General features: G+C 40.6%; 9 protein-coding genes across 19 annotated transcripts; 2 read left to right on the plus strand and 7 right to left on the minus strand.

Moving 5' to 3' along the window:
• Window positions 1-2,073: 2,073 nt before the first annotated feature.
• Window positions 2,074-25,435, minus strand: RBM17 (RNA binding motif protein 17). Of its 2 annotated transcripts, none has more exons than XM_060776448.2 (12): window positions 25,271-25,435; window positions 24,817-24,957; window positions 21,803-21,919; window positions 19,959-20,125; window positions 18,518-18,615; window positions 17,659-17,715; window positions 15,886-16,045; window positions 13,284-13,435; window positions 8,650-8,723; window positions 7,143-7,241; window positions 2,645-2,717; window positions 2,074-2,385 (listed from the first exon to the last, which is right to left on the minus strand). In XM_060776448.2, the coding sequence occupies exons 2-12, from the start codon at window positions 24,937-24,939 to the stop codon at window positions 2,282-2,284; spliced, it is 1,224 nt and encodes a 407-aa protein (XP_060632431.2). In that variant the 5' UTR covers window positions 24,940-24,957; window positions 25,271-25,435; the 3' UTR covers window positions 2,074-2,281. The 2 variants fall into 2 exon arrangements, with proteins under 2 accessions (XP_060632431.2, XP_060632430.2); XM_060776447.2 differs by having other exon boundaries at window positions 8,650-8,726.
• A 4,233-nt stretch (window positions 25,436-29,668) lies between these two features.
• RAB18 (RAB18, member RAS oncogene family) lies at window positions 29,669-46,913 on the minus strand. The gene is made up of 7 exons (XM_060776446.2): window positions 46,743-46,913; window positions 39,153-39,208; window positions 36,579-36,640; window positions 35,311-35,383; window positions 33,420-33,538; window positions 33,264-33,330; window positions 29,669-31,653 (listed from the first exon to the last, which is right to left on the minus strand). Exons 1-7 carry the CDS (start codon window positions 46,808-46,810, stop codon window positions 31,481-31,483), a joined length of 618 nt encoding a protein of 205 aa, XP_060632429.1. The 5' UTR covers window positions 46,811-46,913; the 3' UTR covers window positions 29,669-31,480.
• A 2,656-nt stretch (window positions 46,914-49,569) lies between these two features.
• CEP78 (centrosomal protein 78) lies at window positions 49,570-72,735 on the minus strand. Of its 2 annotated transcripts, XM_060776443.2 has the most exons (17): window positions 72,612-72,735; window positions 71,287-71,555; window positions 69,222-69,397; window positions 69,059-69,131; window positions 68,833-68,936; window positions 67,046-67,220; window positions 64,271-64,384; window positions 63,983-64,047; window positions 63,763-63,868; window positions 60,546-60,563; window positions 59,564-59,699; window positions 58,402-58,447; window positions 57,955-58,098; window positions 57,143-57,220; window positions 54,962-55,128; window positions 53,336-53,489; window positions 49,570-50,394 (listed from the first exon to the last, which is right to left on the minus strand). In XM_060776443.2, exons 2-17 carry the CDS (start codon window positions 71,537-71,539, stop codon window positions 49,888-49,890), a joined length of 2,316 nt encoding a protein of 771 aa, XP_060632426.2. In that variant the 5' UTR covers window positions 71,540-71,555; window positions 72,612-72,735; the 3' UTR covers window positions 49,570-49,887. The 2 variants fall into 2 exon arrangements, with proteins under 2 accessions (XP_060632426.2, XP_060632427.2); XM_060776444.2 differs by lacking the exon at window positions 60,546-60,563.
• Window positions 72,736-79,479: 6,744 nt separating this feature from the next.
• Window positions 79,480-107,538, minus strand: MYSM1 (Myb like, SWIRM and MPN domains 1). 2 transcript variants are annotated; one of them, XM_067469338.1, is made up of 20 exons: window positions 107,447-107,538; window positions 105,624-105,699; window positions 105,426-105,496; window positions 101,406-101,483; window positions 101,270-101,296; window positions 100,564-100,642; window positions 100,308-100,406; window positions 98,607-99,340; window positions 96,661-96,791; window positions 94,022-94,125; window positions 91,644-91,721; window positions 89,553-89,641; window positions 89,000-89,054; window positions 88,865-88,915; window positions 86,456-86,530; window positions 84,823-85,011; window positions 84,457-84,589; window positions 82,254-82,359; window positions 82,087-82,144; window positions 79,480-80,331 (listed from the first exon to the last, which is right to left on the minus strand). In XM_067469338.1, the coding sequence occupies exons 1-20, from the start codon at window positions 107,509-107,511 to the stop codon at window positions 80,167-80,169; spliced, it is 2,463 nt and encodes an 820-aa protein (XP_067325439.1). In that variant the 5' UTR covers window positions 107,512-107,538; the 3' UTR covers window positions 79,480-80,166. The 2 variants fall into 2 exon arrangements, with proteins under 2 accessions (XP_067325439.1, XP_067325440.1); XM_067469339.1 differs by lacking the exons at window positions 101,270-101,296; window positions 101,406-101,483; window positions 105,426-105,496 and having other exon boundaries at window positions 107,447-107,460.
• An 8,625-nt stretch (window positions 107,539-116,163) lies between these two features.
• Window positions 116,164-138,375, minus strand: CLDND1 (claudin domain containing 1). Of its 2 annotated transcripts, none has more exons than XM_060776441.2 (5): window positions 138,268-138,375; window positions 128,689-128,987; window positions 122,189-122,293; window positions 121,493-121,630; window positions 116,164-117,158 (listed from the first exon to the last, which is right to left on the minus strand). In XM_060776441.2, exons 2-5 carry the CDS (start codon window positions 128,972-128,974, stop codon window positions 116,941-116,943), a joined length of 747 nt encoding a protein of 248 aa, XP_060632424.1. In that variant the 5' UTR covers window positions 128,975-128,987; window positions 138,268-138,375; the 3' UTR covers window positions 116,164-116,940. The 2 variants fall into 2 exon arrangements, with proteins under 2 accessions (XP_060632424.1, XP_060632425.1); XM_060776442.2 differs by having other exon boundaries at window positions 128,689-128,984; window positions 138,268-138,367.
• A 2,619-nt stretch (window positions 138,376-140,994) lies between these two features.
• On the plus strand, window positions 140,995-159,726 carry DCP1B (decapping mRNA 1B). Of its 2 annotated transcripts, none has more exons than XM_060776440.2 (9): window positions 140,995-141,226; window positions 146,503-146,543; window positions 146,721-146,843; window positions 147,710-147,776; window positions 149,417-149,552; window positions 151,413-151,541; window positions 153,176-154,000; window positions 156,837-157,085; window positions 158,486-159,726. In XM_060776440.2, the coding sequence occupies exons 1-9, from the start codon at window positions 141,009-141,011 to the stop codon at window positions 158,564-158,566; spliced, it is 1,869 nt and encodes a 622-aa protein (XP_060632423.2). In that variant the 5' UTR covers window positions 140,995-141,008; the 3' UTR covers window positions 158,567-159,726. The 2 variants fall into 2 exon arrangements, with proteins under 2 accessions (XP_060632423.2, XP_060632422.2); XM_060776439.2 differs by having other exon boundaries at window positions 141,018-141,226; window positions 146,716-146,843.
• Window positions 159,727-162,938: 3,212 nt separating this feature from the next.
• On the plus strand, window positions 162,939-185,944 carry PHF10 (PHD finger protein 10). Of its 3 annotated transcripts, none has more exons than XR_010910061.1 (12): window positions 162,939-163,091; window positions 167,139-167,245; window positions 167,838-167,968; window positions 169,424-169,507; window positions 170,190-170,323; window positions 170,583-170,732; window positions 172,397-172,506; window positions 173,148-173,295; window positions 174,552-174,704; window positions 181,564-181,672; window positions 184,106-184,317; window positions 185,712-185,944. XR_010910061.1 is itself a non-coding variant. In XM_060776437.2 (12 exons), the coding sequence occupies exons 1-12, from the start codon at window positions 163,023-163,025 to the stop codon at window positions 185,795-185,797; spliced, it is 1,470 nt and encodes a 489-aa protein (XP_060632420.2). In that variant the 5' UTR covers window positions 162,939-163,022; the 3' UTR covers window positions 185,798-185,944. The 3 variants fall into 3 exon arrangements, 2 of the variants coding, with proteins under 2 accessions (XP_060632420.2, XP_060632421.2); XM_060776437.2 differs by having other exon boundaries at window positions 184,129-184,317; XM_060776438.2 differs by having other exon boundaries at window positions 169,430-169,507; window positions 184,129-184,317.
• Window positions 185,945-187,978: 2,034 nt separating this feature from the next.
• C5H6orf120 (chromosome 5 C6orf120 homolog) lies at window positions 187,979-193,766 on the minus strand. 3 transcript variants are annotated; one of them, XM_060776436.2, is made up of 2 exons: window positions 193,711-193,766; window positions 187,979-188,815 (listed from the first exon to the last, which is right to left on the minus strand). In XM_060776436.2, the coding sequence occupies exon 2, from the start codon at window positions 188,808-188,810 to the stop codon at window positions 188,247-188,249; it is 564 nt and encodes a 187-aa protein (XP_060632419.2). In that variant the 5' UTR covers window positions 188,811-188,815; window positions 193,711-193,766; the 3' UTR covers window positions 187,979-188,246. The 3 variants fall into 3 exon arrangements, with proteins under 3 accessions (XP_060632419.2, XP_060632417.2, XP_067325442.1); XM_060776434.2 differs by having other exon boundaries at window positions 193,698-193,766; XM_067469341.1 differs by lacking the exon at window positions 193,711-193,766 and adding an exon at window positions 193,666-193,690.
• A 3,623-nt stretch (window positions 193,767-197,389) lies between these two features.
• Window positions 197,390-241,996, minus strand: TWSG1 (twisted gastrulation BMP signaling modulator 1). 2 transcript variants are annotated; one of them, XM_060776431.2, is made up of 5 exons: window positions 241,739-241,996; window positions 233,384-233,547; window positions 214,990-215,089; window positions 205,783-206,049; window positions 197,390-200,846 (listed from the first exon to the last, which is right to left on the minus strand). In XM_060776431.2, exons 2-5 carry the CDS (start codon window positions 233,504-233,506, stop codon window positions 200,665-200,667), a joined length of 672 nt encoding a protein of 223 aa, XP_060632414.1. In that variant the 5' UTR covers window positions 233,507-233,547; window positions 241,739-241,996; the 3' UTR covers window positions 197,390-200,664. The 2 variants fall into 2 exon arrangements, with proteins under 2 accessions (XP_060632414.1, XP_067325443.1); XM_067469342.1 differs by lacking the exon at window positions 241,739-241,996 and adding an exon at window positions 241,556-241,678.
• Between the last annotated feature and the right edge of the window lie 1,667 nt (window positions 241,997-243,663).

Here is a 243,663-nt window from a genome sequence, read left to right on the forward strand (position 1 = left end):
AGGAGGAAGGCGCGTCAAGCCCACCCCGACCGGGACCGCCTTCCGCCTGGAAACCAATGCCCTCACTGCGGAAGAAGATGCAGAGCAAGAATAGGGCTCCACAGCCACCTACGGACCCACAAGGAAACCCATGATGGAAGACCATCTTACTCGTCCAACGAGGGATCGCCTAAGTAAGATTATATTTTTCCTGCATGGCAAAATGGGGCTGGACTAGATGGCCTCTGAGATATCCTCCGATTCTATGACTCTCTAAGCACAGTTGACTTTCAAAAGTGGACCCATGACACTCAAGAGAAAATCACAGAATCATTGATACCTCGTGGGTCACCCAGTCCAAACCCCTTCTGCCAAAATTGCATTCAAAGCACTCCTGGCAGATGGCCATCCAGCCTCTGCTTAAAAGGCTCCAAAGGAGGAGCTTCCACCATACTCTGGGGCAGCGAGTTCCACTGCTGAACAGCTCTCACAGTCAGGAAGTTCTTCCTAATGTTCAGGTGGAATCTCCTTTCCTGTAGTTTGAAGCCACTGTTCTGCATCCCATTTATTTATTTATTTAAAACTTTTCTATCCCGATCTTCTCAATCTTCTCATAGGATTCAATGCTAATAGTACAATCTAAAAACATCATATAATAACGAGTTAAAATACATATCGATTAAAGTTACAAATAAGCCAAATCGCCAAGATAAAATCATGTCCAACTCAGTCCGTATGTGTGGTCGATAACTTTGTTCTGTAGCCGATTTCAGCCATTACTCTGGGAATGCTTCCTTCCATAGCCAGGAATACACCAGCCTCCTGAAGGACAGGAGGGAGGGAGCAGATCTGATCTCAATCGGGAGAGTTCCATAGCCGAGGGGCCACCACAGAAAAGGCCCTGTCTCTCATTCCCACCAGACGCGATTGTGAAAGTGGCGGGACCAAGAGTAGGGCCCCACCAGAAGATTTTAATTGTCTTGGTGGTTCATAGGGGAGAATACATTCGGACAGGTAAACTGGGCCGGAACCGTATAGCATTTTGTAGGTTAAAACCAGCACTTTAAATTGTGCTCGGAAGCTAATTGGCAGCCAGTGGAGCTGGCGCAACAAAGGAGTTGTGCGCTCCCTGTACCCCGCTCCCGTTAGTAATCTGGCTGCTGAATGTTGGACTAATTGCAGCTTCCGAGCAGTCTTCAGAGGCAACCTCATGTAGAGAGCGTTGCAGTAGTCAATACGGGATGTAACCAGAGCGTGGACCACCGTGACCAAATCAGACTTCCCAAGGAACGGGCGCAACTGGCGCACAAGCTTTAATTGTGCAAAAGCTCTCCTGGCCACCGCTGAGACCTGGGGTTCCAGGCTCAGCGATGAATCCAGGATCACTCCCAAGCTGCGAACCTGCGCCTTCAGGGGGAGTGTAACCCCGTCAAGCACAGGCTGTATCCTGCATCCTAGTCTCCAGAGCAGTGGAAAACAAGCCTGCTCGCTCCTCCCTATGACTTCCTCTCACATATTTATACCTGACCCTTATCATGTCTCCTCTCAGCCTTCTCTTCTTCAGGCTAAACATGCCCATCTCTTAAAGCCATTCCTCATAGGGCTTGTTCTCCAGACCCTTGATCATTTGAGTCGCCCTCCTCTGGACACATTCCATCTTGTCAACATCTCCCTTCAATTGTGGTGCCCAGAATTGGACAGTGTGATTCCAGGTGTGATCTCACCAAGGCAGAATAGAGCATGGGTAGCATGACTTCCCTGGATCTTGACACTATGATCCTATTGATTCAGGCCAAAATCCCATTGGCTTTTTTTGCCCCCACATCACATTGTTGGTTCATGTTTAACTTATTGTCCATGAGGACTCCCAAGATCTTTTTCACACGTATTGGCACTAGACTCCTATTAAAATGGGAGGTTGACACAAACCCTCCTTCATCAGAAAATTACAAAAGAATACTGGAAAAATGCAGTAATCCTACATTTTGTTCAAAGATCAATACTGATTGGTAGTGGAGAATCATGAAATCACTAACAATCACATCTCATGAAACTTCACCTGGATGAAAGGCAACAGCCGAAACCAGAAACAGGTTGTATCTTTAAAGGGATTTTATACGACAATAAAAATAAATTGTGTCCATCACAATGAATTGAGGGAGAGGGTGGGGCGCCACTTAGAGGCTGTTTTCCAGTTTGCTGGAAAGAATGCCACTGTTTGCGCCATCCCCAGATGCTGCTGAAAATAGTGAGATGCTAGATGTATTGAATCGGTTTTCAATCCATGGTGGAAAAATGGAAATCAGGCTAGCTCTGCAAGATCCAAGACTCTGAATTTGTCCAGGTTGTAGAAGCACGCCTTCACTACTCGTCCTCCAAAGTATCTTCCATTCAGGTCAACGACAGCTAGAAGCAAAGTGCAAAATGTATCCGTCAAACAGAGGTCAGTTCACCCAAATAAATATATTTTCTTAAGCTTAAGCGGCTGAGGGGGAAAAGGAAGGGGCCTGAGGCTGTTAGGAATGGTGGGAGTTGAAGTCCAAATTACCTGGAGGGCCAAACTTTGCCCATGCCTTATCTATCATCATAAATCTCATAAATCTCTACCATTATACCATTATGTTTAGGACGTACTTTTAGGTTAACCTTAGGCAAAGACTATTACCTTTAATTGCAGATTCAACTCTTTCAAACTCTAAAAATATTCTCACAGCTTCATCATCAGGAGCACCTGGAATCTGAATCAAACACATATAATTGCGTTAAGGAAAAAAAAATATCACGAATTGGAAGTCAATATAAACAAATACATTCAACTCAAGTCCTGTGCAGTTCTGTAAACAGCACATTTTGTTCCAGGTTCGATAATGATAATAATTACAACACTTCCTATTAATGTATTATTTGTGTGGAAATGAGGGTTTGATCATGCTTCTCTTACACAACACTGAAAGCAATTATTATATGTTTATAATTTTGAATACTGATATCATTATTATTATTAACAACTTCATTTATATCCCGTCTTTCTCTTCGTGTATGTTGGACCATTGGTAGAATGCATAGCATTTACTGACAATTTCCAAACTATTGGTAATTCGGAGTCACTGGGTTGCTGTGAGTTGCTATGACCGGGCTGTGGTGCAGCTAGTTAGTAGTCAGCTGTATTAAATCACTACTGACCAAGAGGTCATGAGTTCGAAGCCAGTCCTGGTCAGGGTGAGCTCACGACCATTAATAGTCTAGCTTGCTGTTGACCTATGCAGCCTGAAAGACAGTTGCATCTGTCAAGTAGGAAATTTAGGTACCGCTTCATGCGGGGAGGCTAGTTTAACTAATTTACGATACCATAAAAAATCTTATGCGTAAGAATGAGGAAGTACTCCATCAAGGACTCAGTGTCACAAGTGGATGGTGAAGCAACAGCTCCCTCTGTGGCCATAATCGAGTATACACTCATGAAAGAAAACTGGAATATTGAATTGCCTCTGTGTTTTTCTATATTTGTTGTATGTCTAATGGCATTGAATGTTTGCCATGTATATGTGCATTGTAATCTGCCCTGAGTCCCCTGTAGGGTGAGAAGGGCAGAATATAAATACTGCAAAATAAATAAATAAATAAATAAATTTTCCGGGCTGTTTGGCCATGTTCCAGAAGCATTATCTCCTAATGTTTCGCCCACATCTATGGCAGGCATCCTCAGAGGTCTGTTGAAACTAGGCAAGTGAAGTATATACTGTATATACTCGAGTATAAGCTGACTCGAATATAAGCCGAGGCACCTAATTTTACCACAAAAAAACTGGGAAAACGTATTGACTCAAGTATAAGCTGAGGGTGGGAAATACAGCAGCTGTGGGTAAATCTCAAAATAAAAATAGATACCAATAAAATTACATTAATTGAGGTTAAATGTTTTTGAATATTTATATAAAACTGTAATTTAAGATAAGGCTGCCCAACTCTGATTAAATCATTATTCTAACCTTCTTCAATTTAAAGGTACTTACGTATCTTTCTGATAAAAATAGAGTAAAATAATAAATTTATTAAAAATATTAGAGAAAAATAATAAATGTTAATAATAATAGAGTAAAATAATGTAGTAATAAAAATAAAAATAGAGTAAGACAATATAAATGTAATAATAACAATAACAATAGAGTAAATTAATAAATATAATAGGGTAAAATAATACATGTAATAATAATATAGAAAAATAATAGAGTAAAATAATGTAAATGTAATAATAATAATAACAGAGTAAAATAATAAATAACTTTGACATGAGTATAAGCAAAGGGGACCATTTTTAGCCTAAAAAAGGGCTGAAAAACTCGGCTTATACTTGAGTATATACAGTATATCAGTGGAATGTCCAGGGTGTGAGAAAGAATTCTCGTCTGCTTGAGGAAAGCGTGAATGTTGCAACTTACCACCTTGATTAGCATTTAATGGCCTTGTAACTGCAAAACTTGGCTGGTTGCTGCCTGGGGGAATCCTTTGTTGGGGGATGTTAGTTGGCCCTGACTGTTTCATGTCTGGAATTCTCCTGTTATTTTTTTGTTGTTGTTGTTGTTGTTTTTAGTATTGCTCTTTATTTACTGTCCTAATTTTAGGATTTTTGTAATTTTTAAAAATTGTTTCAAATGAAGCAATATTAAAAAAGTAGTGTATTAATAACACGTAACATTTCACTTGTTGGCCATTCAGACATGTAATCTATGCAAAGTGATCTTGGGCAGCTGTTCCCGCTTTTAAAAGGGAAGAGGGTGACACAAACTATCTTGAACACTTTAAAAATATAAAGATATTTCTCAGGAATTGAGTGACAGTGCCTGAATCATTCTTAGGGAGCACACTGTGTCCATATTTTGGGATGCAGACAGTGAACCTTCTCCAAGGATCCCTTTTCAGCACGAGATTTCAACCGACTCATTGCCTGCCCAATGACTTTTGACCCACTGGCATTATAGAAGTACAACCACAGTATCAAATTATTTAGTGGCTGCCAGGTTGATGTACGCCATAGACTGGATACACAGAGTGTGCAACATGTTGGAACACACAGTAAATATAATCCCAATCTTGAAAATCTCAGTGGATGATGACTATCAGCTTTATAAAGCTTATAGTACATTTAAAAAAAACACCCTAGAATAGCATTATGTCAGCAAAGATGGGGCAAATTGTTTTCTCTCTATCAAGAAGTAGATTCCACTTCAGGAACATAGGCTTGTCATAGAATTGGAGGAGACTCCAAGGGTTATCCAGTCCAACCCCATTCTGCTACACAGGAATCAAAGCACTCCTGACAGATGACCATCCAACCTCTGTTTAAAGATCTCCAGGGAAGCCTTGCACATATAAACCCATACTAATGTACACAAATGATGCTTCAGTGCAGAGCTCCACAGGAAGGGATATGATGCATATTTGAAGGCAAATCCAATTGTGTTTTAATGAGACCAGTGCTACAACCATTTGTGATAAAGGCATCTCTCCATGGAGGAACATAAGAGGCTCTCTCATCCTGAGGCCCAGAAGCAGTCAAAAGGTCCTGCTTCCATCTTCATGGCCATTGTTCTGGCTTCAGAGGCAGAGAAGAGGTAATATCTGCTGGAATTAATTCCGTCTTCACTTGCCATGGCCTTGTCCTGGTATGTCATGTCTTTAGATTGTAAACCTGAGGGCAAGGGAGTGTTTTTGCTTTTTCTATTTCTTGTAAATACGGGGATGGTATTACATGACGACAATGATTGCTGTAGTCCAACCTTTGATTGTGCCTGTACAGATCTGGGGATTCTGAGCCTGTTACTCAGACTGATGACACTAAAGATTCTGGGTCTGCAAGTCAGCAGGAGCAGCAGGAGAGCCAGCAAGAGATTTTAAGCCCTGAAAATGAGCGACCTGTGTCTGAAGGCCACATTCCAGGAAGGCAGTTTGCTAGGGAATCAAGGTCAGGAAGAGATCTAAGCTCAAGAGGATGAAAATGAAAGTCCAGGTGGAGAGACGAATGAGCAGTTAGATAGGAGATTTGTGTTCCGTCAACACAGAGCTTCTCAGGAGAGTGTACGAAGGTCAAGACACCTATTAGCCAAGAAGTCTTTATCAGTTTCCTAGGTGAGAAGGTATGATTTTCTCTGTTTTGCCAGTCAAGGCAACACTGGTGTTTGAGTATAGAACTTTGGTCAAGTCAAGGGATTTCTAGTTCCATGTTCCCTTTTTCATGTTTCCAAGTTTTTGAGGACTGTTCCTGAATCTCATGCTTTGGATTTATTCTGCATTTGTATTCCTGGGTTTTGATTTATTATTTATTTATTTTGAACTTTTACATCCCATTCTTCTCACCTCCGTGGAGGGACTCAGAACGGCTAACAGCAAGAATTAAATTTAACAATAAATAACATTTAAACAACATCCATAAAACAATAAGTTAAAATGCATATAAAATTAAAATACATATAAAAACCATTCACCAAGTTAAAAACATCGTCCAACTCAGTCCACACATTGTAGTCAATAACTTTAGTCTCTACTGGTCTCCATCGTCACTCTGCAAATGTCTGATTCCACAGCCAGGATTTCACTTGCTTTGTGTTTTGTTTGTTTGTTTGTTTTTAATGCAATACAACTGTTTGGATCGCTCCTTACACGATAAATAAATAACTTGCCTCCTGAAGGTCAGGAGAGAGGGAGCAGACCTGACTTCATTTAGGAGAGAGTTCCATAGCCACTTCAGTACTTTGATTTATCCTGATATTTGGACTTTATTTTTTATACTATTTTGCTGAATTGCTTTTCAAATATTCTTCAGTAAAGTGCTTTGCTATTTTACCTTGGACTGGAGCGTGTGTTAAGTACAGAAGTGATTCCAAGCCTTGGAGTTGTTGTTATTATTATGTTATTATGTTATTATTATGTTGTTAGGAATGGGGTGACAGTAATTTATGTCCTCTCCTAACAAAGGGATATACAGATGTGGTATCTTGGCCCACTGTAGGGATTTCTCCCTTCCATCACGTATTTCTAACATTGTGCATAATCTGCCTTCTTTCATTTTTGCATTTATTGTACCGTATTAGGTAAAATTTAGTATCTCTATATGTAAAAGAGCAAAGAATAATTGTTTCGTATTTGAAAGTGACACTTGTTTGTACCTCAAAAATGACACACTTCCCCACTTTGCCGTATTTTTCACACTCCTCCTTGGTCTCGCCCTCCAGGTCTTCATCCACCTCACCAGCTCCAACCATATTCTGAAAATAAAGAAAGTCAATGGTCAGCTTCTAGAAAATGCCACCATTTCTGGGAAAGTGCTTTGCTTCCTACACGGCAAGGGACAACAAAGAGGGGGTTCAAACACTGCATAGCCAAATGTGGAATTCCAAACTTCAGCCATCCTGCCAATGCTGCAATTCAAGTCCCAGCAAGAGTTATTTATTTATTTATTTATTTATTTATTTATTTATTTATTTATTTACAGTATCTATATTCCGCCCTTCTCACCCCACAGGGGACTCATGGCGGATTACAATGTACTTATACATGGCAAACATTCAATGCCATAGACACACAACATACATAGACAGACACTCAGAGGCTTTTTAGCATTCCAGCTTTTCTTGAGGGTATTCTGTCCCTTCACTGACCATTTGTGACACTGATGAAGTACTTCCTCATTCTTTGCATGCTTGCTGGAGATTTTTATGGCCTCGTAAATTAGTTAAATTAGCCTCCCCGCATAAGCGGTACCTAAATTTCCTACTTGACAGATGCAACTGTCTTTCGGTCTGCAAAGGTCGACAGTAAGCTACACAAATTGGTCGGAAGCCCACTCCGACCCGGACTGGTTTCGAACTCATGACTTTTTGGTTAGTACTGATTTTAATGCAGCTGACTCCCAGCCAGTTGCGCCACAGTCCCGGTGCAAACCACTGAGTTCGAACCACTCAGCCATGGAAACCCATTCTGTGGCCTTGGGCAAGCCACACACTTTCAGTCTCAAAGGAAAGTAGAGGGCAACCCCTTCTGAACAAATTTTGCCTGGAAAACACCATGATAGGTTGGCCATAGGGTCACTATACATAAGAAGTAACTTGCAGTCACAACAAAACAACACATCAGACTGCTTTGGAAGCACTGCTCTATATACTATGCAATGCCCATGGATTTTTGCTGTGCTAGCACATACACACAAACATGTACTCATAAATCAAAAAGGAGAGACTGAAGCATAAGCTACAACCTCAGGCTGAGCCAATTCCTGCAAAATGGGAAAATGACTCAGGCAAGATTGTGACCATTTACCTGGGGGCTGTTTTGTTTTGTTCTTCCTGGTAGTTTCCATCGTATTTTCACTTGTCAATCCTCCTTAGGAACTGTGAGAAGTCGAAACCAAACCAGTTGGAATCTCCTACATCAGTGGTTCTCAACCTTGGGTCCCCAGATGCTTTTGGCCTATAACTCCCAGAAATCCCAGCCAGTTTACCAGCGGTTAGGATTTCTGGGAGTTGAAGGCCAAAAACATCTGGAGACCCCAGGTTGAGAACCAATGTCCTACATCTTTTGAGCTATAGCTCTTTCTCTGGACCTCATTACACCAACCAGATATTCCAAACCAGAACTGCAGGAAAGAACGCATGAACAGAAATGTTGGGCACTTACCCGAAGCAGAACCACTTTGGTTGGGCACTTTAATATCTCCGTTAAAGGATTTGAATCGGATTTCTTGGATGAATCTGCTAGTCAAAAAATAAAAAGGACATTAAATATAATAATGTAATCTCAGGCTAGCCCAGGCATGAGCAAACTTCGGCCCTCCAGGTGTTTTGGACTTCAACACCCACAATTCCTAACAGCCTACCGGCTGTTAGGAATTGTGGGAGTTGAAGTCCAAAACACCTGGAGGGCCAAAGTCTGTCCATGCCTGGACTAGATTATCTATGCACACAGAGGGAAGGTTTTGAGTGTCCTACAATTCCAAACTAGCATAATTATGCTCTTATTAAAAGTAGGAGGAAAACAAGATAACTATCCACTATGTTGTGAAGTCTTGGCTCAGCCTTTTCCTCTCCTCTCCTCTCCTCTAGTTCTCCCTGTTCATGGATTTTCCCAATACTGTAGATACCTTCCTTTGTATTAGTTTTTGAGTGGAGGACAATATCCCCCGGAAGCCAGCCTTAGTTGGTCTATTCCATTTCCCTGTATAGAGCTCTTTGCTGGATTCCTCCCTCTTTTCTACAGCAGAGCTATTGTAACTCAGGATTGTCTGGTAATCCTTAGCACCTGCATTTAGCAATATTATTATAAACAATAAATATTATTATACCAGCAGTCCAAAGGACAACAGAAGCTTTTGGCCAGCCTAGGCTTCACAGGAAAGAAGATTAAGACAGTTTATAATCATTGCTTTGCACCAGAGGCAGGAGAGACTTTCAAAGACCCTAGAAAGATTACTGTTGTTGTTGTTCATTTGTTCAGTCGTTTCCAATTCTTCGTGACTTCATGGACCAGTCCACGCCAGAGCTCCCTGTCGGTCGTCACCACCCCCAAGTCCTTCAAGGTCAATCCAGTCACTTCAAGGATACCATCCATCCATCTTGCCCTTGGTCGGCCCCTCTTCCTTTTTCCTTCCATTTTCCCCAGCATCATTGTCTTCTCTAAGCTTTCCTTCCTGTGGCCTCTACTATTCTTCATCTTGGCCTCTACTATTCTTCCCTCCAATGAGAAGTCAGGCTTTATTTCCTGAAGCATGGACTGTTGGATCTTCTTGGGGTCCAAGGCACTCTCAGAACTTTCCTCCAACACCACAGTTCAAAAGCATCTATCTTCCTTCGCTCAGCCTTCCCTATGGTCCAGCTCTCAACCAGCTGTAACCAGCAAATTCTCATTTTGTAATGTATTGTTTTAAGTTACTTTATGATAGTCCCAGGTGGAGTTAACTCTTTATTAATCTTGCTTGCAGTAAACTCATTTGGTTATCTTTTCACCTTAAAGTGCCTCTGTGTTAAAGGGTCTTAATCTTAACAGAAGATATACAGATAGGCCCTGAGTAAAGCCAGACAATATCGTTTTCCCAAAGGCTCGGGTGTGCCATCACACTATGTACATAATCATACATGACAATACATCAGGATCTAAAAACCAATTTGGTACACTGCGAATGAGTGGCCACTACTATGTTCTGCTTTCACTTGAGCTCCTACCAGATGTAAATAAATATCAAATCGATGGGTTATTGTGGACACGTGAATCAAGAACTGTTGCTTATCACCTTCCTTAATGGCTCAGGATTCTGCTATCTCTGAAGATAGATAAACCAGTGTTCCTGCTTTGCTCAGATAAGTCATGGCATGCTGTGAGAGAATGTGGCTTTTTGTTTGCTTTGTCAGCAAATGAAAACATTCCTGTTCTGACTGATTTCAGGAAGTCACTGCAAGGGCATCTCATGGTGCACTTGTAAGCTTCTTTAGGTCTTTTAGTGTTCCAGTGTTGAGCATTGGACTATGACTATGGAGACCAGGCTTTGAACCCCTTTTCAGATATGAAATCTACCGCGTAACTCTGGGGAAGTCACACTCTCTCAACCCCAGAGGAAGATAATCTCAAACTACTTCTGAACAAATTTTCAGACACCAAAAAACTGGATTAGTTGCTAAAACAGTTACACAGCTCTTGTCCCTTCTCCCAACAAGAAGATAAGGAATTACAAATATTCCACCCATCAGATTGCTGTGAGTTTTCCGGGCGGTATGGCCATATTCCAGAAGCATTCTCTCCTGACGTTCTGCCCACATCTGTGGCAGGTATCCCCAGAGGCCAGTTTATTATTTATTTATTTCTTTACAGTGTTTATATTCCGCCCTTCTCACTCTGCAGGGGACTCAGGACGGATTACATGGCAAACATTCAATGCCATAGACACACAACATATATAGACAGACACACAGAGGCTATTTATTTATTTTATTTATTTAAAACTTTTATCTCCCAATCTTCTCAATCTCAGTAGAGGGACTCAGACCGGCTATTTAACATTCCAGCTTTTTTCATGAGGGTATTCTGGCCATCAGGGGAGCTGTCGCTTCACCGTCCATTTGTGACACTGATGAAGTACTTCCTCATTTTTTGCATGCTTGCTGGAGATTTTTATGGCATCATAAATTAGCCTCCCCACATAAGCAGTACCTTGATTTCCTACTTGACAGATGCAACTGTCTTTCAGGCTGCAAAGTCGACAGCAAGCTACACAAATTGGTTGGAAGCTCACTCCGACCCGGGCTGGCTTTGAACTCATGACCTTTTGGTCAGTAGTGATCTTAATGCAGCTGACCCAGCCAGCTGCGCCACAATCCCTAGTTGGAAACTAGGCAAGTGGGGTTTATATATACTTATCTGTGGAATAATATTCAGGGTGGAAGAAATAACTCTTGTCTGCTGGAGGCAGATGTGAATGTTGCAATTGGCCACCTTGATTAGCACTGAATGGCCTTGCAGCTGCCTGGGGAATCCTTTGCTTGGAAGTGTTAGCTGGCCCTGATTGATTCTTGTCTGGAATTCCCCTGCTTTTTTAGTGTTGCCAGTTGTAAAAAACTCTAAAATCTGGACAGTAAATAAAGAGCAACACTTAGAAAACAGGGGAATTCCAGACAGGGATCAATCAGGGCCAGCTCACACCTCTCAACAAAAAATCCCCCAGGCAGGAGGCAGCCAGGCTTTGAAGGTGCAAGGCCATTAAATGCTAATCAAGGTGGCCAATTGCAACATTCACACTTGCCTCAAACAGACAAGAGTTCTTTCTCCCACCCTGGATATATTCCATAAATACATAAAACTCAACATGCTTAGTTTCCAACAAACCTCACAACATCTGAGGTCACAGCAACCCTGTGACAACACATTCCACCCATCAGTTAAAAGGTATTTTTCTCTTGCAATAGTTTTGCTTATTTATTGTGGGTTTGCCTTGTTTCTTAAACAGTGCACATAAACCTAAGATGTGTGAACAATTGACCGCTGGCACTTTTGTATGGATAGCTATGTCTGCATGTTTATCTTAAGTGTTCTTCCTTGGCAAAATATTTAACATTAACACAAGAAAGCAGCCTGCCTAAAACTCCTTATTGACCTCTGGGTCTTTTAAAAAATGTAATAAAGCCACTCTCACTTGCTCACATGTGTCTTCAGCTTTGCCGGCACAAGGGCTTAACCCACCGCGCCACCGGATAAAACACCAAGCTTAAGAAATAGAAATGCTGCAATTTTTTTAAAGCATATTTCCATTTGTCAGGCCAAAGGTGCTGTGGGGAAGGTTGTTTCTAAAGTGACACATAGAAGGTGATACTAGTTGAAGGGCAATGAACCGAACTTCAAATTCTCATGATCTTTACAAGTTGGCCTTATCAGATATGCCAATATTTAAACCTGCTAGGGCATTTTGCAGAAGATTATGTTCACTGAGAACACCTGAGCCTGTTACAGGCGGAGGCAGAAGGCAACCAAAGGCAGATTAAAGTAGAGGAACCAGCGGGTCAGTTAATGGTTAGCTTACCACGGGCTGTTAGCAATCTGCAATGAGCCCACATGGCGAGAGATAAACAAACCCCTTTCTGTTTTGTGGTAGGCTTTCATGGCTGGAATCACTGGGTTATTGTGAGCTTTCTGGGATGTAAGGCCATGTTTCAGAAGCATTCTCTCCTGACATTTCGCCCACATCTACGGCAGGGATCCTCAGAGGTTGTGAGGCTTGTTGGACACTAGGCAATTAAGGTTTATATGTTTAAAAACTCTAAAATTCCAGACAAAAAACAATTGGGGCCAGCTAATCCCAACAAAGGATTCCCCCAGGCAGGAAGCAACCAAGCTTTGAAACTGCAAGGCTATTCAATGTTAATCATGGTGATCAATTGCAACATTCACACGTATCTCAAACAGACAAGAGATCTATTGTCGAAGGCTTTCATGGCCAGAATCACTGGGTTGTTGTAGATTTTTTCAGGCTATATGGCCATGTTCTAGAGGCATTCTCTCCTGGCGTTTCGCCTGCAGAAGAGATCTTTCACCCACCCAAGACATTCCACAGATATATAAACCTCACTTGCCTAGATTCCAGTAGATCTCACAATCTCTGAGGATACCTGCCATAGATGTGGGTAAAAAGTCAGGAGAGAATGCTTCTGGAACATGGCCAGACAGGTCGGAAAACTCATTGCAACCCAAACCCCTCTTTGCTAACTTTGTCATATCTTTTGGTCACTTCTGTCCACCTGCAAATGAGTGACCTCATTGTTACTTCTTACCTTTGTCAGCAGAGTCACCGACAATGATTTTGCCGCCCCTCTTGCTTGTTTTCTCCACCGACAAGGCAGTGCTCAAGCCCTGTTCGTGCTTCCCAAGACCCTGGCCCTCTCGGAAGCCATATTTCTGCATGATCTTGTGCGCCACGGTGCCCCTAAAGTCAAGAGAGAGAGGACATGGGAAATTGTATGGCAAGGCTTGGATGAGATCTCAGTTCTAAAGCATCCTTCCCCTGCTTCTTTTATTTAAAACAATGTAGGGAAATAATTCCAGGTGGAGTCGTCCTTAACCAAAATGTTTGGTACCAGAAGTGTTTAGGATTTTTGGTATACAGGTATCTGCATAAATGTACATAGTGAGATATCTTGAAGATATTTATTTATTACTAGCCGTCCCCTGCCGTGCGTTGCTGTGGCCCACATGGGGGTTCTGTCATTGGTGGGGTTCAGAATGCTCTGTGATTGTAGGTGAACTATAAATCCCAGCAACTACAACTCCCAAAGCTCAAGGTCTATTTTCACCAAACTCCACCAGTGTTCACATTTGGGCATAATGAGTATCCGTGCCAAGTTTGGTCCAGATCCATCATTGTTTGAGTCCACAGTGATCTCTGGATGTAGGTGAACTACAACTCCAAAACCAAAGGACAATGCCCACCAAACCCTTCCAGTATTTTGTTGCTCATAGAAGAACTGTGTGCCAAGTTTGGTTCAATCCCATTGTTGGTGGGGTTCAGAATGCTCTTTAATTGTAGGTGAACTACAAATCCCAGCAACTACAAATCCCAAATGACAAAATCCATTTTTTTAGTGAAGGACATACATTGGGTTGGTAGGTGTCTTGTGTCCAAATTTGTTGTCCATTCATCCAGTGGTTTTTGAGTTCTGTTAATCCCACAAACGAACATTACATTTTATTTATATAAGATTTTATTTATTTACTGTAGTTGTATACCGTATACAACATTTTGGAGCCCCCAGTGGCACAGCAGGTTAAACCACTGAGCTGCTGAACAAGCTGACCCAAAGGTCGGCAGTTCGAATCCAGGGAGTGGGGTGAGCTCCTGCTGTTAGCCCCAGCTTCTGCCAACCTAGCAGTTCGAAAACATGCAAATGTGAATAGATCAGTAGGTACTGTTCCAGTGGGAAGGTAGCAGTGCTCCATGCAGTCTTGCTGGCCGCTTGACCTTGGAGGTGTCTATGGACAACTCTTTGGCTTAGAAATGGAGATGAGCACCAGCAGGAGCTCTTGCCACACTGCTGAGCCACTGGGGGCTCCTTATGGAATGTGAAACAGATAATCCCTATCCAGTGGTGAGGAATGCTAGGTGCTGCAATACCAAATGACTTGGAAAGCTTCCATCTGCCCATACTACTAATAACACTCTCTTAATGATTCAAAGATCTCCAAGAGAGATGCACAAGTGGAGGAATGCTCCAGGATGTGATGCTGAAGCAGCCTAGGAGCAGCACTTATAATCTGAGTACTTTAAGGGGAAAGAATTCAAAAACATAGAAGTATTAATCTAGAATATAAGTATGCTACAAAACACTTCAAGCTGGTATTATTTATTTATTAAGCCAGTATTGCACCACCTGACATCCACCGGGAAGTAGCAGCCAATAGTGAAAGGACCAAGGCAGTGACATCTCCAGCTCATCCCCTGTTTGGGTATCAGCCAGCATGTCAACAACTTAAATCAAGAAATAGTTTTCTAAGATCTACAGAGACACTCGCTGGAACACCCCAGCAAGCGAGAGTCCAAAAGTGGCAGGCTCAAACCCAGAACCTCAATCAATGGCTGTTACCAAATGAAAGACTCCCCCCTGGGCACACAGAAAACTGGGTGACATGGAAGACATTGAACAGACTGCACTCTGGCACCACGAGATGCAGAGCCAATCTTAAGAAATGGGGCCAAAGTGGAGTCCACGACATGAGAGTGTGGAGAAGAGCAAACCACTGACCACCTGCTGCAATGCAACCTGAGCCCTGCCACATGCACAATGGAGGACCTTCTTGTGGCAACACCAGAGACACTCCAAGTGGCCAGATACTGGTCAAAGGACATTTAATCAACTATCAAGCTTGCAAACTTTGTGTTTTGTCTGTCTGCTTGTTTGTTTGTTTTGTTAAAAATGTAATACAAATGTCTGGTTGCTCCTGATACGATAAATAAATATATAACAGCTCAGAGTGTCACAGGAAGGTGCCTGCAAATGTATAAATCAAACCCACTTCTTTTAAAACCCTCTTGCAGAACCTTCTCCAAGGTCACATCTACACTGACCAAGGAAGTCAGTTTCAAACTAGTATTGAAGGAAGTGGTTTTGCTGTACAGATGGTTACACAGGAAATCCTGGAGACAGTTTGAGGCCCAGATGATGATTACACAAACCACAGAGTACTTTTGTGTACAAAGGGCTTTCTTTCCTAAGTTTCTGTAAGCCTTTGTTGTCTAGTCACTGCAGTTTGAAGACAGGTTCGAAGTGCATTACATGGTCAGTGTGAACATCCTGCATGAGCAAAAGTTGTGTGGTTGCTCTACCATGCTGCCCTCTACTGCCTTTTAAAAATAAACACCATGTAGTCGTACTCACTCACCCCATATTAGCTAAAAAGGAATTGCTGGGTCCGGTTGGAGAGCGGGGCCTCTCGGGCTCATCGTACATGGGGGGTGGAATGGCTGCTTTGGATGATGAAGATGAGGACGATGATGATCCACGAGACCTTGGCTCTTCTTCATAGGGGAATGATGGCGGGGCTGGAAGAGAGGCAAAAGGACAAACATGAATATAAGTGCATTGTCTCAGGACATTATCTAAATTACAGTTAAGTGTGTTTGATACTTTATATGCCTTTTTATGATAGTGAGATGATTACCTCTCCGAATGTATCTCCCATTACGAACCATCATGAAGTTTAACATCAGCTGGAGGGGCCCTGCCCTTATTATTATTATTATTATTATTATATTAACTTTATTTGTACCCCGCTAGCATCTCCCGAAGGACTCGATGCGGCTTACAAAGGCCAAGGCCTCAATAAAACAACAATACAACAATACACATAAACCATAAAGCAAATCAAAACATTAAGCAATAACAGTAACAGTAAAAACAATACACCGTAGCACAATAAAACTAAGGCCAGGCCAAATGTAGATGGGTACAGATTAAAAGTGCTGAGTATGACAGTTGAAGTATAAGGATTTTTGGGTAAGTGCAATGTGTCGACAATCTTAAGTCTCTAGTAAAGTGCTTTTGGGACATGTTGCTGGGGTTTCCTATTCTGGAAAGGCACACCGGAATAGCCAAATCTTCAAGGTCTTCCTAAAGACTGCCAATGTAGGGGCCTGTCTGATGTGCTTGGGGAGGGCGTTCCAGAGTCGGGGGGCTACCACAGAAAAGGCCCTGTCCCTCGTCCCCACCAACCGTGCTTGCGACGCAGGTGGAATCGTGAGCAGGGCCTCTCCAGATGAACGAAGGGAGCGTGCAGGTTCACAAACAGAGATGTGGTCACGCAGGTAGGCAGGTCCCAAACCGTTTAGGGCTTTGTAGGTAAACACCTGCACCTTGAATTGGGACCGGAAAATGAAGGACAGCCAATGGAGCTCCTTGAACAGGAGGGTTGACCTCTCTCTGTAAGGAGCACCGGTTAACTAACTGAAATTTCCGAGCCGTTTTGAAGGGCAGCCCTACGTAGAGCGCATTACAGTAGTCCAATCTAGAGGTGACCAAGGCATGGACCACCCTGGCCAGATCAGCCTTTGCGAGGTATGGTCGCAGTTGGCGCACGAGTCTCAATTGTGCGAAGGCCCTTCCGGACACCGCCGACGTCTGAACCTCAAGCCTAAGAGATGAATCCAAGAGGACTCCCAAACTGTGGACCCGAGACTTCAGGGGGACTGTAACCCCATCCAGCACAGGTTGCCACCCTATACCCCGATCCGGTTTACGATCATTCCCACCACCATCGCAAACGTGACTGGTGGGGACGAGACAGGGCCTTCTCAGTGGTGGCCCCAGCCTGTGGAACTCCCTTCCCAGTGACATCAGGCTGGCCCCCTCCCTCCTGTCTTTTAGAAAGAAAATTAAACCTGGTTAATTTTCACTTTGAGCTTGAGGAAACTGGTCGCAGAGAAGTCAGGATCTGAATAATCTACTCCTTCTTTTTAAGGATCCCAGCAAAATTTCCCATTTCTACAACCATCCTGACTATAGACTAATTCAGTGCAAAAGCCATTCTTACTATGGAACACACGGGCTTTGCCTGTCAATGGCCAAGAAAGTACTTAATAACAGACGTCCTCAGCAAATAAGCATCACTGAAAAGGGTTCCTGTAAGACAGATGCTGGAAAAATTAAATATACGTACGTTCTTTGTCCTTCTCAACCAACGACGTAGGCGGTGCGATGGCAGCTCTTCCCATGCCTGTGTAAGAAACCAATCACATGAGGAAAAGAATCCACAACAGCTTATATTGCACAAAAAGGTGTGTGCCTTTAACTTTTTCAATGATTCTATGTTGTTTTGGCTGGAACAGAAAAAAATACACTGGCAAATCTGTGAGTTCAATATGTTGATGAATGGGGAAGAGAATTTATCTGGCGTATTTTCAAATCAGTGTGAACAATTGACTGAAATAACTACACTGGGACTGTGGCGCAGCTGGCTGGGAGTCAGCTGCATTAAGATCACTACTGACCAAAAGGTTATGAGTTCGAAGCCAGCCCAGGTTGGAGTGAGTCTCTGACCAATTTGTGTAGCTTGCTGTTGACCTTTGCAGTCCGAAAGACAGTTGCATCTGTCAAGTAGGAAATTTAGGTATCGCTTATGCAGGGAAGCTAATTTACGATACCATAAAAATCTCCAGCAAGCATGCAAAGAATGAGGAAGTACTCCATCAGTGTCACAAATGGACGGTGAAGCGACAGCTCCTCCAGTGGCCAGAATACCCTCATGAAAAAATGTTTACCATGTATATGTACATTGTAATCTGCCCTGAGTCCACTGTGGGATGAGAAGGGCAGAATATAAATACTGTAAATAAATAAATAAACACATCTTTTAGATCAGCCAATCTCTCTCAGGCAGAATCTGGCCACTTTTGGGGATTATAAAATCAAATCTGCAGCCAGGGTTAAGTCTAATCAACTTCTTAGGGCAGAAATAAGCAAAATCCCATCCATGCCGAGTTAAGACTGCAGTATTTGTAATTAGGGTAGTTCCATACTTCTTTTCCGCCTCTCCCTTTCGTAATCTTCGTCTTCGTCAGAATCTGGATCGGGCCGTCTGGAAAATCCACTCGCCTCGTGCCTATCTTTGCGCCTCCTTGAAAAACGAACAGAAATTACAGGAGATATTAAGATGACAATCTTGTAGCAAGTGTGAAATAATACAGAATGGATAAAGAACTTGTTGTCTGGGTGTTATTGGAGCCCACTGGAAGGGAGCTAGCCCAATATCTGGCAGCTCACAACAGGCATTGTTGTCTGTAGGCAATTACAGTACACAAACACTTCTAAGGAGGCGCTGCAGTATATATTATTTTCTTCTTCCTTTTGAAGCAACCATTTACACAGTTTGTACATAACAAACAATTCTTTATAATTTATTTCTTTTCAATTTATGCAGGTAACCTCACCAGGTATCATTTTTCACATGCATCCAGACAACTATATTCAATCTGGAAGGGATGTGATATCAGTTCCAGTTTCCTTTTCAGTTCCCCCTGCCAGAATGATAGGAATGGAATTGGAATGCAGAGCTGGGGAAGAAAAGCTGTTCCATTTTGTAGTGGGTTTGATCTGCTTGGGGTGACTTAGGGCCCTTCCACACAGCCATATAATCCAGAATAGCAATGCAGATAATCCAACATATCTGCTTTGAAAATGTCATATAATCCAGTTCAATGTGGATTTTATACAGCTGTGTGGAAGGGGCCTTAGAGATCAAAGAATTAGAGATCCTGAGTCCCTTCGGGGAGAGGGGGTGGGGTACAAATAAAGATTATTATTGTTATTATTATTATTAAAGAATTACATCATTTTAAAAAAGGCACCTAGAGGACTGAAGGCCTATATAGGACCCATGTTTTTGCCAGATCTAATGCCTGTGTGAAGAAATGTTGTACCTAATTATAAAAAAATGTTCAGAAAAAATTAGTCATGGTATGGTATTGAATCGGCATATTAATGAGAAGGGCGGCATATAAATGTCGTAAATAAATAAATATATTGTCGAAGGCTTTCATGGCCAGAATCACTGGGTTGTTGTAGGTTTTTCCAGGCTATATGGCCACATTCTAGAGGCATTTTCTCCTCACATTTCGCCTGCATCTATGGCAAGCATCCTCAGAGGTAGTGAGGTCTGTTGGAAGTAGGAAAATGGGTTTATATATCTGTGGAATGACTAGGGTGGGACAAAGGACTCTTGTCTGCTGAAGCTAGGTGTGAATGTTTCAACTGACCACCTTGATTAGCATTTAATGGCTTGGAAGTGCCTGGGGGAATCTTTTGTTGAGAGGTGATCAGGCACATCAAATCACCAATACTACATCTCAAATGACTTACTTTCTTCAAGATACAAACTAACTTCAACTGATCTGCTTAATCAATTGAAAGACTTCAAAACACTGAAAAGAGCCTAGAAGGTAAGCTTGATAGACCACTCACTTCTCTCTTTCCTCAATCTCCTTCTGCCTCTCCAATTCTCGCTGTCGTTGTCGTTCTTCCCGCTGGCGCTTTACTACTTTTTCATAATCATTGGGGAACATTGGATCATACTCATCAGCTAAAGGGATTAATACATCTCCAGCTGAAAAGCCACTGGGAACAGGATCCTGAGAACAAAAAATAGAGACAAGCGACATGTCATATAAAGTCATCCAGCAGAATTGCATCCAGAAGAGGCCCTTTGAGAACATCTGGTTCCACTTTCAAGGTAATATCTAAAAATCTGCTTGGAAACACCTCTCTAAAAAGACTACCTATGTGCAACACCATTCCCAATGAAGGCTGCTGCTATACACAAAATGAGCTGCACACAATATATGTCAAAATATAATTTCCAACCTGCATCTAACTGAACTGCAAACAAAGTTAGACTATGCTCATGGCACATGGGTTTGTTAACGCTGCTTCAAAGAGGCAATATAGATTATTTTTAAATGTGGCGATACTTTCCAATTCCATTATTACTAATCTGTATCTCTTCTCCAAAGTGGGAGTTCTTTTCAGTTTGCTCCTGCATTCATTTCAAGCCACTGAATCTTACCTATACATTTGTTTAAAGTTTAGGAAAGCATATCACCAAGAACAAAGATGGGGAACCTCTGGATTGCTAATCGTTTTGGACTTACATTCCCAGAAGAGATAAAACAGAGACCATATTAATCAAACAAAAGTGAACCCGTCAAATTTGGACAGCAGTCTAGAGCTTCAATAATGAATAAAAGTAATATAAAAGGACTCCTTGATTGTCAAGCAAAACATGGGTACTAGAAATAATATCATATGAAACCTGAGTGGCACAACCTGGGGATCACAACCAGACATAGTGAAGACATCTTCTCTTGAGCTTTGCTATTCTGCTGTTGTGCCCAGTGTGCAACACATTTCACCACATTAAAACAGTGGATGTGGCTCTTAATGAGTCATGCTGTATTATCACAGGATGTCTATGCTCAACACCACTGGAGAAATTATATTGTTTAGCTGGTATTGCACAACCTGACATCCGTCGGGAAGTAAAAACCAATAATGAAAGGACCAAGGGAGTGATATCTCTGCTCTGTTCGGATATCAGCCAGCACACCAACATCTTAAATCAAGAAACAGCTTCCTAAGATCTACAGAGATACTCGCAGGAACACCTCAGCAAGCGAGAGTCCAAAAGTGGCAGGTTAAAACCCAGAACCTTAATCAATGACTGAGACTGGATAAGACAGTCTCTCCTGGCCACACAGAAGACTGGATAGCTTGAAAGTCACTGAACAGACTGCGCTCTGGCACCACGAGATGCAAAGCCAACCTTAAGAAATGGGGCTACAAGGTATGGAGTGTGGAGAAGAGCAAACCACAGACCATTTACTACAATGCAGCCTGGGCCCCGCCCCATGCACAATGGAGGACCTTCTCACAGCAACACCACAGGCACTCCATTGGCTTAAAGGACATTTAATCCAATGCCATGATTTTAACTTTGTTTGTGATTTTTAATACATTATAATTATATTCTCAATTTGCTTCTGGCATAAATAAAAATCTAAGAGGAGGGCAAATTGATCCATAGGAGTGATGCAGCTACTAGTGATGTAGCTACTATGAACGCCCTTTCTATCATCTCTCTCAATGGAGTCTCCTTGCCAAGTGGGAGGCAGAGAAGAGTGTTTCCTCCTGATGGGAGGAAAGTGAGAGGTGATTCTGCTACAAAGTGATCCATCAAAGAACCACCTGTAATCTTAAAAGCCCCCTTTTCCTTATAAAGCCTGGCTTACCTCTAAAAACTACATCCTTACCTTCAGGCCAGGTGCCACGTGTGGAGGGGTGTCTACGATCTGTCGCTCATCAGAAGTACTGCCTCGTTTCAGGTCAATGACAGGAGCAAGAACTGTGGTTTGCTTTGTCCTTTGGCTCTAAACACCCACAAAAACATTAAAGATATTATACACAGACAACTAATCGTATCTTTGAGATTTTATTTTATAGACTTTTCATTGATCTGTGGGGTTATTCCCCTCAGGCCACTAAGCTTGGCTTGAAAAAAAATGCTTATCATTCAAAAAATGGTTTTGCAATTATTCCCTTAATTACAAAGTTTGAGTGAATACAGTATGAACTCAACATCTATGCCAGTGGCAACATAATATTTATTTAAGAAAGAGTAGGCCAGGGGAAAAAAGAAAAAGAAAAATAAGTATGTTTAATAGAAATCTAAGGCTCAGAAGTTATAACACGGACATGTTGTTGTGTGTGTTCTCAAAAGCTTTCATGGCCAGAATCACTGAGTTGCTATGGGTTTTTCAGGATGTATGCTAATCAAGCTGGCTAATTGCAATAGTCACACTTGCTTCAAACAGACACGGATTCTTTCTCCCACTCTGAACATTATTTGACAAATATAAATACAATCCACTTGCCTCATTCCCACAGACCTCTGAACAAACCTCTGAGGATGCCTGCCATAGATGCAGGCAAAACGTCAGGAGAGAATGCTTCTGGAACACGACCATAGAGCCCAGAAAACACAAAACAAGCCAGTGATTCCAGCCATGAAAGCCTTCGACAAGACATTAAACATTCCATTTCACTGATGAAAACTGAATTTGAGCTAATAATTCTCCAAGCCTGGTCAGTTGTAAGGCAGATTGGGGTATGGGGTGGCAACCTGTGCTGGATGGGGTCACACTCCCCCTGAAAACACAGGTCTTAAGTCTGGGGGCTCTCCTGGACTCATTGCTAAGCCTGGAGGCCCAGGTATTGGCTGTGGCCAGGAGGGTCTTTGCACAATTAAAACTTGTGCGACAGCTGCAAATGTATCCTGAGAAACTGGACTTGGCTATGGTGGTCCGCATCTTAGTTACATCCCATTTAGACTATGTGGGGCTGCCCTTGAAAAGTTCCCAGAAACTCCAACTAGTTCAGAGACCTGCAGTCAGGTTGACAGGTGCTGGACCCAGGGAGCATACCACCACCATTACAGCACCTACACTGGCTGCCAATAAGTTTCCGAGCCCGATTCAAGGTGCTGGTTTTGACCTTTAAAGCCCTAAATGTTTGAGGCCCAACTTACCCCACCACCAGCTCAATAGACATCTTGAGCAATGATCAATCTATTTGCCCCCATGGAACTGGGAAATTGATGCTTCTGTTTGATGTTTTGTCTAATGTCCGATCTAATAGGTTGTGTTTTTATTTAATTTTAATTATTAAGGCATAATTTGTTTTTATATGTTGAGTTGCCAAATTTTGTTATCATGGGTGTGTTGTTGTTGTGTTCGGGCACTGAATGTTTACCTTTTATGTTTCGAATCTGCCCTGAGTCCATCTGGGAAGCATTATGTCCTCAAAATGCACTTTACTACTGCTTTAGGATTGATTGCGTTCCCGCATTCTCTCTGAAAATCCTATCCCAATTATATCCTACCTTGTTCACATCAGCATTATTTTTTAATTTTAATCTATCACATTTGGCCCGGCCTTTGGTTTTAAATGCTTATATGTTACTGTTGATTGCTTATTGTCTATTTTGTTTATGTGTATTGATTGTTTATTGATGTTTTATTTTTTGATGTATTGCGGGCTTGGTCTCATGTAAGCCGCACCGAGTCCCTTGGGGAGATGGGAGCGGGGTACAAATAAAGTGTTATTATTATTATTAAGACAGGGTGAAATATAAATAGTTTTTATATTTTATTATTATTACCTATCTGACCGCATCACCTCTTACCAACCTGCCTGACCATTAAGACAGTGGTTCTCAACCTGTGGGTACCCAGATGTTTTTGGCCCACAACTCCCAGAAATCCCAGCCAGTTTACCAGCTGTTAGGATTTCTGGGAGTTGAAGGTCAAAAACATCTGGGGACCCCAGGTTGAGAACCACAGCATTAAGATCTTCCAGAGAGATCCTTCTCTCATTACCGCCCTCACAAATATGGTTGGTGGCAACGAGAGAGAGCCTTCTTAGTAGCCGCCCTGGCTCTTTGGAACTCCCTCCCCCTTGAGATTAAAACTACCTCCTCCCTGTCATCTTTCAAGAACCATTTGAAGACCTACCTGTTCAAGCAGGTTTTTGATGAATGAATTCAATTGTTAATGATAGCAAGGTTAATTTGCACTGAGCTGAGCAAAATATACCTTTTAATTGATGAGTCTCCGCAATAATTGTAATCTGTAACCCGCCTTGAGTCGCCGTATGGTTGAGAAAGGCAGGCTACAAATGTCGTAAATAAATAAATAAATGGTATAAAATGTTTTTAATGCTTAGTATTTATTTCTGTCTTATTTCTGGACATTATTATGCTTTGTGTGGTTTTTGTCTTGTATTTTATGTTAAATGTGATTTGATTTGTATTATGTTGTGAGCTGCTTTGGGTCCCGTTAGAGATAAAAGTGGGATATAAATAAAGATTATTATTACTGCTTGGGAAGAAACCCCCACTGGAGCACTGCAGCACACCAAAATACCTGGGAGTTATCCTGGACTATGTTCTGACCTAGAAAGAGCACTGCTTGAATATCAACGTAGAAGGAGATACGTTCGGACATGTACGCTGGGCCGGAGCCGTAAAGCGTTTTGTAGGTCAAAACCAGTTTTAAATAAATAAATAGATGCAGGCGAAATGTCAGGAGAAAATGCTTCTAGAACATGGCCATATAGCCCGAGAAACCTACAACACCCCAATTTTGTTGATACTGACTGAACAAAATATTAATAATAATAACTGCTACATTAACATTGTGCTTAGTTAAAGGCAGCTACCTCAGCAATCAGTGACAGGTGTCGCTTCTACCAGACTTTTTATCCTTACCTTTGCTTGGGTGAGTGCCGCCTTCTTCACTTGCAGCTGAGACTGCAGGAGTTTGAAGTTTTTGGACCAGCCTTCTGTCTTGGAATCGCTGGTCTCCACTCCCAAGTCATCGTAGAGCGACATTTTGGTTCTGCTTCAGAGCTAGGAAGGGAAAAGGCAAGGGAGAATAATCACAGCATCACTTAAAATAGGCCTGGGCCAACTTGGGCCCTCCAGGTGTTTTGGACTTCAACTCCCACAATTCCTAACAGCCGGCAGGCTGTTAGGAATTGTGGGAGTTGAAGTCCAAAACACCTGGAGGGCCCAAGTTGGCCCAGGCCTTGAGGCTTTATGGCTGTAATAAGGCCCTAGCTTCCTCCCTGGCAAGTACCCCTTATCCAGAACTCCAAAATACTCCAAAATAATATTATCCCATGTATACAATGAAATCTAATGGCCTCCAGTTTTTTCTTACCCTTCCGCACACAAGGCCTCAAAGCCGGGGCCTCGAGTAAGGCCCGAAGCCGAAGGAAACGCCTCCTCTGTGGGGGTAGGAGAAGCTCCCGCGTCACGGAGGGAAAGAACCAATCAGCGTCCTTCCCCGAGAGCGCCTTGGCGTGCCTCTGAGCGTCTCAACGGCGGGACGCAGCGGCTGCGTAAACTTCGTAGCGCAGGAGGCGGAGCTGGGCTACAGGCTTCACACGCTGAAGGTAAGACCTACGCCAGTTCCGTAAACTGGCAAAAAGGCTAAGTTAGTGTTTACTCTAACTACGCAGCAAAGGGAATAGGGGAAGATTCTCCACTGACACCTAAAGGCGCATAGCTGCAACTGCAACTCAGGAAATACTTTGATATTGTACTCCATTTATATGTAGTCCTAATATAGTATTCTTTATTACTATGTATATTGTTTATATTAGATCTGATATAGTAGCTTCCATTACTATGTATATTTATATTAGATCTAATATAGTAGTTCCCATTACTATGTTTCTTGTTTATATTAGAATATAGTAGTTGCCATTACTATGTATATATTACATCTAATATAGTATTTCCTATTACTATGTAATTATTTATATTAGATCTAATGTAGTGATTCCCAATATTGTGCATATTATTTATTTTAGATCTAATATAGTAGTTCCCATTACTATGTATGTTTATATTACATCTAATATACTACTTCCTATTACTATATTATTTATATTAGATCTAATATAGTGATTCCTACTATTATGCATATTATTTATTTTAGATCTAATATAGTAGTTCCTATTACTAAGCATGTTGTTTATATTATGAGATCTAATATAGTGGTTCCAATTACTATGTATATTATTTCTATTAGATCTAATATAATAGTTCCCATTACTATGTATCTTGTTTATATTAGAACTAATATAATAGTTCCCATTACTATGTATGTTTATATTACATCTAATATAGTACTTCCTATTACTATGTATATTATTTATATTAGATCTACTGTAGTGATTCCCACTATTATGCATATTATTTACTATAGATCTAATATAGTAGTTCCCATTATTATGTATCTTGTTTATATTAGATTTAATATAGTAGTTCCTATTACTAAGCATGTTGTTTATAAGATCTAGTATAGTGGTTCCAATTACTATGTATATTTTTCTATTAGATCTAATGTAGTGATTTCCTCTATTATGTATATAATCAATTTATTTTAGATCTAGTGTAGTGGCTCCAACTATTATGCATATTATTTATATTAGGTGTAATATAGTGGTTCCAAATGGTACATATATTGGTTATATTAGCCCTAATACTGTATATATCTGGTTCACTGCCATGATTTGATGATGGATAACATCTTGAAAGTTATAAGTATCTGAGCTTCTTGCTGTTTCAAGCTTTCAATACTACAGTTAGCCATCTAGTTGCTAGGGTTAGGGGATCAAAACCCTAAAAGTGAAAAAAAGCTATAAATAAATAGAAAAGTGTTATTTTTTATTTGAGAGAACATCTAGGGATTTTGGAGCTCTGCAGTTAGCTTTCACTTGCACTGAAAGACAGAGATTTCTAGACCTTATTAACAAAATCTGCAAGTGTGAAGGACTACCTGTGTAGATATAGATCTATTTCTGAGCATGGCTCTTTAAAAGTCTCATAAGATTATCCTAAATTGAAGCTGGCTTGATGTCAAACTTGATACTATAGATATGTATAAAATCTAATTTAGATTGTTTCTGAATTGTGTGACAAACTGTTAATAATGGTTCAAATGGACTAAGTATTTTAAAAAATTAATCTATGCTGCTGACAAAAAAATAGATCTACACATTAATAAGTTAATATTAGAGCACTAGGTTCATCGTCCTCATTTAGGATTATTTTAAATATTATTCATAATTTTCATTTTAATATCCTTCGTTGTCATAATTTTCTGTGTGTACTACAAATGTTAATGTGGGTCATTTTAATACATGATTTTATAATTTCAAGGTTTCCTATTTGTCTTTCTGTACCATGTTGTAGATTGTAAGTGGAGTTACAAATATATAAAATAATGCAAATTTGTCACTACATTGTTCTCTTTGTTCATTTAAAGAAGGTAGATTTCCAATGGGGCACTATTTTTTTTCTGAAAAGGGAGTAACAAGCCAGATAAGTTTGAAAATCTCTGATTTAAGGTATTGTCAAAGGCTGATTTAAGCTCTGATATATTTAGTCGCATGGGCGGGGGGAGGTTGTTTAAGGGCAATTAATGCATCTGTAGAACCAATGCAGTGTGAGATAAAGACCAAGGGGAAAGGAACAGACCCAGACTTATTCATAGTTAGTCATATCTACTGAAAGCTTTGAGGAATGTTAGTTGCAACCAAACTAAATCCTACTGGTCCCAGTTGTTATATTTTAAGAAGGACTTTGTTGTTGTTTATTCATTCAGTCGCCTCCGACTCTTCGTGACCTCATGGACCAGCCCACACCAAAGCTCCCCCTTGGTCAGTTCCTTCAAGGTCAAGCCAGTCACTTCAAGGATATCATTACAGTTACAGGGAGTGGTCAACCCCCGTTTAAACAGCTCCATTTGCTGCCAATAAGTTTCCGGTCCCATTATAAAGTTCTAAATGGTTCAGGGCCTGCCTATCTTCATGATCGCATCTTCCCCTATGAACCAGCACATACCCCAAGATCATTTGGGGAGGCTCTTCTCTCGCTTCCACCTCTGTAGCAAACACGGTTGGTGGGGACGAGGGAAAGGGTCTTCTCTGTGGTGCCCCCTGGGCTCCTGAAGGAGATCAGATAGCGGCCAGTCCAGCGGAGTTGTTGGTGGAGGACCATCGCTTCCGTGCTGGTGGTCTTTGCTACTTTCAGCATGCTGACATTTGTCCTCCTGTCTTCCCAAGAGATTTGCTGGATTTTTTGGAGGCAGTACTGATGGAATTGTTCTAGTTGCATGTGACGTCTGTAGACAGTCCACGTCTCACAGGTGTATAGCAGGGTTGGGAGGACAATAGCTTTATAAACAAGCACCTTGGTATCCCTACAGATGTCCCAGTCCTCAAACATTCTCTGCTTGATTTGGAAAAATGCTGCACTCGCAGAGCTCAGGCGGTGTTGTATATCAGTGTCAATGTTGACTTTTGTGGAGAGGTGGCTGCCAAGGTAGCGGAAATTGTCAACATTTTCTAATAATAATAGCTTTTAGGAATCCTGAGCCTGAACTCACTATTGTTGTCAGCCACAATATTGGTTTATGATGTTTATCTGATTATATTATTTCATTGTTTTTAGACATTGACTGTATTTTTGTGTTCGTTTTTAATCTGTATTTGCTGGCCATGTCGCTTGTAAGCCACCCCGAGTCCCTTCGGGGAGATGGAGGCGGGGTATAAAAATAAAATTATTATCCATCCATCTTGCCTCTGGTCGGCCCCTCTTCATTTTTCCTTCCATTTTCCCCAGCATCATGATCTCTTCCAAAAATATTCCATCTACTCATGATGTCGCCAAAGTACTTCTAGGAGTTGCATGTGACGTCTGTAGATAGTCCACGTCTTGCAGGTGTATAGCAGGGTTGGGAGGACAATAGCTTTATAAACAAGCACCTATGGATGCCCCGGTCCTCAAACACTCTCTGCTTGATTTGGAAAAATGCTGCACTCGCAGAGCTCAAAGTACTTCATCTTTGCCTCTAATATCCTTCCCTCCAGTGAGCAGTCAGGCATTATTTCCTGGAGTATGGACTGGTTTGATCTTCTTGTGGTCCAAGGCACTGTCGGAATTTTCCTCCAACACCACAGTTCAAAAGTGTCTATCTTCCTTCGCTCAGCTTTCCTTATGGTCCAAGCTCTTACATCCATAGGTTGCTACGGGGAATACCATTGCTTTAAGAAGCAATAAAGAGGACTAAATAATTCAGAAGGACCAAATCTCCTCAAACCCACGAAGTCCTAGTTTGCTGAACAAGGATTTAACTGTGCTTTGAAAGTTATTCATTTGGAACAGACCTATCTAGAGGGAGATTTCAGTTCGTAAGGAATTTTCTTTCATCTTAATCAAGAAAAGCATGCTTCATCTCTTCAAAAGGGGGAACAATTCTTTGGAAAAGATTTTGGTCTCCTTGCTGATAAACTTCATTTGAAAAATTCTCCAGATCAAAGTTTTAATGTTGACACAAAGTAAGTGGGACTCAGCAATGTCTGAATCATAGAATCATAGAATCAAAGAGTTGGAAGAGACCTCATGGGCCATCCAGTCCAACCCCCTGCCAAGAAGCAGGAATATTGCATTCAAATCACCCCTGACAGATGGCCATCCAGCCTTTGTCTGAGAACAAAGACACAGCACACAAAAGATAACCAGTTGAGATAAGAAAAACTGGCAGATGTTCCTGCTTCACAATCTTTATTCCAATGTTAAAAACACATTTCTCTCCAATAAAATTTGATTCTGTTGTACCTCCATGGATGGCCCAGCTCTGGCACCCTTCAATAACCTGTTTTAGCAAATATGCTGTAAATGAAATTTAGAATTCATTCCTAAAATCTGTTGGATAGCATTGAGTGTGAACAGTTAGTTATTTTACTTAACAAGGTTTGGTTATTGAACAGTTCTCAACAGTTTAGTAAAGTTTTCTAACAAGTGTAAAAACTGAAAAAAGCAAGATTTTAAGTGAAGTGCATCCAAGTGGTAAATGTCAACGTATTTGCAGAAGACCAATGATAATATGAGGAGTACCGAGGTGTACAAAAAAGAAATATTATAAAGATATTTCAGGCTATATATTTACAGGAAATTGCACAGTAGCTCGTATTGTTAGACAAATCAGTACTCTGTAGTATTTGAAGTCGTTAGTGTTACAGGATCATCACTCCAAGAGTCCTTGAATTGTGATTTACAAAATTCACCTGTACACAAGGAAGGTGTTAGAAAATCGAATACTGTGGAGGGGAAAAAAAAATCCAGACTATGCAAGTTCCCTGAAAACAATCAAGGCTTCCATTGTTCGTTACAGCAAACCGAAACAAAATAAGCACATGCCTTAGAGACGCACCCGGAAGACAGTTTTAACACTTATGCTTCCAAAAAACTAATAAAAGAGCCACATAGCATTGTCACCCAATTCGGGGCCTTCGCCTACCAAGTAGCAACAGTCCTGGGCGACCGACACCAAATCAACAACATTTAGAAGCATTCATCAAAGCCAGGAGAAGTGATTCACAATGGGACCTCTGTTAAGCCCATACCCGACAAGATTTATCTTGAAGGTCCAAAAGGATGCTTTAAAAGCCATGGTGCAAGACTGCCATTCGAAATTCCAGGGTTAAAATGTTTGACGATCTATTCAATGAAGTGACTGTTTAAAAAAAGTATCTCACCTCCTCCAATTACTTTAGAACAGGTATGGACAAATTTTGGCTTGGCATGTGTTTTGGACTTCAACTCCCACAATTCATGGCCTCAGGCCCCTTCCTTTTCCCCCTCAGCCGCTTAAGCGGCTGAGGGGGAAAAGGAAGGGGCCTGAGGCCAGGAATTGTGGGAGTTGAAGTCCAAAACACATGCCAAGCCAAAGTTTTCCCATGCCAGCTTTAGAAGCACCTCTTCCAAAAAACATAGAGTTGTGCTGGGATGGGTCATAACCCAGAAATGGTGTAGTTCATTAACCTAAAAAAGGGTTTAACCTAGCCATGCTAGAATTTGTTAATCAAAGATGAATCCTCACACATTGAGCATCGTGTCTCTCAAATAGTGCAGCAGAATCTGAATTAAAGACTACAATCGGGCAGAGTGCAGCCAACGTGTTTGTGTAATAGGCTTCAGGAAAAAAAATCATGATAAGATTAGGATATCTGAACACATTTGCTCCTGCGACACATCACCTTATGCTACATACAAAAAGAACGAAGATGTTGCAAATTAGTCATGCTTACCATTAACACTTCTGAACTGGAAAAGCTGCAGAATGCCATTTCCTTAATAAAGAAAATGACGACTGCCTCGATACACAAGTCATGCTTACCATTAACACTTCTGAACTGGAAAAGCTGCAGAATGCCATTTCCTTAATAAAGAAAATGACGACTGCCTCGATACACAAGTTATGTGCAAACTGCAAGGTCCCTAGAATAGCAGGTATGAGTTTATGTACAGAGGACATCACTATCCATTTAAATACACAAAAGGACGAGTCTTCCAGAGTTTATAACACCGAACAATAGCCGCCACAAGCGCCTCTATGGCCCTCTTCGTCGTTTGATAACTTTACGCCTCTGTTTTGGCTCTCGCTTTCCCACAGTCCAGGCGTCTGGATGATTTTTTCAACCAGTTCTTCAAAGGCACACTGTACACCGTCACACGTTTTTGCACTTGCCTCTGGGTGGGTTTGGGGAAGGAGGGAGGGAAGGGGGGAGGAAGGGAGGGAGGAGAAAAGACAAAATGTCAAGGTATGTTGCATCACTTTTTCCCCTCCTTGAAAAATCTCTATTTCCCAAGACTATATCACCAAGCTCAGAGCACAAGAGTCGCTCCATCTATTGGCACAGAATGAACAGAAGCTGCCAAAAGACTTGTGTGGAATTCATATACTGTACACTCTAGGAAAAAAAAGTATTGTTGCAATGACAGATCTTCTCTTTTTGCATTACATAGATTCTGTTTGGTAAACATTTAATGAATCTCTCAATGCAGTTAACTACCAAAGGCTAACAAAGCAACCAACTTTAAAAGTTTTTAATGTCAACTCACTAATCAGTCTCCTAGCAATCCTCAAACTGTGGGTTGTGATATTTGTGCAAACTAGTTGTGGGGTTTATAAGTTAAGTCCAAAATAACATTGCTTTTATATTTATTTATTTATTTATTTATAGTATTTATATTTTATGTATGACTTGCCTCTTCAATTTTTGTTGGGGGGTTTTCTTTCGCATAAACTGATTCATAATTTTATTTGAGGGCCACAAACACGTCAGCAAATGCCACTTTAATTTTTTTTCTCATGTTAGGAGAACATGGTGTTAGAGAATTGGCCATCTGCACAGAAACATGTTAGGGGTGAGAAAAAAAATCAAAATTTGCTCTGCATCAAAACCTACTGATTAATGTTAATTTTGGATTATGCTTTTTACCTGTGTTTGGTTTCGATCAAACCATGTTTTACCATCCTGTGGGAGGCTTCACTCATGATGCCACATGGGAAGCTAGAGGTGACAGAAGGGAACTCACCCGGCTCCCCAGATACAAACTGATGACCTTGTGGTCACCAGTCCTGTTGGCACAAGGTTTTAACCCTGCCACTTTAATACAAAGATGGCCTAAGTAATTTTTTCATCCGTTCCTGTTCTGACAATGATAAAATGTACTAGCAAACACTGGTAAAAAGCATAATCCAAAATTAACATTAATCAGTGGGTTTTGATGCAGAGCAAATTCTGATCTTTTTTCTCACCCCTAAAATATTTCTGTGCTCTTTGGTTCAAGAAGATATGGCTCAACAAGTTCTGCAAGGATAGCACTGTTCCTATTATTTTAACATATAGATAAGATGTGCTAGTCATCAAGGTTTTCCATTAGGAAATGCAATATGCAACTACCAGTGGACTTTACTGCATTAGCACAAATGATTTTGCAACATGGTCCCAGCCACATTCTTGGGTCTGGCAGGGCATTAGCCCTTGGAATCTAGTTACCCAAGAAAAGCCGAACATCAAATTATCTGGTAGTTGCAACAGAACTACATTCAATTTAAAATAAAAAACAGAGTGACAAACATGTAATCATAATCTAAATAGCGCAAAAGAGGTTCTCAGAAACTATGAAACTTCCAGGATACTTTGACTGGGAATATATTTTAAAAGTTTAGTTTCTATAATTCTACAGAACAATTTTGATAATTACATCTAGTTCTTTAAAATAAATCAACCATAACATCTCATTATATAACAGATCACTCTGCCATATTTTTCCATGTCTTTTTAAGAACTTACCTATGAACAACATGGAATGTTTCCGAGCGAATTTGAGGCCCTCATTTCTGTCAACCTCCCTGTTTTCCTATAAAAAAAACCCAACCAGAAACATTAGTTACAATAAACAAAGTTTATAAGCCACAAGTAATGTAAAATTAGAGAAGAGTTACGCACCTTATCAATTTTGTTTCCAACCAACATTTTAACTATATCGTTTCTTGTGCAGTATGTTTCCAATTCAGTTAGCCAGTTGTCTAGTTTAGCAAAAGTGTCTCTTCTTGTAACATCATAAACTGAAATCAAGATAAAACAACAGTAATAAATACATTTCAAAGTTGCTGGCAAACACTTCGACCTTTCGACTGAAATACCTGTCCTGCCACTCTACAGAACAATTATGCTTATTTATAAAAGTACAATTTAGAAAGCAGAGAGTCGCCACCTAAAATGAATCTCCAAACCACACCATTTGTCTTCACCGTGATTCCAGCTCAACTGCCCTCCTATCTCTAAAAAGATTCAGGACATACGCTTGCTGTTCATGAACTAAAAGAAAATCAAGCAGGTAACAGGCAAGAGAAGGGTGGAGCAGAAGAACTACTAAAATTCTCTATCATCGGAGAAAATTGCAGGCAGATGAAGTCGAGGCTGAGGATGTTTTGTGCTCAGATGTTCGTTGCTTAGCAACAGGGGAAAGGGAAACTGCTGAAAGGTCCATTTCTCTTGGGAAATGGCCTTCAGCCGATGAGGAGTTTTTCCCGAAGTCAGATTAGGTCTCCAGATGGAGGGAGTGAAAGATTAATTAGGCATTCTGAGAGACTCCATGAAAAGTCCTTGAAGCCCAGGTGTATTCGTCATGATCTCATGCTATCTTGGTCGGGCTTAAATTAAGTGTTGTTTACTTGGTATCTCTCAGAGGAGACAACGTCATCATAAGTTTTGGGTTCCTGTCTCAGCTCTCAAGTTCATGATTCATGTTTTCTGTGTTTGCCTATGTTCCTGGAAGGGTTTGCCTTGGAGAAAGTTCCTGTTTTCATGCTCATGGATTTGTGCCTGTGATTTTGATCCTGTTTTCATGTTCATGGATTTATGCCTGTGGTTTTGACTCTCTTGACTTCATGTAGCATAACTTCCTTTTTAAAATGCGCACCATTCAGTTGGCTGAAGATTTAGCGAAGCACTAGTGGTCTCATTCGAGAGGTGGGAGTATATAGTTTTGTCCTGACACAGTTCAGTCGTCGTCATCCGTTGGAACAGTGAGGAGCAAGCTTTTGCCGCTGAGGCCTACTTTTCAAGTGGATTTGGAGTGGCCGGCCCACTCTCCAGATTTGGCCCCCTATGATTTTTTTCTATGAGGTTTTTTGAAATCCCATGTTTATGTGAACCGTCCAAGGACCCTAAAAGATTTGAAGACCAACACCCAGGAAGAAATTGCCAACATAACACCTGCTATGCTGGCAAGAGTCATGACAAACACCAGAAATCAGTTTACTCAGTGTATGGAGAATGGGGGACATCACCTACCTAATTTGGTCTTCAAACCTACGTAAAACAAAACTTTAGGTATGTGCCTACATTATAAAAAAATAAAAAAATCCGATTCATACAATGGGTTTTATTAAGTTTTGAAAAAAGGAAGTTATGCTGCCTCAACCTGTACTTTGCCATATTTTTATTTCTGTTCTTTTTTATATGGACTGCTACTATTTTGTATTTCCTATTCCGCTGCTCTTTTAGGAAATGCCCTTTCCCCCTTTGTACATGCTTTTCTTAATAAACTGTTGTAGTTAGTACTACTGGACTCTGGTGTGGTAATGGGTTTACGTAAAGGTGTCTCAAGGCTAAAGCACATAATACAGCTGGGTACAACTTCATATTAAGCCATACTGGGGATGGAGGCTGTTTCAACCTTTCCCCTCTTCGTATTTGACATGTACATCTAATAACCACAAATGCAGAGATAGACACCAGGATAAAAAATGTCATCATGAATCCAAGCAAGGAAGGCCAACATTTAGACTCTAAAAAAACCAGAACATTTCCAGATATCCAGAGACAGGCTTACCTAATATAACACCCTGTGCTCCTCTGTAATAGCTGGGAGTTAGCGTCCTGAACCGTTCTTGACCAGCAGTGTCCTAAAGGAGGCAGAAAGTTTAAAAACGCATGTGCTTGACACAGTTGAACATTTCTCCGCTTCTTCCCTTCCCTATGTTTAAAATAACATAGGGAGGGGGTTGGACTGGATGGCCCATGAGGTCTCTTCCAACTCTTTGATTCCATGATTCTATGATTTTATGAAAAACAGAAGCTATATGTCCTGATATTTAGTATTTTCTGCCTTACAAGAACTTCCTCCTCTGTACTTTTTGAACAAATCCCATCAGGAATAAATTGGATAAAGTTCCTATATCTTATTCTCTCTATATAGCAGGGCTAAGTTGCATACATTTTTCCAAAAGCTACTGTACTGTAATATTCAGCATTCCTCACGTTTTACCTACTGTGATAGACATGCTCCACAATTCTTTAGAAAGGAGAACATTAGTATGGTATGGCAAAAGAGACAGGAATCTGTCCATTCAAATCAAACGTTTAAGTGACTTTTCGTTCCTATATGTAGACTTATCTCTACATAAATTCTCTTTCAAAAACTACGGATTATTTAAATTCTAAATACAGAACTCTAAAGGAAGCATGACTATAAAAATAACAATATTGCTCTGGTTTGAAATATAAGCCCTCTCCCTTTATTAGTTTCTCACTTTTCCTTCTCTGTATCCATTAAACCAAGCTGAAGAAGCTGGCCCCTAACCAATCTAACAGCCTATTTTTTGACTGTATGTTTAAGTACTCAAAGTCTAATAAACAGATATTCATTTGATAAAAGAGTTCCGAGTAACCATGAAGGTTTTTTAGCTTACCACCCATCAACTGTAAATTATTTTGCCACATATTTCTAATATAGGCTTAGAATTCATTGCTACAGGGAATCTTTGATATTCTCTATATAAAATCATTTCTTTACTGTCTATCCCCAGGGTAGCACACTAAAAAATTGACTAATATTGCTTACAGTGGTCACATTTGAGTGTTTCGTTTACAAGTAAATCAATGAAAAATATTTAAATGCCTACATTTTCATGCCAAGGAGCACAAGCCATTCCACTTACTATTTATCTGTAACCTAATGCAATCACATTTGTCCAACAAAGAAAAAACTCCACAATTACTTGGTGGCACTGGGTACAAAAATCTTTACATACCAATACAATTCTTGGCAAGACTCAACAATTAAGGGAGACATTACAGGGTTTTCTTATTACAACTTACCCATATTGCTAGCTTGGCCTTATTTCCATCAACTGAGATGGTTTTCACTTTGAAGTCAACACCTAAAAGACAAGAATATTTAGCACTCCCTCAGATTCAGTACCGGTTTAGAGCAAAAGAACATCACATAGCTAGGCTAAGCACACTGCATACTAATTCTGAAATGAGTTTCCTTCAAAAGCACATTTGTGCTCTTTGCTTCCTTATTCTACTGCAGTGTTTTAATTTCACATAAAATTTGCCAGTACATAATGCATTCAGTGTTCAAGAAAGTTACCACCTACAGGCCCTGAACTGAGGAGCTAATTGCACAAATAATTTTTGAAGGGAGCACTTCTGTAAAAGGAAAGTGAAAGCTGTTTCATCACAGTAAATGGGGCAAAGAAGCAGATGTTCATTTGCTAAGTACACTAAACTGCAAGCTGAATCCATTCTATTTATAACTTATAATGGATCTCTGATTTAAAAATTAACATGACAAAAACTGTCTGAAGATTGACTGTGGTATTCTCTATAGCAGGGGTCCTCGAACTTTTTAAACAGAGGGCCAGGTCACAGTCCCTCAAACTGTTGGAGGGCCAGATTATAATTTGGGGGGGGGGGGGGGAGAGAGAGAATGAATTCGTACGCACACTGCACATATCTTATTTGTAGGGCAAAAACCACTTAAAAACAATACAAAAAATAAAATGAAGAACAATTTTAACAGTGTGAGCCTACTTTTGGCTGATTAGATAGGGTTGTTGTTGTGTGCTTTCAAGTCATTTCAAACTTAGGATGACCCTGAGTGAGGGCCGGGTAAATGACCTTGGAGGGCCATATCCAGCCCCCGGGCCTTAGTTTGAGGACTCCTGCTCTATAGAGTAGGCATGGGTAAATTTTGGCCCTCCAGCCGTTTTGGACTTCAAGTTGAAGTTCAAAACGCCTGGAGGGCCAAAGTTTTCCCATGCCTGATATAGAGCCTATACTAAAAATAGCAAGCTCTGTCTTGCCTGGTTTACAAAATGCAATCAGAAAACTCCATCTGACAAATGGTCACACTTGTTCATTATACTAGTTCTATATGAGCATACACATGAACAGGCCAAGATACAAATGCAATCCGAAAAAACAAAGGTGTGGTTTCCCTACAGGCACTGAACATCACTCAGTTAAAGGGCTCCGAATAGATCACAGCCAAATAAGGACAAGAATTCAAGGAAGAAATTGTAGTAACTGTTTATGGCGACTTACCTGGAGGCCTTCTTTAACCACACAAGTCTATAATATACTCAGAATACTATCATGATGTACATATATACAAGTCTAAACATTTTGGTCCAAAAATCCATCCCAAAAATATGTATTGACTAATCCAATGGGTCGATGTGAGTATTGGACCTGAACTCTTAAACACACACACACAAAACCTCACCTCATTCTCCGAGTAAAGCGGCAAAAGGCAAGAGCTCAGGAGAACCTAAACTAGAACGCTCTACTTTTTGAGCTGTTGCATCGTTTCTGATCTTTCTAAATGCCTGGATGGGGAAAATGGCCATTGTGGCAGCCAGGGATGGCTGCGTCCTCAGACCGCTTTGGAGGTTTCCCTCTCTGTGGAAGAACCATGGATTGATCTACAGGTGATATCAAAACCCATAATTTTGGCCTCAAAACCTACTCTTGACTTATATATGAAGTCAGTTTTAGTATTTATGGTAAGAAACTGTGACGCTATCTTGTTTAGAACATGGACCTGCAATTCCTTTCTTTCCAAAGCTGTTTTTGTTGAGTGACTGCAATGGATTTTCCCCAGCATCATCTTACTCCTTTAGCAGGCCTTTCTCCACTACTTGCAAACGAAACCCAAAAGTACTTAATACTAAAATAGTTTATGAAGCTTTGCACTATACAAAAGCTTTAGCTAACATTTTTGTGCCTTTTTAGTAAACCTATTTATAGTATTACCACAATACAGACTCTGAAATGTTACTACTATGAATCCATATGGCCTTGCTTTCACCTCTGATCTATTTGACTGCCACAGCTGAACGATGCAAGTCCTACAATCCAAAACTATGAAAATCTCCTAGACAAAGTGATGTGCTAAATATAGCAACCATCCTTTTACAGATTTATAGGTATAAAAATAAAATGCAAGCTAACCCAAAGGAACAGTTAAACTACAGAATTTTCAACTTTGAAACACATTATTGACTTTGGCAAAATTTTCAGCTCTTCCAAACAACTTTTAAAGGTCATCACATTCCAAGCACTGTGCTGAAAGACTCATTCTCTGTCTTATAGAGTAACTTGTATGTAGATTTAATATTTAATGTAACAGATCATGTTTAGATTAATCTGCAAAAGTTGAAGACACAACTGTACAATATTGAGAAACAGATGACTCTACTACACGATTAGCTTCTGTGTTATTTTACATCACTTTGTATGTTTTTCGTATCTTCACAGATCTGATATAATGCCCAGATTAGAACAAGTTTTCTTGCTGTTGTATTGAGCAGTCTGGTAAATGTCAACACTTACCACAGATACCTTATTTTTTTTATCCAAGTGCTGAAGGTAACAGAAACTTACCAATTGTTGCTGCAAGTTCTGGATCAAAGGTGTCATCTGTGAAGCGTAAGAGAAGGCTGTGTAAAAGGGGAATGAGATGGGAGGAGAGAAAGGAAAACATGTGAGCATTGCGTGTGAACAGACCTTCATTACTGGTTTCAAATTTGCCAAGTTAGATAATTAGAGCAACGAACAACCCTCCCCCCCCCCCCCCCCCCCAAAAGCTTTGTTTTAAGACAGAATTGAGGAAAGTGGGCTCCCATTACAAGTTCATCATAACGTTGACCAAGACACTACTTGGAGTGGCAGTTTCAATGTGAATACGGAATTCCAATCAGCAAAACAGGAAAAGCAGAAAAGGTACATTCTAATCACTGGTGGATTTTATGTAAATGCCATGAAACTGGCCTCTATCCCCATTGCAATTTCCCTGCCCTGGTTCAAGGATAATAAGATCTGTTTGGTATGGATTAAAACGTCAGAAGACCAGAATTTAGTATTCCACTGAAAATATTGATTATATTTGAGGAATCTTGAATTGAATCCGGTTCTTTTAAGGTTCCTGATCACAGCATTCAATTTATTGACAGCAATATTGGCCTATTTCAGTCTAAATTAGAAGTAAAAGGAGTCCTGTGATATCTTTAAGATTAGCCAGTTTATTTCAGAATAAACTTTTATAGGTTACAACCCACTTCTCTGGCTGTATCTGAAGAAGGCGGGCTACAGTCCACAAGGGTTTCTACCAGAATACACTTTTTTCCCATGTCAGGAGTTACTTGAGAAACTGCAAGTTGTTTCTGTTGTGAGAGAACTGCCCATCTGCAAGGACTCCTGGACTCTGTCCAGAAGACACCCGGATGTTTTACCATCCTGTGGGAGGCTTCTCTCATATTCTATTATGGGAAGCTGGAGCTGACAGATGAGAGCTCACCCTGCTCCCCGGATTTGAACCGCTGACCTTTTGGTCAGCAGTCCTGCTGGCACAAGGGTTTAACCCATTTCACCACCAGGGGCTCCTTACTGGAATACACTGACAATCTTTAAGACATAAAAAACCCATTTTCTTTTTCTGAAACCATTTATTTATTTACTGCATTTATATATCATCTTTCTCCCAAAGCAGTAAACAACTAAATTAAGTGGATCCTATTTATTTGGGACCAATAGCAGGATTGAGGTTTCATGCTCCTGTTTTAAAAGAGTGGCACAAGTAGCTCAATGAGAAAGAATTGAACTGAGGCTGGGAACTATAGAGGGGCATGGCCCAATTTTGACCCCAAGACAATAGCAAAAACAGCAGCAACAGCAAGCCTTGTGGCATCTTAAAGAGTAACAAGTTTTATTTCACATGCATCTCTGTGGACTGCAGCCCAGGCACAAGTGATAAAGTAGGTTGCAATCCATAAGTTTAAGGAAAATAAAAAGCCTTTAACCTCTGTTTAACTATTGGTGCAAAAAGCACATGTCAACACTGTTATAGTTTACCTTCCTTCTTCACAAAGATATTCCAGTATAACTTGGCTAGACTGCACTCTTGAATCTAATAAAAACCACTAAAAAATAAACAAATGTATACCACTAGATTCACAACAGATAGAAGTACAATTACATTTGTTAATTCAGCACCACGCCCAGGGGTGCTACTTTTGTGTACAACTCTATATCTGAAGCCAAGAGTTAATGAAGTTTTTTTCATGTAAATGAATGTTCTCAATAACAATATTTCGGCAACTTACATTTCATCTACCCTGTAATTTAGGAATCAAGCTGTTTGCTTTAGATCTGGCAGACTCAGAACTCTTATTTACCCTAGTGGCAACTATTCTAAAAATATAACAGAGCGGAAAGAAAGTTAACTTTCAAGTTTGTCATACCCCTGAGCACCAAGAATGTAATTTGCAATACAGTAGTCAGCACTGAACAGCTGGAGCTTCCTTTTGAAAACTGAGCTACAAACTCATTAGGTAGTCATGGGCAAATGAACACACCCTCAAATTCTTTGTATGGTAGATAAGCAGTTAATATTAGCCAGCCACCCAGAATTTCCAGAGATTTCTGTAAGAATGTACTAAATGGGTCTGTCTGGTTTCTTCATTAAATTGTTCAGCTTGTTCATCATATGACACTTTCACTTTTCCAAATTTAACACTTGATGCAACAGTCCACCTTTGGATTTGTGACTGCATAAGATAGTCAATTAACTTAAGCATAGCAGTTTGGATATTTAAAAAAAACAGTGCTATACTAGTCGTAATTTACATTTAGGGAGTCAAACTCATCTGTACAGTTGTACTTGACTGAAAATCTCATAATCCTTATGAAGAAGAAGCAGAATTTGCTGGACTTAACCTCCTCCCCTTTTCCTTTTGTGTCATGTCTTAGGAATTTGTATGCTGCCCTGAGAGTCTTTGCAGCTGAACAGCAGTGTATAAATACTCCAAATAAACTAAATTAAGAATAAATATTGGCCTTGTAGGAGCCACCATGGTGTAGTGGTTTGAGCATTGGACTATGAACCTGAATAATAAGGACTAAAATCCCCACTTGGACATGGAAACCCAGTGGGTGATCTTGGACAATCTCAAAGGACAGCAAAGAAAAACCTATCTGAGTAAATCTTAAGAAAACCCAAAAATAGGATCGCCTTAAAGCAGGGGTCCCCAACCTAAGGCACACTGTGTGGTGGCCTCCCACTCAGTGGCCAGTGGAATGGCAGCTGACAATCCAGGGAGGGGCGAATTACCCAATGCTATTCAATCATGCAAGCTGTAGTTTTGCAAGTTCTTTAGACTTCTCTGACAAGTAGTGCCGTTGTCTCATTAAACTACAAATCTTCTGATTCCATAGCACTGAGCCAGGGGAGCTAAAGTGGTGTCAAATTGCATTAATTCTAGAGGGTAGTGGCACCAACAGCCTTTTTAACTTAGCCATACATGTTCCAATGACTTAATTGTAGTTTTGGAGCCTAAAAATGCATAAGGCAGGCATCGTCAATGCCCTAGCCTGCATGTTCAATGGCCAGGAATTCTGGGAGTTGGAGGCCCGAATAACCAGAGAGCTGGGCACTGAAGGTACCGGCGTAAGCAGTTGTTCCCGGGAGCACTTGGAAAATTACAGTAAGCAATATATGTCATTTTCTGAAGATTACTTAATCCCTCAAAAATGCTCCAGTCATCTCTGCCAACACTAAGCCCAAGTGCTTGCAACATCTTGTAATAGTGGCAGAGAACCTTTGTCCTCCCCAGGTGTCTTAAATTTCAGCTCCCAGACGTTCCAGTCAGCATGACCAATGGCAGAAAAATATGGGAGCTGTAGACCAAAACATCTGGTGGGCTAAACATTCCTCATCATTCCTCATTTTATAGTTTTGTACATTAAGTGGGAAAACAATGGAGAATGAAAACATATGGATGGTTGTATTTTACACACTATGACAAGTAAGCCCTTTCTCTTGTCTAGTTTTGTAAACTAAGGAGAACAGATTTAGGTATCAAAATATGTTTTATCATATAAAAACAATGCTTTTTTTCTTGGTGTTCCTGGAGTTATTTGGGACACTGCTCCAGAAAAATTGCACTGGATAGACCACGCCAGTTCTGGTCTCTTAGATATCGTTAACATGATTATCTATGGGCGAGCACAAGACTTGTATATGGCAAATGCTCTCCATCTCAAAATCTGGAACTGATAGGAGAAAAGTGGTACCATTTTTGGAACCAGAAGGTGAAATATAACCCAAAAACAGGGCTAACACTTGAAGCCCCAAAATGTACGTTAGCAAGTATTATTTATGATATCATAAGAATGACTGATCTGAAGAAAAACTCATCAAGACATGGGTGAAATTTATAATGGAAAAAAATACATGTCCATGAAATAAATAAATCACAAAAGTATTCTGTAATTAATAACCATGAATAAGTTTTAAACATAGTTGCAATTGTCCACCCACTACACACAATTACTTTGCATTTTACTGTATGTCCTGAAAAAATAACACGAGCTCATGCCATAAAGCAATATGGCTCAATCCATCAACAAAAATAGAAACATTAGGGCACATTATGTTATTTCTCCAAGGAAACCATCTACCTCCTCATGTTAGTATGTAAGTGTTAAAACACACTCTGTGTGTAAAAAGCAAAGAATAGTAATGAGTATGATATAAGGATGAGCTAATGTGGTATAGTGCAAAAAAGCATACAAAAATAATCAAAAAATGTGTGCAAAACATCCAGATTCTAGTTTCTAATGACCCATAAATCAGTAAGATGATCTTAAGACAGTCTTATTATTTCAGCTGGACCCTCACAGGATTATGGTTCGGACAAGATGGAAAAAAGGATCCACACAAGTCTCAATAGAAGCAAAGGTAAGGTAATAAAAAACAGTAGCTTAGCAAAACAGAAGAGGCCTTCAAAACAGGCAACCTGTTTTTGACAGCAAACTCAAACAGGATAATTGCTTCAAAGGAAGCTAGGACATAAAAGGAGAAACAAGACCAGCTTTTTACTTGGACTAGGTCTGCAAATTCACCTTTACATACCAGTCTCACTTTGTTCCACAATTTACTACAACTCCCTACCACTGAAGAGAAGGATCCACACCACTGTAAATACTGGTGGCCTGTTTCAGGAATTGTAGGTCAAAGTGCTGAGAGCTGTAGCCCAAGAAGTGGCTTTCCCAAGCTCTGGTTACAAGGGAAAGAGCCAAAGGTTGAAACAGAAGAAGGGAGTTTTGCTTCTAAGGAAACTCAGCTCTGGAACTTGCTTTCAAAATCGAAAGGCAGAGTCCAAAACTGGAGGTCATGCTTGATAAAGGGCTGACACTTACGCAAACAAACCTCAAGGGAAACTATTCAGACACATATTTCAAGCAAGCTGGGCATGGCAGTGTCCTCATAAGCCGTAAATAAAAGCAGCTTGGCAAGGAAGTGGAGCCTCTGAGCATGTGCAAATGGTAGTGCCACACCCTCCCTAACAAACAATAGGAAAAACAAGGTCATAATTATAATCATATAGATAAAGCATCCCTTATCTGGAGTTCTATAATCCAAAACAATCCTGATGGATAGCTGATATAGAGGCACCTTTGATTTCTGATGGTTTCAAACTTAGTGTCATGCACAGAAATCATTAAAATATGGTGCAAAAATTACCTTGAGGATACGTGAATAAGGTTTGCATGGATGATAAATAGATGTCATGTTTAGACTTGGTCATAATCTCTAAAGTATTTCATTAGACTGTTCAGGTCGCCAACTGTATCCCCTTGTACGAACCTGCCCAGGCCCTGAGCTCTTCAGGAGAGGCCCTTCTCTTAGTCCCACCTCCATCTCAAGCATGGTTGGTAGGAATGAGAAAGTGGGCCTTCCTTCCTAGTGTCCCCTTGACTCTGGAACTTGCTGCCCAGGAAAGCCAGAATGGTTTCCTCCCTGCTGCCATTTCGGCAGCAGGATAAAACCTTTTTATTCAGGCAAGCTTTTAAATAAAGAGGTTTTAAAGACAAAGACAGAGGCTGCTGTGATTTTATATGCTTTTAATTATGTTTAATACTGTTTTAATACTTTAATATTTTAAGCTACATTGCAATGCTTTTAGTAGTGACCTGCTTTGAGAGAAAAAGTGGGATATAAATAAACATAATAATATTATGCCTTGAGCTTCCTCCAATGCAGTGATTCTTTTCCCCTCTCCCCAAATTATGAGTAGACGTTTTAGTCTGAAATTGATCTAAATAGCTAACCTTGGAGGGATCCCAATTAAGTTCCTTCTGTGATTCGTTGAGGGTTGGTATAAAGGTGGCCCACCCACATGGAGTAAGTCTCTGTGGTATTATCTCTTTGTGAGGGGATGTGTTATGCCTTCACAGAAACCTCCTCTGTTTTCCTCCTTAGTTAGGAGAGGTTAGCCTGCATATTGTAAACAGCCATTATGAGAGGGATCCAGAATTAGTCCCTTACCTTTAGGACAGTGGCTCTTAACTTGTGGGTCCCCATATGTTTTGGCCATGTTCTGGAGGCAATTTTTCTCCTGACGTTTCGCCTGCATCTATGGCAAGCATCCTCAGAGGTAGTGAGGTCTGTTGGAAATAGGAAAATGGGTTTATATATCTGTGGAATGACTGGGGTGGGGCAAAGAGCTCTCTGCTGAAGCTAGGTGTGAATGTTTTAGCTGACCACCTTCATTAGCAATTGAAGACCTGGCTGAGCCTGGGAAAATGTTCTGTTGAGAGGTGTTAAAATGTGCCTGATTGTTTCCTCTCTGCTGTTTTGCTGTTGTAATTTTTTTTCCTCTCTGCAAAACAGCAGAGAGGAAACAATCAGGCACATCTTAACACCTCTCAACAGAACATTTTCCCAGGCTCAGCCAGGCCTTCAAATGCTAATGAAGGTGGTCAGCTGAAACATTCACACCTAGCTTCAGCAGAGAAGAGTTCTTTGCCCCACCCCAGCCATTCCACAGATATATAAACCCACTGTCCTATTTCCAACAGACCTCACTACCTCTGAGGATGCTTGCCATAGATGCAGGCGAAACGTCAGGAGAAATGCCTTTATTATTATTATTATTATTATTATAAGTATTTGCAGTATTATAAGTATTATAAGTATCCTGCAAATCTCTTGGGAAGACAAGCGGACAAACGTCAGCGTGCTGGAAGAAGCAAAGACCACCAGCATTGAAGCGATGGTCCTCCGCCACCAACTCTGCTGGACCGGCCATGTTGTCCGGATGCCCGACCACCGTCTCCCAAAGCAGCTGCTCTACTCCGAACTCAAGAACAGAAAACGGAATGTTGGAGGACAGGAAAAGAGATTTAAAGATGGGCTCAAAGCCAACCTTAAAAACTCTGGCATAGACACTGAGAACTGGGAAGCCCTGGCCCTTGACCGCTCCAGCTGGAGGTCAGCTGTGACCAGCAGTGCTGCAGAATTTGAGGAGGCACGAGTGGAGGGTGAAAAAGAGAAATGTGCCAAGAGGAAGGCGCGTCAAGCCAACCCCGGCCGAGACCGCCTTCCACCTGGAAACCAATGCTCTCACTGTGGAAGAAGATGCAGAGCAAGAATAGGGCTCCACAGCCACATATGGACCCACAAGAATATTGGAAGACAATCATCCTCGGAAAGCGAAGGATCGCCTAAGTAAGTAAGTATTATAAGTAGAAAAGACAACAGACAAGTAGACAAATATCACTGTTAGAGCAAATCCCCAACCTTTTAAGAGACTTTTGCCAGTTGGCTCAGAAGGAGTTTGACTCTTGTTATTGTTTTATTACAGTCTTTATCAACTGAGCATATCAATTCTGTTCCCAGGCCTGGGCCAACTTGGGCCCTCCCTCCCTGCCTCCAGGTGTTTTGGACTACAACTCCCACAATTCCTAACAGCCTGGCTGTTAGGAATTGTGGGAGTTGTAGTCCAAAACACCTGGAGGCAGGGAGGGAGGGCCCAAGTTGGCCCTTTCCGGGTTCCCTATGAGGGGGCGTGGCTTCGGGAGGGATTGGGCCCCGCCCCTTTCCCCAGCCCGTCTCTACTCTGCCCGAGGGCTGCCTTGAGGGGAAAGGCCCGAGGCCTACTTTGAGGCCTACCCGTTCGCCCAGAGGCCTACCTCGACTTCCCCACGCCGCTCTCGCCGATGATGAGGATCTTCAGCGTGGTCAAAATGTCCTCGTCCATCCCAGCGGCGACGACAAGCCAAGCTCCTCCGAGCGACAACAACTCCGCCTCAGCCCGAAGCTGCCACGTCTTCTGCGCATGCGCCCCCTCTAGCTCTTATCCGGGAAGTGTCGCTAGTTTGCGCATGCGCCCGGAGGAAGTCTTCCGCGTCCGGGTCACGTGGCTCTGGGTGCCGCCCCCTTTTTCAGCTGTTGCGTTGGAAAGGGGCCAAGGCTGGGGCGACGCATGCGCAGATGGAGTTATTTGCCTCTTCTAAATCTCCAGGACTGTCTTTGTGTGCAAATATATAGATATCACACACACTTGGGAAAATAGCTTAGAAAGTATATATATATATATAGGAAAGAATCTATATAAATAAAAATGTAATGTTTAGTTCGTGCAACCATCAGAACTCAAAAACCACTGGAATTGACACCAAATTTGGACACAAGACACCTAACAGTCCAATTTATGTCCTCCACTCAAAAAAAATTGATTTTGTCATTTGGGAATTGTCGCTGCTGGGATTTATAGTTTACCTACAATCAAAGAGTATTCTGAACTCCACCAATGATGGAATTGGGCCAAACTTAGCACACAGGGCTCCCATGACCAACAGAAAAAACTGGAAAGGTTTGGTCGACATTGACCTTGAGTTTGGGAGTTGTAGTTCACCTACATCCAGAGAGCACTGTGGACTCAAACAATGATGGATCTGGGCCAAACTTGGCACGAATATTCCATATGCCCAAATATGAACACAGATGGAGTTTAAGGGAAATAGACATTGACATTTGGGAGTTGTAGTTGCTGGGATTTATAGTTCACCTACAATCAAAGAGCATTCTGAAGCCCACCAATGATGGAATTGAACCAACCTTGGCATACAGGACTTCCATGACCAACAGAACACACTGGAAGGGTTTGGTGAGCATGACCTTGAGTTTGGGAGTTGTAGTTCACCTACATCCAGAGAGCACTGTGGACTCAAACAATGATGGATCTGGGCCAAACTTGGCACGAATATTCCATATGCCCAAATATGAACACAGATGGAGTTTGGAGGAAATAGACCTTGACATTTGGGATTTGTAGTTCACTACAATTAAAGAGCATTCTGAAACCCACAAACAACAGAAATGGGGCAAACTTCCCACACAAAACCCCCATGACCAACAGAAAATACTTAAGGCTATCCAGTCCAACTCTCTTCACCAGGGCAAGAAAATGTAATCTGAGCCCTCCTGACGAAGAGCCATCCAGTCATATAGATAGATAGATAGATAAGATAAGATAAGATAAGATAAGATAAGATAAGATATGATCCTCACACACACACACACAGATATAGTATCATAGATTTGAAAGAGACCCTTAAAGGACAATTTCCATGTTGCATGTTCCAGAGTAGGCAAACCAGACACCCTCCACATCTACACTGACAAAGAAACATCAAGAAATACTGTTTACTCACAAGCATAAAGGAATTACATATATTAGAAACCAACACTTTCTCATTACTTTATTTTCCAGATCGCCAGACTGGGCCACAGCAACGTGTGGCAGGGGACGGCTAGTATACACACACACACACACACTGCATATTATATATATATATTATATGTAGAGGTCATATATATATATGTTGTAATGCTTTTAATTGTTAGCTGCTTTGAGTCTTCCTGTGAAGAGAAAAAGTGGGATATACATGTAATAATAATAAATGTATATTTATTATTAAATATACATATATATAAAACAAACATGGAACGGCTTAGATGATGCAAATGGATAAGGAGTCAAACTGGTAGACGTTAATGTTTATATGTATTGTCAAAGGCTTTCATGGCCGGAATCACTGAGTTGCTGTAGGTTTTTTCGGGCAATATGGCCATGGTCTAGAGGCATTTTCTCCTGATGTTTCGCCTGCATCTATTGCAAGCATCCTCAGAGGTAGTGAGGTCTGTTGGAACTAGGAAAATGTGTTTATATATCTGTGGAAAGACCAGGGTGGGACAAAGGACTCTTGTGTGCTGGAGCTAGGTGTGAATGTTTCAACTGACCACCTTGATTAGCATTTGATGGCAAAACGTCAGGAGAAAATGCCTCTAGAACATGGCCATATAGCCCGAAAAAACCTACAGCAACCCATTAATGTTTATAGTTTTAATTGGTTTTTATATGACTTTATTCTGCGATATTAAATGTTTTTAATTTATATGAATGTATGTATGCTTATGGCATCTAATTGTTGCCAATCTGTGCACTGCCCTGAGTCGACTTCAGACTGAAAAGAGCTGTATGTGTGTGTATGTATATAATCATAATATACCACCTAACCAGTTTTAAGTATGAATTTTGAACTCATTTCCTGCATTTAATCTCTGTTCTGAGTATTTTAATATGTATTTCATAGAAATACCTTTTAATATGTGTATTTTTGGAATTTTTACAATGTCTTGTGTTTGAATTGCTCTGTAACTCATACTGAACCACAAGATGTGGGTAAGAAATAAAATTAATATTATTATTGGCATACAGTAGTTCTTACAAGAGGTCCAAACATTAGTTCAGTGTGCCTCTAAGAGGGATGTGTCCTTCTACTCTCTGCATAAATGCTATGCAGTTGTCAGTAAACTACCAGAAGGCACTCTTGAGGGCAATCCCATTGTTAAAAATTTAATCACGGATGAAAATAGAGGGAATGGAAATTCAGTTTGAGAATGTCTGTAACACTGACCATGAAATGTGGGAGCAAAGTTATTTCAGCCATAGTAGATGATTTAAAAAAATACTTGTTTTATTCACTTGTCATAGTAGAATTTGGGCACGTTAGAACTGTGCATATGTCTTATCCGAAATACATGAGATCCTTCAATTATTTATTTTTAAAAAATCATATAAAAAGAAAAACACACAATCAATCCTCTTGGATGCTGCCAAGAAGTAATATTGCTAAAATTTACATACTGGGGGGCAGGGGGAGAAGAACCCCACTCAGCTGTCATGTAGATGCAATCCAGTGTAGGTGGCTTGTGGCACAAAACGTTTGGGTAATGCATTTGTCACAAAACGTATTGAATGGAATTAAAGTTTCAGAGGCTTCCCACAGAATGAATGCTTTCTTGTATATCCGAATCGGACCCAGCTGTGTCATTTCTAGAAGGCTCACTTTGACGCGTGCTTTGATCTCCTGCAGCTAAGCCTGATGTATAAGGAAGTCTTTTTGAAGAAGCTTTACTATTTTCACTTGTGAGGGTGCTGAATTTATCACTGTACCCACTATAGACATTTATACTGGGTTCAGAGACTGAGCGCTGACTAGAAACTGCTTGTCTCGCAGAGGAATCTCTTGCCTCTAACTCCACAGCTTGACTGCGTTTCTCCAAAGATGCTGCCAGGCTGGATTTTGATGCCTCCTCTTCCATTCTCCAGCTGTCAATCTTATCTTCAGCTTCTTGCCACAAACTCTGCTGGGACTGACTAATGACTGAAAGTTGTTGGGTGTTTGCTGAAGCAGGGAGGACATTATTTGCAACCTGGCATGGACTTAAATCTGCCTGGAAGCTGACAGGAACAGGATGAACAACTGAGCCAGCATTCTAGAAAGAAGACAAAAATTAAAATCAAACTATACGCTAAAGACATAAAAAACAGAAAGGAAAGAACTTTAAGACTCCTGCTTTCAGCTGCTGGTGCATGGGAATGCATCCCTGTGTCATAGATTGGTCCTTCACTCATCCAGATAAGGTTATGTTCCAATTCATTACAAAGTTCCAAACTATCACCAGTGTTCTAAATTGTGATAATGCACACATTTCTATCACACTCATTTTCCTTCCTCAATTTTCCTCAAGTCCTAAATGGTTCTGGCCCAGCTTATCTGTCCGAACGTATCTCCCTCTATGAACCATCTAGGAGGTTAAGATCTTCCAGGGAGGCCCTGTTCTCGGTCCCACCTCCTTCACAGGCGCAGTTGGTGGGAACAAGAGCCAGGGCCTTCTCAATGGCTTCCTGAATTACCCTTCAAAAACAGCCTTTAGACCAATGGTTCTCAACCTGGGGTCCCCAGATGTTTTTTGCTTTCAACTCCCAGAAGTCCTAATAGCTGGTTAACTGGCTGGGATTTCTGGGAGTTGTAGGCCAAAAACATCTGGGGACCCCAGGTTGAGAACCACTGCTTTAGACAATATTGAAAGTAAAAGAAAAATGCTTTACTTCAGCAAACACAAAAGATAAGCAGATGCAATTGAAAAGTGCAAAAGAAAGCAAGGAAGTCTTAATCCAGACACAAATTCAAGTCTCAAAAGAAACACCAGTCTTCCATCAGACAACAGACAATGAACTAAGCAGACACAAAGCAGATTCCATAGGAGTGAAAACAGCAGTATCAGGGTCGTTATTACCAGCGAAAGCTGACTGCTCCTGCCTCTGATTTATAGCCCTGAATTCCCCATGCAGGAGGAGGTAGGGCGTCTCCCAATTAGCTCAGTGTTTTTAGCAGTTATTCTGGCTGAATGGCATCTGTGCTCTGTCTCTCTCTAGAAATGTGGGCACTTTCAAACCCTCACTGTCCGATTCTTCTTCTCCTTCCAATTCCTGAGCACTTCCCTGCTCCCCTTCCTCTTCCAAAGATGAAGAATCCCCAACAGTGGTGGTCCCTTGGCTATGGAACTCCCCCCCCCACCCCAGTTAAATCAGATCAGCTTCCTCCCTCTTGGCCTTCATAAAGAAAATGAAGACATGGTTATGGGACCAACCCTTCGGTTAGTAAAGTAATGCAGTGCTAGAAATGGATATGGAATATGTGCAATTGACAACTGGGATGGCTTTGGACTACGATTTTGGATTGTGTGGCTTTTAAATATTATTGTTAAGAGGTTTAATTTTATGATTTTTATCGGCTATGGAACTCTCTTCCCAGTTAAATCAGATCAGATCCCTCCCTCCTGACCTTCAGGGAAAAAAAATTAAAACATGGATATTGGAGCAAGCCTTTGGGCAGTAATGCAGTGCAATAAATGAAGATGGTATATGTGCAGTTATGACTGGAACCGCATCTGGACTACGATTTTGGATTGTGTGGTTCTTAATAATTGATTTAATGTTTGTATGCTTTTTAGTTTTATATTTTGAATTTATATGTTTATTTTATTATATGTCTGTTTTATTTGGCATTGAATTGTTGCCTATTTTAAAGCCACTCCGAAACCCCTTTGGGGTGAGAAAGGTGGGATATAAATACAATAAATAAATAAAATCTTCTGTGCTACATAAATACACTGATATTTTGGCCAAGCACCTCATGAGATGGGTTCTTGCCCATCAAAGCGAAATCACTGTGTTTAACATGGAATGGAACGCAAGACTTTTGACTTGGCTAAAACAGCAATGCAACCATCCCTTTAGAACTGTCTACCTACATCCTGACAAGTTTTTTGAAGTGGAAACAGAGGTTTATACCAATCATGAATGATCATTTTGGAAGGCTGATACTGAGCCAATCAAATCATTCATACTGTTTACTTCTGACTCTCCCTTCAGTTTTATTGTATATTTATTTATTATTATTTATTTAAAACATTTATATTCCATCCAGCTCATCCCGCTGGGGACTCAGGGCAGAGCACAATATATATACAACAAACATTCAGTGCCAGGACATATAACCATAAATACGAACATTAAAATCACTTATTTTCACATTAAAAGTTGCTTAAAAACCATCTCAGGACACCATTTTGCCTCATTGCACTGCCCCAAAGGCTTGGTCCCACAGCCAGGTCTTCACCATCCTCCTGAAGATCAGGAGGGAGGGGCAATCACTGAGAAGGCCCTGTCATCCCCGCCAAACGCGCCTTTGATGGTGGCAGGACCGAGAGCAGGGCCTCCCCAGAAGATCTTACTTTCCACAGTGGTTCGTGGAGGGAGATGCTTCCTTGCTAACTGGATAATACAGTGATACATTGACTTAAGAGTTTAATTCATTCCGTGACTGAGCTCTTAGCTCAAAACACTAGCACTGAAAGGCTATTAATCCATTCTGTCCCCCGAACCTCCCCTCAATTAATTTTGTTACATGCTTTTTAAATAAGAAAATGTACTTTATAAATAACAAACAATGTATAAATGCACATTCACATTCCCTCTCTTGCTCTCTCTTTCTTCAGGAAGCCAAACATACCAGGAGAAAATGCCACACAAAGTCAACTAACCCAAAGTTCCTCAAAGTGTACAAGAGCAAAGCAGACAGCAATATCTCAAAGAGGACAAGAGCACGAGGCGCGGAGGCTGCTCCCTTAAAGCCCTATACTCTGGCACTAGCTTTTAATTCAAAATGCTCTTAAGCTGGGATGCTCTTAAGTCAAGCTTCCACTGTATAGACTAATACAGATAGAAAAAAAATATTTCCTCATTTCCTAGCACCAAATCCAAGATGCTGTTAGAGAAGCAAACAATCTGTCACCCCCTAGCATACTAATAAATTTTTAAACCAGTAACTTGTCAAGAAAAGGCAGTATTTTTCATGTGTCACAAACTTACTTTAAAATTCTGCATGTGTTCTTGTCTTTCTTCTTCAAATGACTTCTCCCTTGGCATTCCTGCAGGTTTGGTTAGAGTAGAAGTCATTTGGGGATGGTGTAATAAGCTGAAATCTGATTGATCTATCCCAGCTATTGCTGCAAGCTGTCCAAGTCTGTAAGATATAAGAAACCATAGCCATCTAAGTGAATGCAAGGCAAGAGTAATGGGACAAGAAGGTCAGGATGCCATAACTGAAATTCCGCAACATTTGTTTTGCATTCCAACAATCAGAATAGAATCATGAGTATATCAAGTCCATTCTCCTTTTTATGCCCAAAGAGAAGTGTAGGATCAAAAATAAGTGCCCAGGGTAGGGCATCATGTCTTCCTACTTCCTGAGACATACATAATCTATGATAAAATGATAAAAATCTTTTAGTAAAGGTAAAGGTTTCCCTTGACATAAAGTCTAGTCGAGTCCAATCCTGGGTGGGTGGTGTTAATCTTAATTTCTAAACCGAAGAGCCGACGTTGTCCAAAGACACCTCCAAGGTCATGTGGCCGGCATGACTGCAAGGTGCTCCGTTACCTTCCCACAGAAGCGGTACCTATTGATCTACTCACATTTGCATGTTTTCAAACTGCTAAGTTGGCAGAAGCTGGGGCTAACAGCAGGAGCTCATCCCACTTCCCGGATTCGAACTGCCAACTTTCGGTCAGCAAGCTGAGCAGCTGAGCGGTTTAACTCACTTAACTGGAGCCCAATATATCCCCAATATCTGAATATTTCACACTCAGTGGAATTTCATAAACTCTTGAATGAAAAATTATCTGGATTTACTTTGAATTTTAAACTATGCTTTACAAAAGTTGTTCCATATACAATAACAAGGAATTCAACCTTGTTACAAATACATAATTACACTTTATTTATATTCCGCTGTATCTTGTCAAGGGACTTAGAGTGGATTACAGTATATACATATATAGGCAAACATTCAATGCCTTTTATACAGTGAACAATGACATACAATACACAAACAAAGGCAAAGTTTTCCCTTTCCATCTCTGACGTCTGGAGATGATGGTCAACTCTGGCCACGGGGAGGTGCTCTTGTTCCATTTTCCATGCCAAGGAGCCTGTTGTCCATAGACCCTCCTGGTCGTGTCGCAGGCATTGTTGCTTGGGCATCTTTTACCTTTCAGCTGTGGCTGTACCTATTGATCTACTCACATTACATATTTTCGAACTGCTAGGTTGGCAGAAGCTAGGGCTAACAGCGGGAGCTCACCCCAACCCACGGCTTTGAACTGTGAACCTTCCGGTCACCAGTTTTTCTGTAGCTTCCAGTTTAAGAATTATTATATAACATTTTGTGGCAAGAGGCCTTTAGAAAAGGAAACATTAAGATTAGGGTGTTTTAAGTTTTTTGGGCTGTATGGCCATGTTCCAGAAGCATTCTCTCCTGACGTTTCACCTGCATCTATGGCAGGCATCCTCAGAGGTTGTGAGGTCTGTTGGAAACTAGGAAAATGGAGTTCATATATCTGAAATGTTCAGAGTGGGATTGTTTTTGAATTTATATTATGCTAACAAGCTACAACTAATGAAGAGGAACAAAAATGCAAACTGCTTTTTCTTACCCGGCATCTTTAAGAAGATCTAAAAATGCATGGAATTTCTGGAAAGAGCTCTCAATGCTACCCAAAACTCCTTCATCTTCCAAAATAGTGCTGGCTACAGACTGCGCATGGAGAACCTCTGACAGGGAGTAATTCAGATTTCTTAAACGGGTATTTTCAAGTTCCAGCTAAAAAGAAACCATAAAACAATTGTCTTTTAATTGAAACAGCTGGTGGCAGGAAGAAAGACCCAGCATTTCATGTATGTCACATTTTGGCTTTGCAATATTGTACACGCTGCAAATTCTAGGTGAAAAAAATATAATACCCACAATGTAGACAGCTGTAACTTAAACTGGAAGGAGCAAATGACAGGGGGAAATAGTATCTCTAGGAATTCTATAGTATTCTGGGACTGAAATGTAAATGCTTTTAATGGCATTGAGTTGTATCTGCCTGTGACCAAAAACCGGTGGGATCACAACACTGAAAAAGTTACGCAAAAATGAACACGTCTAAGTACTCTGGGACTTCCAAATTTAGACTGACAGTGTTTTTGAGCACAATGCTCCTGACCTCCTGATCGTGGAAAAAAACAAAGTGTGGATTGTTGATGTTGCAATCCCAGGTGACAGCACAATTGATAAGAAGCAACTGGAAAAGCTGCTTCTTCTTTTTTGTCGTGTCAGGAGCGACTTGAGAAACTGCAAGTCGCTTCTGGTGTGAGAGAATTGGCCATCTGCAAGGGCGTTGCCCAGGGGACGCCCAGATGTTTTGATGTTTTACCATCCTTGTGGGAGGCTTCTCTCATGTTCCTGCATGGGGAGCTGGAGCTGATAGAGGGAGCTCATTCGCGCTCTCCCCGGATTCAAACCTGCAACCTGTCGGTCTTCAGTCCTGCTGGCACAGGGGTTTAACCCACTGCACCACTGGGGGCTCCACTCTGGAAAAGCTGACATGATATGAGGATTTCAAGATCGAACTGCAAAGAGTCTGGCACAAGACAGTAAAGGTGGTCCCAGTGGTGATTAGCACACTGGATGCAGTACCTAAAGACCTTGGTCTGCACTTAAAAACAATCAGCGCAGACAAAATTACCATCTGTCAGCTGCAAAAAGCCACCCTACTGGGATCTGCACACATTATTCACCGATATATCACACAGTCCTGGACACCTGGGAAGGGTTTGACATGTGATCCAATACAACAGCCAGCATAGTGATCTTGTTTGCTGTGTACTAATCTTGTTGTGTATCCAATAATAATAATAATAATAATAATAATAATAATAATAACAACAACAACAACTGACACGATATGAGGATTTAAAGATTGAATTGCAAAGACTCTGGCACAAACCAGTCAAGGTGAACCCAGTGGTGATCGGCACACTGGGTGCAATGCCTAAAGACCTTGGCCTGCACTTAAACACAATCGGTGCCGACAAAATTACCATCTGCCAGCTGCAGAAGGCCACCTTACTGGGATCTGGCACACATTATTTGCCGATACATCACACAGTCCTGGATGGATGGCATCCTTGAAGTGACTGGACTGACCTTGAGGGAGCTGGGGATGGTAACGGCCGACAGGGAGCTCTGGCGTAGGCTGGTCCATGAGGTCACGAAGAGTCGGAGACGACTGAACGAATGAACAACAACAATCACACAGTCCTAGACACTTGGGAAGTGTCCTACGTGTGATCCAATACAACAGCCAGCAGAATGTCTGCTGTGGACTCATCTTGTTGTGTTTCAAATAATAATAATAATAATAATAATAATAATAATAATAATAATAATAATAACTATAATAATAGTTTTTAATAGGAGCAATAACTACTATATGGCCCTGAATACAGAAAAAAACTAATTTCTTGTTTCTACCCAAATATTCCATATACTTGCTCATTTAAATAAAGGGTTGCACTCTGAAGTAGACTGCAAAATAGGAAAAAAACTACTTCTCATACATTAGGATATTTTCTCATTGTCACTTTAAGCAGACAAACTGCTATCAAACATAGTCCCAAATGTTCTACTATACTCAATTTGGAAAACACTCAAAACCTAAAATGTGAGGACGTAAGTTTTGGTCGATATGAGAAAAAGGCTAAAGTGATATATACCTGGGATTTTGGTTAGATGGTTATAATAGAATTACAGAAAACAATGACATGCTAAGGGACAAAATGTGTATTACCTCCATTATCCGCTCCTCTGCAGTTACTCTTGCTTTTCGTTCCTCCTTTAATTTTATCTGGCACTCTTCATAATCCATCTACCAAAAATGAAAGGTAATCTGTTGATACTTCCACATATATTTAGAAGTTTCAAAATTTGCCTGACAGCGCACCATGCTCTCTAAGACAATAGGGAAAGCTTAGTGGCAGAGATCACATGCTGGAAGTTTTCCGGGGTGTATGGCCAGGTTCTGGAAGCATTCCGTCCTGACATTTCGCCCACATCTATGGCAGACATCCTCAGAGGTTGACAGGTCTGTTTGAAATTAAGCAAGGGATGTTTATATATCTATGGAATGTCCAGGGTGAGAGACAGAACTCTTATCTGCTTGAGGCAGCTGTGAATGTTGCAATTGGCTACCTTGATTAGCACTGAATGGCCTTGCAACTTCAAAGCCTGGCTGTTTCCTGCCTGGGGGAAATCCTTTGTTGGAAAGTGTTAGCTGACTCTGATTGATTCTTGTCTGGAATTCCCATGCTTTTTGAATTTAATAATAATAATAAACTTTATTTATACCCCGCCACCATCTCCCCCAACGGGGACTCGGGGCGGCTCACATGAGGCCAAGCACAAACAACAAATACAATAAAATAAAATACAACCTTGTATGAACACCTTATTTGTGCAAGGTGTTCATACCCTTTTTAAAGACATGTATTTTAGAGGCACTCTGAATACTTAACAGTTACGCAATGGTCATGTTACCTGGCCCAAAAGACCATTGCCTTGCATTACATTTGCATTTAATAAAACTTGAGGCAGTCTCCATACCTGTAACTGATGGCATTGTTTTAATTTCATGATTTCTGGAGATTCTTTGGCACCAGGTTCACCTATAACATCTTCTATAGGACCTTCTGTCTCAGTTTCAGATGCAGAAGCACTTTCCACAGTAACTTTCAGTGGGATGCCAGCCTGGGCACACAAAATATTCATTATTTAATTTATTCATTTGTATTCTGCCTTTCTCTCAATGATGCAACTCAAGGCAGCTAACACTATATTTGAAACAATACAAACGCATTCATACAATATATCCTTTGGGTACAAGTCAATAACTGTATTTGTGACTGAATGGGAAGCTTTATGCTAAATTCCCCTAGAATATTTAAGGAAGAATATTTCCAACACAATTATAAACAATTACATCCAAACAGCTCTTCTCAAACCCAATATAAAACTTGTTTGTTTTTTGCTTCATTGTAGAAGACATATTACCTGGATTTGCAAAGGAAATTCATGAGTCTTCTTCCCAGATGAAGCCCTAAAAATAAATTAAATGGTTGAGAAAAAGGGGGGGGGGGGAGAAGATGCCAAGAAGATTCCGCAATACTCCACCAATTTAATTATGAATATCACTAAGTCAATGGTTCTCAACCTTCCTAATGCCGTGACCCCTTAATACAGGTCCTCAAGTCATGGTGACCCCCAACCATAAAATGATTTTCCTTGCTACTTCATAACTATAATTTTGGTACAGTTATGAATTTAGTACAGGATGTATTTTCATTCACTGAACCAAATTTGGCACAAATACCCAATACGCCCAAATTTGAATACTGCTGGGGTTGATTTTGTGATTTGGGAGTTGTAATTGTTGGGATTATAGTTCACCTACAATCAAAGAGCATTCTGAATTCAACAAACAATGGAATTGAACCAAACTTAGCACACAGGACTCCACAGCCAACAAAAAATACTGGAAGGTTTCGGTGGGCATTTTGGAGTTGTAGTTCACCTACATCCAGAGAGCACTGTGGACTCAAATAATGATAGATCTGGACCCAACTTGACACAAATACTGAATATGCCCAAATGCGAACACTGGTGTAGTTTGGGGAAAATAGACCTTGACATTGGGGAGTTGTAGTTGCTGGGATTTATAGTTCACCGGCAATCAAAGAACATTCTGAACCTCACCAATGACAGAACTTCCCACACAGAATCCCATGACCAACAGAAAATACTGGAGGGGTTTTTGTGGGCATTGACCTTGAGGTTTGGAGTTGTAATTCACCTACATCCAGAAAGTACAGTGGACTCAAACAATGATGGATTTGGACCAAACCTGGCACAAATACTCAATACTCAAATGTGAACTCTGATGGGAGTTTGGGGCAAATAGACCTTGATATTTGGGTGTTGTAGCTGCTGTGATGTATAGTTCACCTACAATCAAAGTGTTTTCTGATGGTCTTTGGCAACCTCTCTGACACCTTCTCCCGAACCCCGGTTGGGAAACTCTGCTCTAAGTTATTTACCACTCAGAACTTGTGCACTTAACATTTCCCAGCCTAAAATCTCACATTCCCCATTCTTCTGCTTAAGATAGTATAACTATAGTGTGGTGCACTTTCTCACTGCTTCAAAGACACATTACCTGTAATGCTTTGCACGTTCAGCAGTACGCCAAGGCAGGAATCCATGTGCCCCTGGAGGCAATGGTTTTGGCGCATAGAGGTCTTGATCAGATAACATTGTCTTGCCAGTACTTGAGGATTTTTTGGTAGCAAATCCTGTATCCATCAAGAAAAGGAGGGAAAAGGTATTGCACAGGAGGGAAAAAAACAGAAGTTTCAAGATTGAGAAACATGCGAGATTGGGAGTGAAACCCAATTTAAAACCAACATGAACTATGAATCACCTAAAATGTATTTTTGAATACAACCAGAGACCATTTCTTTTCTGCAATTTGCATGTCACATTCCAAAGGTGATAGCTGTTTTGATAACTTGAAAAAAATATACTGCCAGAACCACTGATAATTTTCTTCTTGCTTATTTCCTACCACATACCGTCCTAAGTGCTAAAATGCTTTCTCAAGTAAGCAAATCACAAGGATTTCCTTTTCATATTCATAAGAACCATAGAATCATAGAATTGGAAGAGACGTTGTGGGCCATCCAATTCAACAGCCTGCCAAGAAGCAGGAAAAGCGCATTTAAAGCACCCCCAACAGATGGCCATCCAGTCTCTGTTTAAAAGCTTCCAAGGAAGGAGCCTCCACTGCACTCTGGGGCAGAGAGTTCCACTGCTGAACAGCTCTCATAGTTAGGAAGTTCTTCCTCATATTCAGGTGGAATCTCCTTTCCTGTCGTTTGAAGTCATTGCTCCATTGTGTCCTAGTGTCCAGGGCAGCAGAAAACAAGCCTGCTTCCTCCTCCCTATGACTTTCCCTCACATATTTATACATGGCAATCATGTATACTCCACTGGTATGCAGCTAGGCATTTTAATGAAATCAATTCTGCTTAATATTCATCTTTACATGGAAGAAAACCCCACTTAAATATAAAGGCTTATAGAGATCTACAGGCTTTCTTTCCTGAAATTTTTCAGGGTGTGCTATTTTGTATGCTTACCTTTGTGTCTCCAAATTACTGAAGCAGATATTGGAAAAACAGCCACATAAGATAAATTAAATGAGAGCACAGTGCAATTTCCTTTAGGTTTTTCCATGTCACCTAAAACCTCATATTTATTTAAAATGATATTTAATTTATAGCTCACCTGTCTCTTGAGGCAAGGCACATGTCGTGCATTACATACATAAAATAATGTAATCTATGAAATCTGCAAAACAGATAGCATAAGCAATCCCTAATCGAACAAATCCGATTACAATGAATGCTTGAGAATGAGCTTTGTTTTTTTTAGTCAAATGTAATATAACTCAAGATTCAATACACAGTAAAGGTAAAGGTTTCCCCTTGACATTAAGTCTAGTCATGTCAGACTCTGGGGGTTGGTGCTCATCTCCATTTCTAAGTCGAAGAGCTGGCGTTGTCCGTAGACACCTCCAAGGTCATGTGGCCAGCATGTCTGCATGGAGCACTGTTACCTTCCCACAGCATGTTTTTAAAATATTAATTTGACAGAAGCTGGGGCTAACAGCAAGAGCTCACCCCGCTCCCCAGATTCAAATAGCCACCCTTTTGGTCAGCAAGTTCAGCAGCTCAGCAGTTTACCCCACTGTGTCACTTAATATACAAATATACAAACATTAAAACAGGATTAAATATAGACAGTATTAAAAAAAATTAGAAACCATTAAAACAAATTCAAAATTAAAAACCACAGCGCTCCTGAATTGATCTGAAACACCTTCATCTTTAAAAGCCTGCCTGAATAGAAAGGTTTGAGCCTTTCTGTATTACATGTAAGACTGAGAGAGAGGTTGGTAGCATAAGCTTTCATAGATGTAAGTCTACAAAAGATATTAACATCTCTCTTTCAGTCTCAAAGGCCATAAAAGCTGTTTCACATTCTGTGTAGTACAGTGGTTCCTAAACTTTTTTGACTGGGGAACACTTGACCAGGGACCACTCTCCAACATTAGTACCAAGCAGGTTATGAACCAGTTTTTGGTCAACTTTAGATCTGGTTTGGTTATTTGGGATGCTGATTCAGAAAATTGCATTGGACAGACTTCATCAGCTCTGGTTTCTGATACAGAACATATGCCATCCATTAGTCGCCATCTGCTCACACACAGAAAACCATATTCAATAATCTAGAGCTGATTTGGTTGTAGTAATCCTTCATGGGTAGCCAGCCTCTCCCCTCCCGACATCCCCATTGATTCAGCACTATGAGAGGGTTTCATGATACCACTCACTCTCGTTGCTGCGTGGTTTTGAGACAACAGTGTAGTAATGGTGCAGACCGTATTTTTGTTCTTGCAGACCACTGGTGGTCCACAGACCACAGTTTGGGAACCACTGGGGTAGTAAACAGTATAACAACCCCATATTTTTCAGACTTCAATCTAGCACAGCAGACCATGTTTCCATTTGCTGCCACAACCTTGACTCATTGCCCTTTGCCAATTAAAATAAGGAGTCACCATCTTCCTCCCTTGTCATTGCAGTTACAATGTGGATAAGGCAGGGGTCCTCAAACTTTTTAAACAATACAATAATTAAAATGAAGAACAATTTTAACAAATATAAACTTATTAATATTTCAATGGGAAGTGTGGGCCTACTTTTGGCTGATGAGATGGGGTTGTTATTATTGTGTGCTTTCAAATCATTTCAGACTTAGGTTGACCCTGAGCGAGGGCCAGGTAAATGACCTTGGAGGGCCGCATCTGGGCCCCGGGCCTTAGTTTGAGGACCCCTGGGATAAGGGGTCCAAAATGTATCAGGAAAGCCTCATGTCTTCTTTTTTGATTCAAATAAATGGAGACGATCAGGCAATGGAGCAATGAATGATGGTCTTGAAGCACCGTAGCCACCCTCCTGTCAAAATGAGACCAAGCTTATCTACTACTCCACTGCCATCTTTGACATTGGCCATGGTTGGCAACAGACAATTAAAGCATATTTTCTGCTGTTTGTTGTTAAAATAAACCCCAGCTATTTTCTTTGACTTCAACGATAAAGATGGCTGCCTGCCAATACAGGGCAATGCTTCTCTGCACCAGCTTCAAATATCTGGAATTGGAGATGTCTCATCTATATGAACATTTACCCAGCGAAGTATTGCTGTGTGCTATGGGACTTATTTCCATGGAAATTTGTGCAGGATTTTGGGTTGTAGGTTTTTTCGGGCTTTATGGCCATGTTCTAGAGGAATTCTCTCCTGACATTTCGCCTGCATCTATAGCAAGCATCCTCAGAGGTAGTGAGGTCTGTTGGAACTAGGACAAAGGGTTTATATATCTGTGGAATGACCAGGGTGGGACAAAGAACTCTTGTCTGTTGGAGCTAGGTGTGAATGTTTCAACTGACCACCTTGATTAGCATTCGATGGCCTGGCAGTGCCTGGGGCAATCTTTTGTTGAGAGGTGATTAGATGTCCTTGATTGTTTCCTCTCTGTTATTTTGCTGTTGTAATTTTTGAGTTTTTTAAAACTGGTAACCAGATTTTGTTCATTATCATGGTTTCTTCCTTTTTGTTGAAATTGTCCACATGCTTGTGGATTTCAATAGCTTCTCTGTGTAGTCTGACATGGTGGTTATTAGAGTGGTCAAGCATTTCTGTGTTCTGAAATAATATGCTGTGTCCAGGTTGGTTAAATTAAATTTTTAGTTACGCAGGATCAAATTAACAGTAACATAATACTGTAAGGGGTAAAAATATTTCACAATGTGTTGTCAAAGGCTTTCATGGCCGAAATCACTGGGTTGCTGTGAGTTTTCTGGGCTGTATGGCCATGTTCAAGAGAGAATGCATCTGGAACATGGCCATACACCTCAGAAAACTCACAGCAACCCATATTTCAGAATGTTAAAAACCTGGTCCTCTCTTGTCTGTCAAACAGAGTCATTTTTAAGAGCTGCAGAATGAAAATTGAGAGCTGATCTTCTCAATTGTTTGGAATACGTTGTTAACTGCAATAACATTTGCATCACAAAGATAAATCATAACAGTAGCACTGTTTAATGTGTTATTTCAAAAGCAACACATTAAGGACAATCTTAATAAGCAACACATTAAGAATCTGTCACTGATTGTTTTACTATTTCACCATTTTAACCACCAACAGCCCTATACAAATTATAACCATAGTCAAGAAATTAACATTTATTAATGAACCTGTAACTTCCAAGTCAAGGAAATGAATATAATTACCAATACGAATGGTAGCCTTTCCTTTCCTGCCATTTCCCAAGACAACTGTTCTTTTTTTCGGTTTATTTTTAACATCTTTTGGAGATGGTGATGGAAGCCACTTGTACTGGAAAGGAGAAAAAACATAGCATAGAGGTATTTCAGTACAAGATACATATACTTCTAAAATTAATACGCATTTACCCATACATAAAAGTCCAAGTCTGCCTCTAGAATATACCTCCAAATTGTTTCCATCAGCATTCATAAGAACTCTTTCAATTATTTTCTTCATCAAAGCATTATCTACAAAGAAAGAATAATAAAAAGGTGATATTTACACAATGTGTAACTGAGTTATCTGAGTCTACACTGCCATATATTCCAATTCAAAGTAGAAAATGTGGGATTTTATTCAGCTGTGTGGAAGGGGCCTTTCTCAGTATTTCAGCTTGAAGGAACATTATTTAGGGAATTATTACACTTTGCCAATTCTCCCTTTAAGACAATGAAAGAGAAACATACAAACCTACTAACGGATTTTTTCTGATGTCCAGAACCACAAGGGTGGAATTGGTTTTAAGTGCCTCAAAGAGCGATTTTGCTCCCTCGTTGGTAAGGCCACACTGCTGCAGGTCAAGGGCTAGAACATTAAAGTGATTTAACATTACCATTCTGGAATGGCCTGCAAGTATTTAGAAACATTAACAGGATGTCAAATAGATTTCAAAGAATGCATTTGATGAAGTGGGCTGAAGTTAACAGAACCATAAGCCAAATAAAGTATGCTACCCTGGGACTGTATATAGCTCTCAATGATGTTTTTATGGCTGTAGACCAGGTCTGGGCAAACCCAGACCCAGGGGCCAGATGTGGCCTCTTGAGATCTTCTCCCAGGCCCTCTTCTCTCATACTATCCATCCTTCCTTCCCTCTTTCCTCCTTCCCTTCCATCCCTGCCTCTCTTTTTCTCCTTCCATCCATCCCTTCCATGCTTTTGTCCTTCCTTCCCTCTTTCCTCCCTCCTTCCCTTCTCTACCTTTCTCCTTCCTTCCTTTCTGACTTTCCTTCCTTCTCTCTTTCCTTCCTCCATCCCTTCCCTCCCTCTTTCTCCCACCTTCCTTTTCCTTTCACCCTTTCATCCTTTGTTCCTTCCCTCTTTCAAACTTTATTTATATACTACTCTACCTCCCCGAGGGGGACTCAGGGAGGTTTCCAAGCAACATCAACAAAACATACAGAGTAAACAGCATAACAAAATTAACAAAACAACATAAGCATACAATTATCACAATTACACATATATATTAAAAAGAATCCTGCCTGTTCAGAGCTATTAAAAGGCCAGGTCGAGGCTAGTGCAAACTCAATATATGAGGGGACCAGGAATTAAGTACAATCCTGTAACAGGCTAACAGTAACAGCAGGTACGGGTCTGTGGCTGCTCATTTCCAGGGCCCAATAGAAGGATGATTGGGGTAATAGGTAGGAAGTATAAGACCACATTCAACAATGTTTGGGGCTGGGCTAACACTGGTCACTCTCATTTGTTGAAACCACCAGGTCTTGAAGCTCTTACGAAAGGAGGGGAGGGATGGGACCTGTCCTATTTCCCTTGGAAAGGCGTTCCAGAGGCAGGGGGCCACCACCAAGAAGGCCCTCTCTCTCATCCCCACCAACCGTACTTGTGACGGTTGGTGGGGATCTTCCCTGGAAGATCTTAAGAGTTCGCACCAGTTCATAGCAGGAGATGCGATCGCGAAGTCAGGCAGGGCCCTCCCTCTCTCCATCCCTCTCTCCCTTTCTTCTTCCTTCCTTCCCTTCTGTCTTTCTTTCCTTCTCTCTTTCCTCCCTCCCTCTTTCTCCCACCCTCCATTCCCTTCCACTCTTTCATCCTTCCTCCTTCCCTTTTGTCTTTCTTCTCTTCTCTCTTTCCTCCCTCCCTCCCTCCATTCCCTTGCAGCCTTCCTTCTTTCTCCTTCTCCTTTCCTCCTGGGGGATGTTTAGCTAGGAGAATAGAAGGTAGAGAGGGAACATGAGAACAATGTTTTAAGATTTCAAAGGGTGGAGGTGGGGGAAAAGTGCCTTTCTGCTGCTCTAGAGACCAGGGCACGAGGAAACAATGGTTTCAAATGGTAGGGAAAGAGATTCCACTGAAAAGATTAGGAAGAACTTCCTTGAGGCATAGTGTGCCTGGGAGTGTGGTGGAGGTCTCCTTCTCTGGGGGCTTTTCCGCAGAGGCTGTCTATTAGGAGTGCTTTGATTGTGCCTCCCAGCATGGCAAGCGGTTGAAGTGGATGTCCCTTGGGGGTCTCTCCCAACTCTAAGATTCGAGCATTCTATATCAGGAGTAGGCAATATGGGGTCTAATGGATACACTTTTTTCTCTCCCATCCACCATCTCATCCTGACCAAGACAAACCCTTTTGGGATCCAAACATTTCCTGTCTTTCCTTCACTTTCTGCCTCTGAAAGAGAAGAGGAAGGGAAGGAAAAGACAGGGAGGAGACTGGGGGAGAACCCCACCCCCTCCCAGCCCACTCTCCCTGGTCTGGCCCGCCATGCGGCCCCCAAGTTAGAAAATTTACCCATGCCTGCTTTAGACCCTCTCTAGACCCTCTCAGGTTCCATAAACTGATCCTTTTTGGGCCCAAACAGGGTGGATTACCACTTCTTTCAGTCTGCAGGAATGCGAACTCATTCTTTAATTTGGAGTCAGGCCTTCAAAGTGACTTCTGAATTTTCACCTCTCCTTACTTTTTCCATTTATTTATTTATTTATTTAACTAGTTAGTTATTTGCATAATTCCTGCAGCCTAGGACAGTAAAACAGTGCCTTCACTTCCCACAATAGCATCTCTCACTAGATCCTTTTGTTTTGTTTTTGTCCCGGATGCTGCTCCTGGCGAAATGGTAGGAAAGGTAAAGAAAGTTGCCCCCAATTTGATTCAGAAGAGAAATCACAAAGTTCTGAAGGCCTATGATCCAATATTTCAAAAAAGATAAACATCAAGAAAATATTAATGCCAAATCGTATTCAACCTTCATCCAGGAAATTTGATATTACAGCCCTCCAGTCATGTTTTTCACAATATTTTTTATCTGAAAAGCTGTAAGTTACGGATGAAGATTGAATAAGATTAAGCAGTGAAGGGTTTTGTACCTGAATGAGGATTAAAGGTCATGTTGGAGTAAAAAGAGAGAGAGATATTGACATTTTCATGTTGTACTCAGGACTGAGTCTTGCAAAATAGGCAAATGTTTAAAGAGGTATTCTTACACCTAGCTCTAGATTTGGCACCCACCTTTCAGCCACAGGTCTTCTCCAAGGCATTCAGCTAAAATGGTAGCCCCTCGGTCACCAATAAGAGCATTGCAGTTAAGAGAGACGCGCCTCAAGCCGGCCATGCAGTCCAAATCAGGCCTTCTGTATCGTAGGCTCTCAGCCCAGACTTCCCCATGTCTCCTCATGGCTTGGTGCTTCCCAAAAACAAAGGAACAGTCTTAGATATAAACAAATGGGTACTGAAGAGGCAAGTCTGGAAAAATACAAATGACGATCCTTATGGTCGATGCTACAGTGTTTAGTTAAATGAAATAAACATGTATTTCAATTCCATTTCATTCTTTACTCTGACAACAAATTGTGTATGATAAATTGCTTTGATACTACCAGATGTCATAGCATGTCTTGCTTTAAACTTTAGGACATAATATTTTGCAATTCGCTGTCTAAACAAAAAATAGTGCTTCAGGACTTGTTTTCTGCTTCTCTGAATTTATGTGATAATATAACTGTAAGTCAAACCTGAATTGATGGCAAATAACAAAAAATCCTAAGGATAGTAGCTTACAATCTGATATAGAATATAATTTTTGAGCTCCTTCAACTATTACAAAATCTTTAGGCTATTCGGTTAGTCACTTCTCCTTAGGGCCTATAAATGCTGACTTTTTCCTAGTATCTGCTCATTATATATTATGTTAAATGTCAGCTTTTGTTCACATGTTTCCATTCTCCTGGTAAATAATTTTGGAGATCCTGGATCAGAAATGTCTGAAGTTTCTTTTCTAAGTGGGTACAAACAAAACAATGATTTCATGCCACATATTACTATTGGTCTTTTATGCAGCTTCCTTAGGAAGGGAACATCTATAACAGTGGGTCCTAAGCTGTGATCCATAGATGACCAATAGTTTGCAAGAACTAAAATATGGTCTGCGGCCTCACCATTACCACACTGTTGCAACGAGAGCAACTGGTCTCACAAAACCCTCTTATAGTGCCAAAGCATATTAAATATTGTTTTCTGTGGCCAAGCAGATGGTGACTACTGGATGTGGTCTATCCAATGCAATTTAATGAATCAGCACCCCAAATAACCAAACAGAATCTAAAGTTGACCAAAAACTGATTCGTAACTCTTTTGATACTAATTTTGGAGAGCGGTCCCTGGTCAAAGTGGTCCCTGGTCAAAAAAAGGTTGGAAACCACAGATCTATAGGCTGAAATGTATCAAGCTTTTCAACTATCAGACACAGCATTTTATGAGTCTTCAGATATGTGTTGTCAAAGGCTTTTATGGGTGGAATCACTGGGTTGTTGTAGATGCATACAACCTCACAACCTCTGAGGATGCTTGCCATAAATGCAAGCAAAACGTCAGGAAAGAATACTTTTAGAACATGGCCATATAGCCCAAAAAACTACAACAACCCAGTCTTGAGATATGTCTCTTATTCTTCCTGTTGCTATTATTGGTTTTTCCATAGTTTATGCTTATTATATCATCATCACTTAATATTGTTTGTTTATATAGCATCTATGTACATACAGCTGTATAAGTAAAACAACAAAAAATAGTGGGTCCTCCTGCCAAAGGCATGCAATCTAAAATACATATATACAAACACAAACAGAGAAGAAAGGAGTAATGAAAAATAAAACTATATCATACAATTGTAAAACAAATTATCAACATAAAAAATGTAACACAAAACAAGTTGACCAATACATTTAAATCAAAACATGCAAATGTCACTCTGAGTCAAAAACCAACTTCAAAACCCATTTCATGAAAACCAATTTTACCTTTAGGATGCTGGCAATGTGTTCTGTTCCTCGCCAAGTCAAACTACAACCTGTAAAATCTACAGATTTGATGCACGTTGAGTTCTTCACACTTTGGCAAATGACTGAAAACAAAGAAGACATTTAACTATTTATATAACTTCAAGTTGCCATCTCTAATAGGCTAAATATAGTCAATTTTTTAAAAACTGCTTTCACATCCCATTCTATTAAACTGGGAACTTACTTTCGGCCCCTCCATCACCAATTGGGGAATGGGCCAGAGACAGTTCTTCTAAAGAAGTGGTGTTATCCAACCCCTGCAAAGCAAAGCACACGCATCACTTTGAAGCAGGCACAGAGTGGCCCCCTTTTCCTCACACTCATTTGTTACAACCGAGCAGCCTTACTTTCGTCAATAATGCCAAGTCTTTTTCCCTCAGAAGCAACCCCTGCAATTCCAGATTTTTCAGTGAACTTGAGATCATCAGACAGCCTTTGATCGCTTTACACAGTTGGTTGGTCAAGTCTTTAGATCGAATAGCCGGAATTCTCCTTCTTATATGTGGCCCCTGTCTTTCACTACCTGCCAAAGAAGAACAGCAAATTAAATGACATTTAATGAAAGTACACAGATAACATTCAATTCATATCAGACCCCTCCCCGCAGCACCAACTGCCGCTCTGGGCCAGAGTGAAGAGAGAGGGGGGCAGAAGACAGTTCCACCTTGTCTCCTGTGCTATTCTAATAATATAATCTAATCTAATGTAATATAATATAATACATTGTATATACATATAATATTTATAATATTGTAATGTAATGCAATATAATAATATATTACAATTATATATTTATATTATATGCAATATTACTAATAATCTATATAAATAAAAATGTAATGTTTATTTGTGGGATTAACATAACTCAAAAACCACTGGATGAATTGCCGCCAAATTTGGACCCAATACACCTACTAACCCAAGGAGTGACCATCACTCAAAAAATGGTTTTGTCATTTGGGAGTTGTAGTTGCTGGGATTTATAATCAACCTACAATCAAAGAGCATTCTAAACTCTACCAATGATGAAACTGAACCCAACGTGGCACATAGGACTCCCATGACCAACATAAAACACTAGAAGGGTTTGGTGGGCATTGACCTTGAGTTTGGGAGTTGTAGTTCACCTACATCCAGAGAGCACTATGGACTCAAACAATGATGGATCTGGGCCAAACTTGGCATGAATACTCAATATGCACAAATATGAACACAGATGGGCTTTGGGGAAATAGACCTTGACATTTGGGAGTTGTAGTTACTGGGAGTTATAGTTCACCTACAATCAATGAGCATTCTGAACCCCACAAATGACAGAATTTGGGCAAACTTCCCACACAGAACCTCCATGATCAACAGAAAATACTTAAAGTCATCCAGTCCAACTCCCTTCACCTGGGCAAGAAAACATAATCAAAGCCCGTAAGAAGTCAATTTTTAAAAAAAAAACACATTACAACGCATGCACAAAAACACATATATACATATACACACACACATATATACACATGCACAATACATATACACAGACTGGGCCACAGCAATGCGTGGCAGGGGATGCCTAGTATTACAATATAATGGTATAGTACAATATAGTAATATTTAATACTGATATTGTACCATGCTAATAATATACTATATTGTATGTATATATATATATCTTGTAAGCTGCTCTAAGTCCCCTTCGGGGTGAGAAGGGTGGCATATAAATGTTGCAAATAAATAAAATAAAATAAAATTTTTACCGTGGCAACCCATCATGCCATTTCATCTTTGCAATCAGATTCATTTTCAGCTGGATCGATTGGCTGTTTGAAGCAAGTTTGGATGATGCAATTAACCAGCTTGATGAGCATTGAGTAGCCTTGCAGTTGCAAAGCCTGGTCGTTGTTGCTTCAAACAGACAAGGATTCTATCTCTCATCTAGGACATTCCACAGACATATACCCCACTTGCCTCATTTCCAACAGACCTCTGAAGATTTTTTTTCATGTCAGAAGTGACTTGAGAAACTGCAAGTCACTTCTGGTGTGAGAGAATTGGCTGTCTGCAAGGACGTTGTCCAGAGGATGCCTGGATGTTTTGATGTTTTACCATCTTTGAGGGACGCTTCTCTCATGTCCCCGCATGGGGAGCTGGAGCTGACAGAGGGAGTTCATTCCTACTCTTCCCTGATTTAAACCTCCAACCTGTCCGTCTTCCCTGCTGCCGGCACAAGGGTTTAACCCACTGCAACACCAGGGGTTCATACTTCTGAAGATGCCAACAACAAATGCAGGCCAAACATAAGGAGAGAATGCTACTGAAACGTGGCCCTACAGCCTGGAAAACTCACAGTAACCCAGTGATTTGGCCATGAAAGCCTTCGACAACAAAGATAGCATGATGCTTTGCCATTGAAAGAGTCCCTACCTGGGTCTGCATGTCCCTGATGGTGCAAGCTCTTGATGGCGATCGAAGTCAAGGTCTTGTTGTGCCTGAGCGCAGCCAGGAGAGGCAACCAGTCTGCACCTTTGATACGGTCTGCGTTTATATCAATCACGCCTTCAGGCTTTTTGGCCTGCACGGACACGAGGGGAGCGCAGCCTTGAACTGCACACAGGTGCTCATAATGGGAGTAAAAGTCCAGGCTGCACTGCCTCCTTATTTGGACTGATTCGATCATTTCTGGAGAGTCAACACTAAAAAGGAGGAAAACAAACACAAATATATCATTAATGTCATTTTAACTACTACTACTACACACATATAATAAGTTTGAATAGGTTGCTGTACGTTTTTCGGGATGTTATGACCATGTTCCAGAAGCATTCTCTCCTAACATTTTGCCTGAATCTATGTTTGAGGCAACATTCACACTTGCCTCAAACAGACAAAGGTTCTTTCTCCCACCCTGGACATTATTCCACAGATATATAAACCCAATTTTCCTAGTTTCCCAACAAACCTCACAACCTCTGAAGATGCCTGCGATGGATGTGGGCGAAATGTCAGGAGAGAATGCTGCTGGAACATGGCCAAACAGCCCAGAAAACTCACAGCAACCCAGTGATTCCAGGCATGACATCCTTAGACAATACAATAAGGTTGAATTCTTATCCTCTCTCCTCAAAGCTTTAAATTAAATTAAATTAATTAAAATGAATAGATAAAGCCTTTAAATGCATAGAGTAATAACATAAAACCATTGCAAACATATATATTAAAAGAATCATAGAATCAAAGAGTTGGAAGAGACCTCATGGGCCATCCAGTCCAACCCCCTGCCAAGAAGCAAGAACATTGCATTCAAATCACCCCTGACAGATGGCCATCCAGCCTCTGCTTAAAAGCTTCCAAAGAAGGAGCCTCCACCACACTCCGGGGCAGAGAGTTCCACTGCTGAACGGCTCTCACAGTCAGGAAGTTCTTCCTCATGTTCAGATGGAATCTCCTTTCTTGTAGTTTGAAGCCATTGTTCCTTGTCCTAGTCTCCAGGGAAGCAGTAAACAAGCTTGCTCCCTCCTCCCTGTGGCTTCCTCTCACATATTTATACATGGCTATCATATCCCCTCTCAGCCTTCTCTTCTTCAGGCTAAACATGCCCAGCTCCTTTAGCCGCTCCTCATAGGGCTTGTTCTCCAGACCTTTTATCATTTTAGTCACTCTCCTCTGGACACATTCCAAAGAGATAGGCATTTAAACCACGCTGAAGCCATTCAAAGCCAATACAATGCTACTCCTATTTGGTTACTTACAAGCAGGAGGCCAAAACATCCAAGGCTGGCTTAGGCTCCTCCCCCTCGCGCGTGTGGTAACCGTTGCCTTGGTTCCCCAACTGCCCTTTTCCTACTCCCACCCTCCCACGTGACGCGGAGAAGAGGCTCTGATTGGAAGAGAGGGAGAGGAAGGGGGCGGGACCACCAAAACACGCCCCTTTCCTCTCTACAGACACTTTCATTCTTGCTCTTTTCCTCACACATAACCCCGCCCCTTTTTGTAGTCCTCCCACGTGATTCATAAGCGAAGCTTCTGATTGGTCGGTCCGTACAAACGCGGCCCTTTTCTTCCCCCTCCCATTCCCTTGTTTCCTCAGACATAACTCCACCCCCTTGCCGCTACCGTCGTCACGTGATGCGTTGAAAGGTGCCACATGATTGGCCATCCCGTAAAACCACGCCCCCTTTGAATCTAACGCTCCTCCCCTTATTTTGCCATTCTTAGTTAATTTAAATAGATGGCGGGAAAGCTTGCATTTCACAAATTCCTTATTATAAAGGGATATATATTTGAATATATAATATATAAGAATATATAATATATAAGAAAGTAGGGAAGCCAAACATTCTATATTTGGGGCTGAGGACTTTTCACAGAGACAAGAACCATTCTTATTTATTTTATTTATAATATTCATAATATTTTGGCTTTCCTACTATATATATGCGTGTGTGTGTATATATTAAAGTAGGGATTCCAAATATGCTATGTTTTGGGCTGAGGACTTTTCATAGAAACAGGAAAAAATCTTATTTATTTTATCTATTATTATTATTATTATTATTATTATTAACTTTATTTGTACCCCGCTAGCATCTCCCGAGGGACTCGATGCGGCTTACACAGGCCGAAGCCTCAGAACACAATACAGTAAAAACATAACACAACAATAAACAAAGCAAATCAAAATAGTTAAGCAGAATAACAACAGTGACAATACATCAGGATACTTTAAAACTGGGCCGGCCAGAGCAATGGGGTACAGGGTTAAAAGTGCTGAAATGGCAGGAGGCACGTAGGGTTAAAATAGTCTGGTGTGCAGCAATATTAATTGTACTAAAGTGCTTCTAGGACTTGGGATGGGGAATTCCTAATCTGAGATTATAATATTTTTATAATATTATTTATAATATTGTGTGTGTGTATGTATGTATATGTATGTGTGTGTGTGTGTGTGTGTGTATATATATATATATATATATATATATATATATATGGGGACTTTTCACAGAGACAAGAACCATTCTTATTTATTTTATTTATAATATTATTTATAATATTTTGACTTTCCTACTATATATATTTGTGTGTGTGTATTAAAGTAGGGATGTCAAATATTCTATATTTTGGGCTGAGGACTTGTCACAGAGACAGGAAAAATTCTTATTTATTTTATTTATAGTTATAATTATAGAGAGAGAGAGAGAAAAAGTAGGAAAGCCAAAAATTCTATATTTTGGGCTGATGACTTTTCAGAAACAGGAATAATTCTTATTTATTTTATTTATAACATATTATTTAACACATCAAATCACCTCTCAAAGAAAGATTCCCCCAGGCACTTCCAAGACATTAAATGCTAATGAAGGTGGTCAATTGAAACATTCACACCTAGCTCCAGCAGACAAAAGTCCTTTGTCCCACCCTGGTCATTCCACAGATATATAATCCCATTTTCCTACTTCCAACAGACCTCACTACCTCTGAGGATGCTTGCCAGAGATGCAGGCGAAACGTCAGGAGAAAATGCCTCTAGAACATGGCCATATAGCCTGGAAAACCTACAACAACCCAAACATTCTATATTATGGGCTGAGGACTTTTCACAGAGACAGGAAAAATTCTTATTTATTTTATTTATAGCATATTATTTAATATTTACTATAATTAATAAGCTATATTTATTTGCGGCGCCGCAATAGGTTAACTCAGGCATGGGCGAACTTGAGCCCTCCAGGTGTTTTGGACTTCAACTCCCACAATTCCTGCTAGGTTGGTAGGGAAGCTAGTGCTGACAGAGGGGAGCTTCTCTCATGTCTCTGCATGAGGAGCTGGAACTGACAAAGTGAGCTCACTCAAGCTCTTCCTATATTCGACCTCTGATCTGTCAGTCTTCAGTCCTGCCAGCACAAGGGTTTAATCCATTGCGCCACCAAACGCATCATTGCCCAAACACGAATCAAGGAACATGAAAGACACTGCAGACTGATTCAAATAGAGGAGTCAACCACAGCAGAGCGCCTGATGAACCAACCTGGACACAGCATCTTATTTGAGAACTCAGAAATGCTGGACCACTCTCACACCACCATGTCACAGAGAAGCCATTGAAATCCACAAGCATGTGGACAATTTCAACAGAAAGGAGGAAACCATGAAAATGAAAAAAAATCTGGCTAGCACTATTTAAAAAATCCTCTAGAATTAGGACAGTAAATAAAGCACAACACTCAAAAAGCAGGGGAATTCTAGAAAAGAATCAATCAGGGCAAGTTTTTTTTCATGTCAGGAGCAACTTGAGAAACTGCAAGTCGCTTCTGGTGTAAGAAAATTGGCCATCTGCAAGGACTTTGCCTAGGGGGACACCCGGATTTTTACGATCCTTGTGAGAGGCTCCTCTCATGTCCCCACATAGAGAGCTGGAGCTGACAGAGGGAGCTCATCCATGCTCTCTCTGGATTCGAACCTGTAATCTGGCAGATGGTATTTGTGGCACAAGTTCCAATGAATCATCTGAGCAACCGTGTTATGCCTCTGCTTGTAGTCTGTCTGCGCAATCTTCTTGCAGCAGCTGAGAATGTGATCTATTGTTTCATCTGCTTCCTTGCAGAGTCTACATTTGGGATCTGTTGTCGACTTCAATTCTGGCTTTGATGGCATTGGTTCGAATGGCTTGTTCTTGGGCTTCCAGAATCAGGCCCTTCTTTGTCTCCTTTTTCAAAGTTCCATTTGTGAGCCACAGCCATGTTTTTTCTTTGTCAATTTGGCTCTCAATTTTTGCCAGAAACTGTCCATGGAGTTTTGTTTTCTTCCCTCCCTTCTCTTTTCCTTTCCTTTCATGGAGTTATTATTATTATTATTATTAGGAATATTTATATCCCACAAAGACCCACAGTATTTTTTTTAAAAAAATCAGTTATACAGATATTTAAATATACAGATATTTAAATAGAATTAAAACATACAATTAAAATGACTGGAAGCACTGAAAAACTTGTTCTTTGCAGATAAATCGAGACCCATTTGTGATTTTGCTGAAGTGGTGTCAAAACTGCATTAATTCTATAGCGTAGAAACACTCAATGTCTTCAAAAGCAGGCCACAAATTTCAAACATAAAAACAGAAGAAATCTATACTAATTTCATGTAAAATCTCTTTTTCTGATTATCCAAAAATACCCATTTGAAACAAAGGGAACATAACAGTTGAAACACTTCCACGGTTTATTGAAATATGGCTGCGAGAATAATTTTTTTCCATAGTTTTTTGGGTTTTACTCATGATTATTGGGATAAAATGTATTATTACGAGGCGGACATCTCTCCACTGTGCTTTTACATGAAAGGGGGGGGGGAGAATGTCAAGTAAACATATTGAGTCTTTTCTGTACAAATACACAATATTTACAACACACATTTACAACATGGATGTATACATTATTTTTTATATATATATAAAAAGAAGTATCTTTGAAATATCACTTGGCACCACACTATACAACAGGCATGGGCCAACTTGGGCCTTCCAGGTGTTTTGGACTACAACTCCCACAATTCCTAACAGCTGGTAGGCTGTTAGGAATTGTGGGAGTTGTAGTCCAAAACACCTGGAGGGCCCAAGTTGGCCCATGCCTGTTCTATAGTCTTTCACTATAACAAATGAGTGGTTATAGCATAAGCAACAGATATAACATTTAGGGACAAAACTAAATCATTTTCTTAGTCCGGACTAGTTTTCCTCAATGGGTCAACTTCAGGAGAAATTAACCCAAAGGATTCCAGCCACATTGAGACGACTTCACTTACTTTACTATGATTCTGGAGTCTTTATTATGCTGACCACTGGATGGAATATATTCTTAATCCATTTAGGGGAAAAAGGCATTATCATGCATACTTGAATGGATATGTTGTTAAATACCACGACGCACAACTAGCATGCCGGATTAATTACACCTGGCATAGCAAAGCCAAGGACTAAAGTAGGTAAGAGTGGATTTCAGTTGCTTCCACAGACTTGGCTTCACAAGGACGATAATATTATTGTTATTTTAATTCTTCTGGGGCTTTTTTGGCTCCACTGTGTCTTTTACATGTTTTGTATTTTACTATGTTATTTCTTGAATTTTCTGGGGACTATTCTTACTCTATAATAGTCAGCAAGCTACGCTCAGTAACCTTTCCTCATTTTCTGGCCACTGAGCAAGAACGTCTCATAGCAGTTTTGTAAATCTTTTTTTTAATCTATAATTTTTGTAAATCTACAATTTACATTTAGATTGCTTCACAAAACAAGGCCCATCTGATACTATGCTTCTTTTAATCCTTCTGAAGCTTTTTGGTTCTGTTGTGTCTTTTATATATTTATATATTGTTATTAGTGTATTTATTTTTATTTATATTCCATTTTTATATCTTGATTAAAGTGCAAAGCAGCTGAATCAAGACATAAAAGGGGATATAAATATATCTATCTCAAAGACAATGTATGTAGGCATGTAGGTATGTTTGTACCACAAAGGTTGTTGGTAGGTGAAGTGGCCCTCTGTGCTGTCAGTAAGAAGGAAAGGTGAAGGGAGGAACAAAGGAAAGAGAAAAAGAGAAAAGGAAGGAAGGAAGGAAGGAGTGGGGAGGGAGGGAAGAAAGAGAAGGGAAGGGAAAGGAAAGGAAAAGAAAAAAGAAGGGAGGGAGGGAAGAAAACAAAAAAGGGAAAGAAGAAAGGGGAGAAAAAGGAGGGAAGAAAGAAAGAGAAGGGAAAGGAAAGGAAAAGAGGAGGGAGGGAAGAAAACAAAGAAAAAAGGGAAAGAAGAAGAGGGGAGGAAAAAGGGAGGGAAGAAAGAAAGAAAGAAAGAAAGAAAGAAAGAAAGAAAGAGAAGGGAAAGGAAAGGAAAAGAGAAGAGAAGGGACGGAGGCAGGGAAGAAAACAAAAAAAAGGGGAAAGAAGGGGGGAGAAAAAGGAGGGAAGAAAGGAAGAAAGAGAAAAAAAGGGGAAAGGGTATTAGGAGAGGGAAGGAAAAGAAGAGAAAGACAGGCAGCAGTCCCAATGATACCCAGGCAACGCCGTGTATATACACTATTATTATTATTATTATTATTATTATTATTATTATTATTATTATTTTGGTATGTATTTCTGGGGAATAGTCTTACTACATTTTTTAGTTTTAATAATATATCCAGCAAGCTATGCTTGGCAGGTTTTTTCTCATTTTCTAACCGCTGAGAAGGAATCCCACAAGCACAGCCAAATTCTTCTGGGGTTACTTTGGCTTCATGGCGTCTTTTACATATTTTGTATTTTAATATGTATTTCTTGAATATTCTTACTCTAGAATACTTAGCAAGCTATGTTCGTCATTTTCTGACTACTGAGCAAGAACTTCTTATTATACACTGATAGCAAAGTTTGCAAATCTACAATTTGCACTTACATAGCAAGATCTGGCTTCACAAAATAAGGCCCACCAGAAACTATTGTTCTTTTAATCCTTCTGAGGGTTTTTGGCTCCTTTGTGTCCTTTATATACTATTATTGTTGTTGCTGCTGTTGTATTTATTCTTATTTATAGTCCACTTTTATCTCTTGATTAAAGTGCAAAGCAGTTGAATAAAAAGAGAATAGAAATCTATCTATCCATCCATTTATCTAAAAGTTAATGTAGGCATGTGTGTATGCCCTGTACCACAAAGGCTGTTGCTAGGTGAAGTGGCCCTCTGTGCTGTCACTAAGAAAGAAAGTTGTATGAGGGGAAAAGAAGAAAAAATGAAGGAAGGAAGGAAGGAAGGAAGGAAGGAAGGAAGGAAGGAAGGAAAGAGAAAAAGGAGAGAAAGGGAGAGGAGAAAGAAAAATGAGGGAGGGAAGGAAGGAAGAAAAAGAAGGGAAAAGTTATGAGAGGGAAGGAAAGGAAGACAGGCAGCAGTCCCAACGATACCCAAGCAACACCAGGTATGTCAATAATAATAATAATAATAATAATATCATAGAGTTGGAAGAGACCACATGGGCCATGTAGTCCAACCCCCTGTCATGCAGGAAAAGCACAGTCAAAGTATCCCTAACAGATTATTATTATTATTATTTGAAACACAACAAGATGAGTCCACAGCAGACACTCTGCTGGCTGTTGAATTGGATCACACGTCGGACACTTCCCAAGTATCTAGAACTGTGTGATGTATCGACGAATAATGCGTGCAGATCCCAGTAAGGTGGCCTTCTGCAGCTGGCAGATGGTAATTTTGTCAGCACCAATTGTGTTTAAGTGCAGGCCAAGGTCTTTAGGCACGGCACCCAGTGTGCCGATCACCACTGGGACCACCTTTACTGGTTTGTGCCAGAGTCTTTGCATTATTATTATTATTATTGTATTGTCGAAGGCTTTCATGGCTGGAATCACTAGGTTCTTGTGGGTTTTTTCGGGCTATAGAGCCATGTTCTAGAGGCATTTCTCCTGACGTTTCGCCTGCATCTATGGCAAGCATCCTCAGAGGTAGAGGACCTCTACCTCTGAGGATGCTTGCCATAGATGCAGGCGAAACGTCAGGAGAAATGCCTCTAGAACATGGCTCTATAGCCCGAAAAAACCCACAAGAACCTATTATTATTATTATTATTATTATTATTATTATTTTAGTACATAAATACTAAACTTCTGGGGAGTAGTCTTACAATTTTTTTATCCTCAATAATATTCAGCAAGCCATGCTCAACAGGTGTTTTCCCCCCTCATTTTCTGACCACTGAGCAGGAATGTCTTATCCTACAGGCACAGCCAATTTTGTAAATCTACAATCTGTATTTAGTTAACAAGATTTGTCATGATGGAGTATTTCTTCTGATCTTCATTTGCTGTTCATTTTAACAAGACTGGACTGAACATGCAACAAAAACCGACACTCAAGGCAGGAACTGACCATGTGGGATACTAACACTTGCATGCATGAAAGATATTGTTCTTTCCTTTCTTTCAGCTCTCGGCAATATACATACAACACAGCTGAATTTATTAATTGGACAAATATGTTTGCTAACACCTCAGAGAATTTCCATTGAAGAATGGAACAGACTACACAGCAGTGTTGCAAACACCAGATTGAACTGGTATATTATCACTAAGCTACCAACATGGGGCAATGGTTCTATTCATGTCAGAGTCCACATAGTTTGTAGGGAGTCCATGTCAGAGGTCACATAGTTTGCCATGATTGCTTCGTTTCATCTTTAAGTATCATTTTCTTCAGCCACAATAGATCCTGTCACTCTTGTGCATTGCAGCCTTATTTTAAAGTGAGTGATTATACTTTTCAGTACCATTATATGGGTAGGTCGTTTGGGCACGTGGTATTTTCTTCAGCAGCATCATTCCACTCCTCATTCTTGTAGGTTGAAAGGAATAAGTTCTCGAGTTGTGCCAGGAATTCTTCAGCAATGAAGCTATTTGCCACACTGTCCAGGGTCTTCCTCATGCACTCCAAAAGCTAGTTTAACAGCAATGGATGGAAACAAAACATACGGATATTTATAAAGAAAGCCTAACAGGCATCTATCCTGACTCCTGAAATGTGGTAAAGCATTGTGGCATTATTCAATGAAATAATGTCAACTGTTCCAACCCCACCCCCCCATCCCCCATCCTTTCTCTCTTAACCGTATTTGGCTTCCTAAATAAACATTCCATCCCTCCCTTTTGTTTTTATTATTGAAGTCTTTCAATACATTATTATTTAGAACAGGTAGCAGGCACGGGCACACCTCAGAGTAGATTCACCTTGCTGAAATCACCAAAACTGCACACAGACTGAAGTCTTTGTAGTTTATTGAAAAATGAAAAATAGAATTTCATAAAAGCAAGTAATGTTCCGAAAGATCAATAAGGCATAGCACTATAAAGCAGGATTCCAAGAGTCACCAACAAAACAATCTCTCATGAGGACATGACAAAGTCCCGAGACCATGGACACAACAACTACAAAATAATCCAGGCAAATGAGCCCAAGCTGCTTGGTTGAGCGCAAAGTTGCTCTGACCAAGGTTTGTTTTCAAACACACTGCTTAATACCCTTTGTAATACATTAATGCATTTCTTTGGCCTCTGACCTCCTTCTTGTTAGCTATTCTCACACTCCTTCGAACTCTAAATTCCAAACGGTCAGCCCGATCTAAGATTCCTGTTTCATCAAGGTCAGGCTGCTCGTTAGTGTCAGCCTGGTTGCCTTCCTGCTTACTATCAGGCTGAGAACTGTCCTCCTTTTCTGAGTCAATTTGCACCTGGATAGTTTCAGTATCAAACTGCTGTGGGAACCTGAACTTGCACACCCTGTTCCTCATTGTCTACAACAGGAACATTTTGAACCTGATTGTGAACCTGAATCCCATCATCCTTGTCAAAGTCACTCTGAGACCCCATCTGAGTCACAACACTATTAGTCTGTGGTTCTAACCGAGTCACAACACTCCAGGTGTTTTGGACTTCAACTCCAGGTGTCACAACACTCCAGGTGTTTTGGACTTCAACTCCCACCATTCCTAATAGCCTACCGGCTGTTAGGAATGGCTGGAGTTGAAGTCCAAAACACCTGGAGGGCCCAAGTTTGCCCGTGCCTGCTACAAAGCAGTAGTGGGTGGGCTTCTGGGGAGGGATTGTTTTAAATTTAAATTTAATTGTATATATTGGATTTTAACTAGAGTCTCGCTTATCCAACATAAACGGCCGGCAAAAATGTCGGATAAACAAAAATGTCGGATAATACGGAGTCTTCTACTGTTACCCGTCTGACGCGGCATTAGACACCTAGAATACTAACAGGGACTCAAAGGGTTAAGGTAAGGCAACACCCCGGGACTAGAGCAGCCCAGGAGGAAGTTCTCGGATGCAGAAGAGGAGCGTGGAAATCACCGAGGGAAAGAGGGAGGATGCTTCCACTTCCAGTCCTGCTTCTTTATCCCCTTTCTTCCCCTCCTCCTCATCTTTCCTTTTTCACTTATTGGGAATGGAGAGAGAGTTGGGAGCACTCCTTTAATTGAAGGAGAAATGCTGGAGCATCGGATAAGAGAGTTGGATAAGACGGCATGTCGGATAAGCGAGACTCTACTGTATTTTCATCTAAATCCACAGTACAATTTAATAGGGTTTTTTTAATTTTGTATTTCCAATTCTATACAACATTTCTATTGTTAACAAGAAAGGTTTGGGGGATTTTTCAGGTAAGAAACAAAGAATGTGTTATGATTACCTTCTGCAGGCATGTCAGGTCTGAATCCCTATGGAAGATTTTGTCCATGGGCACACAGCTATTGGAAGAATTATGTCAAAACCATATCAGATCATACATGTATAGGACTGATGTAATTATTTTAATTTAGTTTATTAACCAATTGTAGAAGCCAAGCAGTCACGCACCTATGAGACAGCCTGTATTTCTCAATTATCCATCGAGTTTTTTCCAATACCAATTCCCACCGAGGTTCCTCCAACATTTCTTGGACTTCAAACCTGTATGGCAGACCTGTAAGTCACACACACACACATGCACACACAAAAGAATCCGTTTTAATACAATATGCATGTTTTTTTCTTATGAAATGCATCACTTCCCTTTGTTTATCGGAACAAGCCCTATGAGGAGCGGCTTAAGGAGCTGGGCTGTTTAGCCAGCAAAAGAGAAGGCTGAGAGGAGACATGATGAGGGCCATGTAAGGGGAAGTTATAGGGAGGAGGGAGCAAGATTGTTTTCTGCTGCCCTGGAGGCTAGGACGTGGAACAATGGCTTTAAACTACAAGAAAGAAGATTCCATCTGAACATTAGGAAAAACTTCCTGACTGTGAGAGCTGTTCAGCAGTGGAACTCTCTGCCCCAGAGTGTGGTGGAGGCTCCTTCTTTGAAAGTTTTTAAACAGAGGCTGGATGGCCATCTGTTGGGAGTGCTTTGAATGCGATTTTCCTGCTTCTTGGCAGGGGGTTGGACTGGATGGCCCACAAGGACTCTTCCAACTCTACGATTCTATGGCTCTATGTGTGAAATATCTTTACCAAAAAGAAGATGAAACAAATACATACACATGGAAAGGAGTAAGGAAATGTACGCAAGCCCATGATCCAAGATAAGCAGCTTCAGAGTCAACGAAGATTCAATGAAGGATATGCCATTCCAAAATCAGAAATAATGAAATGAGAAAGTTCATTTCTGATGTCAACCAACCTCTGCCTTTATTTTTCACAAAAATAAGATGTTCAGAGGCTGTGTTACTTTACTTGAAGGTGTTTCATGGCTTTTGGAGAGCAATTCTCAACTTTTTAAACAAAATATTTGTTATTTGTAGTGGTTGCTTCCCCCAATATAACTCCTATTTCCATTCTTATAGTCAAATTACAACTTGAATGGGAGCATGCCCTTTTAAACATAATTTATTGATAAACTGGTTCCAGATTTCAAAAGCAGAGAAAAAAGGTAAACCTCGGATTATACCTTATGTTGCCATCGCCAACACCACACATCCAAATTACTAAAACATATATTTGCAGCTATCTGTACAGAGATTTATCTTGGTTTCTTCATAAAAATGTTAAACTTTAGGTCCGTAAAAAACTCCCCATATATTTCCATGTTGTTGCTATGACTTTTCAAGTTGCGCCCGATTTATGGCAATCCAAAGACAGGAATTTTCTTGGTAAAGTTTCTTAAGAAGAGATTTTCTACTACTTTCCTTTGAGGGTAAGTGTGAATGGGGTTATATATTTTTCAAAGCAGAAGAACCAAGCAAGAAGGACCAAGGCAGAGACATTTCAAAGCAGAAGGACCAAGGCAGAGACATCTCCAGCCCATCCCCTGTTTGGGTATCAGCCAACACGTCAACGATTTAAATCAAGACATAGTTTTCTTAGATCTACAGAGACACTCGCTGGAACACCCCAGCAAGCGAGAGTCCAAAAGTGGCAGGCCCAAACCCAGCACCTCAATCCATGGGTGATACCAGATGAGAGACTCCCCCCTGGGCACTCAGAAGACTGGGCGACTTGGAAGGCGCTGAACAGACTGCGCTCTGGCACCACGATATGCAGAGCCAATCTTAAAAAATGGGGCTACAGGGTGGAGTCCTCGGCATGCGAGTGCGGAGAAGAACAAACCACAGACCACCTGCTGCAATGCGGCCTGAGCCCTGCCACATGCACAATGGAGGACCTTCTTGCGGCAACACCAGAGGCACTCCAAGTGGCCAGATCCTGGTCAAAGGACATTTAATAGAATACCAAATTTGCAAAATCTCTGTGTTTTTTTTTCTTTTTCTTTTTAATCTGTGTGTTTGTTTTGTTCTGTTAGAATTGTAACACAATGGTATGGTTGCTGATGACATGATAAATAAATAAGCAGAAGAACATGTGAAAATAAATCAGTCTTAAAGATGCCAGAAAGACTTATCCCCTCCCCTTTTAAAATATAAACATTATCCAACATTTTCGCTTATACAACGTTCTGTCTGCCAGTATATCTTGGATAAGCGAGACTCTACTGTACTAACATTATCTCCTTTTTCTTTCTGTTTACAAATTGTAATTTCAATCAAAATGAGAAGACAAGGATGAAATAGATTCATAAATATCTTACGATATGATCCATCAGGACTTGTCTCATCACTGATTACCAGGCAAGTAATCTGGGAATATGGAAGAGGGTTGTTTCGATTGTAAGGGCTTATGATCACGCCAACAAATGTTGAGCCACCTCTTGAGAAATAGCTCTGCAGGAAAAAAATATAAGTGAGAATTAAACAAACCTTCTGATAAATCCCCCACTCTGCCACCTTTAATGTTAATACATTATATAACAGCAGCCCATTATTCTATTAAAGGTCAATATATGAACCAGACGGTGCTCTCACAGCCACAACTTAAAACCTCTATTACATTTTCGTCACAAAAAATCATGATGAAACCAGCTAGCAATAAAGCCAGCTGTGCTCCCAGACATTACCTGGTATTTTGCCTGCGTGTCAATATCTCGTATTGAGGGATTAGGGTCAAAGGCAGGATGAGAATGATACCAGCCAATGACGCTGAAGCCTCGAGCAGCGAGTGCCTCTGAGGCCTGCGTTTGTGACACCGGGTCCATTTCGCACTGCAACCCTGTGCTGAGGCTATTGCAGGGTTCTGCTGTACAGACCTGAAGTAAACCAATATGAAAGATTAAATATATCAAAAGTCAATGATTGTTTATTGTTAATAATTATATACATCTATATAAATAAAAATGTAATGTTTGTTTGTGGGATTAACATAACTCAAAAACCACTGGGCAAATTGCCGCCAAATTTGGCCACAAGACACCTACTAACCCAAGGAGTGACCATCACTAAAAAAAAATGATTTTAATTACTTGGGAGTTGTAGTTGCTGGGATTTATAGTTCACCTACAATCAAAGAGCATTCTGAACTCCACCAATGATAGAATCGAAGCAAACTTGGCACACAGGACACCCATGGTCAACAGAAAATACTGGAAGGGTTTGGTGGGCATTGATCTTGAGTTCTGGAGTTGTAGTTCACCTACATCCAGAGAGCACTACAGACTCAAACAATGATGGATCTGGACCAAACTTGGCGCAAATATTCCATATGCCCAAATATGCACACACGTGGACTTTGGGGGAAATAGACCTTGACATTTTGGAGTTGTAGTTGCTGGAATTTATAGTTCACCTACAATCAAAGAGCATTCTGAACCCCACCAACGACAGAATTGGGGCAAACTTCCCACACAGAACCCCCATGACCAACAGAAAATACTTAAGGCCATCCAGTACAGCTCCCTTCACCAGGGCAAGAAAACATAATCAAAGGCTGGGCCACAGCAACGCATGGCAGGGGATGGCTAGTCTTTAATAAAAAATAATGGTCTCTTCAATCCAAACGGTATTAGTTTCCCCCCAAAAAAACCTTACCCGGATGCTCACAAATGGATTTTAAGGTCTGTAGGATCCTACTATGAAAGATGAGGAGGAGTATCTTTGAAATCCGAGTCCAGTGTTAAATACAAGTCAATAATTATGTATATCTGATAGATTCCATGTAAATCACACATATTCTTTTCTTCAATGTAGGTCTTGGACTATTTGTAAAGGTATATATATCAAGTTGTTGGTCAACTTACGGTGACACCATGAATTTCATAAGTCAAGGAATACTTTGCCAGTTCCTGCTTCTGAAATATTGCTTACAGCTTCCAGTACTTGCTGTATATCCAAATACTAAGCCGACCTGATCCTGCTTAGCAGCCAAGCTCAGAAAGGATATCTCATACCTTTAAGCCAGTGGTTCTCAACCTGTAAGTCCCCAGGTGTTTTGGCCTACAACTCCTAGAAATCCCAGCCAGTTTACCAGCTGTTAGGATTTCTGAAAGTTGAAGGCCAAAACATCTGGGGATCCACAGGTTGAGAACTACTGCTTTAGGGAACTGGACTATCTTGGTTAGGGAATTGTGAGAGTTGTGGTCCTAAAATATATTATTTCTAAGCTGGATCGCCCTGCATTAGGTTATGTTCTCAAGCGACAACTCACACTGGTTTAGAATGAGAGATATTTAAAATATCACCAAAAATAATACTTACTTCAACTATTCCTTCCGTTTCAGAGTATCTTCCACCAAGCAAGCCTATTACCTCTGCCATGGACACATGAGCATGCTAGAAAATGGAAGAAAGGGGTTATTCAGTATTATTCCTGAGTTTCAGCAGGAAAACACTAGCTGACAAATCAGTACAGTTCCCCACACCAGGTAACCTGTACTAAAGTGTGCATATGAAGGTGGATAACTTGTGATAGTCCAAATGTTGTTTACACATCAACATCTATCATTTGAAATCAAATTCTCCCGTTTTGCGACCTGTACAAGTAGAGGGGTAATTTACATGATGAATTGTGAATGCAATCTGCCATTCTACGTGGGGTTACCTTTGAAGACAGCTCGGAAGCTCCAACTAGTCCAACGCTCAGCAGCCATGATTTTAACAGGAGCGGAGCGCAGGGAGCATACAACCCCCCTGTTGCGCCAACTCCACTGGCTACCGATCTGCTACCGGGCTGAATTCAAAGTGCTGGCGTTGGCCTTTAAAGCCCTAAACGGTTCCGGCCCAAGCTACCTATCTGACCGCATCTCTGCCTATGAACCCACCAGGAGTTTGAGATCTTCCGGGGAGACCCTGCTCTCGATCCCGCCTGCTTCTCAAGCTCGGCTGGCGGGGACGAGAGATAGGGCCTTCTCGGTGGTGGCTCCTCGGCTGTGGAACGCCCTTCCTACGGACATTAGACTAGCACCATCTCTAATGGTATTCCGCAAAAAGGTGAAGTCCTGGCTGTTTGAGCAGGCGTTCGAATAATTAGTGCAATGATTGATTAATGAACACTGGAATGGAACAATGGATGACGAATCTGGAACATGTTTTTGAGGACAAGACAACAATGAATGGGTATTGTAGTAACTGTTTATTAATTGTGTAATGTGTTAGGTTGTTAACTGTTTCTATATGTAGCACTGAATTTTTGCTGTTCGTATTTGTTGTGAACCGCTGTGAGTCGCCTTCGGGCTGAGAACAGCGGTATATAAGTAAGGTAAATAAATAAATAAATAAATAAATAAATAAATATCCATACTTGAGTACATGGAGGACACTCACTGCGCCATCTGGTGTTTACATTTTTTATCTTTTATTTTTCATCCCTATAGCTTTAAATGAGAGTCTCTGTTTCCTTAACATCTCACGTACATATTCCCCCTTTAAATTGAGAGAACTCCCATACGTCTTTCATACTCGCATTAGAATCAAACACACAGCATAGTATCTCGTGAGTACACATTTATTTAGTGAAATATGTCCATATTTTGATGAAACATTCATATTCTGTATATACAACTTGCAAATGCTTACAGCCACATTTTGTTCCTTTGTTCTAGATTCCCATGATATATAAAAATCTGTATCTCAAAGGAGAACTAGTGTCAAGTTTATAACTTTGTAAATACTTTTAAATGTGTTTTAGTATATTATGTTCAATGGATATATTTATAGCCAATGTTGATGTATATAACAATTTCAGACCACCAGATGAAGGCCTAGAGCAAGGCCAAAACCGGTCGTGGGCGGCTGACTTATGTTCAACTCGACATAAAAACCTGGCTCTTCCACTGCGCCTCACACTATACCACCTCACACTATTGCTTAGCCTCAACGTTTTGTCATTGGAGTCTACATCCCCCCTCCCCTTGTGGGAAAATTTAATTTTACAACCCCCGTTTTAATGAGCCCCCCTCCACAAATAATCTGTTTCTTCTTTATTTCACCCGAGTTTTTAATCAGTATTTAATCAGTTTTTCTTTTAATAATTACATGTAGCTTGCCCATTGTCACTGTGATTGTGTTTACTGTAATTTTTATCATTATGCATTCATATGTTTTATGTAATTATTATGTTGTTTATTGTTTTCGTTTTTATTTTGCTGTAATTTGTTATTTGGGCTTGGCCTCATGTAAGCCGCCCCGAGTCCCCATCGGGGAGATGGTGGTGGGGTATAAATAAATATTATTATGATGATGATTATTATTAGAACACACAGCGTCAATATCATTGGAGAGTGATTGTACAAATCCACACAATATTGTTTGCGAGTAGGCAGATGATTTATGTTCAACTCGACATAAATACACATGGCGTCGATACCATTTTAGAGTGACTGTACAAAATTCATACAATATTGTTTATTATTACTGTGAATTTGCACTGTATAATAAGTTTCAACCATCATATTATTTGCTGAACTTATTTATTGTTTATTATGTATAGAAGTGGGTTAATTTGTTGAACTAACTAACTCAGGAACCCATTCATAGTGTTGAACTACAACTCCCATCATCTAACTAAAATCCAGTTAATATCTGGAGGACCAAAGCACTGCCAGGTCTGTTTTAAGTGATGCAACAGAACAAAAAGGATTGTAATTTTATCTTGCACCCTGCTCTTACCAAATCCATAATCAGAAGTGCCTCTGCAGTGACTCTCACTTGGAACGGCTCCTAAAAAGATAAAAACGATAACGGAAAAGCTGGCTTAAGTAAAACAAAGGCGTGTTCTTGTTTTATCTTTGAAATCATACTTACTGGTTTCTCTTCTGTGAAGGAACAGCAAGGGATCAGCTGAAAGGGATCAAAGGAACTATAAAATGAAAGAAAATGTATCTGAAGATATAGAACTAATAGAAGGGAAACTCATTTACAAGCATGTAGTCACACAGGTTTTTTCACTACTCAAGTTATCAATTCCAATATTATTATAGTCCATTCCAATACATGCCATTTTAGTTCATTCAAGTTTATATATCAGTTATGGGCAAACTTTGGCCCTTCAGGTGTTTTGGACTTCAACTCCCACAACTCCTAACAGCCTCAGGCCCTTTCCTTTTCCCCCTCAGCCGCTTAAGCGGCTGAGGGGGAAAAGGAAGGGGCCTGAGGCTGTTAGGAGTTGTGGGAGTTGAAGTCCAAAACACTTGGAGGGAGGGCTGAAGTTGGCCCATGGCTATGGATGAGGAAAGTTTTAAAATATGTCACTTCTTCTTTGAACACTCAGTTTTAAACAAAGATTTATCACCCCCAGTGTTGATAATAAGCAAAAATAAATGCAAGCTGAGACACTATAGACATAAAAAAACTAAACCTTTTGGCATGTCTTTGTCCTTTACTGGCTTTTGGCACTTTAAACTTCTCATCTTCTCTTCTTTTCGCTAGTTCCTCAGCAGAAAGGTGCTGAAAATGAAGCATCTCGATTAGGCAAAGTAACTGAGCACGCTGAGAGAAAATTAAGTCTGCTTAAGCTCACTGAATGCAAGGAGCTTAAGGAAAAGGGCTCTGTTGTCATGAACACAATGTGGCTAGTTAGTTATAGTCTATACGGGATGTAACCAGAGCGTGGACTATTGACTTGGCCACGGTAGTCCACGCTCTGATTACAACTCGTATAGACTACTGCAATGCACAAGTGCTGGCTTTGGCCTTTAAAGCCCTAAACGGTTCTGGCCCAAATTACCTGCCCGAAGGCATCTCCCCTTATGAACCATCGAGGACACTGAGATCATCTGGGGAGGCCGTGCTCTCGGTCCCCCCTTCAACACAAGTACATCTGGCGGGAACACGAGACAGGGCCTTCTCAGGGGTGGCCCCTCAGCTGTGGAACGCCCTCCTTAAGGAGATCAGATTGGCTCCCTCCCTTTTAAAGATTCGGAGGCAAGTTAAAATATGGTTGTTTGAGCAAGTGTCCACAAATGCAGAGTAAACAACATAGGAAATTGAACGACTTCATGATGGAACTAGACAATGCTTGATAATAAGATTGTAATGATGTTGTTATTATTATTGTTGTTTTATACCGTTTTAATGTTTTAACTTGTTTTATGATATTATGTGTACTGTTTTGTTGGAAACCGCCTTGAGTCACCGATTGGCTGAGAAAGGCAGTATACAAATACAGTAAATAATAATAATAATAATAATAATAATAATAATAATAATAGTAGCCATTGCCACTGTGTCACTTTGGTTGGGACCCTGAACCCCAAACACCAGTGAATATAGAAGGCCTACTATAGCGTGAGAGCCCCCTGTGGTGCAGGGGATTAAACCGCTGAGCTGCTATTTATTTATCGTGTCAGGAGCAACCAGACAGTTGCATTACATTTTTAACAAAACAAACAAACAAACAGACAAAACTCAAAGTTTGCAAGCTTGGTAGTTGATTAAATGTCCTGAACTTGCTGACCAAAAGGTCAGCTATTTGAATCTGAGGAGCGGGGTTAGCTCCCACTGTTAGCCCCAGCTTCAGCCAACCTAGCAATTCCAAAACATGCAAATGTGAGATCAATAGGTACCGCTCTGGCAGGAAGGTAACAATGCTCCATGCAGTCATGCTGGCCACATGATCTTGGAGGTGCCTATGGACAACGCCAGCTCTTTGGCTTAGAAACATAGATGAGCACCAGCCCCCAGAGTCAGACACAACTAAACTTAATGTCAAGGGGAAATCTTTACCTTTACTACAGTTGCAACTTTTTAGAAGTGATTCTGGGAGCTTATTCAAGTGGCTCGGTTAGTATAAATGAAACCTTTTGTCAAGGTCCACTTATCTTTATCATATTCAGGGAGCACACAACTCCTCTGTTGTGTCAGCTCCACTGGCTGACAGTTTGCTACCGAGCACAATTCAAAGTGCTGGCTTTGGCCTATAAAACCCTAAATAGTTCTGGCCCACCTTACCTGTCCAAACAGATCTCCCCTTATGAACCATCTAGGATTTTAAGATTGTCTGAGCAGGCCCTGCTCTCGGTCCCGCCTCCGTCTCCGATGCGCTTTGCAGGACAAGAGACGGGGCCTTTTCAGTGGTGGCCCCTCGGCTGTGGAACACCCTTCCTAGGGACATTAGATCAACCCCCTCCCTCTTAATATTTCGCAAAAAGGTTAAAACCTGGCTTTTTAAGCAGGCATTTGCAAACTCAATGTAACAGGCAATGATAGACCACGGAACGACTGACGATGCGATTGAATAGTGATTTAAGTAAGGAGACATTAAGAATGTACGATTTTATTGACTTTTTATGAAACTATATTTTATATGCTGTTTTTAATTGTATTTTATATGTTGGGGGGCATCAAATTGTGTCGAGTGTAAACCGCCTTGAGTTGCCCTCGGGCTGAGAAAGGCGGCATATAAATACGGTAAATAACTAATAAATAAATAAATATTCAGTAATGTTACCTCAAATGTCTGTCCTTCCAAATCTTTGGCATCACACCAATTTCCCCAGGGGTCTCTGACTCGCCTCCTCCTTGTACGCTACACCAAAAAGAAAGACACCAACATGTGTATTAAATGGCGCTGAGGCTATTCAGATCAGGACAGTCACATTCATAATAACTAGTAGAATGAAGGCCATTAATGAACCAGGATTGATTAGACTCAAGTGTCAATATTCCTTAAGCAACCAATTGTGGTTTAAGTGAACTACATATATGGTATTTTTGCAGCATTATACAAAATTATATGCACTATTTCATTGGGTGTATAGATGACAGGGATGACAGCTCCCTTCTCCTTTCTCTTAGTACATTCTAAGCTTGTGAAATTCACTTTACGCATTTTCCTGGTCTCAACAAGAGTAATGGGGGGAAAAAACAGACAAAGCTTGCCAATGAACTTTAAAAACCCAACACTTGAATATGTAACCCTCTGCAAAGTCCTCAAAAAGTTGTGTTGTGAAAGGCTTTTGTAGGTGGAATCATTGGGTTGCTGTGGGGTTTTCAGGCTGTATGGCCATGTTCCAAAGGCGTTCTCTCCTGATGTTTCACCCACATTTATGGCAGGCATAAAATCATAGGATCATAGAGTTGGAAGAGACCTCATGGGCCATCCAGTCCAACCCCCTGCCAAGAAGCAGGAATATTGCATTCAAATCACCCCTGACAGATGGCCATCCAGCCTCTGTTTAAAAGCTTCCAAAGGAGGAGCCTCCACCACACTCTGGGGCAGAGAGTTCCACTGCTGAACAGCTCTCACAGTTAGGAAGTTCTTCCTCATGTTCAGGTGGAATCTCCTTTCTTGTAGTTTGAAGCCATTGTTCCGCGTCCTAGTCTCCAGGGAAGCGGAAAACAAGCTTGCTCCCTCCTCCCTGTGACTTCCTTTCACATATTTATACATGGCCCTCATCATGTCTCCTCTCAGCCTTCTCTTCTTCAGGCTAAACATGCCCAGCTCCTTAAGCCGCTCCTCATAGGGCTTGTTCTCCGGACCCTTGATCATTTTAGTCGCCCTCCTCTGGACACATTCCAGCTTGTCAATATCTCTCTTGAATTGTGGTGCCCAGAATTGGACACAATATTACAGATGTGGTCTAACCAAAGCGGAATAAATCCTCAGAGGTTGTGAGATTTGTTGGAAACTGGGCAAGAGGAGTTTATCTATCTGCGGAATAATGTCCAGGATGGGAGAAAAAACTCTTGTCTGCTTGAGGCCGGTGTAAATGTTGCAATTTGCCACCTTGATTAGCATTGAATGGCCTTGCAGCTTCAAAGTCAGGCAGCAACCAGCCCGGAAAACTCACAGCAACCTCAAAAAGTTCTTTGTTATTATTAACATATAACAGTGTCAGCTTGATTTTGATTCACAAATACCAAGTGATCTGAGAAGGGAAGAAAACTAGAAAAATGCCACAAATACCAAGTGATCTGAGAAGGGAAGAAAACTAGAAAAATACCACAAATACCAAGTGATCTGAGAAGGGAAGAAAACTAGAAAAATTCTGCTGAAAACACCTTCTTTAAAGTTTCTTTAAAAAACATTCCGATTTCTTATAATTATTTTGAAATATAACTTCATGACAATCTCAATATCAGCAACTCATTACAAGTGGCTATTACTATAGATGTAATTCATGACTTACAAGATAGGGATTCAACATAAAAATCTGCCAATCTGGAATAGTCTGCACAGTCAGATTTTCCATTTCAATACAATAGGTAGTATTAACTGATCTTGAAAGTCTATAGTAAATCATATTAGTAAGTTGACTAAAATTGGTAGGAATAGGGCAATTTGGCTTGTATATATATTTGTTTCAGTATTTAAAAAGATTATAAACAATCATTTGATTTTTCTTCATTCACTAATCAGAACACACAGATTTTTTTAGTGTAGAAGTGCTTTTTAAACATTTGGCAATATTTGACTTATGAAGCTACGAGTAAACACAGTAGTAATTGCGGAATTGCAATACAAAGGGTATTAAGGCCAGAATCATAGAATCAAAGAGTTGGATGAGACCTCCTGGGCCATCCAGTCCAACCCCATTCTGCCAAGTAGCAGGAAAATTGCATTCAAATCACCCCCGACAGATGGCTATCCAGCCTCTGTTTAAAAGCTTCAAAAGAAGGAGCCTCCACCACACTCCAGGGCAGAGAGTTCCACTGCTGAACAGCTCTCACAGTCAAGAAGTTCTTCCTAATGTTCAGATGAAAAGTTAAGTTATCTATCAGTAACAAAAAGATTGTGATGAAATTGATGATGTGCTGCAAGCAGCATCAAAACACAAAGAGCTGCAAAGAAAGGGAAAATGAGTCTTCTGTTCTGTTTCATCTCACCATAGACTGAAGCCGTTGCACAAGCTGATACGCGTCAATAGCATCCTTGCCTTCTCGGGGGCGCATTTTGTCCGTGGTCTGTGGCCTGTTATAGACAGCCTGCTCTGTAAAATTATAACAATGTGGATATTTAGTCTAAAACTCCTAGTGGCAGCAACCAAGTGGCAACTTTATTGTGGCATTATTTCTAATTCTAGCACAGTATCAAAGTTAACAGTGTCACTAATCAAAGCCTCTCCAATGCATTCTTATAAGCTGTGTGGTCTCCAAGATCAACACAGAAATGGAAGGAGCATTTACAGAGCTACATGAACAACACTATGAGTACCTTCTAACCAAGACCTACTTGCTTTTCAGAAAGCCTGTAAAACCTTTCTCTTCTGACAAGCTTTCGATGGGTGAATAACTCGGGACTATGTCTGTTCTTGTTTTTATTGTACAGGGTTAGTCAAAATGAATAGGCCAATAAGAAAATTAATTGTAGCCGAATGTATGTTTACTGTAACCAAACCACAGCTACGTAGCGACAGATAAACTATCAAAGTTTTTTTTGAGCAACACACATGTACGTTAATGCTGCTAGGCGTCGCTAGGAATCGCTGTTTTCAAAATGGCGGAATCAGGCAAAGAGAAGGCGTTTTGTGTGATGACATTTGCTAAAACAATGTCAGTAATTACGGTCCAGCGAGAATTTCGAGCCAAGTATGGCAAGGAACCACCTCATCGACATTCCATTGCGAGGTGGGTAAAGCAATTTGAGGAGACGGGCTGCTTATGCAAGGGTAAAACCACAGGACGACCGCGTGTCTCCGAAGACACAGTGGAATCCATTCGTGCATCCTTTCAACGAAGTCCCCAGAAGTCGACAAATCGTGTTGCCATGGAATTGAACGTTCCGCAAAAAACTGTGTGGCGCATGTTACGCAAACGTTTGCAGTTCAAGCCGTATAAATTACAAATGGTGCAGGCTTTGAAAAAAGGTGACTATTCGAAACGACACGATTTTTGCGAATCAATGCAGCGAAGACTAGAGGAGGAAGCCTTTGCCAACAGACTGGTCTTCAGTGACGAGGCAACGTTTCACCTGTGCGGGAAGGTCAATAGGCATAATCTCCGCTTTTGGGGATCTGAAAATCCTCATGCCGTATTGGAACATGTAAGGGATTCGCCGAAGGTAAACGTTTTCTGTGCAATAACCAACCGTCACGTGTTTGGCCCATTCTTTTTCGCGGAGAAAACCGTAACAGGCATAGTGTACGCTGACATGTTGTCTGAATGGTTGATGCCACAGTTAGAAGAGAAAGTGCCCGATTTCGTATTCCAACAGGATGGTACCCCTCCGCATTGGCACAACAGTGTACGCGAGTACCTCAACGAATACCTTCCCAGACGTTGGATTGGCCGTGCTGGAGTGACTGATCTTCCATTCCTCCTATGCCCCCCCCCAGGTCCCCCGACCTCACACCATGCGACTTTTCTCTCTGGGGGTATGTGAAAGACACTGTGTTCCGACCTCCATTACCGCTGACCTTGGACGACTTAAAACAGCGCATATGTGCTGCATTCGATGCCATTACGTCGGATGTGCTGCAACGGATGTGGAATGAACTGGACTATCGCTTGGACGTCTGCCGTGTCACACGGGGCGCCCATATCGAACATCTCTGAAGGTGAGACAAAACTTTGATAATTTATCTGTCGATACGTAGCTGTAGTTTGGTTACAATAAACATACATTCGTCTAAAATTAATTTTCTTATTGGCCTATTCATTTTGACTAACCCTGTATTTTAAAGTTGATTAAATTGTTTTAATCTACTGCTGTAAACTGCTCCGAGCGAAATTGGGAGTAGCGGTATACAAGTCAAATAAATAATAATAATAATAATAATAATAATAATAATAATAATAAAAAGAAGGATCTCAAACTGTTTTGAACTCTCTCCTACTCTCAACACACACAGGAAGAGTAACTGCAAAAGATTCAAAAGGGCAGGACATATATGGGGATAAATATCTATTTGTTGGAAGAGTAGGGACAAGGCCTTTTCGGTGGTGGCCCCCCGCTTTTGGAACTCGCTCCCCAGTGAAATCAGGTCAACAACATTCCTCCTCACCTTCAAGAGGAAATTGAAAACGTGGCCTTTGGGTAGCTGGCAGATAACTGACAATGGTAATAATGATAATGTTATGGAAAATGGACTAGGGACAGGCTTCCGATTGTATTGTGCTCGCTGAATTTGTTTCTACATAAGGCTAGACAGCCAGTATTATTGCACTTTTCATTCATGTATTTTTTATTTTAAAACTAATTTTAAATCAATTTAAATTTATGCCTATGTTTGAAATAAATAAATAAATAAAAGTCCCACATGAGGTAAAACAATCCCTGATCAGGAGGGAGGGAGAAGGAAGGCAGGGAGGGAAGAACAGAAAGAAAGAAAAAGAAGGAAAGGGAAGGAAAGGGAAGGTGAAGGAAGAGTGGAAGAAAAAAAGTAGGGAAGCAAAGAAGAGAAAGGGGGAAATGGATGAGGGGAGGGATGGAAAGAAAGGCAGGATGGTAGCAGAGGGGCAGAGGCTTGAATTCCTGTTAATCAGGATACATATTCAAAACAAAAAATTCAAAGTTTACGTCATACCACATCCGAAATTAATGGCTCCTATCAATTCCAGGTATGTGTGTATGCGTCCGATGCAGTTGACATCACCACAGTTCTTCAACCCCGGGCGAACCGAAGTTTTGTTCAAGTATTTTGGTTTGCTTTTTTCCCTATCGTAAAATAGAACCACAAGCAAAAGAGAAAAGTTAGGTGATAATTTGAGATCAGCCATTCAATGTGCTGTCTGAAAAGTTACATATAGTCCACAATTCAGGCAAATACAATTACAAGTTTGTTATATTTGATCTATCCTGTTCAGACACTCTATACTCTATATGATCTGTGAATATAGAGTAGGTCTGGGAAAGCCACCATTTTTGGAAGATAGGGTGAACATATTTTTTAAATTACTGTAAAATAACTTTCAATGAAACACCAAACCTGTTCCTGAAAAGCTCCTATTGGTAATAATTACAAGCCATACAGTGGGATTAATCAAATCATATATTTCAATATTTTGAAATTGGAACCCAAAGTATTTTTTTTGGAGTTTTAATTATAAATTTCAATAATTATTATTAAAAAAATACGTATTTATGTATCGATTTCTATATTCCTTTTTTATTTTTTCTTTCTCTTTTCTTCTTCTCCTTCTCCCTTTTCCTCCTTTATTCTTTTCCTTCTGTCTCTCTTTGTCTCCATTTCTATTTTTCTTTAGTTTTAATTATAAATTTCAATAATGATTATTTTTTTTAAAAGAAAGAAGTTAGGATGCACATCTCTTTTAATCGTTACTGAACAGGACAGCTATGAAACACAATTATAAAGAATAATAATAAATGCAATAACAATAGAATGAAATAATAAATGTAATAAAATAGTAATAATTTAAAATAATGTAAATGTAATAACAATAGAGTAAAATAATAAATGTAATACGAATAATAGAGCAAAATAACAATAGAGTAAAATAATGGGAATGTAATAATAATAGTAATAATAGAGTAAAATAATAAATATAATCTATATAAATAAAAATGTTCGTTTGTGGAATTAACATAAGTCAAAAAACACTGGACGAATTGACCCCAAATTTGGACACAAGACACCTCTCAGGCCAACGAGTGACCATCACTCATAAAAACACTGAAAAAGACAGTAAGAGAGACTTAAAAAGCCAATAAAAAAAACATTACAACGCATGTGCAAAACGACATATATACACATATATACACAGACTGGGCCACAGCAATGCATGGCAGGGGGTGGCTGGTAACAATAATAAATGGAGAATAATAATAATAAAAATAAAAATAATAATAATAATAGAGTAAAATTATAAATGTAATAATAGCACCGGGTTTGTGGCACAGCTGGCTGAGTGTCAGCTGCATTAAGATCACTCTGACCAAAAGGTCATGAGTTCGAAGCCAGCCCGGGTTGGAGTGGGTTTCCAACCAATTGTCTAGCCCATTGTCGACCTTTGCAACCCGAAAGACAGTTGCATCTGTCAAGTAGGAAAATAAGGTACTACCTTAAAGTGTGGAGAGGCTAAATTAACTAATTTATGAGGCCATAAAAAAAAGACTTCAGCAAAAGCATGCGGGGAATGCGGAAGTACTTCATCAGTGTCGCAGATGGACGATGAAAGCGACAGCTCTCCTGGCGGCCAGAAAAAAGTTAAATAGCCTCTGTGTATGTCTGTCTATGTTGTATGTCAAAATTGGCATTGAATGTTTGCCATATATGCGTACACTGTAATCCGCCCTGAGTCCCCTGCGGGGTGAGAAGGATGGAATATAAAAGCTGTAAAATAATAAAATAATAGTAATAATAAAATAAAAATAACCTTGACTCGAGTATAAACTGAGGGTTTTGTCAGCCTAAAAAAAGGTTGAAAAACTTATACTTGAGTATATATGGTAATGGCTTTCCACATATAACGCTACAGTATTTTTTTCTCACAACAGGGATTTGTTACGTACCATTGATCTAAAATATAGTTTCTAATTTTCAGGTAGCGTTCAGGTGTTTTAGCCTGGCGTCCCACAAAAAACTCTGGTATCGCTTGTTTTTCTTCTTCTGATATCACATTTCTGTCGATTTCCACTTCTTGATCGGGCGGCTTAAGCTCCTCGGCGTTTATGTGGCCATCCTCTTCTAGCTGCTCGGAAGGATGGACAAGAATACTGTTTTCACTGAAGTCTCTTTGTTCCCCACAAAGCTCTGGGCAGGAAAACCAATCAGGCGTCCTTACTTCGTCACCCCCCTCGTTCTCGGGCTTCAACGGATCATGACTATTGTTCTCAGAAGACGGCACCACAGTCTCTGGAGTCTCCACTGGAATTTCCTCTGGCTTGGGACTGCATTTCGCAGTTAAGAGAAGGGCAGTCGGTGTGTGTTCCTCAGAATCCAAAGCAGACACTGTCCAATTGCTTTGTGTGGATGGACTTTTTGGAGTATCAAACAACTCACACTTCCCGGATTCTTGCTGAGGAATGTGAGAAAGCAGCTCGTCCATCTCATCTGTGATATCAACTTCTTCATCATCTGATAATTTTTCAATTTTCACTGCATTCAAGTTAGGATCTGCCCGGCCTCTTAAGAGCGTAGTTGCCCACGCCACCGTCTTTCCTTCATCATCCTCGTTGCTGGTAGGTACAGGAATGCTGACATACGGTCCCCGTTGCTCTACTTTTTCTGGGCCATCAGTCTTGGCCTTAGAGATATTGAGAAGAGTTAAGCATTAAATAACATTCAAATGAACAGAGATTAGTCATAAGTGACAGTTGACTCCTTGAATATTATTCAAATAATTATTCAAATATTATTATTATTATTATTATTTTGTCATGTCAGGAGTGACTTGAGAAACTGCAAGTTGCTTCTGGTTGATATCAATACTACTAATTATTAGATGAAGTATGACATCCAAATAACTCCCTAAACTGGCAGAATATTCTCCTTAGGGAAACAAAGAGGAATTCCTCCTTCCTCGTGCATGAAATTTGCTCCGCAAGAGGAAAGAAGAAGCTTCTTTTGCTTGAAAGGAGGAAACCATGAAAATGAACACAATCTGGCGACCAGTATTAAAAAACTCTAAAATCATAACAGTAAATAAAGAACAACACTAAAAAAATAGGAATTCCAGACAAGAATTGGTTGATCTGAACCAAAATAGATCCATTCAGTCAGTTGTTGGATGGAGTCTCCACCCATAGTCAAATTCTGTTCTGTGGATTTAGGCACTCCTTCCAAAAGATTTTTTTTTGTTGTGTCAGGAGCAACTTGAGAAACTGCAAGTCGCTTCTGGTGTTAGAGAATTGGCTGTCTGCAAGGACATTTCCCAGGGGACGCCTGTATGATTTGATGTTTTTATCATCCTTGTGGGAGGCTTCTCTCATGTTCCTGCATAGGGAACTGGAGCTGATAGAGGGAGCTCATCTGCCTCCCCAGATTTGAACCTGTGACCTGTCGGTCTTCAGTCCTGCTGGCACAGAGGTTTAACCAAAAGATAGGATTTCTTTACTTTAAGACATCCAAAATAATCAGGAAACATCACTAAATCTTTTATTTCATGCTTATAGCCATTTAGATATTGGCCCAGCTCAAGCCCTAGTTAAACACAGATTTATTCCACATGACTAGTTCACTAGCCTGTCATTGGTCATCTTTATAAAGCTTACCTTGTTCTTAAAGTACTGCCTGGCATAACTCTTTACTTGAAGAACATTGCGACTTCCAATCATCATGGAAATTTTCGTCCATCTTCTGCCAAATTTAGTCTGATGGAAAACAAATGTTAATTCTCAAGGTCCACACTGGTTCATAGGAGGAGATCTAGTCTCAAAGATAGGTTCGACCCGAAACATACCATAGAAAGAGTTAGATATAATTCCACTTTTAAATCCAGTCAGTCAGTAACCCATAAATGGTACTTACCAGTCCTTGTTCAAAAAGCTCTTTCTCTTCTGTTGTCCACTTCAATGACCCAGTGGCTGATTTTGGTGGAGAGCGTAATCTAATAGAAATGTAAAGAAGAAACCCTTCTGGAAAAATATTGCAAAGAGAACTCTTTGAAAAGGTCATGTTAGGGTCGCCATAAATCAGAAATGATTTGAAGCCATACAATAATAAAGTTAAGCCAATTCTGTTGCAATTTTTTTAAAATAAAGGCAGATTTCAGGGGCCCTGGTGGCACAGTGGGTTAAACCACTGAACTGCTGAACTTGCTGATCAAAAGTTAGTGGTGCGAATCCAGAGAGTGGGGTGAGCTCCTGCTGTTAGCCCCAACTCCTGCCAAACTAGCAATTCGAAAACATGCAAACGTGAGTAGATCAATAGGTACCGCTTTAGCAGGAAGGTAACGGCTCTCCATGCAGTCATGCCTGCCACATGACCTTGGAGGTGTCTATGGACAACGCTGGCTCTTCAGTTTAGAAATGGAGATGAGCACCACCCGCCCAGACATAACTAGACTTAATGTCAAGGGGAAACCTTTACCTTTTTACAAGGTAGATTCAAAAGCAAGCATAGGAATTCTTAAAATTACTGCAGGGTGTTATTCCTTTTTAGAAGAATCAGCAATATTCAACTTTAAACTTAGCTTGGCCACTCTGCCCTTAGAAGTAATGTTAGAAGGACCTACGTGAGTTTTGCCTCTTTCTTGTGTGGACTGTAAAAAAAAAGCAGAAGAAAAACCAAAAATCAACATGTTAGCAGAATTCTTCGCATCTTAATATTAATATATAATGCCAATTTTCCTCCCTGCCATAAACCATTACCTTTTTGTGCACTTTTTGTCACTTTCCTTCAGTTCCTGCCAAAGCTTTTCTGGAAGCGATTTACTCGACAAATAGTATCTGAGGTGTATTAAGGATCTTCTAAGGCATCATAATTGCTGTTTCTGTTCAGAGAAGTTGTACCAGCAGTCACAGCACAATTTAAAATACATCTACATACAGCCCAATTCTTTGAAAGAGCATATTTGTGTGTACTTACAAAACATATTATACAGCGCAGCTGCTCTCCAAAGGGGAAAAAAGCCTTCCAGTCCTCAAACAGCACTAAGTTCTTGTATAATGTTCCATTTTTAAACATTAATTTTCTAAAAAATTCAAATACCTAATACAAGCAGTCTGTAAGTTACAAACATCTGACTTACAAACGACTCCTAGTTAAGAACGGGGCTGAGATAACGAACTAGGAGAAATCCACCCCTCGGAAGGGAAATGCATTCTTGGAAGAGTTATTATCATGGGGGAAAGGGGTCTCCACTGAAGCTTTCTCACCAATACTTGTTTCCACAACAAGCCAATTTTTCCAAAATCCAATGATTACAGGGACAGAAAATGAGCTGAAATCTCCCAAACATGGGCACAGACAGCAAACAAACACCTCAGGGGTGTTCACCCTGCCTTATTCTATCCAAAGTGATATGAGAGCTTTGGATAGAATAAAGTGCATATATATACTAGCTGTCCCCTGCTATGTGTTGCTGTGGCCCAGTCTGGTGAATTGGAAAATAAAGTAATGAGAAAGTGTTGGTTTCTAATATATGTAATTTCTTGATGCTTGTGGGTAAACAGTATTTCTTGTTGTCTCTTTGGCAGTGTTGATGTAGAGATTGCCTGGTTTGCCTACTCTAGAACATGCAACATATCATTGTCCTTCTTTAGGGGTCCCTTTCAAATCTAGGATACTATGTCTGTCAAATACGTATGTGTGTGTGTGAATCATATCTATCTATCTATATCTGTATCTAGATGGCTCTTTGTCAGGAGGGCTTTAAGTTTTCTTGCCCTGATGAAGAGTGGTGGACTGGATGACCTTTAGGCAGCATTTCTCAACCTGCCTGGGGAAACCTGGGGGGGAGGTCACGAGGGGGTGTCAGAAGGGTTGCCAAAGACCACGAGAAAATATAGTATTTTCCGTTGATTGTGGGGGTTCTGTGCAGGAAGTCTGGCCCAATTCCATCGTTGGTGGGGTTCAGAATGCTCTTTGATTGTTGGTGAACTATAAATCCCACCAACTACAACTCCCAAATGTCAAGGTCTTATGTAAGCCATCCCGAGTCCCCCTGGGGGAGATGGAGCGGGATATAAATAAAGTTTTTATTATTATTATTATTATTATTATTATTAAGGTCTATTTTCCCCAAACTCCACCAGCGTTCACATTTGGGCATATGGAGTAATCATGCCAAGTTTGGTCTAGATCCTTCATTGTTTGATTCCACAGTGCTCTCTGGATGCAGATGAACTACAACTCCCAAATTCAAGGTCTATGCCCACCAAACCTTTCCAGAATTTTTTGTTGGTTGTCGGAGTCCTATGTGCCAAGTTTGCTTCAATTCCATCGTTGGTGGGGTTCAGAATCCTCTGATTGCAGGTGAACTGTAAATCCCAGCAACTACAAATCCCAAATGACAAAATCAATTTTCTTTGAGTGATGGTCACTCCTTGGGTTAGTAGGTGTCTTGTGGCCAAATTTGGTGGCAATTTGTCCAGTGGTTTTTGAGTTATGTTAATCCCACAAACTAACATTACATTTTTATATAGATAGATAGAGATATAGATATATGAAGTTACACTTTAAAATGTTCCTGTTCCAACTAACAAACAAATTCAACTTAAGAACAAACCTACAGAACCTATCTTGTTCATAACTTGGCGACTACCTGTATTCTATTATTGAGTCTCAGGGGGGAAATAAAACTCTACATAGAGATACAAAAACTTCCTGGAATAGCAATCCTACAAATCTCTTCTATGTAGTAAGATCTATTTAGTTCTATGCCACCCTGCAATAGGTGTTTAAAGTGAAGAATGTGAATAATTATAAGGATTCACAATTAGGGGGGTGGTTGCGTCTGTATTCACAGTATTGTTTGTGCCTCTTGGTTTAGCATATTAGGCACATTGGCTATATTTTGGTATTATTTGTTCATTTCATGTGTCTAAGCTTTGTATTCACCTTGTAAGTATGGAAGGGGACATGACTGTATTTGAGACATTGGGAGTTATAATACTGGGAGGACAGTGCCCTTGAACCTGAGATAAGAGATACATAGCATTGTTCTAAAATAAGTAAGGGTGGGAGAGGGTAGAGAGGACACCAGCCCTGAACAATCTGTCTGGAAAATGGCAAGAAGTAACTCTTTCTTTGCCATTCCTCCTATGGGTAGCAGGGAGGAATCAAGATCCAGATAATAAATTTGAAACAAAATGGAATGAAACTGATAAAAGACCTCCTAAACCCAGATGGGACAACTGGGAGAAGATAAAGGACAAATGTGGTCAGTGGAATGGATTGAAACAAAGGATCATGAAGTGGAGGAAAAAGGAAGGCCCAGAAACAGATTTTGATCAAATTTTAAAGTGGAAATTAGAAAAGGAGAAAGGCCTGATGGGGTTCATATACAAGAAATTAGTTGGAATTCAATATAATTTGAAACAAGCACTGATAGAAATATGGAAAGAGGGTCTAAATAACAATTATTCAGATATTGAACACTGGATCAATACAATCAAAAATATCAAGTATATAAGGATTAGAGAAACACAAAGGGAAATACTGACTAAATGGTACAGAACCCCCATTAAACTAGCACATATAACTAAAGCAACCACAAAATTGTGTTGGCACAGATGTGGAAAAATTGGCTCCTAAATACATATGTGGTGGGAATGCGACAGAATAAAAGATTTTTATAACAAAGTAAAAAAGGAAATGAACGAATTAATAGGGTATAAATTGATTTAGAATTTAAAAAGAATTTTTCACCCAGAAATAGACAAGAACGAAAACATCAAAGCTTGGGAGAAAATGATAAAATACATGACAGTTGCCGCCCAAGCAACTGTGGCCTTGGGGTGGAAAGACCACAGAAAGTGGGAAGTTAAGAAATGGTACGGTTACCTAGCAGACTTTATGCTTCAGGACTACATCTCTGAAAGAAGAACCAAATATACATCATGCTGAATCAAGAAGACCTGGGTTCAGAAATGGGGAAGATTGATAGATAAAGTCGACGGATATAAAAAGCGGAACCATTCTCTTTCCACGATTGTTCAATTAAAATAATATTAGCATGAAGACAAGTAGTGTTCCCAGAGGGTGGCGGAGGGGGTGTAAAATCGATAGACACAAGTCGGAGATAAAGATGGAAGAGGTAAGGATAAGAACATTATGAAAACAATATTTGATATGGGTTGTTGTAGGTTTTTCCGGGCTATATGGCCATGTTCTGGAGGCAATTTTTCTCCTGACGTTTCGCCTGCATCTATGGCAAGCATCCTCAGAGGTAGTGAGGTCACCTCTGAGGATGCTTGCCATAGATGCAGGCGAAACGTCAGGAGAAAAATTGCCTCCAGAACATGGCCATATAGCCCGGAAAAACCTACAACAACCCAGTGATTCCAGCCATGAAAGCCTTTGACAATACAATATTTTATATGTATTTGGAAATGGTGATGGATTGTGATATTATCCTACCGGTGTCGGCAATAAAAACATAAATTAAAAAAAAGATCTGTTTAGTTCATACTCACATGGATATTTAGGTCTTGATTAATGTAAGTTATGTTTATTAATAGGGACTTGATTTAGGGACAGAAAAGGCACAACTATCTTTGTTAAACAAACATAAGGCCTTTGGCATTTGATGTACTGTCATGGTGGTGACAGTTCAAATTGCATTCTCAAGAAATTATTTTAAACAGTAATAATAGTAGCACATTAATTTGAAACCTGCATCAGAATACCATTTCTTTCTTTGGTCAAAATGAATGGCAAAAGGATACTCTTCTTCCAACAACATCTTCTCAATGGCGGCCTTGTTTTCTTCACTAATTGTGTTATCAAGACTCCATGGCTAAGACAAAAATATATAACCATTATTCAACCTTTCCCCTTCAATATGTTAATGTTCAAACCATCCCTGTGGGAATGGGTATGTTTGCCACAGAATGAGTAGCAGCTTATTTCCCATTCGTACTTACAAGTCCCATGTCTGTTCTCCATGTTGAATCCAGGTAATGATCTTGCAGCACGCTGGATGATGGATCGTCATAGTTTCTGGAAAAAAAGCAACATATTACCTATCTGGAGCTGCGTACAGGGAGCGTACCACTCCTCTGTTGCGCCAGCTCCACTGGCTGCCGATTAGCTTCCGGGCACAATTCAAAGTGCTGGTTTTAACCTTTAAAGTCCTGAACGGTTCTGGCCCAGATTACCTGTCCAAACGTATCTCCTGCTATGAACCATCATGAAGCTTAAGATCATCTTGCAAACACGGTTGGTGGGGGCAAGAGACAGGGTCTTCTCGGTAGTGGCCCCCCATCTGTGGAACTCTCTCTCTAAGGATATCAGGTTGGCCATCTCCCTCCTGTGCTTTAGAAGACAACTTAAGACCTGGCTCTGGGGCCAGGCATTGGAGGCCAGCAGCAATAGGAAAAGGAAATTTGTATTTTGCGATATGGATTCTCCCGGCTCGGCTTGGTTTTACTGGCACGTTAATCTATTAATTTATTGTTAAATTTCAGTGATGATGATGTACAATGTCTAAAATGATTTTATTGTGAATTGTAATTTTTATGGTATTTATGCTGTTGACATCCTCTGATGCTCATGTGAGGCCGCACTGAGTCCCCCTTGTGGAGAGAAGGGCGGGATATAAATATATTAAATAAATAAATAAATATCTGCATATTTCAAGAAACTATGCTCTCAGAAGCAAGAATTGTATTAATGCTTTTGAGACATAGTGAAAGTAATATAGTATTAATACTGGCAAAGAGGCAGCATTTACAAGTATAGGCAGTCCCCAAGTTATGAATAAGTTGAATTTATTAGAAGTCAGAACAGGTACATTTTTAAGTCTAACTCCAGCCACATAATACACACACACACACACACAAGTGCTTTTGATAGCATAGAGAAGGATTAATACCCCTGTGGTGCTTGTTTTCTGTCTTTGCCCCTGTTCAGAAAATTTCATCACACTTTCCGTGATAATTGGATTTTGAAAAATTTGCTTTGTTGTGGAAACAAGGATTGGGGATAAAGCTTCAGTGGAGACACCTTTTCCCCATTATTATTATTATGATTATTATTATTATTATAGGACAAGGAACAATGGCTTCAAACTACAAGAGAGGAGATTCCATCTGAACATGAGGAAGACCTTCCTGACTGTGAGAGCCGTTCAGCAGTGGAACTCTCTGCCCCGGAGTGTGGTGGAGGCTCCTTCTTTGGAAGCTTTGAAACAGAGGCTGGATGGCCATCTGTCAGGGGTGATTTGAATGTAATATTCCTGCTTCTTGGCAGAATGGGGTTGGACTGGATGGCCCATGAGGTCTCTTCCAACTCTTTGATTCTATGATTCTAGGTGAAATCTCCTTTCCTGTCATTTGAACCCATTGCTCCGAGTCCTGCTCTCTCTTCCTTATGACAGTCTTTCATATATGTATACATGAGTATAATGTCTCCTTTCAGCCTTCTCTTCTGCAGGCTAAACATGCCCAGCTCTTTAAGCCGCTCCTCATAGGGCTTGTTCTCCAGACCCTTGATCATTTTAGTTGCCCTCCTCTGCACGCCTTCAAAACAGACAATCTGGATTCAGAAACTGGATTGTTGCTATCATTATCATTAACTTTAGCAGAAAAATAAAGGAAATGCATGGATATAGATCAGGCAAGGGTCAATTTGGGCCCTCCAGGTGTTTCGGACTACAACTCCCACAATTCCTAACGCCCTCGGGCCCTTTCCTTTTCCCCCTCAGCCGATGAGGCCTAGCTGAAGGTCTGAAGCCTGCCCCGCTTACCCCATTTGCGCTGCGGCCGCCACATCCCCCTCCACATCGATATCCAACTCCTCCACAGCCTCCATCCTGGCCGCCCTGAGGAGAAACAGGAAGCAGAGCCCAGAGGCCGGAACTTCCGTCTCCAACACAAGGCGCTCTAGGAACTGGGCATGCGCAGTGAGAGAAGTGAAGCTTCCGGGGACATTACGAAGCCTGGTTTGCCAGGCTTTGCGATGCAAAGGCAAGGCAGGAAAGGAAAGGGAGAAGTACACAATCCTGCCAGGAGGTGGCGCATGTGTTTGACGTACGAACATCAATAGGCACATGTGTATAACACACACACACACACACAAACTTTCCAGCCCCATCTCTCAACAGATGGCCATCCAGTCCAACCACATTTAATTATGTATGGAGATACCATCAAAGCCCTCCCGACAGATGGCCATCCACTTCACCCATATTTAATTATGTATAGAGATACCATCAAAGCCCTCCCAACAGATGGCCATCCAGTCCAACCACATATAATTATGTATGGAGATACCATCAAAGCCCTCCCAACAGATGGCCATCCAGTCAAACCATATTTAATTATGTATGGAAACACCATCAAAGCCCTCTCGACAGATGGCCATCCTGTCCAACCGCATTTATTAGGTATGGAGATACCATCAAAGCCCTCCCAACAGATGGCCATCCAGTCCAACCACATTTAATTATGTATGGAGACACCATCAAAGCCCTCCCAACAGATGGCCATCCACTTTGGCCTGATTTAATTATGTATGGAGATACTATCAAAGCCCTCCCAACAGATGGCCATCCAGTCCAACCACATTTAATTATGTATGGAGACACCATCAAAGCCCTCCCAACAGATGGCCATCCACTTTGGCCTGATTTAATTATGTATGGAGATACTATCAAAGCCCTCCCAAAAGATGGTCATCCAGTCCAACCACATTTAATTATGTATGGAGATACCATCAAAGCCCTCCCAACAGATGGCCATCCAATCCAACCACATTTAATTAAGTATGGAGATACCATCAAAGCCCTCCCAACAGAAGGCCATCCACTTCAGCCACATTTAATTACGTATGGAGATACCATCAAAGCCCTCCCAACAGATGGCCATCCAGTCCAACCACATTTAATTATGTATGGAGATACCATCAAAGCCCTCCCGACAGATGGCCATCCAATCCAACCACATTTAATTATGTATGGAGATACCATCAAAGCCCTCCCAACAGATGGTCAGCCACATTTAATTATGTATGGAGATACCATCAAAGCCCTCCCGACAGATGGCCATCCAATCCAACCACATTTAATTATGTATGGAGATACCATCAAAGCCCTCCCAACAGATGGTCAGCCACATTTAATTATGTATGGAGATACCATCAAAGCCCTCCCAACAGATGGCCATCCAGTCCAACCACATTTAATTATGTATGGAGATACCATCAAAGCCCTCCCAACAGATGGCCATCCAGTCCAACCGCATTTAGTTGGGTATGAAGGCACCATCAAAGCCTTCCCAAGAAATGGCTATCCAATCCAAGCTTTGACAGTTCTCCATACACAACTAAATGCGACTGGATTGGATGGCCAGCTGTTGGGAGGGATTTGATGGTGTCTCCATTCACAGATATTTTTTTCATCATATTTATAGAGAAATCTCTGAATCCGAGGCTATCTAATAGAAAGAGAAGCTCTTAACATTGGCATCCTCCTTGTGTCTTCCTACATGGCAGAACGGGGTTGGTCTGAATGACCCTTGGGGTATATCTTCCAGCGCTATGATTTTATTCTGTTGTTCTAAAGCAGAGCTTTCCAAACTGTGCTTCACAGTTTGGACAGCAGTAGCTCCCAAAGGATTGTAAGTCCCATATGTCCTGATTTGCAAAAGCCCTTTGTTTGCAAAACTCTTGATGTTTGGAAAGAGAACTGCCACAGGGAGGTGGATTATTCTCAAGGATGAACTCACCGGAGCAGAACTGGCTTGCTAACATTCCCTAATTCCTCTCGGCCACCTGAAGTCCATGCTTGAAAGAGAAAAGCAGATAAGACCAGGGCATAAACACTTCCCAATTAAGTGCTCAGGGTCAGAGACCATAATCGTGCCATTGTTAGCGACTGCCGGCTTGTTGGAGTCATAGAGAGCCAATGAAAATCTGTATTAGTCATCTTAGACTAATGAAATAATTAATATTTGAACACCAAGGAAAATATGCTTTGTATGAAGAGCAATAGAAATGCAAAACCTATGTATAACGTGACACATTCTATGTTAACAAATGATGGCGTTTAGGGGATCTTTCCTCCTATGCGTTCAAAGCCATAAAGGTCCATCCCTAGGCACATTTGCAGAATGAATTCTGCAGTCCTATATCCACTTACCTGGGAATGCATCCACCTGAACACAGTAGACCTTAAGTTAGTTTTCTCTAACTGGTTTCATCAACTTCAGCAGGATTTAGGCAGAAATCCCAAAGCACTCTGATTAGAGAGCAAGCTCTGCTCTGGGTAAATAGGAATAATCCTGAGTAAACAAGAACCGAGGCTCTCCAAGTTTCCAGACCTGATTCAGCAACTACCATGTACACACACTTATAAGTATTTTCTTACTTACAAAACAGATGAAAGTATCGCAGTAATGGCTTGTTGTAGGTTTTTCCGGGCTATATGGCCATATTCTGGAGGCAATTTTTCTCCTGACGTTTCGCCTGCATCTATGGCAAGCATCCTCAGAGGAAGTGAGGTCTGTTGGAAGTAGGAAAAATGGGTTGATATATCTGTGGAATGACCAGGGTGAGACAAAGGGCTTTTGTCTGCTGGGGCTAGGTGTGAATGTTTCAGCTGATCACCTTGATTAGCATTCAATGGCCTGGAAGTGCCTGGGGGGAATCTTTTGTTGAGAGTGATTTTATGTGCCTGTTTGTTTCCCCTCTGTTGTTTTGCTGTTGTAATTTTTGAGCTTTTTAATACTGGTAGCCAGATTTTGTTCATTTTCATTGTTTCTTCCTTTCTGTTGAAATTGTCCACATGCGTGTGGATTTCAATGGCTTCTCTGTGTAGCCTGACATGGTGGTTGTGAGAGTGGTCCAGCACTTCTGTGTTCTCAAATAATATGCTGTGTCCAGGTTGGTTCCTCAGGTGCTCTGCTATGGCTGATTTCTCTGGTTGGAGTAGTCTGCAGTGCTTTTCATGTTCCTTGATGCGTGTCTGGGCAATGCTGCGTTTGGTGGTCCCTCTGTAGACTTGTCCACATCTGCCTGGTATACGATAGACTCCTGCAGAGGTGAGAGGATTCCTCTTGTCCTTTGCTGAACGTAGCATTTGTTGGATTTTCTTGGTGGGTCTGTAAGTGGTTTGTATGTTGTGTTTCCTCATCAGTTTCCTTATGCGGTCAGTGGTTCCCTTGATGTATGGCAAAAACACTCTATCTCAGTAATGACTGCATTCTACATCAAGCCACCTCCACCCATATCCTGGACTTCTAAAGACAAAGATGTTATCCGACTCTTTCCAGAAAGATACAAAGCTCTCCAACATCATTTTCATTATTTTTAATTAAAAGGAATCTTCTTTGGGAATCTGGCTGCTTCACATATGACAGAATGTCTATGAAATCAGCTTTAGGGATACGTTAACATGGACCATATCATAAGTCACTTGTACTTTTAATAATTCTTAATTTAAAAAAATTAGGAGCCGCAGTGGCGCAATGGGTTAAACGCTTGTGCTGGCTATTTATTTGTCGTGTCAGAACAACCAGTCAAATTATATTACATTTCTAACAGAGCAAAGCAAACAAGCAGATTACAAAATTTGTGAGTATGAGAGTTGATTAAATGTCCTTTGACCAGTATCTGGCCACTTGGAGTGCCTCTGGTGTTGCTGCAAGAAGGTCCTCCCTTGTGCATGTGACAGGGCTCAGGTTGCATTGCAGCAGGTGGTCAGTGGTTTGCTCCTCTCCACACTCGCATGTCGAGGATTCCACTTTGTAGCCCCATTTCTGAAGGTTGGCTCTGCATCTCGTGGTGCCAGAGCGCAGTCTGTTCAGTGCCTTCCAAGTTGCCCAGTCCTCTGTGTGCCCAGGGGGGAGTCTCTCATTGGGTATCAGCCATTGGTTGAGGTACTGGGTTTGGGCCTGCCACTTTTGGACTCTCGCTTGCTGAGGTGTTCCAGTGAGTGTCTCTGTAGATCTTAGAAAACTATTTCTAGATTTAAGTCGTTGACGTGCTGGCTGAAGGTCAGCAGTTAGAATCTGTGAGATGGGGTGAGCTCCCGTCTGTTAGCTCCAGCTTCCCATAAAGGGACAAGAGAGAAGTATTATTTATTATTTATTTACTTCATTTATATACCGCTTTTCTCAGCCCTTGGCCGACAGTCATGGCATGGGGATTATTGTTCATTCATCAAAAGTGAATGTCGGTTTCTAGAAGAAGATGTCTCTCATCCCTATTGTCTCAATCCTGTTCTTAACTATGAGTCATCTTTAAATCGGATGTTTGTAGAATCATAGAATAATAAGAGCTGGAAGAGACCACATGGGCCATCTAGTCCAATCCCCTTCTTCCAGGCAAAAAAAGCACAATCAAAGCAGCTCTGACAGATAGCCACCCAGCCTCTTTTTAAAAGTTTCCAAGGAAGGAGCTTCCATTACACTCCGAGACAGAGAGTTCCACTGTTGAACAGCTCGTACGGTAAGCAAGTTTATTTTTATACCCCGCCATCATCTCCCCAAGAGGACTCGGTGCAGCTTACAAAGGGAACGAGCCCGAAAATTAGATAAAACACATTAAAACCAATCAAATAAAATAATAAAGACATAACAAAATCATAAACATCATAGTTGAGTTCAGTGAGCGCAATAATTCCTTAAAGGAGCCCATGGAAAATGCAGAGATCAAATTTACAGGGACTAGGGCATAACCTAAGAAAAATTATGAGGAACCAGTAGGAGGGCCGGAATAAAGTGCAGGATTTAGAGTGGGTCAAGATAATGCTCTAGTGAAACTGCCTAATCAAAGGCACAGGGGAACATCCAGGTTTTTAATTCTCTCCAGAGGAGGACAAGAATGGAGCCTGTCTGATCTACCTATGGAGGGAGTTCCAAAGCCGGGGGTCCACCACCGAGAAGGCCCTCTCCCTCGTCCCCACCAACCGGACTTGAGATGGTGGAAGAAGTGAGAGAAGAGCTCCCCAGATTTTATTAATATTTATCGTGTCAGTGCAACCAGTTGATTATATTACATTTCTAACAGAAATGTAATATAATCGAAAGCAAAAAAAAAAAAAAAATCCAGACAAAATACGAAAATTGTGAGTTTGGTAGTTGATTAAATGTCCTTGAGACCATCAAGCAAAAAGTGGGTGCTAGAAACAATATCATAAGAAAGCTGACTGGCACAACCTGGGGATCACAACCAGATACAGTGAAGAGATCTGCCCTTGTGCTGTGCTACTCTGCTGCTGAGTATGCATGCCCAGTGTGGAACACATCTCACGACACTAAAACAGTGGATGTGGCTCTTAATGAGACATGCCGCATTATCACGGGGTGTCTGCGCCCTACACCACTGGAGAAATTACACTGCTTAGCTGGTATTGCACCACGTGACATCCGCTAGGAAGTAGCAGCCAATAGTGAAAGGACCAAGGCAGAGACATCTCCAGCTCAGCCTCTGTTTGGTTATCAGCCCGCATGTCAACGACTTAAATCTAGAAATAGTTTTCTAAGATCTACAGAGACACTCGCTGGAACACCTCAGCAAGCGAGAGTCCAAAAGTGGCAGGCTCAAACCCAGAACCTCAACCAATGGCTGATACCAAATGAGAGACTCCCCTCTGGGCACACAGAGGACTGGGTGACTTGGAAGGCGCTGAACAGACTGCGTTCTGGCACCACGAGATGCAGAGCCAACCTTCAGAAATGGGGCTACAAAGAGGAATCCTCAACATGTGAGTGTGGAGAGGAGCAAACCACTGACCACCTGCTGCAATGCAACCTGAGCCCTGCCACATGCACAATGGAGGACCTTCTTGCAGCAACACCAGAAGCACTCCAAGTGGCCAGATACTGGTCAAAGGACATTTAATCAGCTACCAAACTCACAATTTTTTTTGGTCTGTTTGTTTGCTTTGTTCTGTTAGAAATGTAATATAATTGACTGGTTGCCCTGACACGACAAACAAACATCAGTTTTTATACTTATTTATGTAATGCTTTTGACATGAAATAAATAAAAAATTTCTCAAAGTCTTTAGCCTTCTCTGACAGATAACACTGGCGCGTCACCAAACTACAACTCCCACAATTCCACAATTGAGCCATGGCAGTTGAAATGATGTCAAACTGCATGAATTCTACAACGTAGATGCAACCCACTGGATTTCCATAGCAAAGTGGGGATTTGAACCTTGGTCTCCGGAGACCTAATCCAGCACCCAAACAGCACTCTAATCCACCTGCTACATCCAATTTAAATAGACCCATTAAATCAATGAGATTTACAAATGCAAATTACAAAAGTAATTGATTCTGTTGGGGTTCAGCCTGTGTGTGAACCTGTACCTGACTCTCTTATTCTATTTCCTGATGTTAATGAAGGTGTCAATGATTCTGAGCGTGATGTTAATGGTGTCAATGATTCTGAGGTCAATGTAAAAGATGACGGTTTGTGTAGTGAAAATCCTGCTGCTTTGGAAAGCGAAAGTACAAATTCCCATGAGAATGATTCAGAGCCAAGCGTTGAACTTTCACTCCCTTTGAGCGCTCCAGATAATAGGACACCTGGTTCCTCTAACGAGAATAGACGGGGGCAGATTTGGCAAAACAGAGGCGAAGCGCAGAGTTTACGTAGGTCAGCTAGATTAAGAGAAATGCAAACACGGCCTTCAGGCACGTCACGAAATAGATTTCTATGCTTTAAAGATGCTTGGCCTGGATGCCCATTTAGTCCAGGCATCGTTTCAGATTCATGAACAGTCTCTTGCATTCTCCTGCTTCCAGTGGCTTTGTTCCAAGGACTTTTCCTAGTGCTTCAAGTACGGTTAGTGGTTTACTAACAGGTTCCAGGTTTCAGCAGTGGGGGGACTGCTTTGCAGTGGCTCCAGTCCTTTCTTGAGGGACGGTCCCAGAAGGTGTTACTGGGTGACACCTGTTCGGCCCCACAGCCATTGTAATGTGGAGTCCCACAGGGTTCGATCCTGTCCCCAATGTTGTTTAACATCTACATGAAGCCGCTGAGGGAGATCATTCGGACTTTAGAATTGAGGTTTTATCTCTACGTATATGATGTCCAGATCTGTCACTCCTTCTCACCTGTCACCAAGGAGGCTGTCCAGACCTTGGATCGATGTTTAGCTGCTGTGTCGGACTGGATGAGAGCTAACAAATTGAAACTGAATCCAGACAAGGCAGAGGTCCTACTGGTCAGTCGCAAGGCCGAACAGGGCATAGGGTTACAGCCTGTGCTGGACGGGGTTACACTCCCCCTGAAGACGCAGGTTCACAGCTTGGGAATGATCCTGGACTCATCGCTGAGCCTGGAGCCCCAGGTTTCAGCGGTGGCCGGGAATGCTTTTGCGCAATTAAAACTTGTGCACCAGTTGCGCCCGTACCTTGGGAAGTCTGATCTGGCCACAGTGGTCCACACTCTTGTTACATCCCGAATAGACTACTGCAACGCACTCAACATGGGGTTGCCCTTGAAGACGGTTCGGAAACTTCAACTGGTCCAGCGAGCGGCAGCCAGGCTGCTTACCGGAGCAACATAAAGGGAGCACACCACCCCTCTGTTGTGTCAGCTCCACTGGCTGCCGGTTCAGTTCTGAGCTCAATTCAAGGTGCTGGTTTTGACCTACAAAACCCTGTACGGTTCCGGTCCAGTGTATCTGTCCGAACGTATCTCTCTCTACGTCCCACCCCGGAATTTGAGATCATCTGGGGGGGGGGGGGCTGCTCTCGACCCCATCACTATCCCAAGTGAGGCTGGTGGGGACGAGGAGCAGGGCCTTCTCAGTGGTGGCCCCTCACCTGTGGAACTCACTCCCGGGGGAAATTAGGGCATCAACATCCCTCCTCTCCTTCAGGAGGAAGGTAAAGACGTGGTTGTGGGACCAGGCCTTTGGGCAATCTGCTAACTAGATAAGGACAACCAGACAAATAGGACTGACAGGACTGACAATTGTGGAATTGGAATTTGAACTATGGGATAGCGAACACTGACAGGCAATAAGGAGTAATTGGTTTGTATTGGTTTGTATGGATTTTTATTGGTTTTATTGCTTTTATCGGTTTATAGATGTAACGTAGAATTGTGGTTTGATTGCTAATTTATGCTATTTTGTTTTATTACTGTTGTGTGATACGGGCATCGAATTGTGCCTTGTTTTTGTAAGCCGCCCTGAGTCCCCTTCGGGGTGAGAAGGGTGGGGTAGAAGTAAACCAAATAAATAAATAAATAAATAAATTACTGTGGGTTTTTTATATTGTTCATGGACATTTCTGGTTGCTGAGTTTTACTGTGACTTTTTACCTTGCATTTTCCCTCTATTTTTGTACTCATCATTCATCAATAAAAAGGATTGTTTTTCCTGAAGTCAAGTGTGGTGGATTGTTGTCTTAGGGTCAGGATTGCAACAGATTCACTGTGTCTACTTTGGACTAGATTATTGCTTGCAACAGGGCTCTAATGTTCCGTCACATACGACATGAGTAGGATTCGTGAGCCTTTCGCTCAGGTTTATTTTTTATTTTTTTTCAACAAAAGTTTTCGTCTAGCTGACGTAAGTAATGCTTATACAAAAATGTAATGTCTTGCATAAATAAAGGGTTTTTAGACTCGGATTTATGTACAGATATACATTAGTCAAATCAGAAATCAGACCGTGTAAGGGGCATTCCTCTTGCAAGGAGGAGCGAGGGAGAAAGGAATACGTTTGCAAGATTTAGGAAGCCCAAAACCGCTAGCCGTTTTACAACAATCAGGCCGAAAAAGAATGGAGGGGACACAGTAGTCGATGTGAGGAACGAAACTTAAATCACAATCTAAGTTCCAAAGCTACATTTACGGAAAAGGTCGCACTGGTTCATCTCTTAATGGCTCATGATACATATACTGCCAAAGTGAGTTTTTATCTAAGCCTTTATGGCTTGAAAATCGTGTTAAATATTGTGGCAGATAATGTTTAAATATGAAAAGAAATGTAATAACAAAATATCAGTATATTTAAAAATAAACAACACAAGGAACTTATTAAAACCCTGCAGATTTCGGTCAAGAAAAAAAATGCTAGCACTGTGGCTTGTCAAGTCTGTTCAGCTTTTTAAAAAACCTGTTTCACTTCCAAGTGGCAAGGAGGCATGCTTTCTGAGGGTAAACAACTAACAATAAAGAGAAGAGGATGGAGGCTACCAAAAAAAATCCCCAAACAAACAAACAAACCAGTCTTAAGATGGAAAGGGAGGAAATTGGGATGGGATGGAAGCCTCCCTATGCCACCCGGTATGCTTTCAAAAGAGTGAACTCCCTCCTGTTCGTTCGAGCAGCCCAGATGAAGAGGGCCGCCGCCATGAACTGCAGCGGCGCAGAGACGCAAGCCAGGCAGAAGGACCAGCCGAAGTGGCCCTGGGCCCGCGGAGGAGGAAGCTTCTCGTGCAGCAGCTCAATCCCAGCCACGTAGCAGCCGACCGAGCCCAGCGTGCACAAACCTGGAGGGAAAGCAATGGGGAGACAACAGAACATCAGTCACACAATTAGGAAGTTCTTGTCAGAAATATTAACTAGATATTTTTAATTACAAAAATGTGAGACAAGCACTGAAAGGGTTAAATGGATGCAATGACTCAGCAAAAGCTGCAATTCTATGTAGGCAGGTGGGCCTATAACAGTGTTTCTCAACCTGGGGGTCGGGACACCTGAGGGGGTCGCGAGGGGGTGTCAGAGGGGTCGCCAAAGACCATAAGAAAACACAGTATTTTATGATCGTCATGGGGATTCCATGTGGAAAGTTTGAGCCAATTCTATGGTTGGTGGAGTTCAGAATGTTCTTTGATTGTAAAGGTAAAGGTAAAGGTAGTCCCCTGACATTAAGTCCAGTCATGTCTGACTCTGGGGTGTGGTGCTCATCTCCATTCCTAAGCCGAAGAGCCAGCGTTGTCCGTAGACACCTCCAAGGTCATGTGGCCGGCATGACTGCATGGAGCCCCGTTACCTTCCCGCCGGAGCGGTACCTATTGATCTACTCACATTTGCATGTTTTCAAACTGCTAGGTTGGCAGAAGCTAGGGCTGACAGCGGAAGCTCATGCCGCTCCCTGGAATCGAACCTGCGACCTTTCAATCAACAAGCTCAGCAGCTCAGTGCTTTAACCCACTGCGCCACCGGGGGCTCTTTGAATGTAATGAACTATAAATCCCAGCAACTACAACTCCCAAATGTTAAGATCTATTTCTCTGGATATAGGTGAACTACAACTCCCAAACTCAAGGTCAATGCCCATCAAACCCTTCCAGTGTTTTCCATTGGTCATGGGAGCCAAGTTTCATTCAAATCCATCGCTGGTGGAGTTCGGAATGTTCTTTGATTATAAGTGAACTATAAATCCTAGCAACTACAACTCCCAAATTACAAAATCAATCCTCGCCCAACCCCACTAGCATTCACATTTGGGTGTATTGGGTATTTGTGCCCAGTTTGGTCCAGTGAATGAAAATGCATCCTGCATATCAGATATTTACATTATGATTTATAACAGTAGTAAAATGACGGTTATGAAGTAGCAATGAAAACAATATTATAGTTGGGGGTCACCACAACATGGGGGACTGTATTAAGGGGTCACACCATTAGGAAGGTTGAGAACCACTAGCCTATAGCTTAGTAGGCTGAAACGAAAGAACGTAGACCAGCCACTTTGGCAGGGTGAATCTTTACTTTATTATCCCACCGCTGCCACCAATTGAAACTCACAAGATCCAAAGGCAAAAACATGAAGCATAATCCTCTAGCAATGGTCAAACAAGAGTCCATGGAAAACAGTTGAAAACAAGGCCCAAATCCCAGACTCAGGAAGCCAGAAGCGTGCTGCTAAAAGCCAAAGTTAATCCACAGAAGTTTGCACAGAAAGAGCTATGTTGGACTGACAGCCCCTGCTTGTCAGCTACAAGGCTAACTACCCTTTGCAGACATGAACGCATTACGTTGACCTTTGGCCCCCTTGGCTTCTCGCTTGCTAGCCAAGCGAGTGCTTCTCGGGAGCCTTAATTGCAGACGATCTTGCCTGCTCATTAATTCATAATCTTCAAGGCTATGTAACCCCTTATCTCGGTCAAGCTGGACCAGATCACTGTGGGAAGGCAAAGACGTCTCCACTTGGCCGAGTGGGATTTCACTCTCGTTATCAGTCTCACTAACATTCCTTTCCCCTGGGAACTGACCTGCTGTTTCTCCTTCAGCAGCCCCACCATCAGCCGTGTCTGAAGCATGTACAGAAATCTGTAACCCATCAGCCTCCTCATCATTCTGAAGGAATTCAGGCTCAGAAGGCCCACAGAACTCAGCTTCAGACTCAGAGTCAAGCTGAGTCACAACACCTAGTCTGTGGGAGGAGGCCTCACAGTGTAAGGCAGGCCTTAGTCTGTGGGAGAAGGCCTCATAGTGTGAGGTAGGCCTTAGTCTGTGGGAGAAGGCCTCACAGTGTGAGGTAGGCCTTAATCTGTGGGAGAAGGTCTCACAGCGTGAGGTAGGCCTTAGTATGAGAAGGCCTTACAGTGTGAGGTAGGCCTTAGTCAGTGAGAGAAGGCCTCACAGTGTGAGGTAGGCCTTAGTCTGTGGGAGAAGGCCTCACAGTGTGAGATAGGCCTTAGTCGGTGAGAAAAGGCCTCACAATGTGAGGTAGGCCTTAGTCTGTGAGAGAGGGCATCACAGTGTGAGGTAGGCCTTAGTCTGAGAAGGCCTTACAGTGTGAGGTAGGCCTTCATCTGCGAGAGAGGGCATCACAGTGTTAGGTAGGCCGTAGTCTGTGAGAGAAGGCCTCAGAGTGTGAGGTAGGACTTAATCTGAGAAGGCCTTACAGTATGAGGTAGGCCTTAGTCTGTGAGAAAAGGCCTCACAGTGTGATGTAGGCCTTAGTCTGTGAGAGAGGGCATCACAGTGTGAGGTAGGCCATAGTCTGTGAGAGAAGGCCTCACAGTGTGAGGTAGGCCTTAGTCTGAGAAGGCCTTACAGTGTGAGGTAGGCCTTAGTCAGTGAGAGAAAGCATCATATTGTGAGGTAGGCCTTAGTCTGTGAGAGAAGGCCTCACAGTATGAGATAGGCCTTAGTCTTTGAGAGAAGGCCTCACAGTGTGAGGTAGGCCTTAGTCTGTGAGAAAAGGCCTCACAGTGTGAGGTACGCCTTAAGTCTGTGAGAAAAGGCCTCACAGTATTAGGTAGGCCGTAGTCTGTGAGAGAAGGCCTCACAGTGTGAGGAAGGCCTTAGTCTGAGAAGGCCTTACAGTGTGAAGTAGGCCTTAGTCTGTGAGAGGCCTCACAGTGTGAGCTAGGCCTCAGCCTGTGGGAGAAAGCCTCACAGAGTGAGGTAGGCCTTAGTCAGAGTCCCACTCTGTTCTGATTTGGTCCTGGAATAATAACCCCATGTCCAGTTGTGGGTACCACAATTCAAAAAGGATATGGTCAAGCTGCTGTCCTGAGAATGGCAACCAAAATGATTGCTCATTTGCAATGTTTTGTCATTGGAGTATAAGTCCCCCCCCCCTTCGTGGGAAAGCTTAATTCCACAACTCCCACTATAATTAGCCCTCTTCCACAAATAATTTGTTTCTCTTTTATTTCACCTGAGTTTTAAACCAGTTTTAATTAGTTTTTCTTTTAACCATTACATGTAGCCTGCCCATTGTCACTGTGTTTGTTTTTACTGTAATTTTATATTGTTGCATATTCATGTTTTATGTAATTATGATGTTGTTCATTGTTTGCATTTTCGGTTTGCGTTAGGGTTGTTCTTTACTGTAATTGTTGTTTGGGCTTGGTGTCATGTAAGCCGCTCTGAGTCCCCTTTAGGGAGATGGTGGCGGGGTACAAATAAAGATGATGATGATGATGATTATTATTAAAGCTTTGGAAACCAAGCCCTGTGAGGAGTGGCTTAGGGGGCTGTATAAGTTTAGCTAAGTTTAGCTTGGACATAGACAGAGGCTATTTAACTTTTTCTGGCCGCCAGGGGAGCTGTTGCTTTCATTGTCCATCTGCAACACTGATGAAGTACTTCCGCATTTCCCGCATGCTTTTTCCTGGAGTGCTTGCTGGGAGTCTTTTTTTTTTTATGGCCTCATAAATTAGTTAATTTAGCCTCCCCACACTTTAAGGTGGTACCTAATTTTCCTACTTGACAGATGCAACTGTCTTTCGGGTAGCAAAGGTCGACAATAGGCTACACACAATTGGTTGGAAACCCACTCCAACCCGGGCTGGCTTCGAACTCATGATCTTAATGCAGCTGACACTCAGCCAGCAGCACCACAATCCCGGTGTCAGATTTCGTGTCAGGAATGACTTGAGAAACTGCAAGTTGCTTCTGGTATAAGGGAATTGGCCATCTGCAAGGACGTTGCTCAGGGGACACCTGAATGTTTGATGTTTTACCATCCTTGTGGGAGGCTTCTCTCATGTCCCGCATGGGAACTGGAGCTGATAGAGGGAGCTCAACCCACTCTTCCCAGATTCGAACCACTGACCTGTCGGTCTGCAGTCCTACAAGCACAAGGATGTCACATTGCGAAAGGGGCTGCTCTAGAGATGAGGACACAGAAGAATGGATTCAAATAGCAGGAAAAGAGATCCCACTTAAACACTAGTAAGAGCTCTTCGGCAGTGGATTATGCTGCTCTCTTACAGTCTGTTGAAATCTGGATGTTTTTAAGCAAAGGCTGAATGGCCATCTGTTGGGAGGGCTTGGATTAGGTATTTCTGTATGGCAGGGTGGGGTTGGCCTGGATGACTCTTGAGGTTTGTTCTCTTTCATGATATTCATCCAGAAGACTCACCTGCAAGGAAGTGAAGGACCCCTGTGGCAATGGTGGGGTACAGGCTGCGGCAGGCACAAGCGCACACCCCGATGAGAGCCCCAAAACACATGAGTCCGAGGCTGACAAAGGGCAGGAGGAACTGCAAACGCCAGAGATCTAAAGCAAACAAAGAGGCAATCATAGCTAGGAGGCCTGGTGCAGGGAAGATCTCCCCAACCTGGTTGCGCCAAAATGCAGTATCTATATGATAAAAAAATGGTTCAGTGCCATTTCTAGTTGCTTATGTGGCCACCAGGACTGTTCCAAGCATGGCAGAAAAACCCTATTAAATTGAAATACCATTTACTTTTGCAGAACCCATCCACTAAACACAAAACTATACTCAGAACTTGGGAGAAATTCCTTTCCTCCTAATACTGGAAGTTGCAGACTAAAACGTAAGTGTGCAAGTTCTCATTACATTGTATATGAACACAGGAATTGTATGTAGAATGTGAGAACATACTTGCTAACTTGGTAGCTTTCGGCCAGCTGGCATGCTTGCCACTTGCTGATCTTTGAAGAGGGATAACATAATAAATTTATTTTAATGTATGTAGAGTATTTGCACTCTTGCCTATCGAATTGCCTATGCAATCTCATTGAATTCAGCAAGGATTACTTGCAGAGTGAAGCGTTTTTTTTCTTCATCAACCAGAAAATAGTAATACTTACAGGTCCGGTTCAAGTCAGTGCCGCTGTTATGGTTCCCAGGATCTTTGTATTTCTCCATGAATTGATCCGAAAGGGAAAAGCTAACACATTTTGTAACCATCTCACCTGCAAGAACACAAAAAGGAAATAGTTTTTTATTAGAGTATGATTTACTTTGTTGGTATATATCTTTTATATATCTGTATATATATAAATGCCCTGTGCATAATGAGTGCCTTAAAAACAAAAGAACCAAAGAACGAATTCACACCAAATTTGGCAACAAAATGTCTCACTACACAAGGAGTGACCATCACTCAAAAATTATGATTTTGTCACTTGGGAATTGTAGTTGCTGGGATTTATAGTTCACCTACAATCAAAGAGCACTCAAAACTCCATCAATGATGGAATTGAACCAAACATGGCACACAGAACTCCCATGACCAACAGTGGTGGGGGTTGACCTTGAGTTTGGGAGTTGTAGTTTACCTGCATCCAGAGAGCACTGTGGACTCAAACAATGATGGATCTGGACCAAACTTGGCACAAGCACTCAATACGCCCAAATATGAACACAGATGTAGTTTGGGGAAAATAGACCTTGACATTTGGGAGTTGTAGTCACTGGGATTCACAGTTCACCTACAATCAAAGAGCATTCGGAACCCCACGAACGACAGAATTGGGGCAAACTTCCCACAAAGAACACCCATGACCAACAGAAAATACTTAAGGCCATCCAATCCAACTCCCTTCATCAGGGCAAGAAAACATAATCAAAGTCCTCCTGACAAAGAGCCCATCCAGCCATAGAAATAGATAGATAGAAAGATAGATATGATTCACACACAGAGAGATATAGTATCATAGATTTGAAAGGGACCCTTAAAGAAGGACAATGATATGTTGCATGTTCCAGGCTGGGCAAACCAGACACTCTCCACATCAACACTGACAAAGAAACAGCAAGAAATACTGTTTACCCACAAGCATAAAGACATCACATATATTAGAAACCAACACTTTCTCATCCCCCTTTATTTTCCAGATCAACAGACTGGGCCACAGCAACGCATGGCAGGGGACAGCTAGTATATATATATTGATCAGAGTTGGTGATAGGGAACACGTAAGCTTTTAAAACATGAGCCATGAGGAAAGGCAGTTCATAAATAAAATTATTATGTTACTAGCCATCCCCTGCCACGTGTTTCTGTGGCCCAGTCTATGTATATGTGTATATATGTGGTTTCCCCTTCCGTTGTGTTTTTTGGTGTTTTTATGAGTGATAGTCATTCATCACAAGGTATATTGTGTCCAAATTTGGTGTCAATTCACTCAGTAGTTTTTGAGTGATGTTAATCCCACAAACGAACATTACATTTTTATTTATATAGATTATTATTGCTCTTATTATTCTCCATGAGTTTGCTCAACTTATATGATCTTCAGGGGAAGGTTGTCTATTATATTACGTAACATTTTCTTTAAAAAATCTGTTTCTGATTTGAAAGTGTTATTTCCTGTTTAATTGTGCGATAGACACAGTACTTTGAAAATAGTTGTCATACTCCAGAAACTTCGTTTTTGTGGCTGCCACAAACTGTGTTGAATTGGTTGAGACTCGATGAGATAGTCATTGAAAATCTATAGCAAAATGTGTTGCAAGAAGTCCCGCAAAAATAAAGTTTTGAAGTTTACTAAACCTTTTCCAAGTTTTTATGATAGATCTAATTAGGAAAGGGCATTTATAACCCAGGAACAAAAATCGTGTTACATAATGTTATCTTTCCATTGTCTGTCAAATACCTTTTGACTTAGGCAAGCCTTTGGCTCTTAAGCTACTTTACTAAAAGGTTGTTTTAATAGGTTTGCTATGGTTTTATTGTTTCTATTAAGTTTTAATGTGTTTTTAAACTCTTGAAATAATATACCATATATACTCAAATATAAGCTGAGTTTTTCAGCCCTTTTTAGGGCTGAAAAAAATCCCTTTGGTTTATACTCGAGTCAAAGTTATTTATTATTTTAGTCTGTTATTGTTATTATTATTATTATTATTATTATTATTATTAAGAGATTTATTAATTTACCTAATTTATTATTACTAATATTACATCTACATTATTTTGAACCATCTAGAACAGAGGTCCTCAAACTTTTTAAACAGAGGGCCAGGTCACAGTCCCTCAAACTGTTGAAGGGCCGGATTATAATTTTTTAAAAAATGAATGAATTCCTATGCACACTGGACATATCTTATTTGTAGTGCAAAAAACACTTAAAAACAATACAATAATCAAAATGAAGAACAATTTTAACATATAGTATTTCAATGGGAAATGAGGGCCTATTTTTGGCTGATGAGATAGGACTGTGCTTTTGAGTTGTTTAGGACTTAGGTTGACCCTGAACGAGGGCCGGGTAAATAACCTTGGAGGGCCGTGTCCGGCCCCCGGGCCTTAGTTTGAGGACCCCTGATCTAGAACCTTGAGATCGTCCGTAGAGACTCTGCTCTCGGCCCTGCCCCAATCACAGGTACGCCTGGCGGGGACGAGAGACAGGGCCTTCTCTGCAGTGGCTCCCCGGCTATGGAACACCCTCCCTAGAGATATTAGATGTGTTCCCTCCCTCTTAACGTTTCGGAAGCAAGTCAAAACGTGGATGTTTGAGCAAGCGTTCACAAACACAGAGTAACGGATATGGATAAATGACATAGGAAATTGACGATGGACGATGGAATTGGACAATGCTTGACAATAAGGAGACGCCAATGATGTTGTTTTTATTGCTGTTGTGGTTTATGTAACTGTAATGTTTTAAATTGTTTTATGATACTATGTATACTGTTTTGTTGGAAACCGCCTTGAGTCGCCGAAAGGCTGAGAAAGGTAGTATACAAATACAGTAAGTAAATAAATAATTAATAAATTACTGTATTATCATTATATTACATTTATAATTTTACTCTATGTATTATTGTTAATGTTCAATCTATTATTTATAACATACATACTTTCTCTATTTATTATGGTTATTATTATTACATTTTTACTCTATTTATTATTGTTGTTATTACATTTATTATTTATTCTATTTATTCTATTATTTATTCTATTTATTCTTACAGGGAAAACCAACTGATCCCTAATCCATCTAAAACACAGACATGCGCCTTTCAACTTAAGAACAGACAAGCATCTCGAGCTCTGAGGATTACCTGGGAAGGAATCCCACTGGAGCATTGCAGCGCACCCAAATACCTGGGAGTCACTTTGGACCGTGCTCTGACCTACAAGAAGCACTGCCTGGGAAGCAAAAAGTGGGCGCGAGAAACAACATCATATGAAAGCTGACTGGCACAACCTGGGGATCACAACCAGACACAGTGAAGACATCTGCCCTTGCGCTGTGCTACTCTGCTGCTGAGTATGCATGCCCAGTGTGGAACACATCTCACTACGCTAAAACAGTGTATGTGGCTCTTAATGAGACATGCCACATTATCACAAGGTGTCTGCGCCCTACACCACTGGAGAAATTACACTGCTTAGCCGGTATTGCACCACCTGACATCCGCCGGGAAGTAGCAGCCAATAGAGAAAAGACCAAGGCAGAGACATCTCCAGCTCATCCCCTGTTTGGTTATCAGCCAGCATGTCAACGACTTAAATCAAGACATAGTTTTCTTAGATCTACAGAGACACTCGCTGGAACACCCCAGCAAGCGAGAGTCCAAAAGTGGCAGGCCCAAACCCAGCACCTCAATCCATGTGTGATACCAGATGAGAGACTCCCCCCGGGCACACAGAAGACTGGGCGACTTGGAAGGCGCTGAACAGACTGCGCTCCGGCACCACGAGATGCAGAGCCAACCTTCAGAAATGAGGCTACAAAGTGGAATCCTCGGCATGCGAGTGTGGAGAAGAACAAACCACTGACCACCTGCTGAAATGCAACCTGAGCCCTGCCACATGCACAATGGAGGACCTTCTTGCGGCAACACCAGAGGCACTCCAAGTGGCCAGATACTGGTCAAAGGACATTTAACCAACTACCAAATTTGCAAAATCTGTGTTTTGTTTTTTTCTTTCTTAACCTACTGATCCCTCAATTAATGTAATTTTATTGCTATCTATTATTATTTTGAAATCTACCAGTAGCTGCTGCATTTCCCACCCTGGACTTATACTTGAGTCAATATGTTTTCCCAGGTTTTTGTGGTAAATTAGGTGCCTCAGCTTATATTCGGGTCAGCTTATACTCGAGTATATATGGGTAATAGTTTCAAACTGTTGTTCCAAGAGGTTTCAGCTTTAGTTTGTTTGAATTTGTTGTTAAAACACTGTGTTGGGAGAAAAATGGGACATAAAGCAGACAAATTATACAGGCAATAATTTTGTGGATTGTTGAAAGTTCATTCAGGGTCACAAGATGCTGCACAAAAACAAGCCCTATTACGTTCATTGGGGCTTATTCCCGCAATCCTATATAACGAACTGCAGGTTTTAGTTGCCTAATACCACTTATACTATTCTGCCAAAGCGGCTGTGGCCTCAGGTTCTAATTTTCCACAATCATCCTTTTAAAAAAGAGAGAAAACCGCATGTCTGTTAAAGGCAAAATAGTTATTACAGGCTTAGGAAAAAGCACAGGCCTCAGCAAGGCAGGCGTCACTTAGAAGACATAATTGTAGACTTCTCTCGCGCTAATTTGTTCGTCTTACAACTAAGAATTAACAGAGCAATTGAGAAACATGCTCTGAAATAATACTGTGTGGGTGCAAAACTGCCGATGTAAAAACTTCCTTTTTTTGACCATTGAGGATGGCTGGTGGCCCAAAACTGTAGCATTTCCAAGCTCTGTAAATAATGGCGTGTCTGTGTTTTCAATCTGTGGTTTGCATTTATCCAGCAGCCTCTCCTTCTCAGAAGCAGAACAGCTATGATGCGGGACATTCGATGCAGATCCCCTGACTGTTCGGTTCTTTAAACGATTTCAGAACTTCCAAAGAGGAGAGGAAAAGAGGCACAAGTCAAGCTCCTCCCCAGCAACAACAACAACAACTGAGAGGAGTGTATTTTGAGAAAGTAAATTGCATTAAGATTAGAATGCTATTGATCCCATTTCCCCAGCTGCTCATGTTCTTTTACAAAGTGGAGATGGGAGCCATGAAAAACACAGTATCCCAAATCCCTTCAGTATTTTCTATTGGTCATGGGGGTCTCTGTGTGAGAAGTCTGGCCCAATTCTATCATTCATGGGGTTCAGAATGCTCTTTGATTGTAGGTGAACTATAAATCCCATCAACGACAACTCCCAAATGTCAAATCTATTTTCCCAAACTCCACCAGTGTTCACATTTGGGCATATTGAGTATCCATGCCAAGTTTGGTCCAGATCCATCATTGTCTGAGTCCACGAACTACAACTCCAAAAATGAAGGCCAATGCCCACCAATCCTTTCCAGTATTTTCTGTTGCTCATTTGCGTTCTGTGTGCCAAGACTGGTTCAATTCCATCATTGGTGGGGTTCAGAATGCTCTTTGATTGTAGGTGAACTATAAATCCCATCAACTACAACTCCCAAATTTCAAATCTATAACCACAACTCCAAAAATGAAGGCCAATGCCCACCAAACCTTTCCAGTATTTTCTGTTGCTCATTGGAGTTCTGTGTGCCAAGATTGGTTCAATTCCATCATTGGTGGCAGGCATGTAGCCGGGGGGGGGGGGGGGGGGGGGCTCGGGGGGCTTCAGCCCCCCCCCCCCCCCCCGAAATTTTCATGGTGGTTCGCGAAAAGGCCTTATTGGTGCATTATTTAAACTGTTATGTTTATTCATATCATGATCTGATCACCATACTCAATATATCCCATATGCATGGGGGTATTGGGGTAATGATACAAAAGGTTTGCTAGGCTAGACCCTCTTTCACTCAGACTCAGCCCCCCCCCCGAAACTCAGCCCCCCCCCCGAAACCCCCCCTGAAAAATTTTTTAGCCCCCCCCGAAACGAAATCCTGGCTACGGGCCTGATTGGTGGGGTTCAGAATGCTCTTTGATTGTAAGTGAACTATAAATCCCAGCAACTGCAACTCCCAAATGTCAAGGTCTGTTTCCCCCAAACTCCATCTGTGTTCATATTTGGGCGTAAAGAGGAAAGAAAAAAGGGAAGGAAGGAAGGAGAGAAAGAGAGAAAGGAAGGAAGGAAGGAAGGAAGGAAGGAAGGAAGGAAGGAGAGAAATTGGGAGGGAAGACTGGCCACAGCAACGTATGGTGGGTACAGCTAGTACAAATTAAAAACAAAATTATGCACAAGCCTACTGGTTACTTTTCTAGCAGTATCAAGAGCAGGCATGGTGGGTGAACATCGGCCCTCCAGGTGTTTTGGCTGTTAGGAATTGTGGGAGTTGAAGTCCAAAACACCCGGAGGGCCAAAGTTTGCTCATGCCTGGCTGTAATGGGATGGGAATGAAAGACAGACACCTTTTCCCCATGCGTTTTGAATGGCTTTACCTGGTGAGTTGTACCAATAAGAGTTCTCGGACATTGTGATGCACCTCCTCCACAGGCCGATGGTGCCGTTCCATCGGAAGAGGGCATCTGTATAGGAGTTCTCATCTGCGTTCTCCCCAAAGAGCTCGTCCCAAGTAGCCTTGCTTTCGCTGTTGTTTTCAGGAGGGAACGGGTTGCGGTACTCAAACCAGAAGTCTGTCCCGATGGAGGCAGCCAAGTAGATGGTGGACATCAGGCTGAGGACGCAGGCGATGACCAGGGCGGTGGCAAAGCGGTTATCCATCATGGTGTCTCAACTGCTATTAAGGGCAGAAGAAGCAGAGAAACCCAAGAGTCAGAATTGAAGGTGGGAACCGCTTATGTCTCAGTCTTCCACTAGTCAACAAAGACTTTTCTAGGGCTTTGGACATAGGAGAATCAAGTGCTCAGTTGCTTCCTAATTCTTCAGTTTGGATTGCTCGTTTGCATGCTGCAAAAGTGGGTGCTAGAAACAATATCATACGAAAGCTTACTGGCACAACCTGGGGATCACAACCAGACACAGTGAAGACATCTGCCCTTGCGCTATGCTACTCTGCTGCTGAGTATGCATGCCCAGTGTGGAACACATCTTACCACGCTAAAACAGTAGATGTGGCTCTTAATGAGACATGCCGCATTATCTTACTTTACTTACTTTACTTAGGCGATCCCTCGTTGGACGAGTAAGATGGTCTTCCATCATGGGTTTCCTTGTGGGTCCGCATGTGGCTGTGGAGCCCTATTCTTGCTCTGCATCTTCTTCCGCAGTGAGGGCATTGGTTTCCAGGTGGAAGGCGGTCCCGGTCGGGGTTGGCTTGACGCGCCTTCCTCCTGGCACGTTTCTCTCTTTCACCCTCCACTCGTGCCTCCTCGAATTCTGCAGCACTGCTGGTCACAGCTGACCTCCAGCTGGAGCGCTCAAGGGCGAGGGCCTCCCAGTTCTCAGTGTCTATGCCAGAGTTTTTAAGGTTGGCTTTGAGCCCATCTTTAAATCTCTTTTCCTGTCCACCAACATTCCGTTTTCCGTTCTTGAGTTCGGAGTAGAGCAACTGCTTTGGGAGACGGTGGTCAGGCATCCGGACAACGTGGCCTGTCCAGCGGAGTTGATGTTGGAGGACCATTGCTTCAATGCTGGTGGTCTTTGCTTCCTCCAGCACGCTGACGTTTGTCCGCTTGTCTTCCCAGGAGATTTGCAGGATTTTCCGGAGGCAGCGCTGATGGAATCGTTCCAGGAGCTGCATATGACGTCTGTAGACTGTCCACGTCTCACAGGCATATAGCAGGGTTGGGAGGACAATAGCTTTATAGACAAGCACCTTAGTATCCCTACGGATGTCCCGGTCCTCAAAAACTCTCTGCTTCATTCGGGAAAATGCTGCACTTGCAGAGCTCAGGCGGTGTTGTATTTCGGCGTCGATGTTGACTTTGGTGGAGAGGTGGCTGCCAAGGTAGCGGAAATGGTCGACATTTTCTAATGTTACACCATTAAGCTGTATCTCTGGCATTGGAGAGGGGGCGGCTGGTGACTGCTGGAACAGCACTTTGGTTTTCTCGATGTTCAGTGACAGGCCAAGCTTTGTGTATGCTTCTGCAAAGGTGTTGAGAGTGGCTTGTAGATCTTCTTCTGTATGCGCACAGACGACATTGTCATCAGCATACTGGAGTTCTATGACAGATGTTGTTGTGACCTTGGTTTTGGCTTTCAGTCTGCTGAGGTTAAATAGCTTGCCGTCTGTCCGATAGATGATTTCCACTCTGGTGGGAAGCTTCCCATCAACAAGGTGTAGTATCATGGCGATGAAGATGGAGAATAAAGTTGGGGCAATAACACATCCCTGTTTGACACCCGATTCCACCTTAAATGGGTCACTTTGGGAGCCATTGCTGTCCAAGACTGTTGCCATCATGTCATCGTGGAGGAGCCGCATTATCATAGGGTGTCTACGCCCTACACCACTGGAGAAATTACACTGCTTAGCTGGTATTGCACCACCTGACATCTGCCAGGAAGTAGCAGCCAATAGTGAAAGGACTAAGGCAGAGACATCTCCAGCTCATCCCTTGTTTGGGCATCAGCCAGCACGTCAGCGACTTAAATTAAGAAATAGTTTTCTAAGATCTACAGAGACACTTGCTGGAACACCTCAGCATGCGAGAGTCCAAAAGTGGCAGGCTCAAACCCAGAACCTCAATCAATGGCTGATATCACATGAGAGACTCCCCCCTGGGCATACAGAAAACTGGGCGACTTGGAGGGTGCTGAACAGACTGCGCTCTGGCACCACGAGATGCAGGGCCAACCTTCAGAAATGGGGCTACAAAGTGGAATCCGCAACATGTGAGTGTGGAGAGGAGCAAACCACTGACCACCTGCTGCAATGCAACCTGAGCCCAGCCACATGCACAATGGAGGACCTTCTTGCGGCAACATCAGAGGCACTCCAAGTGGCCAGATACTGGTCAAAGGACATTTAATCAACTACCAAGCTTGCAAACTCTGTGTCTTTTGTATGTTTGCTTGTTTGTTCTGTCAAAAATGTAATACAACTGTTCGGTTGCCTGACACGATAAATAAATAAATAGTTTGGATTGCTACACAAATAAAGCAAACTAATTGTGCACCAGGTGCTAAGCACTATTTCTGCTATTTTTTCATATTGCTTTGATTCATAAATGCAAATTAATACGTGGAAGATCTAGCAAGGGCTGTTGTACTTGAATGGGTGTTTCTGTGGTTTTAATTTATGTTTTTAATTTATCTGCCTTTTAAATATCTGTCCCTTTTAAGTGTGTGAGGCAGGGCATTGTGGGCAAGCATACAGGTGTAGAGTTGTTTGTTCTGCTCCAGAGACACACAAGGTGGGGGATTCTTCTTGGTAGTGCCATTTTGTCAGGTTGTCTTTTGATCTGCTCACTCAACTTCTGAGTCTGTTCAGGGACCTCCAAGTTGCCCATTCTTGGTTTGCCCCTGGAGGCAGACCCTCACGGTGATGGTGGTGGTGGTGGTGGTGGGGGGCATCCAACTGGGATTTCCTGGTCTAGCTAAAGTTAAAACTTGTGTGCCAGCTGCGCTTGTCCCTTGGGAAGTCTGACTTGGCCACGGTAGTCCATGCTCTGGTTACATCCCGTATAGACTACTGCAACACTCTCTACGTGGGGTTGCCTTAGAAGACTGTCCGGAAGCTTGAAGTGGTCCAACGCTCGGCAGCCAGGATGCTAACAGGAGCAGCACTCAGGGAGCATACAACTCCTCTGTTGCGCCAGCTCCACTGGCTGCCAGTTTGCTACCGGGCACAATTCAAAGTGCTGGCTTTAGCCTATAAAGCCCTAAACGGTTCTGGCCCGACTTACCTGTCCGAACACATCTCCTCCTATGAACCAGCTAGGACATTAAGTTCATCTGGGGAGGCCCTGCTCTCGGTCCCGCCAGCATCACAGGTACACCTGGCGAGGACGAGAGACAGTGCCTTCTCAGTGGTGGCCCCTCGGCTGTGGAACACCCTTCCTACAGATAGCAGATCGGCCCCCTCCTTATTGGCATTTTGGAGGAAAGTGAAGACCTGGTTGTTTGAACAGGCATTCGATTAGGCAGTGTAATTGATTATAGGACACGGAATAACAGATGATGAGACTGGATTCTGATTTTACTGATGAGACGCTAATGATTGTTATATTGATGTTTAATCGTTGATGATGCTACTGTTTTTAACTGTCTCATATTTGTTTTATGATGTTTTTGCATTGAATTTTGCTGTTGTTAACCGCTTTGAGTCGCCTGAGGGCTGAGAAAGGCGGTATATAAATGAAGTAAATAAATAAATAAATATTTAGGGTGGACTACAAAATAGTATATTTTGCAATAAATTCATAAAAAGTCATGGTTAAGGGGAATATGGATATATTAGGAAACATGATCTTTTTTTTTTAAAATTTTATTATTACTATTGTATAATACATAGAAACATTCCATCTTTGAAAATAACGTTCAAAATTACTATTGTATAATACATAGAAACATTCCATCTTTGAAAATAACATTCAAAATACCAGTTTTTTCCCCAATCCCGCCACCAGCACACCCCCCCCCCCCCCCCCGGGAACAAATAGATACTTTAGCTGTGTTTATTACAATTGTTCAATCATGAGAATAGTTTTGTTCAACACCGTATATTTATCTTTCCCCTTTATTCTATATATGAGACTCTTCCATTTTGCTTTCCATGTCTTTTTGCTTTGACCCGTCATATAGTAACTTTTCCTTTCGCTAATATAATCTTGAAGAAGGTAATCTGCTAAATATTTGTACCAGGTTTTTGTATCCCATTTCTTGTGGTCTTTCCAGCCCAGGGCCACTGAGGCTTTAATTCCCTCTATCATATGTTTTATTATTTCCTCACTTTCCTTATATTCCTCTTTATTTTCGAATTTCTGAGTGAAAAATTGGGCCTTATTCCATTCTATCTTGATCCCTAATAGCTCCTCCATTTCTTTCCTGATTATTTCTTGGAACTTTTGGATTTTTTCACATTCCCACCACATGTGGGCATATGTTCCTATTTTACCACAGTTGTGCCAACATAATTTTGGGCACGTTTTTGTGATATGCGCCAGTTGCACAGGAGTTCTGTACCATTTTGTCAATATTTTTCGTTGCATTTCTTTAATCTTTAGGTGTTTTATTTTATTGATTGAATTAATCCAATTGTCTATTTCTCTCTCACTGCAACTTAATTCCTCCTTCCAGACTTCTATTAGGGTAGATTTTGTGTTGTATTGTATTTCGGTGATTGTGTTATATATAAATCCCATGATTCCTTTCTCCCTCTCTACTTTCCATTTTATTATTTTGTCGAGATTTGTTTCTGAGGTTTCCTTATTCTTCAATTCTATTAGCTTTTTAGACAGCCCTCCCCATTGTAACCAATTTCCAAACATGATCTATAATTTCATGGGGTCCCTGTGCCCCTAGCCCCAGTGAATGTGGAGGGCTGACCCGATACCCGGACATCAAAGAGCATTTTATGGCTGATTTTAACTTGGAGGAGATTGTAAGAAGAAAGTAAGAGTGCAGAAGCGCCAAGGGAAAGTTGGAGCAGGGCCTGAGGCTTATGGAGGCAATTAAAAAGGAGTGTTTACCCCAGCAGCCTCTGCAAAGCAGCAGATGGTGACGCAGAGTTAAGCGCAGATAAAAGGTGCCAGGACTATGGGCTTACTGTATTAATACAGAACGAAGAGGAGCTGGTATACAAAATAAAGGAAGATAGAAAAAACAATTAGCGCATCCATAAAGGAAGCAGAGGCTTGGTTCCTTTACATTTGGAAGAGGAGGGAAACCCCATAGGAAAGAAACAAGTTAATATCAATGATGAATGAAATGATCTTCAGGGACAAGGCAAGCTCACAAACCTGAAAATTAAAGAATTGACTCAGGCAGAAAGTAAAAGCTTAAGCCAGTGTTTCTCAACCTTCCTAATGCAGTGACCCCTTAATATAGTTCCTCATGTTGTGGTGACCCCCCAACCATAACAATTGTCTTTGATTGTAGATGAACTATAAATCCCAGGAAGTACAACTCCCAAATGTCAAGGTGCATTTTCCTTAAGCTACATCAGTGTTCACATTTGGGCATATTGAGTATTCGTGCCAAGTTTGGTCCAGATCCATCATTGTTTGAGTCCACAGTGCTCTCTGGATGTAGGTGAACCACAACTCCAAAACTCAAGGTCAACACCCACCAAACCCATCTTGGTCATGGGAGTTCTGTGTGCCAAGATTGGTTCGGTTCCATCATTGGTGGAGTTCAGAATGCTCTTTGATTGTAGGTGAACTATAAATCCCAGCAACTATAACTCCCAAATGAGAAAAGCAACCCCCCCCCCCCACACACACACACACAACCCGACCAGTATTCAAATTTGGGCATATTGGCTATTTGTGCCAAACTTGGTCCAGTGAATGAAAATACATCCTGCACATCAGATATTTACATGACGATTCAGAACAGTAGGAAAATTACAGTTATGAAGTAGCAATGAAAATAACGTTATGGTTGGGGTTACCACAACATTAAGGGGTCACAGCAATAGGAAGATTGAGAAATACTGATCTGATAGATTGCATAAGACAGTATGGGTCTCCCTAACTTCAGTGAATGTGGAGGTCTGACCATAATTCTGAATCCCAAATTCTGACATTTTTTGTGAATTTATGCAACTATGACGGATGTGAGAACAGTAGGACTCATCGTGACCTCACGGACCAGCCCACGCCAGAGCTCCCTGTCGGCCGTCACCACCCCCAGCTCCCTCAAGGTCAGTCCAGTCACTTCAAGGATGCCATCCATCCATCTTGTCCTTGGTCGGCCCCTCTTCCTTTTGCCTTCCACTTTCCCCAGCATAATTGTCTTCTCTAGGCTTTGCTGTCTCCTCATGATGTGGCCAAAGTACTTCAACTTTGTCTCTAGTATCTTTCCCTCCAGTGAGCAGCCGGGCTTTATTTCCTGGAGGATGGACTGGTTGGATCTTCTTGCAGTCCAAGGCACTCTCAGCACTTTCCTCCAGCACCACAGTTCAAAAGCATCTATCTTCCTTCCCTACAATCCATCTTTGCAAAATAGCACTTTTCAGAGAGGGGAAAGTTGGGCATTTAGTTGTAATACAAGATATACATGATCCAAAACAACAGAAAAGCTAGGCAATATTAAAAGGACAGGGAAAATTTATCTCACTGGGTTGTTGTAAGTTTTTCGGGTTGTATGGCCATGTTCCAGAAGCATTCTCTCCTGACGTTTCGCCTGAATCTATGGCACTTCCTGTTGTCTCAGCCTCGTTCTTAACTATGATTTGTTTGTAAGTTGGATGTTTGTAACTTTGGGGCTGCCTGTATTACCTATGAGATCTACTTTTATTACGAATCTTAGCAGCGGAGAAAAGGAACTGGGTTGCTGTGAGTTTTCCGGGCTGCCTGGCCATGTTCCAGAAGCATTCTCTCCTGATGTTTCACCTGAATCTATGGCACTTCCTGTTTTCTCACCCTTGCTCTTAACTATGAGTTGTTTGTAAGTTGGATGTTTGTAACTTGGGGACTGTCTGCATTATGAGATCTAATTTTATTACGAATCCTGGCAGCAGAGAAAAGGAACTGGGTTGCTGTGACTTTTCCGGGCTGTCTGGCCATGTTCCAGAAACATTTTCTCCTGACGTTTCACCTGAATCTATGGCACTTCCTGTTGTCTCACCCTTGCTCTTAACTATGATTTGTTTGTAAGTTGGATGTTTGTAACTTGGGGTCTGTATTATCTATGAGATCTACTTTTATTACTAATCTTAGCAGAGAAAAGGAACTGGGTTGCTGTCAGTTTTCCGGGCTGCCTGGCCATGTTCCAGAATCATTCTCTCCTGACGTTTCACCCACATCTATGGCAGGCATCCTCAGAGGCTGTGAGGTCTGTTGGGAACTAGGCAAGGGAGGTTTATATATCTGTCAAGTGATATATAAACTCTTGTCTGCTTGAGGCAAGTGTGAATGTTGTCCACCTTGATTAGCACTGAATAGCCTTGCAGCTTCAAAGACTGGCTGATTCCTGCCTTCCCAACAAAAGATTCCTCCAGGAATGATAGTAAATAGATAATAATAAGAAACAGAACTATTTAATATCTCTCAGAATATAAGTTTTTAACTTCATTTGTGTTTTTAAATACCCTCAATTCACTTCTCACATGATAAATAAATAGAATATATGATATTAATGCTCTAAGGATCTACGACGTTAAATAGATATAGACCGATCTACTTCATATGTTGGGATATATCATATTAATGCTCTAGGGAAATATGATATCAAATATAAAGAGATCTAGTTACCCTAAGGATATAATACACTGAATAGAGATACAAATAAAACACTAAGCTCTAGGGATATATGAGATGAAGTAGAAAATAAATACATAAACATAGATAGATCTACTTAACATTTCTAGGAATATATGATATTAAATAGGTAATAAAGCGATAGAAAAATCAAGATATAGACCCATTTAATATGTTTTGGGAATATATTGATGCTCTAGGAATATATAATAGATATGCTCTCGGAATATACGATATATATGCTTTAGAAATATATATTTAATAGATAATATATAGAGAGAAATATAGATAATCTATTTAGTATCTTATATATATCAATGCTCCAGGGATATACGATATTAAATAGATCTATCTATAAAGATATATGATATTAATTAGAAAATAAATACATACACATAGATAGATCTATTTTATATCTCTAGGAATATATGATATTAGATCAATATGCTCTAGGAATATTTTATATTAAGTAGGTAATAAAGAGATAAATAGATAGATAGAAGGACAGATCTATTTAATAACTCTTGGGATACCTATTGATGCTCTAGGAATATATGATATATAATGTATATGATCTAGGAATATATGACATATATGCTATAGAAATATTTAAAATATACTATAGAAATAAATATTAAATAGACAATCTATAGAGAGATAAATGTAGATAGATCTGTTTGATATCTCTTGGGATATATATTAATGCTCTAGGAATATAAGATATATAATAGCTATTCTCTAGGTAAATATTATATATATATATATATGCAATATAGAAAGATATGATATCCCTTGGGATATATATTAATGCTCTATTTCTATCCTAAAGAAATATATTATATTTCTTGGGATATATATTAATGCTCTAAGAATATAAGATATATAATATATATGCTCTAGGGAAATATGATATATATGCTATAGAAATATATGATACTAAATAGATAATATATAGAGAGACAAATATAGATATCTCTATTTAATATATCTTGGGATATATATATATTGATGCTCTAGGAATATATAATAGATAATAGATCTAGGGAAATATGATATATATGCTATAGAAATATATATTAAATAGATAATATAGAGAAAGATAAGTATAGATATATCTATTTAATATATTTTGGGATATATATATTGATGCTCTAGGAATATATGATATGTAATAGATATGCTTTAGGGAAATATATATATATATATGTTATAGAAATGTATAATATTAAATAAATAATATATAGATAAATATAGATAGATCTACTTAATATATCTTGGGATATATATTAATGCTCTAGGAATATATATCATACGCTATATATATATATAGATAGATAGAAATATATGATATTAAATAGATAATATATAGAGAGAGATATATAGAGATATCTATTTAATATCTCTTGTGATATAAATCTCAATATTCCCCAGGGATATTATAGATATCTCTATTTAATATCTCTAGGGATATCGGATATTAAATAGATATTTAATAGATATATAGAGGGATGGATCTATTCAATACCCCTAGGGGTATATTTTAGATAGGCAGACAGGACACAAGGCTCTAGGGATCCCTCAGGCCACCCCTTTCCCCTGCAATGGGCTTTCCCTCCCCTCCACCCGTCTCTTCGGCCTTGGAAGAGACCATTCCATCAGGGCGGGGATCCCCACTGGGTCTTTCCTTACCTATTCACCTCCCATTGTCCTCTTCCCTCCTCTGGCTGCCGAGAGCGGCCAAGCTGCCTCCTGCCTCCTCCTCCACACGCCCCCTCCCACCGCCCTCTGCCGCGGAGCATCCTGGGAGGCGTAGTCCAGAGCTCTTATCACTCGCCACGCTTAGATAAGGCGAGATTCCCATTGCCTTCCTTCGCGCTGTATTGTGGGTAGTGTAGTCACAGCGCCTGCGTTCTGTGCCCACACTGGGGCCTCTCTGAACTACAACTCCCATAGCAGAGTTGTAGGATATTAAATAGATGTATTTATTTGTCGTGTCAGAGCAGCCAGTCCATTATATTACATTTCTAACACAACAAAGCAAACAAACAGACAAAATACAAAACTTGTGAGTTTGGTGGTTGGTTAAATGTCCTTTGACCAGTATCTGGCCACTTGGAGTGCCTCTGGTGTTGCCGCAAGAAGGTCCTCCATGATGCATGTGGCTGGGCTCAGGTTACATTGCAGCAGGTGGTCAGTGGTTTGCTCTTCTCCACACTCGCATGTCAAGGATTCTACTTTGTAGCCCCATTTCTGAAGGTTGGCTCTGCATCTCGTGGTGCCAGAGCGCAGTCTGTTCAATGCCTTCCAAGTCACCCAGTCCTCTGTGTGCCCAGGAGGGACTCTCTCATTTGGTATCAGCCATTGGTTGAGGTGTTGGGTTTGAGCCTGCCACTTTTGGACTCTTGCTTGCTGAGGTGTTCCAGCAAGTGTCTCTGTAGATCTTAGAAAACTATTTCTAGATTTGAGTCGTTGACGTGCTGGCTGATACCCAAACAGGGGATGAGCTGGAGATGTCTCTGCCTTGGTCCTTTCTCTATTGGCTGCTACTTCCCGGCAGATGTCAGGTGGTGCAATACCGGCTAAGCAGTGTAATTTCTCCAGTGGTGTAGGGCGCAGACATCCTGTGATAATGCGGCATGTCTCATTAAGAGCCACATCTACTGTTTTAGCGTGTTGAGATGTGTTCCACACTGGGCATGCATACTCAGCAGCAGAGTAGCACAGCGCAAGGGCAGATATCTTCACTGTATCTGGTTGTGATCCCCAGGTTGTGCCAATCAGCTTTCGTATGATATTTTTTCTAGCACCCACTTTTTGCTTGATGTTCAGGCAGTGCTTCTTGTAGGTCAGAGCACGGTCCAGAGTGACTCCCAGGTATTTGGGTGTGCTGCAATGCTCCAGTGGGATTCCTTCCCAGGTGATCTTCAGAGCTCGGGATGCTTCTCTGTTCTTGAGATGAAAGGCACATGTCTGTGTTTTAGATGGGTTGGGGATCAGCTGGTTTTCCCTGTAATAGGCAGTAAGAGTAAGAAGTAAGAGCAGTAAGCAGTAATTAAATAGATAACATATATAGAGAGATAAATATAGATAGATGTATTTAATATATCTTGGGATATATATATATATATATATATATATATATATTAATACCCAAGAATATATGATATATAATAGATCTAGTATGTTAAATAGACATTTAATAGATCTATAGAGGGATGTATATATCTATTAAATATCTATTAAATGTATATATATATTAAATATATTATTATATTTAATACATTATATTTATATCATATTTAATATATTATTATATTAAATTTATTTATTTATTTATTTGCTTTATTTCTATACCGCATTTTTCAGCCCAAACAGGCGACTCAATGCGGTTTACATGGTACAAATTATCACAACAATGTCAGTGCAATTAAAATGCAACAAATGTAACAACAGGATCAACAACATCAATCCACAACAATTAACAAATCAACAAACAAAACAAAACAAAACATAGCGCCTCAGTGAAATCAGATCCGTTCTCATAATCCTTGTGCCAATCCTATATTCCATTTACCGTCTTCCTATGATCGGTTGCACTGTTTAACCAAACGCTTGTTCATAAAGCCAGGTCTTGACCTTTCTCCGAAACGCCAGCAACGAAGGTGCTTGTCTGATGTCTACCGGTAAGGCATTCCATAGCCGAGGGGCCACCACTGAGAAGGCCCTTAAATGTATGTATATATCTATTAAATGTATATAATATGATCAAGGGTCTGGAGAACAAGCCCTATGAGGAGCGGCTTAAGAAGCTGGGCATGTTTAGCCTGAAGAAGAGAAGGATGAGAGGAGATATGATAGCTATGTATAAATATGTGAGAGGAAGCCACAGGGAGGAGGGAGCAAGCTTGTTTTCTGCTTCCCTGGAGACTAGGACGCAAGGGAACAATGGCTTCAAACTACAAGAGAGGAGATTCCACCTGAACATGAGGAAGAACTTCCTGACTGTGAGAGCTGTTCAGCAGTGGAACTCTCTGCCCCGGAGTGTGGTGGAGGCTCCTTCTTTGGAGGCTTTTAAGCAGAGGGTGGATGGCCATCTGTCAGGGGTGATTTGAATGCAACATTCCTGCTTCTTGGCAGAATGGGGTTGGACTGGATGGCCCATGAGGTCTCTTCCTACTCTTTGATTCTATGATTCTATGTCTTGGTGATATTATTATTATTATTATTATTATTATTATTATTATTATTGATTTTAGGCCTGTGCTAGTTGCAGTGAAGCCTGGAGTGAGCTGAGCTGCGTTGCCAGGAGCAACCATCTCCAGCTTTTCCGTTTCGGCGCTCGATTGTTTGAGGCTGGTCCCCTTGCTTTTGCTTCTTCGGCAGCGTCAACAGAGGCCGATGATCGATCGATGTCTCGGCGTTCGGCTGGCATGCCTGGCGCCTCGGGTGTTGTGTTGCTCAGGGAAGCAAGATGGCGGCGGCGGGCGCGTCGTCGGTGGCTGCGGCGCTGTCCGGAGCCGCCCCGCTGGGGAAGGGGCTGGACATCAGCCTGGCGGCTCTGCAGCGGCACGACCCTTACATCAGCAGCATCGTGGACGTGGCCAGCCAGGTGGCGCTCTACACCTTCGGCCACCGCGCCAACGAGTGGGTGAGTGAACCCCAGGGAGAGAGACAGAGAGAGAAGGCCGCCATTGAGGGAGGAGAAGCCCAAAAGGGGCCGCGGCCCCTTTAACTAGAGTCATACAACCATAGAGAACACGTCAGCCATCTAGACCAAACTTGGGCCCTCCAAGTGTTTTGGACTACAACTCCCACAATTCCTAGCAGCCTACCGGCTGTTAGGAATTGTGGGAGTTGTAGTCCAAAACACTTGGAGGGCCTAAGTTTGCCCATGCCTGATCTACACCAACCCCATTCAGCCATGCAGGAGAAGCCCCATCTAAGCAGCCCTGACAGATGGCCACCCAGCCTCTGTTTAAAAGATTCCAAGGAAGGAGCTTGTACCTAGAATCCTAGAGTTGGAAGAGACCTCATGGGCCATCCAGTCCAACCCCATTCTGCCAAGAAGCAGGAATATTGCATTCAAATCACCCCTGACAGATGGCCATCCAGCCTCTGTTTAAAAGCTTCCAAGGAAGGTGCTTGTACCACACTCCGAAGCAGAGAGTTCCCCTCTTGAACAGCTCTTAGAATTATAGAATCAAAGAGTTGGAAGAGACCTCATGAGCCATCCAGTCCAACCCCCTGCCAAGAAGCAGGAATATTGCATTCAAATCACCCCTGACAGATGGCCATCCAACTTCTGTTTAAAAGCTTCCAAAGAAGGAGCTTCCACCACACTCCAGGGCAGAGAGTCCCACTGCTGAACGGCTCTCACAGTCAGGAAGTTCTTCCTCATGTTCAGATGGAATCTCCTCTCTTGTAGTTTGAAGACATTGTTCCGTGTCCTAGTCTCCAGGGAAGCAGAAAACAAGCTTGCTCCCTCCTCCCCGTGGCTTCCTCTCACATATTTATACATGGCTATCATATCCCCTCTCAGCTTTCTCTTCTAAACATGCCCAGCTCCTTAAGCCGCTCCTCATAGGGCTTGTTCTCCAGACCCTTGATCATTTTAGTCGCCCTCCTCTGGACACATTCCAGCTTGTCAATTTCTCTCTTGAATTGTGGTGCCCAGAATTGGACGCAATATTCCAGGTGTGGTCTAACCAAAGCAGAATAGAGCATGGGGAGCATGACTTCCTTAGATCTAGACACTAGGCTCCTCTTGATGCAGGCCAAAATCCCATTGGCTTTTTTTGCTGCCACATCACATTGTTGGCTCATGTTTAACTTGTTGTCCAGGAGGACTCCAAGATCTTTTTCACACGTACTGCTCTACCATCCAACCTCTGTTTAAAAGCTTCTAAAGAAGGAGCCTCCACCACTCTCCGGGGCAGAGAGTTCCCCCGTTGAACAGCTCTTACAATCAGGAAGTCCTTCCTAATGTTCAATATTTTCTCCTGTCATTTGAACCTATGGCTCCAATGAGTCTTAGTTTCAAGGGCAGTGGGAAAAAGCCTGCTCCTTTAAGAAAAACATGAGATCTGGGTTGTTGTAGGTTTTTTCGGGCTATATGGCCATGGTCTAGAGGCACTCTCTCCTGACGTTTCGCCTGCATCTATAGCAAGCATCCTCAGAGGTAGTGAGGTCTGTTGGAACTAGGAAAAAGGGTTTATATATCTGTGGAATGACTAGGGTGGGACAAAGGATTCTTGTCTGCTCGAGCTAGGCGTGAATGTTTCAATTGACACCCTTAATTAGCATATAAGTTGATCTTAAAAACTTTATTTCAAAGCCTGCCTGAATAAAAAGGTAACCTGCTGTCTGAAGGACAGGGAAGAGGCCGTTCTGGCTTCCTTGGGCAGAGAGTTCCAGAGTTGAGGGGCAGCCACTGAGAAGGCCCGCTTTCTCGTTCTTAGCTCAGTGCTAAGGAATCTTGGGATATGCTGTTTTTTTATACCCCACTTTCATCTTTAGATTGGGGGTTGTAGTTTTACAGGGTCTTTAATCTTTTGTGTCCAAAAAGTGCTGGTACCTCACCAAACTTCAACTCCCAGGGTTCCATAGTAGCGAGGCATGACTTAGACCACAAGCAGAGAATGAGTCAATGGTGTAATGTGGCAGCTAAAAAGAATTGCAGTGCAATTCTAAACTAGATCACCAGGAAGATCTGGTTTTAGTGGTTCCCAACCTTTGGGCCTTCAGGTGTTTTGGACTTCAACTCCCTGAAATTCTAGCCAGCTTACCAGTTGTTAGAGCAGGGGTCCTCAAACATTTTAAACTGTTGGAGGGCCGGATTATAATTTGAAAAAAACATGAATGAATTCCAATGCACACTGCACATATCTTATTTGTAGTGCAAAAAAAAAAAACCATTTAAAAACAATACAATAATTAAAATGAAGAACAATTTAAACAAATATAAACTCATTAGTATTTCAGTGGGAAGTGTGAGCCTGCTTTTGGCTGATGAGATATAATTGTTATTGTTGCTGTGTGCCTTCAAGTCATTTCAGACTTAGGTTGACCCTGAGCAAGGGCTGGGTAAATGACCTTGGAGGGCCGTATCCGGCCCCTAGGCCTTAGTTTGAGGACCCCTGTGTTAGAAAATGTGGAAGCTGAAGTCCAAAATACCTGGAGGTCCAAAGGTTGGGAATCACTGAATGAATTCAAGTCTCCAGGGCCAAATGAACTAGATCTAAGAGTATTGAAGGAACTAGCAGAAGTGATTTCAGAACCACTGGCAATAATTTTTGACAATTCTTGGAGAACAGGAGAAGTCTGGATTGGAGAAGGGCAAATATTTGGGGGAAGAGGACCCAAACAATTACTGTCCAGTCAGTCTGACATCAATACCAGGAAAAATTCTGGAGCACATTGTTAAGGAGACAGTCTGCAATCACTTAGAAAGGAATGCTGTGATCACTAAAAATTAGTATGAATTTCTCAAAAAGAAGTCATGCTAGGCTTACATCTTTTTTTGATGGAGTTGCAAGTGAATGGTAGATGCAGGGGATGCTGTGGATGTGCCATATCTTGATTTCAGCATGGCTTTTAACAAGCTCCTTCGTGATATTCTCACAAGCTAGTAAAATGTGGGCTAGACAATGCTACTGATTGGGAGTGTTTTGAGTGGCTGAACCCAAAGGGTGCTTCTCTCCAATGGTTCGTCTTCATCCTGGAAAGACGTGACCAATACAGTGCTGTAAAGAGGGTTCTGTCCTGGGCTTAGTTCTATTAATTATCTTTATTAATGTTTTGGACAATGGAATAGAGAGCATATTGATATTGCAGATGATACCAAATTGGGAGGAATGGCTAATATCCAGAGGACAACATCAGGATCCAAAATGACCCAAGTAAATGAGGGAACTGGGCAAAGATATCAAAATGAATTTCAACAGGGAGCAATATATGATATTACACTTAAGCAGAAGAAATAAAATCCACACACATAGACACGGCTTGGAAACAATACGTGTGAAAGGGACCCAGGAGTCTTAGTAGAATAGAGGAGTCTAAGAGGTGGCATACGAGCTATGTTTAAATATTTGAAATGATGTCACGTTGAGAAGGGTGTAAGCTTGTTCTCTGTTGGTGCAAAAACTAAGACACAGAGCCATGGATTCAAATGAAAGGAAAGGGATTCCACTTAAACCTTAGGAAGAACTGGATGGTGGGAGCTGTCCAACACCGAAAACCCCCAGGTATGATAGCTAGCCACCTCTAAGGGAAGGTAGCTTGGATTTGTGCTCTGAAAGGGAATTGGAATAAATAACCCTTAGATGTCTCTTCCAATTATGTGATCCATTTGATGTCTGGATGTTGTTTGGTGGGTGGATTTGTGTCTTGTTTATTAGCAGCATGTTTAAAATTTGCTCTGACAGAAGCCCCGCTTGTGTATCTCTGAAAAGCAGGACCCCCAGCTGCTCTGTGTCCTCCATCCGAATCTGGGTCAATCAGTCTGGATCAAAGCACTTCCTAAGTAGGACATCCTCCTACATTCATCAGTTTCAGTAGCCATGTGCTTAAAATATAGATGCTAGTTTGGGCCTTGGACGCTGGAGAGCAGGGTTCAAATACCCACTCAGCTTCAAAACCCACTGGAAGACGTTGGGCAAGTCCCACAAATTTTTAGCCTCAGAAAAAAACATGATAGGTTTGCCTTACATTCACCATAAGTGGGAAATGACTTGGAGGCACACAACAGCAACAAATAATCATTACCAAAATTGTGTTGTCGAAGGCTTTCATGGCTGAAATCACTCAAAACTTTCCCAGTCCACCTAACAGTAGCATTGTCTAGCCAAAATTTTACTAGCTTGTGAGAATATCATAAGGGACCTTGTTAAAAGCCATGTTGATATCAAGATTACCAAAATTACCAGTTTCTTAATTAATATGTTTGCTTTGCCACAATAGAACAGGCATGGGCAAACTTTGGCCCTCCAGGTGTTTTGGATTTTAACTCACACAATTCCTAACAGCCTACCGACTGTTAGGTATTGTGGGAGTTGAAGTCCAAAACACCTGAAGGGCCGAAGTTTGCCCATTGCTGCAATAGACTATTGTGTAAAGTGTATTTATTTATTTATTTATTTATTTATTATTCGAACTTCTATGCCGCCACTCCCCTGGTCCTGGGTCTCGGAGCGGCTTACAAGAATGACTAAAATCGAACACAATTTAAAACAATTTAAAAACAATTTAAAAACAGCAAATCAACAATCAAAGGCCTGTCGAAACAGGTATGGCTTGCATGCCCTGCGGAAAGCTAATAAGTTCCGCAATGCACGGACTTCAGGTGGCAGAGTATTCCAGAGTGATGGTGCCACTGCTGTAAAGGCTCTGCGTCTGGTTGCTGTTAGACGCAAGGTCTTGACACTGGGAATTTCCAATAGATCTTGGTCCTCAGAACGGAGGGATCTCTGGGGTTGGTATGATACCAGTGCATTCTGTTGTTGCTAGAAAATGTAATACTTTCTCTGACAAAATATGTGTGGTTGTAAGATCACAAAATAACCAACAGCCAACCTTCCTTCTTAATAAAGCAGTGTTTCACCTCTTATATATTATTACATTAAAGTACCAAAACCTGGAAAAGTTACAGTTCATACCATGCTGGTTGTGGGAGGGAGACCCATAATAGTAACTTTTCACAGCTGTACAGTGGACATAAAGGTAATGCATGGGTTACACAAGTATGTCCTTAAATTATATTCAACAGTATGAAAAAATGTATATATACCAGAATATATTGACCACTTTATATGTTTTATGGGCTCAAGCATTTGAACCAGAATCTATCTAGGATGTCTATCTGCTACTTCCATGAAATGGCTTGTGTATATACTGTTAATTTATATATTTTTTATCTGATTGTAGGAAAAAACTGATGTGGAAGGAACATTGTTTGTTTACAAAAGGTGAGAATTTTAAATACTTTCATTATTATCATTATTGTTAAACATTTATGCCTGACCCTATCTCGAGGCAGCTTGCAAATAGTATTAAAAAAAGTTATTTAAAACAGCATAATAATGCAAATAAGTAAAATATGTTAAACAACATAATGGTTTTGACTATGTTAACTTTCAGAACAGCTTCACCGAAATACGGATTCACCATTATGAACAGACTGAGCATGGAAAATCGGACAGAACCCATAACTAAAGACCTGGACTTCCAACTACAAGACCCTTTCCTTCTTTATAGAAATGCCAGATGTGAGTAACACTGAAAATCTCAGTTACTAGAACAATCTCATCTGTGTCTTATGCTAAGAATAAAAATGGAGAAAAGTTTCCTCCAGTTTTGGATGCCATTCAAAGAGACACAATAGCATTCTGGTATACACCAGAATACAAAGAAGCGTCTTTTTTGAAGTATTCCAAATATAAGTACCTCATTTAATCTTCTTTCTTCTTCCTCACTCCTCCTTTTCCCTTCTACTTCCTCCTCCTCCTCTTCTTTTTCTTCCTCTTCTTCTTCATACCAGTCCCTAGGTTTCTCTAATATGACCCAAGAAATAGAATTCAATAATGAAACTGGTTGAATGCAAGTGGCTCCAGTTCTTTCATTATCAACTTTTATTTGATAAGACAAGTAACTTTACTGGATATCTTTCAAGGAGACTTAAAAGTTGCTCCAAGGGATGGTTGCTTTGCCCTTGCTACATGTGGAGCTTGTCAACAGTCAAGCCTACCAATATCCTTATTCACCAGCCAGCTATGTGTTTATTGGGGGACTTGGCTTATGAGTGGATTTAGCAAAAGATTGGAGATAATTTATTCAAAATTCTTCCATCCAAATATGCTTTTCTTTTGTTGCATCTGCACTATATTTAATGCAGTTTGACACCACTTTAGCTGCCAAGATTCAGTGCCATGGAGTCTGAGGAGTTGTAGTTTTGTGAAGCAACAGCTGTTGAAATAGAAAGGAAGGTGACTTTCTATGTTTTAAGTGTATCACATTTTATTTTTTTAAGAAAAACTACTACAAATTGTATTTAGTTTCACTAGTCCAAGATGGGTGGTGATAGTCATGATACTGTGTTGTTCATCATTTGATATGTTTGTTGTGCATTTTACAGTGTCCATTTATGGAATTTGGTTTTACGATAAGGAAGAATGCCAAAGAATTGCCGAGCTCATGAAAAAGTAAGTGCTGGAGGACCAAAAAAAAAAACCTTTTGGTATTTTACCTGTATGCATTTTTCTTGGCTTCCAATATTAGACAGGATCTCATGACTTTAGGGGAATATATATAGATAGATATCTGGAGAGCCTCCCATTGCATATATTGTTGCGCCTCAGCCTTGCCTTTAACACCAACCAGGACTCCAAAAGCAGTAATAAAACAGTTTATTTGAGAAAGTACATATAAAAATGGGAAATCACCCAAAGGGATAAGAAAGACAAAATCCAACAGGTAATCAGAAAAGGTAGTCCATAACTAAAAATTCCAGCCAAGCTGGTGAGGAGTAAACCACTTCGAAGGCAATAATCCAAATGGTAAAGGAAAACAAAGAGTCATAACATGAGCATAAATCCAGAGAAACCAGAATCAAAAAATGAACATGAATCCAGAAAACCCAAGAATTTTGACTAAAACATGAACTTGAAACAGGACTTGAGATCCTCGCTCTCTAGCAGTGTTGCCTGATCTGAATTCTCAAAGAGATGCTCTCTAATTTAAGGGCTGCAAAACATGAAATCATTTCTTTGACGTTGACTTTCTGGCTTGTGGGACTTCATGCTTCCTTCTCATGCCTGTTGAATTTCCTGAGCTGGATGTTTCCCTCCCTAAGATCTAACTTGATGCCCTGTCAAATTCCCCTGCTCTCTCAGGTGAACTATCTCAGCCTTCCAGGCCGTTATCAGGAGTTGATAAGCTACTCCTAGGTGAAAAGTCATCTCCACCATTCACTGTATCTCACTGTCTGCTGAACTCAGAAACAGTTTCAATCCCCATCTCACAGACAGAATCTTGATCTAAAATCCCCTCATTTCCTTCAGTGAAAGAACCACCCACCCCTCTATCAGGCCCTCCAGACTCTGGAATCCCAATTCTCTCTCTCATCTTCAGCTATTTGAACCACAACATATATATAGATATATAGATAGAACATCATATTCTATAAGCCATGTTTATTACATACAGTATAAACACAGAGCTCATATGCAAGTATCTTAAGCATCATTGGCTATAAGTGATTACTAGATTATTCAGAAACATGGGCGGCCTCTTAGTCCCTCGTGACTGGTCATGTTGAATGTCTGAAAGACTCTAAACCTCTCTCAATGAGCCTGATATGGCTGATATGACTATGGTGATAGCTACTTATTATCATTTACTAGCTATGTCACCATGTTAATTGGCATGGCGTAGATATTACTTTGTAAACAAAGTGTCTGTCTTATTTATTTCAATAAATGATTGTTTGCCAAGTTTTATAATTGTAAACCATGTTTAATTATGCTAACTACATTTCATCTACTAAAATTGAACCTGACTAGCTAAGATACAATATGTTGGAATTCACAGCAGGTCGCAGCAATTATGATATAGCTAGGGTAGAAAATTGGTCTTTCTCTAACAGTTAAGGACTTACTTGTGAGTAATGCTCTCCACTTTGGTCTTTTATTGTCTGCTGAGCACAAAATAAGGGAAAATATCAGGTTATATCAACCTCAGACAAACTTTACTTGTTTGTTTATTCTGAGACCATCATCAGAATCTCCCCAATTGGGGAGAGTTTGCTCCCAATTTTCTTTATTTCTTCATCCTTCATTTCCAGTTTAACTCAGCAAGAGCAGCTGAAAGCACAGCAGGGAACCATCATGGGAATTTCCCCTGTAAGCCTGAATTCAGGTGACAGCAAAGAAGTGGATATCCTGCGGATGCTTACTAAAGCCAAAGACGAATATACCAAGGTGAGCCTTATTTGTGCACAGTGACATTAAACATTTGACTGTTTTCTCATTCCCTCATGCTGCTGTGTAATTCTCTTGTAGATTTATCACTTTCTTCTTTTCTGTATCATTAATACAGAACAGTAATACAGGACCTGTATCCATGGCCTCAGAGCCAGGAAGTTGCACACAGTCTGACAGATTTAAACGCTGTAAATACTAAAATGATTTAGAAGGCTAAAATTTATTTAACAGTTGAACAGACAGAAAGATAGATTAAAAGATTGAAAGTAGTTTAAAACAGATTAATTCATAATTTTTCGCTCAAACCTTCCCTTGACTTATATATGAGGTTGTCTTATACGTGAACATATACAGTGTTTACATCGCACCTATCTTCAGTAGCTTATAATACTGTAAATCATCACCTTCGTCTGAGAAAAATTATATCACAAAGGCCTCACCTGCTTCATAGGAAATTTGCTACAAAACAGGAGCTTTTTGTTGAGGTCCAGGGCCAGAGAAGCAGATGGCGAAAACAGAAAAACAGCCTGCCTCAAGGGAAGATGGCCTCCATCATTGTTTAGCATTTACACAAATGATCAGCCACTGCCAGAAGGGACAGAGAATTACATCTATGCTGACGATCATGCCTTTACCACCCAAGCAGGGATCTTTGAAATGGTTGAACATAAGCTTTCCAAAGCTTTAGGTCCTCTTACTTCCTGTTACAGGAAAAACCAGCTGATTCTTAATCCAGCTAAAACACAGACATGTGCTTTTCATCTTAAGAACAGACAAGCATCTCAAGCTCTGAGGATTACCTGGGAAGGAATCCCACTGAAGCATTGCAGCACACCCAAATACCTGGGAGCCACTCTGGACTGTACTCTGACCTCCAAGAAGCACTGCTTGAATATCAAGCAAAAAGTGGGTGCTAGAAATAACATCATACGAAACCTGACAGGCACAACCTGTGGATCACAACCAGATACATTGAAGACACCTGCCCTTGTGCTTTGCTACTCTGCTGCTGAATATGCATGTCCAGTATGGAATACATCTTCCCATGTTGAAACAGTGGATATGGATTATCACAGGATGTCTATGCCCCACACCACTGGAGAAATTATAGTGTTCAGCCAGTATTGCACCACTTGAAGTAGGAAGTAGCAGCCAATAATGAAAGGACCAAGGCAGTGGCATCTCCAGCCCATCCTCTGTTCAAATATCAGCCAGCACGCCAATGCCTTAAATCAAGGAACAGCTTCCTAAGAGCGAGAGAGATACTTGCAGGAACACCTCAGCTAGTGAGAATCCAAACGTGGCAGGCTAAAATTCGGAACCTTAATCAGTGACTGAGACTGGATGAGAAACTTTCTATTGAGCACACAGAGGACTGGGCGACTTGGAAGGCGCTGAATAGACTGCACTCTGGCACCACGAGATGCAGAGCCAACCTTAAGAAATGGGGCTACAAAGTGGAGTCCACAACAAGCGTGTGTGGAGAAGAGCAAAGCACAGACCACCGACGACAATGCAACCTGAGCCCTGCCACATACACAATGAAGGACCTTCTCACAGCGACACCAGAGGCACTCCAAGCAGCCAGCTACTGGTTAAAGGACATTTAGTATAATGCCAAGTTTTAAACTTTGTGTTTTGAAATACATTACAACAGTACCCTCAATTTACTTCTGACACGATAAATTGCCCCTGTCTTTTAGTTTATCTTGAAATTATCATTAACTTTCTTTCAATTATCCTTATTCAGTATGTTTTTAGTTCTCACTATTAAGTATACTTGCTTTCATGAGGATGGAGCTCTTGGGAAGAAGTGCTTTTTTTAAAAAAACCCAATGTTTTGTGCATGTTTTCCAGTGCAAGACGTGTTCAGAGCCCAAACAAATCACCAGCTCTTCTGCTATATACAATAACCCCAACTTGATCAAACCAATTCCAGTGAAGCCCAGTGAAACTCCTCACCATTGTGCATCACAGCAGACACAGGTTTGTGGAAGTATATATGCCCTTTTGACTCATGCTTCTCTAGATTTGAAAGCCCTAATAAGGAAACCTGCATAGGAAACTTTCTAAGCAGTTATGAAATAATACTTTGGTGGCAAACCTGTATCTGTCATCATGTCTGTTTCTGATTTCACAGCGGCCTTGATCCAGCACTTTGATGGATCAAGCATCTCTCTATTACAGGGTCTCATAACCTCTTTGAGTCCCCTTCGAGGGGAATAAACTGGGACATAAATACATATAATTTATATAAATAAAAATGTAATGTTTGTTTGTTGGATTAACATAACTCAAAAACCACTGGATGAATTGACACCAAATTTGGATATAATACACTTCTCAGGCCAACGAGTGACCATCACTCATAAAAACACTGAAAAACACAGCATAAGAGACTTGAAAAGCCAAGCCCCCCCCCAAAAAAACATTACGATGCATGCTTAAAACCACATATATATATGCAAACACACATATAGACACATACACACAAATATATACACACTCAAAACACATCTACACAGACTGGGCCACAGCAACGCGTAGCAGGGGACGGCTAATAATAATAATAATAATAAGGCTGGGAAGTTGTTTCTCCTATGACCCATGACTCCAAAAATATTATTATTATTATCATTATTATCATTATTATTATTATTATTATTATTATTATTATTATTTGAAACCCAACAAGATGAGTCCACAGCAGACACACTGTTGGCTATATATTTATTTATCGTGTCAGTGCAACCAGTCGATTATATTACATTTCTAACAGAACAAAGCAAAAAAACAGACATCCTGTGATAATCCATATCCACTGTTTCAACATGGGAGGACCTTCTTGCAGCAACAACAGAAGCACTCCAAGTGGCCAGATACTGGTCAAAGGACATTTAATCAACTACCAAACACTGTTGGCTGATATATTGATTCACATGTCAGACTCTTACCAAGTGTCTAGGACTGTGTGATGTATCAGCAAATAATGTGTGCAGATCCCAGTAGGGTGGCCTTCTGCAGCTGGCAGTTGGTAATTTTGTCAGCACCGATTGTGTTTAAGTGCAGGCCAAGGTCTTTAGGCACTGCACCCAGTGTGTCGATCACCACTGGAACCACCTTTACTGGTTTGTGCCAGTCTTTGCAGTTCGATCTTTAAATCCTCACATCGTGTCAGCTTTTCCAGTTGTTTCTCTTCAATCCTGCTGTCACCTGGGATTGCAACATCGACAATCCATACTTTGTTTTTTAACACTATCGTGAGGTCAGGAGTTCTGTCTCCAAAGCTCTGTCTGTCTGAATTTGGAGGTCCCAGATAGCTTGACATGTTCATTTTCTTATAATAATAATATTTATGGAGTCATGGGTCATAGGAGGAACATCTTCTCAGCCATCACTTTCCCCTTTGCAACAGTATTCTCAAATAATTTTTATCAACCATTCAATCAGAGTTATTTACTTGTATATCCATTTCAAACAGCAAGATTTTAATGCCATCAACAGTTTGTAGAAAAGTCAGGAAGGGACAATTGGGATTAACCCTTTTATCCTTTCCTTTATTTAATGGACCTCTGCCTTTGTTGTGATTTCCTCACAATTCCTTTTCTTTTCCCTAACAGAACGCAGATCCCGAACCACATCATTTGTCCCTGATGACACTCTTTGGGAAACCAGAAAAATCTAGCACATGCCAGGATGTCCCGGACTTGTCCCAGAAACTTCCTCCCAGACAAGGAGTTGTCCGATCTTTGTCCTATGAGGAGCCGGGCAGGCATTCGCCCTCCATTGAGAAGCAGCTTTGCCCAGCCATTCAGAAACTCATGGTGCGAGGTGGGGCTGAGCTGCACCCAGTCTCAGAACTCCCCGAGAGCCGACTCTGTGAGAACGGCGGGAAGGTTTTCACCGGACTCTTCCAGCCTGTGGCTCCTCATGGCGTTGGATCAGCGTCCCATCTGGTCCACAACGCAGCCACCACACAGAGCTTGCTGCAGCAACTGCAGGGTCAGCCAGCGCAGGTGGCTAAAATGGAGGCCAGCAACGCAGTACCTCCATGTACGGCTGCACCGCTCTTCAGCCAGACTGCTCCTGCGTCCTCAGTCCCCCAGGTCAAGAGTGCAACCCAGCCACCTATGATGTATTTTAATGGTTCCCTCCCAGGTCAGACATTGGGGTCTCCTCCAGCCCTTGGAAAGGAACAGTCCAAACTTCCTAAGCAGCCTCCTCCTCTCTCAGGAAACCAACCAGGAAGTTCTGGAGTAATTTCCCCACAAGAGTTGCTAAAGAAACTCCAAATAGTGCATCAGGAGCAACAGTTACATGTCTCAAGTCGACCAACCTTGGCAGCTAAGTTTCCTGTGGTTACCCAAAGTGGCCCCTCTCTGAAACCTTTGGATTCCTGGATCGAAAAGGCTTCGAACGCCGAAAAGCAGCTTCCTCTTTTTCAGGTAAACCCATAGCAATGTGCATTGTTCCAGAGCAAGTCGAACTGGAAATATTTATCTACGTGAAGTGGCCTGATTTAGCACCTTTGGTTTGAATGCATGCATACCTCAGTTAACAAAGTTTCCGACAAAAAAGCTCCTGTTTACAAAATTTCTTTATTGTTTCCCAGCCTCCTCTTTTTCTCATAGACTGTGTGAATTACCCTTACAATGATTAAAATATTTATATAGCTCACTTTGTGTAGAACCTTGGAATTCTGCTTTTCTTGGTCAAAAACGTGGCTTGCGTGGACACAGAACATTCATAGAATCCTAGAGTTGGAAGAGACCTTGTGGGCCATCCAGTCCAACCCCCTGCCAAGAAGCAGGAAAATTGCATTCAAAGCACCCCCAACAGATGGCCACCCAGCCTCTGCTTAAAAACCTCCAAAGAAGGAGCCTCCACCACATTCATTTCTTTCATAGTATAAAATCTATTTGTGATACTCCTTGACAGCTGAACAAGAGCCTGACTGCTCTCTGGCTAGGCTTCCCATCCAGAATGTGACAATATTTCTTACTACCTACCTGTTTAAAGGAATGGCTGTTTAAATCCAGCTTTTGGTCCTTGTTGACCTTTTAGGATTGTCACATTACACCACTATACAGAGATAGAACAGTTGGTCCTCTGCATTATATACTGTATATACTCAAGTATAAGCTGACGCGAATATAAACCGAGGCACCTAATTTTACCACCAAAAATGGGAAAACTTATTGAATTGAGTATTAAGTCGAGGGTGGGAAATGCAGCAGCTACTGGTAATATAAAATAAATATAGATACCAATAAAATTACATTAATTGAGGAAACAGTAGGTTAAATGTAACAATAATAAAAATAGAGTAAAATAAATGTAATAAAATAGTAATAGAGTAAAATAATGCCAATGTAATAACAACAATAATAAAGTAAAATAATAAATGTAATAATAATAATAATAAATAGACGAAGATAAATGTAATAAAATAATAATAGAGTAAAATAATGCAAATGTAATAATGCCAATAATAGAGTAAAATAATAAATGTAATAACAACAATAATAAAGTAAAATAATATAAAAGGTAAAGGTAGTCCCCTGACATTAAGTCCAGTCATGTCTGACTCTGGGGTGTGGTGCTCATCTCCATTTCTAAGCCGAAGAGCCAGCGTTGTCCGTAGACACCTCCAAGGTCATGTGGCCGGCATGACTGCATGGAGCGCCGTTACCTTCCCGCCGGAGCGGTACCTATTGATCTACTCACATTTGCATGTTTTCGAACTGCTAGATTGGCAGAAGCTAGGGCTGACAGCGGAAGCTCACGTCGCTCCCCGGAATCGAACCTGCGACCTTTCGATCAACAAGCTCAGCAGCTCAGTGCTTTTACCCACTGCGCCACCGGGGGCTCCAAAATAATATATGTAATAATATATGTATTTATTATTTTACTCTGCTATTACTATTTTTTTTAACATTTATTATTTTACTCTATTATTGGTATTATTACATTTACATTATTTTACTCTATTATTATTATTACATAAAATAATATATGTAATAATAATAGAGTAAAATAAATGTAATAAAATAATAATAGAGTAAAATAATGTAAATGTAATAATACCAATAATAGAGTAAAATAATAAATGTTAAAAAATAGTAATAGCAGAGTAAAATAATAAATAACTTAAAATAAATAAATAATAAATAAATAGCAGAGAAGAGTCCTTTGTCTCACCCTGGTCATGCCACAGATATATAAATCCTTTTGCCTAGTCCCCACAGACCTCACTACCTCTGAGGATGCTTGCCAAAGTGCAGGCGAAACGTCAGGAGAGTATGCCTCTAGACCATGGCCATACAGCCCGAAAAAACCTACAACAACCCAATAAATAATTTTGACTCGAGTATAAGCCGAGGGCAGCTTTTTCAGCCTGAAAAAAGGGCCTGAAAAACTAGGCTTATACTCGAGTATATACAGTATTTCACTTTTGCAGATTTGATTAAAATATCCTAAGCATCTCTCATTTTCTGTTGCAACTGTACGGTCGGCTTCAGCCAGAAATTAATCATGGAGCACCGTGTAATGCTCAGGTCCATGTTATCATTCCATCTGTGTGTGCTTGGCTTGGGTCTGTGTAATGACCCCATATTGCTGTCCCTCCTGTCCTGTAAGAAGTGTTGGGTGAGTGGGCTTGTTACCAAAAGACCCTCCTCATAATTGTACAGCAGAGTAACTTATGACCAGCAGCGGGACCCAGCATCAGTAGCCTAAAGTGATAAAAAGAACAAAAACACACAGACCAATATGTTCTATAGGAGGCTTTTCTTTATAGTAAAATAATATGGTTGTACTGTTTACAAGATTTCCATAACACAAATAAAGTTCTTCATACTTCCTTCTTTGCTTCCACACTGAGCTTCTTTCTTATGCAGATAAACAGCTTCGCTCTCACAGAGCCTCCTCTCACACCAAAGGTACACAGAAGCTTAACACAGTAGCTTTTTACACACAACAGCTTTCATACTAGAGCTTCACACATGATGGTCTTCAATCTGGGGCTTCACTCACCAAATCTTGTCAAACTGAGGCCAAACTCACACTGAGGCCTTCTCACACTGAGGCAAACTAACACTGAGGCGTACTAACACACAGAGATCCTTCTCCCACAGAGACTTCTCATAGACTAAGGGATACCTGCTTATATAGAACTACAGCTTTTTCTGAGCCATTGCATCCATTTAACCCTTTTAGTGCTTGACTCATATTTTTGTAATTAAAAATACCTAATTAATTTTTAATATTCCTGACAAGCAGGTCATTTCACCGCAGCGGATCCCTGCGACCGTAGCTCCTTCACTCCTGATGTCCCCAATGGTCTTCAGCCAGTCAAACCCGGCTCCACCAAAACCAAATGAAAGCTGCTGGCTGCCGGTTGCAAACCAAGAAGCCACTCCCAGTTCAGCAAACCTTCTCCTGCCTCTGCAGAACCCAGAACCTCCAGTTGGAAACCTAAATCCACTGACAAAGCTGCAGCTACAGGAAACGCTACTGCATCTAATTCGGGTAAACATCAGATATTCTTATCTTCTTTATTTTGATAAAAAACTGTGTGTGAGAGCCCAGCAATTCCCTTTCCTAACTGAGAATGGGTAAAGGATCCTGGATGGGATTAATACTTGGTTTTACATTATTGAACATCTTATTTAATTCAGTAGGGGTTTTATATGCTGTTTTGATGAACGTTGTTTTATGTAAATTGTCATTGTTATTGGTTTTATTTTATCTTGTGTATTTTACTGCACTATCACATGCTTCTGTAAGCTGCCCCGAGTCCCTTGTAATTATTAATATCATCATTATTATTATTTGATGCATAACAAGATTAGTACACAGCAATTGTATTCACTATGCTGGCTTTTGCATTCGATCACACATTGGACACTTCCCGAGCATCTAGGACTATGAGATGTATCGGTAAATAATGCGTGCAGATCCCAGTAGGGTAGCCTTTTGCAGCGGACAGATGGTAATTTTGTCAGAGCCAATTGTTTTTAAGTGCAGGCCAAGGTCTTTAGGCACTGCACCCAGTGTGCCAATTACCACTGGGACCATCTTGACTAGCTTGTGCCAAAGTCGTCATCGTCGTCGTCATCATCATCATCATCATCATTCTGACACAAAAACACAGTATGACACAGTAAACAAGATATATATGCTGGATTTCGTATCACAAAATCACAAGTCAAACACTTTCCAAGCGTTTACGACTATGTGATATATTTTCAAAAAATTCAAAAGTACAGGTGGACCACTAGGACCATCCGTACTGGTTTATGCCAGAGCCTTTGCAGTTCGAGGGCCTGATAACACCTAAGTTTTTCCTGTTGTTTTTCGTCAATTTGGCTGTCACCTGGTATGGCAACATCAATAATCCAATTTTTCTTTTCCAGAATCATTTATTATTATTATTATTATTATTATTATTATTATTATTGGATGATGTTTTAATTAAGAGATACTTATGATTTAGTTTTAATTGATTTTGCTAAGATATTATATTACATGTTAATGTTTTTAAATGTTTTATGCTGTTGTGGGCATTAAATTTTTGCCTTTGTTAACCACCCTGAGTTGCCTGAGAGGGGCGACTATATATCATCATCATCATCTTTAATTACTTATTAATCGTCCTCCATCCGAGATGCTCTAGGCGATTTACATAGCAGAAATTATACAGGATAAAACACATTACATACAAATATTAATAAATTAACATGAGTCAAATGCTCTAGTAAAAAGCCAGGTCTTAAGTGCTAGAATAAAAGGCCCTAAGTCACGCATTTACTATATAAATATAGTAAATAAATAAATAAACGATTATTATTATTATTATTATTATTATTATTATTATTATTATTCCTCTTTTTTTTGCATTAACAAATGATATGTTTTTCCCTCCCCAGAATGACGATAATTTCCTAAACATCATCTACGACGCTTACGTTGCCAAGTCAAGAAGAGAAGACTCGAAAAAGACTCTGTGAAGCATATATATATATATATATATATTTTAATCCAAAGTCTATCCTCCTCTTGAATTTTTAAAACAATGAAAGACATTGGCATCTTGCAAACCTTTAAATGACGCTTATTGACAAGCAGGTGACGATTTTAATGGACGGAAACTGATAGTGCCTTTTTGGAGCTGGGACTTGGCCACAAATTTGAAATACCTTGTGCTGTTTTTTTTCTTACTTGGACTCTATGTCAGATGGCATACATTTTGATATTTTGTCATTACTGTGCCGATCCTTTGGGTGGGTTTCCTTTCAAATACATGTTCTGTGGGTACTTTGCCAGGATTTTTTCCTCCCTTGTACATAGTTATTCTCTTGTATAATGCAGTAATATCTGCAAAGAGTGGTACTTGTTGCTGAGCAACAGAAGGCAGCTTAAGACTTGTTCATAAAAAAGAAAAGAAAGCTTGGGCTGAAAAAAGCAATCACTATTTACAGCTTCATTGTCACAAAAAAGCCACATTCCTCCCAAAGAGTTTACCCACTTGTTGACATTCTTTTTCATAGCTTATTGAAACTATTTCGAAAGCTACAAACAAGGTTGATTGAAGATGACAACAGGGTAGAACAGGCATGGGCAAACTTCGGCCCTCCGGGTGTTTTGGACTTCAACTCCCACAATTCCTAACAGCCTATCGGCTGTTAGGAATTGTGGGAGTTGAAGTCCAAAACACCCGGAGGGCTGAAGTTTGCCGAATATTGAGCACACTAAATCCCCATTAAAACCAAGTACTCTTCAAAATGTGTATTGCAACTCATTCCCAAATAACCTTTGATGAAAAAAAACATTTTTTCTTTTTTTTAAATTAAAAAAATATCCCTCCTTTTCTAAGCAAATATTTTTCTATTAAGCGACCAGACTATTCATAGCAAAGCAACAGATGGTGAAATTCTAGCTTTTCGAAGACAGGCTTCTGTTTCCAGCTGTTTGGCCTCTTAGATGCCGATCTAAGCCAGCGCAGGGCTGCAATACTTCTCTAGGAAATAGCTCCATCATTTTAAGACGTTTTGTTAAAAATAGCAAAAAGGACGAATATTTTAATTTTCACAGTCTTCCATGACCCGCTGGACAATGGTTTCAATTACTCATTTTTAAGAAAAATAAAATAAAAATAGGAATACACAGATTCCTGTTTGGATGCATGTTATTACATCAGCTCTCGGCTTACCGCAGGCATGGGAAAACTTTGGCCCTCCAAATTGGACTTCAACTCCCACAAATCCTAACCTGGGATCAGATCCTGGGATATACTTAGGCGATCCCTCGTTGGCAGAGTAGGATAATCTTCCAGGATCAGTATTCTGGTGGGTCCGTAGGTGACTGTGGAGCCCTATTCTTGATCTGCATCTTCTCCCGCAGTGAGGGCATTGGTTTCCAGGTGGAAGGCGGTCTCTGTCGGGATTGACTTGACGCGCCTTCCTCTTGGCATGTTTCTCTCTTTCACCCTCCATTCGTGCCTCTTCAAATTCTGCAGCACTGCTGGTCACAGCTGACCTCCAGCTGGAGCACTCAAGGGCCAGGACTTCCCAGTTTTCAGTGTCTATGCCAGAGTTTTTAAGCTTGGCCAGATAGGCCCTATATCCTGGGATATAGGGCCTATCTGGAAGAGCCCTTAGATAGTGTTGTGTATGCCTGCTTGCAGCATGGAATTCGACTTCCTACTCTAAATTTCTTTCAGGCTGGCTGGGTTTATTTATTTATTTCATGTAAAAGCACTGCATAAATACCATGGTAAATAATGTACCATGCAGCTGTGGACAAGTCTACAGAGGGACCACCAAACGCAGCTTTGCCCAAACACGAATCAAGGAACATGAAAGGCGCTGCAGACTAATTCAACCAGAAAAGCCAGCCATAGGAGAGCACCCGATGAACCAACCTGGACACAGCCTATTATTTGAAAGCACAGAAATGTTGGACCACTCTCACAACCACCATGTCAGACAACACAGAGAATCCACTGAAATCCATAAGCATGTGGACAATTTCAACAGAAAGGAGGAAACCATGAAAATGAACAAAATCTAGCTACTAGTATTTTTAAAAATTCTAAAATCAGGACACTAAATAAAGAGCAACACTCAAAAATCAGGGGAATTCGAGAGAAGATACAATCATGGCCAGGTTACACCTCCCAACAAAGGACTCCCCAGGCAGCAATCACTCAGGCTTTGAAGCTGCAAGGCCATTAAATGCTAATCAAGGTGGCCAATTGCAACATTCACACTTTCCCCAAACAGACGAGAGTTCTTTTTCCCACCCTGGACATTCCAAAGATATATAAAACTCACCTGCCTAGTTTCCAGAAGACCCCTCAACATGTGAGGATGCCTGCCATAGATGTGTGTGAAATGTCAGGAGAGAATGCTTCTGGAACTTTGCCAGACAGCCTGGCAAACTCAGGGTAGCTTACAAGGATGTTATTGCGGGCAGCTACTTTGTGCTTGGTGTTTGCATAGCATTTCCTAAATATTAGTGTTCTGTCTAAGGCAGGGATCCTCAAACTAACAACCAGGGGCCGGATGTGGCCCCCCAAGGTCATTTACCCGGCCCTCGCTCAGTGTCAACATAAGTCTGAAATGACTTGAAAGCACAAAACAACAATCCTATCTCATCAGCCAAAAGCAGGCCCACACTTCCCATTCATATGCTAATAAGTTTATATTTGGGTTGTTGTAGGTTTTTTCGGGCTATATGGCCATGTTCTAGAGGCATTTCTCCTGACATTTCGCCTGCATCTATGGCAAGCATCCTCAGAGGTAGTGAGGTCTGTTGGAACTCGGAAAATTGGTTTATATATCTGTGGAATTACCAGGATAGGACAAAGGACTCTTGTCTGCTGGAGCTAAGTGTGAATGTTTCAACTGACCACCTTGATTAGCATTTGATTGCCTGGCAGTGCCTGGAGCAATCTTTTGTTGAGAGGTGATTAGATGTCCTTGTTTGTTTCCTCTCTGTTGTTGTGCTGTTCTAATTTTAGAGTTTTTTTTTTTAATACTGGTAGCCAGATTTTGTTCATTTCAATGGTTTCCTCCTTTCTGTTGAAATTGTCCACCTGCTAATCAAGGTGGTCAGTTGAAACATTCACACCTAGCTCCTGCAGGCAAGAGTCCTTTCTCCCACCCTGGTCATTCCACAGATATATAAACTCTTTTTCCTAGTTCCAACAGACCTCACTACCTCTGAGGATGCTTCCCATAGATGCAGGCGAAACGTCAGGAGAGAATGCCTCTAGAACATGGCCATATAGCCCGAAAAAACCCACAAGAACCTAACAAAATGAAGAACAATTTAAACAAATATAAACGTATTGTCGAAGGCTTTCATGGCCGGAATCACTGGGTTGTTGTAGGTTTTTTCGGGCTATACGGCCATGTTCTAGAGACATTTCTCCTGACGTTTTGCCTGCATCTATAGTAAGAATCCTCAGAGGTAGTGAGGTCTGTTGGAACTAGGAAAAAAGGTTTATATTTCTGTGGAATGACCAGGGTGGGACAAAGAACTCTTGCCTGCTGGAGCTAGGTGTGAATGTTTCAACTGACCACGTTGATTAGCATTTGATGGCCTGGCAGTGCCTGGGGGAATCTTTTGTTGAGAGGTGTTAAGATGTGCCTGAAAGAAACCCAGCCATCCTGAAAGAAATCTAGAGTAGGAAGTTGAATCCTATGCTGCAAGCAGGCATACACAACACTATCTAAGAGGGCTCTTCCAGATAGGTCCTATATCCCAGGATATAGGGCCTATCTGGCCAACCTTAAAAACTCTGGCATAGACACTGAAAACTGGGAAGCCCTGGCCCTTGAGTGCTCAAGCTGGAGGTCAGCTGTGACCAGCAGTGCTGCAGAATTTGAAGAGGCATGAATGGAGGGTGAAAGAGAGAAACGTGCCAAGAGGAAGGTGCGTCAAGCCAACCCTGACTGAGACGGCCTTTCACCTGGAAACCAATGCCCTTACTACAGGAGAAGATGCAGATCAAGAATAGGGCTCCACAGTCACCTAGGGACTGATCCTGGAAGACTATCCTACTTGGCCAACGAGGGATTGCCTAATGTAGACTTGTCTTCATTTTAATTATTGCATTCTTTTCATGTTTTTTTCCAATTATAATCTGGCCCTCCAACAGTTTGAGGGACTGTGACCTGGCCCTCTGTTTCAAAAGTTTGAAGATCCCTGGTCTAAGGCCTGCTGGGTGAAAACTTAAGTCTACAGGTGTAATCAATGCCTTGCGCATGCGCATATGGGTGTGCAGTAGAAGAAGGAGGCGCTCTGGGATGCGGCTGCAATACCACTGCTAGGGCGCAGGTGGCGCTGTCATGCAACGGCGTTCTGAGAGCCGGAAGCGGAAGTAGGGTCGCGTGAGGGAGAAAGGAGGAGGAAGAAGAGGCCGATGGTGGACCTTTCTCGCCGCGGCCGTCGGCGGTGATGGCGGCCGTTCTGTCCCCGCGGGTATGTGACAGCGACCCGGCCACGCCTGGAACCCAGTCCCTCAAGGTGAGAGCCGCTTTCCCCTCAAAGCCTCGCCGAGAAGCGCTGAGGGAGGCGTTTGCATCCTGTGAGGCCTGCTACGGCCGCCATCTTGGATCCCCTCCAAGGCAGGGAAAAAGCTTTTTCTCCTCAGGCCATTCTCATTAGATATTTTTAAGAATTAATATAGGAGTTGGCCATAACAAAACAACACCCTACAACAGGGAGAAATGCAAAATACTCCACTTAGGCAGAAAAAACCCAAACAACACTATAACAGGGACAAAGGCAAAACACTTTGGCAGAAAAAAATGAAATGCTAAAATACAGAATGGGGGACAATGAGGCCTGGCTCGAGAGCAGTACGTGTGAAAAAGATCTTGGAGTCCTCGTGGACAACAAGTTAAACATGAGCCAACAATGTGATGTGGCGGCAAAAAAAGCCAATGGGATTTTGGCCTGCATCAATAGGAGCATAGTGTCTAGATCTAGGGAAGTAGTGCTACCCCTCTATTCTGCTTTGGTTAGACCACATCTGGAATATTGTGTCCAATTCTGGGCACCACAATTCAAGAGAGATATTGACAAGCTGGAATGTGTCCAGAGGAGGGCGACTAAAATGATCAAGGGTCTGGAGAACAAGCCCTATGAGGAGCGGCTTAGGGAACTGGGCATGTTTAGCCTGAAGAAGAGAAGGCTGAGAGGAGATATGATAGCCATTTATAAATATGTGAGAGGAAGCCACAGGGAGGAGGGAGCAAGCTTGTTTTCTGCTTCCCTGGAGACTAGGACGCAATGGAACAATGGCTTCAAACTAGCCGTTCAGCAGTGGAACTCTCTGTCCCGGAGTGTGGGGGAGGCTCCTTCTTTGGAAGCTTTTAAGCAGAGGCTGGATGGCCATCTGTCAGGGGTGATTTGAATGCAATATTCCTGCTTCTTGGCAGAATGGGGTTGGACTGGATGGCCCATGAGGTCTCTTCCAACTCTTTGATTCTATGATTCTATGAGCCAACAATGTCATGTGGCGGCAAAAAAAGCCAGTGGGATTTTGGCCTGCATCAGTAGGAGCAAAGTGTCTAGATCTAGGGAAGTCATGCTCTCCATGCTAAAGCTTGAAATCATCATTTGCTGTTGAGCCATGATGTTGTTTTCATGATGTTGTCTGATTATGATGTTTTGTTGATTTTTGGTTGTTGATTGTTAAATGGACGAACCCAGAGGGTGCTCACCAATGCTTCCTCTTCAACTTGGAAAGAAGTGACGAGCAGCGTGCCGCAGGGTTCTGTCCTGGGCCCGGTCCTGTTCAACATCTTTATTAATTACTTAGATGAAGGGTTAGAAGGCAGGATCATCAAGTTTGCAGACGACACCAAATTGGGAGGGATAGCCAATACTCCAGAGGACAGGAGCAGGATTCAAAACGATCTTGACAGATTAGAGAGATGGGCCAAAACTAACAAAATGAAGTTCAACAGTGACAAATGCAAGATACTTCACTTTGGCAGGAAAAACGAAATGCAAAGATACAGAATGGGGGACAATGCCTGGCTCGAGAGCAGTACATGTGAAAAAAATCTTGGGCGTCCTCTTGGACAACAAGTTAAACATGAGCCAACAATGTGATGTGGCGGCAAAAAAAGCCAGTGGGATTTTGGCCTGCATCAATAGGAGCCTAGTGTCTAGATCTAGGGAAGTCATGCTCCCCATGCTCTATTCTGCTTTGGTTAGACCACACCTGGAATATTGTGTCCCATTCTGGGCACCACAATTCAACAGAGATATTGACAAGCTGGAATGTGTCCAGAGGAGGGTGACTAAAATGATCAAGGATTTGGAGAACAATCCCTATGAGGAGCGGCTTAAGGAGCTGGGTGAGCCAACACCCTGAGATATGGATGGAGGATGATGAGCAACAATTTTAGTGTGATGACTGACCATTATAGTTATTGAGTGTAATTGCTGTTTTAATATTTTACTGTAATATGTATTATGATGTTTTATTGATTGTATGTGATATTATGGTTGGAAACCGGTCTGAGTCCCTCAAGAGAGGTAAGAAGGCCGGTATAAAAAACTTTTAAATAAATAAATATTTAATAATAATAATAATAATTTAAAAAACTTTTATTTATACCCCGCTACCATCTCCCCAAGGGACTCATTGCGGCTTACATTTAGCCTGAAGAAGAGAAGGCTGAGAGGAGATATGATAGCCATGCATAAATATGTGAGAGGAAGCCAAAGGGAGGAGGGAGCAAGCTTGTTTTCTGCTTCCCTGGAGACTAGGACGCGGAACAATGGCTTCAAACTACAAGAGAGAAGATTCCATCTGAACACGAGGAAGAACTTCCTGACTGTGAGAGCCATTCAGCAGTGGAACTCTCTACCCCAGAGTGTGGTGGATAGTCCTTCTTTGGAAGCTTTTAAACAGAGGCTGGATGGCCATCTGTCAGGGGTGCTTTGAATGCAATATTCCTGCTTCTTGGCAGAATGGGGTTGGACTGAATGGCCCATGAGGTCTCTTCCAACTCTTTGATTCTATGATTCTAAGTTAAACATGAGCCAACAATGTGATGTGGTGGCAAAAAAAGCCAATGGGATTTTGGTCTACATCAATAGGAGCATAGTGTCTAGATCGAGGGAAGTAATGCTACCCATGCTCTATTCTGCCTTGGTTAGACCACACCTGGAATATTGTGTCCAATTCTGGGCACTACAATTGAAGGGAGATGTTGACAAGCTGGAATATGTCCAGAGGACGGCGACTAAAATGATCAAGGGTCTGGAGAATAAGCCCTATGAGGAGCGGCTTAAGGAGCTGGGTGAGCCAACACCCTGAGATATGGATGGAGGATGATGAGCAACGATTTTAGTGTGACGACTGACCATTATAGTTATTGATTGTAATTGCTGTTTTAATGTTTTACTGTAATATGTATTATGATGTTTTATTGATTGTATGTGATATTATGGTTGGAAACCGGTCTGAGTCCCTCATAAATAAATAAATAAATATGTAATAATAATAATAATAGTAATTTTAAAAAACTTTTATTTATACCCCGCTACCATCTCCCCAAGGGACTCGGTGCGGCTTACATTTAGCCTGAAGAAGAGGAAGGCTGAGAGGAGATATGATAAAATGATCAAGGGTCTGGAGAACAAGCCCTATTTATTTTATTTACAGTATTTCTATTCCGCCCTTCTCACCCCGCAGGGGACTCAGGGCGGATTACAATGTACTATATACATGGCAAACATTCAATGCCATAGGCACACAACATAAATAGACAGACACAGAGGCAATTTAACATTCCAGCACAGACAGACACAGAGGCAATTTAACATTCCAAGGTGTAAGTCACCTTGGATCTCATCTTGGGAGAAAGGTGGATATTAAATAACGTAACTGAACAGCTTATCTATCCGAACGTATCTCTCCTTATGAATCATCTAGGACTTTAAGATAGTCTGCGGAGGCCCTGCTCTTGATCCCGCTTTCCTACAGATACGTTTGGCGGAGACAAGAGACAGGGCCTTCTCAGTGGTGGCCCCTCAGCTATGGAACACCCTCCCCAGGGATAACAGTTCGGCTCCCTCCCTTCTAACATTCTGCAAAATAGTTAAGACCTGGCTCTTCGAGCAAACGTTTTCTGCTGGAGCAAAATTAGATGTAAACGAACATATGGAATTACTGACGATGCAACTGGACAACGATTTTTGTAAGGAGACGCCGAGGATCTAGTTTTTACAGATATATTTGCTTTTTATATTACATTTTAAATGTTGAATTGTTTATAATTGTTTTAATTGCATTTTTGATATTTGTTATGGCATCTAATCGCTGCCGACTGTGAATCGCCTTGATTCGCCTCTGGCTGAGAAAGGCGGTATACAAATGCGATAAATAAATACATTGGTATAGAGTTTGGATAAAAAGTCTTAACAAACCTGGGGATTAGATTAAGATTTGTTGGTTTAGGGTTTTAATGTAACCTTACCTTAAAGCTTAATAGATATGTGATTACTGTATTATGACTTTACAGCATTGTAATATTTGTGCTTTTGGTTCAGGATGATACTGAAGACAATTCAAACGATGGCAGCCAACCATCTAAAAGACGGCGAATGGGCTCAGGGGACAGTTCACGAAGTTGTGAAACTTCAAGCCAAGATCTTAGGTATTACTCAGTTTTGAAAAATATTTTCACCAGAATGTTTTAGTTTAGTATATGTTATTTCCCAACAAATACCTGAATTACATTAATACAAACATAATTGTAAAATTTATAAATCTTTGAGCTTCACTGGATTTATTTAATTATTTACACAGTCCTAGTATTCTTAGACTATTTCTGCATGAACTAGATATCTGAAATTTGATGTATATGTAGTAATACATGTCACTGCAAAAATCTATAAATAGGACTTTGGTGCTTTTCTCCTTGAAAATAGAGAGTTGGAAGTATATTCCAGAGTAGTTAAGGTGTCCTAGCTTAAGCTAGAAAGCTGAAATTTGGCTTAATAAAACAACAGAAAGATCCGGAAAATGGGATGTTGGGGCATCGAATAGTTAAAGTACAGTACACGAGGTTACCTTTCTAAAAATGGACAACATTATTTATTTGACTATTCAGGACATTGGTACATTGTTAATCTGAATATTGTAGATTACCACATGAATATAAAACAATATAAATGCAGAAGACCTTGCATGTTGGATAGCATGCCATGTTGTGGAGTTGTTCCAGGCTTGATCTTTCTGTGTTTAAGCTTTAGCTACTTTCCAGCGGAAAATCTGATAGAATACAAATGGCCGCCTGATGAAACGGGAGAATACTACATGCTTCAAGAGCAAGTCAGTGAATACTTGGGTGTGACCTCCTTTAAGCGAAAGTATCCAGGTATTCATGTTATTGATGGAATGTTACAAATTAAAATATGCACATATTTCAAATACTCAGGCCCATTCATGGGAGCCAATAACTGATTGGTCTCGCTGCCATGTTCAGACCATAAAGGCAGAGGTGCATCTCTTGTGAAGATGCTTGTCTGCATCTATGGTATTGTGTGAATGCTTCTTTATGCATTAGTCCCTATAAGATGATTTTGCCTTAACTGCAGAATTCCTAAACGGCCTTTACAACTGTTAATTAAAATAATGCAGATAACATTTCATTCTTTTCTCATTCTGCTACAATTTTACCATAAGAAGTTAATAGTTTAAAAGATAACTTTTGTGGCTCCCTAAAGGGGGATGTTTTGAGCACCTGAAAGTTTTGAGGTTTTGTTTTCATTCCTTAAAACTTTACATAAAGGCGATCTTCTGTTTGTTCCTTACAGTAATAGTTGTTTCATTTCTTTTGGATTGCTGGTAACCTTGAGCTACTCTATTCTATTTCAAATGCAAGTTACTAGTTTGTTAACAATGGAAATCAAACATCTTACTCTTAATATGACTTTATATAGTTGATATCAAGATTGTGAAAAACCTTGTACAGTTTAAAGAATATTAGTTGCCAAGAAAAAAAAAGAAAAAAAATCCGAATGAATGCAGCCTGGCACCACTATAACTGTCATGTTTTAATGCTATGGAACCATGAGAGTTCTAGTTTTTGAAAGTCTTTTTCCTTTTCTGCAAACAATTCCATTAAATATTCAGCACTTCCATCCTATGCCTTGTTCCTTAGCTACAATTTGCACTATTCCCTCGACTTGTTTACAGTTTGACCATGTCTTAACGGTAGTTGTCACCAGAGGTCATTGGGCGTTGTTCTGAGTTTTAAATTGTTGTTTATATGCTGTAGTTTTACTTTATTTTAGTGTACTGTGTGTTTATTTTATGTTTTATTTTAGGCATTTGTGACATATGTAAACTGCCCCGAGTCCCTTCGGGGTAGAAGAATAAAGTAGTAGTATTAGTATTAGTAGTAGTAGTAGTTATTATGGCATCTCACCAAACTACAAATCCTGGGATTCTGTAGCATTGAATTAAAATGGTGTCAAACTGCAGTCATTCAACAATGTAGATGCATCCTAAGTTTACTTTCTCTGAGGTTTGAAGCTTCTTATGCTGCTGCCTCAGTTGAGGCTGCTATGCAGTTTATGTTCCTTTTTGTGTCAGTAGATTAGCCTTTACTTTGAAGAAAAGTAGGTTTGGGTAAGCAACTGTTTTACATTCCAGACAAACATACTCATAAGGCTTAGCGAACTGTGTGTCCTGCACAAATATTAGTATTGTTTCCCTAATATCCTATTTGAATAATTTTAATGTATATTTAACAGAAGTGTTAGTTATATTTACAACAATTCTTTACATTTCTTTTTCTTTTCTCACTTTTTCTCACCTTTTCCTGGAGATTTAGAAAGAAGAGATCTATCTCACAAAGAGAAACTCTACCTCAGAGAATTAAACGTCATTACAGAAACACAGTGTACTTTAGGTGAGTACTCAAGAGGATATTTTAATTTCTTTTTATGAAGTAAATATTATTATTTCACATATTTGTAACCCACCCTTCTCACTCTAAAATGGGACTCTGGGAGGTCTTCCAGCAGGCAGCGATTCGATGCTACTACATATAAATATAAAATTGAACAAATACAATTAAAACCTTACAATTAAATATTAATTATTATAACATCAGTTAAAATCATGTAATCCAGATCATAGTCCAAGGCCTGTCCAATTGTAGATTCTATTAGTCTATTATCCTTATTACACTGTTTACTGGTTGAATGCTAAGTAATATGTGACATTGATAAATGGTTGAAACAAGCTTTCTCTGCCCAAAGGGCTTCACACTTTATTACAGTAAGGTTCCAATTATTTGTTTTACTTTGTTGAAAACCTTTTGGAGACAGATGGAAAGTAGTTTGGGATCATTTTAGAAATGAAGAACACGGGTAAATTTCTGAAATACTTGCTTTGTCTGTAAGAACTTATTTCTGAAATACCACAAACTTTAATGTCTTGGATCAGTGTACAGTTGGCAGACCATATATGGTCCTGGTGCTTTACGTTACAGTGCTTTCACAACTTTTAACAAGTTTAAAAATAAAAATCTTAATCTTCCTTCCTTTCCCCCCACAAAATCACTTATTTGAGTTGTTGATGTACTCTAGGTCTAACGGCCTTACGCAGTGATGAAGTAATTGATCTCATGATTAAAGAATATCCTGCCAAACATGCTGAATACTCTGTTATACTTCAAGAAAAGGAACGTCAACGAATAACTGATCATTACAAAGAATATTCTGTAAGTACACATTCAGATGTAGTTCCTAAGATCTTTCAATGGCATGGTATTACGATATATGCTTGTGCATAAATTGACCTTATGTATAAATCAAGTTTGGGGGCCAAACAATTAGATTGACCTGTGAGTAAGTCGACCCAAGTTTTTAGATTTTTTAAACTAAATTTCTACACATATAGATGGGTATATGCAGTAAGTGTATTTTGAGATGCAAAGTTTCTGCAAGCTGTGAACTAATGACAGGAAAACTTTATTTCAGCAAATGCAACAGCAGAACACCCAAAAAGTCGAAGCTAGTAAAGTTCCAGAATACATTAAGAAAGCTGCCAAGAAAGCTGCTGAGTTCAACAGCAACTTGAACCGTGAACGAATGGAAGAAAGAAGGGCCTATTTTGATTTACAGACACATGTAAGATGGCTTTACTTGCTTTCTCAAATGACTGTTTATAGTAGAGATGTCAGATACATATATTTTTGGGAAACATGGTTGTATACAGTGTTGCAGTAGGGAAGGAGTGTACACGAACTAGCTCAAGCAACACCTTTCACTGGTGCAATGGATTGAGGCAGTTGGATTTAGCATAAGGATAAAAAGGGATTTAGAAATCACTCAGATTGAAATGGCTGTGGACACACCTGCTCTGTGCTCTGAGGTTTATTAAAATAATTTAATTTATGTATCTGTTAATCACATCTCTGTCAATAAAGAATCTGAGGCAGTGTGCAACAAAAAGTGTTTCTAGGCAATCTCCCATGCAAGTATTAATGAGGCCCAGCCTTCTTCAGGCTTTGAGATCAGATGTGTTGTTGTAGCCACAGGCTTTTCACTATAGCTACGTCATTAATTTATTATTCCAAGTAATAATTTGCTTTAAAAAGTAAGCAGAACATTTTGAAAACAGTATTATTTTCTCACTTAAATTTTAATTATAAATGCATTATTTACATTTTGTCTTGCATACAGTTATGGCTGAAAATATGGTAATTTTAATATTAAAATGTAGTTGCACATGGGAAAATACAGCTACCTTTTATAAACATTTAGTTATAGAATAGAATCATAGAATCAAAGAGTTGGAAGAGACCTCATGGGCCATCCAGTCCAACCCCATTCTGCCAAGAAGCAGGAATATTGCATTCAAATCACCCCTGACAGATGGCCATCCAGCCTCTGCTTAAAAGCTTCCAAAGAAGGAGCCTCCACCACACTCCGGGGCAGAGAGTTCCACTGCTGAACGGCTCTCACAGTCAGGAAGTTCTTCCTCATGTTCAGATGGAATCTCCTCTCTTGTAGTTTGAAGCCATTGTTCCGCGTCCTAGTCTCCAAGGAAGCAGAAAACAAGCTTGCTCCCTCCTCCCTGTGGCTTCCTCTCACATATTTCTACATGGCTATCATATCTCCTCTCATCCTTCTCTTCTTCAGGCTAAACATGCCCAGCTCCTTAAGCCGTTCCTTATAGGGCTTGTTCTCCAGACCCTTGATCATTTTAGTCGCCCTCCTCTGGACACATTCCAGCTTGTCAATATCTCTCTTGAATTGTTACTTACATGCTTTGGAACCATTCTTTTGTTTTTCCCTGCCTTCTTCTCAGCCACACAGATAATGTAATACAATGAAGAGAAAGTCTGTAGTTCCTCTGGTTCTTCCTGTCCTTAAGCTGATTTAAACTCCTGTTTGCCAGATTTTTAATGTGGAACAGAACGCTAAATTGCAAATACTTCTTTGTAAATATGTCTGACCATGTGGTCTAGCAAGTAACCTGAATGCGTTTATGTATGGTATATATACATACGCCCATGTCAAATTATTTTGCATGTGCATGAGAACACACAGAATGCTAATGATGATTTGGGTAGACAGAAGTTTTAATTAGCAGTTGTGTAACCCACTCTTGAGTCATAATGGATTGTGGGAATTGAATCATTCATAGATATCCGCAAGATTAAATGGTACATTGCACATGGATGTGTGTGGACAAGTACATGGTTTTGATACTGTTTCATCTTATAGAAGAGTACATCAGTTTGTAAAAGATAGAAAACTAGTCCCTTGTTTTTGTATTAACAATGCAGGTTATCCAAGTGCCTCAAGGGAAATACAAAATCTTACCTACAGAAAGGACAAAAGTTAGCCCTTATCCTGTGGCCCTCATACCAGGCCAGTTTCAGGAATATTATAAAAGGTATGGTAAATGAAATGCTTTAGCTCAAATCAGTCTGCTTTTGGGAGATGCCATTCATTAAAACGGATAAGGTTACATCTAAGCGAATGAGATCCTTATGGAAAGAGAATGTGATAAAGGGGGTATAGCAGTCTTTCTGTAATAAGTGCAAAGCTGTAACCATAAAGTGTAAGATTTGCCTTGCTGGACTAGTTCAGAGTTCTGTCAGGATCAGTATTTTATGTCCATTTGAAGGTCAGATCTTTTGAAGCCTCATTCCTCTGAATTCATTGGTTTATTCCCAACACTGATATTCTGAAAGCTGTTTATAGAAGTGAGATTCATTTCAGAGTATCAGGCTGTTAGTATTAATAATTAAACTTAGACCTTTTAACCTTTCTCATAATGCACTGTAGGCTCTTGTTTAGTCAGACATTTTAATGTCATGTCCACAATGTGTGAACTCTGCACAGTTAAAATAGATTTGTATGCTCATAAAATATAAATATTTAAACACTCTTTACATATTTACCAATAACATTTCAATACAGTTACAAGGGAATGATTTTGGGTTTAAGCTAGCCTTCATTCTTGGTCATTATGCAGTTGTTTAACAAAATATATTGATAAGTACAACGTTGTAATTCATTATTCCGCTCCAGATACTCTCCGGATGAGCTCCGCTATTTGCCACTAAATACAGCTCTTTATGAGCCTCCATTAGATCCAGAGTTGCCTGCTTTGGACAGCGATGGAGATTCAGATGATGCTGACGAGCGAGATGAAAAGCGGAAAGTCAAAGGCAACTCGGTGAGCTAAAATATTGTCTGAGTGTGCGTTTTCTTTTGCTTATCAGATGGGGACCAGGTCATGTTATGAATCAGCTCTATAATCTAAATGTGTCTACACAGCTAGCGAGTTACTCATAGTAAGTTGGCAAATGACATGGCAGTCTTTCCACATTTGCATTTTTTTACTTTTATGCATTTGATTATTCATGCTTTGATTTAAAATGTTGGATGATTGAATTCACGGATATGGAATCCATGAATGCAGAGGGCTGGCTTTATGGTTCCAAAATTTAGAAAGAACTTTTCATTCTTCCCTAGCCCAATGCAAACAAATATAATAGGCACTCAGTTAACCAGCCTCCTTGGGGATCGGTAGATGCTGGCTAAACATAGTTTCTGATTGCTTGAGAGTTACTATTAAAAATAGATGTAACTATACCATACCCCACACTATACCATAAACTTTTTATTGACTTCATATTAATATTGAAGTACAGTAATTAAAAGTAAATTAAGAGCAATAAAGACAAAGTTAATGTCGCAGTTTTACTGTATTTTAAAACCAGTTTTTAAAATTTAAAGTATTTATTTATTTATTTTTTGCTTGTTGCGTGAAGCAGACTGATATTGATCGCAGTTTGTTTGCTATTGCTGCATTTCACTGATCTTAATCAGTTTTGTGATGTTTAGGTTGGTTATTGCTTTGTGTTATTTTCTTTGCACTTTTGTATTTTGTAAACCACCCTGAGTCCCTCTGGGAAATGGTGGTGGGTTATAAATAAAGTTTTATTTATTATTGCTGTTGTTATTATTCTACTGACAAAAACACAGTATGTCACAGCAAACGAGATATATATATGCTGGATTTGGTATCACAAAATCACAAGTCGATCACTTCGCAAGCATCTAGGACTGTGTGATGTGTTTATGTGATTTATGTGATTTATATGATTTGTATTTTATTGAGTGTTTTATTGATGTTTTGTTTATTGATGTTTGTTTACTGATGTATTTTGGGCTTGGCCTCGTGTAAGCTGCACCGAGTCCCTTGGGGAGATGGTAGCGGGGTACAAATAAAGATGATGATTATTATTATTATTATTATTATCGAATGATGCACACAGATCCAAGTAAGGTGGCCTTTTGCAGTTGACAGATTGTGATTTTGTCAATGTTGATTGTTTCCAAATGCCGGCAGAGATCTTTTGGCACTGCTATTATTATAAGGTTCTGGTTGCTTGAGTCTACTGTTTAATTTTGGTGTTTTTGTTCCAGGACAATTCATCAGGCAACGTCTCTGAAGGCGAATGCACTCTTGAAAACCAGGAGGAACCTCTGCCGGCAAGACCGAAAGCAAGAGAGAGAAATTCCACTCCAAGAAAAGAGGGTTCCAAACGATCTGTATCCAAATCGGTTCCTGGGTACAAGGTAGAAGAAAAAAGCCCCTGACTCAGCTTCTTTACTGACCAGCCTCTCTCCTTGAAACGTTTTAACTTTGATTTTCAGAAATGTGGAACTTCTGCTTACTATACTTGACTAGCTGCTCTCCTGTTGTGCATTCCTGTTCGCTTCCTTACTTCCTGTTGCTTTATTTTTACTTGGGGCCTTACTGTTGTTACCTTGGCTGTGGAGTGGCTTCTATTTTCTGTAACCAAATTCGGTTCCTAAGCAATGGCAGCATGAAAAACCCAGTTAAAAAGTAAAAAGAAAGCAAGATTCCTCCCCACCCCAGTTGTAAAGTGGGTGGGTTTGTTCTTTGCAAATATAATTTAGTTTTAAATAGTTTGCTCCTCAGTGCAGCACTAGGCTGGCATGGTATAGTGTAGCTAAAACATGGCATAAATATATTGTTAGATTTTTCAGATGAAACACATAACTGTTTAAAATTTGATTTGTTAATACCTAAACCAAATGGCCCCAATATATAGGAAGCTGGAAGACTTTTTAAAAAAATCCAGAACTTGGGGAAAATCTACCTAAGCTAATAAAATCCCTTCAGGGCAGTATTTTTGCCCTCAGTTCTGAATTTAGGGAAGGTCAGGAGTTACAGAGAAAGTCAGAACCAATGGATTCAACCAGATTCTGAAGCATAAAACTCCTGATAGCGGTTTAGAAAATGCTTCTGAACCGCTAAGCTAGAAAACAATTTGTACTCTAAAGTAAGGTCAGTGGGTTTGGTTCTCACATTATGTGTCCATTTAAGGAACAGGGAAACCTGCTCTTGCTCTCATTCACATCGAGTTGAGGAAGAAAATAAGGTATTCAAAGAGGTTCAGAATGTCTGTACCTTAAATGTGCCCAGGACTTAAAAGCAGTGATTATTACATTCAGTATTTCAGTCATCAGTACTACTGATGAAATTTCAGTTTAGGATTAAATGTATCGTCCTATATTTCTATGGGATTTTATTTTGAAGTAAAGGAAAATAAGCAATAAGCTGCTTGGTTTCAGTTGAAACCAATGGAGGATTTGCTTTATACTGTGATAGGAAGGTCAGGGATGAGTATTGCAAAGATACAGGAAGAAAGTTAAGAAATGTAATTCTAATTTCCCAGAAGAGGTCCTTAAGTGACATCTAGTCTGAGAAGTTGTGTAGCACAAGTAACGTCGTTTTAAAGTTCTGTGAACCCTTAACCCAAATTCATAATATCTACATCAAATTCTTAAAATAATAATAATCTAAATCCATCCAACTTTCCTGTTAGTGTTCCATAGTTTTCATTGGAAAAGGCTTCCAGGAAGCATTATTATATAAATGATATAAATACGTAATTTCAGGCTGTGTTACAGAAATGCTAAGTAGCGCCCATTTCTCTTGTCAAAAATTATTTTTAAGGGAGATTTAAACTTTCGCAGAACGCCTCTATTTTTACATATTTACATTGCAAAATGTTTATTTTATTGCCGAATCAAACACATGCCAGTAATTTACGTAACCCAAAGAAATAGCTTGAGAAGGCACTGTAGCATTTTTGAACTGTTGGTGTTGTGTGAACAAAGGTTGTGACATATAGCAAATGTATGGTTAGTCTTTTATCGGAAGGTACAGCGTCAAGAATTGACTTCTAAAAGCTCTTGGCTCCTAAAGATAGAATCCCTTTTTTGGTGGGATTTCATACTGAGATTAAAAATGTACCCAGGTGATTCCTGGCCACTGATTCAAAACCATCCATATTGTAGTATCCTTACCACAGCTGCCATTTATTTCACGGGAATTTTTGTAGAGTTCCTCAATGCATTGGCTCCAAGAATACTTTGAGGAGATAATAATAGTGCCCGTTCCCTCTCTCCGCAAATTGTGGCACTTATTCTTTCTTCTGCCTAACTTTCATTCCGGACTTATTTTCGCTCCGGACTTTGCTAGAGATTGCTCAACTGTCTGTAGCAGGTGTTGATACGTCATGTGCCTAAGATAACATTTAAATGGAGCGTTAACGGCTTTCCCTAGAAACCCCTAATATTTATGATGATTTTATTCACTATCCAGAGAGAATACTCTTTATATTGTCATTTCTGTTTTAAACATCGCAAGAATCTATAGGATATGCATGCATACTGCTAACATGACATGGAAAGCATGTTTTACAGTAGACCATGTTTCCATTTTTAAATAGGCACGTTCCTTTTTATTAGGCTTTTAAAACATTTCCTGGTCTCCTGATGGGGGGAATGATCCCCCACCTGCTATTCCTCAGGAGCCATTATTTGTTACTTTACTGATAAAGGACTGACAGCATTCTTTGCTCGAGACTAAGGGAGATTTGCACTTAGGTGAGTTAAGCATGAAGCAAGGGACTGCCTCGCAATCTTGGCATCCTCATCGCCCCACTCTGCATTTGCCCCGTCCCAGAATTCCCTTGTTCATGTTAATTTGCTGTGAAAACAGGAAAGCCTTATTTTCTGACAGCATGGCTTTTGGAAGAACAGTATGCTTGTTTACTATTTTAGGCCTAGCCACATTTTAGCGGTTTAAATTCCAACAGTTCAGTTGATACATTGGTGGTCCAACAAACCATAGTTTATTGAAGTAAGAGCAGGTAAACACACTCCATATTTGCTTCTCTCTTGTTTGTCCAGTTTCACAGAAGATTTATTGGTTTGTTGATGCACAAGTTCCCATAGTCTGTGAACCAGAACAGTAGCTTGACAGACAAGGAAATTTCCTCCAAAGACAAGCATCAGCAGTAGCTCTTGTGGCAACAAACCATAGTTTGTTGAACCAGGAATGTGCAGTTTCAAAGAAGAGTTATTGGTTTGTTGATGCACAACTTCCTATGTAGTTTGTAAACCAGAGCAGTAGCTGGACAGACCAGGAAATCTTCTCCAAAGCCAATCATTTGCCACCATCATAGCTCTGGCTTCAGAAAAACTTGGTTTGTTGAACCAGGAATGTTACCTGTTAACTACCCCTATGTTTTCAGTGGGAATTAACCAGTTTGTGTGCCGCCTTAACCTTAAAATGTAGTTTGGCAGTGAATCTTTGTCCTTGTCCTCCTTTGTTCAGGACCGCAGTGTGGCAGGCAGTGTTTTCCAGTGTCCCGTCCCCAAGCCATTTTTATTTCATTCTTATGTCACTTGAATTGCTTTGAAATGTGAATTGGCTTTCCTTTGTATTTCATTTTTTTAATAGGGAGGTTCTTTTAGTTTGTATGTCGTGACTATTTACTCTTTGGTTTGTGGAAATAGGAAGGGAGGGAAGCATTAGTAGCCAGTGTACTTTCACGGGTGCCATGTTCAGCATCTAGGCTGCACTAAAGTATTGACTTTCGCACACCACAACACAGAAGTAGTCAATCACAGGTAGCATAGTTTGGGGTGATTGAGAGAGAGAGAGTTTGCTTACACTATCCACATAGGAGTAGAATAGAAATATGGTAAGAAGGTTAGAAAAACGCACTTGCTGTTTCCTCTCTATTGATCTAGCTTAAAACACAAGAATGTAACAGTGCAGCAGGATGGACACTGCAGGACTGAGGTGTAATCCTTTTGCCGGGCGGAGCAGGGTATATATAGAAAGGTATCCGAGTAGGAGTAGGATAGTCAGTAGAAAGAATTTTCTATGTATGTTTTCACTTCCATGGTATTTATTATTTTGTAGAGATATTTGTGAATGTTAGATTACTTTTATCATTTTGGTTTATATTTATGTATAAAACAGGTGGACTATGCTTTTTTAAAAAAAATAATAAATAAGCAAAAATTATTCACTCCCGCCTCTGTCATCTTTTTGGAAAAGAGCTATTGATAAATGCCTGTGGGTGTTTAAAGGAAAACTCTGGAGGCCGACCCAATTAGCATACCTTGCTGCCCTCGCTTTGAGGCTTAATCAGCTCGGAAAGCTGAAACCAGGCTCATGCGTAGTAGCGTGGAAGGTTCTTTTTCTTGAAGATGTTAGTTCTTTCAGATCATTGGGAAATGCCAACCTAAAACTGCATCTTTAGATATTTGAGAAAGTGAGGATTAAAGACCCCCCCCCCATTTCCATTGTGTTGTGTTGGAGTAATAATAATAGTAGTAGTAATAATAATAATTTTATTTTTATCCCACCACCATCTCCCCAAGGGGACTCAGAGCAGCTTACAAAAGCACTCAACAATGCAGCAAGTACATAAGCAAAATAGCACAATAGCAAAAACAAGTAAACAGACTACAGGAAACATTATATAAAACCCCAAACCTCTTTAAAAGATTCAGTAAAATGCAGCTATGGCTCTGGATAGAAAATGAACTGTACTAACATCAATCCAGTAAGATGCTGAGGTGATTTGATCTGAAAACTTGAAGGGTGGCGGCTAACCTAATCTCTTTAGTACAAAATAACTTAATTTTGCTCTCTAGTAAATCTGGTTTAAAGGCCATCTCCTGGTCCCATGCTATCCCTCTATTCTGCCTCGGTCAGACCACACCTGGAATCACACTGTGTCCAGTTCTGGGCATCGCAATTGAAGGGAGATGTTGACTCTAAGCTGGAATGTGTCCAGAGAAGGGTGACTAAAATAATCAAGGGTCTGAAGAACAAGCCGTATGAGGAGCAGCTTAAAGAGCTGGGCATGTTTAGCCTGCAGAAGAGAAGGCTGAGAGGAGACATGATGAGGGCCATGTATCAATATTAATGGGGAAGTCATAGGAAGGAGGGAGCAAGCTTGTTTTCTGCTTCCCTGGAGACTAGGACGCAATGGAATGTTACAAAAGACCACTCATATTTCTAAAATAAATATCAGTTTTATTTTATTTTACCAAATGTTATTTATGCTAAATGTTTTAATTGTTTTTATACTCATCAAATTGTGCCATTTGTAAACTGCCCTGAGTCGCCCTCGGGCTTCAAACTAGAGAAAAGGAAGGAGATTCCACCTGAACATTAGGAGGAACTTGGCTTCAAACTACAGGAGAGGAGATTCCACTTGAACATAAAAAAGAATTTCCTAGCTGTGAGAGCTGTTCAGCAGTGGAACTCTATGCTCTGGAGTGTGGTGGAGGCTCCTTCTTTGGAGGCTCTTCAACAGAGGCTGCATGGCCATCTGATAAGGGTGCTTTGAATGCGATTTCCCTGCTTCTTGGCAGGGGGTTGGACTGGATGGCCCACCAGGTCTCTTCCAACTCTAGGATTCTGATCCTACAATAGTTGTCCAGTGAAAGTCTGTGTTACTGCTGTAAAAGTAAATTGACAGCTGCTTGGGGAGGTGAACATGAAGAGCATGAGTAATATTTTCACATTTCATTTTGTTTAGTAAAATCCTACCAGAGTATATAATTCTTTTGGCCATAGAGATCTGTTGGGTTTCCCTGTAGTTTCATGCAGATACCCAGCAACTTGTAACCTTTCATGCTGCCAACCTCAACAGACAGACAAAACACAAAGTTTGCAAGCTTGGTAGTTGATTAAGTGTCCTTTGACCAGTATCTGGCCACTTGGAGTGCCTCTGGTGTTGCCACAAGAAGGTCCTCCATTGTGCCTGCGGCAGGGCTCAGGTTGCATTGCAGCAGGTGGTCAGTGGTTTGCTCTTCTCCACACTCGCATGTCGTGGATTCCAGTTTGTAGCCCCATTTCTTAACGTTGGCTCTGCATCTCGTGGTGCCAGCGCAGTCTGTTCAGCGCCTTCCAAGTAGCCCGAGAAATGTATTTACATATGTGTCTTCAAGACGCCTGTTGGCTTATGGCAACTTGAGGGTTTTCTTAGGTAACGAATCCTCAGAGGTGGCTTTGCTAGTGAAGTATAGCTGACATGATCTGGAATTTTAGCTCCTGAGATCAGAGTCTGGTGCAGTGGTTCTCAATCTGTAGGTCCTCGGGTGTTTTGGCCTACAACTCCCAGAAATCTCAGCCAGTTTACCAGCTGTTTACCATGCTTGCAAACTTTGTGTTTTGTCTGTTTGTTTGTTTTGTTAAAAATGTAATACAAATGTCTGGTTGCTCTTGACACGATAAATAAACACCAGCTGTTAGGATTTCTGGGAATTGAAGGCCAAAACATCTGGGGACCCACAGGTTGAGAATCACTAGTCTAGTGCTTTTAGGGCAGGGGTCTTCAAACTTTTTAAACAGAGGGCCAAGTCACAGTCCATCAAATGGTTGGAGGGCCGAATTATAGTTTGAAAAAAAAAATGAATGAATTCCTATGTACACTGCACATATCTGATTTGTAGTGCAAAAAAACACTTTAAAACAATACAATAATTAAAATAAAGAACAATTTTAACAAATATAAACTTAATAGTATTTCCATGGGAAGTGTGGGCCTGCTTTTGGCTGATGAGATAGGATTAGGCAGGGAAATTACCAGCACTTTTCTTTTGTGCATCTGTTATTTTATTTTTTGTTTCTTGATGAAACATATAATATAAGTGATTAGTTAATTTAGATTTATTTAAAAAATCTAGAAATGCAGTAGAGTGTTTAGCACACTTTCACTATCTTTCTGTAGATGAAGGCAACACCTGGAACGTCCCAATTCACATCTTCCTTAGAATGCCTGCTACCTAGCTAAGCTTAATTAAAAGTTACATAAAGGTAAGGGTTGGGGCTGGGGTTAGGTCAGTAAAAGATTCATGCCGGTCTCTTTGCACATACTTTTAAAGTACGCATTCTGTTCGTTTCTTTCCCCAATGTCTTTGTTTTAATCAGTGCCTCTTGATTTGCCATCATTCCTTTTGATTCACATCCCTTGAAAAGGTGCATTAATTTGTAGAAATACAAATCAGGAGCTTCTTTTCTTTTTTACAAAAAAAAAAAAAGCCTGTATCAGTTCTTCTGGAATGAATTTATAGCCCTCTTCTACCCTTCCAGCCAAAGGCCTTTCCAAATGCTATATGTGGGATTTGTCTGAAGGGTAAGGAGTCCAACAAGAAAGGGAAGGCGGAAGCCCTTATTCACTGCTCCCAGTGTGAAAACAGTGGTAAGTAGCACAACCTGCTTTTACTCTCTCTTATTTAAAGGGATGAAGGCATTTGGACGAGGGGGGGGGGGGGGGACGAAATACTAAATAAAATTCACTTCTTGGGGACCAATGTTTAAAGCAGGGGTCCTCAAACTTTTAAACAGAGGGCCAGGTCACAGTCCCTCAAAACTGCTGGAGGGCCGGATTATAATTTGAAAAAAAACCATGAATGAATTCCTATGCACACTGCACATATCTTATTTGTACTGCATAAGACACTTTAAAACAATACAATAATGAAAATGAAGAACAATTTTAACAAATATAAACTTATTAGTATTTCCATGAGAAGTGTGGGCCTACTTTTTCATTTCCTCCCTCTTTCTCTCCTTTTTTCCTTCCTCCCTTTCTCTCCTTCCTTCGCTCCCTCTTTCTTTCCTTCCCTTTTTTCTTTCTGTCTTTCTGTCTGTCCTTCCTTCCTCTTCTATCTCTGCTCTTCCTTCCCCCTTTTTCTTTTCCTACTTCTTTCTCTCCTTCCTTCCTTTGTTCTTTGCTTCCATTCTTCCTTCTCTCTTTCTTTCTTTCTTGCTGTCCCTCTTTCTCTCCTTTCCTTCTTTCTTTCTCTTCTTTCTTCCTTCTCTACCTCTTTCCTTCCATCCTTTGCTCTTTGCTTCCATCCTTCCTTCTCTTTTTCCTTCTTTCTTTCCCTCCCTCTTTCTCTTCTTTCTTCCTTCTCTACCTCTTTCCTTTCTTCCTTCTCTCTTTCCTTCTTTTTTCTCTCCCTCTCTCCCTTTCTTTCTTTCTTTCTTTCTTTCTTTCTCTCCTTTCTTCCTTCTCTACATCTTTCCTTTCTTCCTTTGCTCTTTGCTTCTATCCTTCCTACTCTCTTTCCTTCCTTCCTTCTTTCTTTCTTTCTCCCCTTCCTTCACTCCTCCTTCCTTTCCTTTTTTCTGCATCGTCATTTAGCTTTTCATCATTTAACTTTTTTGGGGTTTTAAGTCTTTTCTGCTATTTTTGGGTTTTTTATGAGTGATGGTCACTCATTGGTCTGTTAGGGGTATAGTGTCCAAATTTCGTGTCAATTCCCCCAGTGGTTTTTGAGTTCTGTTAATACTACAAACGAACATTACATTTATATATATCATCTCTACTTCACGGATTTTCACTTTTCACGGGTAGTCCTGGAACGTAATGCCCACAATAAGTGAGAGAACATTGTATTTTACCATCTCAAAGGCAAGAGATGACTGTCAGTCACAAAAAATTTGGAACTTTAACAGTCACACTTGAAATTGCTGTCAGAAATATTAAAAATTAACTAGGCATTTTTAATTACAAAAATGTGAGTCGAGCACTGAAAGAGTTAAATGGATTCAATGACTCAGAAAAAGCTGTAGATCAATATAAGAATGTGTGCCTGTTGCTTAGTAACGCCTCAGTCTGAGAGAGCTCTCAGTCTGAGAGAAGCCTATGTGAGAGAACGCCTCAGGGGGAGTATATGTTTCAGTAGTAGTAGGCCTCGCTGTGGGAGAAAGGCTTCAGAGTGTGAGGTAGGCCTCGTAATGAGAAGGCCTCGTGTGTGAAGCTCCAGTGTGAAGGTTGAACTTTGTGTCATGGAGACCTTGTTTCTCTAGCAGAGTAGAGTGCAGTGCAGCCAGTACTATAGATGAGCTTATGGTAGGGAACAGGAGAGGAAATACATCAGATGCCCTGGTAAGTTTTTTAAAAGGTAAACACTTAATTTGATTGTTTCAGGTAACACATCTCAGATAAAAGAGTAGATAGTCAAAAGGAAAAGTCATCTACCTTTGGTAGAAGAGTCATGGAAGGCAGCTCAAGGCAAAGAGAAACTTTCTCAGAGAAAGCCCTTGAGAATCAGGAGAGGGAGTAGAGATGCTTCCCAATCGATCAAGAAGTTGAGAAAGGGATTGAGCTGGAATTTGCTGTGTAGTATTGTAACTATGGTACTTAGTTTACACATACCCTTTCCCCCCAAAATAAGACCTAACCAGAAAATAAGCCCTATCATGATTTCTCTTCAAGATACTCGTAATATAAGCCAAAAATAAGACTCAGTTAAGACTGTCAACTGCTGGTAGTACATCCCTTATGACACACGACGGACATATTGAATTATAATAAAATAATATTAGTATATATATAAAATATAAAATAATATTGTCGACATAAAAGGTTAACAATGTTCCAGAAGATTACTGTCCTTGAATAAATGCCAGTGTTTGTACATGAATTAATGTAGATTATTGCACATTTTTTAAAAAGATATTCCTAATGCATCTTTTGGAGCAAACCTGGTCTTATTTTGGGGGGAAATACCATATAGGATTCTTGTCAGTATCTCTATAAAACACTGGAATGAACATACGTAGGTGTGTAAAAATCCCTCCTTAGATTATTTCTATTAAAAGGTGCTTTATCTGGCTATTCTAGTAACGGTCCTGGTTTTGATGCAGGCCACCCTTCCTGTCTGGACATGTCTGCGGAACTTGTGGCGATCATTAAGACCTATCCCTGGCAATGCATGGAGTGCAAGACATGCATCATATGCGGCCAGCCTCACCACGAGGAAGAGATGATGTTCTGCGACCTCTGCGACCGCGGCTATCATACCTTTTGCGTGGGGCTTGGTGCTATCCCCTCAGGTAGTTATTTACCCAAGTTACTTTTTCTCCAGAGACTGAGATCAGCTTGCTTCTTGTCTTCTGCTTCCAAGGCTGCAAAGAAAAAAAATGAAGCAGGCATGGGCAAACTACAGCCCTCCAGGTGTTTTGGACCTCAACTCCCACCACTCCTAAAAGCCTACGGTTAGCTGAAGTCCGAAACACCTGGAGGGTTGAAGTTTGCACATGCCTATTGAGATGATATTTCACTACTTCAGTCCTTTTTCAGGTGTCTTTTTTATTTGTGACGATGTGGGGGGGAAAATATTTCCTTTTAAATCTTTTTACTGCCTTGTATTGATGTATTTTCCCCCATTTAAATTAGCTGGGGTTTTCTTGTGAGGCCTTTATATTACAGGCTTGAGACACACTTGTAGTAAACAAAGTAACAAAGTTTATTTATAGCTTCTGGCTCCAACGCTTATGGTTATATTTGTGTGTACTGTTACAGTCTTGAGTCTTACATTCAATATCATTCATTTAGTTAACTTTTCCTATCAAACTTCAACTGTTTCACATCAACGAATATGTTACTTTTTCATATACTCTTGACAGAACTATATTCCGCCACAAACCACACTGGCACTTCTTTATTCTCCTTAAAACTTAAGCTCCATTTTCCTAACTGCTTTTCTCTCACAGAAGTTCCAAACTATCCTTCACAAACAGGAATCCCTAACTGACTATCCTGACTCTCTAACTGCTTATTTTTAAACTTAACTCCGCCCCTTTGGAATGTTCAGCTCTCTTCCCACCAACTGCCATTCTGGCTCAGCAGCCCTTTCAAATCCTGGCCTACACTCATCTGCATACGACCAATCGGCTGCACTTATGCAAATTAATCTTGCCTCTACTGTTGCTACCCTATTTCTGCCAATTCTGCCACATTGCAACATAGAGCAATACATCAAAAAATTAACATAGATCAACAAATTTGCTACACCTGTATGTAAAGCATTACTTCCAAGTGGCAGAGGTTCATTCTGTATCCCACACAGGTGAGATGGCCACTCCCAGTGAGATACCCATTGAAAAACTAGAGCAAAGTGTGCTGCAGGATGTCTCCCAAAAAATGTTGGGAACCACTGATGTAGATCTACACTAGCTTCAAACTGCACTGACTAGGCATCTGCTCACAAAAATGTGCAAACAAAAGCCCTTAATGCTCTGTGGTTTGTCATTTCTGTCCGGGCCTCAAACCATATTGAATGTATCGGGATTGGGAATTTGAATAATGTACGTAAGTTATGCATTCTTGACTGTGGCCATGAATTTCAGCCTGAGGCCCACTTTCCTTGTCCCAAACCAGGACTTGTAGCCGTCTTTCCACTATTACACATTTTGCCTCCTTTTAACACAAAGCTCTTGCTTTGTAGGTCGCTGGATCTGTGACTGTTGTGAGCGGCAGCCCCCGATCCCCAGGGGCAGAGGGAGAAGAGCAAAGAACAGCAAAGAAGGGTGAAAAACACACGGTTACATTCTGTCTACTCAACTGCACACAAAAAACAAACAAGTGCTCAGTTTGGTGCTATTCTACCGACCACTCTTGTCTAAGGAAAAATACCACTCGAAAACATTGTTCACCAAATAAAGTTTTTTTTTAATTTCAGTACAGTGGGGAGGATTCTTGGGTACATTCTGTTCACGGCTCTGCTTTTCAACTGGCAACCCCAGAAAGCAGGGAAATGCTCTGCCTTATCTGTCCGCACACAATTTGTCGAAAGGATCCAAAGCTATATTTTTATATATATAGAAAAAGCTGCACAGCAGATACATTGCATAGCAATCACTTGTGTCCTGCTCTTCAGGAAAAGGTTGACTATTAAGAGAAGTGCTGTTGAAAAACAGAATGACAATGAAAAGAGGGATACGGTCTGTTTTGTAAAGAATTCACAGGTGTTTTGTATCACAGAGTTGACAATGCTATGCTTGAATGAACTGACAGCAGTTCCAAATGGTTTCTGTCATCTTCAGACTGTTTTCCTCCTCTTGGAAAAATACCTACTTGTTTCCAGTTACAGGAAAAGGAATAATTAGATCTATCGAATCCAGAAGACGAGATAGCCGTTGATGTGCTTTGGTACAAATGCGTCAACCCACAGATGGCTTTACCATTGGGTTGTTGTAGATTTTTTCAGGCTATATGGCCATGGTCTAGAGCCGTGATGGTGAAGCTATGACACGTGTGTCAGCACTGACACGCATGGCTATTTTTGATGACACGCAGACACATGCGGCCACATACAGAGAAATACACCTTATAAGAGCCAATCTAATTCCATCCATAAATTTGTAAAAGGCTCTAAAATTTAACATCTACACGTTTGAACATTTTTCACTCTATAACTCAGCATGGATTATATATTTTTCTTACTTAAACTATAAATATTGCAAAATTATGTTGTTTTTTTCTCAAAGTGACACTCCACCGAAGTTATGCTCAAGTTTTTGGCAAATTTTGACACACCAAACTCAAAAGGTTGCCCATCACTGGTCTAGAGGCATTATCTCCTGACGTTTCGCCTGTATCTATGGCAAGCATCCTCAGAGGTAGTGAGGATGCTTGCCATAGATGCAGGCGAAATGTCAGGAGATAATGCCTCTAGACCATGGCCATATAGCCCGAAAAAATCTACAACAACCCAGTGATTACGGCCATGAAAGCCTTCGACAATACACAGCTTTACCATTGCTTAATTTTGGGAAACACTTTAAGCCAGGGATCCTCAAACTTTTTAAACAGAGGGCCAGGTCACAGTCCCTCAAACTGTTGGAGGGCCGGATTACAATTTGAAAAAAAAACATGAATTCTGCACACTGTACAGATCTTATTTCTAGTGCAAAAAAAAAAACACTTTAAAACAATACAATAATTAAAACGAAGAACAATTTTAACAAATATTAACTTATGAGTATTTCAATGGGAAGTGTGGGGCTGCTTTTGGCTGATGAGATAGGATTGTTGTTGTTGTTATTTTGTGCTTTCAAGTCGTTTCAGACTTAGGTTGACCCTGAGTGAGGGCCGGGTAAATGACCTTGGAGGGCCGTATCCGGCCCCTGGCCCCTAGTTAAAGCAGAGGACCCCTGCTTTAAGCTGTTTAATAATGGAGTAAACAGACCTGGGAGTAGTGGGGTCTCTTTTTGTATTGGAAGCTTTTTTTAAAAAAAAGGCTTAAATGTGATTATTAAGGATGCTGTAGCTGTGGATGCCTGCATATCAGTATGCAAAGGGACCTTGGAACATCCACCTTCTTTGGAGGCTTTTAAACAGAGGCTGGATGGCCATCTGTCAGGGGTGCTTTGAATGCGATTTTTCTGCTTCTTGGCAGGGGGTTGGACTGGATGGCCCATGAGGTCTCTTCCAACTCTATGATTCTTAGACTCACAGGCATGGGCAAACTTGAGCTGTCCTCCAGGTGTTTTGGACTTCAACTCCCACAATTCCTAACAGCCGGTAGGCTGTTAGGAATTGTGGGAGTTGAAGTCCAAAACACCTGGAGGACAGCTCAAGTTTGCCCATGCCTGCCTTAGAGAATGAACTTGATAACATGAGCTTTGATAGACATCTACTCCCTCGGATGTCGCATTTATAATATAGTGAAACACTGGGTGCGGATTCACGGTATTTCTCAAGTTCTGAAAATCTTCATATAGAAAATAAAACTTTATTCAAAGTCACAGTGAATTAGAACATTCGTAATCTTCAACCTTGATCAGTGAACTGTAAAAAATACTACAGCATCGCTCTCTGGCCAAAGAGTACAATACAAAAATCAGTTATGGCTTTATTTTCCCTTCCCCACCACAAGACACACCAGTTAGTACTAATGTTCAAAGAACAGTCTTCATTCGGTTTTTACGTGTTGTTCACCCCACCCAATCCCCACCGAAAAAAGCGCACGTCTATAAAGCTAAAAGAGGATTTCGAGGATTAGCTTGAGTATCCCAATGAGTATAGTCCAGAAGACCGATTCTTCGTCCTGAGAGTCATCTTCCGTTGACGGAGGATGCTTGCGGCTCATTTCCATCTCTTCCGGATTGTAGGAGCCGCCACTAAACGGCGAATGCACAACGGTCGGATCGTAGAATACCTTCATCTCGAATTCGCTCTCCCGGTGAGACGGGTGGCCGTAGATCCCTATCCCCACCGGGCGGCGAAAGTGCTCAGGGACATACACCACGTCCCGGCCGCAAGTGACGGACTGCAGCTCGTAATCGTCGAAACTGGGGTGAAGTGTCACGTCAGACACATACAAGTCCGCATCGCCTTGCAAGCTCTGCATCTGAAGAATGATCTTCCCTTCGTGGTTCAGTCTTAAGTAGCTGTAGTTCCCGGCGCCGATCTGACCGTGAACCACGTGGAGGAGAAGCCATTCTTCCGGTGTATCGTCCTCCTCATTGTAAGCACTTGCCGTGAATAGAAGGCCTTGGGAAGCAAGCAAAACCAGAAGCAATCGCTCGCAGGGAGTGGCCATCTCACCTGTGCAGGATACAGAACAATCTTATCACATGGAAGAACCGTATATACTCGAATATAAGCCGACTCGAATATAAGCCTAAGCACCTAATTTTGCCTGAAAAAACTGAGAAAATGGATTGACTCAAGTATAAACTGAGATACCAATACAATTGCATTAACTGAAGCATCTGTAGGTTAAATGTTTTTCAATATTTACATAAAATTGTAATTTAAAAGAAGACTGTCCAACTCTGATTATTCGTATCTTCTTCAATGTAAATGTGCTTATGTATCCTTCCAATAATAGAGTAAAATAATAAATGTAATAATAATAATAATGGAAATGTAAAAATAGCAGTAATAATAGTGTAAAATAATAAATGTAATAATAATAAATAGAGTGAAATAATAAATGTAATAATAACAATAAAGTAAAATAATAAATATAATAATAATATAATGGAAATGTAATAGTAGTACTAATAGTGTAAAATAATAAATGTAATAATAATAATAATAATAATAGAGTGAAATAATAAATGTAATAATAACACTAATAAAGTAAAATAATAAATGTATTGTCGAAGGCTTTCATGGCTGGAATCACTAGGTTCTTGTGGGTTTTTTTCGGGCTATAGGGCCATGTTCTAGAGGCATTTCTCCTGACGTTTCGCCTGCATCTATGGCAAGCATCCTCAGAGGTAGTGAGGTCTACTACCTCTGAGGATGCTTGCCATAGATGCAGGCGAAACGTCAGGAGAAATGCCTCTAGAACATGGCCCTATAGCCCGAAAAAACCCCACAAGAGCCTACTAAAATAATAAATGTAATAATAATAATAAATAGAGTGAAATAATAAATGTAATAACAACACTAATAAGGTAAAATAATAAACGTAATACCTTGGCCTGTACTTAAACACAATCGGTGCTGTCAAAATTACCATCTGTCAGCTACAAAAGGCTACCCTATTGGGATCTGCATGCATTATTTGTTGATACATCACATAGTCCTAGACACTTGGGAAGTGTCTGACATGTGATCCAATACAACAGTCAGTATAAGGATCTTGTTTGCTGTGTACTTATCTTGTGTTTCAATTAATAATAATAAAGTAAAATAATAAATGTAATAAAAATAATAACAAAGGGGACTTTTTCTGCGTAAAAAAGGGCTAAAAAATTAGGCTTATATTTCAGTATATACAGTAATGCTTTACAAAAAGGAGATTTCGGTTCTCACAATTTTGAGATTTGACTGGGTTGACTCTGAAAGAGCTGAGGGTGGTGAGAGCCGACAGGGAGCTCTAGCATGGGCTGGTCCAGGAGGTCGCGAAGAGTTGGAAGCGACTGAATGAATAAACAAGAACAACAAACGACAATTCGAGAAAAATATTGACAGGCTGGACAGTGGCCAGAGAAAGTGACAAAATGGTCAAAGGTCTGGAAGCCAAGCACTACGAGGAGTGGTTGAGGAAGCTGGAGATATATAAACCCTTTTTCCTAGTTCCAACAGACCTCACTACTTCTGAGGATGCTTGCCATAGATGCAGGCGAAACGTCAGGAGAGAATGCCTCTAGACCATGGCCATATTGCCCGAAAAAACCTACAACCCACTGGAGATGTTCAGTTTGGAGAAGAGAAGGCCACCAAAGCCTTGTTTATATATTGGAATGGATGTCCCATTGAGGAGGAAGGAGCAATCTTGTTTCCTGCGCTGGAGCCTTGGATTCAAATGGCAAGAAAAAAGGTTCAAACTAAACATTAGAAAGAACTTCCTGATGGCAAGACCTGTTTCAACAGTGGAATATGCTTCCTTGGAGTGTGGTGGTCTCTTACGGATGGTCATCTGTCAGGAATGGTTTGTGTATTCCTGACTAGCAGAATAGAGTTGGACTGGATGGCCCTTGGGGCCTCTTCCAATTCTGTGATTCAAAAGGACTTGGGAAACAATACACAGTCATCATTTGTCACTCTATTTCACTATATTCTTTGGGACTTTACTACACCATGTTCTTAGGGAGCTTACTATGTGAAAAGCCCTATATGGGTGATCCTTTTTTATGGGCAACTAATAAACAAAAAATAGAATTAAGGATCATCTTCATGTGGTACAGAAAATCCATATCATGTATATTATGTCCTAAACGCTATTTATGTACTCACGTGTATGGTTTTTTTGTTTGTTTGTTTTGTCATGTAAGGAGTAACTTGAGAAACTACAAGTCGCTCCTGGTGTGAGAGAATTGGTCGTCTGCAAGGACGTTGCCCAGGGGATGCCTGGATGATTTGACGTTTTTATCATCCTTGTGCGAGGCTTCTCTCATGTCCCCGCATGAGGAGCTGGAGCTGATAGAGGTAGCTCATCCGCCTTTCCCCAGATTCGAACCTGCGACCTGTTGGTCTTCAGTCCTGCCGGCACAGGGGTTAAACCCACCATGCATATGGTGATGTCGTATTATGTCGAAGGCAGGTTTGGGGGCCAAAATTACCAATTTTGATATGACCCGTGGATAAGTTGAGGATCATTCCACAGAGAGGGGAACAAGAAATGCTAACTTGAGAGGCAATGGCCAGCTTGAGTAGCACTGAATAGCCTTACAGCTTCAAAGCCTGGCTGCTTCCTGCCTGGGGGGATCCTTTGTTGGAGGTGTTAACTGGCCGTGGTTGTTTCTTGTTTGGAATTCCCCTGTTGTTTGAGTGTTCCTCTTGATTTATTGTTCTGAATTTAGATTTTAAAATATTGGTAGCCAGATTTTGTTCATTTTCATGGTTTCCTCCTTTCTGCTGAAATTGTCCACATGCTTCTTGTGGATTTCAATGGCTTCTCTGTGTAGTCTGACATGGTGGTTGTGAGAGTGGTCCAGCATTTCTGTGTTCTCAAATAATATGCTGTCCACAGCTGCATGGTATATGGTAAACTCATTAAAAAAACACCCTGAAAACCCTCAAGAAGTAGGGGAATTCCAGACATGAAACAATCAGGGCCAGCCAACATCTCCCAACAAAGGATTCCTCCAGGCACAGGCCCATAGCCGGGGAGGGGGTTGAGGGGCTTCAGCCCCCCCCCCCCGGAAATTCTCAGGGTGTCTGTGAGAAGGCCTTACTGGTACATTATTTAAACTGTTATGTTTATTCATATCATGATCTGATCACCATACTCAATATATCCCATATGTATGGGGGTATTGCGGTAACGATACAAAAGGTTTGCTAGGGTAGATCCTGAGCCCCTCCCCCCTCCCCGAATCAAAATCCTGGCTACGGGCGTGTCCAGACAGGAAGCAGCCAGGCTTTGAAGCTGCACACTTGCCAGGAGTTCTTTCTCCCACCCTGGACATCGTTCCAGATATATAAACCCCAGTTGTCCTAGTTTCCAACAGACCTCACAACCTCTGAGGATGCCTGCCACAGATTTGGGTGAAATGTCAGGAGAGAATGCTTCTGGAACATGACCAGACAGCCTGGAAAACTCACAGCAACCCTATTATGTTTGTTTATACCCCACGTTTTCTCTCCACAAAGAAAATGAAAGGTTGCTTGTATTATCGAAGGCTGTCACGGATGGAATCACTGGGTTGTTGTAGGTTTTTGGCCATGTCCTAGAAGCATTCTCTCCTGAGGTTTCACCTGCATCTATGGCAAGCATCCACAGAGGTTGTGAGGTCACATCAGCGTTTCTCAAACTTGTGGGTCAGGACCCCTGGGAGGGGTTATGAGGGGGTGTCAGAGGGGTCGCAAAAGACCATCAGAAAACTCAGCATTTTCTGTGTTGTTGTAGGTTTTTTCGGGCTATATGGCCATGTTCTAGAGGCATTTTCTCCTGAGGTTTCGCCTGCATCTATGGCAAGCATCCTCAGAGGAAGTGAGGTCTGTTGGAACTAGGAAAATTGCATTTCCAAGCCATCATATGCTAATCAAGGTGGTCAGTTGAAACATTCACACCTAGCTCCAGCAGACAAGAGTCCTTTGTCTCACCCTGGTCATTCCACAGATATATAATCCCATTTTCCTACTTCCAACAGACCTCACAACTTCTGAGGATGCTTGCCATAGATGCAGGCGAAACGTCAGGAGGGAATGCCTCTAGAACATGGCCATATAGCCCAAAAAAACCTACAACAACCCAGTGATTCTGGCCATGAAAGCCTTCAACAATACAGCATTTTCTGTTGGTTATGGAGGTTCTGTGTGGGAAGTTTGGCCCAATTCTCTTGCTGGTGGGGTTCAGAATGTTCTTTGATTGTAGGTGAACTATAAATCCTAGCAAGTACAACTCCCAAATGTCAAGTCTATTTCCCCCAAACTCCTCCAGTGTTCACATTTGGGCATATGGAATATTAGTTCCAAGTTTGGTCCAGATACACCATTGTTTGAGTCCACAGTGCTCTCTGGATGTATGTGAACTACAACTCCTAAACTCAAGGTCAATGCCCACCAAACCCTTGTAGTATTTTCTCTTGTGCATGGAGATTCTGTGTGCCAAGTTTTCCTCAATTCTATTGTTGGTGGAGTTCAGAATGCTATTGAATTGTAGGTGAACTATAAATCCCAGCAAGTACAACTCCCAAATGTCAAGATCTATTTCCCCCAAACTCCACCAGTGTTGACATTTGGGCATATTGAGTACTGGTGCAGATCCACCATTATTTGAGTCCACAGTGCTCTCTAGATGTAGGTGAACTACAACTCCCAAACTCAAGCTCAATGCCCACCAAACCCTTCTAGTATGTTCTGTTGGTTATGGGGGAGTTCAGTGTGCCAAGTTTGCCTCAATTCCATCATTGCTGGAGTTCAGAATGCTCTTTGATTGTAGGTGAACTATAAATCCCAGCAACTACAACTCCCAAATGGCAAAATCAATCCCCCACCTCTTAACTCTAAGCAAGTAGGCCCCACACACCTCTCTCACTCACCACCATCGAGGAGACTGACAGCGAGGAAGCGGAAACAACACCCACCTCGACCTGGCCACGCCCCCAAGCAGCGAGATTTGGTCCAGGTATCGCGAGACCGTGAAAACTAATGCCTTTTCCTTTAAAAGTGGGTGGGGCTAAACAGGATGGGCGGAGTCAGAGCACTCTCATTCTCATAGAGCTAGGCACTGAATATAATAGATACACACAGCAACAGGGTGGATACATACCTTCCGGGTTTCTTTTTGGGACATAAAGCTAGAGTTGGCAAAGCAGGCAAAGTTTACAAAGATAATTAATCATCAGATTATTGTAATCAAAAGTTATATTATTTTATAAGGTTGGAAAGCTTTAAAAAAAATTCCTAATGGGTGCATGTATATATAATATTGCAATTTTGACACTAAAGGGGAAAAGGCTAAAGGCCTTGGCAAACTACAACTCCCAGTATTCCATTGCACTTGGAAAGTGGTGTCAAACTGCATGCATCCTTCCAGACATCCCTGGATGTCATCCCAGGTTTTCTGTTTATCTCGGATTATGTGGCAGTGTGGACTCATATAATCCGGTTTAAAGCAGAAAACCTGGGGTCAGATCAAACTACAACTCCCAGTATTCCATTGCACTTGGAAAGTGGTGTCAAACTGCATGCATCCTTCCAGACATCCCAGGATGTCATCCCAGGTTTTCTGTTTATCTCGGATTATGTGGCAGTGTGGACTCATATAATCCGGTTTAAAGCAGAAAACCTGGGGTCAGATCAAACTACAACTCCCAGGATTCCATTGCACTTGGAAAGTGGTGTCAAACTGCATGCATCCTTCCAGACATCCCAGGATGTCATCCCAGGTTTTCTGTTTATCTCGGATTATCTGGCAGTGTGGACTCATATAATCCGGTTTAAAGCAGAAAACCTGGGGTCAGATCCCAGGATTGTAGAGCCTGTTTGGAAGGGGTAACTAAAGCACAGATACAGCCTAAGGGTGGACACTTTATATAAATACATTTGGCTTTAAGGTTTAGCCCACTCGCAGTGGCTGAATGGCCATCTGTCGGGAGTGCTTTGGTTGTGTTGTCGAAGGCTTTCATGGCCGGAATCACTGGGTTGTTGTGAGTTTTCGGGGATGTCTGGCCATGTTCCAGAAGCATTTTCTCCTGACGCTTCGCCCACAGCTATGGCAGTCATCCTCATTTTGGAAACTAGGCAAGTGAGGGTTTTATAGGTATCTGTGGAATAGTGTCCAAGGTGGGAGAAAGAACTGCTGGATGCAAGTGTAAATGTTGCAATCGGCCAGCTAGATTAGCATTGCAAAACCTTGCAGCTTCAAGGCCTGGCTGATTCCTGCCTGGGGGAATCCTTTGTTGGGAGGTGTTAGCTGGCCCTGATTGTTTCATGTCCCCCGAAACGGGAATTCCAGACATGAAACAATCCCAACTGGCAAGCACCACAGTCTTTAAACATAAGCATGAATTGTAATGCATGTACTTGGTTTAATCTGTTTTAATATGTATTTCATAGAGATACGTTTTGTTAAGTAACTGCACAATTAAACAGGAAATAACACTTTCAAACCAGGAACAGAAATGTTTACTTTTATTAAAATGTCAGACAAAAATATTTACCTATCAAAGTAATAATTGTGCTTTGGATTTTGGCCTGCATCAATAGGAGCATAGTGTCTAGATCCAGGGAAGTCATGCTCCCCATGCTCTATTCTTCCTTGGTCAGACCACGTTACCTGGAATCACACTGTGTCCGCTTCCGGGAACTGCAATTGAAGAGAGATGTTGAATCTAAGCTGGAATGTGTCCAGAGAAGGGCGGCTAAAATGATCAAGGGTCTGGAGAACAAGCCCTATGAGGACCGGCTTAAAGAGCTGGGCATGTTTAGCCTGAAGAAGAGAAGGCTGAGAGGAGACATAGGATAGCCATGTATAAATATGTGAGAGGAAGTCATTGGGAGGAGGGAGCAGGCTTGTTTTCTGCTGCCCTGGAGACTAGGACGCGAAACAATGGCTTCAAACTACAAGAAAGGAGATTCCATCTGAACATGAGGAAGAACTTCCTGACTGTGAGAGCTGTTCAGCAGTGGAACTCTCTGCCCTGGAGTGTGGTGGAGGCTCCTTCTTTGGAGACTTTTAAGCAGAGGCTGGATGGCCATCTGTCGGGGGTGCTCTGGATGCGATTTTCTACTTGGTAGAGGGTTGGACAGGATGGCCCATGAGATCTCTTCCAACTTTAGGATTCTATTTCAATGCACAACAAAAAATTGTTTTTACTAGCTGTACCCGCCACGCGTTGCTGTGGTCCTTCCGTTCTTCCTTCCCTTTTCTTCATTCCTTCTCTCCTTCCTTCCCTTTTTCCTTCTCTTTCTCTCCTTTCTTTCTTCTCTACCTCTTTCCTTCCTTCCTTCACTTTTTGCTTCCATCCTTCCTTCTCTTTTCTTCTTTCCTTCCCTCTTTCTCTCCTTTCTTCCTGCTCTACCTCTTTCTATCCTTCCTTCGCTCTTTGCTTCCATCTCATTCCTTCTTTCCCTCCCTCCCTCTTTCTTTATCCCAGTTATATCCTACCTTGTCCATGTCCAGCATTAGTTTTTAAATTTTAAATTATTGCATTTGGCCCAGCCATAGGTTTTAAATGCTTGTTGTTATTGTTACTGTCTATTGTTTACTTTTCTTTATGAGATTTATCACCAAGGCAGTGACATCTCCAGCCTATCCCTTGTTTGGATATCAGCCAGCACGTCAACGACTTAAATCAAGAAATAGTTTTCTAAGATCTACAGAGACACTCGCTGGAACACCCCAGCAAGTGGGAGTCCAAAAGTGGCAGGCTCAAACCCAGAACCTCAATCAATGACTGATACCAAATGAGAGACTCCCCCCTGGGCACACAGAAAACTGGGCGACTTGGAAGGCGCTGAACAGACTGCATTCTGGCACCACGAGATGCAGAGCCAACCTCAAGAAATGGGGCTACAAAGTGGAATCCACGACATGCGAGTGTGGAGAAGAGCAAACCACTGACCACGTGCTGCAATGCAACCTGAGCCCTGCCACATGCACAATGGAGGACCTTCTTGCAGCAACACCCGAAGCACTCCAAGTGGCCAGATACTGGTCAAAGGACATTTAATCAACTTCCAAGCTTGCAAACTTTGGGTTTTGTCTGTGTGTTTGTTTTTGTTAAAAATGTAATACAAATGTCTGGTTGCTGATGACACGATAAATAAATGAGATTTATTTTAACTGTTGTATTGATTGTTATCTTATTGCTTTTACTGTTGATGTACTTTGGGCTCGGCCTCATGTAAGTCGCACCGAGTCCCTTGGGGAGATGGTAGCGGGGTATAAATAAAGATGATGATGATGATGATGATTATTATTATTACTATTATTAAAGTGACTTCCCTTTTCTGTGATATTTCACTTCTGGTACACTTTTACCCTTTTTTTTTTTGGTGGATAAAACAGTATTTTGATTAGATCAAAATTCAAAATGGGGATAAAATTTGCGGGTTCGCACGCAACCTGTGGAATCCCACTTGCAGCTCAAGCAGAGACGCAGTATCACAGGTTCAGAAATGCCCTCTGAGAATGACCGGCCAAGTGTTATACTGAATGAAGTCCAACCATAAAACGCCCTAAGTAGAAAGTAATGATCAAAGAAAACCACACGGTTAAATAGATATCATTTATTAAAATATTACATGAAAAATGTAAAGTCTACGAAAATACATTTTTTATACTGCTGTAAATCATTTAACTCTATCTATATACACTGAGCTCACTCACAGTAGATAATTTCTAAGACAGTTTGACGAACTACAACCTCTTAAATTAACTGGATCTTCACTAAAGGCTACTTCCAGGTTTTAAAGTGTCTCATAAAAACAGGTGGGGAAAAAAACCAATAAGGAAATACTACCTTTGCTACTAACATTTCCTGTAACACTCATTATACTGTTAGGAACATGTGACGAATCCATAGCAACAGATTCTTAAAAACAGAAAAATATTTTTTTAATTTTTAAGGTGGAATATCTGCCGTCATAATTATTTTTTCAATTGCTGAAAAGCTATAAACTGGGTGTAACGGAGCACGTTTCCTGGCTATGCTAAAGCAGGTTTTTTTGTGCTGGAGCATCAAACCGAGAAGCATCCAATCTTCATGACTCATTTCCCCGCACCTTTCATGATGGAACTTTTAATTAGGGAGCTGGCGACACTTTCCTTCAGAAAAGAAGGCTATCGGATAAATCGGAAATGGGTGATGCAGTGCAAAAATATAGTAAACCACTGATATATTTCCATTCATAGGACTGGCCACAGATCCTGGACTGAAGGGTTGTGTATAACCTGTTTTATTAATGTAGATAAATATATTGTGACCAACTATTTCTTTGGCTTGCTATGTCTGCTTATTAGATGCCTTTCTGTCCCTATGTAGCACTTTCCATGCAGCCACATATCACAGACGGACAATATTGTGTGTGTATGTGTCCCAACAAGTCAAGAAGCAATTATTGAATGTGCACAAGCAGTAATAGTATTAGGGTGGAAAGATAAATCAAAATGGACAATAAATAAATGTATTGTCGAAGGCTTTCATGGCCGGAATCCATGGGTTGTTGTAGGTTTTTCCGGGCTATATGGCCATGTTCTGGAGGCAATTTTTCTCCTGATGTTTCGCCTGCATCTATGGCAAGCATCCTCAGAGGTAATGAGGTCTGTTGGAACTAGGAAAATGGGTTTATATATCTGTGGAGTGACCAGGGTGAGACAAAGGACTTTTGTTTGCTGGGGCTAGCTGAATGCAAATAAAGGTGATCAGCTGAAACATTCACAGCTAGCCCCAGCAAACAAAAGTCCTTTGTCTCACCCTGGTCACTCCACAGGCGAAACGTCCGGAGAAAAATTGCCTCCAGAACATGGCCATATAGCCCGGAAAAACCTACAACAACCCAATAAATAAATGGTACCAATATATGGTGGAGCAAATGGAATTTGAAATTATGAATGCGAAATTAAATGATTTAAAAATCAATGAAAATCGAATGAGAGAAATGGAAGATAGATGGACAAGGGTAAAGAACTATATTATGAATCATTCTGGAGATCAAGCCATAAGAAATAAGATACAAATGTTATATAGCATACAGGATGGAAATGTATAAAGATAAAGAAATAATGATTGTCTCAAAAAGAAATGAATATATGAAAGAAAATAATCCTCATGTTGGTGGTGGGAATTGTAAATGTTTTGTGCGTGCACGGTATGTATTTTTTTGTGTTGTAAAAATAAAAAGTTGTTTTAAAAAAAGTCAATTTCTATACACATATCATCGACAGTAATTTGTAGACAGTGTTCTCAGAAAATGCAACTGACATGAACTCTCAAATACATGCTTTTTATAGAAACCACCCTAAGGTGTATTTTTATTTGTTTAAAGGATGCTTGCACAACTGAATTATTTTGTTGTTATATAATAAATAGTATTTATTAAATACTTTGCAATCCTTTTCTTAGGGTTATGCTATTGTTCAGGCCCTCTGGCACAGTGGGTTAAACCGCTGAGCTGCTGAAATTGCTGACAGAAAGATTGGCAATTCAAATCCAGGGAGTGGAGTGAGCTCCTGCTGTTAGGCCCAGTTCTGCCAACCTAGCAGTTCGAAAACATGCAAATGTGAATAGATCAATAAGTACCACCTTGGCGGGAAGGTAACATTGCGCTCCATGCAGTCATGCTGGCCACATGACCTTGGAGGTGTCTATGGACAACGCCGGCTCTTCTGCTTAAAAATGGAGGTGAGCACCAGAGTCCCAGATTCGGACACGACTAGACTTAATGTCATGGGAAACCTTTACATTACTATTCTAAGTACCATTACTTTACAAGTTCAGCGTGATTTGCACGTTAATTTCCAGTTAATGTATGCCCACTTTTAACAGCCTCGCCGAAGCCAAGGATTCAGGGGAGCAAAAAAGAAAGAATATGTTGTAAAGTTTAGCCAATTTACTTCAAAAATGGATTCATTGGATGTGGAGAGAGAAAAATCATGATGCAAAATCCAGTATCAATTCTCTTTTCCTTTTTTACTGGCCTATTTGGAAATGATTTCTTAAGAGTTGCCAACTTTTTTTAAAAAAAGACTTCTCATAATAGAAATCTATGCAAGTCTGTAACAATATGCTACGCATCGGTTTAAATCCAAATATTTGGAAGTATGTGGTCCGTTCAAACAATTACAGAGTTTATAGTTCAGGATTCTGGGTTTCAATGTTTATGAAACATCATGATCAGGTTACTCAAGGTATTCATGATATATTATTGTAAAGGCTTTCATGGCCAAATCACTGGGTTGTTGTGAGTTTTCCGGGCTGTATGGCCATATTCCCGAAGCATTCTCTCCTGACGTTTCGCCTGCATCTATGCCAGGCATCCTCAGAAGTTGTGAGGTCTGTTGGAAACTAGGAAAATTGGGTTTATATATCTGTGGAAAGTCCAGGGTGGGAGAAAGAACTCTTGTCTGTTGGAGCTAGGTGTGAATGTTTCAATTGGCTACTTTGAATAGCATTGACATTCATACCTAGCTGCCATAGATGCAGGCAAATGGTCAGGAGAGAATGCTTCAGGAACATGGTCATACAGCCCGGAAAACTCATAACCATCTATGATATATTAGTTAACTTCATCGATTCGGGTCAACACATAGTCAACACTGACTATGCTGCCCAATTAAGATGCAAAATAAAGAGACTAAGCATTTACTACTTAATACTGTGTACATGGATGAGGGTGTAAACTCGCACATTAAAAACTGTATACATCTCTTGGTCCCTGCAACTATCTCTCTGGCCACTGTTACAGTCTCAAGCAATACTTCCAAGCTCAATCGTTACCGACAAGGAATACCTTTGGTGCCTATAACATTAAAACCCTGCTTTCCGTCTTCAGAACATGCAGTTCATGCATCTTACAGTTTTACTGCCATAGTCGATGCACTCAGGCCCAATGCATTCGCAGCAGGCATTGTGAAACCATCGGTATTTAGAGGCACCCATGGATTCGCAGGAGATCTTGCACTGATGGATTGACATGCAATCGTCAAAATAGACCACAGTACACATGCGCTCTAAGAGGGAAAAAAGAAGGAAAAAGACCTCAGTTTTTTGACAATGCTTTAGCCTACACTGTTCAAACAAATATGCTTTCCCCATACTATCTTTTTAGAATAATAATAATAATAATAATACTTTATTTATTTTATTGATGCTTTCTCCCAAATGCCCAAGACTCTACAGCAGTGTTTCTCAACCTGGGGGTCGCGACCCCTGGGGGGGTCACGAGGGGGTGTCAGAGGGGTCGCCAAAGACCATTTGAAAACACAGTATTTTATGTTGGTCATAGGGGTTCAGTGTGGGAAGTTCAGCCCAATTCTATCATTGGTGGGGATCAGAAAGATCTTTTATTGTAGGTGAACTATAAATCCTAGCAACTACAATTCCCAAGTGCCAAGGTCTATTTTTTCCAAACTCCACCAGTGTTCATTCACATTGGGGCATATTGAGTATTCATGGCAAAATTGGTCCAGATCCGTCATTGTGTGAGTCCATAGTGCTCTCTGGATATAGGTGAACTACAACTCCAAAAGTCAAGGTCAATGCCCACCAAACCCTTCCAGTATTTTCTGTTAGTCAAGGGAGTTCTGTGTGGTAAGATTGGTTCAATTCCATCATTGGTGGAGTTCAGAATGCTCTTTGATTGTAGGTGAACTATAAATCCCAGCAACTACAACTCCCAAATGACAACATCAATCCCCTGCCAACCCCACTAGTATTCAGATTGGGGCATATCAGGTATTTGTGCCAAATGTGGTCCAGTGAATGAAAATACATCCTGCATATCAGATATTTATATTATGATTAATAGCAGTAGCAAAATTGTAGTTGTGAAGTAGCAATGAAAATAATTTTATGGTTGTGGGTCACCACAATATGAGGAACTGTATTAAGGGGTCGCGGCATGAGAAAGGTTGAGAACCACTGCTCTATAGAACCAATGGCCTGTGTATCCCAGACATAATAATAATAATAATAATAATAATAATAATAATAACAACAACTTTATTTGTACCCCGACACCATCTCCTCAACGGGAATTCGGAGCAGCTTACATGGGGCCAAGCCCCCCAAAAATTACAATATAACAATACAAATTACAATCAAATAAACAACATAACAGTAAAATATAAAACATCAAAGCATATAAAACAATATACACAAAACATAGGAACTAAGCATAATGGCAGACAAACAAAGGGCGAAACAAAGACATGGGCAAATTTTAGCCCTCCAGGTGTTTTGGACTCCAACTCCTACAATGCCTGATGTATAATCATGACTAAGCAGCAGATATAAAGCACATGATTTGCAACCATTGCAAATTACTGTATATACTTGAGTATAAGCCTAGTTTTTCAACCCCTTTTTTTTAGACCAGTGGTTCTCAACCTGGGGTCCCCAGATGTTTTTGGCCTACAATTCCCAGAAATCTCAGCCAGTTTACAAGCTGTTAGGATTTCTGGGAGTTGAAGGCCAAAAACATCTGGGGACCCCAGGTTGAGAACCACTGTTTTAGACTGAAAAAGTCCCCCTCGGCTTATACTCAAGTCAAGGTTATTTATCATTTTACACTTATTATCATCATCATCATCATCATTTCATTTATTATTTTATTCTACTACTACTAATAATAATTATTATTATTATCATTTTACTCTATTATTATACATTTATTATTTTATTGTATAATTGTTGTTATTGCTGCATTCATTATTTTACTTTTTTATTATTATTGTTATATTATTACATTTTTTATGTTGCTCTCTTTATTATTTTTGGAAGGATATGTAAGCACATTTACATTGAAGAAGGTAAATAATGTAGTGTGCCTTCCCAGAATAAGGAAACTCCAAAGATGTCCCCAAATGCACTTTACTAAAGATTAAGATATCTGCACGCCCCATCCCTCTCCAAATACATATCCTTTTCACCTGGTCATGCCCAGTATATTTTTAAATTTTAATTTAACATTTGGCCCTGCCATAGATTTTAATGCGTCGTGGTATGTTGTTAATGTTTATTGCTTTGTTTTGAGTTCATTTATTGTTGTATTGTTGTTGTTGTTGTTTTTACTGATGTATGTGGGTTCGGCCTCCTGTAAGCTGCACCGAGTCCTCCGGGAGATGGTAGTGGGGTATAAATAAAGGATTATTATTATTATTACTATTATTATTATTATCAGAGTTGGACAGTCTTATCTTAAACTAGCCATCCCCTGCCACACGTTGCTGTGGCCCACATGGGGGTTCTGTGTGGGAGGTTTGGCTCAATTCTATCATTGGTGGGGTTCAGAATGCTCTGTGATTGTAGGTGAACTATAAATCCCAGCAACTAAAACTCCCAAATGTCAAGATTCTATTTTCCCCAAACTCTACCAGTGTTCACATTTGGGCATATTGAGTATTCGTGTAGAATTTGGTCCAGATCCATCATTGTTTGAGTCCACAGTGCTCTCTGGATGTAGGTGAACGACAACTCCAAAACCAAAGGACACTGCCCACCAAACCCTTCCAGTATTTTCTGTTGTTCATGGGAGAACTGTGTGCCAAGTTTGGCCCAATTCTATCGTTGGTGGGGTTCAGAATGCTCTTTGATTGTAGGTGAACTATAAATCCCAGCAAATACAACTCCCAAACGACAAAATCAATTTTTTTCAGTGAAGGATATAGATTGGGTTATCAGGTGTCTTGTGTCCAAATTTGGTGTCAATTCGTCCAGTGGTTTTTGAGTTCTGTTAATCCCATAAACTAACATTACATTTTTATTTATATAGATTACCATTTTTGTAAATATTCAAAAATACATAACCTACTGATTCCTCAATTAATGTAATTTAATTGGTATCTATTTTTATTTTGCAATTTATCAATAGCTGCTGCATTTCCCACCCCCGGCTTATACTCGAGTCAGTTAGGTGCCTCGGCTTATATTCGGGTCGGCTTATACTCGAGTATATACGGTACGTATCTTATCCAGAGGAAACTAGGGAAGTACCCACATTCCACTCAACAAAGGGTATTTGTGCTGAGGGAAATATCCAGGTCAGACACTCAACGCTGGCATGGAAAAGGAATGTGTCTGGAATAATTAGATTCAAACTAATGAGTGGCCTAAAAGGGCAAATATGTAGAGAGGGACCAAAGCAGAATGTATCTCTAATCACTTCTAAACTTCTAGGTCAGGGGTGCGAAATGTTCGTCCCTCCAAACGTCATGGAACAGCAACTTTCAGCCACTCTACACAGCACAGCAATACTGAGAAACATTCAAAAGCGGAGTTCAATAACCTCTGCAGATTTCCACCTTCTGTTCTAGGTAGTGCAACAGGATACATACCAAAGATAAAAGTTAATTTTTAATATTTCTAGGGATTAGGGTTAAGAAATATTAAATTGTAATATTTAATATTTCTTAACCCTAATCCCTAGTTTATTATTTCTTGCAATATTTAATATTTATTTTATTAAATATTAAATATTATTATTAAACATTATTACAATATTTGATATTTATTTTATATTAAATTGTAATATTTAATATTTTTTAACCCTAACCCCTAGTTTATTATTTCTTGCAATATTTAATATTTATTTTATTAAATATTATTATTAAATATTATTACAATATTTGATATTTATTTTATATTAAATTGTAATATTTAATATTTCTTAACCCTAATCCCTAGTTAAATATTTCTTACGATATTTAATATTTCTTACAATATGTAGTATTGTAAAAAATATTAAAAATTAACTAGGTATATTTAATTACAAAAATGTGAGTCAAGCACTGAAAGGGTTAAATTGATGCAATGACTCAGCAAAATGACTCAGGTGTGCCTGTAGCTTAGTAGCTCTCAGTCTGTGAAAGGTCTCTGTGGAAGAAGGGCCTCAGTGTGAGTAAGCCTCAGTGTTAGTTCACCTCAGTGTATGAGAGGCATCAATCTGAGAGCCCTCAGTGGGAGAAAGGCCTCAGTATGAGGAAGGCCTGTTGTGAGAAGCTTTGGTGAGAAGAAGCCCTAGGTTGAAGACCATTGTGTGTGAAGCTCCAGTGTGAAGGCTGTTGTGTGTAAAGCTAGTGTGTAAGTTCAGTGTGAGAAGAAGCTTTGTGAGAGTGAAGCTATTTATCTGCATGAGAAAAAAGCCCAGTGTGGAAGCAAAGAAGGAAGTGTAATGAACTTTGTTTGTGTTATCGAAACCTTGCTTTTGTAAATAGTGCAACCGTATTATTTTACTACAAAGAAAAGCCTCCTATGGAAGATATAACATTGGTCTATGTGATTTTGTTCTTTCGATCACTTTGGGCTACTGGTGATGGGTCACGCTGCTGCTGATAAGTTACTCTGCTGCACATTTATGAGGAGGGTCTCTTGTTAAGACCACTCGCCCAACAATTACTATCTTTTGAATCACTACACATTTGAGTAACTACACATATCACTACACATTTGAGTAACAGACTATAGAAGGAAACAAATTCAGGGTGTTGGAAACCATCTTTTCCTTGATCCAATATATGTCAGTAACAGGAAAATATATCCCACATAGAATAATAGCAGTGTGAAACTTCTCCATTATCAAAACAAGGAAACGAGGATTCACTAGTATTTTATATTTTTTACAAAAGCCTTTGTGGTTCAGAACTCGCTGCCCATGAAAATGGGTCAGGGTTGGAGAGGGTCGGTCATCGAATTAAAACAGTCCAGTTAGTAGTCAAAGAGGAAAAAGGTCGTCGATGCTGCTTGTTTGGCGCAGAAAAAGAACTGAGGCTAAGCCCCGCCTTGTGGCTTATATATCACTAGGAGGATGGGCGGGGCTTCCACCATTATAAAAATCAATTAAAAAACTCTAGAATGTTCTGACTTGCTGCACATGCGCCGGGGGGGGGGGGGGGGCGGGGACCCATAGCAACTAGGAAATGCTTTATTCAGTCAACATCAATTATTTACCTTTTTCACTGGAGTAAGATGGATGGACATTGTTATTTGCGACAGAGACATTCTGATGCTGGGCTTGGTTTGCTGTCTCTAAAATGGACACCAGGTTCTCATGATGTGACAGCTCTTCACCGACGGGGAAGGAAACAATATTCCAGCTGAGCTGAGTGTCGCCTTCGGTAAGTGCCCGAAAAAGAGAAGGGATGGGTTCGTGAAGCTCCTCCACGGTACTCTTGGAAGTAGGAGGGGTATCACTGTAATTGCGTGGATTGCACATACCTAGAAATAAAAGCAAAAGGGAAACGAAGAGCTATCAAAATATACAGCATTTTTAAAAGACAGTATTATGAATTCAATAGCCTTATTGAGTCTTCTACAACATGCAAGGAAATACATTTTTAGGATGTCTGAAAGAGTGCCTCTTTATATATATATGTGTGTGTGTGTGTGTGTGGTGTGTGTGTACGTGCGTGCCAGGGATTGTTGAGGGGTGCTGTATGTCCCATTATCCACAGCCATAATCCGTTTGGAAAGAGGGAAGGCATTCATTGCTGTACCACCCTGGATGTGGAGTGTCCCTCTCTTAAAGCATGGCTGGTACTACCAATTTACACTGTATGTATTTCAACACCAGGTTGAACTCTGCTGGTAATGTATGAAATCTGAGATCCTGATATCAAGATCAGGTCTTGGCTTTTGATCTGTCAATTTTCAAGTTTTGTCTTTTGTCAGAAATATTAAAAATTAACTAAGCATTTTTAATTGCAAAAATGTGAGTTAAGCACCGAAAAGGTTAAATAGATGCTGTAAAGACGTATCAATGCCACCAATAAAATGTAAAGACGTGCGTTAATCCCACCAAATGGGACCACCAAAAATGTAAGGAAGTTCCTAGACTGCTATTAAATTAAACTGCCACCAATATGTTTAGAGACGCTGGTCTTAAAGTCTCTGTTTATCCCTATTTGCGTTGTGAGGTAACTTTGGTAGAGTGGAATGCACCGAACGTAAAATCAATGGAGGAGGCAGGTTTAAAATACAAAGAGAACAAGTTTATTATTAACAAAGCGTAATTGTTGCAATATTGAGATGTTGAACTTGGCACATGCTTGATGGTTACAATATGGCTTGGTTGAGATACATTCAGGCTTCTGATGTTACAATCTTATAAACTCCTTCTTCAGTGAAGTGCTTTATTATTTCAGTGTTCCCTGTTGTGAATATTCACACTGTTTGTCCTATACCGGATCAAACCACTGATCTCCAGTCTTCCACTACTGGCGATCCTAAAACCCCCTCTGTTAGATTCTTTTTAACTCAAGCAATCTAACGAGGTTTCTCCTTCAGCTCCCTTGCTGAAGAAATATTCACAAATACTAAGAACTAACTGAATTTACACTACTTCACACCACAGAGCCCTAAATGACTCTGCCCTCTTCTCAGGGTCTCTTCCTCCTGACTGAACTATTTTTCCAGAGTCCTATCTGACTCTGCTCCTCCTCTCAGGGTCTCATCCTCCTGACTAAACTACTTTTCCAGAGTCCTATCTGACTCTGCTCCTCCTCTCAGGGTCTCATCCTCCTGACTAAACTACTTTTCCAGAGTCCTATCTGACTCTGCTCCTCCTCTCAGGGTCTCATCCTCCTGACTGAAAATTAACTGTCACTTTCAAACCTTTTTCTCCTTAAGCTCCGCCCACCTCCTCTTCTGCCTTGTCACCATGGCAACCTATCTCTCACAGCTAGGCCATGGCAACCAATGTAAAACATAAATACAGTTTAAACACAGTATAATAAACACTTTATAATAAACATTTCTCTACAGATGCAATGACTCAGCAACTGCTGAGTTTAATATAAGCAGGAGTGGCGGTAGCTTAGTAGGCCTCAGTGTTAGTTGTCCTCAGTATGAAGAGGCCCCACTCTGTGAGAAGGTCTTAGTATTAGTTGCCCTCAGTCTGAGAGAAGCCTCAGTATGAGAAGGCCTGAGTATAAGAAGTCTGCAGTGTTAGTTTCCATCAGTATGAGAATGTATCAGTGTTAGTTGCCCTTAGTATGAAGAGGCCTCGCTCTGTGAAAAGGTCTTAGTATTAGTTGCCCTCAGTCTGAGAGAAGCCTCTGTATGAGAAGGCCTGAGTATAAGAAGTCTGCAGTGTTAGTTTCCATCAGTATGAGAATGTATCAGTGTTAGTTGCCCTTAGTATGAAGAGGCCTCACTCTGGAAGAAGGCCTCAGTATTAGTTGCCCTCAGTCTGAGAGAAGCCTCAGTATGAGAAGGCTTTAGTATAAGAAGTCTGCAGTGTTAGTTTCCATCAGTATGAGAATGCCTCAGTGTTAGTTGCCCTTAGTATGAAGAGGCCTCGCTCTGTGAAAAGGTCTTAGTATTAGTTGCCCTCAGTCTGAGAGAAGCCTCTGTATGAGAAGGCCTGAGTATAAGAAGTCTGCAGTGTTAGTTTCCATCAGTATGAGAATGTATCAGTGTTAGTTGCCCTTAGTATGAAGAGGCCTCACTCTGGAAGAAGGCCTCAGTATTAGTTGCCCTCAGTCTGAGAGAAGCCTCAGTATGAGAAGGCCTGAGTATAAGAAGTCTGCAGTGTTAGTTTCCATCAGTATGAGAATGCCTCAGTGTTAGTTGCCCTTAGTATGAAGAGGCCTCACTCTGTGAAGTCTTAGTATTAGTTGCCCTCAGTCTGAGAGAAGCCTCAGTATGAGAAGGCCTGAGTATAAGAAGTCTGCAGTGTTAGTTTCCATCAGTATGAGAATGTCTCAGTGTTAGTTGCCCTTAGTATGAAGAGGCCTCACTCTGTGAAGTCTTAGTATTAGTTGCCCTCAGTCTGAGAGAAGCCTCAGTATGAGAAGGCCTGAGTATAAGAAGTCTGCAGTGTTAGTTTCCATCAGTATGAGAATGCCTCAGTGTTAGTTGCCCTTAGTATGAAGAGGCCTCACTCTGTGAAAAGGTCTTAGTATTAGTTGCCCTCAGTCTGAGAGAAGCCTCAGTATGAGAAGGCCTGAGTATAAGAAGTCTGCAGTGTTAAGTTTCCATCAGTATGAGAATGCCTCAGTGTTAGTTGCCCTTAGTATGAAGAGGCCTCACTCTGTGAAGTCTTAGTATTAGTTGCCCTCAGTCTGAGAGAAGCCTCAGTATGAGAAGGCCTGAGTATAAGAAGTCTGCAGTGTTAGTTTCCATCAGTATGAGAATGTCTCAGTGTTAGTTGCCCTTAGTATGAAGAGGCCTCACTCTGTAAAAAGGCCTCAGTATTAGCTGACTCAGAATGAGAAGGCCTCAGTATGAGAAGGTTCCAGTGTTAGTTTGAATCAGTATAAGAAGCCTCAGTGTGAGAAAGGCCTCAGTGTTAGTAGGTCTCAGTGTGAGGACATTTAATCAACTACCAAGCTTGCAAACTTTGTGTTTTGCTTGTTTGTTTGTTTGTTTGTTTGTTAAAAAATGCAATACAACTGTTTGGTTTGCTCCTGACACGATAAATAAATAAAAGTGTGAGAAGGACTGGTGTGAGAAGCTTCCGTGAGTGCTGTGTGTAAAAAGCTACTCTGTGTAGCTCCTCTGTAAGTTCAGTGTGAGAGGAAGCTCAGTGAGAGCGAAGCTGTTTATCTGCATGAGAAAGTAGCCCAGCGTGGAAGCAAAGAAAGAAGTATAAAGAATTTCATTTGTGTTATGGAAACCTTGTTCTTGTAGATAGTGCAACTCTTATTATTTTACTATAAGGAAAACCCTCCTAAGAAAGATATAACATTGTTCTGTGTGTTTTTGTTCTTTTTATCACTTGTGGCTACTGATGCTGGGTCATGCTGCTGGTATGCTAATAAGTTATTCTGCCATTCATTTATGAGAAGGGTCTTTTGTTAATAAGCCCACTCGCCCAACAGTCTTGTTTTAAGTTTTGTCTTATTTGAGTGTTTTATTTATTTATTTATTTATTTACTGTATTTGTACGGTTCCGGCCCAGTTTACCTGTCCGAACATATTCTCCCCTATGAACCATCAAGAGTGTTAAGATCGTCTGGAGAGGCCCTGCTCTCGGTCCCGCCATTTTTGCAGGCGCGTCTGGTGGGGACGAGAGACAGGGCCTTTTCTGTGGTGGCCCCTTGGCTATGGAATTCCCTCACAAATGAAATTAGATCTGCCCCCTCCCTCCTGACCTTTAGGAAGCTAGTGAAAACCTGGCTGTGAAACAAAGCTTTTGTGGAATGATGTCTGAGACCGGCAATCGACTAATGGTACTGATCACAATATATGGACTGGACATACGGACTGAGTTGGACACCATTTTATCCTGACGAACGGCTTTTATCTAATTTATGTAATGAAATTGGTAACTTAATGTGGTGTATTATGTTTTAGATTTTCAGTGTTAGCATTGAATCTTTGCTGTTAGCCGGTCTGAGTCCCTCTGCAGAGGTAGAGAAGATCGGGATATAAAAGTTTTTAAATAAATAAATATAAATAAATATACTGCTTATCTCAGCCAATCGGCGACTCAAGGCGGTTTTAAAGAGTTCCTGCAGAAGGAGAACACAATCCATGGACCATATGCTGGTAGGAGTCTTCTTTGTGAACCCATATGTCAAGAAGAACTTTTCACTACAGGATAATTAAGTAAAGATGGAAAGAATTGAGATTTTATCTCTTTAATTATGTATGTCCATGCAAGTGGATGTAGCCTGGAGTCCCCATCTACCTGCATGGACTGTAGCTTGTGTGGAACTACCGTTCTGATATCTAGCATCCTTCCTCAGGCTTTCCACCAAGTGCCAACTAGGTCTGAAGAAAGATAACCCCAGGATGGGCTCTTCTGACTGGGAGTCAAGTACCATAATTGCAATGCAGTAAAACAATCCTTTCTTTTGGTCAGAGAATACAGAAGGCCAACACCAAATAATTGTATCAGGCAGGTAGGAAACTAAAAACAGGTTGGTTCTGTACTAGGGAGTGGTCTTTGGACTTTATTTGCATATCAAAACAAGTAGGAGGAGCAATCCCAGGATATCCTCCTTCCCAGCAAGCTGGGAAAAACATATTAATACTATCTATCCCATATAATCATGAGGAGACCTGTTCTGTTGCGCGCTGGGCCTGTAGCAACTGTACACTACATTCACTTGCCTGTACTTTTATTAAGCCCAGTGGGAAGCCAGGGGGCCTCAAAGAGAGGTTCTCTGGGATTTTTCAGAAGTGGTGGTCTTTAGAGTCTTTGATGATGCAACAAAGTCTTTATTTTGGAACAAACAACAAATCTTCAATGATTCAAACAACAGTTCAAGGCTTTCTTAGTCCAGTCCTCAATGGACTGGTACCTGACTTTGATTAACTAAACTTTCTCTGTAGGAAAAACCCTTTTTAACCTCTCCCAGGCTGCTTTCTATCTGTGCCTCATCGGTGTGGGACCTACTACCGATTCCAAATGCGTCTGGGTATCGAGTAGACCTACCAGCCGAGGCTTGAAGATATTTCAGCTGGAGTTCAGTGGATCTGTAATGCTGTTCTCCCTTCGAGAATTCTTAGAAAATTCAGGGCTGTTCCCTCTGATGCTGTGAGGCTGAGAGCTCTCAGCCAGAGCTTTTGGGACCTTTCTCCTGGAATTTCTGCTTCTGTATCCCCAGATGTCATTTTTCCCCGGATGGTTACTTTTCCCTCGATGCTCTTGAGAAAGGAAGCTTTTCTACGGGACGAGCTGGTCTACATCCTATAGCTTAGCTACCTTGTGTGAGACTGACCAAAAAATGGCTCCTTTCCCTCCCAGAACCCTGCACAAGGGGCGGAACCAAAGCTTACTTATGATGGACAGGAAGCCTGCCCTATGACTGCAAAACAGATAACAGAAAGAAAATAAAGTTGGAGCTCCTGGTACAGCCGTACCAGCACAAGACCATCTCCCTAATGTTTATTCAACCAGTGTTGGCAGCAAGAAACACTAGAATGACAACAGAATCTTAGTTTGCCCCTTGGCAAAAACCAGAGAGAAAGGCAGGGAACTAATTTCAAATACCTGCGTTTATAAAATGGGTGCACCTCCAAATGGAAAAGAAATACATGCCATGTTAATGTATGCAAATATTATTTCATCATAGCTCAAGACTATGATTGAGTCAGCTTCAGCAATGAGTTCAGTCCTTTGCCAGAATTACAGCTGAACATCATAACATCTGAGGAAAGAATTAAACCCACATTACATGTTCACACAAGAAAAATGCCACTCAATTGTTCACACAGATAAATACAGAATTCATGTCCATATGCCTTGCTGCTCTATTTCATCTATCTCTTTGCTTGATTTTCCCATATTAATAAAGAAATTATTATGGATTGTTGTAAGTTTTTTCGGGCTATATGGCCATGTTCTAGAGGCATTCTCTCCTGACGTTTCGCCTACATCTATGGCAAGAATCCTCAGAGGTAGGGTCAGTTGAAACATTCATACCTAGCTCCAACAGACAAGAGTTCTTTGCCCCACCCTGGTCATTCCACAGATATATAAACCCATTTTCCTATTTCCAACAGACCTCACTACCTCTGAGGATTCTTGCCATAGATGTAGGCAAAACATCAGGAGAGAATGCCTCTAGAACATGGCCATATAGCCCAAAAAAACCTACAACAACCCAGTAAATCCGGCCATGAAAGCCTTCGACAATACAAGAAATTATTATTTCACCTGAACTTTACTTCCTGTAAGGACACTGAATGTGTGTGTATAATCTCTGTCTGTGGGCCTTGTGGTCCGATAAATTTCCTCCCTGCATTTGACTTAAAACACTAAACAAGTATCATAAATCTTTTATGGCAAGCCACTCACTATATAATCATTTAAATGGCTATTAAAAAGTTTGTTGTTGTGTGTCTTCAAGTTGTTTCTGACCTACGGCTACTGGGGATCCTATCCCTTCCTTGCAAGATTTCTTCAGAAGAGATCTGCTATTGCCATAAGTATTTAAATGTTTATAAAAACAGAGGAAGTAATTGTACTTTTTTGAGTATACACAACACGTCCCAGTACAGACAAAACATCTGTCTCTGTCCCGTTCAAGGGTTTTTTTTGTCCAGACTTGGCTTGTGAAGAAGAAAGATTTTAAGAATGAGCTGAGGTGCTGTGCAGTGTTTTAATTATTTTAGTGGTTTTTAATGTTTATGTGATTGTTAATTATTTGTTTTTAACAGCTTTGTTTAATTCTATATTAATTATTATATGCCATAGGAGTTAATTTGTAAATAGTATTGTTTTCAGTATTGCAAGCTGTCTAGCCAGTATTGCACCACCTGACATCCACCGGGAAGTAGCAGCCAATAGTGAAAGGACCAAGGCAGTGACATCTCCTGCTCATCCCTTGTTTGGGTATCAGCCAGCACATCAATGACTTAAATCAAGAAATAGTTTTCTAAAATCTACAGAGACACTCGCTGGAACACCCCAGCAAGCGAGAGTCCAAAAATGGCAGGCTCAAACCCAGAATCTCAATCAATGGCTGATACGAAATGAGAGACTCCCCCCTGGGCACACAGAAGACTGGGCGACTTGGAAGGTGCTGAACAGACTGTACTTGGGCACCACGAGATGCAGAGCCAATCTTAAGAAATGGGGCTACAAAGTGGAATACACGACATGCGAGTGCGGAGAAGAGCAAACCACTGACCACCTGCTGCAATGCTACCTGAGCCCTGCTACATACACAATGGAGGACCTTCTTATAGGAACACCAGAGGCACTCCAAGTGGCCAGATACTGGTCAAAGGACATTTAATCAACTACCAAGCTTGCAAACTTTGTGTTTTGTCTGGTTTGTTTTGTTAAAAATGTAATACAACTGTCTGGTTGCTCCTGACACGACAAATAAATAAATAAATAAATAAATAGGATTGCAAGCCAATTTGAGCCTCATATAAAAGAGGAAAGTGGGATAAGAACACCACAATAGTAATAATAGTGGGTTGCTGTGAGCTTTCCGGGCTATACGGCCATGATCCAGAAGCATTCTCTCCTGACATTTTTCTGTTGGAAACTAGGCAAATGGGGTTTATATATCTGTGGAGTGTCCGGTGTGGGAGAAAGAACTCTTGTCTGCTTGAGGTAAATGTGAATGTTGCAACTGGCCACCTTGATTGGCATTCAATGACCTTGCAGCTTAAAGCCTGGCTGCTTCCTGCCTGGGGGAATCATAGAATCAAAGAGTTGGAAGTGACCTCGTGGGCCATCCAGTCCAACCCCCTGCCAAAAAGCAGGAATATTGCATTCAAATCACCCCTGACAGATGGCCATCCAGCCTCTGTTTAAAAGCTTCCAAAGAAGGAGCCTCCGCCACACTCCGGGGCAGAGAGTTCCACTGCTGAACGGCTCTCACAGTCAGGAAGTTCTTCCTCATGTTCAGTTGGGCATCCTTTGTTGGGAGGTGTTAGCTGGCCCTGATTCTTTCCTTTTTGAGTGTTTCTGCTTTTTGAGTGTTTCTCTTTAATTACTGTCCTGATTTTAGTGTTTTTTAAATACTGGTAGCCAGATTTTGTTCATATTCATGGTTTCCTCCTTTCCGTTGAAATTGTCCACAGCATTGTGGATTTCAATGGCTTCTCTGTGTAGTCTGACATGGTGGTTGTGAGAGTGGTCCAGCATTTCTGTGTTCTCCAATAATATTCTGTGTCCAGGTTGGTTCATCAGGTGCCCTGCTATGGCTGACTTCTCAGGTTGAAGTAGTCTGGAGTGCCTTTCGTGTTCCTTGATTCGTGTTTGGATGGTGTGTTTGGTGGCATTTGCAACATTCACACCTGCCTCAAGCAGACAAGATACATAGACCTCACTTGCCTAGTTTCCAACAGACCTCACAACCTCTGAGGGTGCCTGCTATAGATGTGGGCAAAACACCAGAGAATGCTTCTGGAACATGGCCATACAGTCCGGAAAACTCACAGCAAACCATTAATTCCAGCCATGAAAGCCTTCGGCAACACAGTAATAATAGTTCTTGTCCTCTTTTGAGGGAGAGATTTTCTGAAATGGATTTAAAGCATGAAGGGTTGTTGCATATGTCACCCATCCACATGGGTTGTCAGCCGCGTGTTAATTTTGTGTCAATTTTACTCTGCCATCAAAGTTCAATATGAAATTGACTTGTACCTAACCTTCTACTGGTGGGGCTGATCTGGACCTTAAAAATCATTGCTATTTGATGCAGCTGTGGAAAGGTAGGCAATAAAGTAAACAAACAATGAACTTACCAACACAGTCACAGCACTCATCCCAAAGAGTGCCCAGGCAAAGCATGCATTCCTTACAGCATGAACAATTTCCTTCACCTGGTCGGCACTGACACAGCTCCTGGAAAACACACCATATCTCATTAGGTCTACATGCAAAATATCCCTATAAATTCGCTGTTCTTTCTAACATACTCTGACCAAAATCTATCTATAGATATAATAAAAGTGCATGTTTGTATGTATGCGGCGGGCGGAAGTGCGGCGGTGTATGTGGCAGCTTTCTGATTGGTTGCCACTGTGGTATTATTTGCATATGGTCTCTGATTGGCCAGCCTCAACATTCCAACATTATCAAGTGGTTGAGAGGGGAAAGGAAATTTCCATATGGTTTCTGATTGGCTAGCCTCAAGATTCTAACATTCTCAAGTGGATAACAGGGGAAATGAAAGGGCCTGAGGGATTTGCAGTGCCATCACTCACTTTCTGTGACCACTGTGTCACTCAACCAATGACTGATCAAGACCAAATTTGGCACACAGAGCCCCCATAACCCACTCTCCATCCTGGTGCAGTTTGGTGGAGGATGGACCACAGATGATGGGACCTTCACTAACTTCCCGAGACCACTACGAGCCATATAAATAACTGATAAAGACCAACCTTGATACATAATTCTCAAATAACCCGGGCAGCGCCGGGTCCCCAAGCTAGTCCTAAATAAAATATGTGTCTTGTACAGGAGATGCCCAATTGAAAATGTTTTTGTTAAGTTCCAGGGTCAGAGAAGCAGACGGCAAAAACAGAAGAATGGCCTGCCTCAGGGGAGCGTGCTTCCTCAAGCAACGTTTAACATTCACACAAATGATCAGCCACTGCCAGAAGGGAGGGAGAGTTTCATCTATGCTGACAATCGTGCCATCGCTGCTCAAGCAGGGAGCTTTGAAATGGTTAAACAGAAGCTATCCAAAGCTTTAGGTGCTCTTACTGCCTATTACAGGGAAAACCAGTTAATTCCTAATCCATCTAAAACACAGATGTGTGTGCTTTTAATATTAAGAACAGACAAGCACCTCGAGCTTTGAGGATTACCTGGGAAGGAATCCCACTGGAGCATTGTAACACACCCAAATACCTGGGAGTCAATCTGGACCGTGCTCTGACTTACAAGAAGCACTGCTTGAATATCAAGCAAAAAGTGGGTGCTAGAAACAATATTATACAAAAGCTGACTGGAACAACCTGGGGATCACAACCAGATACAGTGAAGACATCTGCCCTTGCACTTGGCGACTCTGCTGCTGAATATGCATGCCCAGTGTGGAATCCATCTTACCATGGTAAAACATGTCTTAATGAGACATTGTATTTTATTTTATTTATTTGACTTGTATACCGCTACTCCCAATTTGGCTCGGAGCGGTTTACAGCAGTAGATTAAAACAATACAATTAACTTTAAAATACAATAAAAATACAAAAGAACAGACATAGTCCCGAGTTATTTATGCATTATTTATGCATTATTTATTTATTTATTTATTTATTTATGGCATTTATATGCCGCCCTTCTCACTCCGAAGGGGACTCAGTAATATGTAAATACAATAAATACAACATCTTCCTGTTCCCTCTCTTCACTCTGGACTCAGAGCAGCAGTTGGTGCTGAGGGAGAGGCTCCCAACTGATGACACTGAAGACAAGATGGCACTGTCATTATCACAGGATGTCTACGCCCCACACCACTGGAGAAATTGTACTATTTAGCCTTTATGCACCACCTGACATCCATAGGAAGGTATCAGTCAGTAACGAAAGGACTAAGGCATGGACATCTCTGGCCCATCCTCTGTTTGGATATCGGCCAGCATGCCAACGACTTAAATCAAGAAACAGCTGATCTACAGAGATACTTGCAGGAACACCTGAGCAAGCAAGAGTCCAAAAGTGGCAGGTTAAAACCCGTAACCTCAATCCATGGCTGAGACTGGATGAGAAACTCCCTCCCGGACACATAGAAGATTGGATGACCTGGAAGGCGCTGAACAGACTGTGCTCTGGTACCACGAGATGCAGAGCCAATCTTAAGAAATGGGGCTTCAAAGTGGAGTCCACAACGTGCGAATGCGGAGGAGAGCAAACCACAGACCACTTACTACAATGCAGTCTGAGCCCCGCCACATGCACAATGGAGGATCTTCTCACAGTGACACCAGAGGCACTCTAAGTGGCCAGGTTCTGGTCAAAGAAAATCTAGTATAATACCAAGTTTCTAATCATCATCATCATCATCATCTTTATTTGTACCCAGCTACCATCTTCCCAAGGGACTCGGTGCAGCTTACATGAGGCCAAGCCCACAATACATCAATAAACAAAACATCAAATAAAACAACAAACATCAAATAAAACAAAACAATTTGTATGGTTAGACCACACCTGGAATATTGTGTCCAATTCTGGGCACCACAATTGAAGAGAGATATTGACAAGCTGGAATGTGTCCAGAGGAGGGCGACTAAAATGATCAAGGGTTTGGAGAACAAGCCCTATGAGGAGCGGCTTAAGGAGCTGGGCATATTCCTGAAGAAGAGAAGGCTGAGAGGAGATATGATAGACATGTATAAATATGTCAGAGGAAGCCACAGGGAGGAGGGAGCAAGCTTGTTTTCTGCTTCCCTGGAGACTAGGACGCGGAACAACGGCTTCAAACTACAAGAGAGGAGATTCCATCTGAACATGAGGAAGAACTTCCTGACTGTGAGAGCCGTTCAGCAGTGGAACTCTCTGCCCTGGAGTGTGGTGGAGGCTCCTTCTTTGGAAGCTTTTAAACAGAGGCTGGATGGCCATCTGTCAGGGGTGATTTGAATGCAATATTCCTGCTTCTTGGCAGAATGGGGTTGGACTGGATGGCCCATGAGGTCTCTTCCAACTCTTTGATTCTATGATTCTATGAAATCACATAAACAAAAATAAGCAATAAACAATCAACAGTGACATACAAGCATTTAAAAACCAATGGCCGGGCCAAATGTAATAGATTAAAAATTAAAATAACTTGTTTCTAACTTGTTTGTGTTCTTTTAAATACATCATAGTTGTACTCTCAATTCGCTTCAGACACAATAAATAAAAAAATAATTGCCAGTGTTTATGTCAGTGTCGTATTTCAAACAAAATGAAAATTTAATTGATTTTACACTTTAAAATTATACCTATTCTGACTTACAAATTCAATTTAACAGCAAACCTACAGAACCTATTCACAACTCAGCGACTGTGTCTCTCTCTGTGTGTGTGTGTATGTATACACACACACACACACACAGAAAAGACATGAATGATGAGGACAGTTTTCCTTGTAACTTCCTTGATAATGATAGCTTTTCAATCATTGGTGAGAACTCTTCACAAGAATCACACAATATTACAACACACTGGTACTTGTTATTACATGAAAAATGCATCTGATGGGATGTTCTTAAAAAAAGAGAATGAAACTTGATCAACTATCTTGGTTCCAATTATGCAGATTGAACATTACATATGCAGTTGAGTATGATGGAGTTGACTGAGAATGGTTTGAAAAAAATGGTGTTAGAATTGAAAAGCCTTCAGGGTTTGTTGGGAAACTTGTACTGCTTGTTATTGGACTAAGATTTAATAAAAGGAGACTATTATGAAACATGTTGGGAGACACTGATCGTATCAGAAATAAGGAAAGTAGAATGAGAGCTAGTATTTGTCAGAAGGATGGCAAATTAAATATGTGTCAATTTAAATGAAAATTACTACAAGTTAATTTATTGTTGGTATCCGACACCACTAAGGATTAATAAAATGTATGGAAAATATTACCATGCATGCTTTTGAAGTTTGGGATGAAATCAGAAGATAGCTTGTATTAAGTGTGGTTCTGCCCAATTATTTCTTCGAAATGGCATATATATTGCAAGTTGATTTTATTTTTATTTTAAAAATCCTATTGTATATTGTTGAAGGCTTGCATGGCCGGAATCAGTGTTGTAGTAGAGCCTATGAGTAACATTACAAACAGTAGTGTGGGTGCCAGAAGGGGGGAAAGGGATACTCGGGAGCAGGATTCTGATGATGAGCAGCAGAGAAAGAGGATCCGGGACATATTTACAGCGCCTACAGATGAGGAATCGTTTGAAGGATTCTCTGGGGATGATGGGTCAATGAGTGAAGGAGAAGAAGGAGACACCATGGATTGGACTAAGGTAAGAGAAGTGCAAGCTATTTGTGAGGAGCCAACAACTAGTGATACCTTTATGGGGTTCTCTGGGGGTGAAGACTGGCAATCAGGGGATCCAACTGAGTCTTGGGGGGACCTAAGTCTTGACAGATGGAGGACTTGGAGGGAAAAACGAGGGGGCTCATGTGAAGAGCTGGAAGCAGCTGCGAGGGATAATGATGGGGCGGTGGTCAGTTCATCTTCTGATGATGAGTTGTGAATAAAAGTGGGTTCAGGGGTGAGGGGTCCTTGCAGAAGGCAAGGTGTTGGTGTGCATTCGTGTTTTGGGTACTGTGTGACTTGCTGCTACCAGTTTCGTGTTCGGCGTTGGTTTGGGATCTGCAGTTTGAATCTCCTGATCGTCTGCATGTCACTGACCCGGATTGGCTTCTCGTGAGTGTGGACTTCTTCCTTCCTGGACCTGGACCGGCTTGGCTAAAGACGCTGCTTCTGAGGACTCTGGAGCTGCTCTGTTTTGGATTTCTCCTGCTTCGACCCTGGACTTCGGGTGACGCTTCTCTTCCTGCAGCTCCTCCTTTTGTTAACCAGTTGTGTACTGTGCCTTTTTGTTTTACCTCAGAACGCTTTGTTTGACTCGTTTCTTTTATCCAACTAATCTGGATTATATTACTGTTAACCGTTTTGAACCAGGACTGGTTGTTTCTTGAGTTTTGACCAGTGGGATTGCATTTAAGTGTCTCTGCGTCCTTTTTCCTTTGTTTTAATAAACTCTGTATTGAAGTCACTTTTGAGTCTGGCCCTTTAAGGTGTCTGTGATTCTAACACACTGGGCTGCTGTAAGTTTTTCAGGCTGTATGGCCATGTTCCAGAAGCATTCTCTCCTTCGTTTCGCTTGCATCTATGGCAGGCAGCTGGTCAATTGCAACACTCACACCTGCCTCAAATAGACAAAGAGTTCTTTCTCCCACCCTGGACATTCCACAGATATATAAACCCCACTTGTCCTAGTTTCCAATAGACCTCAGAATCTCTGAGGATGTCTGCCACAGATGCAGGTGAAATGTCAGGAGAGAATGCTTCTGGAACATGACCATACAGCCTGGAAACTTCACAGCAACCCAATCCTATTAGGACTTTCCCACTCAGATACACCTTAAATACATCTACGATGTTTAATTGGCTGGTAATAATCATATAATTGGAAATATATATATCTAATTTCATATAAAATATGGAAAATCTAGCAAAAAGCAGAATTACTGAAAATCTGTAAGATATACAGAAGAATGGAATTCAACAAAATCCCTTAATTTGATTTGCTGCTCCACTACACACCCGGGAATGTAAGAGAATGATATTTAACTAGTTTGGATTTGTGGGAATTTAAACAAGAGTCCAAATTACTGCTAATTTTGCTTTCGATAATTTTATATGCCAAGGATATTTCATTTAATGCTTTTACGTGTTTTATTTTGAATTACATTTATTTAGGAAACTTCAACAACTAGTAAATTTCAAAATAAAAATAGATACCAATAAAATTATTTTAACTGATGCATCAGTAGGTTAAATGTTTTTGAATATTTACATAAAACTGCAATTTAAGATTGTCGAACTCTGATGAAATCATTATTCTAACTCTCTTCAATGTAAACGTGCTTATATATTCTTCCAGTAACAATAGAATAAAATAATAACTGTAGTAATAATAATAATAATAATAATAATAGAGTGAAATAATGTAAATGTAATAAGACAAATTATAGAGTAAAATAATAAACGTAATAATAATAATATAGCAAAATAATAAATGTAATAATAGAGTGAAATAATGGAAATGTAATAATAATAGAGTAAAATAATAAAAATAATAAGAGAGTAAAGTAATAGTTATAAAACAATAATAACAACAATAACAATAATAATAATAACAACAGAGTAAAATAATAAATAACTTTGACTTGAGTATAAACTCGGGGGGGGGGGGGGCTTTTTCAACCTAAAAAATGGCTGAAAAACTCAGCTTATACTCGAGTATATACTGTAATCTTCTTTTGTGCTTTCTCTCCTCCACATACTTACTTTCATGTTTCTAATGCAGAATGTTTTATCTATAATAAAAGTTTTTATTACTTTTATTGCTTTGAACTTGAAATTATTTATTGTTGTATTTGTTATGCTGTTGTTTTACTGACGTGTTGGGCTTCGGCCTCATGTAAGCAGCACCGAGCCCTTCGGTAGATGTTAGCGGGGTATAAATAAAGGTTGATTATTATTATTATTATTATTATTATTATTATTATTATGAGAAGAGCAGTATACAAATATAGTAAGTAAATAAATAAATACAGAGAGCCAAACCATCAATTTAAATAAATTAAGTTACACACAAATAAAATTTCTTTCGCTGGATTTTCTACTTGTAATACAGACAGAACATCCACCCGTTACAATTCAACGTGCCAAGAATGTTATGAAAGGCAAAGCTTTCAGGAAAGAAATGACTAACGGGGTTGAAGAAGAGTCATCCAGGAAAACACTACAAAACAAACATGTCTTAAGACAACAAACTGTTAATCCCATTTACATCCGTTACAGAGCTGATAAAATAAATATTTATGTGGACCACCCTTTTGCGTTCTGTAGAAATCAGCACAACTCGTGCACTCTTTTCTTCGACTACTGTATGCAAACATACACATTTGCACTGCAATGCATCTTGATTAATCTCTTTCTCTGTTTCTGCTTCTTCCCTCTATGCCCCAACTTCAAGGCTTGGTTACCTTTATCCACAGCAATCACCACCTTCAATCTACAAAAAGGTAGTAACAACTGGCTCACTGACAAAAGTAACTAGTGGCGGGATACGTGATCTTCCCTGGATTTTAGTCCAAATCTTAAGAATGACATCCAAGGTCCTGAATTATGTTCCTAAAATAGAGTCGGTGGATACTCTGAATTCTGCTTCCGTTAGAGTTCAGGTTAAACTCTAGAGCAGGCCTGTGCAAACTTGGGCCCTCCTTCCAGGTGTTTTGGACTTCAACTCCCACAATTACTAGCAGCCTGTAGGCTGCTAGAAATTGTGGGAGTTGAAGTCCAAAGCACCTGGAAGGAGGGCCCAAGTTTGCACAGGCCTGCACTCTAAGCAGTAGGCCCCAAGCCCCTTCCTTAAACCCACAAGCATGTGGACGATTTCAACAGAAAGGAGGAAACCATGAAAATAAACAACATCTGGCTACCAGTATTTTAAAAAAACTCTAAAATCAGGACAGTAAATAAAGAAAACAGGGGAATTCCAGACATGAAACTATCAGGGCCAGCTAACACTTCCAAACAAAGGATTCCCCCATGCAGGAATCAGCCAGGATTAGGACAGTGAATAAAGAACAACACTCTGAAAACAGGAGAATTCCAGACATGAAACAATCAGGGCCAGCTGACACCTCCCAACAAAAGACTCCCCCAGGCAGGAATCAGTCAGGGCTTGAAGGCTTTGCAAAGCTAATCAAGGTGATTAATTGCAACATTCACACTAGCCTCAAATGTATTAGAGTTCTTTCTCCCACTCTGGACCTTCCACAGATGTATAAACTCCACTTGCTTAGTTTCTAATATACCTCACAACCTCTGAGGATGCCTTCCATAGTTGTGGGCGAAATGTCAGGAGAGAATGCTTCAGGAACATGGCCATACAGCCCCGGAAAACTCACAGAAACCCATTTAAAGACAGCTGTCTTGATACCTATCGTCTCTCCTCCAAGCTAAACATATACAGCTCCTGAAGCCAGTCTTCATATGACTCAAAACATACGACTCTGTTTCCAGACCTTTTGCCATCTACGTTTACCTCTTCTGAACATATTCCAGCTTGTGTTGTTGTAGGTTTTTTCGGGCTATATGGTCATGTTCTAGAGGCATTCTCTCCTGACGTTTCGCCTGCATCTATGGCAAGCATCCTCAAAGGTAGTGAGGTCTGTTGGAAATAGGAAGATGGGTTTATATATCTGTGGAATGACCAGGATGGGGCATAGAACTCTTGTCTGTTGGAGCTAGGTGTGAATGTTTCAACTGACCACCTTGATTAGCATTTGATAGCCATGCAGTGCCTGGGGCAATCTTTTGTTGAGAGGTGATTAGATGTGCCTGATTGTTTTCCCTCTGTTGTTTTGCTGTTGTACTTTTAGAGTTTTTTAATACTGGTATTCCAGCTTGTTGACAATCTTCTTATGCTGTGGTGCCTAATATTCCTGGTGAGCGCTGACCACACCAGAATAGAGCGGTGCTATTACTTCCTTCAATCTACACTCCTGTTTATGTGGCCCAGGACTGCACCGGCTTTCTTGGCTGCCACATCACACTGTTGACTCATGTTGAGCTTGTGGTTTACTAAAACCGCTGAGTGCCTTTCACATACCAGGTGCCATCCATTTTATTTTTGTGCTTCTCATTTTTCCTGCCCAGATCGACATGTATTCACACTGAATTAGATAATGGATGACACTCAGCCTATTAAAATCAATGGGAAAGTTAAGCACGAGTAATGGGATTTTCTCTCTCGCTTAGATTAAATGTCCACAAGCAAATTCTTTTCCTTTATTATTTCTGTCGATCTTTTCATAATTGTTCCCTTAATTCTAACTTTTCATATAATCCTCAAATACCTTCCAAATTGTTCTTTCCATACCTTTCCCATTTTTGTCATAACCAAAAAGTAAGTTCATCCATATCTTTGATTTCTAGTATTTTTTCTAACCATTGTATCTTTGTGGGTATGTTTTCTTATTTCCAGTTTTCAGCGAAAATTATTCTGTTGAGAGATATATATAAATAATTTTTCTGTGTTATCATCTTTGAAAAAGTCCGGTTCAAACATGCCTAGTAGGTACATCTCTGGTTGCATTGAATAATTAGTATTTAGAATTTTCTTACATTCGATATGGATCATTTTCCAATATTCCATGGTTTTTTCACAGGACCAAAAAGAAAAATGGTCACAGGACCACCACATATGGTAAAAAGATCCTTCCTGTGTCTTGCACTTCCAACATTTTTTGCCCATATTTTTATACATTGCCCCTAGGTTTTTTGGTGTTATATACCATCGGTGAAGCATTTTTAGCCAGTTTTCTTAGAGATCTGTGGCATAAGTATATTTTAAGCGTTTGTTCCAAATTAATTCCCATTTTGTTTCTGATTCTTTGTGACCTCATGGACCAATCCATGCCAGAGCTCCCTGTCGGCCGTCACCACCCCCAGCTCCTTCAAGGTCAAGCCAGTCACTTCAAGAATGCCATCCATCCATCCATCCTGCCCTTGGTCGGCCCCTCTTCCTTTTTCCTTCCATTTTCCCCAGCATCATTGTCTTCTCAAAGCTGTCCTTTCTTCTCATGATGTGGCCGATTACTTCATCTTTGCCTCTAATCTCCTTCCCTCCAATGAGCAGTCAGGCTTCATTTCCTGAAATATGGACTGGTTGGATCTTCTCGCAGTCCAAGGCACTCTCAGGACTTTCCTCCAGCACCACAATTCCCTTCCCTATGGTCCAGCTCTCACATCCGTAGGTGACTATAGGGAATACTTACTTGCTTACTTACTTTGGCGATCCCTCGTTGGCCGAGTAGGATAGTCTTCCAGGATCAGTATTCTTGTGGGTCCGTGGGTGACTGTGGAGTCCTATTCTTGATCTGCATCTTCTCCCACAGTGAGGGCATTGGTTTCCAGGTGGGAGGCGGTCTCGGTTGGGGTTGGTTTAACACGCCTTCCTCTTGGCACGTTTCTCTCTTTCACCCTCCATTCGTGCCTTTTTAAATTCTGCAGCACTGCTGGTCACAGCTGACCTCCAGCTGGAGTGCTCAAGGGCCAGGGCTTCCTAGTTCTCAGTGTCTATGCCAGAGTTTTTAAGGTTGGCTTTGAGCCCATCTTTAAATCTCTTTTCCTGTCCACCAACATTCCGCTTTCCATTTTTGAGTTCGGTATAAAGCAACTGCTTTGGGAGACGGTGGTCGGGCATCCGGACAACGTGGCTGGTCCAGCGAAGTTGATGGCGGAGGACCACCGCTTCAATGCTGGTGGTCTTTGCTTCTTCCAGCACACTGACATTTGTCCGCCTGTCATCCCAAGGTATTTGCAGGATTTTCCGGAGGCAGCGCTGATGGAATTGTTCCAGGAGTTGTTGTGACGTCTGTAGACTGTCCACGTTTCACAGGTGTATAGCAGGGTTGGGAGGACAGTAGCTTTACAAACAAGCATCTTGGTATCCCTACGGATGTCCCGGTCCTCAAACACTCTCTGCTTCATTCAGAAAAATGCTGCGCTCGCAGAGCTCAGGCAGTGTTGTATTTCGGTGTTGATGTTGACTTTGGTGGAGGGTGGCTGCCAAGGTAGCAGAAACATTTTCTAGTGTTACACCATTAAGCTATATCTCTGGCACTGGAAAGGGACTGGCTGGTGACTGCTGGAACAGCACTTTGGTTTTTTCGATTTTCAATGACAGGCTGAGCTTCCCGTATCTGCGAAGGTGTTTAGACTGGCTTGTAGATCTTCTTCTAAATGTGCACAGACCATGTTGTCATCAGCATACTGGAGTTCTATAACAGATGTTGTTGTAACCTTGATTACTATAGGGAATACCATTGTTTTAACTATGCGGATCTTCGTTGCCAGTGTGATGTCTCTACTCTTCATTATTTTATCGAGATTGTTGTAGACGTCTGAAATCCTTCAGTTCAACTGGCCATTGTATCCTCCCAACACAATTTCAACTTCCAAACTCCTACAAGAAACTGGAAAGGGCAATTAGAAGCCTCGATGATGCTTGTTGGAAGTTCTATCTCTCCTCTCCAAACGGAATTGGGTGAAGCAGTAAATTGGTACCTCGGATCAGATATAGGTTTTTCAGGAAATAAAACTAAAGTTTATTCCAGCCAACATGAAAAGTGAATAGGGCAGACTCTACTCCAAAACAGATGCTTTCTGTCATAAATTTAGAACGCTATATATATATTCTAGTCAACATGGAACGTCTCTGAACTATTTTTAGAATCTCTTTCCAAACATTAGTAAAAAGACAAACATATTGCAGCCATGACGTTTCTGAACCTTAATCCTCGGTGCCACAAAGCAGGCCTTGATGGAGGACTCGTGAAGAATTCATAGATTAGCAAAATAGTCTTAAAAATAAATGAAAAGCATGAAGACAGAAGTACAGCGGACTTTCTCAGAATGCTTTGCCTTTTTTTTCTAAATCATAGAATCATAGAATCCTAGAGTTGGAAGAGACCTTGAGGGCCATCCAGTCCAACCCCATTCTACCAAGAAGCAGGAAAATTGAAAGCACTCCTGACAAATGGCCATCCAGCCTCTGATTAAAAGTCTCCAAAGAAGGATCCTCCACGACACTCTGGGGCAGGGAGTTCCACTGCTGAACAGCTCTCACAGTCATGAAGTTCTTCGTAACGTTATATATATTTACAATATTTCTATTTTGCCCATCTTACCCCGCAGGGAACTCAGGGCGGATTACAATGTACACATATATGGCAAACATTCAATGCCAAAGATACACAGCAGATATAGACAGACAGTCAGAGGCTATTTAACTTTTCTGGCCGCCAGGGGAGCTGTTGCTTTCATTGTCCATCTGCAACACTGATGAAGTATTTCCGCATTCTCCGCATGCTTTGCTGGAGTCTTTTTTATGGCCTCGTAAATTAGTTAAGTTAGCCTCCCCACACATAGGTGGTACCTAATTTTCCTACTTGACAAATGCAACTGTCTTTTGGGTTGCAAAGGTCGACAACAAGCTACACAATTGGTCGGAAGCTCACTCGTGTTGTGACACATCTTGACTCTGAGTCTGAAGCTGAGCTCTGTAGGCCTTCCAAGCCAGAATTCCTACAGGATGATGAGGAGGCTGATGGGTTACAGATTTCTGTACAGCCCCACCATCAGACAGGGCTGACGGTGGGGCTGCTGAAGGAGAAACAGCAAGTCAGTTCCCAGGGGAAAGGAATGTTAGTGAGACTGATAACAAGAGTGAAATCCCACTCGGCCAGGTGGAGACGTCTTTGCCTTCCCACAGTGATCCAATCCAGCTGGACCAAGATAAGAGGGGTTTCAGAGCCTTGAAAATAATGAATTAATGAGCAGAAAAGATGATCTGCAATTAAGGCTCCGGAGAAGCACTTGCTTGGCTAGCAAGCGAGAAGCCAAGGGTGCCAAAGGTCAACGCAATGTGTTCATGTCTGCAAAGGGTATTTAGCCTTGTAGCTGACAAGCAGGGGCTGTCAGTCCAACATAGCTCTTCCCATGCAAACTTCTGTGGATTAACTTTGGCTTTTAGCAGCACGCTTCTAACTTCCTGAGTGGGATTTGGGTCTTGTTTTCAACTGTTTTCCATGGACTCTTGTTTGACCATTGCTAAAGGATTATGCTTCATGTTTTTGCCTTTGGATCTTGGGAACTTTGTCTTTACATTTAAGCCTTTGTCCTGCCTATGGAATTTATGCATTTCTTATACTTTGTTTTGATTTGCCTTTTTCTCAATAAATTACAAAACCTACAGCTTTGGTGTGGTAGTGTCTGGAGCAAGGTGAAAGCTACCCTGAGTTGCAACACTCTGACCCTGGCTGTCTTCGAACGCATGACCTTTAGGTCAGAACTGATCTTAATGCAGCTGACACTAAGCCAGCTGCGCCACGGTCCCGGTGTAACGTTCATGTGGAATCTCCTTTCCTGTCATTTGAAGCCACTGTTACCTTGCGTCCTAGTCTCCAGGGCAGCAGAAAACAAGCTTGCTCCCTCCTCCCTGTGACTTCCCCTCACATCTTGATACGTGGCCATCATATCTCCTCTCAGCTTTCTCTTCTGAAGGCTAAATGTGCCCAGCTCTTTAAGCCGCTCCTCATAGGGCTTGTTCTCCAGACCCTTGATCATTTTAGTTGCCCTCCTCTGGACACATTCCAGCTTGTCAACATCTCCCTTCAACTGTGGTGCCCAGAATTGGACACAATATTCCAGGTGTGGTCTGACCAAGGCAGAATAGAGCATGGGTAGCACGACTTCCCTGGATCTAGACACTATATTCATACCTAGTATTTTTTTACGTCTCTCCATTCAGGTGCTTCATTGCAAATGCAGGTTTTCATCAACTACAATTTGAAAAACCTGTTAGTAAGAGCACTTTATTTTCTATGATTCTGCATCAACATAGTATAATATAAGGCATGTGTGCGAGTATTCAAGCCACCCATCAGCTTATGACACCCTCATGAATTTTTCATAGGGTTTTCCAGGGCAAGGAATGCTCGGAGTGGTTTTGCCAGTTCCTTCTCTGAAATCTCACTATAGAATCTGGTATTCATTGGCAATCCCTTATCCAAGTACAAATCAGGGCTAATCCTGCTTGGCTTCTAAGATCAGTTGAGTTCTGATGCCTCCAGAACAAATTTATTTTCTGATAGAGTTCAGTTCCCTTCTCTCCTTCCCATGATTTGCAAAAGGACACACTGATGCCAAAAGTTTCCAGATTATTCAGTTTTGGCTCCTTTTCAGTACATTATTTCCTTGATAGTCATCTCCCCCTGTTACCCCTGCATCCTTTCCTTGGACTGCATTGCTCCGTTACTCAAGATACAAAATTCTTTAAACAAATACAAGTTATAGCCAAACTCTCAAGCCTACACCTTGCTGGCTCTCAAGACACAATGTAAGATGCTGCAATAATTAATTGGGTCAATATTAGCTGTTGCCGTGTGACTTCAAGTCATTTTGTCGGGAAGTAGCAGCCAGTAATGAAAGGACCAAGGCTTTGACATCTCCGGTCCACCCTTTGTTCGGATATCAGCCAGCACGCCCATGGCTTAAATCAAGAAATAGCTTCCTAAGATCTACAGAGATACTCGCAGGAACACCTCAGCAAGCAAGAGTCCAAAAGTGGCAGGCTAAAACCCAGCACCTCAATCAGTTGCTGAGACCGGATAAGAAACTCCTCCTGGGCACAACTTGGAAGGCACTGAAGAGACTGTGCTCTGGAAGCACCAGATGCAGAGGCAATTTTAAGAAATGGGGCTACAAAGAGGAGTCTACAACATGCGAGTGTAGAGAAGAACAAACCACAGACCACCTACTACAACGCAGACTGAGCCCTGCCACATGCACAATGGAGGACCTTCTCACAGTGACACCAGAGGCACTCCAAGTGGCTAGCTTCTGGTCAAAAGAAATTTAGCATAATGCCAAGTTTTTAACTATATTCACAATTTGTTTCTGACAAGATAAAAAAACTCCAATTTATGATGATCCTAAACCCGAACCAATCATGGGGTTTTCTTTGCAAGATCTGTTCAAAGGGAGGTTGCCTTTACCTCCCTCTGAGGCACAGAGAAGTTCACTTGCTTGGTCACCCAGTGCATTTCCATGGCCAGGCTCAAACCACTCTGCTACACCAGCTCTCAACAGTGGCTATGGTGTATAATTTTACATTATAAACAATCAGCGCATGATCATTATGTAGTAATAGCAGTTTTGCAAAAGCCTTTATTAGGGAAAACAATTACATCATAACCTAAATGAGGTCAGAAATATTATTATTCTATTTATTTGTATCCTGCTTTTCCACAAAAAGCTGGGATTCCAAGTGGCTCACAGTTTAAAAGAACAACAAAAGTAAAAACATAAAAAGTAAGCATTAAAATAGAATTATGCTATTTGCAGTATTAAAACAATTTTAAAAGATAAGAAAGCTATTAAAATTATTTAGATAATACAGTACAAAACAGTTTCTGTTTTGAAAGCCTGCAAAATAAAAATGCTTTAGTGATCGAAGGACAACTGGGGTTGGAACTAGTTGGATTTACACAGCCATATAATGCAATTTCAAATATAGCAGTGTAGCTCCAACCTCTACAAGCCTCCTATACTAGGTATTTGTTATGTATACACTTGTTTTATTTTTATTTTTTATTAATTTCTTCATACAGATAACACAACAATACAATACGAACCTCAGCCATCTAAAAGATAATATCAAAAACTGTTTACAATTTTTATGGCTAGGATACAGGTTCCAATTGTGCTTCCCTTTGTCGTATATCTCGATTATTTACCCCTTTAAACCCCACACCTCACCCACCTACCACCCACCCCTATCTGGGTTTACTTAAGTCAGATTTAATTGTCTTCCAGACAGTTATGTATATACTTGTGATTACTTACTATATTGTATGTATATATTGATATGCAGTTTTCCCTTAACTCTATGTTGTTTGAGGTTGTGGGAGGGACTGCAGAACATGTGACCCGATCTGGGACAATTCAGACTGAGACTCCATTTTAGAAGTCAGTCAGTACAGTTTAGAAGTCAGTCAATTGTCAGTATTAGTGTCAGTATGCTACAGTGTATAGTCAGTCTTTATTGAGTGTTTAGTAATGAATTAGACTGAAGAAAGTATTAGTCTGTATACAACAAGAAGAGCCTAAAACAGAATGATTTAGAGAACAAATTGTTTAAACTATCAACCAATGGGAAATGTACCTGTATGCTGAATACATGAAATCTGTAAGTAAATGTTACTTTTAATGAAGACTACCTATTTTTGGTCTCTTGAGAGCATGATTTAAAAGCAATATATTTTATGGGAAAGTAGATGTTTTTCGGTAACTGAAATAACACTTCTGAAGATGAGCGATATAGTTTGTGCATATCTTTGTTCCTAACAGTTCAGAGAGATAACGAGGTATATCAGTCTAACAACTGAGAAACCTAATTTGCCTTGCATGAATACTAGTGGATATTTATCACTAAGGAGAAGATTCAATCAAATGAGTATTTAATTCTTCTCAGGAAGATCATACTTTACAAAAAGGTTATGATTATTCCAAATAGTATGAATGCCAATTAATCTCCAAAAGGGTCATGCTTCCAAAAGGCTATGGAGATTCCTGGTTTTCCAAAAGGTTCAACCTGCCTAGGAAGGAAGTTCCAAAGTTTCAAGGAAGCTGCTGAGAAGGCTCTTTTTGCTTTTCCCAACAATTATGAGAGAAGAAATATACTTCAAGAATCTTTGATCTCACGTTTAGTTTAATATTCGTTACAGAAATCTAGATTTACAGAACTTTATAAGCCTAATGTTTAAGGAAACATTAACACAGAAGTTTCAGATAAGATTATATTGTAAGGAAAATAACACACGTGTAAATGATCATTAAGTATCTTGTCATCCTATTAATAAGTTTGATTCAGTGATAATAATAATACTGTATATACTCGAGTATAAGCCTAGTTTTTCAGCCCCTTTTTTAGGATGAAAAAGCCCCCCTCGGCTTATACTTGAGTCAAGGTTATTTATTATTTTACTTTGTTATGAGTATTATTTTAATTACACTTATTATCTTACTCTATTATTACATTTACATTATTTTACTCTATTATTGTTTTATTACATTTATTATTTTTCTCTATTTGTTATTGTTATTATTACATTTATTATTTTATCTATTATTATTACATGTATTATTTTACTCTATGTATTATTATTGGTATTATTGCATTTACATTATCTTACTCTATTATTTTATTACATTATGATCATTGACCGTAATAAAGTTTACTTACTATTATTTTACTCTATTTATTATTGTTATTATTACATTTCCAATATTTTACTCTACTATTACATGTCCATTATTTTATTCTGTTATTATTATTTTGTATTACATTTATTATTTTACTCTATTGTTATTGGAAGGATATGTAAGCACATTTAGATTGAAGAATGCTAGAATAATGGTTTAATCAGAGTTGGACAGTCTTATCTTAAATTACGGTTTTATGTAAATATTCAAAAACATTTAACCTGCTGATGCCTCAATTAATATAATTTTATTGGTATCTATTTTGTTTTACCAGTAGCTGCTGTATTTCCCACCCTCAGCTTATACTCAATACGTTTTCCCAGGTTTTTTGTGGTAAAATTAGGTGCCTTGGCTTATATTCGGGTCGGCTTATACTCAAATATATACGTTAAATTATTTCCACCATTTTCCCCTCATTTATTTCTTACCCACCTCTCCTCGTGGCAGGTTACAACATGGTTAAAACACATAATCATTGTAAACATTCTAAAAAATACACATATTAAAGCAGTAGTTCTCAACCTTCCTAATGCCGCGACCCCTTAATACAGTTCCTCATGTTGTGATGACCCCCAACCATAATGTTACTTTCGTTGCTACTTCATAACTGTAATTTTGCTCCTGTTGTGAATTGTAATGTAAATATCTGATATGCAGGATATATTTTCAGTCCCTGGACCAAATTTGGCACAAATACCCGGTACGCCCAGAATTTGAATACTGATGGGGTTGGGGGTGATTGATTTTGTCATTTGGTAATGCTGGAGTTGCTGGGATTTATAGTTCACCTTAAATCAAAGAGCCTTCCGAACTCCACCAATGATGGAATTGAATCAAACATGGCACACAGAATTCCCATGACGAACAGAAAATACTGGGAAGGTTTGGTGGACAATGACCTTGAGTTTTTGGAGTTGTAGTTCACCTACATCCAGAGAACACTGTGGACTCAAGCAATGATGGATCTGGATCAAACTTGGCACAAATACTCAATATGCCCAAATGTGAACACTGGTAGAGTTTGGAGAAAATAGACCTTGCCATTTGGGAGTTGTAGTTGTTGGGATTTATAGTTCACCCACAATGAAATACTATTCTCAACCCCACCAACAATACAATTGGACCAAACTTTCCACACAGAACCCCCATGACCAACTGAAAATACTATGTTATCTGATGGTCTTTGGTGACCCCTCTGACACCCCCTCGCGACCCCCACAGGGGTCCCGACCCCCAGGTAGAGAAACACTGTATTAAAGGTATTTCCATAAAATACACATATTAAAACATATTTCTATACATATTAAAGTACACAGAACAAATATTAAAACACAACTGACTGGGTAGTGCTTGCTAGATTCTGATTTTATGAATGGCATAATGAAAATGAATCAGAGACATAAAACAAAAGCAAACCCAAAGTACCAGAAGTCTTTGACATAAGTATTCTATGTATATTTAATTAATGTAATTGTTTTGAGTTTGCTGTTTTGCTATCACCGCAAGACGAACCCGGGTATTTTTCCTCCCTCAATTCATTCAAAAGGCAAAAACTTCCTTCCATACCTGTATTAAGCACTTGCTGACATCGCTAGCACACAGCGCCTTATTGCACCCCATTGACGACGGGACCCAGACAAAGAACAGCAGCCCAATTACAACTGGCACTCCAAAGTACAACAACTTCATTTTTCTTGCAGGTGGGAGATCTCTGGAATTGTCAGGCAGCGCTGAAATGAAAAGCAGCACAAAGAGCCTACTTTCATTGAGGCAGAAGCTTAAATCTTTTTCATCTTTGCCACATAATTCTTCTAAAGCGGCTCTTGCTTTATTTTTGTTTCTGTGGGTTTTTGATGCTCAACCCAAGAGCGCATGTGGCATAAACAGAGGCTCTTATATAATCATAGGTCAACCAGACACTTTCTGTAAGACTTCACATTCTTGTAACACTTGGTATTTCCAATTCTGATCCAGAAAACAAATAGCAGCCATTGAGCTACATGCATTATGACTAAATAAGATCCTTTATGACTAAATAAGATCTTTTACAGAATCACAGCAAAGAGTAGCAGCGAAGCAATGATGCACAAAGAAATGAGAACATGTTTTAACATATAACATCAGAGTGTTTCAGCACCAGCTGTATTAATTTACAAACAAGGCTTTTAAATCGGATGGCGCCACAGGGAACTGGATAAATGCCCAATCTTGATGAACAGAACTTCTTGAGTGATACTGTATTAGCACAGCATGTGCATTTGTGAATGGTGAAACTCAACAATGTCTGACTCATATTCACTTATACTAATACTGTATATACTTGAGTATAAGCAGAGTTTTTCAGCCCCTTTTAAGGCTGAAAAAGCCCCCCTCGGCATATACTTGAGTCAAAGTTATTTATCATTTTGTATATGCATATGTAGTAGTAGTAGTAGTAGTAGTAATAATAATAATAATAATAATAATAATAATAAATAGAGTAAAATAATAAACGTAATAATATTTATCATTTTACTATTATTTTAATTATTTTAATTATTTTTATTTATTATTATTGATACATTATTTTACTCTATTATTATTACATTTATTATTTTACTCTTTATTATTACTATTACATTTATTATTTTACTCTATTTATTATTATGTATACATCATTTTACTCTATTATTGTTACATTTATTATTTATTATTATTACATTTATTATTTTACTCCATTATTATTGTTAGTATTATGGTACATTTACATTATTTTATACTATTATTATTTTACTCATTTATTATTACTATTACATTTATTATTTATATTACATTTATTGTTTTACTCTAATTATTATTATGTATACATTATTTTACTCTATTGTTGTTACATTTATTATTTATTATTATTACATTTATTATTTTACTCTATTATTATTGTTAGTATTATAGTACACTTACATTGTTTTACTCTATTATTATTATTATTATTATTTTATTACATTTATTATTTTACTCGTTTATTATTACTATTATATTTATTATTTATAATTTTTATTACATTTCTTATTTTAATCTATTTATTATTATGTATACATTATTTTACTCTATTGTTGTTACATTTATTATTTATTATTATTACATTTATTATTTTACTCTATTATTATTGTTAGGATTATGGTACATTTACATTATTTTACTCTATTATTATTTTAGTACATTTATTATTTTACTCTCATTATTATTATTTGTGAATGGTGAAACTCGACAATGTCAGGGCTCTAACTCATATTCATTTATACTACATACTGTATATACTTGAGTATAAGCCGAGTTTTTCAGCCCCTTTTTAGGTTGAAAAAGTCCCGTTCGGCATATACTCGAGTCAAAGTTATTTATCAGTTTGTATATGCATATGTAGTAGTAGTAGTAGTAATAATAATAATAATAATAAATAGAGTAAAATAATAAATGTAATAAGATAATATTTATCATTTTACTATTATTTTAATATTTATTATTTTTATTTATTATTATTGATACATTATTTTACTCTATTATTATTACATTTATTATTTTACTCTTTATTATTACTATTACATTTATTATTTTACTCTATTATTATGTATACATTATTTTACTCTATTATTGTTGCATTTATTATTTATTATTATTACATTTATTATTTTACTCCATTATTTTTGTTAGTATTATGGCACATTTACATTACTTTACACTATTATTATTATTTTATTACATTTATTATTTTACTCGTTTATTATTATTACTACATTTATTATTTTTATTACATTTATTATTTTACTCTAATTATTATTATGTATACATTATTTTATTCTATTATTGTTGCATTTATTACTTATTATTATTACATTTATTATTTTACTCCATTATTATTGTTAGTATTATGGTACATTTACATTATTTTACTCTATTATTATTATTTTATTACATTTATTATTTTACTTGTTTATTATTACTATTACATTGATTATTTATTATTTTTATTACATTTATTATTTTACTCTTATTATTATGTATGCATTATTTTACTCTATTATTGTTGCATTTATTATTTATTATTATTACATTTATTATTTTGCTCTATTATTATTGTTAGGATTGTGGTACATTTACATTATTTTTATTATTATTTTATTACATTTATTATTTTACTCTCATTATTATTGGAAGGATACATAAGCTTATTTACATTGAAGGTGGTTAGAATAATGGTTTAATCAGAGTTGGACAGTCTTATCTTAAATTATAGTTTTATGTAAACATTCAAAAACATTTAACATACTGATGCCTTGATAAATGTAATTGTATTGGTATCTATTTTTAAGTTGACCAGTAACTTCTGCATTTCCCATCCTCGGCTTATACTCGAGTCAATACTTTTTCCCAGTTTTTTGTGGTAAAATTAGGTGCCTAGGCTTATATTCGGGTTGACTTATACTTGAGTATATATGAGTATGTATTCTCAAACCCAACTATCAGCCTCCTAAACCCATACTATCTAGTTGGACAACCCCAAAACAACAGAGCATCAAGAAATGAGTATCACAAACCTTCTTCCTTAAACAAACCGTTTTATATGACTGGAAATGTTACATTTTGGACAGCAACTTCCAGCATTCCCCAGTATCATGGCTAATGGCCATACCGGCTGCTTGATTCTAGAAGCTGTAGATCAGGAAAACCATGCTGCTGGTCTATTCACCGTATGAGAACCTAGTGTTTAAATGCTCATTAAGTGCATCTTTACTGAACTACAAGCCAGTGGTTTAACAGTGCCTTCGGGACACTTTACAGCAGTATTATTGCAAGGCAGGATACAACATATTATGCCATTCTCTGTCAAGCATTTCCTCTTTTCTGCATTTCAGAATACTTAGCCATCACACACTTACATGACTAAGTTGAATTTTTTGACAAATTCACCTATAGATTTTCCCATTTAATATGTTACCGCTGTGCAGATAGGCTGACTGATCTCCATACAAATCAAAGTTATGAAGTGCAGACAAATCCTGTGGGACTTGTTTACATTCATCATCCATTCAAATCATTACAAAATTGAATTCTATGTATTGTCGAAGGCTTAATTCTCTTTAATTCTCTTAATTCTCTCTTGAATTCTCTTTAAACCTGTCCCAATAGAAGTTGTGACTCCTATCTTTGTAAACAATTAAGATATTTAATGTAGTCACCTATTTAATGGATGTAAAAATATTTTCTAAAAGTATCGTAAAAATACATTTCTAAATCTATTATTTACTAGCTGTCCCCTGCCACGTGTTGCTGTGGCCCAGTGTGTGTATTTCTGTTTTGTGTATATGTGTGTATATGTATGTTTGCGTATATATGTGGTTTTGTGTACAAATTTGGTGTCAATTCGTCCAGTGGTTTTTGAGTTATGTTAATCCCACAAACGAACATTACTTTTTTATTTATATAGACTAGCCATCCCCTGCTATGCAGTCTGTGTATATGAGTTTTGTGTGTGTATATGTGTGTGTATATATAGTTGTATATATATTTGTGTATATGAGTTTTGTGTGTGTATATGTGTGTGTATATATTTGTGTATATGTGTTTGCGCGTGTGTATATATATATATATATATATATATGCACTGGGGAAAGTGGAAGGTAAAAGGAAGAGGGGCCGACCAAGGGCAAGATGGATGGATGGCATCCTTGAAGTGACTGGACTGACCTTGAAGGAGCTGGGGGTGGTGACAGCCGACAGGGAGCTCTGGCGTGGGCTGGTCCATGAGGTCACGAAGAGTCGGAGACAACTGAACGAATGAACAATATATCTTGAGGGGGATATATATATATGGTTTTGCACATGCGCTGTAATGTAATTTTGGGTTTTTGGCTTTTTAAGTCTCTTCTCCTGTGTTTTTCTGTTTTTATGAGTGATGGTCACTCATTGGCCTGATAGGCGTATTGTGTCCAAATTTGGTTTCTATTCGTTCAGTGGTTTTTGAGTTATGTTAATCCCACAAATGAACATTTTTATTTATATAGATTTTACATATTGAAGCAAGCTTGCAAAGAATGCACAGAGCTGTTTTAAAGTTCAGATCCTCTGAAGATGCCAGCCACGGATTCAGGCGAAACATCAGGAGAAAATGCTGCTATAACATGGCCATACAGCTCGGAAATCCACAGTTATGATGTAATTGCTAGGATTCTTTTTTCCAACTCAAACATGAGGAACTCATAGCCAAAATTAGCGAAATGTCCATCACTAATTTCAAGAAACAACATGAGTTTGTCAATTACTAAGCTGTACATTTGAGTTTACAACTGGAAGGAAAGTTTTCTAAGGTGCTGAAGTGTTTTCCTTGCAGGAAAACACATACACAGAAAACACAGATGTATTTGCTTTCCACGGAAAGCAAATGCCTCTGCCAAAAGGCAGAGGACTCAGCCAAGAGAGACCAAAGCAGATCCTCACTTTTGGCACGCTGTATGAAAGCGGATTTGGCACCCAGGGGAGACGGAAAGGGGTCACACTAAGAACACAAGAGTTGATAGAGGAGGGGGGGGGGGATAAAAATTATATAAATATAAATATAAATGTAATGTTCATTTGTGGGATTAACATAACTCAATAACCACTGGGTGCATTGACATGAAATTTGGACACAAGACACTGATCAAGCCAACGAGTGACTATCACTCATAAAAACACAGGAAAAAATACAGCAGAAGAGACTTAAATAGCCAAAAAACAAAGAAATACATTACAACGCATGCGCAAAACTACATATATACACAAATATATACAGAAATATATACACGCATATATGCACACACAAGACACATACACAGAATGGGGAAAGGAGAGAGAGAAAGAAGGAAAGAAAGAAAGGTAGAGAAGGAAGGAAGGAGAGAATGAAATAAAAAAGTGAAAGAGGGAAGGAAGGAGAGAAGGAAGGAAAGAGACAAGGAAGGATGGAACCAAAGAGCAAAGGAAGTGAGAAAAGAAACAGAGAAGGAAGGAAGAAGGGAAAGAAAAAGAGGGAAGGAAGGAAGGAAGGAAGGAAGGAAGGAAGGAAGGAGGGAGGGAGGGAGGGAGGGAGGGAAGGAAGGAGAGAAAGAAAGAAAGAAAGAAAGAAAGAAAGAAGACAAAGAGGGAGGGAAGGTTGGCCACAACAATGCATGCATGCAGCTGCAATGCATGCAGCTGGTATGTGTGTGTGTGTGTATATATATATACACACACGCCTTCAAAGAACCTGCTGACTTAGGGTAACCCCATAATTTTCATATGATTTTTTAAGGCATGGGATACTCAGAGGTGGTTTTGCCAGTTCTTCCTACAGCACCTGGGTTTTTTTGGGGTGCTCCCATCAAAGTACTAACCAGAGCTCACCCTTCCAAGATCAGACAGGCATGGGCAAACTTTGTCCTTCCTGGTGTTTTGGACTTCAACTCCTGCAATTCCTAACAGCCGGTAGGCTGTTAGGAATTACGGGAGTTGAAGTCCAAAACACCTGGAAGGCCAAAGTTTGCTCATGCCTGCTAAATTAAATACTCCTTACCTTTATCCATGTAATCTCTGAGATCCAGACCTATGCTTTACCCAAGTAATGGTGAGGCCAATCACTAAGTAGTCATTATTTTCACCCAAATCACTTCCGAGACCCATAAACCACTCATTAAGTTTACTCAAGTGAACTATGTTTCACTCCAAGTGATGCTGTGGCCCATAACAACTTCTCATTAGGCTTGATCAAAATTACCTCTGAGGTCCGTAACTACTTGCTAAGTTTACTCACGCAATCTTGAGGTCCAGAACTTCAATTACTATTATGTTTATTTGTACCCTGCTTTTCTCTCCAATGCTGAGGCATCAATACATGTGAAGTTCATTCAAGTTATCTCTGAGACCAGTAACTACTCCTCAGGTTTACTCACGACATTTTAGATGGTCCAGCATACCCAATAGTGAGGCCCACAACTACTCGTTGGGTTCACTCAAGTTACCTCTTGAGACCTGTAACTATTCCTGAAGTTCACTGAAATGATCTTTGAAATCCAGAACTACATTTTACATAATAACTACTCACTAAATTTATGTTTTTCCCAAGTAACCTCCAAAACCTGTAACTACTAACTCAAGTTATCTCTAAGGCCCACAATTACTTGTTACAATTTATTCAAGGAATCTCCAAGATCCAGAACTATATTTGACAGCAAGTCATGGCAGAGGTCCACAACTACCTCATTCTCCATGAGGTTTACTCAAGTTAACCACGTTTTCACCTCAAGTAATGCTCATAACTACTTGTTAAGTTTAATCAAATAAAGCAGAGGCTCATAACTTTTTGTTAAGTTTACTTAAGTTAACGCTGAGGCTCATAACTAATTGTTAAGTTTACCTAAGTCATGTTGAGTCTCTTAACTACTTGTTACATTTACTCAAGTCATGCTGAGGCTCATAGCTAATTGTTAAGTTTACTAAAGTTATACTCAGGCTCATAACTTCTTGTTATATTTACTCAAGTAACATTGAGGCTCATACCTTCTTGTTAAGTTTACTCTGGTCATACTCAGGCTCATAACTACTTGTTAAATTTGCCCAAGTCATGTTGAGGCTCTTAATGTCTTAAGTTTACTGAAGTAACGCAGAGGATTATAACTAATTGTTAAGTTTACCTAAGACATATTAAGGCTTATAACAACTTGATAAGTTTACTCAGGCAACACTAAGGTTTTTAACTACATGCTAAGTTTACTAAACTCCTATTTGTGGTTATTCAAGTTATACTCAGGCTCATAACTTCTTGTTAAGTTTACTCAAGTCATACTCAGGCTCATAACTACTTGTTACATTTACTCAAGTCATACTCAGGCTCATAACTTCTTGTTAAGTTTACTCAAATCATACTCAGGCTCATAACTACTGTTACATTTACTCAAGTCATGCTGAAGCTCTTCACTACTTGTTACATTTACTGAAGTCATGCTGAAGCTCTTAACTACTTGTTACATTTACTCAAATCATAGTCAAGCTCATAACTTCTTGTTAAGCCTACTCAAGTCATACACAGGCTCATAACTACTTGTTACGTTTATTCAAGTCATACTCAAGCTCATAACTTCTTGTTAAGTTTACTCAAATCATACTCAGGCTCACAACTATTGTTACGTTTACTCAAGTCATGCTGAAGCTTTTAACTACTTGTTATATTTACTCAAGTCATTCTCAAGCTCATAACTTCTTGTTAAGTTTACTCAAGTCATACTCAGGCTCATAACTACTTGTTACATTTGCTCAAGAAACACTGAGGCCCATAACTACTTGTTATGTTTACTCAAGTCATGCTGAACCTCATAACTTCTTGTTATGTTTACTCAAATCATACTCAGGCTCACAACTATTGTTACACTTACTCAAGTCATGCTGAAGCTCATAACTTCTTGTTAAGCTTACTCAAGTCATACACAGGCTCATAACTTCTTGTTACGTTTACTCAAGTCATGCTGAAGCTCTTAACTACTTATTACTTTTACTCAAGCAATGCTCAAGCTCTTAACTACTTGTTACATTTACTCAAATCATTCTCAGGCTCATAACTACTTGTTACATTTGCTCAAGCAACACTGAGGCTCATAACTAATTGTTATGTTTACCCAAGTCATGCAGAGGCTCCAAACTACTTGTTAAGTTCACTCAAGGAATACTGAGACTCAACTAATAGTTAAATTTACTTACCCAAGTCATGCAGAGAGGCTCAGAACTTCTTACAAGTTTCCTCCAGACATGCAGAGGCTCCTAACTACTTGTTAAGTTCACTCAAGTAATAGTTATGTTTGCCCAAGTGATGCAGAGGCTGCTAACTAAGAGCTAAGTCTACTCAGGCAATACTGAGGCTCCTGAACTACTTGTTGAGCTTACCCAAGGGATGATGCAGAGGCTCCCACCTCCTTGTGAGGCTTGCTCAGGCAGCACTGGAGGAGGCGCAGAGCTCCCTCCCTTCCCAGCACTGCCCAAGGGGGGCGGGGGAGGCCACTACTGTCTCGGGTGGTCTCTCCTGCGCGACCAGGCCCAATGGCTGCTTCTCCTCCTCCTCCCCCTCGTCGTTGCTGGAAGTCTGGAGCGGAGTCTCTCTCCCTTCAGCGTCGGGGAAGGAGAGGCAAGGAGGGAGGGAAAAGGAGGAAAAGGAGGCGGGAAAGAGAAGTCTCCTCCTTCCTTCCTTTGGCTTCAGACTCATTAGTAGTGACTTTGTGGCCTTTCTTATGGTTCCAGCCAGGCCTGGGCCAACTTGGGCCCTCCAGGTGTTTTGGACTACAACTCCCACAATTCCTAACCGCCTCAGGCCCCTTTCAGGGGCCTGAGGCGGTTAGGAATTGTGGGAGTTGTAGTCCAAAACACCTGGAGGGCCCAAGTTGGCCCAAGCCATATATATCGCAGCACCGGAGTGGAAATCATCACCTCAGCAGACTGAAAGCCAAAACCAAGGTTACAACATCTGTTATAGAACTCCAGTATGCCGATGACAACGTCGTCTGTGCGCATTCAGAAGATCTACAAGCCACTCTACCCAGGATTTCCACCTATTTACACTGGTGTGGAAATCATCTAACAGCCAGATGGCAAGCTGTTTAATCTCAGCAGACTGAAAGCCAAAACCAAGGTCACAACATCTGTTATAGAACTCCAGTATGCCGATGACAACGTCGTCTGTGCGCATTCAGAAGATCTACAAGCCACTCTACCCAGGATTTCCACCTATTTCCACTGGTGTGGAAATCATCTAACAGCCAGATGGCAAGCTGTTTAATCTCAGCAGACTGAAAGCCAAAACCAAGGTTACAACATCTGTTATAGAACTCCAGTATGCCGATGACAACGTCGTCTGTGCGCATTCAGAAGATCTACAAGCCACTCTACCCAGGATTTCCACCTATTTCCACTGGTGTGGAAATCATCTAACAGCCAGATGGCAAGCTGTTTAATCTCAGCAGACTGAAAGCCAAAACCAAGATCACAACATCTGTTATAGAACTCCGGTATGCCGATGACAACGTCGTCTGTGCGCATTCAGAAGAAGATCTACAAGCCACTCTAAACACCTTCGCAGAAGCACACGAGAAGCTCAGCCTGTCACTGAACATGGAGAAAACCAAAGTGCTGTTCTAGCACTCACCAGACAATTCCTCTCCAATGCCAGAGATACAGCTTAATGGTGTAACATTAGAAAATGTTGATCATTTCCGCTACCTTGGCAGCCACCTCTCCACCAAAGTCAACATCGACACCAAAATACAACACCGCCTGAGATCTGCAAGTGCAGCATTTTTCCGAATGAAACAGAGAGTGTTTGAGGACCGGGACATCCGTTAAGGATACCAAGGTGCTTGTTTATAAAGCTATTGTCCTCCCAACCCTGCTATATGCCTGCGAGACGTGGACAGTCTACAGACGTCACACGCAACTCCTGGAACGATTCCATCAGCGCTGCCTCTGGAAAATCCTGCAAATCTCTTGGGAAGACAGGTGGACAAACGTCAGCGTGCTGGAAGAAGCAAAGACCACCAGCATTGAAGCGATGGCCCTCCAACATCAACTCTGCTGGACCGGCCACATTGTCCGGATGTCCAACCATCCAGCCTCTGATTAAAAGCCTCCAAAGAGAGTTCCACTGCTGAACGGCTCTCACAGTCAGGAAGTTCTTCCTAATGTTCAGGTGGAATCTCCTTTCTTGTAGTTTGAAGCCATTGTAACATTGCATGCTAGTCTCCAGGGCAGCAGAAAACAAGCTTGCTCCTTCCTCTCTATGACTTCCCTTCACCTCTTCATCCATGGCCCTCATCATGTCA

This window comes from Anolis sagrei, chromosome 5 (genome assembly GCF_037176765.1).
Source record: "Anolis sagrei isolate rAnoSag1 chromosome 5, rAnoSag1.mat, whole genome shotgun sequence".
Classification (NCBI taxonomy): Eukaryota; Metazoa; Chordata; class Lepidosauria; order Squamata; family Dactyloidae; genus Anolis; species Anolis sagrei.

Coding starts and splice junctions, on each gene's coding strand:
- RBM17 (XM_060776447.2), bottom strand. CDS start 24,939: ATGTCGCTCTACGATGACTTGGGAGTGGAGACCAGCGATTCCAAGACA. Junction 18,616..19,958: donor GAGATTGAGGAAAGAGAGAA/GTGAGTGGTCTA, acceptor TCGTTTTTCAAG/GAGGCGCAAAGATAGGCACG. Junction 8,727..13,283: donor CGGTGACTCTGCTGACAAAG/GTAAGAAGTAAC, acceptor TTTTTTGACTAG/CAGATTCATCCAAGAAATCC.
- RAB18 (XM_060776446.2), bottom strand. CDS start 46,810: ATGGACGAGGACATTTTGACCACGCTGAAGATCCTCATCATCGGCGAG. Junction 36,641..39,152: donor AGAACTTGCAGCAACAATTG/GTAAGTTTCTGT, acceptor CTTGTCTTTTAG/GTGTTGACTTCAAAGTGAAA. Junction 33,331..33,419: donor TTGGAAACAAAATTGATAAG/GTGCGTAACTCT, acceptor TTTTTTTTATAG/GAAAACAGGGAGGTTGACAG.
- CEP78 (XM_060776443.2), bottom strand. CDS start 71,539: ATGATCGAATCAGTCCAAATAAGGAGGCAGTGCAGCCTGGACTTTTAC. Junction 69,398..71,286: donor TCAGGGACATGCAGACCCAG/GTAGGGACTCTT, acceptor CTTCTTTGGCAG/GTAGTGAAAGACAGGGGCCA. Junction 53,490..54,961: donor GATCTTCTTAAAGATGCCGG/GTAAGAAAAAGC, acceptor TATATCTTACAG/ACTTGGACAGCTTGCAGCAA.
- MYSM1 (XM_067469338.1), bottom strand. CDS start 107,511: ATGGAGGCTGTGGAGGAGTTGGATATCGATGTGGAGGGGGATGTGGCG. Junction 100,407..100,563: donor AGCTTTTTGAACAAGGACTG/GTAAGTACCATT, acceptor GTTTTCCATCAG/ACTAAATTTGGCAGAAGATG. Junction 86,531..88,864: donor CACTTCTGATTATGGATTTG/GTAAGAGCAGGG, acceptor TCCATTTTCTAG/CATGCTCATGTGTCCATGGC.
- CLDND1 (XM_060776441.2), bottom strand. CDS start 128,974: ATGATGGATAACCGCTTTGCCACCGCCCTGGTCATCGCCTGCGTCCTC. Junction 121,631..122,188: donor CACTGACTTGAACCGGACCT/GTAAGTATTACT, acceptor TGTTTGCTTTAG/ATCTCTGGCGTTTGCAGTTC. Junction 117,159..121,492: donor GGTCCTTCACTTCCTTGCAG/GTGAGTCTTCTG, acceptor CTTTCCCTCCAG/GTTTGTGCACGCTGGGCTCG.
- DCP1B (XM_060776440.2), top strand. CDS start 141,009: ATGCCTGGCGCCTCGGGTGTTGTGTTGCTCAGGGAAGCAAGATGGCGG. Junction 154,001..156,836: donor AGCAGCTTCCTCTTTTTCAG/GTAAACCCATAG, acceptor CCTGACAAGCAG/GTCATTTCACCGCAGCGGAT. Junction 157,086..158,485: donor CGCTACTGCATCTAATTCGG/GTAAACATCAGA, acceptor TTCCCTCCCCAG/AATGACGATAATTTCCTAAA.
- PHF10 (XM_060776437.2), top strand. CDS start 163,023: ATGGCGGCCGTTCTGTCCCCGCGGGTATGTGACAGCGACCCGGCCACG. Junction 167,246..167,837: donor ACTTCAAGCCAAGATCTTAG/GTATTACTCAGT, acceptor TCTGTGTTTAAG/CTTTAGCTACTTTCCAGCGG. Junction 172,507..173,147: donor TTTCAGGAATATTATAAAAG/GTATGGTAAATG, acceptor ATTCCGCTCCAG/ATACTCTCCGGATGAGCTCC.
- TWSG1 (XM_060776431.2), bottom strand. CDS start 233,506: ATGAAGTTGTTGTACTTTGGAGTGCCAGTTGTAATTGGGCTGCTGTTC. Junction 206,050..214,989: donor TGAGTGCTGTGACTGTGTTG/GTAAGTTCATTG, acceptor TTTTATTTCTAG/GTATGTGCAATCCACGCAAT. Junction 200,847..205,782: donor ATCTTACTCCAGTGAAAAAG/GTAAATAATTGA, acceptor TTTCCCTCTTAG/AGCGCATGTGTACTGTGGTC.